A 285,310-nucleotide genomic window follows, 5' to 3' on the forward strand; every position below is an offset into this window, starting at 1 on the left:
CATCAGGCCTCGCTCTCTGCCACTGGGCTTACCGTTGCATCGGTGAGTGTGGTCGGGAGCCGAACTAGTTCGAAATGAAGGACTCTTTGCTTTTGCATCGGACTCGCTGACTCCCTGGTGGGCTTTTTGGGAACCTTGAAATCTGGGCACAACACTTTCACTATGTCCCAGAGATTTGGGGTTGTTGTGTTTTCATTTCCATTTGTTTCCAGGAAGTTTCTTATTTCTTTCTTGATCTCTTTGGGGAACCATTCATTGTTTAATAACATGCTCTTAAGCCTCCATATGTTTGAATATTTTTGTGTTTTTATTGTATGTGATTTCTAATTTTATGCCATTGTGATTCAAGAAGATGCTTGATATGATTTCAATCTTCTTAACTTTTTAAGACTTGTTTTGTGTCCTAGCATGTGGTCTCTCTTTGAGAATGACCCGTGTGCACTTGAGAAGAATGTATATTCTGAAGCTTTGGGATGAAATGTTCTGTAAATGTCAATTAAATCCATCTGATCCAGTGTGTCCTTTAGAATCACTGTTTCCTTGTTAATTTTTTGTCTGGAAGAACTATCCAGTGAAGTCAGTGGGGTGTTAAAGTCCCCTACTATGACTGTATTGCTGTCAATCTCTCCCTTAAAGTTCTCTAGAAGTTTTTTATATATTTAGGTGTTTTTATGTTAGGTGCTTATATGTTTACCAGGGTTATCTCCTCTTGTTGGATAGATCCCTTTAGAATTATGTAGTAACTGTGAACGAAAGGGGCCACATGCTGACCTGACAAGCTCAGGAGGGGCCTGCATGGCAGTTTTGCAGACCTAAAGTAACCACAAAGGATGGTCTGAAATTAAACCTTAACTAAAAGCAGTTATGGTGGGCAGTTACTCCTAAGCCGATATCTTCACTGATAAGGTCAACCTTTACCATAACTGAGCCTATCTGTCTTTTTGCATCTATGATAACATACCCTTGAAATGTCTGGGTAACTTGTGACTTCCCTTTTTATGGAGCCCCTGGGGCACAGCCAGGTGTGCTGGGTCCAGGACAGATACCACAAATTCCTTCATCATCATGTTAATTGTTCCTGCACCCACCTAAGTATGTGTCCATCATTTTACTTTTATCCTATCACAGAGGTTCCACCCCCCACCCCACCCCCCCGCTTCGCTTAATCCCACCTCCTTAAATCTGTCACCAATTAATTTCATGTATAAATACAGATGTAACCCCGCCATTCTCTGGAGCATTATCTCAATTCATTGAGGTTCTGCTTCCCGGCATATGTCGACAGTTTGGCTCAAATAAACTCACAAAAATTCTTTACAGGTTTCAATGGTTTTTTTACGTTAACATAACCTTTATTGTCTCTTGTGATGGCCTTCATTTTGAAGTCCATTTTTTCAATGAGTATGGCTACCCCACCTTTTTTTTTGTTTGTTTCATTTCTATTTGCATGGAAAATTTTTTCCCATCACTTCATTCTCATCCAGTGTGAGTCTCTTGTTCTGAGGTGGGTCTCTTAGAGACAGCATATATTTGGGTCACGTATTCTTATCCATTCAGCTACCCTATGTCTTTTGATTGAATAACTCAATCCATTTACTTGTAAGGTTTTCATTGATAGGTACTTATTTATTGCCATTTTAATTCTTTATGCCTATGTTTCTTTCTATATATTTCTTATTATTATTACAGCAGTCCCTTAAGTATTTCTTGCAATGCTGGTGTTGATAAACTCCTTTAGCCTTTCTTATAAACTCCTTCAGCAATTTCTTATAAAACTAAATTGTAAATTGCCATATGACCCTTAATTTACACTCTCAGGCATTTATCCCAGAGAAATGAAAACATGCACACAACCATTTATCACCGCTTTATTAGCAATGGCCAAAATCTGGAAGTAGCCCAAGTGTCCTTATACTGCGCCATTTGCAGTTTATCATGGTATTTTTTAAATGAACTATTTTTCTAATGAACTATTGATGCAAGCAACAACTTGGATGAATCTTCAGATAATTATGATAAATAAAAAAAGCAACTCCTAGAGAGTATAATTGTATGGTTCCATTTTTATAACATTCTGGAACTGACAAAATTATAGAAATGGCCCTAGCCGGTTTGGCTGAGTGGATAGAGTGCCAGTCTGCAGGTTCGATTCCGGTTGCAAGCTCAATCCCCAGTAGGGGGCGTGCAGGAAGCAACCAATCAATGATTCTCTCTCATCATTGATATTTCTGTCCCTCTCTCCATTTCCTTTCTGCTTTAAAATCATTAAAAATATACATTAAAAAATTATAGAAATGAAGAATAGATTAGTGGTTACTAGTCATTGAGGACAGTGGGCAGATGGAGGAAAGGAGGGGGATATGGGCTGACATGACAGCATGAGGGATCCCAGTGGTGATGAAATTGTTCTGTAATTTGACTGTGGTGGGGGACACAGAAACCTACACATGTGGTAACATTACATAGAACTACCCACATAAAAACGAGTACATGTAAAACAGAAAATTTGAATAAAATCAATGGATTATAATGGTTAATATCCTGGCTGTGGTTTTATACTATAATTTTGCAAGATGTTACCCCTGGGAAAAACTGGGTGAAGGCTATATGTGATCTCTCTATATTATTTCACAACTGCATGTGAATCTATGATTATCTCATAGTAAAAAAATTATTGCCCTAACTGGTTTGGCTCAGTGGATAGAGCATCGGCCTGCGGACTGAAGGGTCCCAGGTTTGATTCTGGTCAAGGGCATATACCTTGGTTGCGGGCACATCCTCAGTAGGGAGTGTGCAGGAGGCAGGTGAATTGATGTTTCTCTCTCATCAATGTTTCTAACTCTCTATCTCTCTCCCTTTCTCTCTGTAAAAAATCAATAAAATATATTTTTCAAAAAATTATTAATACACCCGTGTTGGTAGCGACAGTGGAAGCAACCCAGGGGTCGGTCCATCAACAGATGAATGGATAAACAAAATGTGCTATATATGTACAAAAGTATATTAGTCAGCCTTTAAAAAGAAGAAAATTCTGACACATGTTACAATGTGGATAAACCTTGAGGACATTATACGAAGTAAAAGAAGCCAGTCACAAAGGGATATAAACTGTATTATTTCATTTATCAGAGGCTCCTAGAATAGTCAAACTCATAAAGACAGAAAGTAGAATGGTGGTTGCTAGGGGCTGGGGGAGGGGAGAGTGGGGAGCGGTTTAATGGGCATGGAGTTTCTGTTTGGGATGATAAAGAAAAGTCTGGAGATCAATGGCAGTGATGGTTGCACAACAGTATGAATGTATTGAACATCCCAGGACTGTACACTTAAACATGATTAAGAAGGTAAATTTATGTTATGTGTATATTAACACAATAAAAAATGTTAAAGTTTAACTAAAAGAAAAAATGATGACTGGCTTAGGGAAAGGCAAACTGGAAGTGATTCATTAGCTCACACAGCTGAGAACTCAGGACCTGAGGCTGGCCCAGGAGTGGCTTCTCATGGGAGCAGCGGGCCTATCAGCTCTCTGCCTGGGTCTGCCAGCCTCTCTGTCGTGTCCGTCTCGCGGCAGCTCTGCACAGGAGAGCAAAGGCGGCCTGTGGCAGAGTAGGCTGACAATGTTTACAATAATGACAGCTGGAGAGAAGAGCGGGACCCTGGCTCTCACAGCACCAACGTCACTTGCTGAGCTGATGTGAAGTGTGGCCAGCCCAAGCGTTGTGGCATCACACTCGGGGCAGGTGGAGGTGGGGCACATGATTGACACCCCTGCCCAGTATCACCTGGAACAGACTGGGGCTCCCCTTCTAAAAGGAAGGTCTGCAGACATGTCCACCACAGTGAGAACAAAGTTCTCAACCTTGAAATTGTACTTCAGTATGATGCCTCTTAGTCACAGTGGATTTCCCTGAGAAAATACATCCTGGAACATCTCTACACAAAAACCAGTGAAATTGTACACATGTATAGGAACTATTCTCTGATGATAACTAAATCACTAGAATTGTGTAGTATTAAGATTTTATATTATGAAGAAAATGAGAACTTATAATCAGTGGAAATTTAAAAAATGGTTTAAAATTAGGAACAAAAGTTTTTTGTGCGTTAATAGTATTTGGCAGGAAGCTTCATTTCAATTAAGATTCTTTCTGTTTTTCTTAAAGACCTCCTTGAAACAGTCTGCAGGGATCCCTGGGCAGGGACAATGTGACACCATTTTAAATCTACTTTACAAGTGCAATTTAAGGGACCTCTTTTGCAAAACATGGGCTCCTGCTAAGCGGACACTCAGCACTTCTCTGTTGAGTGTAGAGATTAAAAACAGAGTGGGGTGGGGGGACAACACAGAAAAGCAGCGTCAGAGGGCTTTTCAAGATGGCAGCGAGTAGGCGGATCATTCCTGCACTTCCTCCGGAACCAGCCTGGAAATAAAAATTATTGGGAACATGCACCCTGAATTACCAACTGAAGACTAGCTGCAGAGGAGACTCACAAGGAAGGGCAGAAACCACCTGAGGCTGTAGGGAGGGTGGGGCCGGGACAGGGGCTGGGCCAGCTCCCCGGAGTGGCGGCCCGGAGGAGGAGAGGTGTACTGGCTGCGGGGGAGGTTTTCCCTGAGAGGAACAGGCCTACACCCAACTGGGCTCCCCAGCCCAGAGCACCAGAGGCAAGAACAGCGGCTCACATAATACCCAGCCGCGAAAGGCGGCGGGCTGCCGTCTACCAGTGAGAGAAGGAACGGGCCAGAGATAAAGCCGTTTTGTTTTGTTTTGCACAGGGTTTTCCTTTGCAGCCACTCACCCAGGCTTCGGTGGAGGGAGGGCAGTGCAGACTGCAGCCCCCTGAAGACAGGGTGGAGTGGGAGGCGTGGGTGGGACCCGTGGAACCGCAGCAGCAGGGAAGCCTGCACTGGTCATCACCCCCATATCGCAACAGCCGTTTCCAGAGGAGGCAAGAGTCCATCCCAGCAACAGCCTGGGAAAGGCAAATACCCTGCCCTCAGGGACAGTGTGCCCCCCAGGAATCACGCTTGCCCCACCCTGCAGCTTGACCCCCACTGAGGAGGCAGCAGCAGAGGCCAAGCCCACAGGCCTGGAGAGTCTCACAGGGCAGCAGTGACTGGCTGTGGGTGGAGCAATCCCCACACGGTCCGAGAACCTGACTGGTGCTGCCCCTCAAGAGAGAGCTGGTAGAAACTGCTAGCTTCCAGCAGGCCCCACTGGATTGCATAGGAGGGGCTCCCCCCACCCTAGGTCAGGGAACTATTCCAGACCGGATGGCTCTGGAGTCGGGGAACACACCTACTACCTTCCCTGAAATCTGAACAGCGGCTCCCCTCCCAGGAGACCCAGAGGCCTCACCCTCCTGATTCTGCCAAAAGCCCTCCCAGAAAGTCTCCGCAGTGACTGTGTCTGGCAGCTGGCCAACGCTGGAGGCAGGTGGAGGCAGACCCCAAGGTGCTGGGTCACCCCTGGGCACTGTGCTGCTAACCAGCTGGCCCTAGAGCTCAGCACGGCCCCTCCTGCATGTAGCCCTGCCCTGTGGAGGCAGCCACAAGCTGGGGGTTGCTGGAAGCTTTGAGCAGGTTGCAGAGAGCCAAACGTGCAGTTTCTCACAGTGGCTAGCACCACAGTATGTCCCATGAGGCCCAGAAACTACATACAAAACAATATCTCTGGTAGCAATGTGTTTACCGATACATCTCCTAAGACAGTGGTCGGCAAACTCATTAGTCAACAGAGCCAAATATCAACAGTACAACGATTGAAATTTCTTTTGAGAGCCAAATTTTTTAAACTTAAATTACATAGGTAGGTACATTGTTATTAACTTAATTAGGGTACTCCTAAGCTGGCCTTTGACAAAAACGTCCTCAATCTGATTGAGGTACATTCATTGAGGTCGACCCCTTCCAACTCTCCCATCCACACTCGTCTTGTATACTTGTTTCGTCTGTCTCCTTTCTGAAAACCGACTTCTGCACATGGGCCACGAAGTTTCAAACTGTACGTGCGCGCCCGCACGGGGTATTTTGTGGAAGAGCCACACTCAAGGGGCCAAAGAGCCGCATGTGGCTCACGAGCCGCAGTTTGCCGACCACTGTCCTAAGACAATGGAAACTAAGGAGAAAATAAACAAGTGGACAACATGAAAATAAAACGCTTCTGCACAGCAAAAGAAACCATCAACGAAATAACAAGAGAGCCCACTGCATGGGAAAACATATTTGGCGATGATGCATCTGATAAAGGGTTAATATCCAAAATACACAAGGAACTCATACAACTTAACAAACAGAAGACAAACAATCCAATTGAAAAATGGGCAAAGGACCTAAATAGACATTTCTTCAAAGAGGACATACAGATGGCCAACAGACATATGGAAAAATGCTCAAAGTCACTGATTATCAGAGAGATGCAAATTAAAACGACAATGAAATATCACCTCACACCTGTCAGAATGGCTGCTATCAATATATCAACAAATGACAGGTGCTGGTGAGGATGTGGAGAAAAGGAAACCCTAGTTCACTGCTGGTGGGAATGCAGACTGGTGCAGCCACTGTGGAGAACAGTATGGAGTTGCCTCAAAAAATTAAATATGGAACTGCCATTTGACCCAGTGATCCCACTTCTAGGAATATATCCTAAGAAACCTGAAGCACCAATCAGAAAGCATGCATGCACCCCTATGTTCAGAGCAGTACAATTTACAATAGCTAAGATCTGGAAATGACCCAAGTGCCCATCAGCAGACGAGTGGATAAAAAGCTGTAGTACATTTACAGCATGGAATACTATGCAGCAGTAAAAAAGAAGAATCTCTTACCCTTTGAGACAGCATGGATCAACCTGGAGAGTATTATGCTTAGCATAATAAGCCAGTCAGAGAAAGACAAGTACCATATGATCGCATTCATATGTGGAATCTAATGAAGCAAATAAACTGGTGAACAAAAATATGTCTAGAGGCCTGGATGCCTGTAACAGACTAAGGGATCTCAGAGGGGAGGGGTGTGGTGGTGACGGGAAAAGGTTAACCAAAGAACATACATGCATAATCTATGGATACAGACGATAGTGTGGCGAAGGCCTGGAGTTGGGTGGGGGCTGGAGGAAGGCACAAAGGGCTGGGGAATGGGGATATCTGATACTGTCAACAATAAATAATAATAATAATAAACAGATTTGGGGATAAGGGCTGTGGCCTTGGCTGACTCTAGTACAGTTGGGAGCTCACACAGCATGTCCAGGGGCAGCCTCCCAGCCCTGCACATCGTGCCTGCTGGCGCATCGTGCCTTCCGGTCCACAGCGTGGATGTGAGCAGGGGAAGAGCTTGTCCGGGAAGGTGGGGCTGGGCACCTCAGGGTCTGCTCCCTGGTCCCGGTGGGTGGCTCTCCTTCCAGAACTCTGCCTGACGCCCTGACCCATTGCTAGCGGACCGCTCCCTTGTCTGCAGAGGGTCAGTGTCCGTGCATGGTCGAGGATGGCAGGGGCAGGGCAGCTCCAGGGCAAAACACGCCTTACACTCCCTCATATACAGACTGAGGTCACTACCTGGAGAATGCCATGTTTTCTGGGATCTGCTTTAAAATACTCAGAAAAATATATAAAAGGAGGGGAGTGTAAAATAGTAGATTGTTGATGATTATTGATCAGCTAGTGAGGGATCTATGAGCACTTACTATGCTGTTGTCTCTACGTTTGAAAGCCCCATGGTCACTACACATTTTAAAAGTTGTTATCTCCTTTGACCACCCAAAGCGATGTCCCCTTAGCGAGCTTTGGCAGGCTGAGCGGTCATGCGTGGGACATTCTAAAGGACAGAGCAGGGCTCTTGGCCAGTGGGCTGAGACATGGAAACACTCTAAACCACTCTCCAGTGTCCCCAAGTTCCCTCCCTGCCACCAGAGTCACCCCCAGTCCCTCATGCAGGCCTCAGAGCCCCCATAACCCAGAAAATGAAGGAAGGCTCAGAGGGGCTTTGCTGCGGCTCAAGGCCTGGCTTTTCTGATTGGTTAGTGCCATTGCCATACCAGTTACTGATGTTCCCAAGTCATCCCCTGACGAGAAGGAAGATGGGCATCAGGGGTGTGTCCATGGGTGAGAGAGTTATCTGTTTCATGAGCTTTTTTTTTTTCCAGGCTGAGCAGCAGCGCTGTTGTCAGGGAGTTGGCATAGGTACAGGAAGGTGAGGGTGAGAGTGGTGACCTTGCAGGTTGGCTCATGCAATGCCAGCCTCCTTCCAGCAGGTTTCCTGCACTGATGTTTCTATCTCTCTCTCCCTCTCTCTTCCTCTCTGAAATCAATAAACATATATTTAAAAATAAGAACTGGAGAGAGAGAATAGTCTACTGAAAAAATAATAGATAAAAGCTCACTGGAGTGAGAGACCCCTAACTTGGCTCCTGAAAGCACACCTCACTTTACAGGGGCTGTAACCCGCCCCTAACCTAAGGCATGGGTTCCACATTGACCCCCATTTCCGTCACTCTGGGACCCATGCCTTAGGATGGTTCGCTGTTAGCTCCACCCCCAAACCCCCTGCGGAACCTCCTCCTTCCCCCACAGCTGCCCGACTGGCTGGCGCATCTTATTTCTGCCCACTTCCTTTTCACACTGCACTTCACCGTGGACTTGGGCTTATTCCCAGGTTTGCCCTTTGCTGACAGCGTATCGATGATGCTACCCTCGATCCGTCCTGAAGAACCGGGATCCCATTAAGTCCAAGATCACCTCTTACCCTCACGCTCTCCCAGTCTTCATCCACTTTATCTCCTGTGGGCTGGGCCATGACGGGTGCTCTACGACCTGAGCATCATCTGAGGATCCAGCCCTTATTGTCATGCTTTCTAAAACCTTCTCCTAGCATCAAGCCAACACTGTCACTGTTGAGCACTCGCACACATGTCTGCCATGCATAAATCACATTGATCTGTAATGGCCTTCTCAAAGCCTGTCCTTTCGGCTGAGGGGAATCACAGAGACCAGGGATCATTCCAGAAGGTGAGTTGTCAACAGTTACTTTTGAATGGAATTGAATTTATTTATTGTATTAGGGGCTTCCAGAGGAACAGAACCAATTGAACGTGTGTACGTATATAGAGAATTATTTTAAGGAACTGGAGCACATGCCTGTGGGGCCTTGTGGTGTCTGAAGTTCACAGGGCAGGCTAGCGACCCAGGGAAGAGCTGATGCTGCAGTCTTAAGTCTGATGGTTGGGAGGAATAATTCTGCCTCTAGGGAAGTCAACCTTTGCTCTTAAAGCTTTCAACTGATTGGCTAAGGCTTGCCCACCTTATTTATATAAAGTAATACGCTTTATTCAAAATCTACTGATATGTTCATCTTATCTTCCAAATACTTCATAGTGACATCTGGACTAGTGTTTGACCAAACTCTGGGTACAATAGCCTAGAAAAGTGACACAGAAAATTAACCACAATTGATAAACCTTTCGTCCAATACCTGGTATGTGTTCCATAAGTGAGGGAGGAAGTGAGAGAGGGAAGAAGAGAGGAGAGAGAAATGAAGGAAGGAGGGGGGAAGAAATTAGCTGATTCTAAAAATTTTTGACAAATCACAAAAATTATTAAAATAAAATGTAGTTTTGATAATCAACTGAAGACTAGCTGGAGAGAACCCTGATAACCAAGGACGGAAAGTGGAGACCTCATAGAAACTGGTAGGAAGTATGGAGGTGCGAAAGGGCTGACCAGGCTCTCAAAATCAGCAGCTGATGAAGTGGGCCATGCGATTCAGGCTCTCATTAGGAACATTACCGTATTGTTTTGTAGATACCTTCCTTCTTTCTTCTGAAAACAGAAAGCAAATTTAGAATAGGTCTAATCTAGGAGAAGAATAAGGAACATAATTAAGTGGCATGAATGGTGTAAAGTAGCTTCCAAATGAGGAAAATTTACAACATTTTGAAGAGAGGTAACTAGTCACAGAAAGAGAAAATTAAAGCAAGCTTGTTTTTCTGATGAAATCTGTCACAACTGAATTTTTTTTTGAGCCTTTCGTCATTATATCATAAAGATGTGAGTAGATGTATTTTAAACTACATTCTGAGTGTTTGGGGTGTGCTAAAATGCAGACGTTTTGGTATATTTGGAGCTTACACTGGGGTGCAGTTGCCTGCATGCAGCCCTCCCTCAGGCACTCGGCATGCAGTTATTGAAGCCCTCAGACTAGGGGATTAAGACATGGGGACCCAGTGTAACCAAACCCAGGTTTGGCTGCCTGCTGAAACAAAAGCCAAACTCATGAGTTTGTGAGAAGGTAAGAGGTTTATGCAAGTGCCAGCCACCTGGAAAGATGGGGGACCCTTATACCAAAGCCCATCTTAACATCTCAGATGGTTTGGCCAGATTATATAGGGCAGTGGTCAGCAAACTGCGGCTTGCAAGCCACATGCAGCTCTTTGGCCCCTTGAGCGTGGCTCTTTCACAAAATACTGACTTGTGCACATGGGCCATGAAGTTTCAATCGCGCTGTACGTGCGCGCCCGCACATGGTATTATAGGGGAATCATGGGACAAAGAGAACTCCTTAATTTCTGGTGATGTACAGTTCTTGCTCAGTCTTATTCTTTCCATTCTCTGTTATCTTTCAATGTGCAGCAACTGGACATCTGCAGTTTTATTGCCAACATCAACATTCCTTACCTCTGGAACAGGCTGTTCAACTGTTATGAGAACTTTGCCAGAGGTAAAAACACAAGGCTGATTATGTACTTTTATTATTTGAAGGGTAATGTTAAATCATGGTTACACCGGGAGAAAACTAGTTTCAAAAGTGGGCCAACATTTGAAGCTCTCTGTGGGGGTTGGGTTTGGGGGTGGAAAGGAGGCAGTGCTTTGCAGTCATGCTGTATCAGGGAGGAAAAGCTTTTCTCTACCCCTGGATTCTTCTAGTTGGACTAATAAAGTGACATGAGACAGATTATCAGGAGAAAAGCAAATTAATATTTAATAACATACATGCTTCCTGGATATACTAGTATAGGAGAGACCCGGGAATACTGAGTAATTGATCAAAATGGTAGAAGACACCCACCACCTTTAATACAAAAAGCTAAATACAAAAGAAGATTTTTGGGTTGGGATGTCAGTCATGGGAGGTGACCAGGAAAAGCACAGTAACAGGGTAAGAATATTGTGCAGATTTAAGTCCATGACTTCTCCATTGATAGTGAAGGCAGGCCTGGTGCAGTGAGGGAGACGCCCTTACAGACGGAGATTTCCCTTACAGATGTAAATGTCCTTTACTAAGGGAGCTTCTACTTGTGATAGCCAGAACAGCAAGAGAAACGAGGTTTATTCCCAGGTCATGTCTTGGGAAGCCAAAGAATGAAATCACAGACCAGAAGATTTAAACAAAAGTGTGTAAAATTTATTACAAGCAGGTTCAGACTCCCTGCATGGGGAGGGGATCCAAGAATGGGCTTCCAGGGAAGCTAATCGGTCTAGAGGTATTTATGTGCTACATGCCTGCTCTGTGTCTCCCGGTGTCGCCACCTCACTGATTCCCTCAATTGTTCTTGCCCAACAAGGGGACCTGAACTTTCCCTGTTCCTATGTGTCAGTTCACCTTATTGTGCAGACCCTTCCTAGTTTCATGTGCCTCCCACTCTGAATCCAAAAGCATTCTATTATTTCTGCGTGGTTGGTTTCTGTGACTAGGCTGCTCAAACTGCCATGCCTGCCCCTGCCTATGTTCCACCTGCCCATGTTTCCCACCGGGCCGCTGCCCTGTCTGCCTGCATGTCAAGCTACCTCCGCTCAGATTTCACAGCCTCTCCCAGGTGTCCTGTTTCTTAAAATTAATCAGCCTTAAATAATCAATATTCCAAGGAAGCATATTTTGGGGTGGTAAACTCTGTTCCCCTTCATCTGCTTATCCTAAGAGCCAGTCTGCTAGTGGAGACCAATGCGGTGCAACCAGGGGAGGCCATGCTAATTCCAGAGGAAGGAGGCTGGTGATTTGTCAGTGTACTCGGCACGACGAAAGTCAGGAATTAAAACTGGGAACAGGATACACCCTGATTCTGAAATATTTCACCTGGCTGCACACTGAGGTGGATTCAATCACCCGGCTGTCTTCTCCTGAGCCCTGGCACGCCAAGCCAGTGGGGGCAGAAGAGAGAAGCTGCCCCGGCTTAGCGGAGGCCACTCTGCAAGAACACTGGCCACCTACTTGCTTCCAGTCACCGGCTCGGGGAGAGATGGTGGGTCCCTTCTCTAATGCAAGTGATGCTTCCATTATGAAATGGTTTCCTCAGCTATGAATTACCATAGCTTGATGAAGTATGTGAGTCTGTGAATATGTGTATGTGTTATTAAAGGTAAATGGTGAGCCAAATGGTGTGAATGAAAAAGGGGTTCTGTAATAAATCTAACAAGTTCATGGACAAAAGTAACCTCACAGGGTATCTGATCATAAATTCTTTTTTAAAAAAAAATATATAGGCCAATGCTCTATCCACTGAGCCAAACCAGTTAGGACTGATCATAAATTCTTAAGTGAAAAGGTCATGTGGATGCACACCCCAGGCCATCTTAAGCAAGCCCTGTCCTTTGTTATTGTGCATCTAGGTCAGTGATCGGCAAACTGTGGCTCGGCAAACCATGGCTCGAGAGGCACATGCGGCTCTTTGGCCCCTTGAGTGTGGCTCTTCCACAAAATACCGACTTCTGTGCATGGGCCACGAAGTTTCAATCACACTGTACGTGCACGCCGGAAACCTGGTATTTTGTGGAAGAGCCACACTCAAGGGGCCAAAGAGCCGCATGTGCTCACGATCCGCGGTTTGCCGATCACTGGTGTAGGTTAACACACCATTGAAATGCCAGAAGTAATCCTCGTTTCCAGACCCCTCAGAGGCTAACCACCCTTAAGGGAGTGCATAATCTAATTAACGATCCTGTACATTCTCCCATCTTCATGTACTCTTCTTTTTTTGTTTGTTTGGTTTTGGGTTTTATTTGTGTATTGATTTTAGAGAGAGGAAAGGAGAAGGAGAGAGAGATGGAAACATCAATGATGAGAATCATTGATTGACTGCCTCCTTCATGCCCCCTACTGGGGATCAAGCCCCAAACCCAGGCATGTGCCCTGACCGGGAATCAAACTGTGACCTCCTGGTTCATGGGTGGACACTCAACCACTGACCCACACCATGTAATCTTTCTTATGTTCCCTCCTTGACTCCAAATATGTAAGAAGAAACCACAAAGCTGTCATTTTCTGGAGCATTTGAAATCTTGTTTTGTGGTATGTCATCAGTTTGGCTCAAATTAACTCAAACTCTCATAAAAATTCTCTACAGATTTGGACATTCTTATATTGACAGTAGTATAAAATAAGGGAAGTTAAAATCCTTTACCTTAAAAACCTAAGACTGACCTTTAAAGCTAAGGAAATGTCTTCCTTCTGGTAGAGAGTTGTTTGGGCGGGTGTATCATGCCTAACCACTTGAGGTTCCAGTGACAAGATTATCTGTGCCTTTAAGTCAGTGGTTCTCAACCTGTGGGTCTCGACCTCTTTGGCGGTCGAACAACCCTTTCACAGGGGTCGCCTAAGACCATCCTGCATATCAGATATTTACATTACAATTCATAACAGTAGCAACATTACAGTTATGAAGTAGCAACGAAAATAATGTTATGGTTGGGTCACAACATGAGGAACTGTATTTAAAGGGCCAGAAGGTTGAGAACCACTGCAAGTGGTTAGCATAGAAAAACTACTGATCCGTGCAGATAATTTCAGTATTTAGTTTCTTATTATTTGATACTTAGAATTCCAGTATTCTTAATTTTAATTTCTTTAAAAGTTTTCTGACAAGATAAAAAATATTGCTATAAGAAATGTGGGATTTTACTGCCGATGTTTTCTTTTAGGATTTTTATGGGTTTGCAACTTACAATTAAGTCTTTTATCCATTTTGAGTTTATTCTTGTGTATGGTGTAAGTTGATGGTGTAGTTTAATTTTTTGAATGTACTGGTCTAATTTCCCAAACACCGTTTATTGAAGAGACTGCCTTTACTCCATTGTATGCTCTTGCCTCCTCTGTCAAATATTAATTGGCCATAAAGGCGTGGGTTTATTTTGGAGCTCTATGCAATATTCTATTGATCTACATGTCTGTTCTTACACCAGTGCCAGCCTGTTTTGATTGCAATGGCCTTGCAGTACCAGGTGTTGTGATCCCGCCAACTTTGTTCTTCTTCCTCAAGATTGCTGAGGCTAATTGGAGTCTTTTTTGGTTCTATATAAAGTTTTGGAATGTTTATTCTAGATCTGTGAAATATGCATTAGTATTTTAATGGGAATTGTGTTGAATCTATAGATTGCTTTGGGTGGTATGGACATTTTAATGATATTAATTACTCCAATCCATGAACGTGATATATGCTTCCATTTATTTGTATCCTCCTCTATTTCTTTCTTCAATGTCCTGTAATTTTCTGAGCACAAGTATTTTGCCTCCTTTATTGAATTTACCAATATTCCTAGGCACCTTATTTTTTGTTGCAGTAGTAAATTTCTTTTTGATAGTTCATTATTGATATATAAAAGTGCCACCAGTTTTTGAATATTAATTTTGTACCCTGATACTTGGCCAAATTCATTTATTAGATCTAGTCACTTTTTGTGGATTCTTTAGGGTTTTCTATGTACAGTATCATGTCATCTGCGAAAAATGACAGTTTTACTTCCTCCTTTCTGATTTGGATGCCTTTTATTTCTTCTTGTCTTATTGCTGTGGCTAGGACTTCAAGTCCTATGTTGAATAAGAGTGGTGAAAGCAGACATCCCTGTCTTGTTCCTATTCTTAGGGGAAATGGTATTATTTTGCCCATTGAGTATGATGTTGGCTGTAAGTGTGTCATAGATGGCCTTTATTATGTTGAGGTATGATCTCTCTATTCCCACTTTCCTGAGAATTTTTCTCATAAATGGGTGCTAGATTTTGTTGAATGCTTTCTCTGCATCTATTGATAAGATCTTGGGATTTTTACCCTTCATTTTGTTTATGTGATGTATCACAGTTCTTGACTTGCAAATATTGTACCAGCCTTACATCCCCAGAATAAATCCCAGTTGGTTATGGTGTACGATCTTTTTTAATGTATTGCTGGATCTGTTTTGCTAATGCTTTGTGGAGGATTTTAGCAACTATGTTCATTAGGAATGATGCCCTGTAATTTTTCCTTTGTAGTGTCTTTATCTGGTTTTTGGAATTAGGATAATGCTGCCCCCATAAAAAGAGCTTGGAAATGTTCCTTCCTCTCAAATTTTTTGGAATAGTTTAAGTTACATTCTTCTCAAATTCTTTATTATGTTTATGTATGATTTCTCTAATCCCACTCTGCTGAGAGTTTTTTCTCATAAATGGATGCTAGATTTTGTTGAATACCTTTTCTGCATCTATTGATGAGAATTTGTGAGTTTTACCCTTCATTTTGTTTATATGATGTATCACATTTATTGATTTGTACCAGCCTTGCATCCCCAGAATACATCCCACTTGGTCATGGTGTATGATCTTCTTTGAATGTATGGTAAAACTTGCCTGTGAAGCTATCCAGTCCAGGACTTTTGTTTGCTGGGAGTTTTTTGACTACTGCTTCAGTTTCATCAGTTGTTATTAGCCTATTCAGGTTTTCTTCCTGGTAGAATATTGGAAGATTATATGTTTCTAGGAATTTGTCCATTTCACCCACGTTGTCCAATTTGTTGGCATATAGTAGTAGTTCATAGTACTTTCTTACATTCCTTTATATTTCTGTGATGTCAGTTACTACTTTGCCTCTTTCATTACTGATTTTATTTATTTGAGTCTTCTCTGTTTGGCTAAAGGTTCATGAATCTTGTTTTTCCTTTCAAAGAACCAGCTCTTGGTTTAATTGATCTTTCGTTTTTTGGGTTGTTTTTTTTTTTAGTCTCTATGTCATTTCGTTCTGCTACGATCTTTGTTAGCTCCTTCCTTCTGTTTACTCTGGGCTTTGCTTGTTGTTCTTTTTCTAGTTCTTTTAGATGTAGGGCTAGATTATTTATTTGAGATTTTTCTTGCTTCTTGAGAAAGGCCTGTAGTGCTATAAACTTCCCCTCTCAGGACTGCTTTTGCTGTGTACCACTGATTGTGGGTTGTTCTGTGTTCATTTTCATTTGTTTCCAGGTAATTTTTTATTTCTTCCTTGATCTTATTGTTAATCCATTCATTGTTTAACAATATGCTATCTAGCTTCCATGTGTTTAAATGTTTTCCAGTTTGTTTTTATTGTAGTTGATTTCTAGTTTCATACCATTGTGCTCAGAGAAGATGTCTGATATGATTTCAATCTTTATGAATTTTTAAGATTTTGTGTCCTAACATGTAGTCTATCTTTGAGAATTTTCTATATGCAATACATTAAAAAGATCATACACCATGACCAAGTGGGATGCATTCTGGGGATGCAAGGCTGGTACAAATCAATAAATGTGATACATCATATAAACAAAATGAAGGGTAAAACTCACAAGATCTCATCAATAGATGCAGAAAAGGTATTCAACAAAATCTAGCATCCATTTATGAGAAAAAACTCTCAGCAGAGTGGGATTAGAGAAATCATACATAAACATAATAAAGAATTTGAGAAGAATGTAATTCTGTTTTTGGATGAAAAGTTCTATAAATATCAATTGAATCCATCTGAAATTATATGTCATTTAAGGTCGCTGTTTCCTTATTGATTTTTTGTTTGGAAGATCCATCCATTGATGATTCTGATGTGTTTAAATCCCTGCTATGACTATATTGCTGTCAATCTCTCCCTTAATGTTCACCAAGATTTTCTTTACATTTTTAGGTGCTCCTATGTTTTTCTGTATCTGAGGAAGATGGTGAAATAGTCTTAACTGTGTGGTGATACAGTCATGTGATTACATGTAGCTGCAAGGGACACTGGGAAACATAGTTTTTCTTTTGAGCTGCATAAGTCTACCTAAACTTATACTATCAGGGGAGAACAGATTATGAGTAATAACAAACCCCAGCCTTTATATTCCACCTTGTAATTTCCCAATGTTTAAAATACAAAGATAACAGATTTTAAATACTGGTGATGATTTAGATCATCTCTGTTGATTCATGTCAACGTTTTCAAAATGTTTCTGTAGTTTATATCATCCACAGTGAATTCTAAATAAGTTTCTGTATTTCATTTCTCTCTATCCAACATTCTCCAAGATTAAAAATATTATTGATAAAATAAAGAATATTATAAACTAAATGCTGTTGCTGAATTTGCTAATTTTCAAGATATATACATATCAATTAAGAATGTTTAATACAATACTTAATACAGCATCATACTGTTGGCAGTAATTCATGATAATTCTAAATGGTAGGCTTTTTGAAATGTGTTTATTTTAGCCTTAATTCTGCTCCAAATTTCTACACCAATAAGACGCTTTCCTCTCAGTAGCTCCATCTGCTAATTGAAATTTTGTTTTAAGAAATCATAGTAACACAGGTTTTACTGTAACACAGAATGGAGGAATTAAGTCCAGATTCGTTGGGCAAAGTCAAGCCTTCTGTAAAACACAAAGGCAATATAATTATTGGGAGAGATACTTCTCAGAGCCCCATTCAGACATTTTCTGATTGGTGGACTACCACAGAAAAACAGTAACAAGATAGCGACCTTTATAAAATGCATTTTTTGACTTGAGTAAAGTGAATTAAGTTAATCATACTCTTTTGTTTGATATGTAATTAGTGTCAGTCTGTGCGAGAAACTTTTCATTTTACTCTACTCCCCTCTTCAGATTCCCTTGCCTCTTCCTTTCCTACGCCTTCCCCACATTGGTGCCTCTTGAGGAGCGTGTCCTGGGCCTCAGTGAACTTGTCCTGTCGCGGTGCTATTTTCTATGTGTGGGTATTTTAGGTCACATAAGTTGTTCTGTACTTTTGAAACCGGACACAATGGGTCCTGTCCTTGTCTGCTCTCAAAATGTATTTATTTTCTGAGTCATGGACCCACTGGGGCACCCTGTCTTTCTACAGCCTTGTTCCACCTCCAGTGTCCCGGGGTCTGTAAGGAAACCTCTTGTCCAGAGTTAGTGAGGTGAGTCCCCATTGGACAGCTGTGTCTCTGTCCTCGTTACCTGCCCTTCACCACTCTCACTTTCTCCCTGTTTTTCCCCACCATGTTTTAACCCTATCTGTGTGTTTCTGAGCGTGCACCCACCCGTTTTAATTATCATCTATCCCCAGATCAGCATGTTGGCTGTGCCTGCTCCCTGTCCCAGCCCCTCATAACAAGCGCTGAGGAATTATGCTCCCCGTCAGCCCCACGGGGAGCCCTGGGGCACACATCCTGAAGTGGGTCTCAGCGGCAAAGCCAACCACATCCTTCCTTCAGTGCCATCCATCAGAGTCCCAGCAGGAATCAGATAAAGTTTTCCACTAAGGTCACCGGAAACAGGCTTGTGAAATAGGGCAGGGGGACCACCCACGCGGCTGACAGTGGCGCTGTGACCACCCTGGGGCCCATGGTTCCGGGGGAAGGAGTCCCGTGGAGGGCCACCTTGACAGGAGCCTGGCCACCAGCAGAGACACACAGCGGCCTGATCCACTGCCCCTGCCTCCCACCCCGCAGTGCTCCCCATTGGGGAACCCGCCAGAGGGCAGAGGGCAGGGTCCCCTGGTACAGCTGTGTAGCCCCACACATAGAGGGTGGGTCCCCACTGGGGAGCCAGGGTGAGGTAGGGGCGCAGGGAGCTCCAAGCTGTAGCAGATCCTGTCAGTATAGTTCAGTTCACCAAGGACCACTGGCTGCGGCCAGTGGGCACCAGGGAGGCTGCGGCCACCGAAACAAAGAATTGTATGTTGTAGGGTCACATCAGGCATGGACAGTTCCATAGCCGGGAGATATTCACTGTCAGTTTGATACTGAAAAACATGTGTAAACTGTGTAACATGTTGCTTGACATCTGCATTTGATGGAGTGTCTGCCACAAATCTGTGTCCATGATTTTGAAGGGTTGTGTGTATGTGTTTAATTTTAAAAAAAAAATAATAATAGTGGGGCCCCACTCTATACCAGTGAAATCTGGATCTCTGGGCTGAGGCCTGGCATTGGTGCATGTGTGTGGGCTGTACGTGTATACAGGTGTATATGTTTGTGTGTGTGTTCATGTTTATTTTATTGTGTGTGTGTGTGTGTTCATCTATAAATCTCAAAGAAAAAATTATGCGATTTCTGGAAGTGTTCAGTGGCACCAAATCGTCATCAGAGGTCACCTGAGGAACGACAGAGACAGAGGACAGGAGACCTCAGCCCTCTCCCACACGCAGCGGTCTGGATGGGAGCAGCTGGCTGTTGAGTGAAAGGGGAGGTGGGGCCGCATGGTGAGTAATCGGCCTGAAAGCCTAGGCCCCCTCTGTCGGCAGCTGTCACTTCCTACAGAGGAGCCCTGGGAGCACCCAGCAGGGGACACAGCTGTTTTTCAATTACTGTTCATCAACATGTCCAATTAGGAAGCGGCACAGTGCCAAACCCCAAGGGGGCCCACCTGCAGGAGCACTGCCCCCCTTCACCCCCCGCCATGGAGCTAACAGTCCAAATGCAAAACTGAAATGTATTACACAGTTTTAATGAGTTTTCTATTTGAACTCACTGAATTTCAGCTCAATCAAAATGCATTTAAAACAAATATCCTTTTAAAATTCCTAAGTCAAGATTCTTCCCTACAAGCCGGGCCTGTTCAAGTTCACCGGAACAGGTCAGACCTGAATGGCGCTTCTAGTTCGAGGGCGCTCCTGGTGTGTTATTGCAGGCACTCCGAGGCTGTCTGTGGAGTGTGTGACCTGGGCCCTGCACGGGCCAGAAGCCATCTCAGACTTGGTGTTTTAATTCTCCGTGTCACTGAGATCATCATGATGCTGACCGTCATTTACCCCTACGGAGAGGGAGTGACTTCACTGCCTGGGCCTGTGGTCCCACCTTGTGCCGGGGCTGGATTGTGTGTTTCCCCGACCCCCCTAAGGTGTCCAATTCCTGGTCCCCTGAACCTGTGACTGTGACCTTACGTGGCAAGTGTGACAAGGGCATGAACCTTGAGATGGGGAGGGATCCTGCATTACCTAGTGAGGCCATTCTAGCCGTGTGAGTCCTTAATTGAGAACATTCCCCACTGAGGGAGGGACTCAGGGGTGGAAGAAGGGATGATGTGGCCTGAGAAGAGCTTGCATCGCTGGCTTTGAAGAGGGAGAAAGAAGGTGAGAGTCAAAGAAGGCGGGTGGCCTCTGGAAGCGGAGGAGGCGAGGAAATGGGTTCTCCGGAGAGCTCCAGCAGGGACTGCAGTCCTGCTCACACCCCATTTAGCCCGTGGGACCCACGCAGAATTCTGACATGTGTGATAAGTTTGTATTTGTTAAGCCACGGAGCTTGAGGTGACTTGTCACAGCAGCCACAGGAAACAAACCCAGCACGGGGCCAGCGTCCGCCACAGGGCTCTAACTGTCTGAACCTCAGAAGCCAGTTAAACGTCCTAGTTATTTTTTCTGAGAACAGGCACTGAAAAGAGTTCTCATCCCCTGAACCAAGTGATGGAGGGAAATGCCTGAGAGCATGCTGGTGGCAGGCAGGAGTGTGGCACGCAAGCTGAATCACGAGTCTCTCCACACACCACCTTTCTCATGGACCTGGGACGGCTCTTGGGTGATCCCATCGTTGGGGTACTCTCCCTAAGTTCCAATGACCAGGGCAGATACACCTCCAAGCCTGGAGCCCTAGAAAACTGCTGTAGTAGGCCCTCCCCTCCCCCTCCAGGGGGTAAAGCCCAAGCTGACTTCACACTGGCTGTCTTCTGCAGGACCCTTCTGGCTCTGATGAACCTAGAGAGCGAGGACCCATTCCCCCAGCCTCTCTTATCCTGCTCCCGGGGCCTCTTGAGAGTTCCAGGCTGGGGGTGAGCCCCAGTCCCTGTGCCCCCCAATCTCAGGAAGCTATGAGAAGTCCCTCTCACCCTGGATGGTGGGAGTGGAGGGCTAACTCAACTTAACATGAGCACTCAACAAAGGATTGTCTTCGCAAACTCCCCTGTCCTGCTCCTCTTCCACCTGCATAGCTCTGATTTGGCGGAAGGGTCCAAGAGTTAATTCTCACTTTGTGAATTCTAAACACAGGGGTTGTCATCTATTGTGTCTAGGTGTCTTGCAGAACGTCTGCTTTCACATCCTTGTAGATGAGTGGCCTGGTCAAAAATACATAAATACAATGTCATTTAAAATACTGCCCAATCCCGCAGCAGAAGCTGTACTGCCCAATCCCGCAGCAGAAGCTGTACTGCCCAATCCCGCAGCAGAAGCTGTACTGCCCAATCCCGCAGCAGAGGCTGTACTGCCCAATCCCGCAGCAGGGGCTGTACTGCCCAATCCTGCAGCAGGGGCTGTACTGCCCAATCCCGCAGCAGAGGCTGTACTGCCCAATCCCGCAGCAGAAGCTGTACTGCCTTCACAGAAGGCTCTAGTTTGATGTGCGCTTCTTGCACCCAGTCCTGAAAATCACATCACCATCCTTCACAGAATTCAAAATTCTGCTGATAAAATGGTGTCTTTTACCTCAGAGATGGTAGGTCATTTGGGGTTCAGCCATATTTCTGGAAGCCTTCCCAAGACCCCACACCTAATTTTCCCTTCCCTCTGTGCTACATGGTTTATTGCAAAATAGAAGTAATAAAAATTAAGGAGGAGGAGGGATAAGATCAACAAGATGAGGACATAAGCTCTTGCCATTTCTATTTAACAGTACCGCAGGGCCCAGCCAGAACAGTAGGGCGTCAATAAATAAAGAAGGCAACCCAACTGGGAAGGAAGAAGCAAAACTATGTCTATTTCCAGATGACATGATCTTCTAAATGGAAAATACGAAGGAATCCATCCACACAAAAAAGCATTAAAGTTCAGCAAGATTGCAGGATACAAGGTCAATATAACGAACCCGGCTATATTCTATACACTAGAAATGAAAAGGCCAAAAATAAAATTAAGAAACCTGTTACAGCCCTAGCCAGTTTGGCTCAGTGGATAGAGCGTCGGCTGCAAACTGAAGGGTCCCAGGTTCGATTCCAGCCAAGGGCACGCACCTCAGTTGCAAGCTCCAGGGCAAGTGCAGGAGGCAACCAATCGATGTTTCTCTCACATCAATATTTCTGTCTTTCCCCTTCTCTTCCACTCTCTCTAAAAACCAATGGAAAAAATACCCTCAGGTGAGGATTAAAAGAAAAAAAAAGGAAAAGAAATATGTTATATAATAATAGCATAAAAAGAATAAAAACTTAGAAATAAGTTGAACAAAAGAATATAAGGCTTGTACGGTTAACAAAACACGATTGAAAAAAAAAAAACAACCAGAAAGTGCGAACAAACCAAGTATCAATCAACTGATGAAAGGATACATAAAAGTGGCATATCTCCACAAAGGATCGTCTCAGCCATAAAAAGGGGTGATGTGCTGACATGCTGCTATACGGATGAACCTTGGAAATATTATGTTGAGTGAAAGAAGCAGGCCACATATTTTATGATTTCATTTACGTGAAGGGCTCAGGATAGGCAAATCCACAGACAGAAAGTAGTTTATTCTAAGAATCAGGGATGTGCTTAAAAATTAAATTCAAGGCACGCACGCACGAGGGGCTGCAGCTGGGATGGACCCTGCAGGGCTGGATGGCGGTGGCGGTGGTGGCGGCGGGGTGGCGGTGGTGATGATGGCGGTGGTGGTGGCCATGGTGGGGAGGACAGACCCCACTCCCGGTGGCCATTCAGGACCTTTACCCCAGGGGGCCGTCACTCAGGGCCCAGCTGCCACTTGGCTCAAGACAAGAAGGCGTCCCAGGTCTGCAGGTACTTCCAGCGAGGATTCTGCTTCCACGGAGACGGGTGCAGCTATCAGCACCCGCAGCCCCCGGGCCACTTGCAGTGGGGCCGCCGCCATTCGGAGCCGCTTGTCACCCAGCCAGGACCCCCGCTGGGGCTGACCCGCAGGGGCTCCGAGCCCACCTACCTGCCCTCAGCGGCTGTGGGTTGGGGCGGGGCCGAGGCCGAGGCCGTGGCTGTCTGGGACACGGATCCTGGCCTCGAGGGGCTGGCCAGCCGGAATGAGGCGCTTGGTGGCAGTTCCTGGAAGTTCCTGTTGACATCACCTGATGGAGATCACAGCTACTCCCAGTCAGACCCTGTCCAGGAGCTCTGGGCCCCACTTCAGAGCATGGACCTTGAGAGAGAGCAGGACAGCCGGAATGTCGTGTGTGGCATCTGCATGGACAAGGTGTGGGACAAGCCAGAGGGCAAGTGGATCTTCGGCATCCTGCCCAACTGCACACACGCCCACTGCCTGGGCTGCCTGCGCACCTGGCGGAAAAGCCGCCAGCGCTTCCCGCTGAATGTCATCAAGGCCTGTCCCCAGTGCCATGTCTATTCCAGCTACATCATCCCCCACAAATTCTGGGTGGGCGAGGGGGCCGAGAAGGAGCAACTCATCAGGAACTTCAAGGCTCGGACCAGCCAGATCCGATGCCGGTACTTTGCGCGGGGGAGTGACCGCTGCCCCTTCAAGTCTGACTGCATTTACCTGCACCAGCTCCCGGACACGGCCCCGTCCTCGGCTCCTCCCTGCCCGTCCTCGGCTCCCCCCGGCCCAGACTGCACACAGCCGGCCTCCGGGAGTGAGATGGTGCCGGGCCCGCAGTGCTGCTGAAGAACGGGATGTTCCTGGATTATAACCTGGCCGCCGCGGCCTTCTTGGGGTTAGAACTCCTGCTGGATCGCACCAGTTCTTGACGGCCCTCCTGCAGCCAGGACCAACGTGTGGGGGGTGAGGCTGAGGGGCAGGGTGTGCTAGGGAGAAGGTCTTTCCCCTTTTGGGGTTTCTAACACACGTCTGTGACAAATGTAAAACTTGTATGAGATCTATGATGTTAACGGAGCCCACTAAGTGGGATGGAATTAGCCCCCTCTCCACCTCCATGAACATGAGAAGGGTGGAGGGCTCTGGGCAAAGGGGAGGGTTCTCACTGCCTTACTAGGGACATGGATTTTAACTTTGCCCTTTTGTAGAAGGATTCTGACAGAAAACCAATAAAATGCACCTAAGCCAAAAAAAAAAAAAAATTAAATTCAAGAATATTCAGAGACTTTTCCCCCCAAAATGATGAGAATGAGAATGAGAAAGAGTAATATTGAAAAATGGAGGGTTGGTTAAATAAATTGTGGTTCATACATATTACTGAAATTCTTTGTATCCATGAAAAATGATACTACAGAAGAATATTTAACATTTTGAACGTTTTTAAGTGTAAACACACAAATTACAAAATAGTAGGCTTGATATAAGTGGTATGTGTGTATGTGTGGTTGGACAAATGTAAACCAACATTTAAATACAGGTAATGTTTATTTTCTATTTTTGCTTACTTTTACTTTCTGTCTTATAATAAGACTAGAGGCCTGGTGCACAAAATTCATGCACGGAGGGGTGAGGGTGGTGCCTCAGCCTGGCCTGCACCCTCTCACAATCTGGGACATCCCTCTTACAACCCAGCAACACTGGCTCCTAACTGCTCACCTGCCTGCCTGATCACCCCTAACCGCTTGCCTGCCTGCCTGCCTGCCTGCCTGACCACCCCTAACTGCCTCTGCCTAGGCCCCCGCCACTGTGGCTTCATCTGGAAGGACATCTGGAATGATGTCCAGAAGGTCGTTTGGCTGTCTGGTCTAATTAGCATATTACACTTTTATTTTTATAGATGTTCTAATGTTTAAAGTAAGGATGCAGCCAACTCTGAGAACCATGTCCATGTCTTCATTTCTACAAACTATTTCACAGTCCTCAGATGGGAGAATTTGGAACTTCCCACCTCTCTCACAGTCTGCACCCACAAATTTGATGTCTTGATTGATCTAAAGGGAGACCCAATCCTGCACTTCTCACCTACTGAGCAATGCGGAGAACCATGAGTCTGGATCCTCCAGGATGCCCAGCTCTCCTAGAAAAGCCCCAGCTTCTCATCCCCCACCGTCCAAGGGGCTGTCCCCAAACCCCACTTCCAACCCGGCCAAGTCCTAGATGACTACAGGACCCTGCCCAAACCCTGCCTGCTTTACTGGGGTGGCTCACCTGCATCCCTGCTCTTAGTTCCAAGCAAGACTTCCCACCTCCACGCCTTTGCCCCACCAGGCCCCAGCAGCTTCCTGCTAGGATACTCAGGAACACAACCAGCAGTTGTACTTGGGTCATCTGAGCGCCAGGGAGAGGAAGCAAACTAACATTTACTGCCTTGCTATGTTTCTAATATAAATTATTTCATTTAATCTTCACAATCACACAGTAAAGTCGGTATTGTTATCATCCCCATTTTAAAACGAAGACACTGAGGCTCAGAGAAGACAATGGCCTGCCCACACTTGCTGAGTAAATGCCAGAACTGGGATTCCAGCCCTTTATTTCTCCTGCCACTGAGTTACCTACAACCGCTGAGTGTGGCATTGTTCCTCCTGCTGCTGCTATTGTTAATTTTGTTGCAAATTCTTATACTTATATAAATGATGAGAGATTGAAGCAAAGACACAGCAGAAACAGCATTAACTGAAGGAGAAAACATATTGAATCAAGCCAGAGGTTATACTAGATCAATTCCAAATAATCATGGGTGAGGGGATCAAACTAATACCTGTCATGTGTGAGTTGACACTGGGGACCAAGGATCAACACCAAGAATCTGGATGGGCAGAGTCAAGAAAGAAAACAAGTAAAGCAAAAAGCTAAGAATAAGAAAACACCAGATTAGGCCTTAAAGGGGGAGGAATGTGTTCATAAAAGACAAGTGACTAGCAACTCAAACAATCATATTGATTGTGTGCTCAGCTTTGCGGGAGCGGGAGGACAACAGAAGAAGGATGGCCTGGCGGGGGGGGTCAAGGGGAGAGGCAAACTTCCCCTTGCTTGGCTCCCTAGCTCTTGGAATCCAGCCACCATGCTGTAGGGAAACCCACGCAGCACGTGAAGCCACACGGAGAGGAACCGGAGCACCAGCACGGCGCCAGCCATGCGACTGCACCGTCACTGCCCCGGCTCACATCGCATGGGGCAGAGATGGCCAAGTCCTGCCCAATTCCTTATTGGGGAGCGAAAAATGATTGTTATTTTTGAGGGAAAAAGGAAATGCCCCCTTGGAAACTTAGGAGACTGATTCTAATGTTTATTTCACAAATGAGAAAACTACGTCTCAGAAAAATTACTCACTTAAGGTCATATTTGGTTGATGGAACCTAAATTCTTACCCAGGTCTACATGCAAGCCCACCAGTGAAGCCCTCATGCTGAATGTATGTACCACACAATCTGACATGTTACCATCCCTCCCAAGCACACACTGCTCATAAGAGCACCACTCCTTCAGGGGGAGCAGCGTGCCCTGATATTGCCTATTGAGCCATCCTGGAGGTCCTTCAAGGATGCCTCAGACAAATGTGTGCACACTGCGCTGGGCAGAGACACAGCACCCACCTCAAGTCTCCGCCCTCGCTCTACTCAGGTGTCCTCTCAGGCAGGAAAGACCTCCCTCCCGCTCCTGGCCTTCCGCAGCCGTGAGTCACGCAGAGTCCTACTGAAACACTCATCTCCAGCCAGATTGATTTCTCTTAAAATTAATTGTTCTGTGGCCCCCAATCATTTTTCATGTACTTTTATTAAAACTTATTTTAGCCAGGCCAGTGTTGGCTCAGTGGTTAAGCGTCGACTGATGAACCAGGAGGGCATGGTTTGATTCCCGGTTAGGGCACATGCCCAGGTTGTGGGCTCGATCCCCAGGAGGGAGCATGCATGATTCTCTCTCATCATTGATGTTTCTATCTCTCTCCTTCTCCCTTCCTCTCTGAAACACTGGTAAATTATATATATATTAAACTCTTATTTTATTCTGCCTTGTAAAATTATTCTCATTTAGAAGTAGTGTTTATGTAACTTATGACAATTAAAATATAATCTGGATAAACTTATCTGCCAAAAGCTTTTTGTAAACAAAATTTATAATTAGAATATGACAGTTTCTCCTAAAGGTTCTTGGCATATATGTGAGTGGCAGGTTGTTTAGCATAGATAGCAGTTCACCTGTTGGAGTGAACATGACGGAGTTGTCTTTTCCAACCCTCATTTCGGGAGCTACCCTTCCTTCTCCAGCCTCGTGACTATTGGAATGGAAGCGCCCAAGGCCAGGAACGGCACTCTGATCACTGCTGTATCTCTGCCTAGAACAGTGTCAGGACTGGGGAGTGCTTCATAAATATGTATTGAGTTAATGACTTCAGCAGTGAATCCCTAGTAGTCCATTAAGGTATCAATATTTGGATCTGGAACAAGATAGAATGGTCATTGCTGTCCGGTTGATTAGACCCATAATATGCACTTTAGGGAGCTCTCTTTCATGTGTGTGGACTCAACATGCCAAGGAAGCTTATATTCAAAGAAGACAGAATCACAGGGAAAGGACATTCTTTTCAACAAATGTTGTTGGGAAAACTGACTACTCACATGGGAAAAAATGAAATTGGACCCCCACCTTACACCTCACACAAAAATTAACTCAAAATTGATCAGACTTAAATATAAGTTAAACTATAAAACGCTTAGAAGAAAACATAAAGTAAAAGTTTTATGACATTGGATTTGGCTATGTTTCTTGGATTTGACTCTGAAAGCACAGGCAACAAAAGGAAAAAACAGACAAATTGAACTTCATCAAAATTAAAAACTTTTTTTTATCCAAAGACATAATTATCAGAGTGAAAAGGCAACACATAGAATGGGAGAACATATTTACAAATGATATATCTGATAAGGGATTAATATCTAGCCTATAGAGCTATAGAGAGAATTCCCACAATTCAACAAAAAAAACAACAACTAACAATTCAATTGAAAAGTGGGCAAAAGATTTGACTAGACATCTCCAAAGATGTAGAAATAGCCAATAAGCACAAGAAAAGATGGTCAGTATCACAAGTCATTAGAAGAATGCAAGTCAAAACCATGATACCACTTTACACACCCATTAGGATAGTTATTATAAAACAAAACAAAGAATAACAAAGTTAGCAATAACGTGGAGAAAAACAGAACTCTTGTGCACTACCGGGTGGATGTAAAATGGTGCAGGTGCTGTGGAAAATAGCATGATGTTTTCTCAAAAAATTAAACAGAATCACCCTATGACCCAGCAACTTCACTCTTGGGGATCTTACCCAAAATATTTGAAAGCAGAGACTCAAACAGACAGTTGTATACCCAGGTTCACAGCAGCATTATGCACAATAGCTGAAAGGTGGAAGTACCCAGGTGTCCATTATTGGGAGAAGTGAATAAATGAAACCTGGTATAATCCATCCGGTGGAATATTATTCAGCCTAAAAAAGGAAGGAAATTCTGGCATGCTAACAACATGGATGATCCTTGAGGACATTATGTTAAGACTAGAGGCCTGGTGCATGAATTCGTGCACGGGTGGGGTCCAGCTGCCCCATCCCGATGGGGGCCGATTGGGCCAGGCTGGCCGGGGGAGGAGACGAGGGAGGTTGGCCCGCCAGACCCTACCCCAATTGGGGTGGGGGGGCTTGATTGGGGACGGGCCAGCTGGGAGGAGGCCCCAGCCCCCATCAGGGCCCAATAGGGGCTGGGCCGGCTGGGGGGGCTGCGGAAGGTCAGCCGGCCCCGCCCCCAATGGGGGGGGGCTGATTGGGGGCAGTGCTGCCTGGGGGGAGGGGCCATGGGTGGTTGGGGGGCCGATCGGGTCCCCGATCTGGCTGATTGGCTGCTGCAGTGCGTGTCATAGTGACCGGTCATTCTGGTCACTTGGCTTTCATATATATAGATAAATAAACCAGACACAAAAGTTCAAATATTGTATGATTCCATTTATATGAGGTACTTAGAGCAGTTAAATTTATAGAGACCGAAAGTGGAAAAGTGGTTCCCAGTGGGGAGGGGGAGGAGATTGGGAGCTATTGTTTAATGGACACAAAATTTCAGTTTGGGCTCTGACCGGTTTGGCTCAGTAGATAGAGCGTCGGCCTGCGGACTGAAGGGTCCCAGGTTCGATTCCAGTCAAGGGCATGTACCTTGGTTGTGGGCACATCCCCAGTGGGAGATGTGCAGGAGGCAGCTGATCGATGTTTCTCTCTCATCAATGTTTCTGGCTCTCTATCCCTCTCCCTTCCTCTCTGTGGAGAATCAATAAAATATATTTTTTAAAAATTTCAGTTTGGAAAGCTGAAAAAGTTCTGGAAGAGGAGGGTAGTGATAGTTACACAGCACTGCAAATGTCCTTAAAGCCACAAAACTGTGTACTTAAAAATGGTTAAAATAGTAAATGTGACGTCATGTACATTTACCATGACCCCAGGAACAAAAAGAACCACAGGAAACAAGAGTAGACAAAGCTCCGAAGCATCCACGCCTGGTGCCAGCTGGACTCGCCCCTTCCTCGGTCCGCCTGCGAGACATTGAGCCAGGGAAAACGTATCAGCACATCTGCAAGTTGGCACTACCTGGACCCTTCTCAGTAGCCATGGTAACTCCTGATGTGTGGGCAAAAATGAAACAAAAAGGCATTAACTTTTAATGCCGGTAGAGCTAGTTTAATCAGTCTTTGCTTGAGCACCAGACATTTTTACAAGAGAGAGAGAGAGAGAGAGAGAGAAAGGAAGGAAGGAAGTGTCGTGTAAGACTCCCTCTACGTTCTGCGTGGAGTAGGGTTCGGTATCTGAAAGAGGAGCCGCACACAAATGAGAGAAAAATGACACGAGATAATTTTGAAATATTGGGGACCAGGCGGACAAGTCCAGAAGGACTTCCACCTAAGCTCAGGCCGCCCCAACCTTTTATTGAGCTTGGAGTAGCCTTAGGGTAAGGAGGTTTGTCTGGGATAACCCTAGGGTAAGGTGGTTTGAATGACACATGGATTAGCTCATAGATAGACAATTTCCAGAAATAGGCAAAATATTTGATCAACAATAATCAACAAGGATCTACACAAGTATCTAAGGAATTCAGTGAACTAAGGTGGGGATGATGCTTTAGCTACCATTATCTAGATTAACTGGGTGGTGTCTAAATTAACTGGGTGGTTCACAGCCCTGACCTTTGCTAGGACTTTCAAAGGTTAGCTTTTGGGGGGTCTCTGTCTATACTCAGCTAATGAAGACAGTAAATGGTTTCCAGGAAGGAAGGAAGGAAGAAAGGGAGGGAGGGAGGGAGGGAGGGAGGGAGGGAGGGAGGGAGGGAGGGAGGAAGGAAGGAAGGAAGGAAGGAAGGAAGGAAGGAAGGAAGGAAGGAAGGAAGGAAGGGAGGGAGGAAGGAAGGAAGGGAGGAAGGAAGAAAGAAGGAGGGCCGGAGTTATAGAATTTTGATGAGGATATTATGAATTGCAACAAAATTGGAAGCTGTAGATAATTAAAACAAATATGCTGCAACCTTGAAACTAACCAATAATGTGGACTCTAAAGTTTACAAAAATGAAAATTTTTAAGGAACTGCTCACATAGAACATAAATTAAAATGAGGACTCTACAAATGAGAACACAAATTGAAAGTTATGACTTAAATTAGTCATAACCTTGAAACAGTTTGTGTAACTGATATTACAGACTCTGAAGTAATTTTAAAAAGAGACATTAAAATAATAGCACCTTACTGCCCAGTGCCCTCTGGCTTGAGATGCATTGGGAAGTTGTAAGTACTAGTAATGCTCTAGTTCCTAAATTGATTTTTCATTTTATTCTTACATTAATTTTGCACCTAAGATTTAGTTCATTATAGAATTTTATGTTTAAAAAATAATAATAAGAAGAAGCCCCCCTTTCAAAACATAAGGCCTGGGCTTCAGGCCCATCTAGAGGCGGGGAGAATAAACACATGCCTCAGGGGACCCCAGTCATTCTCAGACCCCAGGAGGACTTGCAAGAACATGAATTTCTGGGTGGGCCCCCCTCACCGTTTCTTTTCCTTTTTTTAAAAAAAAAATATTTTTTTTTATTGATTTCAGAGAGGAAGGGAGAGGGAGAGGGAGAGAGAGAGAAACATCAATGATGAGAGAGAATCATTGATTGGCTGCCTCCTGCCAATCCTACTGGGGATCAAGCCGGCAACCCCAGCATGTGCCCTTGACCAGAATGAACCCAGGACCCTTCAGTCAACAGGCCAATGCTCTGTCCTCTGGGGCTCACCTCACAGTTTCTCATCCAGCAAGTCTGGGGAGGGCCTGAGGGTGCGCATTTCGAGCAAGTGCTGCTGCTCTGGGCCGCCTGGGAGCTGCGCTCGGAGCCACTCCTTGTGATGGCCCCAGTTTATTATGCGAGGTCACACTGCAAGGTGCCATCCCGACTTCCCCTTCAAAAGCAGTGTGCTGTGTTGTGATCAACGAAATTAATTCCTTTCTTCCCTTTTGTTTCAATACTCTCACCTTCATTTTCATTCTTATTTTTGTTTTAAGTTTTGCACGCACCCAGTTAACAGGAAAATACACATGAAAAGATTTTTCTTTTCACCAAGCATACTGAACACGTATTTGCACTAGAATGCCAAATATATGTAATATACCCAAATTGGGCATTCCATTCTCTTAAGTTCTTCAGTGGACGCAGCTACATGTTGAACCACTAACCCAGCGTGAAATAAAGCCAATCATGACAAGTTCAAACAGCGCAGCGTTTCCTCAGACGTCGGCGCGAAGCGCCCAGGGAGGAATGGACTGGTCAAGGCTGCGGTTCCCTAGTCTGACTCTCAGGAAGGGCGCGTCGGAGTTCCTCGCAGGTGGGTTAAGAAAAGGTGTCTGGCCCTAACCGGTTTGGCTCAGTGAATGGAGCATCGGCCTGGCCTGCGGACTGAAGGGTCCCAGGTTCGATACCGGTCAAGGGCACATCCCCAGTAGGGGGTATGCAGGAGGCAGCTGATCGATGTTTCTTTTGTTTTTGTTTTATTGCTTAAAGTGTTACAAAGAGTATTACATATGTCTCCTTCCCTCCCCCCCCCCCCCGCCCTTGACAATCCCCTGGCCTCCCCTACCCCCCAGTGTCTTATGTCCACTGGTTATGCTTATACGCATGCATACAAGTCCTTTGGTTGATCTCTTACCCGCCCCCCTCCTGCCCTCCCACGCTCCCCAGCCTTCCTGCTGATGTTTCTTGCTCATTGATGTTTCTACCTCTCTATCCTTCTCCCTTCCTCTCTGTAAAAAATCAATAAAATATTTTTTTTTTTTTTTAGAAAAGGTGTCTTATTTTCCACTTTCCGGCTGTAAGCTGTTGTTTTTTCTATTTTATTTGCTAGTTTAAAAGGTGGGGAAAGCCTACATTTCTGGGTAGCACTTTTCCAGCTGCAGCTCCTGCTCAGCTCTGCCTCTGAGCGGCCAGTCTCCCCAGCCCCGCCGACCCGGCCCTACACCCCGCCCGCTGGAGCTTAGCCGCTAGAAAGCCCGCGATCCTCTCGCGGAACAGTTGGAGCTTGAAATCTGGCGCCGCGGGCATTTACACCAGGAGGTGGGCAAGTGATGCTGGGGCTTCCTCCGCCCGGAGCCGGTTGGTCGCCACATTTCCTGGGAACACGGCCGCCTACAAACCCCCCGCCCCCCCAACCCCTCCCCCCCCCCACCAGGAAAGGAAGTCGCTCTGAAGCCACCGCTCGCACACAGAAGGGGCGGCACGCCCTCTCGCGGCTGTTTCCAGAATTGCAGAGGAAAAGAGGGAGGCAACAAGATCATCGGCTTCATCCCAAACACATTACAGAAAAGACGTGAATAGGCGCGTGCTGGTGGTTTAGCTCAGGCCCCTGCCCAGGAGCAGACGTTCCTCAGACCACCCAAGGGCGCTACTTCAGTGTCTGCTCGAGAGTGGAAATACCTCCTCAGGAGGAGTAGGCTTTCTTTCCGTGTGTGAGTGTGGCAGGGCTGCATTCCTCTTTTGAAGAACATGCCTCTTCTGTGGATTGCTATGGGCATGTCGCAGGCAAAGCGTGGCCTCTCAACTTGCCGGTGACCCTTGGCCGTCCAGTGAACCCCGGTGAGAAATGAAACTGGTCGAGGCTGCCTAGTAAAACATAAATCCCGCCAGGTCACCCCGCGGTGTCCCATAGTTTGGAAAATAAACCCCTGGGCTTCCAAGGTCCCTGATCTCTGCTCTGCCCTCCCTGCTCCCTGGCTGTCCCATCCCATCCTGTGACGCAGGGGTCAGCCCAAGGCCACTGCTCAGTGGAGCCTTCTCTGGGTCCTGCTCAGAACCCTCCTGTCCACCCATCTGTTTCTGTTCCCCGTCGGAGGGCCCCACAGGCGGAATTTGGGAGCTCCGTGTGACAGGCCCTGGTCTGTCTCACTTAGGGCCCCCACGGCAGGACCCTGACCTGAACCATTGGGAGAGGTGACAGATGTCCACAGACCAAAGAACTGGGAGCCTTCCACCTGGGTGTGGGTAGACACCTTGGCGCAGCGCCCGAGGCTGGCCCTGATTTATCACTGAAAGGCCCTGGCCCCGGAAGCCCTCAGCTCTCGCCACCCTGTAACTGAGTTAGTTATATACTTACCTAGAATTACCTTCTGGAATAATTATGAAAAGTAACTTAAATATGACACTAAAATATTTTCATATAAAAGCTTCCTCGATTCTATCTCTTTTCTTTCAAGAAAAAACACCCATCATGTTCGTGGCCCTGGGCCATTCACAGGGTTCCATTAGGAGGCCCATCCCCACCCTGGCCAGCCCTGACCCTGCTTCTCATGGTGCTCCTACCTCACCTCCCTCAGAGAAGCCTTGGGGTCTAGAGGGGCAGCCACATCCTCCATTGCCCACCACTTGCTCCCTGAGGAGCTCATGGTCTGCTATGTTACCTGACATAAAACCTAATGTGATGCATGGACACATTTTGTTTGTTGTCTTGGGGATGGCCCCATTGAATTACGGAGGCTGCTTTAACTCTGCAATGTTCTAATAGTTTTGATGTGACCAAAGACCCCAGCAACCATGCCCTCAGGTTGTGTTTTTTCCTATTTAACATCAGGTGCTGGAAGCCGGTCCATCCTTGCTGCTTGACACAGTCGCTGCAGGAAAGAAACATCTGCACAGCATATGTTTCAAGGGACCTGGCGCCCGAACAGGGACTCTTAGGTAAGCCGCCCCCGTCCCCCCCCTCCCCCCGACACTCGGGATGGATAGGACTGCACCGTAGGGTGCTGCAGACCCCCCCTATAGAGGATAAGTAGGGTAAGCGGGTAGTTAGTACAGAACTTAGATTGTGAAGATGGGTCATACTGAATCTAAAGAAAAAAGACTCTGTATTAATCTTTTAATGCATATGCTTGCTAGCAGAGGAGTTAAGGTTACTCCCAGTCAGACAGAAAGTTTTATACAAGACGTATGTCAATGGATTCCTGAGGATTGAACTGTTAATTTAGAAACTTGGACTAAAGTAGGAGAGCAATTAAAGAATTATTACAGCTACCATGGATCTGAGAAGGTCCCGGCAGATACCCTTTCCCTCTGGAATTCAATTCGTGACACCTTGGCACTAGAGGCAGAAACAGTTGAACTTTCTCAAACTTTAAATAGTCCCTTGGCTCCACCTAAAGAGGACACATCATTATTGTCTCCAGCTCAATCTAAGAGCAATTTAAATATGCCTACTGATCGGAAGGAGAATAAATATCATAAACATGACCCTTGGTCCTTTCCAGTCAGTAGAGAGGAGAGAGGCCCTCCCATTCAAAACAGGCTCCCCAAATTAGAAAGGAAGCCTAAACCAGGTCTTGCGGCTCCTATGAGCTCCATGTCTAAATTTCAAAGGGCGATAAGAGAAGCTGAAGCTAATGGAGATCTTGAATTCTCACTCTGCTTCCCAGTTACATATGAGAATGAGTCTGGTGGGAATAGAAACCCCACCTTGGAGCCTATACCTTACAAAGTACTTAAAGAATTAAAATTGGCCTGCTCTGAATATGGACCTCTAGCTCCTTACACACAAACCTTGGTAGAAGCCCTAGCCAGTAAATGGATGACTCCTTATGATTGGTCACAGGTTTGTAAATCCTGTCTCTCAGGAGGCGATTACTTATTATGGAAAACTGAATATGATGATCTTGCTAAGAGAGCTGTAGGCACTAGCAAAAATTCCAGAGGAGGAATAACCCTAGACATGATATTAGGAGAAGGTGATTTTAACATGGCTCAAGAGCAAATGTATATGCCCAAAGAGGCACTTACTAAAGTAACCAGTTGTGCAGTAAGTGCCTGGAAATCCCTACCTTATACAGTAGGAAAAACAACCACCCTTACAGAGATTAAACAGAAGGTTGAGGAACCATATCAGGATTTCCTTTCTCGCCTCATACAGGCAGTCAAGAGAGTAATCAATAACGAAGAGGCAGCCGATATCCTAATTAAACAACTGGCTTTTGAAAATGCTAATAATACCTGTCAGGCTTTATTAAGGCCGATTTGCAGAACGGGAACTATAAATGATTTTATAAAACAGTGTGCTGATGTAAGTCCAGCATTTATACAGGGTGTAGCTATAGCTGCAGCTCTCAAAGGGGAGACATACCCTCAATATGTACAGAGCATAGGACAAGCCAGCAATAATACAGGTAATAAAAGAAATATGAACTGCTACTCCTGTGGCTTATCTGGGCACTTTAGCAGAGAATACCCAAATAGAAATAATAATACTCAAGCCAGATGGCAAGCTCCTCAACAGCCTGGAAATACATCAGGGAATAATATTAACCCTCCAAAAACTGTTTGTCCCCAATGTCAGAAAGGATTCCATTGGGCAAAGGAATGTAGATCAAAATACCATAAAAATGGTCGGCCTTTAAATTCTACAAACCGCTCCCAAGGAGGTTATATCCCATCACCTCAATTGGGAAACTTGAGAGGGGGCCAGCCTCAGGCCCCAGCAATAATAGGGGCATCAACCCTCAACCCCTCTGCAAATTTCAGTCAGTCAGTGACCTCTTCAGGGCAGCCCCAGGCAGTGTAGGATTGGACCTCCATTCAACCACCCACGCAATACTAACCCCAGACTCTCCGGTAGCAGCCATTCCTACAGGAGTGTCTGGGCCGCTGCCTGAGGGAACTGTAGGTTTAATATTAGGATGGAGCTCCACCTCGTTACAGGGGATCTTAGTCATCCCAGGAGTTGTTGATGCAGACTACACAGGAGAAATACAGATTTTACTTTCCCCACCCACCACAACTATACAGGTTCAGCCCAACCAGAGAATTGCCCAATTACTCCTGTTACCAATACATAAAATAGGGACAGCTGTTACCCAGGAAGCCAGAGGGGCCAGAGGCTTTGGATCTAGTGATGCAGCATTTTGGATACAAGAAATCCATGCTACTAGACCTACAAAAATTTTACAAATTCAGGGAAAACCAACTGAAGGTCTATTGGATACAGGAGCAGATGTTACCTGCATAGCAGGGAAGGATTGGCCCTCTTCATGGCCCATGCACACCACCTCCACTTCCCTAGTAGGACTAGGCAAGGCATCTAACATAAAAAAGAGTTCTCAGATTTTAACTTGGGCTGATGAAGTTCTGTCCCTATGTAATTACGACTATCCCCTTTACATTGTGGGGAAGAGATATCTTGTCTCAAATGGGAATTCTATTATATAGCCCCAGTGGTGTTTGATTTACTCCTGTTACAAAAAATTACAAGAAAATTAGTTTAAATATTCCTCTCCTCATCATGTTCTATAACATACTCTATTTATAATATACTAAATGTAGATTCTGAGGGAAATGCCCCAATGTACAGACATTGGAACCCTGATCTAACTAAACCTAAAGCCCTCGTCAAATGGAGAGACTTGCTTACAGGAGCCTGGAAGGGACCTGATGTACTTTTAACCTGGGGGAGAGGATATGCTTGTATATTTCCACAGGACGCAGACTCACCTGTGTGGATTCCAGACCGTCTAGTCCGATCTTATGTCTCACCGCCCTCCGTCTCCACCTCACCCTAGCACACCTGACCAGTGCCTGTCTGCAGCAGATGTACAGCCCTGAGCTGGAACAACCTGTCATTGGGAGGATCACATGTGCCTCTTTTTTGTCTGTCCATATGTCCCAGCTTTGCCCCACATCTCCTTTCCTTTTTCTTTTCTTTTTTTTTTTAATCTGACTACTTGTTTGCTTGTTCTTTGGCCTTTCTCCTTCTCTTCTGAACACAGCCTTTTCTAGAATCTCCCTACCCTACTGTTCCCAGAAGGGCACCTCCCTTTTCTGCCGTGACTAGGGGGTGTCTGGTATATGCCCCATATGTGGAATTGTCTTGTGCCAAGAGCCTGACATCCTGGGCTGAGAAAGCCCTGTCCTGGGACTACATGCTGACAGGCCATTCCTCCTTTGTCCTGTATTGGCCCCTCTTGCCCTTGTGTCAAGAGGGACCCTCTTCTCACAGTCCATTTGCCCACAGCTGTTGCCTTGGCTTTCTGTTCACGCTGAAGTTGAGGCCTCATTGTGGCTGGTGCCATGGATCTGCCTCTCACCCAATGCTGTGAGCTGGGCCCTCCCTGGAGAAGAAACCTGGGTTCCCCAAGAGATGTGACCAGAGCCGGGGCCCTGCCAGCAGGTGAGGGGAGCCCAAGGAAGGTGCTGGGCGTGGAGGCCACGGGGGAATAGGCTACCAAAGAGACAGAACTGAACCTCACATCACCCTGCTTGGCCTCGGAGGATGGCTGGTTATCCAGAGACGGGTAAGATTCCTCAGGGAAGGAACAACCTAAGACAGGCACAGTCGCAGAGGGGCCATCAGGAGACAACTTGGGGGTCAACAGAGGTGGGGCACAGACCCTCACCCCCCCAACTTTGCAGAGGCCTGAACCCTCACCCCTTCTGAGGGAGGTCTCCTGCCCCCATGGCTGCTTCCCTTCCCACGCCCAGCTCAGATCGGGACCCAGGTAAAGACAGAGACTGGCTGACAGCAGCTGCCCTCTCACTGCAATAGGACTTGTTTACAATTTCTACCTTGGACCACAGGGAAAGGGGCAGCTGAAGGAAAGGGCTGTGTCAGGATGCTGCCTTCTTCCCTTTCTTCTCCCTCTTTTTTCTAAATACTTCCATGCCTTGTAGTTCTTTTGCTTTCTCTTCTTTTTCTCTCTACTACCCTCCATCTTCCATATCAGCTGACCCAGAGGGCACAGCTTACTCCTCCTCGGACACCAACACCACCATCAAGCACGGCCCTGATGGACCCTTTAATGCAGCCCTTCAACTCGCTGACGCTTCGGGAAGCCTGTCACCAATGATGCCGCCCGCTGGCCAGATCAACAAGGACAACCAAATCCCTGACTTGAGGACAGCTGAAATCCCTTGACTGAAGAGGCCAGCAACTTTCTACAGAAACAAGGCTCCTTGTGCCCTCCATCCATTATGTTTATAGCTATGCTCACTATCATTGCTTGTCAGTCTTCCTTCGAGTCTTAAACAACCCAATCTGAGAGGTGGCCGCTAATTTTCATGCGCTATCATTTAAAAAATAAAAAAGGGGGAATTTGCCAGAGAAGCCGGTCCATCCTTGCTGCTTCACACAGTCGCTGCAGGAAAGAAACATCTGCACAGCATATGTTTCAAGGGACCTGGCATATATAGCATACTGTTCTTAACATGTTTGCTCCCCTTAGCGCTATGTGTTTTAACCAAGGTCACCTCTCCGAGAAAGGTTGTTTCCCCAGGTAGGGATTTTTCCCTGAAGTTAGGGAGGGGATAAAACCCCTTAAGTAAGTGCCAGGTGGGTAGTTAATCACTTTAACTACAAACAATCACACTTAAGCTACATAATCTTTACTCCCTGGAATGGAGATAAGAAACGCCCTAACCTTTGCAATAGAAATTGACAAGATTAAAATCAACTGGTATAAATACAGATGTAACAAGACAACCAGAACTTGACCAGAACTTGGCTAGAGATCCTAGCTAGGCTGCTGATCAACTGAACGCTGTCTCCGTGTCATTCCTTCTTCGCCGACTCCGTCCACACCTTTGGGGACCTCTGGACCTGCTGGGGTTGGACCCCCACAATCAGAAACCCATTACACCCTTCCCTGTCTCACACTGAGGGTGAAAACGATGGGCCATCAGTCAACTTCAGTCAGTGTCTCTGAAAGGAATTCATGAGCCAGGCTTCCATCTTGCCCCTCCCTAACTTTCTCTCAATCCATTCATCTGCAGAGAGGCAATAATCCCTTGAGAATAAAGGGATAGAGACTGAGGGTTCTGATTGGATGTTAGCATTTGAGAAGGTGTATAAAAACCTCAGGCACCAGAGGAGAGATTCAGAGTCCTCCAGCTCTACAGAGAGTTCAGTTGTTCTCCACCAGGTCTGAGATCTGAGCCCCAGCCAACCTGGTCACAGCAGACGTTTCTGCAGGATTCCTTTCTGAGCACCTTGAAGATGAGCATCCGGACCCCACCCACACTCCTGGAGCTGGCAGGAGAGAGCCTGCTGAGGGACCAGGCCTCAGCCATCTCAGCTCTGGAGTACTTGCCCGCTGAGCTCTTCCCGCCGCTGTTCATTCAAGCCTACCATAGGAGAATCTGGCAGCCCCTGACGGCGATGGTGTGCGCCTGGCCCTTCACTCTCCTCCCTCTGGGGGGCCTGATGCAGCTGCCTCCGGTCATGGTCTTAAAAGCCATGTTGGATGAGCTAGACGTTCTGCTTGCCCAGAAGGTTAGGCCCAGGAGGTGGAAACTGCGAGTGCTGGATTTAAGGAACATGGGTGACAACTTCTGGAGAATGTGGTGTGGAGACAGCACCCAGAAGTGCTCACTTACGGGACCAGTGGCTGTGCACAGCTCCAGCCCCAACATGGAGCACCCCTTGGCTCCCTTGGAGGTGTTCCTAGACCTTGACTTCAATGAAAGGGACCGGGATAAGTTTTTCATGTACATCATCCAATGGGCCCAGCAGAGAAAAGAGCTGGTCCACCTGTGCTGCAAGACGCTGAGGTTTTTAGAAGTGCCCTTCGAGAGGGCCAGGAAGGTCCTGGATGCGGTGCAGCTGGACTGCATCCAGGAGGTGGAAGTGGACTACCCCTTGGACTTGCCCACCCTGGGATCGTTTGCTCTCTACATGGGTCAGATGAGTAACCTTCAGAGACTCTCTCTCTCCCACATCAACCTGTTGGCCGAGGAGGAAGAGGATTGGGTCAGCAAACAGCAGGAGGAGCAGCGATCCTTTTCCCAATTCCTCACTCAGATGCTCAGGCTGCAGCACCTCCGAGACCTCAACGTGGAGTCTCCCTCCTTCCTCCGAGGCCGTCTGGACCAGATGCTCAGGTGCCTGCAGACCCCCTTGGACAAACTCTCCATATGGTTTTGCTGTAAGCTAACACATTCAGACCTGAGACACCTGTTCCAGTGCCCGAACCTCAGGCAGCTGAAGTCCCTGCGTCTGTATGGCGCCAACCTCACCAATTTTAGTCCCGAGCCCCTCCGAGCTCTGCTGGAGGCAGTGACACCCACCCTCCAGGACCTGCAACTAGATAACTGTGCGATGGTGGACTCCCAAGTCAAGGCTATCCTGCCTGTCCTGAGCCGCTGTCACCAGCTCAGGAAGTTCACCATCTCTGAGAACCACCTCTCCGTGGCCACCGTGGAGAAGCTGCTGCGCCACACAGCCGGGCTGCACAGTTTAGAGTTCGAGTTGTACCCCATCCCCCTGGAGTGTTACAGGACCCAGGGGACTTTGGACCAGGAGAGAGTTGCTCTGATCCAGGCTGAGCTCATGGAGACACTGAGCGAGTTAGGACAACCCAGGACCATCCGTCTTCACACCAAGTACTTTAGCTCTAGGTATTTTTATCTCGTGGCATTTTCATGACATGGAGCCCGTGATGTGCCCCTGTGGTGACCCTGCTCATCAGGTGTACCTGACAAGGGTTTCCTTCTGGGCCCCTGGAACCAGAAACCTTGGACTGGGGTGCAGTATGCGGGGCCACTCACGTTTCATGTTCATGCTCAGTGTGAATGAGGAAAGGGACGGACCCAGCCCAGGCACAGGATTGCAGGGACAAAGGTTGGGGAGTTCATGGGGCCTCACAGGCAAAGTGTCCTACTATCAGAAACATGCATCTGGTTTGCTTGGGGAGGGGTTGGGCATTTGGGCTCGAGGTGCATCTGTGGGAGTTAATCCTCAGGTGGATGGTTAGAAAGGAATGATCAGAAATAAAGACAATTTCAAAGGCCAAAAAAATAAATAAATAAAAATAAATAAATAAAAAATACATAAAAGCTTCCTCTAAAAATAGAATAAACTTGCAGATTATCCTTTAACATTCTGTGAAATGTTATTTGAATTAGAATGAACCTTATTTTAGCATATCCATTTGTAATTGCCTTAACACTTAACATGTAACTTTTGTAAAAAATAAAAAGGATCATATTGCACTTTGCAGGGAGTGCTTTTAATTTTCAGTGTCATTGTAGGACCATGTGTTACAAACACCGCATGTATGACTCGTTAGCGGGGTTAGAAATGTCCTGCTGGAAGCCACTCTGATTCCTACATTACTAGTACATCTTCCTAATAACACAAAACATTGGGTTTTTCATTTCTTCTTCTTCTTATTTTTATTTTTGTGTATTTGACTTATTGAGTATGAACTTAATTTTTTATTGATTTTATGGGGTGTCATTGGTTAATAAAATTATATAGGTTTCAAGTATAAAATTCTATAAGACATCATCTGTATATTGTATTGTGTGTTCACCACTCCAAGTTCATGTTTTATTTTCAAAAGAAATACTCTTCAACATTTCTATTTCCTGTGATTCTGCCCTGTGTAATGTGTAACCTACATGCCATCAGGGAGTTCAGGCGTTTGAGCATTAGCTTCTTCCCCTTCTCCTGGGTGGTGCCATTCATAATAGAACAATATCTATGATATTTCTCCCTGAAATTCTGAGTGTTTAGTGTTTGGTTCTAGTAGTGCTGGGTGGACCTACTCTTTGTCAATTCCAAGGCCAACCTGAGGCTTGCTAGGCAAGTCTTGAGTGTAAGTCTGTGAAGTCACCGCTTTAGGTCACAGCCAGGGCATTTCTCACAGACCCTGAAATCATAGAAGGTGCTTAAGAATGCTAGTTCCTAGGCTCTGCCGACTCGGAACCCCAAGTGGGCCCAGGAACCTGCATTTAGAACAATCCTCTCTTGGCTCTGGCACACACTAGCCTTGGGGACACTTGGTCTTCAGAGCATAACTGTTTCTCAGCCCCTCCCCGAAAAGACATTTTTCCAGGCAAACTGCCATCCTGGGCATGCCCCTGGGAGGCCTCGCCCGACCTTCTTCTCTGTGGAAGATATGGAATAAAGTGCCTCCCAGGCCTCATCTCCTGAAAAGCACAGAACGGCATCTCCGAGAAACGTCTCGTTTGAAACAGCACACACGTCTGTCCGGCAGAGCCTGGGTTTTTCCTGTCCTCCAGTGGGTTTCTCGGGCACAGACGCTGGGGAGCCACTGGGCAGGTGTGGTGACCCAAGGACCGTGTGCAAATTCCCCTCCAGGCAACAGTCAGGCTCAAAGCCCCCAAGTGTGTCCCTCCCATGCCCTGGCTGATGCTCCTCACCCCAGCAGTCTCCTGGTACATGTTTTTAGAAGTAAAGCTTCACTGGCCACTCAGAGAGAGTAAACCATTAAAACACAACTACGTTAGCAATAACGAATTCATTATGCGTAACTACAGCACAGCATAACACATCATGTAACAATGGACTTTGAAACACAGAAATGGATTTAGATAAAAGCACTGCCTACACACCAATAAATTTTAAAACGCATGTACTTTAAGATACTACATAATGATTACAAATCGGAACTTAGGTATTGTCTTCATAAATAGTTTCTGCTTTCTTTTTTTCCTGGTCATGAGAACTGTGGTTTTTGGCCAGCTCATTTTGGACTACTTCTCGATGCTACCTGAAGAGCACAAACAACTGTAACTATAAACAATCAACATGACCTGGGATGGAAATGGTGTAGGCCAACCTCAATGGCTGCCCACCCGGCCCGCCTCACAGATAGCTGATTTTCACGGGCCCTACTTGGGAGCAGGCTGTGCCTTCGAGGGTGCTGCTTGGTGGTGGGTGCCCTCCCCACAGGCACCTCTCTCACCCGGCTGCTCTGCAGAGCACCTTCAGGCCCAAACCAGCCTTCTCCAGTTCTAGAGGAGCCCCAGCAATAATCCAAAGTGCAGGAAGGTCCTCATCTCGCAATCCCAGCTAGCCAGCACGCTGGTAGGAGCTCAGAGTTAAAGGTATCTGGACAGTGAAAAATAGCACAGAATTGTTACGCGTGACCTCATCAGTCCCTCAGAATCTTCCTCTAAGCACCCTGGCTCTTCCATTTGGTTTTCTGAAGTCCTTGCTGATCAAAAGTGGCATCGAAGGTAAAGCATAGATGAGGACCCTTAACTAACAGGCAAGTGAACCTGCCAGTGGTCAGGCAAAGGAAAAGCAGGAGCTACTCGGGACCTATTACAAACCAGGCTTTGTGTTGGCCCTGGAGAGACAAAATGTGTAAGACTCTGACCTTGCGATCTTTTCTATACGGACAGAGCCGCTCAATGACTTGGCTTCAGCTGCATTCGGGCCCTCCCGGCATTCAGACGTCCAGAGAGGACAACTTGCTCAGAAGGGCCACCTGCTCTCCAGGTGGTTGAGTTAGTGTCCCAGGTTCCACAGCCAATATGAATCATGTTAAGGGCTGTTGGCAAAAACACTTGGCTTAAATAGGTCAGCTGGGACTCAGAGCGAGGGCAGAGCCATGCCCTGAGGGCGATACCAGTCAAAAGATTGGATGTCACTCAGTCTGACTTTCCCCACCCAGTGTTAAGGGGATGAATCTCATGATGTCAAGCTCAAGGCTCACCCAGATGTGATGTAACTTCCTGTAATTCGAGTATATAATAAACAGCTTTCAGTGCAGGTGCTCTCTCTGTGTCTGTCCCTCCATCAGAGGGCAGGCTCTCTCTGTCTGTCCCTTGAGTCAGAGGGCAGACACCACACCCAGCCCAAGCTTTTAATCTATTTTGTGTCTGTTTTTCTTTATTCTTTAATCCCAAAAGCGCCTCCTAACTTGTACGAACCGGTTCACGTCTCCCTCTCCATGCGGGACGCTGAGAAAGGAGACCCCAGCCCCAACCGCCCGGCATAAGTCAAATGGACAGTTCCCCCAAAAAGGGACACTGAGGGGCCAAAATGAAAGGTGTCCATGTATCTCAGTCAGCCCTGAGATAGTGCTCAGACCCAGCTATGGCTGAGTACATTCCCTGTGAGTGCATGTCCGCTGGGGGGTGTAGGTTGCAGACCCAGCAGTGTAGGAGTTGACATGTTTGCAGTCAGCGCTGGTCCCGCCTGGGCCAGGTCACAGCACTTCTCACTTGAGTACCCACCTGGGGCTCTGGCAGTCAGGGTTACTAAGGATCCACATAGGGTTCCCCCGAGCTACAGGAAAGACGGGACCCACACCATCCTGTCCTGTGGCCTCCTCAGTTTTTACTAGATTTAAGCTATTCTGAGGCAGCAGGGAGATTTTTTGAGCTGCACTTTCAAGTGTAAAACCAGAGAGAAAATGCAGCAGAACTTCTCAGCTCCCGCTGACGAGGGAAGGCAGGGCCTGCGGGTGGGAACCTGTTGGGTATGCTTGCCAAGGGCTGCAGTGGTAATCCCCAAAGGTACTCCAGTTTTGCTGAAGGTACCTCCACTAACTTATATTTCTAACACCATGCTTAAATTTATAATTCAGACTTATTTTTAAAATGCTTTATTTTGCAATAATTGAAATTTACAGAAAAGTTGCAAGGATGATACAAAGATTCTAAGGAGAAAAAATGGAACATGATTTTTTTTAAAAAAGATACAAAATAAAAAGGATACTCCTGGGACCCTTTCACCCAGATTCACCCTGTTTTTTTTACATTCTGCATTTATTTTATTTTTTCTCTTTCTCTATACTTACAGACACATGTAAGAGAATGTCCTCATTCTGAGGAAATACACTGTTTGTGTACATACACATATAGTGTTTTATAGAGAAAGTATATACATAGTATGTAAGATTTACAGATTTATAGTGTAACTAGAGGCCCAGTGCATGAAATTTGTGTATGGGTAGGGTCCCTAGTGGCTGCTGGCTGGGACCTCCCTTCCCCCAGCTGCCTGCCACCACCGCCGACTGGTGTGGGGCCAGCCAGGGGGAGGGGTCGTGGGCGGTTGGCCAGACGGCCCCGCCTCCTAGTCAAACTCCCAGTGGAGGGGACAATTTGCATATTAGGCTTTTATTATATAGGATATGTGCACATTTTTTAGCCATTTGAGAGGAGGTTGCAGACATCATGCTCCTTTACCCTTAATACTGAAGTGTGTATCTACACTAATAAAAGACAAACATGCAAATTGACCATACCTTCTCTATGCCTTAAGCCACGCCCACCAGCCAATCAGAGCAACTATATGCAAATTAACTCAACCAAGATTGTGGCCGGCAGCCACGGAGCTGAAGTGAGCAGGAGGCTTGGTTGCTCCAGTGATGGAGGAAGCCAAGCTTCCCGGCCGGCTCTGAGCTCCACTCAAAGCAACAAAGTTTCAATTATAGAAGATAAATAAACCCCAGATACCTGCTTTCAGCCAGCCATGGCCACAGAGCTGGAGTGAGCAGGAGCCAGCTCTGAGCTCCACGGAAGGTAACAAAGTTTCAATTATAGAAGGTCAATAAACCTCAGAATAAAAAAGAAAAAAAGGAGAGGCTGGAAGCTTCTGTTGCCGGGGGAGCTTGGCCAGCCTGAAAACAGCCCTCAGCCCCTCACCCAGACTGACCAGGAACCCCAGTGGGGCCCCCCCACCCTAAAGGGGCTGTGGCCAGCCTGAAAACAGCCATCAGCCCCTCACCCAGGCTGGCCAGGCACCCCAGCGGGACCCCCACCCTGATCCGGGACACCCTTCAGGGCAAACCAGCTGGCCCCCACCCGTGCACCAGGCCTCTATCCTATATAATAAAAGGGTAATATGCAAACTGACGCAAACAGCATAAAGACTGGGAATGACTGGTCACTATGACACACACTGACCACCAGGGGGCAGATGCTCAATGCAGGAGCTGCCTCCTGGTGGTCAGTGAGCTCCCACAGGGGGAGCTCTGCTCAGCCACAAGCCAGTCTGACGGCTTCCAGTACAGCAGTGGTGGTAGGAGCCTCTCCCGCCTCCTCAGCAGCGCTAAGGATGTCTGACTGCAGCTTAGGCCTGCTCCCACTGGCAAGTGGACATCCCTCGAGGGCTCCCGGGCTGCCAGAGTGATGTCTGACTGCCAGCTTAGGCCCAATTCCCCAGGGAGCGGGCCTAAACCAGCAGGTGGTCATCCCCCAAGGGGTCCCATCCTGTGAGAGGGCACAGGCCAGGCTGAGGGCCCCCCTCCCGAGTGCACAAATTTTTGTGTACTGGGCCTCTAGTTTCTTAATAAGGACATTCTTTTCCCTCACCACACAGCACACCTATTGAATTCAGATGATTTACCATTGACACTTTATGTAATCTACCAGGCTTAAACATCTCAAAAGCCTTCTTTACAGCAACTCCTTTTCCTGGTTTGGGATTGATTGCTGCATTGCACTGCTGTGTCCCTCTGGCCTCCTTTAACCTGGAACTCTCTTTCCACCTTTGTCTTTCGTACTGTGGACATTTCTTAGTACCACCATCGTCTGTTTATTTTATAGACTACCCTCTGTTTCTGCCTCTGGCTCTCTCACTGTTGGATTTATGGCAGGCCATTTTGGCTCCAGTGGTGGGGTGACCCAGGGGTCACAGGTCAAAGGCACAGATTTTCATCTGCTCTACATGGGCTCTATGCATTTGATCACTTGGTTAAGCACTGTCCAGTTTCTCTTCTTTATAATTATGATTTTCCCACTTTGTGATGAATAAGTCATTTGTGTGGGAAATTATTACACATTTCACCAAGCTGTCAGAACAAAATAAAGAAAAACTGTCTGCATATGACTTGGCATAGAAAAATTATCTCCCTAAGTAAGTATTTAACAGGATCTGAAAGGGAGAGTCCCTGTGTCCAAGCCATGGATTCCCCGAGGCCCAACAGCAGCACCTTGCAAAGCTCCATAGACCGACAGCCACCTTGCCCCTCCTTAAAGAACTTCCCAGGACCACCACCGGCCTGCTGCTCAGGGCCAGGGTCACTACATCTTTTTGAGTTTCTTGAAGAGAATGTTGGTCTGGAATTCCCATCCCGATGCAAATTCCCTCTTTCCCCTCTGGAAACTCTGAATATGCTCACTTTCTGCATAAAGTTTATTTGGGGAGTCCTCCCTCCACCCCAGGTGACAGTAATTCATGCCCTCCTCCTGCTCTCCACCTGCAAATCAAAACCTCTTCCCCAGCACAGTGTTTCATGGGAGGCCTCCTAGAAAAATTGTCTAATTAAATGGAGTCAGCTGCTCAACCCTAGAGAGCTTGCATTCTTCTAAACGTTACTTTTTCACCAAATAAGTCTCTGATTGCTAGAACCTCAGGTGAAATTTTTCCCTCTTGGGAAAAGATGTGTGAGACAACACAGGAGGCAGCCAGTGCCTGGGCACACGGCCTTGCAGGGGTCCCTGGCCAAGACACCCAGGGGAGCCAACAGCACCAGCACCCAGAGCACCTCACACTCCGGGGATAGTTTCAACGCCACAAGGGCACAGAGCACTTTTCAAGGGAAATGAATCGCTTCGATCCCTGGCGTTAACTTTACATCCATGACCCTGGAAGGAAACCCCACATTTTTGTTATAATTTTACTTATATATAAAAATAGAATAAGGAGATGATCTTCAGGGGGACAGGAACATTGATAAGACGCACAGTTTGACCACATTCAGGCCTTAACAAGCTGATGAAGTTAACCCAGACTGAGTCATTCTCTCACACAGCAGAGGACATGTTTCTCAGACAGACCTTTGATAACTAGGTGGTTTTGGGGGGCGAGGAGGCGGGAGAGGGGAGGCAGTTACCCCACCCTGTTAGGAGACCTCTTGCCCTACCCTGTGGTTAGCAGACTGAGGCTAATCAAGCCTGAATACAATCAGACTACAGGCAGAGGCTTTGACTCTTTGCCAGATCTCCTCTGGGCCCAGGGCTAGGAAAAGCAAACCATGGTGCACATCTTGGTCTTTTCCAAAGACACCAAGCCCCAGCAAAGGGAGCCACAAGCTGTGGATTGCTATCTCCAAACAGGGTATTCAGGTCCAGTCCGAAACAGTGTTCTGCACTAGAGGCTGGGAGTAATAGCAGGTTTACCTAATACATAGACACAAACCCAAACAGGCAGGCAAAATGGGAGACAACAACACCCAAATGAAAGAACAAGAGTATTCTTCAGAAGAAGAGCTAAACATAAGAAGAGATAAGACATTTATCAGATATAGAGTTCAGAATAATGATGGCAAAGATGCTCAACAGCATGAGAAAAGATACAGTAACTATGAAAAAAGACCAGTAAGAAATAAAGAATGACATGGAACTAATAAAGAACACATTGGAAGGAATACACGGAAGTTTAGGGAAAGCCAAGGATTGGATCAGTGAATTTGAAGACAGGTTAGGAAAAAAAGCAACCAGAGAACCAAAACAACAACAACAAAAAACAAGTAAAAAACAGGACAGCTTAAGGGAGCTATAGAACAACATGAAATGTAACAATATTCACATAACTAGAGGCCCAGTGCATGAAAATTTGTGCACTCGGGAGGAGTCCCTCAGCCCAGCCTGCGCCCTCTTGCAGTCCGGGACCCCCTTGGGGGATGTCCACCTGCCGGCTTAGGCCTGCTACCCGGGGGATCGGGCCTACGCTGGCCATCAGACATCCCTCTGGTAGCCTGGGAGCCCTCAGGGAATGTCCACCTGCCAGTTTCAGCCCACTCCCCAGGTAAGCCACAGTCGGACATCCTTAGCTCTGCAAAGGAGGCGGGAGAGGCTCCCGCCACTGCCACTGCACTCGCAGCAGTCAGCCCAGCTTGTGGCTAAGTGGAGCTCCCACTGTGGGAGCACACTGACCACCAGGGGGCAGCTCCTGCATTGAGCGTCTTCCCCCTGGTGATCAGTGCGTGTCATAGTGACCAGTTATACTCGGTCGTTCCGCCATTAGGGTCAATTTGCACATTACTCTTTTATTATATAGGATAGGTGTACCAGAAGGAGAATAAAATGATCAGGGCATAGAGAATGTGTTTGAAGAAATAATGGCAGAAAACTTCCCTAACACAGTAAAGGAGAAAGTCACATAAGTCCAGGAGGCACAGAGAGTCCCAAGCAAGCAGAACCCAAATAGGCCCATGCCTAGACACATCATAAAATGCCAAAGATTAAAGACAAAGCGGGAATCTTAAAGGAAGCAAGAGAAAAGCAATTTGTTACCTATAAAGGAGCTCCCATAAGGCTGTCAGCTGATTTCTCATCAGAAACTCTACAGGCCAGATGGGAATGGCATAAAGTATTCAAGATAATCAAAAGCAAGGATCTAAAACCAAGAGTACTATATCCAACAAGGTTATCATTTAAAATAGATGGTGAAATAAAGCGCTTCCCAGACAAAAAGGCTAAAGGAGTTTATCACCACCAAACTAGTACTGCAAGAAATGCTAAAGGAGCTGCTGTAACGAGAATAAATATATAGAGAGAAACCTAGGCATAGAGAATTAAAACAGCAATAAGTAAGTACCTATCAATAACAACCTTAAATGTAAATGGATTAAAGGCTTCAATCAAAAGACACAGGGTAGCTGAACGGATACAAAAACATGATCCAATTATATGCAATCTATAAGAGATCCACCTCAGGACAAAAGACTCAGCTGCAAAAAGTCAATGGGGGGAGAAGAGGGACATGTGCAATACTTTCAGCAATAAAGAATTATTTTTTAAAAAGAAATAACTGTCAGAGCTTAAGTTTCACATGTAAGTAGTTTTGCCTTACAGTTTTAGGCTGAAACATTTTCAAGTCTGCAGCATAAGCTAATTAAAGGCCATTCAGAGTTAAATAAGACCACAGTTCTTCAACCACTTAAAAATGCAAACACCATTCTTAACTTAAGGACTGTATATACGCAAGTTATATTTAGCCCATAGGCCACAGTTTATCAACCTCTACTGCATAAATTCTTATATTCCCAGTAAATGTAAGTGCCTATCTCCTCACAAACTTTGTAGTCAGTATACATTAACTTTAAAGTTTAATTTGAAATTACACTTTTCCAATTTATACTTATTTGAGTATTAATAAAGTCAAATACTTTTCATGAAAAGAAAAACAAGAAAAGACTCACACAGAATGAGAGTGAAGGGATGAGAAAAAATTCCATGCAAATGGAAATGAAAAATAAAGCTGGGGTAGCAATATTCATATCTGACAAAATAGACTTCAAAATGAAGGCCATCCCAGGAAACAACAAAGGTCACTACATAATACTAAAGAGGATATAACCCTGGTAAACATATATGCCCCTAATATAAAAGCACCTCAACATATAAAAAAAAAACTTCTGGAGGACTTTCAGAGATTAACATCAATACAGTCATAGCAGGGGACTTTAACACACCACTGACTTCACTGTTAACAGGAAACAGTGACTCTAAATGACACAATGGATCAGATGGATTTGACATTTGTAGAACATGTCACCCTAAAGCTTCAGAATATATATTCTTTTCAAGTGCACATGGGTCATTCTCAAAGATAGACCACATGTTAGGACACAAAACAAGTCTCTCAAAGTTGAAGATTAAAATTATAACAAGCAACTTCTCAGATCACAATGGAATGAAATTAGAAATCAGCTACAGTAAAAAAACTCAAAAACATTCAAACACATGGAGGCTAAATAGCATGTTATCAAACAATGAATGGGTTCCCACAGAGATCAAGGAAGAAATAAAAACTTCTTGGAAACAAGTGAAAATGAACCCACAACAAAGCCAAATCTCTGGGACACAGCAAAAGCAGTCTTGAAAGGGAAATTCATTGCACTATAGGCCTACCTCAAAAAAACAAGAAAAATTAATAATAAACTATTCAACCCTACAACTTAAAGAATAAGAAAGAGAACAAAAAAAGCCCAGAGTAAGTGGAAATAAGGAAATAATAAAGATTAGAGCAGAAATAAATGACATAGAGACTCAAACAAACAAACAAAAAAAGCAATGAAACCAAGAGCTGGTTCTTTGAAAAGATAAACAAGATTGATGAACCACTAGCCAGACTCATCAAGAAACAGAGAGAGGACCCAAATAAATAAAATCAGAAACGAAAGTGGAGAAGTAACAACTGACACCACAGAAATACAAAGGATTGTAAAAACATACTATGAACAACTATATGCCAACAAGCTGGACAATGTGGATGAAATGGGCAAATTCCTAGAAAAATACAATCTGCCAAAACTGAATCAGGAAGAATTAGAAAACCTGAATATGCCAATAACAACTGATGAAATAGAAGCAGTAATCAAAAAAACTGCCAGCAAACAAAAGCTCTGGTTCAGAAGGCTTCACAGGTGAGTTTTACCAAACATTCAAGGAAGAAGTAACACTTATACCCCTCAAATTATTTAAAAAAAAAAAAAGTCAAGAGGAAGGATTACTTCCAAGCTCTTTTTATGAGGCCAACATTATCCTAATTCAAAAACCAGATGAAGACACTACAAAGAAAGAGAATTACAGGCCAATATCCCTGATGAACATGGATGTTAAAATCCTCAACAAAATATTAGCAAATCGGATCCAGCAATATATTTAAAAGATTATACACCATGACCAAGTGGGATTTATTTTGAGGATGCAAGGCTAGCACAATATTCATAAATCAATAAACGTGATACATCACAAACAAATTGAAAGGCAAAAATCACATGATCATATTAAATAGGCACAGAAAAAGCATTCAACAAAATCCAAGATCCATTTTTGATAAAAACTCTCACCAAAGTGGGAATAGAGGGATCATATCTCAACATAATAATGGGCATATATGACAAACCTACAGCTAACATCATACTCAATAGGAAAAAAACTAAAATCATTTCCCCTAAGAACAGGAACAAGACAGGCATTCACCACTCTTATTCAACATAGCACTGGAAGTCCTAGTCACAGCGATCAGACAAGAAAACATAAAAGGCATCCAAATTGGAAAGGAGAAAATAAAACTTCCATTATTCTCAGATGACATAATATTGTACATAGAAAAAACTTAAGAATTCCACAAAAAAACTACTAGATTTAATAAATGAATTCGGCAAAGTAGCAGGATACAAAATTAACACACAGAAATTGATGGCTTTTTTATACACTAATAATGAATTCTCAGAAAGGAAAACTAAACCACTGCAACATTTACCACTGCAACAACAAAAAATTAAGATACCTAGGAATAAACTTAACCAAGAAGGTAAAAGACTTGTACTCGGAAAATTATAGGATGTTGAACAAAGACAGAGAGGAATATATAAACTAGTAGAAGAATATACTGTGTTCATGGATTGGTAGACTTAACATCATTAAAATGTCCTTACTAACCAAAGCAACCTACAGATTCAATGCAATCCCTATTAAAATACCAACAGCATATTTCACAGATCTAGAACAAATACTCCAAAAATTTATATGGAACCACAAAAGACCCCGAATAGCCGCAAGAATCTTGAGAAAGAACAAAGTTGGAGGAATCACAATACCAGATATCAAGTTATACTACAAAGCCACTGTACTCAAAATAGCCTGGGTGGCACAAGAATAGGCATATAGATCAATGGAGCAAAACAGAGACTCCAGAAATTGACTTAAGGCATTACACTCAATTAATATTTGACAAAGGAGGCAAGAGCATATGATGGAGTCAAGACAGTCTCTTCACTAAATGGTGTTGGGAAAATTGGACAGATACATGCAAAAAAAATTAAATAAGACCACCAACTTACATCATACACAAGAATAAACTTACCATTATAAACTTTTGAACAATAATAGATACAGAGGCAGAGCTGCCTCAAACAGATTGTCAAACTGCAGCAGGAAGGCCGGGGAGGGTTGGGGGGCAGGAGGTAGGGGGGTAAGAGATCAACTAAAGGACTTGTATGCATGCATATAAACATAACCAGTGGACATAAGACATTGGGGGATAGGGGAGGCTAGGGGACTGTCTAGGGCGGGGGGATAAAATGGACACATATGTAATACCCTTTGTAATACTTTAAGCAATAAATTAAAAAAAAATAAAATAAAATGTTTGGGAATTCAGAAGGAAAAAAAAAAGAATAAACTTAAAATGGATAAAAAACTTAAATGTAAATTGTGAAACAATAAAAATCCTAGAAGAAACCATAGATAGCAAAATCTCAGGCATCTCTCGTAGCAATATGTTTACAGATATGTCTCCCAGGGCAAAGGAAATTAAGGAGAAAATACACAAATGGGACTATATCAAAATAAAAAGCTTCTGCACAGCAAAAGCAACTATCGACAAAATGAAAAGGGAGCCCACTGTATGGGAGAACATATTTGGCAATGATACATCTGATAAAGGGTTAATATCCAAAATATATAAGGAACTCATACAACTTTACAAAAGGAAACAAAGAATCCAATTTAAGAATGGGCAAAGGACCTAAATAGACACTTCTACAAAGTGGACATCCAGATGGCCAAGAGACATGAAAAAAATCTTTAGTCACTGATCATCGGAGAGATGCAAATTAAAACAATGAAACAGAAGCATAGAACAGAATCAAGAATCTCAGAGGGAACACGAGGGAAGGTGGGAAGAGACCAACCAAAGAACTTGTATGCAGCATATATGCATAACCCATGGACACAGGCAATAGGGTGGTGTAGGTCTGGGGCAAGGGAGGGGAGCAGGCTGGAAGTGTCAATGAGGGAAAAAAGGGGACATATATACATTCAACAATAAAGATTTAATTAAAAAATCATTTTTAAAAAGACAATAGACAGGCTCAGTTAAGATAAAGACTGACCTGTCAGGGAAGATAAAATCCTAGGACAAGACTACTGCTATGACTTGCTTTTAGTCAGGAAATTTTAATTTCAGACCATCCTATGGGGTTACTTTAGGTCTCTGAGTTTGTAAGGCCACCATGCAGGCCTCCCCTGAGCTTATCAGGTTTAGTATGTGGCCCCCTTTTTGTTCACAAGTCTTTGTTCATTTTCATGGACCCATAACAATTAAATGAGGACTAATAGGAAGAAAAAACAAGTTTGGGCTCTGCAATTAAGAAGTCACATAGCCTTAGCTGTTATACTTCAGTTCGTTGGAGCATCGTCCTATATACCAAAAGGTGACGGGTTCTATTCCCAGTGAGGGAACATACCCAGGTTTTGGGTTCGATGCCCAGCAGGGAGGCAACTGATTGATGTCACATAGATGTTTCTCTTTCTTCCTCTCTATGAAATCAGTCAATTTTTTAAAAGTCATACAGATGGCCCTGGCCAGTGTGGTTCAGTTGGTTGGCACATTGTCCATATAACAAAAGTTGGCAGGTTCCATCCCTGGTCAGGGCACAAGGGCACATACCTGGGTTGCAGGTTTGATCCTTAGTTGGGACAAGTGCAGAAGGCAACCAATTAATATTTCTCTCACGTGAATGTTTCTATCTCCCTTCATCTCTCTCTAAAATCAATAAGTATGCCCTTGGGTGAGGATTGAAAGAAAAGAAAAAGCAGTCATACAAATGATGCAGAATGAGTTAAAATGCAAAATCTTAAAGTCTGGCAGAGAATTTGAGGGCCCTTCGGGTCTATGGAACCTAACTTGAGAAACAGTGCTCTTACAAGTGATTTTCTTTCACAGCTTCTCTTCTTCCATTCCCATCTCTCAGTAATTTTATAAGAACCATTCCACAGTCATATAAATAATTAAAATTGTTAGTCGAACTCAATTTTTCACTTATGAAAAAAGTAACACAAGACATTTCAATAAGAAGAGTTAAAATTTAATCAAGTAAGTTTGTGGTAGGCAGTTAGGCAGACATGAGCAGAGCAAGGAGGATGGGCCAGGTACAGAAGATCACCAGGGCATAAAGCCCATGGGTGCCTAGCAACGGGCAAACCTGGGAAAACAAGGACCTGCCCCGAGGGTAACCTCTCCTCCCCTAGCTAGTCATTGGGTTCCACCGTCCCCTGACCTTTCCCTCCCTCCCCGGACCTTTCCCTCCCTCCCATGTCCTAGTCATGTGGTAGACCAACTTACAGGACGAACAAGGGGCCCCAATAGTGGCCTCATGGGACTCCCCTACAGGCCCTGCAGGACCACTCCCTTACGCATTAGCCCTTATGGATAATACCGAGGCCTCAGTTGGTTTCAACTTCAGGCCCAGAGAAGCAGTAAAACCAGACGAACGATGTCATGGCTGACATCAGAACCAGTGGTATTGACCAGTGGTCGGCAAACTCATTAGTCAACAGAGCCAAATATCAACAGTACGATGATTGAAATTTCTTTTGAGAGCCACATTTTTTAAACTTAAACTACATAGGTAGGTACATTGTTATTAATTAGGGTCCTCCTAAGCTGGCCTTTGCTAAAAACGTCCTCAATCTGATTGAGGTACGTTCGCTGAGGTCGACCCCTTCCAACTCTCCCATCCACACTCGTCTTGTATACTTGTTTCGTCTATCTCCTTTCCGATAACTGACTTCTGCGCATGGGCCACGAAGTTTCAATCGCACTGTACGTGTGCGCCCGCACGTGGTATTTTGTGGAAGAGCCACACTCAAGGGGCCAAAGAGCCGCATGTGGCTCGTGAGCCTCGGTTTGCTGACCACTGGTATTGACTAAAGACGCTCTGCCCTGGCACCACTGACCTTTGTCACTGCACAAACAGTGTTAGTGGGGTAGAGAAGTTCCAGGTGTATGTTGCAGATTTATAATAACTGGAGCATGTTCTAGCCTTCCAATTGCCTTATTATCATGTAAACACCAACCAAAAAAACCTCCCATTTCAAAGTAAAAACAAGGCCCATTTGAAAAGCCCACATCAAAAAAAAAAAAAAAAAAAGGCAGCAGAAATCCCATTTCTCTTGGTTCTAGCTTCGAAATTTCAGATCTGTCCCTTCCTAATCATACTCATCCTATCATCTGAAATAACTTTCTTAAAAAAAATGTTATTGATTTTAGGAGGGACGGGGTGTGGGAGAGGAAAAGAAAGGAAAGAAACATCCACTGGTTGCCTCCTGTACCCACCCCTACCAGGAATCGAACCCACAACCTTTGACCTTTGGGTGCACAAGATGACACTCAACTGAGCTACACTGGCAGGACCTGTAATAGTTTTGTTTGTTTTTTTGCAATAACTCTCTAATAGGGGCTCCCTGTTAAGGCAATTCCTTCCACTCCCATCCTCCACATTCCTCTCATTACTGTAGCTAGCCCTACAGTAATCAGAATGACCAACTGCCTCAGCAAGGAGTCCAACGATCCTTTCCCAGTCTAGTCCAACCCACTATATTAGTTTCCTACGGCTGTTTTAACAAATTACCACAAATTTAGTGGCTTAAAGCAGCACAAATCATTCAACAGTTCCAGACATCAGAAGTCCAAAATAGGTTTTACTCGGCTAAAATCAAGGTGTCAGCAGTGGTAAACTCTAGAGGATAATCCATTCCCTGCCTTATCCAGCTTCTAGAGAGGCTGCCTATATTCCTTGGTCACTGGTCACGTCACTCTGTGAGCCTGTGATACCAACTGGGTCCATTCCTATAATCCAGGATAATCTCCCTGTCTCAAGATCCTTAATTTAACATCTGCAAAATCCCTCTGGCCATGTAAGGTAATACATGCATATTTGTAGGTTCCAGGGATTAGGACATGGACATTTTAGGGGGCCATTCGTCTGTTTACCACATGTATCCTCCCAGATTCGCTTCCCCCTTTTCTTTCCATGACTACACCAAATCCATTCAGCATTCTCTGCATATAGCATGTTTCCTCATGCCTGCACAGTGCCAATCTCTCTATTGAAGACAAGAGACAGTATACAATAGGTTAAGAGGCCTAACGCTGGAGTAGGGACCGTTTGGGCTCAAATCTGAGTCTGTCACTTACTTGCTAAATGGATTTGGACAAATTCTTGTTGTATTAACCTAGATCTAAATAGCAGATTATAGGTAAAACAAAGTAAATTACTTCTCAAGAAAGCAATTACTCAAATACAGCTTGTGGAATGTCCCACAGGCAAAAATGACTTGGTTTCTCTGATAAATCCATATTTGAAAAGGTGGTATCAGGGGGGATTGTTTAGATTAAAAGAGACAAAGAACAAATTCAATATATTGGCCCAAGTTTAGATGTAGATCTAAACCAATCCTCCATAAAAAGGCATGCGATCAGGGAATCAATCTAAAAGAGGTGTCAGAGAACAATGAGAAAGTATAAGTGTAATGACATGGTGCTAAACATTTTTAAAAACTTGGGATGTACACTCTAAGGACAGAGACAGACACAAAAGTACCATCTCAGAGTAAATGGGCATTATATTTGGGATCTTTTTAAAGATATTCTATCAAAAAAGAGGGAAATAGATGAAACAAGAAGGGCAAAACGTTTATTGCTGACCTGAGTAATTGGTACACAGGATCTGATTATACTATTTCACTTTTCTGTTTGAAATGTTCCCCAATACATCTCTCCAAAAATACATCTCCAAGGAAGCTTTTCTTTCCCAGCTTCTGCCAGAAAGTTAGTGATTTCCTTAATCACCTCCCTTAGCAGTTTATTCACATCTTTACCATTCCAGCACATAATGACGCCGTTATTTAGGCATCCATCACTGTTCCTTAAAATTCAGTGCTCATCACGTGCCAGGGCCTGCTGCTCTGGATACAGGGTGGCGAGCAAGAGGCAGGCCTCTTCACCAGCTATGGCAAGTCGGCCACAGCCCACACTGGGGGCCGGCCACAGCCCAGCGAGCCTGCCAGGGAGCCAGGAGGGGGCTGCACACCGGGAGGCCGCCGAGGAGGGGAGGGACGGGGGAGCAGGGCCCCAGAGCACAGGACGGGAGGAAGCCCGCTGGAAGGCTGGGGGGAAGGCCCCTCTGGGGTTGGGGGGCTGCGGGCCCATCTGTGCTCTCACCTGTGCAACTGAAGCTGAATCAAGCTCCAGTTACTACAAAAGTAACACATGCTCATTTTGGGAAACGTGAAAAATACTAAAATGTTCACTTCCATTACCTAAAAAGATCCACTATACATCTTGGCTTTTTTTTTCTTCCAGCAACTTTATTTAGGTTTCAATACTAAGAGCTAAGAAGTTAAAAAACACACACACAAAAACACAACACTTTCAATCCCAATGTACATAAGTGTTAACTTAAAAAAACCACACAATTCAAACCTGTAAAGACTTTTTGTGCGTTTATTTGAGCCAAACTGTCGACAACTGCCAGGAAGCAGTCTCGAGGATTGGCAGTGTTTCGCCTTGTTGTGTACATTTACAGGCAGAGGGGGAGGTGGGTGGGTTCCATGCAGTCCGGGGGTGAGGGATTAGGGGCGGAAGCAAGGGGGCCCCTCTGGCATTGGGTGGGCGCAGGACGGCTAACAGTCGACATTTAACTTGAAACAACAGCAATGACGGGGTTTAGGTCTCGGTCCCAGGCCCCCAGGCACACTTGGTTTTGCCCTGAGGGGTCCGGAAAAGGGGATTGACAAGTTACCCTGACCTCCCACAGGTACGTTCGCTTAGACGCAGACAATCCCCTCGGTTAAAGATACTGGCCTTTTCGGGGCAGGTACCGGCCTAGGACGTGACTGCCCCTATAAACTGCTTTTCGTTGAAGTGTTAATTTCAGACCATCCTTCCTGGTTAATTTGGTCTTTGCGTTTGCAAGACGGCCATGCAGGCCTTCCTGAGCCTGACCCTTTCCGCCCACAGTAAGCATTATTTTAGGCACCGACACTAGAAAAGCACATACACGCCTGCCCTCGGGGCTGCTATCCGAGGTGCGCACGGCACGGGAACACCTTTTCCCAACGCCCGGCCTCTGGGCTGGGCCCGCCTCCGCGTCAGCGCACCCCCGGGCCGCCTGCGGGAACGTTCCCCGCGGCACAACCTGGGCTTCCCCGCGCCCCTACCACCAAACCCACTTGGTCCCCTCTCCCCCCCAACCCGGGCTTCCCTCGGTCTAGCGTGGCCATTCTGCTCGCCCACCTCCCACAGACCTGGGGCACGCCACCCCGGCCAGGCATCCGGGTATTGCGCCAGCCCACCAGCGACCGCCCGGCGGGCAGCCCCGCCCCGCCCCGGTCTCGCCAAACCTCGCGACATCTCACCAGTTCCGCAGGTTCGCCGGCCTAACGGCACTGCGGACCAGGAACGTTCTAAACCCCTACGCACGCGCCCTGGGGCCCTCAACGTCTCCGTCTCCGCCCTTCCATACACGCACCTTACGTAAGGGAGCGCCCCGCCTCCAGGCCATGCCAATCATCTACTTCTACCCTGGGGTAACCTCGCAACAGGCTTCTGAGTGGCTGATCCTGGGAGTCTACGTCGCGGAGTCGCGGTGCCGATAGGTTGGCAGCCGGCTCCGCCTTACCGCATTTTGCACAAAAGGTGATTGGTCGACGTCGCCTTCCAATCAGCGGCGGGCTGTCGGATTCAAACCGGGATCGTTCCGCTTGTGGTCGGTTGGTAGCAGTCGAGTCGTTTCCTCGGCCGGACACGGACGGTTGGTTCGCTGCGCCCGCTGCTCCCGCCCCGTGGCTGCCCTCCGCGGCGCTCCTCTGCTGGCAGGATGGCCCACAAGCAGATCTACTACTCAGACAAGTACTTCGACGAGCACTACGAGTACCGGTGAGCGCCGGCCCGCGGGCTCCTCAGCTAGGGCGGCCGCCGGCTCGGGTGAGGCCGGAAGTCGGGGCTGCGGTCCGCCGGGAGCTGAGTGGGGGCTGGTCGGGCCGAGCGCCCCTCTCTCTTGCGCAGGCCGCACCGGCCGCCGCTCTTTGTTCGGCGGGTGAAACGGCTGAGGCAGGGGCGCGGACGGGGCGGCTTCTGGTGCGAAGCCGCGCCTTAAAGCCAGACCCGTCCTCGGCCTCAGGCGCCTCGGCCCTCTGGGCTCTGTTTACATAGAGGAAATACGTGGGGGTTTTTTGTGTGTTTTTTTGCTTTTGCTGTTAATGATACTAAAAGTGACCTTGAGGGGGAACCCCCGAAAACTTGGCATATTGATTGGGGTTTGAAAGTGTTTATTGGGTGACCTACGTAGCGTTTAGAGCGTTAGCCATGGTGGCCGAGGGAATTATTCAAGGGGCTTTCTTTTCTGACTAAACTGAGAGCTCGGGTGGACGTTGGGCGCCTTTTCCAGCCGGTGCTCCGGCCGCACTTCGCTGTGGGGAAGCTGGGGTGCAGAGTCTTGGTTGCTAAATTAATCTGTGAAATTAGCACCTGGCCTTGCGGAGGGCGGAACGCGGCCTCTATTGGCTGGTCCGCTCCCTGGGGCGTGGCTTCCGAGACCTCGGCCACCCGCCCTCGGGAGCGCCCGGGAGCCTCGCCCGCGGCCCTCCAGTTAGATCGCTCAGAAGGCTGTTCCGGAAGAAAGGACATTGTGTTCGGCGCGTCGCTCTCTCCTGGGAAAGCTATATTCTTAGAAGAAAAGCGGAGAGTTTTAGAGATTAGTAATCCTGCATTGTTTCATATTCTCCAACCCGAAAACGCTGCCGTTCTGGATGTAAATAGGAAGTTGATTATCTTATTTTTACATAGTAACTACATACTACAGTTTCCTGTAATATGGTGGCACAAAGCCCAGCGGCCATAGACAATAATGGGCAGAATGTAAACCGTATTACCCATCTAAACCTGGAAAATTAATTCTGAAGCAGGGCTCCAAGTAAATTGACATTTTTTGGGTCTTCTGGCAGTAGTTTACTTTTTAGTTTCAATAAACCAACAATCATTGAGCACTAAATAAGCCGAATTTACTTGGTGGTTTGTGTGTATTAATGTGTAGAAGAAAATCCTGTCATAATTGAAGTGATCTATTCTAAACCGTTATTAATTAAAGATGACGATCTTTCTTGACCAAGCCACTTGCCTTTATAGGAGCAGAACCGTGATTAATCTTCAGAGATACTTCTAAAGGCACATCGATAATTAGTAATACAATCAGAGGTGTGAATCTAGGGAAGTTTGTATATGGTGGTGCAGCATGCAATGTGGATTTCAAGTGTTTATTTTTGCCAGTATGCAATTATTTACATCTTTGATTTTTTTCTTTTGTGAATGAAAACTTAATTTCCTTTTTTAAAAAAAGTTAATTTAAATTTTAAATAATTTTGTTAATCCTCACCCAAGGATATTTTTCCCTTGATTTTTGGAGAGAGTGGAAGGTAGGGGTAGAGACAGAAAGATCGATGTGAGAGATCAACTGGTTGCCTCCTGCACATGCCCCAACCAGGGCGGGGGATAGAGCCTGCAGCCCAGGGATGTTCCCTTGACCGGAATTGAACCCCGGACCCTTTGGTTTGTAGGCCAACATTCTGTTGACTGAGCCAAACCGGCTAAGGCAATTTCCTATCTCTTTTACTTAACTTTGTAAATGAACTTCAAGGCTTAGTTCTGTTAAGTAACACTTGGAACAAGTATTATAAGATTGTATGGATTTAAATTTATAAACGCTGTATATTAGTATTTTAAAAATCCCATCCACAACTACTTTCGAATTGCATTTTGTAGCACCTTTGTTGTTTATATTTGTCTTTACTTTCCTCCATGAAAAGCCCATAATACTGAAGTAAACATTGAGTTTTGGAAGTAATTTTTCTTACACATAGTTAGAAAACATCTCCATGAAGTGAACTACAGGTAGAATTTTCTTATAAGTTTGAAGCTACTTATTATAAATTGTTCCTTTATAATCAAACATCTTGATGGTGAGCCTGCTTCTATGGTTTCTGGAGAAGGTAGGGGTTGTCACTTTTTTCTAAATAACATGTTGATACATTTATGTAGGTATACTTAATAAGAGTACAGTGGGGCCGAGTTTAATTCGTTCTGAGACCGAGCTCGTTAAGGAGCTCGTTAACTCAAATTACTCTATCAACTCAATGCCAAAAATCGGCTGAGAGACAGCTGGTATCTCAAAAAAACTCAGTCGGGACACTCATAAGTCAAGGCCCCACTGTACAGATCTGGTTAGTGCACAATTTTCTTTGAGACTAACAATATGATAGAAATAAGATAACTGGTTATTTGCAAAACCTTAAAAGTAGATGTTAAAGCAGCATTTTAGGAATGAATGGAGGTAGCTGGTATTGATCACCATGTAGTTCACAGGAATTGGTGAGATTTTAACCAACAATGATAGTAAGCATAATTTGACTTGACCTCATGACAGTCTAACAACATAATACAACTGTATTAGGCTCACTTTTGTTATTTAAATAATATGAAAGTGGTACTTAACAAACCACCCACAGACTAGGAATTGATGAAAGATTAGTCTTAACGGATGGGTTCACTTTTCCTGTGCGCCAGAAAGTAATCAGATTGCCCCTTTCTCACCTCCAGGCAATGATTCACAGGTATAGAAATACTATAAAGATAATTTTATTACAATTGAGGAGGAGTGAAGGTTTGTTTAAGAATTTAGCAAAGATGTATTGGTATGTTTTGACACAGAAGAATATTGCATGCCTTCCTAAAAAAAACACACACAACCTCCCGCGCCGTCCGCGAGCGGAGGCAGCAGCCACCCGGGGAGCCGCGGGCACTGAGGTAGGCGCGGGGACGCCCGCCGCGCGGCCTGCAGCCCTAGCGCCCCGGCCCTGCCGGAGGGTAGTGGCGAGGCCGGGCGGGCGGGGCCGGAGCCGAGGGGCGGGGACCGGCCTGGCCGGAGGGGTCGGTGCGGTCGCGCTGCCCTGCGCGGCGGGCGGAGCTGTGGAGGTCGGGTGCGAGGCGGGGCGGGCGCCTCTGCACGCCCAGCTCGGTCCCGGGAGGCGCGGGACCCGCTGACCCCCGGGGCGCCCACCGAGGAGGGGAGCCGGCGGGCGGCCGGTTCCCTCCCACTTGCCGGGCTCCTAGGCCAGTCCGCCCGCGCAGCCCTCGGGAACTCGTTCACCGGAAAGCTGGGCAGAGAAACCCAGGCCAACGTTTTGGAAAGACTGAGAGTCATGTCGTTCGGCGCCGAGGCTTTCTTTTCCTTCCCCGCCCCCTGCCCAGCCTCGGCCCGACTTGGCCAAAGAAGGATGTGTCACCAGCTCGTGGGAGCGGGAGCACCTGAGACAAAGGTAACCGGGGTCCGGCCGGACCCCGGCCCAGCCCAGCCCTGCCGCCGCCCGCGGGCCGCGCCGGTGGGTCTCCCTCCCTCGCCGTCCCGGCCGCCGCCTCCGAGGGGCTTGCTCCGCGGGGACCGCTCGATGGAAACCAGCTGGCCGCGCTCGCCGTTGATGTTGCATCTGAACTCGGTTCTGCTCACATTACTGTTCCCAAGCCTCCGACTCTGGAAGAGCTTAAGGAAACGTTATCCCGCTTTAGTGGTCGGCAAATGTAAGGGAGTCTAAATGGCTGTTTGTAAATTATAAGGTATTTTCTTATTAGGAAACGGCCTGACAAGCACGAAATAAAAATTCTTAACACGTAAAATAAATAAATAAACAAACAAATAAATAAATAAATAAACAAACAAACAAACAAACAAACACAAGTTTTGGGTGTAAGTCAGTAACTTAATGGAAAGCTGAAGTGTTTTTTGCTTTTGATTCTAAGCAAAGTATAAAGCACTTTCTGGAGTATACAAGGATTTGTATCTACTACAAATCTACAATGTTGAGTAATAGGAAACCCAAATTAACTGTTAACAAATGAGGCTTTTTTTTCTCCTTATGTAAAAGGCTATATGAGGCTCAGGTGATAGCTCTAATCAGAGACCATCTTCAATTTGCAATTGCTTCTGTGGTCTTAGATGGCTTCTGTAGCTCCTCCCTGATCAGGTCAGTCTGCTTCACAATCAACAGGAAAGAGAAAAAGAATTGGGCATGTTTTTTGCTTTTGAGGACACTTTCCATAAATTGTCTATTTTCTGCTTATATCCTATTGCCCAGGACGTAGTCACATGACCAAAGATAGCTGCAAGGAAATCTCGATTTTTATTTTATTTTTTTCATGAGTGTATGTCCAGTTTAGTTATAGGGGTCCTATTCCTGAAGAACATTGAGACAACTAGCAAACCTCTGCTGGGAAAAAAAAATCCTAAATAAAATGCCTTCTAGGTTTGGACTGCATAGTCTTACCTTCCTAACTTTGAACATAGGACATTAACATCAGAATTAAAGGTAGTGGAGATTATAGTCCTCACAATAGACACCATTTCACATAATATGCTTTCAAGAACATTGAGGACAAAAAAAATCTCAAATTTTAAGTATTCTAAAGATGCATGTGTAAAGTGATCATAATTGTAAAAAAGGTATATTTACAAACAGAACACTAATACTTGGTTACATTGGTTGTCTGTCAACAGGCATGTCATGTTACCCAGAGAACTTTCCAAACAAGTACCCAAAACCCATCTGATGTCAGAAGAGGAGTGGAGGAGACTTGGTGTCCAACAGAGTCTTGGCTGGGTTCATTACATGATTCATGAGCCAGGTAAATTTTGTTATTTGGGAAAGCATTAACTGAATAGTAGCAGTTGTGGTTGTTGACTCTTTAGTAATACTGGTATTCATTGATATCCTAGAGTAACTGATAAGTTAACTATTTTTGAATGAATGATTTCTTTTCCTCCCTACTCCAATTTTATATTAAATACCAAAATTAAAATAATGCATTTTTCTCTCCTGCAAAACGTCACTTGAGTCAAAATATAAGCTGTTCTGTTTTATTTTTAAACTAGAGGCCCAGTGCACAAATTTGTGCATGGGTGGGGTCTGGCTGGCCCGGCCCCAATTGGGGTGGATCGGGGCCAGGCCTGCCCCAATCGGCCCCAATTGCCCCATTAGGTCTGGCCCAGCTGAGGGGAGGGGCTGCTGGTGATTGGCTGGCCGCGTCCCCCCCCCCCCCCCCCTTCTGGCGGTTCACTGGCTGCAGTGGGTGGCATAGCAACCAGTTGCCTGGTCATTACAGTCCCTGGCTTTTTATATATATAGATTTGTGTCATTGTTAAGACCTTAAAGATTATGCCATAAATATTTTTAGAATTATGGTATCCCATCTTTAAAAACTAAGAACTTGTTTTAAGATAACTTGCATGTCCCTTAAGTTTTATTATAGAAATTTATGCAATTTGAAGTGACTTGTCTTTTCCTTTAGCCTTCTATCAAAGGATAATTGGTATCAACCATATTTAAGATTCAATGAGATAACATAGCCAGTGAACTCAAATTTATGAGTGCTTGTTAATTAAGTGGTATTTACCAGAGTTTTCCACATACTAAGTCAGTGGTTCCCAATGTGGGGCGTGTGCCCCACAAGGGGGCAATTGAATTTTTAAGGGAGGCAATTTGAGAATGAGTTATTAACAGTGAATTTTTTGCATTCCTTATGGTTCTAGGGGCCTCATATACAGTATATAAATATATAGTGGCATATTTATGCATTTCAATTCTCTGTTATATGTTTTGAAACTTTATTTGCTATTTTTTCATATCACTTCATATTATTACTGTTTTTTTAAACAATTTCTTAGTGATTTCTTCCTCTACTTCAACTGTTCTTTTTTCTCTTTCATGGATGCCATGTTCTTTGGTTGGAAGCTTGTTTAGACCAAGTTAATGGCCTTTTAGGCTTCCTAATGTGAATAGTTCATTTTTTGAATAATAAGTATATGTCATGTGAGGGGGAGAGATCAGGATTTTAGACATGCTTAGGTGGGGCATGGCAAAAAAAAGATTGGGAACCACTGTACTAAACTAAACCTTTGTGGGGTTATATTCTATTTATGGGTTATCAATAAATCTAACTTCAAGGATTTATAATGCTTTCAACAGAATACGAAGACATGCTGCAGAACTGCAGCTAAAGCTATCTTGTTTTCCACTTTTATTAAAGAAAAGCAGCAGCGTCAAAAACTTACAACCACATAAAACTTTAAGAAAAAAACTTAAGATACACAACTTTCTTGGGATTAGGGCATGTAATCATATTAGAGTTCAAGAGGTGTTTCTCCAGATAATGCAAAAGCAATCGAGTAACTTAACTGGATCCCCGAGACATGCAGATTTATAAGCTGGCTGTTTTTGAATGAGGTGTTAGGTGTCTTTGCCCCACAGATAACTTTTCTCTTTATTTTTCACTGTAATTGAGAGTCCAAAGGTAAAAACCATTCTTCCAAAGTAGTTTCTCTATTTACCATCCCTTTTCTCCAAGGTGAGTAAACACTGGGGAAATAGTCTCATCAGGTTTTCTTCTGTTTACTGTTGGACAGTGACTTTGAAGCAAAATTCATTTTAGCTACCTTAATAAGTAACATTAATTGACCATAGATTTATTTTACTTTATTTTGGTTCAGTTGAGAATTCTTTGAATTCTGAGTGAAAATTAACCATGTTATATTAAAATGATATAAAACATTCTCTTTCCACAGAGCCACATATTCTTCTCTTTAGACGACCTCTTCCAAAAGATCAACAAAAATGAAGATATCTGGGGATCGTCAATTAAATCTTTTTCAAATTTAATGTATATGTGTATATAAGTAGTATTCAGTGAATACTTGAAAAATGTACAAATCATTCATCCATACCTGTGCATGAGCTGTATTCTTCACAGCAACAGAGCTCAGTTAATGCAACTACAAGTAGGTTACTGTAAGGTGTTTAAGATAAAATTTCTTCTAGTTACTTTTTCTCTTAAATTTAAGTGCCTGTTTGACTTTACCTGTTACTTTTGTTTAATAAAGTTTGTATGTTGCATTTATCACTGTGAAGTTATTTGAACTTTAAGATTAATTCATCAGTAGAAGTTGGATGGTTTCAGTTTTACAATTTTAGTCCTGAGCAAATAAATTTAAGTGGGTTTAAAATAGCTTGCTGATGAGGGTACCATTTAATTTACTAATGAAGAAACCAAGAACTAGGGATAAATTTACTAAAGTAGATTTTATAGCTCTATTATTAGTCTAGTTCACAGAGAATTATCTAGAATCTCCACTTGAACAAAAAGAAGTCCAACTCAATACTCTGGGCTGCTTCCACTTACCCAAGAACGGCCACATCTAGTGGCCTTGGGAGAAACCACTTAGCCCTGTTTCTCCCTTTCCATTTGCCAGGTGGGGTTGTTTCCTATAAAATATCACAGCGGTTTTGAAAGTTCAAAAGCACCCTTAAAAAAACACCACAACCTCCATTCCATATGTATTCTGTGACTGTAAATTGCCTTTTAGCTGCTTGGGAAATAATTTAAAGTTAATGCAGTCTCTCTTCATTGGTATGCTGAAGAATCCTTTTAAATAAGCTGTGGTAAATATAAGACCAAAGTTTGGTGGTCCTCTGTCTCTTTAGAAAGGGGTGCCTTTACACATGAGCATAGTAAAGACTGGAGCAGTCTAGAACTTCCTGCCCCCAGGGACCCATCCACTAGAAGTCCAGGGTTAGCAAGTGTCAGATACATCCAGAGCTCTGGGTCTCTGGGTCCATTTATTCTAAAATTCTTCCCAAATATGCCCAAGTAGGTCCCTTCTCGAACCCTATTTGCTACACTAACTGTTAGGAACTCTAGTCCAAGTTCCTCCTTTATCTTCTCATTAGTTACAGGTGTCAGGTCCGAGCCCCTCTGCTGGGTCTCAGACGGAGAAGCCATGAGAAGTCGTGGGTGTATAAGAGTGAGTCTAATGTAGGAGCTAGTGGCTGTATAGCCATCAGATGAAACAGTTCTTCGTAGTGAGTCCTGTACAGCTAGCTGCACAGCGGCTGATAGAGCTTTCCCACAAAGCAGTAGCACCTCTAACAGCCTCTGCACCTACAGCTATTAGTGGAGCAGCCGCATGCTGTCTGCCTCAGCAGCTTCTCTGGCTTCCCTCTGGTAGCTACATCCGCTGTGCCTGACCTCGCACACTGGCTGGTCAATGACATGTATTCTACTCCTTAGAGCAGTGATGGCGAACCTTAGGAGCTCGGCGTGTCAGCATTTTGAAAAACCCTAACAACTCTGGTGCTGTCACATAGAAATTTTTTGATATTTGCAACCATAGTAAAACAGATTTTTGATATTTTATATATTTAAATGCCATTTAACAAAAATTAATAAAAAAAGTGAGTTCGTGTGTCACCTCTGACACGTGTGTCATAGGTTCGCCATCACTGCCTTAGAGGAAGGCCAGTTGCCAACAATGACATCAGTCATTTGGGTTATATTAGTGCAGTGACCCTGAGAGTTGTGCTTGCTGTGCACCGGCACATAGTCCTTGGACCTGTGTATGGTATGTGTATGGTATCTCAGCCTTGAACATTCTGATTACTAGTCTCAGGCTCAGAGTAGCCTTGATCAGCCGGTGCACTCTAAACAGGGTCCCCACAGCAAGCCAACAGAACGATGCCAGAATTGCTAAGCAAGCATTGCATCTAGGGCAGACCGAAGAACACAGGAAGCGGAGAAGTCCCCCGACCCAGCCTCCGCCATTGATTACTACGGCCAAACCCTAGCCCTCTCCAGACCCTGGGGTTTTGGGTGTGTCCAAGCATGTTTAATTAACCTGTGGGACCCGAGCAGAAGAAAACCTTAAGAATGAGCTATCTGCATTTTTCCTGCTTGAAATACTTGATAATCACTCAACCCTTCTCAGTGCAAGGCACAGGTTTCCTAGAATCAAACCCTATGGGTGAAACAGCCTACACTGTCAGCAAGCCTTAAATCTAATGCCTGCAGCTCCCTCCGGGCGCCCCCACCCCGCCATACCCACTCCAGCCTCCCCACCTCGCGGGCCCCAGGCCCAGCGTCCACGTCTCACCCTACCTGCTTCTCTGAGGGCACTGTTCTCCCACGTAAACCAGGTTACTACTCCATCTCTACCTTTCCCAGCGCCTTTCACAGTAGCCAATGCCTCATTGTTGGAAAGAACGGAGTCGTTTTAAATTCTGTGGTTACTTCCAAAGTGCTTTACGTTGCTGGGAGTTGGGACACCAAGTCGGTTTCCAGGCTGCAGGGCTGCGGGTGTGCACTTCCCGGGTCCCCAGCCTCGCACATCCCGCCCCGCCCGCCCCAGGCGCCTCCCACCGTGTGGGCTCCTCGCTGGTCGGGTCCGCGCATCCCGCGCGCTCCCACTGCCGTTGCGGAACAGTGCACGCGGGGTCAGAGCCGGAGCCCCGCCCGCCGCGGGCACCTCCCGCCGGAAGCAGGGCTGGCCTGGGCGCGTTTCTGTGACGCACTTCCTGGCGTCCGCCCGGAAGGTGGAGGGAGGGTGGGCGAGCGCTCGGCGCTAGTCCGCCCAGCCGACGGGGCGGCTGCTGGCCTCCGGGGCCGGGCCGCCTCCGAGCCGCGGGCCATGGCGTCGGAGGGGCCGCGGGAGCCCGCGGGCGAGGTGAGGGCGGCGGCCGGGCAGCCGGAGGTGTGGGGGCCGCGGAACGCAGGGGCGGGCGGCCAGCTCCCCAGCCCGGCGCCCACGCCGCCCCGCTGACCGGGTGCGCAGGGAGCCGTCAAGGGGAGGCCGCGGAGGGACGGCCGCGCGGGCGCCGGCTCCGGCTCGGCTCGGCTCCGGCTCCGGCTCGGCTCGGCTCGGCCGCCGCTCGTGGCCGGGCGGGGCTTGTGGAAGTTCTCGCTCGAGCGCGTTTGAGGCGGAGTCTCCGCTCGCGGGCGCAGCGGGGCCCTCGCTGGCGCCCGGCGCTCAGTGGCTTCCGACGGCGGAGCGCGTGCTCAAGAGCTGCCAGTGGAAGCAAACCTGTCACTACGCGTCCAGGAACCCAGATCTCGTTTTACTCCCATGTTCCTCTGGTGGTCGATTTTCTAGCAAAGTGACTTTTGCGTTTCAACAAAACAAAACAAATGGTTTGTGTAATTTTTTGAGCAATTCAGTGGAAATGAACTCGCGGTGTGTTTAGGGTGCTGCAGGTAAGCATCCCGTGGTGTGATTGCCGACGGTGCTACGATCCGGCGGATCCCTGGCTACAGCCGAAGGGGGTACAGCGCCCCTTTTCCGAGTTTGAAGCTAAGGAAACACCACTTGCGGTCCTACTGTATAATCTGGGCTGAATTTTACTCCCATTTAATTGGTGTCCTTATTTTTCACTTTTAATATTTGGTAGACTGGTTTTTCCAGTTAAAAGCAATGGGGCCCCCGGAGGGGAGTATCGCCCTGTACACCGAAGGGTTGCAGGTTTGGTCCCCAGTGGTGGGGGAGAAGGGGGTGGTGCCGCTGAGCCATGCTCTCTTTCACATCGATGTTTCTTTCCCTCGCTTGCTCCCTGCCTTCTTTCCCCCCCTCTCTAAAATCAATAAGCATATCCTCATGTGAGGATTTAAACAATAAGTATTCTCTTAAAAAAAAAAAAGCATTGGGGGAGAAATTGTTGGCAAATGCTTATCTTCAGTATAAGGCAGAGTTACTTGAACAACAGCACTGAGATTAGCATTTATTTCTAGGAGCTGCTAGAAAGGAGCCACTGGATTTTTTGTTTGTTTACATTTGGTTGATCTCATAATATATGTAGCTATAACCTCCTTTTTCCCCCTCAGGGCATCAAGTTGTCAGCAGATGTCAAACCGTTTGTCCCCAAATTTGCTGGGCTCAGTGTGGCATGGTTAGAGTCTTCAGAAGCACCCGTGTTCCCTAGCTGTGCAGCCGCGTACTATCCTTGCGTTCAGGAGCTACCTGTGCCTGAGTATGTATGCTTACAAACACCTCGCCTTACCTGAGGACTTTGTTTCTTGGCTTTGATGGTGAATAGCTTTAAAATATGCTGTAGCTAACACGTTGGGGTCCTCAGAGAAGAGGCTCCTTCACCAAGAAGGGTTTGAGCCGGTAGCACAACTTCAGTGTGTCCTGCCGCAGAAACTGAAGTTTCGGCCCTCCTTTTCTTTCTCTTTACTCACTCCAGTATTTTGGGTAAAATTTTTAAATGCATTTGTATTGATTTCAGAGAGGAAGGGAGAGGGAGAGAGAGTGAGAAACATCAAAGAGTAGAGAGAATCATTGATCAGCTGTCTCCCAAACACCCCCTACTGGGAATCTAGCCTGAAACTAGGGCATGTGCTCTGACCAGGAATCTTGAACCTTGACCTCTGGTTCATAGGTTGATGCTCAACCATTGAGCCACACCTGCCTGAAGAAAGTTGTATTTTTTGACAAAAGTTGAAGACCTGCCTGTATGTGATGAAGGTCTTTGGTAGGAATGCCCACGTTTTCCACTGTAATTGCACTGTTTGTAAAGGGATGTTGGCATGGGTCTCATTTGAGTTGTTCCCTATTTTGGGTGGTTCACATAATTAATACAAAATGTATCTCAGTGACGAGGCCTCTAAGCCATCTGCTGGGTGGGATTTTAGTAACTCAAAATAAAGGTGGAAAACATCTAAAGCAACGTCCTGTCCTGACAATAACTTGAACATGACCGATCAGAGGCTCAAGGTTGTGCAGTTCTTAATTTAAAAATTATGTTTCTTAACCCCTTATCCTTTTTAGCTTTGATTTTGTTTTTTAATTGTTTATAACTAAGGAAAAGATTGGCTGACAATATTCCTGACTTGCAAGAAAACAATTAGGGACAACGGGGTCATGAAATCAAAGGGGCACGGTTAGAAAGAAGAGACTTTAAAGTGGGGGTGAATTGGGGAGACTTTAAGTACTCGAGAAGGGATTACCTAGTCAATTCTATTGTAGGTTAAGAAGTGCATTGCTCTAGTCAGATTTTGTTTAAATGGAGATATGTTGTTGCTGTAAGAAAAAGGAGTAGCCTTTTCCATAACAGACATTCCTATTAGTTCCACTGTAACAATCTAATTCTGTACATCCCTTTAAAGGAGGGGAGTAACCTTTTACAGACTTTGTCTAACTCCCGTGTCTAACAGTGCACTCAAAGGGACTTCATTTATTCAGTTGGAGTTAATTATTGACAGGCTACTATATGGAAAGTGCTAGATGATAAAGGGGAATGACTACCTCATGAGCTGTACTCTTTGTCAATTTTTTTATAGACTTGAACTGGTAGAGATTAAAGAAAATGTACCAATCTTCTCTAAATTTATGTCACAGACTAGACAAATATCAGTAGAAGTATTCTGGTATGTAGAATTGCCCATTTGGAAAGTACTAATTATTTATTGTGTCATGAACTGATAGAGGCTATGCAGACAAAGTAAGTTCTCTGTTGTATTTTGTTTGAGTATTGTATATGGTTTTTCATGCTTGTCACATCCGTGAGGTTGACAGGGAGGTAGTGTTATTTTTACACATGAGACTGAGGCTGGAATTGCTTGTCCAAAGTTACTCAGGTAGGCAACACCAGAATCAGAGTCAGCGCTCAGTTCTTTTAACCTGAGCTCAGTTGTATGTCCCAAGGCTGCTGTTGCTGTTGGCAGGAGTTTGTTGAGCATTTTCAGCATCTTGTACATGCTGTGAAAAGTCACAATGCCCAAGTGGTGCTTTTAAGGCAAAGCCTGCCAGCTTTGAGAGCTAGCAGTGCCGACACTGTGGCGCAGGTCCGTTTGGTGGCTGGAGGGGTGGCTGGGCCCCTGACAGGTGCTGGCCTGACTGAGGGAACAGGTAGGAGATGTGTTGGGAAGACAGCAGAGGAGTGAGTTCCTTTTGTTAAGGGGGCACCATTAGACAATTAGTGCCTTGGCCAGTGTGGCTCAGTTGGTTGAGCATTGCCCTCTGCACCAAAAGGTTGTCAGTTCTATTCCTGGTCGGGGCGCTTGCCCAGGTTGCAGGCTCAATTCCTAGTTGGGGTGCATGCAGGAGGCATCCAATTGATGTTTCTCTCACACATTGATGTTTCTCTCTCACTCTCCCTTTCTCTAAAAAAAAATAAAACATTTTAAAATAAATAAAAGCCTACATAGTACAGCTGAAAGTTTAGGTTTGGTGAGTACGAAATAGGGAGCTTTGGGGTTCACTTCTGGATTCTGGTTTGACTTTAAGGGAGAGGGGCTTGAAGGCTTTGACGGGGTTCCAGGCACGGGAGACAGAAGAAAATACATGGAGACCTGCTGTAAGAGGAAAGAGCTCTGTGGCTGTCCCTAGGGTGTGGGGGGAGGTGTAAAGCAGTTTCCCGTTGAATACCTGGGAAGACTCGTGGGATCATTCATGAGAACACAAGTTGGAAGTGGGGCTGGTTCGGGGACCAGGTGTTAAGTTTTGGGTTTATATGTGCCAGATTGGGGGGGGGGGGGGGGAGTGAACTGTTAAGTGGAAATGATGCAAATCCTGAGCAGAGTGATGAGAGGTTCGGGCTCATGAGTGTGACAGGTTAGCTAGAGCGCAGAGGAAGCCGTGCCGTAGAGGAGCCTTTGGGCGGTGGGTGAGAGCAAGAAGAGGGCAGGCCTTGCAAGTCCAGGCCAGAGAAGCTTTTCTAGTGATGTGATGGAGGGGCAGACCTAGCCCATGGCATGCAGAAGCGGTGGCAGCATGGCAGGAAGGAAGTCCTGGAGACTCAGGATCGTTGGTGGGGAAGGGGCAAGGAGAGGTGGAGCTGAGGACCGGCATGTACTGCACAAATACCTGGCGGAGTGGAGCGCTGATATCAAGCGGGTGCCGGATGAGAAGGTGGGCATACAGGAGATGGTGTCGTTACGTTTAAGGCTCATCTGGGCAGTTTGTGGCGACTGGGATTTTACAGGAAGCCATTTGAAGTCCCAATGGATGCTGTGAGTTGTCTCTGTGAGATTTTGTGTTTTGTATTGTTCTCTGCAAATAACTGTATTTACCTTGGATGGAAAGAGAAATATCTTTCCAGAGGAAGAAGGACCAGTGATGAGACGTTCAAAGTGGAAAACTAGGTTGTGATAGAGCCGGGACACAAAGCAAGGAAGGTCTACTAACTCGAAAGTGAAAATTTTCTGGATGACAACAGCCTTGGCTCTGGCCAAGTAGATCAATTGGTTAGATTAGACCAGGGGTCCTCAAGCTTTTTAAACAGGGGGCCAGTTCACTGTCCCTCAGACCGTTGGAGGGCCGGACTATAGTTTAAAAAAAAACTATGAACAAATTCCTATGCACACTGCACATATCTTATTTTGAAGTAAAAAAACAAAACAGGAACAAATACAATATTTGTATTTGCATGTGGCCCGTGGGCCGTAGTTTGAGGACCCCTGGATTAGACCATTGTTCTGATAAGCCGAAGTTGCGGGTTTGATCCCTGGTCCAGGCACATACTAGAATCAACCATGAAGAAGTGGAACAGTTAAGTCGATGTTTCCATCTTTCTTAAACAACCCCATTGGATCTGTCCCCCTTTTCTTCTTTACCTAAATTTCATTGATCTGTTCATTTACCCAGATTTTGGGCTTGGGATAGTCTTTGTTACTTTTTCCCTATCAACCCAACTTCTTTGCCCGTCTTGTGAAGAACAGGTATCTCTCACCTTCGTCTGACCCCCGTTAGATTTTCTGAGCATCAAACAAAATAAAATGGGAGTCACATCCAGGGGTAGTGTCTGTCTGAGGAACAGGACACAGCTTTCAGTCTCCCTCTTCAAGGGGCAGCTCTAGCTAGTGGTCTGGGGGACAGACAAAAGCCAGTTTTGTTTGTTTTTTAATTAAGAATGCTTCATTACTAGAATAAATTGGCAATGAGTAAAATATTTTACAAGATCTCACCTTAAAATACCATGAATTAACTAGAGGCCTGATGCACAAAATTCGTGCAAGGGGCTCTGCCCTCGCTACATCCGGAAGGTCGTCCAGACAGTCGTTCTGCTGTTTGGACTAATTAGCATATTAGCTCTTTATTATATAGGATAGGCAGTGATACCAGGCAGCCTGTGATTACGTACTGCATGGAAACAAGAGCAGTGCCCATCCTCACGGGTGTCTTCCAGGTCCCTCTGTAGACTGGCTCCCTTTCTGCTTCTGTGCAGGTTCTTAACCCTCAGCAGAGTAGAACGAGGACGTTTAATAAGGGTGCTGGGACCTGGGCCCGCATCTCCTGACGGCACACAGATGGAAGATCATGTAGAGTGTCTTGTTCTTAGCTTCGGGTTCTCCCGCTTTTCAGTGGACCAGCACACTTCGGGATTTCATTGATTTGCTACAAGAAATTTTTCAGCGGTAGAAATCCACAGAAACACTTAGTGCTTATTTGTGGGAATGAAAAGGTTATGATTTGTGTTTTAACTCAGCTTTTTAGCATTTTGTCAGTGTATGAGCTTTCGTTTCAAAATGGTTGAATCCTCTGGCAGTATTTGCTAAAAAAAAAAAAAAAAAAAAAAAAATCACTGTTACATTGTATTTTGGTTTAGTTTAGCAGCTCAAGCAAATTGGAGCCATGGCAATGTTCACAGATGGTGTCCATCTGGTCAGCACGGTCTGTAATTCCCGGACCAGTGTGCACGCAGCGTCCCTTTGCAGCTCTGGCTCTGCAGGTCGGGAACACAGGTGGTGGGCTGGGAGCCGCAAAGCGCTGCAGCAGGAAGTCTGCGGGCCGCGGGAAGAGGCCCTGCAGGGCGTGGGATGGAGGATAGATGTGGTCAGTGGGAGCCTCTGTAGAGAGGGTGGTCTGGATGGCCCCTTTGGCCAGGGTCACTGAGAGTCGTTCCCGAATATTTGACGTCTTGAGAATGAAAAGCTACTGGGGCACCTTCAGGCTCCTGTTGAGGACGCTCCAGCTCAGTGGTGAAAAAATAAAACTAGGTCAGCGTCTGCTTTTGCAGGATAAGAAAGAAAGGCCCAGTGGTTTCGCTTAGCTTTTAGTAATTAGAGTCGTTTCAGTGTAGAGTGAATGGCCTCAAAAGTAATAAAAGTTAAAACAATTTTATTATAGAATATTAAACTCCCTGATTTGTGGTATGAAATCTGTAACTAAAATTTACCCGTTTTATTTAGGCAGACACTCTATCCTGAAGATATGGCCTTTGGAGCTTCAACATTTCCTCATCAGTATTTATCTTCTGAGATGGCTCTTCACCCACACACCCCTTCTCCTTACACCCTGGAGTCTGCACACAATATTTGCCCAATGCCTGGCTCCCAGTATGATTACAGCCAACCCAGTCGTTACCGAGGTTTCCAGACGAAGCCACAGTGTGAGCACGTGTGCCCTCTCCCACAAGACACGAAAGCTCTGTTTAAGGTCAGTAAGTGTGTGGTTTTGGTCACATTAGCATTTAAAATGAAAAGAATTGGTCAATCCTTGCATTAACTTAAGCATTGCTTTTTTGTGGTATTTAAGAACTTAGTTGATCTAACCTTTTTAAAAATGGTTGAGTTGTCAATACTTAAATATATATTTGCAATGTTAAACCTGTTTCAGTTTTTATTTTTTAAATATATTTTTATTGATTTCAGAGAGGAAGGGAGAGAGAGAGAGAAACATCAGTGATGAGAAAGAATCATTGACTGGCTGTCTCCTGCACGCCCCACACTGGGGATCGAGTCTGCAATCTGGGCATGTGCCCTGACCAGGAATGGAACCATGACCTCCTGGTTCATAGGTTGACGCTCAACCACTGAGCCCACTGGCTGGGCTAAAGGTACAGTTAATCCTTGAATAACACAAGATTGAAATGCACCACTGGATCCACTTATATGTGGATTTTTTTCAATAAATGTATTAGAAAATTTTTAGGAGATTTGTGACCCTTTGAAAAAGCATGCAGGCAAACCCTACTATTTTCTTAACATATTTTTTTCTCTAGTGCAGTTTATTGTAAAAGTACAGGATATAATACATGTAAAATACAACGTATGTGTTAATTGACTGTTTATATTATCAGTAAAGCTTCTGGTCAACAGTAGTCTATTAGGTTTTGGAGGGGTCAGAAGTTACACACAGATTATCTATTGCTGGGAGGCTGGTCATTCAGGGTCAACTATAGTTTTTCTAATTCATGTTACTTTTTTATGTTTCCTGCAGAAAAAAACATATGATGAGCAAAAGTTTGCCGGTAAAAAGGCTGATGGAACTGTATCATCTGATATAAAGTCAGTGAGAAGCTCACATTGTTTGTCCTTTCATGCTGACTCTAATTTGAAATCAGGTAAAGGTAATGAACTCTGTGTTTTGTCTTAGGTCAACCCACCCTACCCACCCAGGGGCATTGCTATTGCTGTTCTTTGGGTTTATTGTGAAAAGCTGAGGCCATCTGGCTTCCTGTGGGATCCTGGAGGCCTTTCCTCCTGGGACGGGGACCTGTGGCATGTGGGCTCTGATGTGCCCTTAACGTGTTATTACCTTGTGTTACACAAGAACTTGTCTAAGGTTACATAACAGGTAGGTAACGACCACACACCTCAAACCGTCCTTAAAAGCGGATCACAACCACATCCCTTGTACTGTGCTTGGCCACGCTCCTTTCTCACACAGCTGCTCTGGAGTCCTGTGGGAAGAGTTCTCAGTAGATGGGACTGCGATTCTGTCTAACTCCCATCCCCGCGCAGTGTGTTTGCTCAGGGCACTGATTTTACTCATGCCGGAAGTGTTGTCTGTTCTGTCTTGAAAACTACCATTCCGGTTTGTGGCTGAAAAAGTTAGTGATTCGACATGGTCTTTTTCCCCCTGAAATTTAATTCCAAATGTAGTTTGGTTACAGCCATCCCCTTTTTCTATGAGGACTTAAACCTTCCTGATGGTGTACTCACTGGGAAAGGCCTGTCGTTTATTTACAGGTGCCATTTATGTGACTTGGTGTATACATTTTTCTCTTTGCATTGATTTCACTTACAAACTGGTGCATGGAAAGGTGAAAGGAAAGTTGAGCAGTTAACTATATGACTCTGGCCTTATAATTAAACACAGAGATGTTATGCATTGCAACCTACATTGTCATTTATTTGCATTTGAAGGAGAAAGGACAGAGGTTATAAGTTCAATTCTACTTCTCTCCAGTTCTAGCAAACTAAATTAGGGACCATTTATTACTTAAAGGAAATTTGTTAGTGTCTCTTTAAATTTGCAAAACTCTAAAATGTGTATTAAGAAAAATCAAAATGCCCAGATGTACAATCAGGCCAAAGTAACTATCTCATCAACCTTAGAATTACTCCTGAAATTTAGTGTTTTGGTTTTTCTGCTTGGTGGCCCAACCAGAGCAGACTTACAGTCATGTATGTTTATACTGTAACACAGAAGGTTAATAGCACTAGCAAAGTTAGGCTGTTTGGACAATAACGTGTTGCATCTATAGCGATAGATTTTCTATTCTGCAACTTAAGCCTGAGTACAGATCATTAAACACCTAAAATTTCCTCTACTTTTAATTTGTAAATACAGATGGTTGTCATAAACGAACAGACAGGAAATCCAGAATCATTGAAAAGTGTGGACCTGCCTCCAAACCTGAGTTTGAATTTACCAGGTTGGATTTTCCTAAACTGCAGGGTGCAGAGAACAGTGAGATAGTAGAGACACCGAAACAGCCCAAGTGGGGGCCTCCACGCTCTGCCTCTACAGACACTTCCCTGGGGAGAGAAGTGGTGAAACCCGCTCCAGCGTTAGAGGTGAGTGCTGGCTCCTCTCCTCTGTTTCCTTCCCCCTTTCTCTTTCACTGTGTGAATGGTTTACAGGACGCATGACACCTCATGCTGTCATTCTTTTCAAAGAATCACCTAGTGCACTTACTTTCATCCGGTAGGTCAAAGGTCCAGGAGAATATTCTAGCATGAATCCTGCTGGTTGCACAGCCCCCTTCTAGCGTCACACTAGTAGCATTGTGTGCTGACAGCACTTTTCAATACCGACAAAAAGATTTTATTTACCCAAATAGTCGTATTTAAAACTACATAATATAATTTCTGGTTTTCCAGGCTTTTTATCTGTACCTCTTTTGTTAATGATACAGCGAATTCAGCGATAGTAACTGCAGTGAAGAGCATTCAGTCTGCCACTTAGTAATTTTAAATTACACATATTCACCCTTTGATCTCAAAGTGTTAGAGACTTTCGGGAAAAATGTTATGGGGTTACTATTCCCGAAAATCACTGTGACCGATCTCAGATCAAGGTAGGGTGGGGCACTTCCCAGTGTGCAGGCCAGGAGAAAGACGATACTACCAAGACAGTAGCTCACCCGATTGCTTGCCTCCTGAAGAGAGGATCTCCACTTTCTGTCCTTGTCCTGGGTGCTTGGACACGAGAGCCCCAGGCCGGGTGGTCCTGCTCACAGTGTGCAGAAGGTATGCCGTTCCCAGGGACTTTGCTGTCACGTGGTGAGGCTGAGTGAAGTGGAAGAATCAGTCTCATGTGGCGGGGTGTGACCCTCTGGGCGCCCGTGGAGTGTGTGGAATGGCTGCGCCGTCGAGGGGCTCCATGATTTGGCCGGGGCTGCAGTGGGCAATTCCCAGCCCGAGAGCGCTGTACCAAGTAGAACAGGCCAGGAGCATGACTGACTGTCAGGTCACCTGTTAGAGGTGAGGCTGCATGTGTGGACATGAAGCGTGTGAGATTTACATGCTTGTTACCTCATCTACTCACACTCATGAATTCTGTGTGCAGTTGTTTTTTTATTTTTATTTTTTTATTTATTATTATTTTTAAAATGTATCTTTATTGATTTCAGAGGGGAAAGAGAGAGAGAAACATCAGTGATGAGAGAGAATCATTGATTGGCTGCCTCCTGCAAGTCCCCCACTGGGGATCAAGCCCGCAACCCAGGCATATGCCCTTGACTGGAATCAAACCTGGAACCCTTCAGTCTGCAGACTGACACTCTATCCACTGAGCCAGACCAGCTAGCGCTGCATTTGTTTTTTAAATTTCCCTTTAAAAGAAACCTTTTTCCTGCTTATACTAGTAGTATCTTTGAACACCAAAAAAATGTGAAGAAAAAAAAAAGTAATTGTCTGAAGTTGTATAGCCAAGAGAAAACCATCTTTAGCACTTACTAGTAATCTTTTGTTAATGGTACATTGTGAAAATTGTACATTCGGGGATCAGACATATGTATGGGCTTGTGTTAGAAATTGGCATTTTTTCCATATCTTAAGTACTCTTTGAAAACATAACTGCTGCACTGGGTCTTTGATACTGATTTATATGATTGACCTAACCATTTTTTTTAAACTTTAATTTTTATTAATACAATCACAATCATGAAGAAGCTAAATTCTGGAATTGTTAGTATGTGCACTATAGGACCCAATAGCTTCTTTTTTCATTGGTTTGTTTTTTAATTGTCTTTATTGTTGAAAGTAATCCTCACCTGAGGATATTTTTCTGTTGATTTTAGATAGAGTGGAAGGAAGGGAGAGAGCGAGAGACAGAGAGACAGAGACATCTATGTGAGAGTGACTCATCGATTGGTTGCCTCCTGCTGACTGGGGCCAGGGATGGCACCTGCAACCCAGGTACATGCCCTTGACCGTGATTCAAACCCTTTGGTGTGTGAGCCAACGCTCTAACCCAGGGATGGGGAACCTTTTTTTTTTGCCAGGGGCCATTTGGATATAACATCATTTAAAGGCCATACAAAATTATTAACTTAAAAATTAGCCTGCTATATTTGGTCAAACATTTAATTAACTCACCCTAAAGTCTTGACAGGGCCAGACCAAACGATTTTCTTGGGTCTTATAGGGCCTGCGGGCCGGACATTCCCCCATCCCTGTTCAAACCATTGAGCCACACAGGCCAGGATGGCCTAACCATTTTTGAATAGGGGAGGCACTACTAGTGTTTCATTGGCCTTGGTGAATATAAATTACATTTATTAAAAGAACAGGCTGTGTTTCAATTATTTTATTTTTTATTACTGGATTCAGGTATGAAATGGCAAAATGGTTAAGTTTATGAAGTGTATCAGCTTTAGAATTTATTTTCAAACTATTCAAATTTGAATTTATCAGTTTCCTCTTACCTTCAATTCTGTCAGTCACTTTGAGATGTCTCTTAATATACTCACCCCCCGCGCCCCCCCCCCCCCCCCAGTGTTTTTTGGGCCTCATGTTCCGTTTGTGGCAGCTTTCTGTCTGTAAAAGTGGGCACCTGTTACAAGCATATATTTGTTATCTTTGTGGATGTTTGGAGGGACTTTGGAACTGTGGTGTGTAGGCTCGGTACATGATGCTTTAGCATTCCTGTGGGGGCACTCGGGTTTAAGAATGGTATTGGCACGTCTGCACTGATGCAGAAGTTGTCTGTGATATGTGGATCTTTTAAAGGTTGCTTAAAATGTGTGATGTGATCCCATTATTAGGATCTATATAAAAATTATCTCCTAGACCAGTGGTTCTCAACCTTCCTAATGCCGCGACCCTTTAATACAGTTCCTCATGTTGTGGGGACCCCCAACCATAAAATTATTTTCATTGCTACTTCATAACTGTAATTTTGCTACTGTTATGAATCATAATGTAAATATCTGATATGCAGGATGTATTTTCATTGTTACAAATTGAACATAATTAAAGCATAGTGATTAATCACAAAAACAATATGTAATTATATATGTGTTTTCTGATGGTCTTAGGTGACCCCTGTGAAAGGGTCATTCGACCCCCAAAGGGGTCGCGACCCACAGGTTGAGAACCGCGGTCCTAGACCAAGAAGTAGAGAGATGCTAGCTAAGCTGTGGGTGGTTTTCTGCTAGAGAGAGAGAATTGGCAGAAGGAAACAATTTAACTTTTCACTTCACATATTTAGGTATATGGAATTTTTAATTAGCACATATTTTGAAGATTTTAAGAATGGCAAGGAAGCTGTATTTAAAAATTAAATGATTACTTTCCCATTTGGAATAGTAAGAAAATAACTGGTTTGCTTTTTAAATAACTGGTTTGCTCTTTAGGGTGAAATAGTGGTGAAAAATAATAAGCCGACTGACTCTGTAACTGATAATGCTGCTACCAATTCCTCTCCATGTACAGGAGGTAAGAGTGGCTACCAAATACCATTTTCAAAAATCAGTTGTCTGTTTTTAAGTTCATTTTTAGTCTAGTGCAACTTAAATGCTTTTGTCTTAAAGCCTTCTTTAAGGCAGGTGAAAGGTTGTTGATAAACTGACAGTATTTTTGGAAGATTGAAGTAGATGAGATCTCCATGTATGTGTAAGGAGTATAGGATAGCAAAGAATTCTAAATGAAATGTTTACTCAGTTCAGTGAAAAAATTTATCAACTCAAAAATGGTAGCTTCGTTAAGTGTTACCTGTACCAGAGGTTCTCATGGTGTTTGGTCTCAGGAACCCTTAATACCCTTTACACAGCCCCACAGAGCTTCTGTGTAGACCAGCGGTTGCCGACCGGTAGTCCACGGACCGCTGGTGGTCCATGAGGTCTGAAAGGTTGGTGACCACTGGTTTAGACAACTGTCAGTATTTGCAATATTTGAAGTTAAACAGAGAAATTTCAAAAATACTTACTAATTCACTTAAAAGTAACCGCATTTTTATGAAAAATAACTGTTTTCCACAAAAGTAAGGCAGTAAGGAGAGCAGAGTTGTTGTTTTTTTGCAACTCTTCAGTGACTGGCTCTGTAGATCTGCCTTGCCATTTGGCCTTTTCACTGTCCTACCTTTGCAATCTTTGTAAAAGAGAGGCGGGGAGGGAGAAGAAAGGCAGAGAGAGAGGCAGGTAACACGTTCCTACTGTCAGGAAAACAGTTTTGACTTCAAGGGTCCTGGGAGCCTGAGGCCACACTTGGAGAGCTGCCAGTATGTCCTGTCCTGGCTAAGAAGTAATATTCAGAGAGAGTTCAATAGAGTCTGCTCTTGAAATCTTTATAAGTAGCTTTTCCTAGTAGAAAACATTTTCACAAAATTATTCCTGATTTACCCACAGGTATGTTGTCTTTTGCATTCGTATGTTTGGTACAAAGATCTTCACTTACAAACTTCTCTGAGGGTGTGTAGCTCTGCGGTGACAGGAACAGTCAGTGTCTTATCATCTGGGGTAGCCACAGGCTGCTGACATGTCTCGCCCATGTCCTGATGGCTGTCCTTTTGTTTTGTCTGAATATAGAGTTTCATGGGCACCTAAGGAGTAGTGTGGCTGTGCTTATGCCTCTGCTCTAAAAAGAAATAAATTTCCAGTTATTGTGATAGCTGAAGTCTAGTGACCTTTGACTTCTGCTGTTAAAGATACACATCAAGGTTAGTAGGGCGAATATTTGATCTTTAGCTCGTTAATTCCGTGTGTTTGCCACGTGGACGTATTGAGGATTGCTGTTTTTTAACTGAACAACCCCAAGTGAAAACTAGTTTCTAGGAAGATCGGTTAACCTAACAAGTAAATTCAGCATGCATGTTCCAAGGAAAACACGTTTAGTGAATATCGTCCTTCCCAAGAGAATGTTTCCAACAGCCTAAATTTAATTATGCCTGAGTAATTCTCTCACCTGGTGCATGTTTGGAATCTCTAAGGAGTTTGTGTTTGCTGTTGAGACTGTTCCCCAATTGTGGTTATCTCTGAGCAGAATTATCCTGGACGCCAATGGGTTATGTTGTCCGTCAGACGTTACCTACAGAGTCATCATCAGCCCCTAGAATTGTTACTTCTGTGATAAACCTAAAGACGGTTGTTTCATCAGCAGATCCTAAAAATGGTAGCAAATCATCTTCTCAAGTTTTATCTTCGGATCCTTCCTACAACAGAGAGAAACCCATTGTCCACTCAACTAAAAAGGTATGCATCCATTCAGATAATGTGGGTCTCCTGTACCGCTGGCTGGACTTCTATTTGTTTCTCAAATCCTGACTGGCAGTGTTTCATTCTGTACTGCGGGTGTCACCTGAGTTGGTTGCTTGAACCTTGAAAAGAAGAATAGGCCCTCAGCAAGGAATACAAGTGGCAGCTTTGCATGAGTGAGGAGGCACACTCCAGGCCAGTGGGCTAACATAGCTGTGGCCCATCTGAGTTCTTTCAAGGAGAGAAGCTGGCAGAAATGTATGCTCTGGTGCTGCATTCTTTCTCCCAGTCTCTGTTTATTGAGTTTAAATCAATTTCCTTTACCTGCCAGGGGACTGAGAGGACAGTAATTCAAGTCCATGTTTTGACATTCACTTGGTATATGTTACTGATTCTTGGTTGATTCCAGCTTACATACTGTAAGGTAGCATTTTAGAATCCATTTTTTCCTTTTAGTTCTAATCAGTTTAAGCTGTCATTTTTATTGATCCCTAGATTTGTATCATGAAGAACCTTTTTCATTAGCCTTGATTTTGTTCCAGATTTTCAGTGTACTGATAGATTCCTGTAGGTGGATGTTGGTTGCATTTCTTTAGTGTGGGGGTTCCCAGTGTTGGGGTGTGAGGCTGCTTTTTGATGTCCAAAGTGTCACAAATATCTTGCCCAAGTGGGCGCTGTGCGCTGGTGCCTGGTTGATTGAGGAAATGTGTGCAGGCGACAGTGAGAGTGGGACAGGCCTGTGTGCTGTCCCACACAGCTTTGTGCGCTCATTTGAGAACAGGTGCAGGTCAGCCCCCTCTGACCCCGCTAGCTCCCAGGCCCCGCCGACCTCTGGGCACTGGCTGCTCAGGCCCCTCTGGCTGCAGCCACCAAGTTGCTGTCTGAAGTGGTTTTCCAGATAGTTAGCAGATTTTTTAATTTCTAAGAAACGTTTTTAAAAGGACGATCCCCTGTAATCTTAGAACCTAGATTGCTTTCCATTATACACAGGAGGGATGATAGGGATCATAATGGCTTTTTCCTTTAAAACTTTCAGGGTTGTAAGTTTTTATTACCAAAATAACAAATATAATGCTAAAAGGATCTAGTTATGGAAAAGGTCATCTTTCCCATACCTCTTTGTGCCCCCCAAGCCCCCAAGGAAGCCTGCATTTCCAACCTGGTATGTACCCCACCTCAGGTTCCTGAAAACATAAACAAATAGGATGTTTTTTGTGTGTTTTTTAACTTTTTCTCCCCCTTAACAAAAATATGGTCATTTCATACACATTGCCCTATCCACTTTACAAAACATAGACAGCCCCCCCACCCCCACCCCAGGTCAGTAGATAAACACTCTTTAATGGCCACTGAGGCTTTTAGCTGTGAAGGATAAGTTCCCATTGAGGATAAAACAAGGTCCCTAAAAACCTTGAGAACCCCATTTGGATGCAGAGGGACAGTGCTGTGCAGACAGGTGCAGAAGCTGTCAGGTAGCAAGGAGGGTGGAGAATGAGAGGCCAGACAGAGGAGGGAGACTGGAGCTGAAATGGGGGTGCAGTCTTAGCCTCAGCCCGTGTGAGTGATAGTGCGAAAGCCCTGAGGCCACAGTGTGGGGGACCGGGACTGGGAAAGGCCAGCCTGAGGCGAGGGTGGGATGCTAACGTCACATTCAGGATGTCTGGGATGGGCCAGACGTTCTGATTTGAAGGCTGTACAGGTGACTGTCATGTGCAGTCAGTTGTAGGAACCCCTGGGCCCTAGTGATGGAGATGGCACACCTGGATCTGTGAAGGGACTTCAAGTCGGAATTAATAGAATTATTAACCTGGCCTCCGTGGGCTGAAAACTGGGTTCTGTCTAAATCTACCAGTTTCAAAATATTGAACACAACTCTTTTCACAGGTTTTTTTTTCCTTCCGAATTATTCTCCAGAATGCTAGCTCTTTAGAAAATAGAGATTGAAGAGGCAAACTATGAATAAAATTGCCATGTGATTATACAAGTTGATAACTTAATTTTGCTCTAATACATGGAATTAAACATTCAATTGAATGTCCTAAAAACCCATGATTTTGTTGTTGTTTCTAGTGCAAAGCATCACAAGGTGGTGATTCTGAGCAAAATGAAGCCTCAAGAAAGAATAAGAAAAAGAAAGAAAAGTTTAAATCAAAATGTGAAATCCACACAGCGCAAGAGCCACCACGGATGGAAGTACATATTCCCCTTGGGTGATGTGGGGGTCCGTCTTAATAGAAATGTGGGTTCACTGGTTTCCTAAGAGAAAATCTTCAGCACTTTCTTCAATAACAGCCCACCTAGTGCTGAGGAAAAGCGCCGTTATCAATTTTCTTCACATCTTCATTTTGGCCAGTGAAGAGCGCCTCATAGCAGGCACTCAATAAACATTGAGGTCTAGAGACAAAACTCTTATATTGAAATGCAATAGTTTATACACCATAGTACTAATATTTGTCTCCCATAAATATCTTCTTTACATGTTTTTTTCGTCACTTTGGCATGCTGGCTTTTGCAGGGCCTCCTTTTCTATCCAGAAATCTTATTATAATGTGCTTCACTAGAGAGAGAAATTTAAAATACCAGGGAGCCATCATGGGCCCTGGTCACAAGAATGTCATGGACTTGCAAAAGCAGTCTTTACATTGTTGTCCTTGTGGTACTCCAAGAATGTCCCTGTCCTCCAGGCTCGAACCCTATTTCTCCCGGGTCTGCGCTAGTAGACTCAGCAGCGTGGCTCCTGGGGCCTGCAGGAGGTCAGCGGTGCTGCCTGGGTGTCCCGCTTAGGGTCAAGCCGAGGCTTCCCCTCAACCTGGGGGTTCCCAAGGCTCTTGGAACATTCCCTTGAGAATGGTGGGTTGTATTTGAAGGACTATGATCATGGCATAGCATTATGGTTTGGCCGATACATATTTCATATTTCTGCCCTTCTCACATAACTTCTCCAAGGCACCTAAAATGTTGACAGAGCACGCAAGACATTTTAAATGATGTAAATGTGGTGGAGAGGCCTGTTGGCCCCCCGCCCCCTCTATTTTCCAGCCTGGGTTCAGCAACATGACAGGACACTGACATGCTCTGAGTCTGGATTGATACAAAGTGCGAAGTGTAATTGAAGGGTGGCTGCTGAACACTCTCACGCCATGGTCACTAGGGGCAGTCTGTGGACTCCGTGGGGTCCCCACTCTTGCTCTGTGGAGCAGGAGATTAGAACTATGGTCTTTAAATTGGTTCTAAGTAAAATTAAGCTGAAGCCCTTAGGATACAGTTTTTGGCCTGTTTTGTATCAACCCTTGAGCCCTTCCGTGGGAACTTAAAGTAGAACATGTGAGCAAGGAGAAGGCTTCACTTGGGCATACCTGGGTCTCACGATTCATGAAGCGCTAAAGGTGTGTGGTTTACTTAGGATACTGAAGAGTTTCCCATTCTGGCAGTTGCATCTGAAAGAAGAGACAGAGTAGAGTCACGGAAATGTCAATCTAAGCAGCAGCCACAGGTAAATTTTAGATGGAAACCCACAATTGCTTTAGGCTTAACTTTTCTTGCTAAACTGGCTCTGAGACAAAGCTGCTTTCCAGACTTCTTTGTGGAGACCGGTTTTGTTTTTATTTCTTCCTTCATTGGAGGCATTCGGTATGTTGAAGCAGAACTGCTTTTCAGCTAAAACACTGTCACTTTCGTAATAAGACTGTTGGTAATTACCACTGCTATATCAGAAAGGAGGCTCTGATTTAAAGAAAAACTGGCGATTCCCTGTATTCAGGAACCAAGAATTCCTTTGTGAGGCAGTAGTGTCCGACAGAAGGAAAACAACCGAGCCGTCCAGTTTCACTCTAAGTAGTCAGACAGGCGGGAGAGCTGCTGCTCCTTGTCCCCCGCCCCATGGGTTCAAGAATGAACTTAAGGCTCATGATCTAATTGGGGAACGTCTGTGCTTTGGGCAGGTTCATTGTCATTTTGCTTTTCAAATCGGGGTAACGTTTCACATTTGTGGAAGGAAGAATTCTACACCCTGTGTGAATTAACTTTGCATTACCATGTTATGATGTGCCCACCTGTACTGCACCGTGTGCTGGCACCGTGACGTGAGCCCTCAGCCAGTGGGTGTGGTGTCAGGGACGAGAACAGTGGGCAGGAGAGCAGGAGTGACGGTGCTAAAGCACGTGCCACAACCTGCCTGCACAGCTTTCATTACTGCCTCACACCCAGAGCCCAACTGTGTCAGAAGTCACATTTCCTGAGAGTACCTCCAACTTTGTGTCTAAATGTAGCACTCACCTGCTGGGTGTGATGCGACTTGGGTAAATCTCTTCCATGGCAGCTGATTGGCTCACTTGGGCAATTGAAGAATGAATGGAGCTAACCAGGCACTAATACTGACCAGTTAGCCTCACATACAGCAAACTGTTACAGCCAAAGACTTTATACAAGGCTTGGTTTCTGGTCTGTAGATGTGCACTGATACAGGGAAGATGTAGACATAATTGTAGGTGGTTTAATGTAACCCAGTGTTCTGAGAAGAGAGGAAGGAAAGAACCCCGGTGGTAATAGCAGAGAATGTGGGGATTGCTTGGGTTTTTCTCTTTATTTAAGATTTTTACAGTCTGTAAATCTATTTCATTTTATCTTTAATTATATGATTTTTTGTCATAAGATGAAAAGCTCAGCTTGTAAAATGTATTATTATAAATAAACTTATGATTTTTGAACTTTTTAGAATAATTTTAAAAGTGGAAAGAAGAGCCAAACTCCAGTACAGTTGGATTTGGGGGGAATGCTGACAGCACTGGAAAAGAAACAGCACTCCCAGAATGCAAAGCAGTCCTCCAAACCAGTGGTGTTTTCAGGTAAAAGGGCCTTTTAATCTCAAACGATTGGAAGTTGTTTTTCAGATAGACTGTTTTGTGACTTTTCTTCTGTAATCAAAAGTCATTTATAAAAAAAACAGTATGTTACTGGAATAAGGATAGACAAACCATTGGAATAGAAATGGTAGTCCAGAAGTAAATTCACATATGCATGGCTGGTGGGTTGTTGACAGGGGTGCTGAGTTCATTTAAAGAACAAAGAACATTCTCTTAAAAATTGGTTCTGGGACAACTGGATTTCCACATGTTAAAGAATAGAGTTGGACTCTCACATAAACAGAAATGAACTCAAAATGGACCAATGACCTAATTATGAGAGCTAAAATTGTAATACTCTGAGAAGAAAACAGGTAAATTTCCATGCTCTTGAATTAGACATTGGATTTTTAGTTCGGACACCAAAAGGACAGGCAGCAAAAGTATTAAAAAATAGGTTAATTGGATTTCATCAAAATTAAAAACATCTGTGTACCAAAGGACATTATCAAGAAAGTGAAAAGACAACTTATAGAATGGGAGAAAATATTTGAAAATCATATCTGGTAAGTGTTTGATCTCCGATATATAAGAACTACAACTCAGTAACAAACTCAAAAAATGGGCTAAAATACTTAAAAAGACATTTCTCCACAAGATATACAAATGGCCAGTAGCACATGAACAGATATTTATTATCATTAGTCATTAGAGAAATGCAAGTCAAAACCTCAGTGAGGTAGTTCTTCATACCTCCTCTGTAGCTATAAGCAAAACCACAAAAATGACCAGGTCTGGTGAGGATGTGGAGGACTTGGAGCCCTGTTAAACTGCTGGTGGGAATGTAAAATGATGCAGCTACTTTTGAAAACAGTCTGGTGGTTCTTCAGAATGGGGAATAGAGTTGCCATTGACCGAGCAATTCCACTCCTCTGTGTTTATCCAAAATAATTAAAAACAGATACAGACATTTGAACACCAGTATTCATAGCAGTATTAGTTGTAATAGCCAAATGGTAGAAACACCCCAAATATATATCAACAGATGAATGGATAAACAAAATGTGGACATTCTGACATATGCTACAATGTGGACAAACTTGAAAACATGTTAAGTGAAATATGCCAGTCACAAAAGGAAAAATATTGTATGATTCCACTACATTAACTTTCTAGAATAGGCAAATTCATAGAAAGTAGAGTATAGGTTACCAGGAGTTGAGGGGAGAGGGAATGTTGAGTTCCTGTGTAAGGGGGACAGATTTTCAGTTTGGGACATGAAAAAGTTGTGGAGATGGGTAATGGTCATGGTGGACAACATTGTGAACGTAATTGATGCCACTGAATTGTGCACTTAAAAACTGTCAAAATAGTACATTTTATGTTACATGTATTTTACCATAACCATTGAAAAAGTTAAGTATGATTTTAAGAAATAGATATGGTGGCATTGTGTACCTGAAAATCTCATGATGCATAAGTGCCCTGTACAGCTTTAAATAAAGCTGAATCTGGCAGAAATGAATTACCTGCCTGTCCCTGGGTCGCACCTCATAACAGTGTCGGCTCAGTTCTGATAACACCATTCTCGCCTCTGAAAAGCCTCAGAGAGCCAAGGTGTTAAAATTGGCAATTTGTCAACAAAAGAAGATGCACAATTGCCACCTATAGTCTTTTAAGTATGTATCCTCCTTCTGAGGTAGTTTGTTAATTTATTTTAAAAAGAAAAACGTAGGCACCCAAGGAAATAATTAAGAAGCGTTTTTATCCTGAAGTATTTTTATAATTAAAAAAATTATTGTTTAAAGTATTACATATGTCTCCTTCCCCAATCGACCCGCCACCCCCACCCCTCAGGACAGTCCCCCACTGCCCCAGTGTCCGTGTCATTGGTTATGCTAATATGCATGCATACAAGACCTTTGGTTGATCTCTTACTTGCCTTCCCTCTGAGGTTGTACAGTCTGTTCAGTGTTTGTCTCTGGTTCTATTTTTGTTCATCAGTTTATGTTGTTCATTATATCCCACATATGAGTGAGATCATGTGATACTTATCTTTCTCTGACTGGCTTATTTTGCTTAGCATAATGCTCTCCAGCTCCATCCATGCTGTTGCAAATGGTAAAAGTTCCATTGATTTTTTTAGAGAATGGAGGGGAGTGAGGAGGGAGGGGAAGGCGAGATAGAGGGAGAGAGACATCGATTGGTTGCCTCCTGCATGCACCCTGACTGAGGCTGGGGATCGAGCCTGCAACTGAAGTACATGCCCTTGATTCTTAGGTCCATGGGCCAACTCTTGGACCTAACCACTAAGCCACCCAGCCGAGGATTGTTATGTATTTTTTGATGATATGTTCAGTCAGGTGTGGCCACAGGAGAAGCTCAAGAAAAAGCAAAGCTTATCCTACTCCCAGGTCCTGGAGACAGGAGACACAGCATGCAGGGCCACATGGAGAAGACCAGGTGGGCAGGAGGGAGGGGGGGGTTAGGCCAGAACCTTTATTGGGGCTTCCACTGGGAAGGGCCCTCCTTGCCCAGGTCCCCCGTTAACACTCTGGCAAGTTGCATGGCACGGGGTGCAGACAGGAGGGGCAGGGCTCAGGGCTGCAGTGAGCGGTGCAGGGGCCCAGTGGGGGTCCTGAACTCACAGGTGGCATTGGGATGGGAGAGCACGCCTATGTGAGCAGGGTTGGTATGACTCATTCTTCAAGAAAAGCCGATGACAAAAACCAAGCCAGTTACACATACATTTCAAACATAATGATGGGAGCAGGTTTCCACAGATAAACGGCAGCTGTGCGGTGGCCAAGGCTGGACATGGCCCAGAGTAAGGGCACGGTGGACTCGTTCCACACTGTAGCAGAGAACCCGACAGGTGAGATAGCATGGATACACCCGATTAACAAAGCACTAGTAACGGAAATGCCATGCTGACAGAATGTGGGTCAATACATTTGGGAGATTCTTGATGGTGGTTGAAGCTGGGCAATGGGTACGTGGGTTTTGTTGTTACTCTGTTCTCTTTGCTGTATGTTGGAAATTTTCCTAATTATAAAGTACAGGGAAGCATACACAGATGAACTGTTTCCTGGGAGGAGGAAAAGGGGTAGGAGGTAGAGCCATCATCGTATGTGCGGACTGCCAGAAGTGCCCTCAGCAAGTGAGGTCACCCATTAATAGACTTCACTGAGAAACAAGAGCCTTCATAGAGGGGTAGGAAGACGGTTCTTCCTAAATTCATTGACACTTCCTTTGGAGCCTCACCGAAAGGTACTGTTTCACTGGCGTCGTTGCCTGAGACCGCCCACGGGGCAGTTGGCTGCAGGGACGGCGCCAGGCCTCCCTGAGGCCCGTATCCTCACTGTGTTGCAGTCGGGGCAGTTCCTGTTCTCTCCAAAGAGGCCACGTTGGGGAAGAAGGGCCACCGCTTCAGCCAGGTGAAGACCCCGCACAACCCCCTGGACTCCAGCGCTCCCCTGATGAAGAAGGGGAAGCAGAGGGAGGTCCCCAGAGCCAAGAAGCCGACATCATTGAAGAAGGTGAGTGATGAAACCGGGCCCTAGAGCAGCGGTCACCAACCCGTGGTCCGTGAGGTCCGAAAGGTTGGCGACCGCTGCCCTAGAGAGCCTGGTGTTCTCCAGCTCTGAGGCTTCAGGTCTTCAGGGTTGAGGTGAAAGTGGCGTCATGGGGCATGCGAAGTGGGGTGCTGGGGCTTTTTTGGTTTTTGTGTTTTTAATTCTCACCGAGGACATGCCTGGGGGATGAGGGGAGGAGAGAGAGAGCGCGCACTCTATGTGAGAAAGGTTGCCTTCCTTACTTGCCTCCACCGGGGGAGTGACCCGGCAGCCTTGCGGTTATCAGGACAACACTCCACCAACTGAGCTCCCGGTGCCTCTGCTTCCGGGGTCTGTGCGGCAGGGCGGAGGGAAGCCATTTTTTAAATACTTTGCAGTGACATGGACAGAAAATGAGAAATGGGGAGAGTTATATTCTCCTTATTTACTTGATGCCTTCATCCCACCTGAGGCGAATCTGCTGTTCAGTCGGTGAATATTGGACACTTCCTGGCAGATTCTCAGTCCGGGCTGTTGCACAGGTTTCTTCATTTAATTCTCCGCAGCCTGCGGTGTGTGGTCAATCTCAGGTGGGAACAGGTGTCTTGCCTGAGGCAAGGTGCCTGTCGAGCTGCACTGTTGCGTCAGAACCCAGGTTGCACACAGCCTGCTCGGTGCACCTGAGCGAGGGGACATGCTGCTCCTGGGCCAACCCCCGGCCGGGGTGGGGCCATGTTGCCGCTGTGAAGGCATGATGGGCACCTGCCAGTAAGCCGACCTCGGGTGGTTTATTTTGCAAAAGAGCTTATTTGTAAGTACAAGTATTTAGGTGCTTTAATCATTTATTCAATTTTAAAGATTATTTTGAAAGAACGGGAGGAGAGAAAGCAGCAGCGTCTCCAGGAAAATGCCGTGAGCCCCACTCTGGCCAGTGACGATGTGCAAGATGTAGAGAGTGGTGACGACCTGGCTCTGCGGCAGGAGGAGCCCACAGGTACCAGTTCTGTTGGTTGCACCTTCAGTTGGGGCAACCATGTGCAGCAGACCCCCCGGAATTCCGCCAGCCTCCGCCACTAGCGTGCAGAAGTTTTCAGACACCCAGCTGGACAGTGAGAGGCTGTCCCCATGGACAGTGGGGGTCTGTGCGGGCAGGGGATGAGGCCCCAAGTTTGATCTGTGTGGCATTGGATGGTCCTGGTGACTTGAAGTAGCTTTGAGGATTAGCCCCATCAACTGCAAAGCCGTTTTCCCATGAGTGTGCGAGACACAGTGCCATGAAAACAATGTGTTTAGTAACTTTTTATTAAATGACACTCGGAAAAGAGCGCAGCCCCTAAGCATATAGCTTGATGACTGCACAGATGAGCACAGCACCAACATCAGGAGCAGAGCAGCCACGCACAGCTCCCCGTGGCCCGGCCCAGGGCCTGCCCAGCCACAGCCCCGGTGAGCGTTCGTGCTTCCTTCCCAGGGAGTCTTGCAGTGGTGTCCCTCTGGCCAGCAGTCTGTGCCCATGGGGCAGTCCCCGATTGTCACTGTTGTGCAGCGTCCAGGTGTAGGAGTGTGCCACGGTGCCATTAGACGCAGTCCCTGTGGCGGTGTGGGGAGAGTGTGCAGAGGGCGTGAGCGCTCCTTCCTGCGCCATTTCCCCAGGCAGGTGGCAGGTGGGTCCATTGCCATCCAGCCTTGGAGGCTCCTGCCAGACAGGCTGCCAGGTGCTACCAGTTCCGCCCACTGGGGAGAGGGCATTGCAGGGCATTGCATTTGTTGTGCCTGTCATCCTGGCTGGTGTGATGTGTGCTCCCAGATTCCTTCTCTGGTGAGCTGGAGCCTCCCATGAGCTCTGGAAATGTCTAGAAGGAACATTTGGGGGGCCTGAGCCATTATGGAATCCTGTCTGATGTGTTTAAACACACCCTTTGAGTTCTCAGAGTTTAGATATTTGAGTTCAGCTCTGATTTAAGGATCATTTGATGAGGGAATAGTCTCAAGCATTTAAGTGCAAAAAATTCAGAACTAAAAACCTGCTTTTTAAATTTCCTGGTAGGAACTTCAGGTTAATTTTCTAAATTAAAATATAAATTTGGCCACTGAACTGCACACTAAAAAATGGTTAAAGTGTAAATTTTATAAATATTTTGCCTCACTAAAAATAACTAAGTTGGGGTCAGAAAGACACCTGCAGGAAGAACAGAAAGTTGCCGAGTTCTTCCTTTTCCCCCAGCCATTCCCATCTCTGCTGCCAGCCGCGGTGCTCAGCAGCCCTGCTTGGTGCGGCGGGTGTGGGGTCCCTCTGGCTGCCCTGGTGACACTGCCCGGCCCCAGCCCCACAGGTGCTGTGCTGTGACTTGCTTTTCTGTGACGCTCCGGCGGGAGCAGAAGCACCCATGTGCTCCTCTCCTGCGGGAGAGAGCCAGTCAGAAGAGCTGCTGGGAGCTGAGATCCATAAGGAGGCGGCGACCTGCTCCCTGGCTCCCGAAGGTGCCAGCTGCCCCAAGATCCACAGCCGGAGGTTCAGGGAGTGAGTAAGCCCGTGGGGCCGGGGTGGGCTGCGCTCGCTCTGGCCTTGGGCACGGGGTTTTCCCCCCCTGGCGTGCTCAAACTGGAAGCTGAGAGGTGGGCCAGTGTTTCTCTCCTTCCAGTAAAGGTGGCCAGGTACCTAGTCATGCCACACGCCAGGGCTGCTGAACCTGCCTCTACAAGGGCTCTCGTCCTCCTGATGTGATGGCAGGTGTGCCCATAAATCCAGGTTTTCTGTTGGGGCAATGGTTAGTGAGCGACCATGCATGACATTTGGGTTTCCTTCTTTTTTTCTTTTTTAAATATATTTTTATTGATTTCAGAGAGGAAGGAAGAGGGAGAGAGAGATAGAAACATCAATGATGAGAGAGAATCGTTGATTGGCTGCCTCCTGCAAGCACCCCGCCTCCCCCCCAGACTGGGGTTGGAGCCCGCAACCCAGGCATGTGCCTCCGACTGGAATCGAACCTGGGACCCTTCAGTCCACAGGCCGACGCTCTATCCATCGAGCCAAACTGGCTAGCGCTTGGGTTTCCTTTTTAAAAAAAGAATGTATTTTTATTTATTTTAGAGAGAGGAAGGGAGAGGGAGAGAAACATCAGTGATGAAAGAGAATCATTGATCAGCTGCTTCTAGCACTCCCCCCACTGGGGATCGAGCCCACAATCCAGACATGTGCTCACAATCCAGGCATGTGCCCTGACCAGGAATCGAACCATGACCTCCTGGCTCCTGGAATGATGTTTAACCATGGAGCAGCACTGCCTGGGATTGGATTCCCTTTTGTGGTTTCATTTCTCTGCATAATTTTTTAGGGAGCTCTGCTCCCCACCCACTCTTTTTCCAGGACAGACTGTCCGGGTGTTTTCAGGAGAGGTGCACAGGGAATGGCCACAGTGAGGGGATGCTTGGCATGCTGTGGTGTGTGTGTGGGGTGGGGAGGGGGGGGCAGAGGTTCTCCCTTGTAGGTGGCAGTGGGGGAGGGTGATTCGATGCTTTATTTAAACCCAGTCAGGAACCTGCTTTCAATTAGTACTGCTCGTCTGAGGGACTTGCCGGGGGGCATGCGATGGGCAGCGCTGCAGTGTCACAGCCTCTGCAAGCTGATGGCATGGACTGTTTCTTCCAGTTACTGCAGCCAGGTGCTCAGTAAAGAGGTTGACGCCTGTGTTTCGGAGCTGCTGAAAGAGCTGGTCCGTTTCCAAGACCGTATGTACCAGAAAGACCCCGTCAAGGCCAAGACCAAACGCCGGCTGGTGCTGGGGCTGCGGGAGGTGCTCAAACATCTGAAGCTCCGGAAGCTGAAGTGCGTCATCATCTCTCCCAACTGTGAGAAGATACAGTCGAAAGGTAGGGTGCCTGTCCTGGGCCTGGGCCTGGCCCCGCGCCAGTCGGCAGTGAGCGTGGGCCGTGTGGTCGGCCTCCTTTCCTTTAGCTTGGGGCATTTGTTTGCAGGGCTTATTTGCCCACCACGGGCCTTACCCTGCGGCAGCCAGGCCTGTGGTCTTCCTGGTTGGTCTGGCCGCCCTGCAGGCCTCTGGCAGCAGGAAAGGTTTGCTCTGGAGCTTGCGGGTGGGGGTTGGGGGGGTGTCACTGGCCACTCACACCAGTTTGGTGACTGGCTGCCAGGCACCGGGCTCTTGTCTATTTTAAATTTCCTGGTTTGGTCCGTGACTGACCCCTGTGCCCACTTGCTCATTAAAAGTCTGGATTTGCCGGGCTAGTGTGCTCAGTGATTGAGCGTTGACCTATGAACTAGGAGTCAGGCTCGATGCCCAGTGTGGGGCGTGCTGCAGGAGGCAGCCAATCAGGGATTCTCTCTCAGCACAAAGCTCAGTTCCTCAAGCAGCAGAGGCCCAGTAGGCACTCTGGTCAGATAGGAGCCCTCTCTAAACCCAGCTCTCTTGCCAGCCAGGGTCCAGCCACACAAGCCGGTCTTCCTGAGGACAGCAGCAGTGGGCCGCTGGTTAGCACACCGCTCACGTAGCGTTTGTGTCAACCCCAGGGCTGGGGTGGACAAGAGGCAGAGACCCCTAGAGGGAGAGACGACTCAGCGATATTTAGGCGTCAGTCTCCGGTGACGAGTTGTAATTATATCTCAGGACCATACCCGTCACCCCACCTCTGCCCGCTTCCCCTCTTCCCAGCCCGCCTGGAACTGGTGTGTTCCTTGGAAGTTTATGTCCTCAGGGGTTGCGTCCTCATCACCTCTCATGCTCTTCTGGGAGATGTGGAGTAGAGGTGGGCGAATAAAGGAGGTGGGGCTTGAAAGTTCCTGCCCAGGCACACCAGGCAGAATGAGTTTCCAATTCCCACCTAGTGGGGCATGTGCACTGGGGAAGTTCCTCTCTCGAAAGGATATTCAGAAATCATGTACTTAGTTCCGGGGTACAAGGTGCCGGGAACCTCTCCCTGTCCGGGAGCGGGTCTGTGCAGAGCAAAGAGCACTGCGACTGTGCCGTGCCCCTTCCAGGTGCTGGCTGAGAACAGCTCCCTAGTGCGGGCGGGCTCGTCATTTCATTACTTTCTTTTGAGGAGCAAACCCCCCAAATCCCTCTAGCTCCTCAGTCAGCCACTGCTGCCATACTGGTATGTGTCATCAATAGTCCACACGTATGTATGAGCGCTGTGTGTGTGTGTGTGTGTGTGTGTGAGCGCTGTGGGTGCTGTATGTGTATGAGCGCTGTGTGTGTGTGTGTGTGTGTGTGTGTGAGCGCTGTGGGTGCTGTATGTGTATGAGCGCTGTGTGTGTGTGAGTGCTGTGGGCGCTGTGTGTGTGTGTGAGTGCTGTAGGTGCTGTGTGTGTGAGCGCTGTGTGTGTGTGTGTGTGTGTGTGTGTGTGTGCTGTGGGCACTGTGTGTGTGTGTGTGTGTGTGTGTGACAGAGAGAGAGAGAGAGGGAGAGATGTGGCCTCCTGCAGAGGGCACACTGGTGTGCAGGCTTCACACCTGTCAGTGCCTCACACACCGCTTTTTTGTGTGCCCATCTCCGTAGGTTCCAGCTGAAGAATAGAAGGGCATGGGCATGTGTCACAGTGGCCCCACCGGCTAGGCCTGCCCCTCCTGGCTCCCCGCCCTCACTTGGTTAAGAGCAGGGCACTTTCTGTGATCTGTGTTGTATAGATAGTACCTTTTTGTGTAACAAGAAGTTGGCCCTTTGGTTGAGAGTGGTATATGTTTTTCTGGTTTGTCAGTAGCCTGTTTTTTCTCCACCTTTTTCTGACCATGCAGGCAGTATGCTTGTGTGTCAGTAGTTTTTATTCCTATGTTTTTATCACATCGAGATTTTATGTCAGTCCTCAACCTTCGCCTCCGAGGTAATGAACATGTTTACACTCTGTTTCTCCCTGTTCTCCATGTTTCATTCGGTCTGTGTAGCATGTATTTCAGTCTCAGACGGCTCTTCCCAGAGGCTGATCAGTGGTCCCTTCTGCACGGCTCACCCTGCTTCTTCGGGCCATTTCTGGGCCCTCTTCTCTTCTACCTCTGCTCCCGTGTTCACGCTCCTGTAGCCTCAGAGCACGCTTTCAGTGCCTGGGATGCTTTTTCAAAACATATTTCCTTTTTCAAAATGCTCTTTTTACTTGTGTATTTTTTTCATATTTTTTATTCTTAAATTATTCTTTTTATTCTTAAATTTTTTATTCATATTTTTTTCATATTTTTATTCTTAAAAAATCCTATTTGTAGTAAGTCATGGTGTTTCAGAGCTTTAGGCCAATGTACCAGGTGCATCTGTTAATAATGTGGGGTTTTTTTTTCACTAGATGGAGTTACACATATGTTGATATATATGCGATTTGATATGTATGCTATTTTGCGATACTGACAACAAGCTTTAAAATTTCATATGTCAAATTTGCTGAAGGTGTTAACATCATAGATATTTTTACACTTAAAAATGTTGATTTTCGTTCCAAAAAAAAGAGCATTTGTGGGAAGTTTTAATTCATTACTTATTTTGAAGAAAAGTGCTGCTGAATACTTTGGGAAGCTTCTGGTGAACAGGCTCCATCTCAAGATACTTGTGAACGCTGGTTTAAACCCTTTAAAAGTGATGATTTCAATATGAAAGACAAAGAACGTCCAGGTCAACCGAAAAAGTTTGAAGACCAACAATTACAAGCATTATTGGATGAAGATGCATGTCAAACTCAAAACCAACTTGCAGAAAGATTAAACGTTGCTCAGCAAACAATTTCCGATCATTTATAAGCAATGGGAAAGATTTTAAAAGGAGGAAAATATGTGCCACATCAACTGAACGAAAGACAAATGGAAAACCAGAAAGTCATCAGTAAAATGTTGCTTCAATGGAAGAAAAGAAAGTCTTTTTTGCATCGAATTGTGACTGGCGATGAAAAGTGGATTTATTTTGAGAACCTCAAACATACAAAATCATGGGTTGATCCAGGTCAACCATCAACATCGACTGCAAGGCCAAATCACTTCGGAAAGAAGACAGTGATCTGCGTTTGGTGGGGTCAGGAAGGTGTGGTGGATTATGAGCTTCTAAAACCAGGTGAAACCATTAATACTGATCGCTACCAACAACAAATAATCAATTTAAACCACCTTTGATCGTGAAATGACCAGAATGTGCCAGAAAACATGGCAAAGTAATTTTGCTTCATGATAACACACCATCACACACTTCAAAACCAGTTAAAGACACGTTAAAAGATCTTGCCTGGGAAGTATTAACCCACCCGCCGTATTCACCAGACCTTGCTCCTTCAGATTCCCACTTGTTCCGATCGATGGCACACGCACTTTCTGAGCAGCACTTCAAAAGGTACGAAGAAGTGGAAAATTGGGTCTCTGAATGGTTTGCCTCAAAACATGAAAAGTTCTATTGGGACGGTATCCACAAATTACCTGAAAGATGGGGAAATGTGTAGCTAGCGATGGACATTACAGTAGGTCCTTGGGTTACGTCGGAGATCCTTCCTACGGCGCGACATAATGCAATTTTCGCCGTAAGTCAGAACCCACCTACATAAGCACCTATGTCACTCAGATGGAGCACATACATAGCAGTAATGAAGTGAAACAGTAAAAGAAAGATAACAATTCCCGACCTTTACTTGTGGTAAGTAAATAGGAAAAAACATAAAGCACATATGTACATACGTCGAAATGACAGAACTTTTTTATAAATAAATGGGAGATGGTGACATAACCACGAAACGACGTATGTTGAGTCCGACGTAACACAACTACTGTACTTTGAATAATGCACTTTAGATGTTTCTCTTGAAATTATCGTGTTTTCTTTGATCACAAAACCCGCATTATTAACCGGTACACCTGGTGGAGTGGACATGTGTAATTTTGGATCCCCCTGCCCGGGAGCAGAGATGTCTCGCTTAAAGTTTTCTGTGGTGTTTTTAGCCGGTGGAGGTTGCTCTGTGGGTCTGCCGATGCGTCGGTTCCTGCCTGTGCTCACCTTTGGCTGCTGTCGGAGTGGAGCCGTTTCTCCACTGTGCGTCCCGGCTGGCTCCGTGTGTAATGCTCTGGTGGTGGTAACCGCTGCCGGTTTCCGGCTTGGCAGGCACACCCCGCACGGAGCTCCTCACCTTCCGCTGAAGCTCGCGCTGCCTCTCCCCGCGCGGCCTGTGCAGCGGCCTGGCTGGCGCCTCGCTGGGAGCCAGGCCCGTGTGTGCTCAGGCTGGGGGGAGGTGATGTGGGATGGGTGCCAGGGGCCTCTCTGCTGCTGGCTCCCCTCGGCGCGGGGCGTAGCCTCCCCTCTTGTGTGTTTGTGAGGATGCGGCAGCTCCCACAGGGGAGGCAGGTAGAGCGGTGGCCCAGCCGTGCTCAGTGCTCAGTGATGTTTGCCAAGACTGTTAGGTGTCACGCAGCTGTTGGCTCAGCATAGACCCATCCATTCCACGAAGGAGTGGTCTTTGGAGAGAGATTTCTTCCCTGTGGCTGGCGAGTCAGAGGGAGCTGGCCGTGTTGCTGTGTGTGTCAAAAGCCCTTGTGACCAGTGTCCCCTCCAGCCCATGTGACGCCTCTCCTGTCATTCCCGGGCCCTCCCTCGGACAGGTGGATTGGACGACACCCTGCACACCATCATCGCTTACGCCTGTGAACAGAACATTCCCTTTGTGTTCGCTCTCAACCGCAAGGCTCTGGGGCGCAGTTTGAACAAAGCTGTTCCTGTCAGTGTGGTGGGCATCTTCAGCTACGATGGGGCCCAGGTGAGCGGGAGCAGGCTGCGCCTGGGGGGAGGCGGACACGGCGTGCTCCCAGACAGAGCCCAGCGGCCCCTCAGCCTCAGTGGCATGTTTCCTTAAGAGCACGGACGGAAGTGTGATTCCAAGTTCTGCTCTGGGCTCACTGCTGCCACGCAGGTGCCTCAGGCGCCCTGTTCTCTCGGGGTGGCACCCTCGGCGGGTGGCACCCTTCTCTGCGGAGGGTTTGCAGGAGACCCATTTTTTCTGTGGTCGGGCATCATCTGTGCCCTCACTCTGTCCAAGGACCAGTTCCACAAGATGGTTGAGCTGACGATGGCGGCGCGGGAGGCGTACAAGACGATGCTCGAGACCACGCGCCAGGAGCCTGCACAGGGTCCCAGCAGCTCCGCAGAAGGCGGCCCCCCAGCTTCTCCCACAACAGAAGAGCCACACTACAGTGAGTGCTGGGGAGGGTCCGAGTCTGGGCCAAGTGTCCTTCAAGTCTTCCTGGACTTTGATTCAAAAGTCCCGGTGCTGGGCCCTGGCTGAGGAAGGCCCGGTTAAGTCTGGCCATTGTCTGAGAGGTGTTCTCAGACCCGAATTTGCAAGGACTTGTCAATGAGTGTCTCAAACAGACCTCTGGTCAGACAGCCCCTGGACAAGGTGGCTGCAAGGATAGCTGTACCCTCGGCAGGAGGTGGTCAAGGTCAGCCAGCACCCAGGCTGACTGATGCTGCTCACTCGGGGCGGGGGGTGCGTGGGAGATGGGGTTGAGCCCATGCTGGCCTGTGCAGGGGACTGAGCCGCTGAGCAGCATGCTCTCTAGTAGAGACTTTCCCGACTGTCCCTGCTGTTCTTCAGCTGTGCCACTCTCTTCTTCCAGTTGAAATCTGGAGAAAACATCTGGAAGCGTACAGTCAGTGTGCCCTGGAGCTAGAAGAATCACTAGAGGCTTCAACCTCTCAGATGATGAACTTGAATTTATAAGAAGGGTTCTTTTGTGTGTTTGTATTTGGGGTAAGGAGGGGAGGTTTGAACAACTTTGTGGCCCTCTTCTTAGCTTTTCACTGGCCTAATGTATTTGTAACGCTGTTTAATTGGGACGTTGGCAGCGTAGAGGGCGTGGGAAGCGGCCTTTGTGGCACCAAGGCTGCAGGTCCTGTGGCGGGCATTGGGCTTGCTGACGGAGCCTTTCTGGAAGCCCTCTGAGTACTGTGAATCCGGAAGACCCTGGGGAAGGTGCCGAGCCCTCTGCTGCTCCAGAGCGGATTGCTAAGCCAGGTCATTCGTCTGTGGAAACGGGAGCAGTGTGGCTGCTGTCCTCCCAGGCACGGTGAGGGCCCAGCCCTGCCCCTGCGGGGAGCCCGCGTCAGAGCAGGAGGCAGGGAGGGTCCTTCTCGGGATGTGGCCTTTCAGTGGGAAGATCTGGGGAGACCTGGAGGGTTTGCTAAAATGAGCCTCAAGAAAAATCGGTTTTTTAACCTGTGACCTTTGACATGAATTATTTCTAATTTTAGTTGTTATTTTTCAGAGAAACAATGTATATTGAAATTCCTAAATTTCAGTTTTGATAATCTACAAATCTTTCTTTTGTAAATGAACATGTTCTGAATGTGGTTTCTGTCTCAGAGGCCAGGAGGCAAAAAGTTTACTTTCCTATTTTCCTGTAAGTAAGAGGGCTTATTTATTTTCAATAAAGAGTGATTATTTAATTTCCCTGGAGACTCTGGTCATTTGGTTTATCCTTGGTCTCTTTCTTATTAGTTCTTCCTTTGTCTTGACCTGTGCCTTTCAGCCTTGGAATGGAAGGTGGGGGCTGAGCAGGGAGAGGCTTGTTATGCCCAGACCTCCTGGCGCTGGAAGTAGCAGCTGCTGAGGTCTCAGACCCTCAGAGACCGGCGCCTCCAGACCCTGCCCTGTCTCTGCTGGCATGCTTGTCACAGAGGAAATGGCAGGATTGCAGTGTCACTGGTTTGAGCTTGTCAGGCAGGTAGTGTGTGATGTTGGCTTTGAAAGTACTGTTAGTTGAATTCAGTCATGCCAGGTACTGTATCTCTGAGAGGTAAGTGGCCTAATGAGCAAACAGAAGTGCAGTAATGAGTCAGATGGCACAGCGTGTGGCCAGGGCTGGCAGTGGGACCGCGGGGTGTGTGGAGGAAGCCCTGCCTCTCTGGTCCTCTGTAACGCGTTATTCCCACTGTGTGCCCTGCCTCTCCAGACACTTTCTGAGCTGTTTATGTGGGGACATAGGCTCTGGTCGGCCAGCTCCTCACTGCAAGGTCCTTTTCCTGAGTCTCTCGGCCGCCACGAGGAGCAGCATCGGGAAGGTCTTTTCTGCTCTCCACATGGCGACGGGTAGCAAGTCAGCTGTACTAGGTTTGAAAACAGGAGATTATTTGAGAATAAAGGTTCCAAAATTATTTTGGGAGAAAATGAAATAGCCTTTCATCTGCACTAAGCAGCCTAGAATTGTGAAACTGCTGATAAATTAAAAAATAAGACTTCTGGTCAAGATGGCAGAGTAGGTAAACTCTGCGATTGCCTCCTCCCCTGATCAAAATTACAATTAAATTATAGAACTGTCATTACTAACAACCCCTTGAAGACTAGCTGAACGGAAGTCCTCTAACTGAGGCTGTAAGGAAGCACCACATTGAGACTGGTAGTGGGCATGGAGGTGGGGACTGGGGAGTTCCCGTCACACTGTGCCGACTAAGGAACAGGAGGGGTGCCTCTACTGCAGAGGTCCCTCTGAGGAGCCAGGGCCCGCTCCCACACCAGCTACCCCCACCCAGAGCACCAGAGCCAGAGGAGAAGTCCCCATAATTTCTGGCTGTGAAAATCAGCGGGGGCTCTGTCCAAGAAAAAGAGTTGCTAGAGAAGGAGGTGCTGCTCTCACAGTGCACACGCATAGACTCACTTGCTCACAAACACTTCCTCAAAGCACCGGTGCAGGGGCAGCAGCTTGAAAAGTGCCGGGGAGGTACGGGGAGGAAGTAAATGGACATACTTCAGGCCAGTGGCCGGAGGGTGGGGATTGGGAGGTTAGAAGTACTGGTAGGTGCTATTCCTTTGTTGAGCTCTCCCACCCAGCTGGCCAGGTACAGGTGGACACCAAATCTGTGCTCTCCACTAACTTGAATCATACTGTTCACCCTTCGCTGGTGATTCCCTGAGACCTTGTTCTCTCCAACTGCTTGCCTGGCCCAAGCCTTTTCCAGTGGCTACTCCACAAAAGCAGCTCACCCCAGCTTGTGCTGTGGACTTTCCCGAAAATCTGCAAACCTCACAGAGTGCTCTAGTCTTGTGTTGCAGATTTTCTCAAATGTCTACAAGCCCCACACATGTGGCAGATGCCCTTCCGAGACTTGTGTGAGACTTTCCCAAAGGCCCACAAACCCTATTCGAGCAGCGGCCGACCTCAGCGTGCACTGTAGCTCCTGGCAAGGGGCCCCAAGCCCAGCACAAGTGGTGACCAGTCTCAGCTTATACAGTAACTCCCAACAATTGACCCAAAACCTGGCATAAGTGGTGGCCAACCTGCCTGTAACATATCTCCAACTAAGCAACCAAAAGCCAAGCAAGCAGCTGGCCTCATCTCACATCACAATGCCCACCAAAGAATCTGAAGGTTGGCACAAGTGGCACCTGGCCTTGGTTCTTAGCATAGCTTCTCTCAAGCACCTCCAAGCCTAAAATAAGTGGAATAACTGTGTTGCTTATACCAAGCAACTCCCCAAGTCTGGCATAAGTGGTAGCTGACTTTGCCCTCCCAAGATCCAGACTGTACCAGAGCCCCATCCAACCAGTTCCACAACTGACATGCTGAAAGACAGTTTTGGCTGGCGTCAGAAGCTCCAACACAATGAATCCTCCATGGGGACAGCCCCTGCACAACAGCTGGTCCACTGTAGTCACAGCCAGCTTTCACAGCCAGTCTGCGTGAGGGTCAACCCCACCCACTGATGTGCCAGCAGCAGCAGTTAAAGCCCAATCACAACAGGAGGCCCAACACAACCTACATGAGACACCCCTCGAGCACCCAGCTCAGGTGACCTGGAAGACTGCCACTGAGCCCTACAGCATACATCCATACTCCTCTCTCAAGACTTGGAGATGTAGCAGATCTACCTAATGTAGAGAGACACAGGAAGTCAACCAAAAGCATTCAAAACACTGGTTAAAAGAATGCTCCTTGCCCTATGGGAGAATAGATGAATTCTGAGAACCTCAACAAAGAGATAGAAAACATAAAATGAGATAGAAAACAAAAAAGAACGACTCAGAACTGAAGAATATAATTACTGAAATGAAGAATATACGGTACACTAGATGAAGCAGAGGAAGACAAGGTAGCAGAACACATGCAATTGGACAGCAAAAAGAAAAATTTTTTATTTTTTAAAATATATTTTACTGATTTTTTACAGAGAGGAAGGGAGAGGGATAGAGAGTTAGAAACATCAATGAGAGAGAAACATTGATCAGCTGCCTCCTGCACACTCCCTACTGGGGATGTGCCCACAACCAAGGTACATGCCCTTGACCCGAATTGAACCTGGGACCCTTGAGTCCGCAGGCTGACGCTCTATCCACTGAGCCAAACCAGTCAGGGTGAAAAACAATTTTTAAAATGAGGGTAATTTAAGGCAGGGGTCCTCAAACTTTTTAAACAGGGAGCCAGTTCACTGTCCCTCAGACGGTTGGAGGGCCAGACTATAGTTTTTAAAAAAACTATGAACAAATTCCTATGCGCACTGCACATATCTTATTTTGAAGTAAAAAAACAAAACGGAACAAATACAATATTTGTATTTGCATGTGGCCTGCGGGCCATAGTTTGAGGACCCCTGATTTAAGGGAACTCGGATAACATCAGGTGTAACAACATTCACATAATAGAGGTCCCAGAAGGAGAAGAGGGAAAAGGATTGAAATCCTATTTGAAGAAATAATGACTGAAAACTTATCTCACTTGACAAAGAAAAGATACAAGTACAGGAAGTACACAGAGTCCCAAAGAAGATGAACCCAAAGAGGTCCATACTAAGACACATGATTAAAATGCCAAAAGTTAGAGAGAATCTTAAAAGCAACAAGAGAAAAGCAACTAGTATGGACAAGGGAGCTCCCATAAGACAATCAGCTGACTTTCCAACATACAAATTGAAGGCCAAAAGGGAATGGCACAAAATATTCAAAGTGATGAAAGGTAAAATTTATAACCAAGATTGCTCTATCCAGTAAGGCTATCATTTAGAATAAAAGGAGAGATCAAGAGTTTCCCAGGCAAGAAAGAAACTATAGGAGTTCATCACCACTAAATCAGTTTTACAAGAATGTTAAAGGGACTTTAAGTAGAAAAGTAAAGATTAAAAAAAAGAAAATGTAGAAAGAAAAAATTTTCACCAACAAAGGCAAACAATAAAAGCAGTGGTAGAAAGGTTAAAGACAAAAGTAGGAAGAGCATGTGTACTTACAACAATAGATTAAGGGATACACACGAAAGAGATAAAAGAAAGTGACAAAAACATAAATGTGTGTTGGTGAGTAAAAACTAGTGATTTTAGAATGTGTTCAATCTTAAGAGAAAATCAACTTAAATAGACTGCTATAATTTATAGCTGCTATAAATACTGCTATAAATATATATACAGTACATGCTAACCAAAAATCTCTAAGAGACATAAAATAAATAAAAAGAAAGGAATCTAAACATAACACTATAGAACAGCGGTTCTCAGCCTGTGGGTTGCGACCCCTTTGGTGGTCGACCGACCCTTTCACAGGGGTTGCCTAAGACCATCCTGCATATCAGATATTTACATTATGATTCATAACAGTAGCAACATTACAGTTATGAAATAGCAACAAGAATAATTTTATGGTTGGGTCACAACATGAGGAACTGTATGTAAAGGGCCAGAAGGTTGAGAACCACTGCAAAAGTCATCAACATAAAAGAGAAAATAGCAAGAGAATATAAAAGGAATAAAAGAAATATAAAAACAACTAGAAAACAAGTATGAAATGGCAATAACTGCATACCTATCAATAATCACTTTAAATATAAATGGATTAAGTGTTCCAATCAAAAGACAGGGTGATTGAATCATCAAAACAAAAACCAAGACTTGAACATATGCTGCCTAGAAGAGACCTACTCCAGATAGACACACAAACTGAAAATAAAGGATGAAAAAAGATATTTAATGCAAATGGAAACAAAAGCTGGAGTGCCAATACTTATATCAGACAAAATAAACTTTAAAACAGAGGCTATAGTAATCAAAACAGCATGGTACTGGCATACAAACAGACACATAGATTATTGGGCTAGAATACGGATCCCAGAAATAAACCCATACCTATATGGTCAATCTATGAAAAAGGAGGCAAGAATATAAAATGGGATAAAGACAGTCTTCAAAAATGGTGCTGGGTAAACTATACAGTAAAATCCAAAAAATGAAATTCCACCCTTTCCATTATATACAAAAATAAACTCAATAGATTAGAGACTTAAATATAAGGACTGAAACCACAAAACTAGAAGAAAGCATAGACAATAAACTCTGACATTTGCCTTAGCAAGACTTTTTCTGGATATTTCTCCTAGGGCAAAGACAACAGAGCAAACATAAACAAATGGGACTACATCAAATTAAAAAGCTTTGCAGAGCAAAGGAAACCATCAACAAAGCTAAAAGGCAACCTACTGAATGAGAGAAGATATTTACAAATGGTATATCTGATAGAGGATTTATATCCAAAATATATGAAGAACTCATACAGCTCAACATTATAAAAAATAATCTGATTTTAAAATGGGCAGAAAGAGGTTAAGGGGGGGAGGGAGGATGGGGGATATTTGCAGTACCCTCAACAATAAAAATAAAATCTATATTAAAAGCCAAAAATAAAAATGCACAGAGGACCTGAGTAGATATTTCCCTAGAGAAAACATACAGATAGCCAATAGACACATGAAATGATGCTCAACATCACTAATCATCAGGGAAATGCAAATCAAAACCTAATGAGATACTACCTCACACCTGTCAGGATGGGTATTATCAATAAACCAACAAACAGCAAGTGTTGTTGAGGAGGTTAAGAAAAGGAGCCCCTTGGGATCTGGGGGATTGTAAATTGGTACAGAAACGTAATGAGCACACTCTACCTATATAAAGCTACCCATATTGATTCAGTAGATGTTAAACCCAACTTGTTACTCTAACCTGATATTTCTCTCAGAACTAGAGTTTGCATGTTAAAAATTTTGTGTTTGGTATACTTTACAGTTCAGTTTCTGTGTGAGCCTAAGGAGCAGCCTGACCTTCAAGGCCGTTGCTATTGCTGACTGCCCAGACACAGATGGCCAACTCAAGGATGCTGACCATGAGAATCCATATTGGGAACAGCCAGGACTCTGCCTTCATGTCCACAGCCCCTCCCCCTGCTTTCCCTCTCCCTCCTTATAAAAACCCCTGCCTGCACTGAAATCTTAAGATGGATTTTTGAGGATGGGGAAAAGTCTCCCATCTTCTTGAGATGTGGGCACTCAAATAAACCCCTTTCCTCTCCATTGTCACCTGCCTCGGGATGTGCTGGCTTTCTTTGCGGCAGGCAGCCGAACCTGGGTTCCTTCGGTTGCAGTGCAGCCAATATGGAGTGTCCTCCAAAAATTAAAAATAGAACTATCCTATGACCCAGCAATTCTACTTCTGGTTATTCAAAGAAAAAACAAACAAACCACTAATTAGAAAAGATATATGCACCCCTATGTTCATTTCAGCATTATTTACAACTAGAAGCCTGGTACATGAAATTTGTGCACGGGTAGGGTCCCTAGGCCTGGCCAGCAGTCAGGGCTGAACTGTGGGGTGACTGGCGGGATATTGGGGGGCCCCTGCTGGCATCTGCCCTGGCCAGCCTGGCACTTCCCACTTACCAGCCCCACCGTTGCTGCTGCCGCTGGCTGCCTCCCTCTGCAGGGCGACCGGCAGGGCAATCGGGGGGCCCCCGCTGGCACCTGCCTTGGCTGGCCTGGGGCTTGTGGGCTGGAGGCAGCTCCTGTGTTGAGCATCTGCCCCCTGGTGGTCAGTGCGTGTCATAGCAATCGGTCATTCTGCCATTCGGTTGATTTGCATATTAGGCTTTTATTATATAGGATAGCCAAGATGTGGAAGCAGCCTAAGTATCCATTGATGGACAAAGGGATAGAAATGATGTGGTACTATATACAATGGGATATTACTCAGTCATAAAAGTGAGATCAGTGATCCTCCTTGCTCTCAGGCTCTCGCTGCTGCATTAGCCTGCTCACTCTCATCCTGCAATGCCTATGCCAGCTCCACCTCCTCCTCCCTTCACCTCCAGCTACATTGCATCATTGTGACTCCACCACCATATTCAAAGTGTGCCCCTGGTCCAAGGCTCCCTCTTGAAAAGGGGCTGGAGGTGCTGAAGGGCCTCATTGAGAGGCCTACAGGACATCAGCCCCGCCAGGGAACGTGCAGAGCCGGGGCGTGTCCCACGTCTCACCCTGCACTCCGAGGGCTTTGGCATGTACCACTATGACCCCCACCAGCATGTCCAAAATACTAAAATGTGCTGGCAATTAAAGCATCATCACCCTAGGGCTGCTGATAATGTGGACACCTTGGCACTGGTATTTGAATCTTCAAATCAAAAAAAGGTTTCAGACTATGAAATTAAGTTAATGGGTTTAGATGTTGAACAACGTGTAAGTTCCTGTGCAAAAGACAGAGTGACATTTTCTGCAAGTGGGGAACTTGAAAATGGAAATATTAAGCTGTCGCAAATAAGTAATGCCATTAAAGAAGAGGAAGCTGTTACCATAGAGATGAATGAGCCAGTTCAGCTAACTTTACACTGAGGTATCTGAACTTGACCAAAGCTACTCCCCTCTTTCCTACAGTAACAATCAGTATGTTGCAGATGTACCACTTGTAGAGGATCACTTGCCGATATGGAACATTTAGAGTATTATCTGGCCTCAAGATCAAGGATAAAGAAGGATCTTGGGCCCTAGCTGGTTTAGAGTCAGCCTGCAGACTAAAGGGTCTCAGGTTCAATTCCAGTGAGGGGCATGCATTTTGGTTGCAGGCTCGAACCCCAGTCCCAGTTGGGGCATGTGCAAGAGACAACCAATTGATGTGTCTCATATCGATGTTTCTCTCTCTCTGTCTCTCCCCATCCCTTCTACTCTCTCCAAAAATCATTGGAAAAATATCTTTAGGTGAGGATTAACAACAACAAAGGTCTCTTCTGTCACCAAATGTTTACCTCTGAATACATCCTATATAATAAAAGGCTAATATGCAAATCAACCGAAAAGCAGAATGACTGGTCGCTATGATGCGCACTGACCACCAGAGGGTAGACACTCAATGCAGGAGATGCCCCCTGGTCGTCAGTGCGCTCCCACATGGGGAGCTCCGTTCAGGCAGAAGCCAGGTTTATGGCTGGTGAGCACAGTGGCGGTGGCAGGAGCCTCTCCTACCTCAGCGGCAGTGCTAAGGATATCCAACTGCCGGCATAGGCAAGCTGGCCTAAGCCTGCAGTCGGAAATCCCCTGAGGGCTCCTGGACTGTGAGAGGCACAGGCTGGGCTGAGGGACCCCTCCCCCCAAGTGCATGAATTTTGTGCACCAGGCCTCTAAGTATGTAAATAATGTTTTCTGTAAACCTATTTTTTTTTTTCCCCATTCTCTACTGGATAAAGTGTCAAGTCAAATCTGGTCTTATTAACCTAGAACTACTGCCTTATCCAGAAATACTCTTTAGGCTTTTTATAACAAAGGGTTTTGGCTACTAATGCAGTTCTAAGAATTGTGTTTACAATTTAAATAAAAGTTATTTGAATTTCAAACATCACAGGACAGTGCTTTCATCTGAACCACAACTGTTGCAAGTATCATAGGGAATTCACACCTAATGCTACCTTTTTGAGTAAATGTGTTTTATTTTTCAGTCTAGAGCAGCCAGACATAAATACACTGGATAATAGCTGTAAAAAGTGCTCCAAGTAGCTGACAAGATATTTGGGGGGATTCATTTGCCAAACTGATTTTTGTGTGATTTTTTTTTATTTAAAAAATTTTAAATTTATTGATTTTATAGAAAGAAGAAGAGAGAAACATGGATTTGTTGCTCCACTTACTTAAGCATTCACTGGTTGATTCTTGCATGTGCCCTGACTGGGTGTGAGGAAACACGGCACTTGGTTGGAAAGCCTGTAGGGAGGGTTCTCTGAAAGGTCAGAGGCCTCTAGGGGACCTTGCTGAAGGCGGCAGCCCTTCCTTGACTTTTCCAAAGAAGTCTGAGCCCCCAGGTGTTTTGCTAGACTCTTTATGTTTAGACTTTGAAACGTCCTTGTTTAAAGGATGCATGTATCTTCTCAAGGATGCTTACCCAGCTGATAGTATCTAATAGTTAATTTTAGTTCAAGCTGTTGTTACAGTAAAAGCCTAAGGAGGCATGCAAATGGGCCTGTTTGGTTCCTATGGCCAAGCAGTCCCTTAGCCCTCTCTTTCACAGAAACGTGTGTCAGAGTAGTCATTCATCCGTCACTCAGGGTCTGCTGGTCAATCCTGGCAACTGGGGATTGAACCTGTAACCTTGGCATATCATGATGATGCTCTAACCAACTGAGCTACCTGGCCAGGGCTGTATTATTTTGACTCAAGAAATGAATAGAGGAGAATAGAACACATTTTATATATTTCATTATTTTGTCATTTTTGTTAGCAAAAACTAACACTTTTTCAGAAGCTTAATGTACTCAAAGTGTGTGGGCTTTATAACACTAGCATTGTTGCAGGGCAGTGTTTCTTTAGCCTAGAGAATCCTATATAATAAAAGAGAAACGTGTAAATTGACCGTTCCTCCACTGCACTCACCAGCCAATCAGGGGTGAGTGTGCAAATTAACCTGACAATAATGGCAGGTTAATTTGCATATGCAGATGTCAAACGCCCCCGGAGGCGACTGTGGCTGCGGGCTCCCGGGACCATTACCGGCCACGGGAGGCGAGGCTGGCCAAGCCACACCCGCAGGCTCCCGGGACCTTCGCTGGCAGAGAGCAGAGCAGGAGAGCAGGCGGAGAGCAGGAGGTTTGGAGGACTTGGCAGAGCAGGAGGCCGCTGGACATAGAATAGAGAGAGAGAGAAGGCAGCTTGGAGAGCATGGCTCCCTCTGTCATCCAGCTTCCTTATCACAGCTGTGGAAACTGACAGCAGGGAGGAGGAAGTCCCCCTCTCCCCCCCCCCCCCCCCGCCCCAGAATCAGCCAGAATCAGCCGTTGGTCAGACAGCTCTCAGTGGTCTGACAGCCAGGACTCTCATTCACCTGCATCTCAGATTGTGACAGTAGAGAGGTGGGACTATGTCTAAAGAACAACTGTTGATACAATGTAGCTCTGCAGCCGAAAGATGCTGGTGTTATCCACAGAAAATGTCTGAAGAGCAACTTGCGTCTGATCTTGAAAGAAGGCAGTGCCTGCGACAGCATGTATCTAAAGACCAGCTACTGAAAAAATGTCGCTCTGATGCCAAAAACACCGGTGTCATCAACAGAAAATGTCTAAAGACCAACCTGCCTTTGAAGTTGAAAGAAGCTGGTGGCAACGACAGAATATGTCCAGAGAACAGTCATCAACAAGTACTACCAATACTGGTAGGAACTGCCTTCTCAGCAAGAATGGAGTACATGAGGATGCAATCCTCGAACATAATTGTGGTGGAATGACTGTTAGATGTGAATTTTGCCTATCACTAAATTTCTCTGATGAAAAACCTTCCGATGGGAAATTTACTTGATGTTGTAGCAAAGGGAAAGTCTGTCCAAATGATATACATTTTCCAGAATACCTGGCATATTTAAAAAGATTAATGACAAACGAAGATTCTGACAGTAAAAATTTCATGGAAAATATTCGTTCCATAAATATTTCTTTTGCTTTTGCTTCCATGGGTGCAAATATTGCATCGCCATCAGGATATGGGCCATACTGCTTTAGAATACATGGACAAGTTTATCACCGCACTGGAACTTTACATCCTTTGGATGGTGTTTCTCAAAAGTTTGCTCAACTCTCTATTTTGGATACAGCCGAAGCTACAAGTAAAAGATTAGCAATGCCAGAAAACCAGGGCTGCTCAGAAAGACTCATGATCAACATCAACAACCTCATGCATGAAATCAATGATTAACAAAATCGTACAAGATGCTACATGAGGTAGAAAAGGAAGCCCAATCTGAAGGAGCAGCAAAAGGTATTGCTCCCACAGAAGTAACAATGGCGATTAAATATGATCGTAACAGTGACCCAGGTAGATATAATTCTCCCCGTGTAACTGAGGTTGCTGTCATATTCAGAAACGAAGATGGAGAACCTCCTTTTGAAAGGGACTTGCTCATTCATTGTAAACCAGGTCCCAATAATCCAAATGCCACTAAAATGAAACAAATCAATATCCTGTTTCCTACATTAGATGCAATGACATATCCCATTCTTTTTCCACATGGTGAAAAAGGCTGGGGAACAGATATTGCATTAAGACTCAGACAACAGTGTAATTGACAATAATACTAGACAAAATGTAAGGACACGAGTCACACAAATGCAGTATTATGGATTTCATCTCTCTGTGCAGGACATGTTCAATCCTATTTTAAATGCAGGAAAATTAATTCAACAGTTTATCGTGGATTCATATTCAAAAACGGAGGCCAATTGGATAAATTTCATCAAAGCAAACCAATCTAAGTTGAGAGTTGAAAAATATAGTGGTTTGATGGGTTATCTCAAATCTAGATCTGAAAATGATAATGTGCTGATTGGTAAAATGATAATACTTCCATCATCTTTTGAGGGTAGTCCCAGAAATATGCAGCAGCGATATCAGGATGCTATGGCAATTTTAACAAAGTATGGCAAGCCCGATTTATTCATAACCATGACATGCAACCCCAAATGAGCAGATACTGCAAACAATTTACAATGCTGGCAAAAAGTTGAAAACAGACTTAACTTGGCAGCCAGAGTTTTTAATATTAAGTTGAATGCTCTTTTAACTGATATCTGTAAATTCCATTTATTTGGCAAAGTAATAGCCTAAATTCATGTCACTGAATTTCAGAAATGTGAACTGCCTCACGCTCACATATTATTGATATTAGATCAGGGGTGGGCAAACTTTTTGACTCGAGGGCCACAATGGGTTCTTAAACTGGACCGGAGGGCCAGAACAAAAGCATGGATGGAGTGTTTGTGTGAACTAATATAAATTCAAAGTAAACATCATTACATAAAAGGGTACAGTCTTTTTTTTTTTTAGTTTTATTCATTTCAAACGGGCCGGATCCGGTCTGCGGGCCGTAGTTTGCCCACGGCTGTATTAGATAGTGAGTCCAAATTACGTTCCTCTAATTCCCTTTCAATGTGCATGAATTTTGTGCACCGGGGCACTAGTCTTTTATAAGAAGCAGACATTTACTAGACCTGTGATAGGGCCCAAGGAGGATGTTTGTGCAAAACATTTTTTTCTCCAGTATAAACAGCCTTATTTGGAACTTACTCCCTTAAAGGATGAAATGGCTTAAATCCCATGGATGTTGGATTCAACCGAGAAAGTGAAAAGGCCCAGCAGCTGGGAAACGGGCTGTTTAAATGTTCCCAGGACCTGTGCCACCAGGCCACTCACTGGCTCCTCTGCACCAGGGGCTTCATCACAGCCCGTTCCCGCTGCATCTCGTGTTTGGTGGGTTAAAGGGCTGAGGCCAGTTCCCGGGCTGAGGGCTGCCGTGCCGGGCTGGGGGCTGTGCTGCGCTGGGGGGCTGTGCCTCTCTGGGGGGCTGTGCCGCTTTGGGGGCTGTGCCGGGCTGGGGGCTGCCGTGCCGCGCTGGGGGGCTGTGCTGGGCTGGGGGCTGTGCCAGGCTGGGGGGCTGTGCCGGGCTGGGGGCTGTGCCGGGCTGGGGGGCTGTGCCGTGCTGGAGGTTGTGCCGGGCTGGGCGCTGTGCCGGGCTGGGGGCTGTGCCGGGCTGGGGGCTGTGCCTGGAGGGAGCCCGCAGTGAGTGGCCTGATGGAACTTTGAGTGGTAAGTATCTTATCCAGCCTGGTGATGGTTCCAACACTGTGCATTTGTTAAAACTCATCCAGTTGCACTTTATGTAAGTTATACCTTAATAAATCTGACATTTAAATAAAGAATGAAATCTTGCCATTTTCAACAACATGGATAGACCTAGAGGGTATTATGCTAAGTGAAATAAAGTCAGACAGAGAAAGACAGATACCACATGATTTCATTTCTGTGTGGAATCTAAAATCAAAATAAATGAACAAACCAAACAAACTCATAGTTACAGAGAGCAAATGGCTGGCTGGGGGATGGGTGGCGGGGGGGTGGGGTTGGGGGGGCGCTTAAGAAATGCAAATCGCCAGCTCTGCACAGGCCGCAGAGGCCGCACAGCAGTGACGCTCACCACAGGGAGGGGCAGTACTATTGTAGGACTGTGGTGCCGGGCGATCACGTCGTAAGGTGTATAAATTTCCAACCCCTGTGCTGTACACTGGAACTAACGTAACAGTGTACGCTAACTGTAATTGAAGGGGACATTGTTAAAACTTAAAAAGACAAAAGTATCGCCGTAACCGGTTTGGCTCAGTGGATAGAGCGTCGGCCTGCGGACTGAAGGGTCCCAGGTTCGATTTCGGTCAAGGGCATGTACCTGGGTTGCGGGCACATCCCCAGTAGGGGGTGTGCAGGAGGCAGCTGATCGATGTTTCTCTCTCATCGATGTTTCTAACTCTCTATCTCTCTCCCTTCCTCTCTGTAAAAAATCAATAAAATATATTTTAAAAAAAAAAAGACAAAAGTATCTGTGCTGGTGAGCAGGCCATGTGTGGCGAGCCCTGCGGGCAGTGGCCTCGGCGCCCGTCCAGCGAACCGAACCAAGGGGAAGGAGGCCGGAGCAGGCCCAGGGCCGCGGGGCAGCCATTTCCCGGCCGAGGCTGCGCTGCAGATGGAGGCGCAGTGGCTGCGAGGCGCCCACCTGCTGGGGAGCAGACCCGCGGGGCTCCCCGCACCCCCTGCGCCGAGCAGATGTGGACGCTTTTCCTGTGTTTAGCGGGACAGTGCAGAGTCTGAACCCACATTTCCAACAGAACACGGTGCCGCGGCACCCAGGGGCCTGCTGGCTGAGCGCCAACGTGCGCGCCCTATGTCCAGAGGCAGGGAGCACCGAGCAGAGGGCAGGCCTTCCAGCCCAGCCCAGGGGAACCACCTCAAAACCTCCACCGCAGGCCGTGAGCGCTGCAGAGCGCTGGGCACCGGGCCGGCTGGCGGGAGGGAGACCAGGCGACTCCAGCCCAGCTGAGCCGTCCGGTCCCCGCAGCCTCGCCCGCAGGGACCCTGGCAGCACCGGTGGACGAGGAAGCGGGTCTGGGCACAGGCGGTGGTCACGAGGCTGAGGGGACAGCCACTTGCCAAGGTGGGAAGAGCAGTTGGGCTTGTTTTCAGGTCTTGGTTTTCTGACCGGCGGGCATGGGTGAGAACTGTCACTGCACCCCGGAGTCTGTGGTTACAGGCTGAGCGCGGCCGGGGCCCACCTTCCCACTGCGGGGAGGACCCGAGCTCCCGCTGCGGCCGGCAGCAGGACTCACAGCAGTGGGACAGCACCCGGGCCACCGCCTGCAGGAAGGCACGCGCCCGGGGATGCCCCACACAAGCCGGGTGCCCGCGGCCGGCAGCGGGGCTCACAGCAGTGGGACAGCACCCGGGCCACCGCCTGCAGGAAGGCACGCGCCCGGGGACGCCCCACACAAGCCGGGTGCCCGTGGCCGGGCTGCGAGTGGCGCATGCACGCAGAGCCTCATGGAATCGGGGGGGGGGGCACCCCGAGCTCAGGGAGGACCGCACAGCCCTCAGTCCCAGGCGGCCCATGGGGCCTCGGCATTGCTGAGGTCAAGGCCTGTTTGGCCGCTGCCTTCCCCTGCAGCGCTCCCTGGAGGGGGCGAAGCCGGCAGGAGGGGCCTGCGCTGCCACCAGCCAGCGTCCTTGCGGGCCACTGCGTGAGGTGCAGTGACTCAGGTCACGAGGGAGGGAGTGCTGGGAGCACCTTACACGCTGCTGGCCGCTGTCTTTGTTTTAAAATATGTATTTTTTATGGATTTCAGAGAGGAAGGGAGAGGGAGAGAGAGAAACACCAATGATGAGAGGGAAGCATGGATTGGCTGCCTCCTGCAGGCCCCACACTGGGGATCAAGCCTGTAACCTGGGCATGTGCCCTGACCGGGAATCGAACCGTGACCTCCTGGTTCATAGGTCAACCACAGCCACACCGGCCAGGCCACATGCTGCTGCCTTCACCAGTTTCTCTTGGCAGCCCTTTCCTGGCCTGGGTTCCTGCTTCTGCCAATAGAACTGTCACAGGTGAGCACCTAATCCAAAAGGAATCCCAGCTGCTGCCACACGCGTCCAATCGGGGCTCTTCGCTCGGTGCCGCGCGGCAGGGACAGGCAAGGTGACAGCCGCGGCCCAGGGCCTCTCCACGGGCGTGGCAGGTGGCAGGTGGCATTGGCAGCACTGCCCCCTGGTGGCTAAAAGGTGTCCTTGTTACAGCTCTCCTGAAAGAAGAACATCTTTGAATTCCTGGCAGAACAGCCAGCCTCCCGTCCCTCCTTTCCCCACAGACGGTCTCAGGTGTGGCCAGAGGCCTCGAGTCTCCTGTCCTGTGTGCTCCCCCTGGGCCAGGAGGGGTTCTGAGGGGAGCTGGCCTGCGGGCAGCAAGGAGGGGCCTGGGCAGCTTTAACCCAGGACACCGTGAGAGCTCGGGTTTGAGCTCACGCTGACGCTGACCGCTCCGCCATGGGATCCATCTGGTCTGGCCCTGAGGTGGGGCCAGGAAGGGATGGCCGATGCCTGGCCTCGCGGGGCCAGCCTCGGAATGCCGGCCCGCGGCCTGGTGTTGGGAGGGGGCACGCCGCCTCCTGGGCCCGCCCAGCAGATTCCAGCAAGTGCTGAGGCCACACGCAACTGCTCTTGCCAGCACCCGACATCCCACCTGCCCGGGAGGTGGGGATGGCACGGGGACACTTCTAACCAGAGGCACTGGCCCTGCCTCTGCACCCACATCCCTCCGGTCCGTCTGACTTCAGTCGCCTGTGAGGGCCCCACTCCTGGCAGAATGGGCCCGAACCATCCCACAGAGGGTGCTGCCCGCGGGCCACGTACCCACACCTTCCTCCAGCTCTGCATCATGCGACCGTGCTCCCCGGCCACAGCCCTCCAGGTGGCCAGCTCTCTGGTCCACTTCTCCTGGGGGGTCACCTCTGCAAGAGAGAAGGGGCCCCAGGGCCCGGCTCTGCAGGCGCCGCTGCTGGACGGAGCCGCCTGCGCCGAGTGGCCCTGGGTAGGCCTTTACCCCAGGGCCTCACCTTCTCGCCCTGGGGGCTTCCCAGGCCACCAGCCCCAAGGCACTGGCCCTGCCCTCCCCTGCACTGGCACTGTGCACAGGCAGCAGCGGGCTAACCCCCCACACCCTTTGGGACGATGAGACGCTGGGCCCTGGGCGGGGGAGGGGGGTAGGCTCAGAAGCCAGCTCAGCTGAGCCGCCGTGGCCTCCCAGGAGGGGAAGGACCTGCAGCCTGGACTGTGAAGGCAGTGACAGGCTGTCGGGAGGCACCACCCTGAACCAGCTTCCTGGCAAACACAAACACGAACTGTGTCGCTGCTTTGGACAGCAGCACAGGCCACCAGTTCCTTCGGCAGGAAGCGGAGCTCACACCTGAGCAGACTGGAGGGCCGGGTGGCGCCCCGACGGCCGGCCCGCCTGCCCCGCACAGAAGGCGGGACGCAGTGCACACAGGAGTCGTATCTCTATCTCTAACCCATCCTCGCGCATCTGCCCGCCGCCCACACCTGCAGGAAGGCGGGTGAGAGCGCGCTCGCTCCTCCTGTGGCTGTGCCTGCGAGTTCTCTCCCAACTCGTCAGCTGTCCGTGAGCCGCCACCCAAGTCAGGCCCTGCTGCCCCAGAGCGTGTGTGTCCCCCACCTGCCAGCGGGGAGATGGGCTCCTGCCTCTGACCCAGAGGAGGGGGCACAGGGCCCTCGGCCAGGCGCCTCCGGCTCTCACCACAGCGACTCTCTGGTGGCTCTGCTCACCTAACTGAGATGCGTGTGCCCGTCACGCTCAGCGGGTGTTCTAGCTCATCCTGAGCACCAGCAGGGATTTCACAGAAATGAACAGAACAGAGGGTCCGGGGGAGTAAATATTTACAATTATTTTTCTGTTTCCCAAACCCTGAATAAAATGACAAAATTATCTATCCATCTATCTATCTATCCATCTATCTATCCATGCATCTATCTATCTATCTATCTATCTATCATCTATCTATCCATGCATCTATCTATCTATCTATCTATCTATCTATCAATCATCTATTTATCTATCTATCTAAACACACGCCTATACTCTTGAAAACAGCGACTAGGGGAGGAAACAGCACGAACATGGGAGGGGAAGCTGTGGGGGAGGGGGCAGGGGCCGGGACAGCTCCCCGGCAAACGCAGAGCGGGTCCTGGGCCGGCCCTGGGGACCCCGAGGGGCAGCCTCACAGAATAGCCGGGAGCCATGGCAGCAGGAGCTCTAAGCCACTGACTCCCAAAGCTGCGTGCCCAGCCCTCCCAGAGCCGCCCGAGGAGCCTCCCTCCCGCCCCAGAGGAAACTGGCCTCAGAGGGCACAGCAGGGTCTCGGCAGCACCGCTCAGGGCGGGTGCACAGAAAGCAGACAGGCTCGCTGGCGTGTCCACCAACTGACAGCCGACTGACATCCCGCAGGGCCTGTGCTCCAAGGGAGTCGCAGCGGGGACCCCGCCCCAACTCCCCCGACAGCACACAGGCAGGGGAGGGGTGCGGGCAGGCGTTTCTCTGACGCTGGCGCACAGGAACCCCCTGGGGAACTTCCTAACCCAGTGCCCCTCCCGGGACCCCTGGTTCAGCAGCCCCGGGCGGGCCTGGAGCTCTGCATTCCTAACGCACTTCTAGGAGCCCCCAGGGGGCGGGCGTGCAGGGAGCTGACCTCCTTGGGTGAAAGGGCCCCGCCAGGAGGCATCCTTGGGCCCCTCTCTCAAACTAAGCAGACAATCGAGGGCCATGAGGCCCTGAGGGAGAGAAGACAGGAAAACCAGCAGAGCAGGCAACGTGGAGGGAGAAGGAAAGCGAGAACAAGCCTCCGCACATCTCAGGGTGGAGAGAGGACTGTGCCATGAAGCAGGAACGGGTTTAACGAGCAGAGCGGATGTAAAGCTCTTCCTGTGACCGGTGACGGTGAGACGGTGAGGCCGGAACAGGAGCAGGTGTGCCCGCTACGAAAGGCGCCAGGAGAGGGAAGCGAGAGGCGGCCAGGAGAGGGAAGCGAGAGGCGGCCAGGAGAGGGAAGCGAGAGGCGGCAGCGAGGAGGTGAGGGGGCGGCCCATGGGAGCGGTTTCAGAAAGAACAGACTATGAAGCGGAGAAGACGGAGCGGAGGTTCCGGAAGACCGAGGGGCGGGCTACTGCAGGGGGCGGGCGCCAGGCGTGGGACCCGGAGGGCGGAGGTGAGGCCGCAGGCACGGCGCCTGGAGCGAGGCCGGCGGGGCGCGTCCTCACACCCACGGGTGACGTTAGACAGAACTGCTTGTCCGGCCAAACTCACATCTAAGTGTGGCGACGGGACAGACACGGGCTCCGCAAACACTGCTCCCGGTGGCTGGAGGACAAGCCCCAGAAAACCGCAGTGTGCCGGGCCCGGGACACTGTCCCCGGTCAGAGAGGGGAGCCCAGCTGCAGGTGCTGGCCCAGGGCGGCCCTTGGCGCCGGGTGCAGAGGTTTGGGGAGGCCGAGGACGCGACCCCGTATGACTGCGGGTCAGGGACTTAAGACAGAGTCTGGTGTGGAGGTGGTAACTCGGACCCAAGCAGATGGAGCTCAGCACCGACCCGCACAGGAAACAGACCAGCCTCCGGGAACGCCCACACCCGGAGGTGGGAGGCCGGCAGCTGTGCGGGACGGGGTGGGGGAAGCAGCTGTAAAAATGGACTGTCATCTTTCCTGTGAAAGCCAGACGCAGTCAGTGCCCAAACGCCCAGGCTGGAGACACGGCCAGTGAGGGCCCACGCCCAGGGGAGAGCAGGGCCGCTTACCGGGCTCCAGCACGGCGACCCGCACCCGGGAGGTCTGGCTCCCCGCCGAGGAGAGGACGGAGCAGCGGTACTCGGTGCTCTCGCGGACGGCGTCCCGCAGCCAGCTGAGCACGTGGGCCCTGCCGTCCGGCAGCGCGTGGGTCTGCACGGGGACACACGTCTCCAGTTCGCGCCCATTCTTCTCCCAGACGAAGTGAACATCCGCAGGACCTGGGGGCACACAGGCCAGCTCAGCCCGTGTCCCCGGACGCAGGGGCCCACAGGAACGGCCCCGGGGCAGGGGAGGGGCTGGGCTGCCCAGATCGGGGCTCCGTTGTCCCAGCTGGACCTGAGGTGGAGGGGCAGGCTGAGGGCAGGCCCCCTGTGGCCCCGTGACCCCGAAGGAACAGGCTTGTGCCCTCCGTGCCCATGGGACCTGCTCCTTAGCCCCCTCAGACGCCCTTCGCAGAATGCACCTGCACAGGGTGTCCCCCAGAGCACGCACCTAGGCCACCAGGGCCGCACCCCTTCTCCTCTCCCGGCTGAGCCCAGTGCAGCGCTTGGTGGTGGCGCGGGGCGGGTGTCTGTTCCAAACAGGGGGTTCTGGGCCTGGGAACTTCCATTCCCCCCTCTCCCCCCACGCCAGACCTGCTGCCAAAGGCGGGGCCTCCTCACTGTCCCTACCACAAGGGCCAGAGCTCTCCCCTGACAGGCCCTGGCTGGGCCTGATGAGGGCGTGAGAGCAGCTGCCCGGGAGCTGCTGGGGGCTGGGGTGGGCACAGGGCGCTGGGAAGGGCTGAGGCTGCCCAAGGGCCAGGGGGACTTGAGGGCCGTGTGGACCGGGCCTTCCTCCCCCCCTGGCCCTTGGTCAGGGTCTTAGCTCTGCTGGGCCAGACTTGAGCCGGAGCACAGCTCCCGGGCTCCCTGCCTCAGGCGGGACCAGGGACAGGCGTCCAGCTGGTGCTGAGGGGAGGATGGTGGGCAGGAAGGCAGGGGGCAGAGAGCCAGAAGCAAGACCGGCTCTGGCCCGGCGCTGGAGCAGCCCGTGGGGCCGCCTTCTCATCCCCAAAGAGCAGGAGGAACCCGGGGCTGGGGGCTGTGCTGAGGCCGGCCCACCTCCCTGCGGAAGCCAACAGGCCAGGACCCCCACGGACTGTGTGCCCGGCTCCCTGGGTCTGCTGAGGAAAGCACCCAGCACATAGGCTCCCGCCCGCGGGTGCGGACCTGCTGGGCGGGGACAGCGGCAAAGGCGGCCGGCGCAGGAGGCACAGCCGAGGGCAGCAGCGATGGGCCGGACTCCTGCGGCCTCTGTCCCTGCTGCTCCTGGTCACAGCACCAGGGCAGGGCCAGGCTGCACCCGTGCACCCTGCTGCTCCCCCTCACTTCTGCCTGGGCCCAGCAGGCACCCCAACAGCATGGACGAAGGGACACCCTCCAGCCTCCTGGCTCAGGGACCTGACAAATGCCCGATAGTCTGTGTGGACGCCACCCCCTGCAGGCGGGCAGACTGCAGGACCACCCAGCCCAGTGCTGCCCCCACTGGCCACCCCACTACCTGAGACTCGGTTTTCAAAGCCAGGTTCTTCCCACCGACCGGACAGGAGGAAATAAATGGCTCCGTGCAGGACGGCCAGCAGAGGAAGGCCTATGCCTGCCTGCGGGTGGCCCGAGTGCACTGAGCAGACACACATCAGAGCGGAGGACTAACCAGCCAGCAGACAGCAGCAGGCATGTGGGTGTGTGAGCATGTGAGCGTGTGGGTGTGCGAGCGTGTGGGTGTGTGAGCATGTGAGCGTGTGGGTGTGCGAGCGTGTGGGTGTGTGAGCATGTGAGCGTGTGGGTGTGCGAGCGTGTGGGAGTGTCCCTGCCAGACACAGGGGGTGGGGGGCGCACACTGTCTCGGGAGGGCCAGGTGGAGGGCAGAGACTGTCATGTGCTGGGTCTTTAGAAAGAGGGCGAGTTCTACTTTAACAGATCCCTTTCGATGGCTCCCAGCTCTGCCACGCCCCCGTGGCACTCTGTGTTGTCCCTTCATCAGCAATCCTCCAGGGACAGGCCTCAAAGAAACTTCCTCCCCAGGGCAGTCGGACCCGGACCTGTCAGTCCTGGGAATGATTCCGAGACGATGACGGACCCTGTGGAGGAGTAAGGCGCCGTGCCTGTGAGCGAGACGCTGGGAAGCGTCCGACAGGGGTCCGTCCGTGAGTGACGGGACAGCCACTGTGCCGTCATCCATCAGGAATCACATTTAAGAAAAAGATTCAGCAACAGAGAAAAACTGACATGTTCAATGAAAGAATACACGTGCCCATGTGTATGTGTGTGCAAGTATGTACATGAATGTGTAAACGTGTGCATGTACATGTGCGTAGACACATTCACATACACGCACAGAGAAAAGGCCTAAAATGCCCTAATGCTGCTGGTGGCTACCTTTGGGTGGTTTACTTTTAGGTCATTTAGATTTTGCTCTTTATACTTTCCTAGAGTTTCCACATTCACTGTAAAAAACAAACAATGCTTTTATAATAAAAATAAAATGCTAGAGAAAAAATAAATGTGCATAGACATGGGGGGAAATTCTGAATGCAACCAAGTACTATGCGTGGCCCTGGCCGTCGCCGAGGACGAGCCGCCGGTGGGCGTGCGCTCTGTGCCGGATCCCCATTGTTTGACCCCGTCTCTATAGCTGTGTGTGGTTTTGTTCTCTGCCCACAGGTGGCTCTCTCCACACATGCACGCCGTGCACACGCACAGGTGGAACGCGTGTACTTGCTGCCTCGGCACACGCACATGCTCACACCTGACTGCACGCCCACGTGCAGCCACCGGCGTCCCGTCCTGCACGCGGGCTTCCCACACCACGCTCCGGCCACTCCCCGGCTGCTGGGCGTCGCGGGATTGTAGCTTCAGAAACTTTCTCGTGAGGTGTTATGACCAAGAATGCGAGACTTTTCTTTGCGTGGACACTGGAGTCGGTTCTGAAAAGGCCAGTCTCCTTCCTCACCCCAGCACTGCCTGCTGATGGGATGGGTGCGGGAGCTTCCGGGAGGCTCCGAGGGCCAGCGCTGGGCCAGGCAGTGGTGGCTGAGCTGACTCACCCCCAAGCACCTGGGCGGGGCTCTTTCAGGAGCAACTCCCCACAGCCCACGGCTCCTGGGTGCGAGCAGCTCGGCAGCCCGACCGCGGGCGCCTCCGTTCCCAGCTGCTCCCGAGCATCACTAAACGGCCTTTAAATGTGTGGGAAACGTAGCAAAACATTAACGTGGTAAAGAAGTACTTACGTTCCACTTACTCTTTTAAAAACACTATCCACCTCATTCCGAATGCAGAGGAAATTAAAGAGAGAGGAAAGCGAAGTTAAAGTGGTCGGCAGGTCCCGCACTGAGACCCGGGGGGGCCCGGCAGCCCAAACCCATGTCGCCCGCAGGGGCCGCTCCTTGGGGGTTCAGCACGCGGGGCTGCCCGGCTGCGGAGCTGGCCGCCGGGGGCGGGGCTGGCCGAGTCTCCAGTCCTAGTCCCGCCCAGGGTCAGGGCCTTCCTGCCCCCCCGCCTCCCCCCGCCCCATTGTCCGAGGAGAGCAGTGGGGCAGAGCTGATTCTTTTTGACAAAACCAGAGCCTGGGAGCCACGGCCCCGCCCCAAGGAGGGGACACCATCCTGGAGGTGGGGGCCCGAGAGCCCAAACGGGAGGGATGCGATGAGACCCACCTCAGGACTGGGCCATCCATCCCCCAGGTGCCTCCCAGGCAGCAAGTCCTCCCCAGGCCCATGCACGTGGTCCACTCTGACCCCGAGGCCGGTGGCCAGTGAGCTAGCCCCTCCCATTCCCGTGCCCAGGGTCCTGCCAGCACCCCCTGGGGAGCCACTCAGAGCACCAGGGCTGCGTGCACCCAGGACCCCCATGCCGGATCCCCCATGCACTCCCTGCAGGCCCCGGAGCTGCAGGGCACAGACGTTGGGCAGCCCCAGCCGGAAGGGAAGGTGCTCTCCGGATCTCCAGCACCCCGAATGCATTGCTTTCCTCCTCAGAGTCCCGAGCCTGCCACAAAGCTGCCTGGGACCAGCTGAGAGCTGCTGGGGCCCGAGCTGGCATGTGAGGGGTGCGGGAGGTGCCTGCCCGGCCCCCAGCTCCGTGGGGGAGCCTTCTATGGGTGACGCTGCTGCGGCAGGAGGTCTCCAAGGACCCAGGGTCAGCCCGCTCTGTGGTAAAGAATGTGGTTCATCACACCACAGAGAGGAGAGCACTTCCCATGGGAGGAAAACCACCCATCAGGCATGTTCAGCACCGAGGCCAGCAAGGTGACAGGTCGTTCCCCACCCTCCAGGCCGGCAAGGTGATGGGACACCCCCCTGCCCCAGGCCAGCAAGGTGATGGGACACCCCCCTGCCCCAGGCCAGCAAGGTGATGGGACACTCCCCTGCCCCAGGCCAGCAAGGTGATGGGACCCCTCCCCCCACCAGGCCAGCAAGGTGATGGGACACTCCCCTGCCCCAGGTTAGCAAGGTGATGGGACACCCCCCCAGGCCAGCAAGGTGATGGGACACTCCCCTGCCCCAGGTCAGCAAGGTGATGGGACACCCCCCCAGGCCAGCAAGGTGATGGGACCCCCCAGGCCAGCAAGGTGATGGGACACCCCCACCTCATGGAGGGCTGACCCTCCAACTCATGTGTCAACTACCCCCACAGCTCAGCCTTGGCCTTCCAGGAGCCCCAACACACACACACCACCTGCCACTTAAGAGCTTGGGGATCAGGACCCTCATGAGACCCAGGCCTCCTGCTGCCCCTGACCACGTGGCTTAAAGACTCTGATGCTAACACTGCAGTTAATACATAAAGGACCTGCACACCGGCATGTAAAATGCCACCTAAAGTGTGTGGGCTGTATGTGTGATGTGTGCAGTATGTGTTGTGTGCTGTGTGCAGTGTGTAGCGTGTTGTGCATCTGTGGGGTGTTGTGCGTGTGTGGGGGTGTATGTGAGATGTGTGCAGTGTTATGGCGTGTGTGTGTAGTGTGTGTGTGATGTGTGCAGTGTTATGGTGTGTGTGTGTAGTGTGTATGTGTGTGTGATGTGTGCAGTGTTATGGTGTGTGTGTGTAGTGTGTGTGTGATGTGTGCAGTGTTATGGCGTGTGTGTGTAGTGTGTGTGATGTGTGCAGTGTTATGGCGTGTGTGTGTACTGTGTATGTGTGTGTGATGTGTGCAGTGTTTATGGTGTGTGTGTGTAGTGTGTATGTGTGTGTGATGTGTGCAGTGTTATGGCGTGTGTGTGTAGTGTGTGTGTGTGTGATGTGTGCAGTGTTTATGGCGTGTGTGTGTAGTGTGTGTGTGATGTGTGCAGAGTTATGGCGTGTGTGTGTAGTGTGTATGTGTGTGTGATGTGTGCAGTGTTATGGCGTGTGTGTGTAGTGTGTGTGTGATGTGTGCAGTGCTATGGCGTGTGTGTGTAGTGTGTGTGTGATGTGTGCAGTGTTATGGCGCGTGTGTGTAGTGTGTGTGTGATGTGTGCTGTGTTTATGGCGTGTGTGTAGTGTGTGTGTGATGTGTGCAGTGTTATGGCGCGTGCATGTAGGGTGTGTGTGTGATGTGTGCAGTGTTATGGCGTGTGCGTGTAGTGTGTGTGATGTGTGCAGTGTTATGGCGTGTGTGTGTAGTGTGTGTGTGATGTGTGCAGTGTTATGGCGCGTGTGTGTAGTGTGTGTGTGATGTGTGCTGTGTTTATGGCGTGTGTGTAGTGTGTGTGTGATGTGTGCAGTGTTATGGCGCGTGCATGTAGGGTGTGTGTGTGATGTGTGCAGTATTATGGCGTGTGCGTGTAGTGTGTGTGATGTGTGCAGTGTTATGGCGTGTGTGTGTAGCCTGTATGTGTGTGTGATGTGTGCAGTGATGGCGTGTGTGTAGTGTGTGTGTGATGTGTGCAGTGTTTATGGCGTGTGTGTGTAGTGTGTGTGTGTGATGTGTGCAGTGTTATGGCATGTGTGTGTGATGTGTGCAGTGTTATGCCGTGTGTGTGCAGTGTTATGGCGTGTGTAGTGTGTGTGTGATGTTTGCAGTGTTATGGCGTGTGTGTGATGTGTGCAGTGTTATGCCGTGTGTGTGTAGTGTGTATGTGTGTGTGATATGTGCAGTGTTATGGCGTGTGTGTGTAGTGTGTGTGTGTGATGTGTGCAGTGTTATGGCGTGTGTGTGTAGTGTGTATGTGAGTGATGTTTGCAGTGTTATGGCGTGTGTGTGTAGTGTGTGTGTGTGATGTTTGCAGTGCTATGGCGTGTGTGTGTAGTGTGTGTGTGTGATGTGTGCAGTGTTATCGTGTGTGTGTGATGTGTGCTGTGTTTATGGCGTGTGTGTGTAGTTTGTGTGTGTGATGCGTGCAGTGTTATGGCGTGTGCATGTAGTGTGTGTGTGATGTGTGCAGTGTTATGCTGTGTGTGTGTAGTGTGTGTGTATGATGTTTGCAGTGTCATGGCATGTGTGTGAGATGTGTGCAGTGTTATGGCGTGTGCATGTAGTGTGTGTGTGATGTGTGCAGTGTTATGCTGTGTGTGTGTGTGTAGTGTGTGTGATGTGTGCAGTGTTATGGCGTGTGTGTGTAGTGTGTGTGATGTTTGCAGTGTTATGGCGTGTGTGTGTAGTGTGTGTGTGTGTGATGTGTGCAGTGTTATGGCGTGTGTGTGTGTGATGTGTGCTGTGTTTATGGCATGTGTGTGTAGTTTGTGTGTGATGTGTGCAGTGTTATGGCGTGTGCATGTAGTGTGTGTGTGATGTGTGCAGTGTTATGCTGTGTGTGTGTAGTGTGTGTGATGTGTGCAGTGTTATGGTGTGTGTGTGTAGTGTGTGTGTGATGTGTGCAGTGTTATGGCGTGTGTGTGTAGTGTGTGTGTGTGATGTTTGCAGTGTTATGGCGTGTGTGTGTGTGATGTGTGCTGTGTTTATGGCGTGTGTGTGTAGTTTGTGTGTGTGATGTGTGCAGTGTTATGGCGTGTGTGTGTGTGTGATGTGTGCTGTGTTTATGGCGTGTGTGTGTAGTTTGTGTGTGTGATGTGTGCAGTGTTATGGCGTGTGCATGTAGTGTGTGTGTGATGTGTGCAGTGTTATGCTGTGTGTGTGTAGTGTGTGTGATGTGTGCAGTGTTATGGTGTGTGTGTGTAGTGTGTGTGTGATGTGTGCAGTGTTATGGCGTGTGTGTGTAGTGTGTGTGTGTGATGTTTGCAGTATTATGGCGTGTGTGTGTAGTGTGTGTGTGTGTGATGTGTGCAGTGTTATGGCGTGTGTGTGTGTGATGTGTGCTGTGTTTATGGCGTGTGTGTGTAGTTTGTGTGTGTGATGTGTGCAGTGTTATGGCGTGTGTGTAGTTTGTGTGTGTGATGTGTGCAGTGTTATGGTGTGTGCATGTAGTGTGTGTGTGATGTGTGCAGTGTTATGGCGTGTGTGCGTAGTGTGTGTGTGATGTGTGCAGTGTTATGGCGTGTGTGTGTAGTGTGTGTGTGATGTTTGCAGTGTCATGGAGTGTGTGTGTGTGATGTGTGCAGTGTTATGGTGTGTGTGTGTAGTGTGTGTGTGTGATGTGTGCTGTGTTTATGGCGTGTGTGTGTAGTTTGTGTGTGTGATGTGTGCAGTGTTATGGCGTGTGTGTGTGTGATGTGTGCTGTGTTTATGGCGTGTGTGTGTAGTTTGTGTGTGTGATGTGTGCAGTGTTATGGCGTGTGCATGTAGTGTGTGTGTGATGTGTGCAGTGTTATGGCGTGTGTGTGTAGTGTGTGTGTGATGTTTGCAGTGTCATGGAGTGTGTGTGTGTGATGTGTGCAGTGTTATGGTGTGTGTGTGTAGTGTGTGTGTGTGTGTGATGTGTGCAGTTTGATCCTGAATAGAACCTACACAGCAGCCCCTCTGGATGGACACGACACTGCAAGCTCCCTCGGAAGGCAGCCCACCCCAGGATGCCCCTGCCTCAGGTGTGGCCGGTGAGACAAGGGGAGGTCCAGGTGGGCACACGCCTCTGAGAGCAGCAGACGCACGGCTGGAGCGCAGGGAGGCGGGTCTCGGCTCCTGGTCCACGCACCTGAGCACCAGGGGCACTGCTCCTGCCTCCCTGGTCAGGGTGCCCGGGTGCCGACCCTCTCAGCTCCTCCCCCTCTGTGCACCTCAGTGTCCCCCCAGGTCCTGCCCTGGAGGCGCGGGCAGGGGTGGGAGCGGCTCCCGGAGCCCCTCAGCAGCAGCGAGCACAGAGAGGGACGGCCAGGCGGGAGGCGAGGCTGCGCTGAGCGACTCCTCGCTCCCCCGCATTTGCTGTTTGGGTCTTTGCCTCCCTCAGCCCCAGCCCTTCCATAAGCTTTGCAACTAAAGTCCCTGCGCTGAACACCCGAGTCTGAAATGCCAGAGTGCTCTGTGCTGAGCCAGCCTCGCAACCTGCTCTCCCAGCCCCGCTCCTCTCCCGTCCGAGGCCGTGTGCATGCCCACGCGTGCGCACACCAGCGCACAGTAACACGCCAAGTGCTCGCCCGTGAAAGTGTGATGCTCCCAAGCTCACGGTCCACCTGTGTCTATCCTCCCCAGGTCACGGGAACCCAGCACCGTCTTCCCCTTTCCCACTGCGCCGTGGGGATGGGCCTGAGGGCTGGAGCGGTTCCTGGTGCTGCCCCGAGGGAACCACTGCGGGAGCGGCCGGGCGGCTCGCAGGCCTGGCCCAGCACGGGGCAGCGACCCGGCCACGTGGACAGCCCCTGTGGTCTGGCTCCACCACCTCCTGTTCGCAGGCAACTTCCCCTGCCACCACCTGGGCCCGCGCAGGCACCACTGGCCACATGGCTGGTCCGGAGCAGAGGGAGGGCGCCCCAAGGCTTGGTCGCCGACCCAGCGGGAGACAGGCAGCAGCATGACATTCTTAGCAGCTCAGTGTTTATTTAAAATCTCAAAAACTAAACAGCCCGGCCCGTGTGGCTGAGAGGATTGGGAGTCAGCCCATGCACCAAGAGGGTACGGTTCGATTCCCGATTAGGGCACATGCACGGGTTGTGGGCTCGATCCCAACGAGGCAGGAGGCAGCCGACTGATGTTCCTCTCTCCCTTTCTCTCTATAAAATCAATAAAAACATATTTTTTAAAAATCTAAAAAACTAAACAAAACAGGATTTGTTTCATTCCTCCTCTCAGCAGAGGAAGGACCCCCAGGCCTGTAACATCTTTTCTCTTTGTGGCTATTCAGACGCCCACACATGGGAGACCTGGGCGCCCAGGCACTGCCTGAAGCCTGGGGCACGCTCCAAGGTGGGCTACCTGCTGCACCCCCTCCTCCGCCCCCCCCGCCCCCCAGTGCTGCCGGGGAGCCCTCCCGGTCCGAGGGCGCCCACAGGGCTGTCTTTCCCGCATGTAAACATCATCACGCAAGTCGCTGACACAGTTCCCACTCCAGAGGCCCTGGGTTAATTCCTGAAATACCCACACCGTTCTCAGACACAGAAGTAACCCTATAGACCACGATTTAAAGCGTGCAGTGCCTGACGAGCCAGGGGCACCGGCTTCTTTTCTCTTAGATTGTCAAATAGGAAATGACAACCATCCGGTGTGAATGAATCAAAATTACACCTTTTTTTTTTTTTTTTTTTTGTCAAAGTGGAAAAAAATATTTTTGCAGTGCCACAGAATTTTAGTCATTAGTTTACATGTGCACGAGATGAAAAAGTTCGACAGTCGCTCCACAGACCAGCGGCTGCCAAGCCGGGGCCTTTGGGCCACGTGTGGCCGAGGCTGGTGTTTGTAAACGAAGTTTGGTCGATGCGCAGCCACACCCACTGCGGGCAGCTCACGGGCCATCGGGCAGAGCTGAGCAGGTGTGGCAGAAACCCTGACTGCGGAGCCTAGAACCGCTAACAGTAGTCTTTGCGGGAAAAGCTGGCTGGCCCGCTGTCCGGAGGCATAGCTATGGGCTGACCACGAAGCTCCCGGGGCTGCTGGGAGATGCAGCCGGAGGCCCCTGCCCCCCGCCCCCTCGCCAGGTGCCCCGCTCACCTGTGGCCTGGCAGAAGAGGTGGAAGGTCCCCAGGGCAGGCACGTGCTGGGCCTGGTCGCTGAGGAAGGGCGGCAGCAAGGTGGCCCGCAGGCGGCCGTCAGGCCCAGAGCCCGGGGCCAGCCAGGGGCTTCGGGGAGAGGAGGACGAGTCGGGGCCCAGACAGGACAGGGAGGAGGACCCCGGAGGAGGGGAGGGCATAGGAGATGAGGCTGCGAGACAGAGGACAGAAAAGAGAGAGCACTGAGGCAGGAGTCGTCACGAGCACAGCACATGCAGAGACGGGAAACGCGTTGAGGAAGAGAAGGGCCTACGCGGTCCTGCCTGCCAGGCCGGTCCAAGAGGGGCCGGGAGACCCACACCTGCACCCTGTCAGGAGGGGGCCGCACGGCCTCAGCAAATCACATGCCTACATCAGGATATAAGCTTCTCATTTATTCGGTTATGTATACAATTCAAAGTAGAAAAATAACAACAAATTAAATCTTATAAAACACAAATGTTTACACCAACACAGTGGAACCCTATCACGCTGTCCGCACAGGACACACATCCAGGTTACTGCTTTGCCTCGGAAAGGTCTCCTCTTGTGGGCGTTTGGACAGCGGAGGTGGACGGCGAGGTCCGTGGACGGTGAGGTCCGTGGACGGTGAGGTCCGTGCTGTTAAACTGCACCGCCCGCCCGCCCCACCTTAAAGACGCGCAGGCCACCCCGGTCCGCAGGGCGGGTCCGCAGCACCGTGGACACGCCCGCCCTCCCTGCTCACTCTCCCAGCTGTGGACGCTCAGGTCGGCCAAGTGGAAAGGCTGCTGGGTAAGCGGTGTGGAACGGAAGCCAAGAGGAACAGATGTTCGGATGATCAGACTCCAGTGGCCATGGGCAATGGATTGTGAATCGCTTGTCCCTGCGCTCTGGGCCAGCCAGGCTCCCCAGGGGCCACCGTCCTCGCTCAAAACCCTGCCGGTGGTCACGGGGCAGTCCCCCACGCCTGCTCCTCTTCAAGACTTAAAACGAGAAAAATGGTACAGAAAGAAATCTTCTCTGAAAGGACGCCTCCCTTAGGAATGAAATGTTGAAAAAGTCAGTGTGCTCAACAGGTGGCTTTGCCTGCATTTCCAAAAGCAGAGAGAACGCATTTAGCGAAAGTAAGTTTATCCCTGAGAACCTCCAGCAACGGAAGCCATAGCGTGTCCTAACGTACAGCAAAACCAGAAGATGTGCATCTTCTAAATATTAAAGCATCTGCTTTAGTGGCCGAAACAATAGATGACCGAACACTTCAACTCAAAGCAAAAGCCTAGAAACAATTATGTGGAGGAAGAGCTTCGTGCCAACCTGGACGGCAGGCGACCCAGGACCCACCGATCAACTACGCGTCCTTTCCGACCTGGGAGGAGAGGGCCTCTCGGGCTGCTTTCTGAGGCGACGGTCTCGTGCCGCTCCAGGCCAGCGGCTGCCCGGCCACCGCCCCGCCCACGGGCACATCTGCGGCTCCCACCGACTGACCGACGGACGAGGAGGCTCGCCGTTTTCCAAAAGGACAAAGAGAAACCAAGTCACGAGTTCACCCCAAGAGAAAAGACACAAGACTGAGGTTTGCAGAGGACGGGCTACTCAGGGGGCACGGGACGAGGCTACTGCACAGGAACACAAAGACCCTCCCCGCAGCGCCTCAGTCCCCGTCCGCATCCGAGTCGGCGAACTTCAGCTCGCACTTGACGTCGAACGGCCTGTCCCTGACCGGGAGCTCGTCGATCCTCTGCGAGTCCTCCCTGTCGGTGGGCGCCCTGCTGGCCGTGGTGTCCTGCTCTGTCTCGTAGCCGGTGTCGGGGGCCGGCCGGGGCTGCCCCCCGTTCTGCTGGGAGAAGCTGCCCGGCTCCACCAGCGTCTCCTTCACGCTCTGCTCACAGTCGGAGAAGTCTGAGGCGGGCTGCTTCTTCCCCAGCAGCAGGGCGGAGCGGAACCGCAGGCACGGCCCGGGCAGGAGGCCCTTGTAGCAGTTGTAGGAAAAGAGGCAGAGGCAGAGGACGAAGAAGAAGAGGAAGAGGGACAAGAGGAGGCGGTCGTTGCTGGACTTGAGGTACAGGGTCTTCTCCGACTGGACCTGGGGAACGGTGTGGATGATGACCTTTGGTTCGCAGGGCGCGCTGGTGGGCGCCGGGCCGGAAGGCGTGGTGAGCCGCCCCGCCGGGGTCTGGGGAGAGGAGCTTCGGACGGGCCCCGCTGACACGTCGGGGGGGAGCCCGGCACCTTCTGTCCGGGTGGCTGGCGAGGAGAAGGCCCCTGGGGCCCGGAGGGCCGTCCTGACCTCCAGCACGTGCTTGGCCATCACCCGCGAGACCGTCTTGTTCCTGACCCTCTCCTCGGACAGGCACTGGTACACCCCGCTGTCTCCTTCCGACAGGTTGAAGATGAGCAGGGTCCCGCCCACCAGGCTGTACTTGGGGCCCTCGGCCCTGAGCACGCCGCTCTGGAACCTCCACACCACCCGCGCCAGGTTGGACTTTGGGGAGCATTTGAGCGCTGCGGTGCCGCCATGCTTGAGAAAATGCTGCCGGGAGCTTCCCTTACTTTCATCTGGAACATCAAAATAGACGTGCAGTGTCAACAACCCTGCTCGCTACGTGACTTCCGTTAAACACAGTCAACACGCACAAGAGGACATGAGAGTTCCACCCACAGGACCAACAGAGACTCTTCCAGAACAACTAAGGAGATAAAGACATGCATGAGCAGAAAGCAAGATGAGCCCTCGATGGCAGGCCCTGGGGACAGACTCGGAGGCACCTCTGAGCAGCAGAAATCCGTCTCACACCCTGGCTTCCTGGGAGAAAAACCGCAGGTGGGGAGGCTGAGCGCCGGCCAGGTGCGCGTTCTGACAGCCACGCTCTGAGTCAGACACGACGCGCTTCTGCTAGCGGCTACCGCACACCGCAGCCTGGCATGCCCTCCTCCTAAACCTGCCTTCGCTGTCCACAGCACCCTGACCCCCGCAGCACTGGGGTCGCCCACGGGAACGCCACCCACCTGGACGTGACGGCTAGAGGACTAACCCTTCCTCCGCGCAGAGGGGTAGGACGTGCTCCCTGAGCCCGAGCTAAGAGGAGAGAGATGCATCTCAAGGGAGGGCATCACGCTGGACAGTGCCTCTGGGACACACACACACACACACGCACACACACACACACACACACTCTGTGGCCGCACCCATCCTTTCTGCAACTAGAGGCCCAGGGAAGCCACAAGGCCTGCCAGACACTGGCCCTCCGCTCCGGCGAGAAAGAAAATGCGCAAGATGCCACAGCACCAAAGCATCGTGAAATGGTTACGAGAGGCCATTCCTGAAGGGAGCGAGAGAGAACGAGCAACTTACCGGGGCAAGCGGACACTTCCCCGCTCATGTCCTGGATCAGACCCCTGCAAAACAAGGGCAGAGTGGGCACGGGCTCGCTCGGGAAGGGCGGGCGGAGCCCCTGCATGCGCGCCTCCCCCCGCCGGTACCTGCGGGGGCTCTCGGTCTGGTGCAGGGCCACGCAGGCCGCCGTGGCCGGGCTCCAGGCGCAGTAGGGGTCCCGGGCCAACACGCAGTCCTCACAGGTGCTGTGCTTCCCACAGAAGGCCACTGGGGCCTGGACCACGCCCGAGTTGGAACCGGCATAGATGAACCTTCTTCCCTGTGGATATAAACTGGTGAGCACAGCAGGCCCGGGAGCCAGCGTGCTGGCGGGGCCAAGGGCATCTTCTCCAGCCTCAGGGAGCCGTGATGCGGTGCTTCCTGGAGGAGGAGGAGCCCCCTCGCTCAGAACTGAGGCGGGTCCCACTCCGGACGAACCCGCGTGCAGGTGTGACAGCGCGAGCAGCGCATGGCGCGAGCAGAACCTGCCAACACAGAGAGCACGGGCCTCGGCCCGACCCTCCCTCATGTCCAGGCACCCCCGTCACCCCGACCACCAGCAGAGCGCATCTCTCGCCCGACCAGCCCCTCTGGAGGGAGAGCCCCAGCCGGCCAGCCAGGCCTCACTACAGGCCCGAGGCCACAGGGCACAACCTCAGAACCCGATGTGGGCACCGGAGCGCGGAGCCGTGTCTGAATCCTGCACGGCCCAGAGTTGGAGGTGCAGACAGGTCGCTGGAGAGTGAACACACGCCAGGAAAGGAACAGGAGCCCGAGGCATCCGCCTCACACGCTGCACTGACGCGGGGGCACCACGCAGAGGGAACCTGACCGCCGCGCTCTGAAGCCGGCTCAGCGGGCCCCGTGTCAGTGTGGGGGTGCCACCCTCTGACCCTCCTGCAGGGCCCGGGCTGGCAGACAGCTGGCACACAGGCTGCGGCCAGCGGATGCTTCACTGAGCTTGGCTGGAACGAGGCCCCACGCAAGTCCCCCAGCAGACTCAGGGCGCGCACCCCGGTGCTGCGCTCTCCACCTCTGCCTGGGAGCCTCCGTGTCGCCCGACACCTGGTCCACGTGAGAAGACTCCGTGTCTGCACAGATGAGACCCGCAGCCGCTGCCTTCAGAGGCCAGGACTGAATGAACTTCCCGGCCGCTGGAGCTCAGGTGCCGGCGTGGCCCCGACCTCCGGCCTGCGAGGCATCAGAGGCCACAGACCCGGCGTGGCAGGCGCCGCCGAGAGAAAGGGCAGGGCCCCTCCGCACGCAGCCGCACAGGGAGCCGGGACGCAGGCCCTGCGGCCACTGTGCACGTCTGTGGACACTGGGCCCCCGGTTAGGGTGCTGGGCCACGGCACTGCCGCCAGGTCCCAGGGAACCACATGCCTGCAGTGAGAACCCTTCCTGGGGCGCAAGGCCAAGGGGCCACTTCAAAAGCCTCAGAGCCCAGGAGGACCCGCACGAAATGTGCACCCACAGCACCGAACTGGGGCCTGGGCTGCCGGGAGCCCCCCAACCCCGGGGACCCCGGAGCCCAAAATGACATGACGGGCAGGGGAGCACCCACCGTCTGGCGCTCAGTGAGTGCCGGCCAGCAGCGCCCTCCAGGTGAGGCAGTGCGCCTGGGGAGGGGCCTGCGGGGCTCCCCGCACTCACCTCTCTTCCTTGAGTTTAAAATTATTTCAAAATAAAACACTTTAAAGTAAAGGGAAAACATCCTGACGAGGACTGCCCAGCGCCTGCAAGGTCCGCTGAGAGCCCAGCCCCCTCCTCCACCCTCACCGGCCGCGGCCCCTCCGGGGACTGTGCCTCACCCACAGCCCGGGGCTCGCCGCCCACCGGCCACGCAGCCTGGGGTGCTGTAGGGCGGACGTGGGCCCAGCGGAAGGGGCCGTTTAAGGTGCTCTCTCTCCTTGGCCAGGCGGCTGTCTCCCCACTGAGTGTCCTCGTGGACAGGAGACGCCGCCTGCTCTGGGAGCTCCCAGGCGACGGTGCAGAGCACACCTGCCAAGTCTGCCCCACAGAACTGAGAGCAGGAGCCCAACCGGCGTCTGTCCGTCTGTTCAGAGCACCGTGGTCACAAGGGCCCAGGGTGGGGGCAACCGAGTGCCGTCAATGGGGAACGGATGACGAAATGTGGTCCCTCCGCACAGTGGAGTGTGACTCAGTCTTGAAAAGGGAGTTCTGGCACAGTGCAGCCCGAATGAGCCCGAGGGCATTCTGCTGAGCACAGTCCGTCAGTCCCCAAAGGACAAGTATGTGACCCCCCGATGCCGGTCCCCAGGAGAGCCAAGCTCACAGGTGGGCAGCAGATGGTGGGTGCCAGGGCCGGGGGGGGGGGGCGGGGAGCGGGGTACTGGGAGTTGGGATTTAGTGGAGATGGAGGCTCAGATTTGCAAGATGAATGAGTTCTGGAGACAGATGGTGATGGCGGCATGACAGTGTGAGTGCACTCGATGCTGCTGAAGTGCACACTTAGACGCGGAAGTGGTAAGCTTTACGTGGTGTGTGTTTATCACAATAAACAGGGGCGCAGAGGCAGGGACGGGGAGCCGAGGGCCGTGCGGTCCTGCGCGCTCCCGCAGCCTATGAGCTGCTCACCAGCTTTCGGCAGCAAGTCAGGCGCCACCGATGCTGAAGACCTGGTGGGCAGGGAGCATGGGGCTCTTTTCAGCCCTGAACACCAGCTTCCTGCTGCCCCACGGCACTGCTGGCACCCCCACCCTGAGCCCACCAGCCCGCGGAGAGGCAAGGAGGCCATGGCGTGCGGGTACAGTCACACCTGTTCTAGGCAACAGGCCACGCCCCGGTGCAGAGGGCTCTTGCGGGGACAGGCAAACCGCCCCCCGGGGTGCGAGGCTTCCTGCATGGCCAAACCCCCTCCGGGTGTGGCCGCGTGACCAAGTCCTGGCCGAAGGCATGTGAGCACGGGACTGACCCGTAACCACCCATACCTGCCCCTGTCCCTTCTCCTGGCTACTGGATCAGCATCCCAGTGCCCCGGAAGCCTTGGTTTTAGGACGCAGACACACCTAGGCCCCTGAATGACACTGCGGAGCAGAGCAGAGCCAGCCCTCACCGCATATGTGCACTGGGTGACTGACAGACGTTCACCCATGTGGAGGCCCCCAGGGTGCTGGCCCTGCCCGAGCAACATGTGGGCTTCTTGGTCTCTTCAGCAATGCCAGGCGGCCCACTGTTTGGAGCCAAGGGAGGAGTGGGCCGCAGTGGGCCTGGCCCATGAGCTGGCTGGAGACTCCCGCCAGGTGCCAGGAAGGGCAAGTTACAGAGGGCTGTGAAAGCCCCCCCCCCACCCCCCCGGACAGGGAGGGCCGCTGGGGGTGCAGTCACACCAAAGTGCTGGCCACAGAGCAGGGTAGGAGACAGCGAGGCTCTGAGACAGGCTGCAAGCGAAGGGTGTGCCTGCAGCCAAGGGGAACAGGACACACAGCCCACCTCCAATCTCCAGCATTAACCCTGGCACTGCCAAGGCCCCGGGGCCCATCAGCCCGGGATCACAGCGTGGGGCTAGGCTAGGCTACTCCTACATATGGTCCGCTGTCCTCACTGTGCACATGAGGGGACGGGGCAGGACTGGCCTGCTCAGGCTCACAGCCAGGCGCTTGGGGCTGGGGACTGACCGGGCGACCTGGTGCTCGGCCTGCACTGTGCTGCCCCCAGCTCCACTCCAGCCATGAAATGGGCACACATCCGGCCACTGCGGGGGACACCAGGGCACCACCTGTGGCCCGCGGCAAGTCCAGCTCCTGGCTGCTTCATGCAGCCCAATTGCTAATAATTGGTTTTGCATTTATAATTGGTTGAAGAAAACTCAAAGGAATACTTGTGACATGAAATGGAAATTTCATGACCTGCAAGCTCAGTGCCCATCACCGAGGCTTTGCAGGCGCACAAACGGGCTCGTGGATGGGCCACACACTCCTGTGCACGGCAGGATGGAGCCGCGTGGCCCTCAGAGCCTCACAATCTTGACCTTTCCAGGAGAGGCTGCTGACCTGATGCAGGAGCCCGTGCCGTCGGAGGGCAGGGAGCGGTGCCCGGAGGGAGGCCCTCTGAGCTGATGAGCTCCTGCAGAGGCAGGTACTGCGGGGTCTCCCGCGTAAGCTCAGGGCATGGAAGTGTTTTTGTTGCAGGCCAGCACGTACCACACACACATCGTGTGGTGCCCAACAACCCAGCGAGGTTCTGCCAACTTTCAGGAGAAAGTTAATCTCCCCAGATTGCCTTCTCTCCATCCCCGACCCCAAGGAGCAAAGGACTCTCTGTGAGAGCCCAAAGGTAGCTCCTCTGGGCGAGATGGACAAAGGGCCTCTGGCCCAGCCCAGGGACCACTGAGGCGCGAGGCCACCCCCCAGCCCAGGGATCACTGAGACGCGAGGCCACCCCCCAGCCCAGGGACCACTGAGACGCGAGGCCACCCCCCAGCCCAGGGACCACTGAGACGCGAGGCCGCCCCCCAGCCCAGGGACCACTGAGACGCGAGGCCGCCCCCCAGCCCAGGGACCACTGAGACGCGAGGCCGCCCCCCAGCCCAGGGACCACTGAGACGCGAGGCCGCCCCCCAGCCCAGGGACCACTGAGACGCGAGGCCGCCCCCCAGCCCAGGGACTGCGAGGCTACACCCCCCCGCCCAGGGACCACTGAGACGCGAGGCCACCCCCTAGCCCAGTGACTGCGAGGCGACCCCCCAGCCCAGTGACTACTGAGACGCGAGGCCGCCCCCCAGCCCAGGGATCACTGAGACGCGAGGCCACCCCCCAGCCCAGGGACTGCGAGGCTACACCCCCCAGCCCAGGGACCACTGAGACGCGAGGCCACCCCCTAGCCCAGTGACTGCGAGGCGACCCCCCAGCCCAGTGACTACTGAGACGCGAGGCCGCCCCCCAGCCCAGGGATCACTGAGACGCGAGGCCACCCCCCAGCCCAGGGATCACTGAGACGCGAGGCCACCCCCCAGCCCAGGGACCATTGAGACGCGAGGCCATCCCCCAGCCCAGGGACCACTGAGACGCGAGGCCACTCCCCTGCCCAGGGACCACTGAGACGCGAGGCCATCCCCCAGCCCAGGGACCACTGAGACGTGAGGCCACCCCCCCCACCCAGTGACTGCGAGGCCACCTCCCCCACCCAGTGGCCGCTGAGATACGAGGCCGCCCCCCAGCCCAGTGACCGCTGAGATGTGAGGCTGCCCCCCAGCCTAGTGACCGCCGAGACGCGAGGCCGCCCCCCAGCCCAGTGGCCGCTGAGATACGAGGCCGCCCCCCAGCCCAGTGACCGCTGAGATACGAGGCCGCCCCCCAGCCCAGTGGCCGCTGAGAGGTGAGGCCGCCCCCACCACGTAGTCCCTTCACCTTCTGGGAGGACAGCAGCAGGGTCTGAACTGGCTCCAGGTCCTGGAAGAGCTGCGTCTCCTCGATGATGTGGACATCGCTCTCCAGGCTGATGGCCTTGTGCAGGGCGCCCCGGTCTGCAAGGTCAGAGCCCGGTCAGTGACCCCGGGAAGGGGGACGCGCTGCCAGAGCTGTCAGCGCCCCCCTCTGCCTCTCCACTCCTGCCCTTAGCAAGACACTTAGCCGAGGACCGCGCTTTTGCATTAGAAATGGAAAAGGAAAAGCCACGGCAAAATAAACCACAGGAATCAGGTGGCACCGCTTAGTCCCAGTTTTTGTGAAGAATGAACTAAGGTCTCACTGTTGACCCGACACCCTTACCAGCACAGCCAGCACTGCCATCCGTCCAACCTGCAGGGTTTCCGGGCCCCACCATCCTCTGGGCGCCATGCTGCCCGGTGGCCCCCAGGGGAGGGTGGGCCCTCCCTGCTGCTCAGAGGCGCGACTGGGAAGCACCCAGGCCGGCCCAGCACCTGCATTTCCTAATCCCGGGGCCTCTGGGGAGCAGTGCCCCCTGCAGGTCAGGACGGGCGGGAGGAGGTGCTGCCGCCTGCTCTCCTCCACTCTCCTCCGGCTCCCTGGGCACCAGCCCAGACTTACCCGACCTGAGTTTCCAGGTCTGGGCCAGGGCCTGCGTTTCTCACCAGTGCCCCAGGTGGTCTGAGGTCTGGATCTTAAGCCACGGGGGGGAGACTTCTAAGAGGTGCACACTGCCCAGGGCCCCTGGGAGAGGCTGCTCCACTGGGCACAGTGCAGGGGGACGTAGCCAGGGTGTGACCACGGCCCGGGACCCACCTGTGCTGACAAACATGACATCGTACACAGTCCCGTCCAGGGCCTGGGTCCTGTCCACCACAATCTGGGTGTAGTTCACACCACTTTTGACCAGCCGGGGCCGGTTGCCTGTCGGGGTCACAGAGTCGTCCATCAGAGGGTGGTCTTTGACGAACTGCAGCGTCTTGTCGGGCAGACTGAGAGAGCTGGAGAAGTTGGCGGCCCGCGCCTCGCGGTCGATGCACTGCAGGGACAGACCGGCGGTTACCCGTGACCCACGGACGTTGCGCACTCTGCACAAGGCCAGGCCCGGGAGGCGCAGAGCCAGGGACTCCACAGTGGGTTTCTTGAAAGAGGGGAACCAAGAGGCCCTCCCTGAACCTGAAGACAGCTGTGGCACGTGGAAGTGTGACTGTCTTTTATCCCCAAGATACTAGCATAATTATGTTTCATGACACATAGCCAGTGAGGCCATTTTTATCTACTTATCAATGAAAAAAAGTACTAAGATTTTAAAGTTAAAAAATAAACATGATTTGATAGCTCTCCCATCAGAAGAGAAGACTGGTGAGAAAATTGCTAAAAATGGTCCACTTCTAACCAGCACGAAGGCGCAGGAGTGTCCTTTTCTGTCCTGGCTCCTGACTGCACAGGCCAAGACCTGGGGCCCCAAGTGGACGTGTTTTACTTAATAATGTGCCTGAGGAAACAGTAGCTGGTGTCGGGGGAAAGGCAGTCCGCGGGGCCACACGCCGGGCACCCGCACGCCCGGGCACCCACACACCTGAGCACCCACACACCGGGCACCGACACGCCCGGGCACCCGCACACCCGGGCACCCACACGCCCGGGACCCACACGCCCGGGACCCACACGCCCGGGCACCCACACGCCCGGGACCCACACGCCCGGGCACCCACACACCCGCACACCCAGGCACCCACACACCCGGGCACCCACACGCCCGGGACCCACACGCCCGGGACCCACACGCCCGGGCACCCGCACACCCGCACTCCCGGGCACCCGCACACCCACACACCCGGGCACCCACACCCCGGGCACCCGCACACCCACACACCCGGGCACCCGCACTCCCGGGCACCCGCACACCCACACACCCGGGCACCCGCACTCCCGGGCACCCACACACCGGGCACCCGGGCACCCACACACCTGGGCACCCACACACCTGGGACCCACACACCCGGGCACCCGCACACCCGGGCACCCGCACACCCGGGCACCCGCACGCCCAGGCACCCACACACCCGGGCACCCACACGCCCAGGCACCCACACACCTGGGCACCCACACACCCGGGCACCCGCACACCCGGGCACAGGGCGAGCAGACACAGCCGAATCTACCTAGAAATTGGTTTCTATATAAAATGCACCACTTTTAAGAGACAAAGAATGATTCATATTAATGAATGGAGAGTGTAGCTCATGTCTTTGCCGAGAAATCGTTTCTCTACAGGAAACAGGAAGTGAAACAGATCTGACGATATCATGCAGTTACTTCCACAGAACACCCCCTGCAGCCGGAGGAGCTCCTGCTTGGGCAGCAACAGCCGTCACACATGCCGAGGACGGGACGCAGGAGGAGGACAGAGTGCCTGTCGCCCTGCCCAGTCCAGGGGGACGCCCGCTCCCCGCGGAGACCACTCAAACCCCGCGAGGCCCGGGGTGTGCAGCGAGGTGCAGGCCCAGCATGGCTGGCCCCCCACCAGGTGCCCGCAGCCAGGCCCCTCACTCACCGCCCCGGGCCTGGGCGAGGGCACTGGCCCGCTGTAGCGCACCCACTTGGTGTGGGACTGCTCCACGGTGGCGCTCTGCATGTACTTCCCGCGGGAGAAGACCGCCTCGGCCGTGGACAGGTTGTAGGCGCACACGGCCGACAGCCCCATGTTGTTCCTGGGGAGGAAGGGCCACGTCACTGCCTGCAGGGGGCGGCGGCGAAGAGCCCGACCCCCCCCCCCCTCCCCAACGCACCCTCCAACAGCACTCACAGCTGCGGGGTGAAGACCCCGTAGAACACGGGCTCCTTCAGGTCCGGGGCCCTGAGGACGAAGACGGCGCGCAGCACGTTGAAGAAGAGGCTGCCGTCCGGCCTGGAGCAGAGCAGCCTGGCCTTCAGGAAGGTGGTCCACTTCTTCTGTAAGGTCCTCAGGCCGCCCTGGTCCCCCTGAAACGCAGAGACGTGCATAGCAGGATGGGCAGAGTCCCCGTGGGGGGGCCCCGCCAGCCGGGGCCATGGCTGTGCCTGAATGAAAAGCAGCCCTGGCTGAGAGGGAAGCCTCTGCAGACACCCCGTGAGCCCAGCACCCCTTCCCCGCAGCTTGGGTCGCAGGTTCCCCCAACCACAGAACCCAACCCGCTGGGGAAAAGCCGCTGTGGCAGCCGGACGGCGCTGGAACCTGCCCACGCTCGGTGACACCGCGGCCCCCTCGCACGGCCCATCCCGGTGGCTGCACATTTCCAGCTCGTGACCTGCCCACGAGGGGCCGGAGCCAGAGCAGCCCACGCACTGGCGCCCCAGTCGTCCTAGGCCAATGGGTGTAGGTCTGGTCTCCCCCAATGTTCCTCACGGCAGAGCAGGTCTGCACTCCCCTCCTCCCCCCAAGTTTTTGCTCAAGTGCTCTGGACCTGCCGGGCTCTCCATGAACCGCCAGGGCCGATCGTAAATCGCACCGGCAGCGACCTGGCCCGCAGAGAAGGCCTGAGACTCGGGAACGTGGGTGCAGAGGGGATCAAAGCCGAGCGCCCTCACCTACTGTGGACACAATCACAGCGAGCCCGCCCCGCCTTTACCCTGGAACGGAGAAGTCCCAGTCCCACAGCCTCGGTCACTGCGGTGACAGCAGGCGCTCTCTGCTACCGGGCGAGGTCTGAGGAAGGTGCGTGCAGAGCAGACCCTCTGAGGCCAGGAGGCCAGGCACCGGCCACTCAGAGGTGCCAAGCTCCCTGGGCTCCAGCTCCCTCCGGATGCCCGAGCGGAGGGGCCGCCCACCTGACCTCTGTGGCACTGAGCAGGGGGGTGGGGCCTGGGCGAGGTGCTGTGTGCACAGGTGGAATCAGAGAGAACCGGGGAGCGGCCTCACCTTGCACACCCGCGCGACCCTGGGGATCATCAACTTGGAGACAAACTCGTACTCCACAGACACCTCCGTGAAGAAGAAGTAGACCCTGTCATCCCCGCCCTCGGCGCCTTCCGGGCTCGCTCGAATCACATCGGCATGGACAAAGCTGGGCTCTGCGGGGAGAGACCCGGTTATTCCCAAACATCTCCGTACACAGAAGGTCCTGGGCACGTCCCTGCACACATGGAGGGACCCGGCCATGCTTCTGCACATGTGCCCCTACAAGACACGGAGGGTGCATGTGCCATGTCCAAGCACACTGCAGGGTCTCGAGGGATGAGGGTGCCCATCTCGCCCTCCTCAGCCTCTGGTGCCCTGGATGTGGTTCTGAAGCATACTCGCCTGACCAACCCCACGCACTCGAGGCTGGGCCTTCCCACCGGCAGGCAGCCGGGGCCCAGGAACCAGATCCCCCGTCCCCACTTGCGGGGACCCGTAAGCAGATGTGCATTTGCTGGTCTAAACAGCTCACGCCTCTGACACACCCCTGCCCACAGCTCGGGGCCCCAGCCCGCCGGCTGCCCCGCACCGAGGAGGAGTCGCTGTCCCTCAGACCTCCCGCCTCTGCGAGTCCAGCTGAGAGCCCGGTAGGCTTCAGGGCCCAGGCCTGCTGGCCGGCGCCCACGAGAAAGGCCTTGTGAGTGGCCTCGAGCCACCCGCTCCATGAATGTGACGTGGACACGTGCCGCCGAGGGTGACCCAATCCCACCCCAGGCCGACCTGGCCAGCCTGAGCTCCCACCGCCTTCAGAGCCCCGCTCTATGAAAGCCGGTGCATGTCCGGGGGCGGAGGGGGAGAGGTGGCCTTACACAGCCTTACAGCTGCTCCGTGGAGACGCCATGGAAGCCCCGGAGGCTGGCTGTGCAGCCCGAGCAGGCCCAGAGCGCCCCCCGCACCAGTGGTGAGAGCGCGGGGCCCACGTGAGGTCGAGCCGAAAGAAGGTTCTAGAAATATAGCATGTGGGGCAGTCCTGGCGAGGCGGCTGCCTGAGTGGACACACACCTTCAGGGACCCCGCTGCTTCTTACCGTTGAGCCAAGGTATCGCGTACTCCGTTCTCAGAGGACTGAGGGAGGAATTCCGGGAGATGATGGGCTCGCTTCCCAAAAAGTTGTATGACGTCCCAGAGTAAAGCTCTCCGTCTTCGGGACCAGGAGGAGAGGAGAAGGGCGTCAGCATGGTGCGGGGAGCGGGGGGGCCTTAGCACCTCACTTTCCTCCGCCCGGGACACATGGCGCCTGCGTCAGCTCCTTTCCTGACACGGACAGTCTCAGGCTCCTTGTTGAACTGCTTTATGAGTCAGGGACAGAGGTGCACGCGGGCGCAGGGCCTCCCTGCCTCCGTGCGGGACCCTCCAGGGCTCAGCCACAACCCTCCCCTCAACGGGAGTGCGACTCCACGCGGCCACGGGGCCAGGGGACCCGCACAAACAGCGCAGGACAGCCTGGGCAGCCGTGTGGACCGCGCGGGGCTGCTCTCCTCTGGGCAATGAATTCAGGAGCCGAGCTGCGTCTCTGCAGAGGCGCCGGCGCCCTCTGAGGACGGGACTCTGGAAGGGACGCAGGGGACCCGAGAAGGGGAGGCGCTGCGTCCTGGTCCTGTGAGCGCCTCAGCTGCCAGCACAGCCCTGCCGGGGACAGCCACCGCACGACTCACCGACCATCACAGACGTGTAGCTCTGTGCCGGGTCAAAGGGACATCTTCCTTTGCCGTCTTCGTTTCTCCCCAGAAACTGAAAAGACGCCAGGTCCTGCAATTGAATGGAAAGAAAGGGTCCTCGAATGTCTGCATCTGTCAGACGAGGCATCTCTGCTGCAGTATTACTTTCAGACGCGCTGTCAGGGCACCGAGGGAGGCGCACGTGCGGCCTGACGCCTGCCCGCTCCTGGCTCTGATACCCTCAGGAGCCAGTCAGGAGCCCTCCCCACACCCTCCTCATGACCGCCTGCAGACAGGGCTCCGGGCCGGGGGAGGCAGAGCCTGGAGCTGGAGCAGCCTCTGTCCTGCACAAGGCAGCCCCCGGGCCTGAGGAGCCCGCTCTGCTTTAACGCTGGCGGGGCCGGGCCTCACCAGGTGGTCACAGGCCGGCTGGAAGGCATTGGTCCCGCACACGTACAGGGCAGCGGTGCCAAGCGGCTGGAGCACTCGGATGTAGTTGAGACACTCGGTCTACAAGAAAGAAAAACGCAGTTAACCAGCTTCCACCGGACGCCTCCACATCCACCCTAGTGGCACCGCCCACGCCCGAGCTTGGAACCCGCCGAGCAGGTGCCCACCCGGGCTCCCGACATGCAGCTCCGCCCGTGCACTGACTGTGCCCTCCCACCGGGCTGCAGTGCCCATCTTCCCGCACCAGCCCCGCCCTGCCAGCTGCAGGGAGAGCAGGCGCAGAGACCCCGCCCCGCCCCGGGCGAACCTCCTCTGCTGCTGGACTGAGTGCTTTTCTGTGCAGGGCCCACAGGCTGGCTGTCAGGTGCCAGGAGGCATCACTGCAGTTGCTAATTTGTACCCAGAAGAGAGGGGCTGGCCACAGAAGCAGTGAAAGCTGACCTCCCCACAGGAAGCGTTTCTGCTCACTGAACACAGACCATGCCCTGGTGCCAGGCCTGCGGGGGCACGCTGTGCAGCTCCCTCACCCACCCTCCCACCCAAACCCATGAAACTGGAAACGGCGCTTGGGGATGGGCTGGTCCGGCTGCCCAGCCCAGGGGAGAGGCTGGATTGCGGAGGGCTCGGAGCCTGGCGCCACATCAGAAAGGCTGCGGGAAAGCCAGGTGCCACTTAAGGGCCCACCCGCTATTTTAGGTGAAATGTGCTGGGGTTGTATGTGCTGTCGTCTGAAATTATGCATAGGAGGGAAGCTGTTTTGCTGTGGCGGCTTTAGATCTGGTTGGAAGTAATTCGTGGCCTCTGGCAGGAGCCGGGAGGGACCATTGTGCCTCACCCAGCGGGCAGGGCTCGCTGTAATTCAGCTTGAAGACAGCTCCCTGTGACGGCTGTTACCACAGCGCAACCTGCACGAAGTAACTTTAGATACAGCGACTTTAGTGGAAGCATGCAGCATTTTGCTAAAAATGTTTAGCAAAAAAACAACACTGGCCTTTTTATAAAAAAAGTTTTGTTTTGAAAATAGCCTACAACTGCTGAAATTTACCATAACCTGCTCAGCTGTCCTCACCAACTACCAAAGAAGGTGGGGCTCTGAGACCCGGAGACTGACACCTGCCCAGCTCCGGGGGGGTGGGGGTAACCCAGAGCGCCCGACCCTGAGCTCGGCCCGCGCTCCCTGCCCGGCCAGCACACTGAGGTGCCAGTCCTCCTGGAGAGGGGCAGGTTCCCGAGGGATGAGAGCTGCCCCAAATCCAGGAGTCCTATGGCAACCCCCCAGGCACCAGAAATCCCTTTCCACAGCCCAAGTTTTAGGCCCCATGAATAATTTCAATTCAGTTCAACTTTAAAAAGTATTTCTCAAATCCCACTCTGTTTGATTCTTTCTTTGAGGGACCCAGTTTGGGAACAGGGGTCGGTGAGTCGTGGGAGACCTGACACAACCCCCAGGCTGCATTCCAGAAGCCGCAGTGTCCAGACTGAGGCGGCCAGGCATTCACCTGGGCTTTTGTAGCAAAAAAAATTTACCTGTTTTGACTTTCCCTTTTCTGCGCACTTGGCTTGTTTATCTTCTGAGACCTTCCAGTAGGCCTGTTGGGGGAAGGGGAGTCACTGCAGGGCGCAGCCCGTCTGGAAGCGGACGCTGGCAGAGAACGCAGTTTACGAAGCAGCAGGGCAGGGCCGACGCCTCGGACAGGGGAATCCGAGACAGCACGTGGGCCGAGAGCGGACAGAGGCCAGGAGGGTTCTGACCGGGACCCTCGGCTCCCAGGCCCCGTTATTCACTGCAAGCAGGAACAGACACTAACTGCGCCTCTGCAAGGGGGCAGGTGACACTCATCAACAAGCTAAACTGTAGGTGCTTTCAAACGTCAAGGAGGGTTTCTCTCACTCCATTTACAGCGACTCCAGAGTCCCAGGGAGGAAGCCCTGACGCTGCTTCCCTGTCCGCACTGTCCGCACTGTCCGCACTGTCCGCACGGGTGGGATCGGGTCTGCAGGGCTCACAGGCAGGGCAGCCGCGCCTGCGGGCCCGGCTCCTGCTCTCACACCAGGCGGCGCTGAGCAGCGTCCCTGGCCCTCAGATGGAGAGCCAGGCCCGGGGCTTCCACCCCGCCTCTCCTTCCCACGCTGTCCCATCCCCCCCGAGTGCTAGTCCAGGATCGATGCCAAATACATATATTTCCACCCAGAGAATCAAAGCGGGCCGTCCAGGTCAGGAAGCGGGCGGCGTCCCGTCCTGGTGGCTGAGTGAACCGGGTGCCCTCCGTACGAACGGCTCCCAGCGGCCGTGTTCTCAGAGAAATGGAGCCGCTCGGACATGGAAGCAGGATCGAGTCCCATTTCCAAAAACAGCGTCCTTCAGAAATTAAGATGCAGGTAACCTCCCCCTCATCTCCGTGGGGTGCACGGAGGCGGACGCGACCTCGCTCGCAGGTGTGGCGCCCACTTTTTCCTCTTCTGGGGAGAGGAGGCCAGCGGCCTCTCCCTCGCCCTGGGGCCGCGGCGATGCCACACAGAGCAAGGCCAGCCCGGCCCGGGCTCCCGCGGGCCACACCTGCACCTCACTTGCGAAGGGCAGTGCCCAGAAGCTCAGTTACGTGTCAGAGACTGGCACCACGCTAGACTGTGGAGATTAAGACAACACAAAACAGAGGATAAAGGGAGTGCCGTGTAGCAGGAAGTACACACATGGACCTGGCCACCTTGGTGTCCGAGACTGAGAAAGGTACCCCAACACTAAGGCCTCTCGGGCCACGGAGAGGCTGCCCTGGTCAGGGAGGGGGCCGGCTGGGTCTCAAGTGAGGTCCCGAATGAATGCCGACGACCAAGGTGCTTCAAACATGTTTAAATCCACGAGTCCATGGTAATCTTAAAAAATCAATCAAAAACTCACTGTCTCCCTAGCTGGCGACAGGCATGTCCCCTTTATTTATTGATTTTTTTTTTTTAAGGGAGAGGGATAGAAAGATAGAAACATCGATGAGAGAGGAACATCACCGATCAGCGGCCTCCTGCACGCACCCCTACTGGGGGTGGAGTTCCTGGGTTGACGCTCAACCTGGGAGCCACACTGGCTGGGCCATTTCCCCTTTTAGGGGAATTTCCGGCTCACAGATGGAGAAGGAGAACTTTGGAAAGTCCCGTTTCACAATCCTTGATATACAGGTGCTCTGGCTGCAGCGGTCGAGCCGGAGGAGCACCTGCCTCGGCGGCCGGGGACCCACAGGGCTGCAGTGGCTCTCCCAGCGGGGGACCCAGGGGGGTCAGGGAAGGGGCCCAAGGACAGAGTGCGGGGCACTCTGATCGCCCCTGGACTCAAACTCAACAGTCACTCTGAGCTGAACTGATTTTTGGATGTGATCATGGGATTTTGGTGGTTTTCAAAAAAAGGAGTCCTTTCCAGGGAGACACTTAGAAGATGAAGACCCTTGTCTGGGTTTTGCTTCAAAGCCACGTGGAGCGAGTGGGGGGTGGGGGTGTGGGGGAGGACAGGGGCAGCCCTGCCCGCGGCTGGGTGGGTGGAGGGTCCGTCACAGCACTCCCTCTGCTCCTGTGCACCCTCAAGATCGTCCTCAATAACGTCAAAAACCCCAGCTGAAAAGAGGCGGTTCCCGGTGAGGATGTGGGGGACGCCTGAGCTGGGGCTGTGTGGACACAGAGCAGGAAGGCAGCTTCCGGATGGCAGGGCCCGCGGCCCACGGACAGGAGCCTGTGAGGCCCCGCCACGGGGCGAGCATGGCCAGGAAGGGGCCTGACGCCCGGGGAGGAGCCGTGTGCTGATTCGAGAAAACACCGGAAGGGTCTACAGCCCAGACCGCAGGGGCAGGGAGCCCGGGCCATACCTCGTGCCGCTTCTGGGAGACGTTGCGTGCGCTCACAGCAAACACGGCCTCCCGGGCGCCCACGTACAGGGTGTCCTCGTCCTCGCTCAGCAGCAGGGCCGAGTAGTTGAAGATGCCGGGCTGGTGAAACTGCGCCAGCTGCACCTCTGGGGAGAGGGGGCGCATTAGGCGTTTCTGTGCCCAGACACACCCTGAGCCCCTGTCTCACTCAGTGTGGTGCCACGCTGCCAGGGCCGGTGGGACCCCCTACCACGGTGGCCAGCCCCGCCAGCCAGAGCTCAGGCACCTCTGGGTGGAGCAAACCCGCTGAGGCAGCCACCAAGTGCGTGGGACCCCTGAGAGGCCCCGAGCCACTGCGCTGACCAGTGCGGGGCCCGGCTCCCTAAGCCCGCTGTTTGAGATCCAAACCGTGCACCCCATGTGCCTCAGGCAGCGTGCCTCCCAGGAGCACGACCTCTACGTGTGTGAATTCTCGGGAAAGTGACCCCACAGCAGCAAGGCCCTGGCACCATGACCTTGTGACCCCCCAGGAGATTACTGGCCAGACACCCCAAGCTGCTGACCGTGGTGGCTCCCTCCCCCTCCTGCCAAACTCTTCTCTCTGTGTTTGAATCACCCACAGATTAGGTGCACACGGCATTTAACTATTTAGGATGTTCTTATTCAAGAAGACAAAAAGATGTGCCTTTAATAAAATCAACTTCAATGAATATATCCCTTAACCAGGCATTTTTCAGGGACAACCAACACAAACTGGCCACACGGAGAGGACTGGCCTTCTCCCTGCGAGGCCACTGACTGAGCGCGGCTGTTCGGGCAGGAGGAATGCTGGGTAGCCACCAGGGTAACACGACTATGCTGGCGTTGTTTCCCGAGGAGCCGCTAAACCACCCGCATCCATGTGAGAGCTCTGCACTGGCTTTCTGCGTGTCACCGCGCTCTGGCCTCACTCTAGAGCAGCGGTTCTCAACCTGTGGGTCGCGACCCCTCGGGCGGTCGAACGACCCTTTCACAGGGGCCGCCTAAGACCATCCTGCATATCAGATATTTACATAACGATTCCTAACAGTAGCAACATGACAGTTATGAAGCAGCAACGAAAATAATGTTATGGCTGGGTCACAACATGAGGAACTGTATGTAAAGGGCCAGAAGGTGGAGAACCACTGCGCTAGAGCCAGGCGTTCATGCCTCCTTCTCTCTGAGTCCCCGTGTGGAGACCGAGGCACAGGGACGACGGCCCCCCACACCTGCTGCCCGGAGCCCTGTGCGGGCTCCCCTCGCTCAGCCAGTGCGCCTGGCAAGCTGGGGCCCCGCTCCCCAGACACAGCTCCCAAGAGAGGAAATACATACAAAACAAACTAATAAACAGCAAATGGGAACCACTGGCCAGAAGCTCAGCTGCACGCAGTTAACGTCCTCCGAACAGGACACAGCGTGGCTGGTGTCAGCAGGCACGAGGCGGGCTGCCTTCAGGGGCCTGACTCAGAGACCAGATCAGCGGCCCCTGCAAGCCCATGAGCGTTTCCGGTTGCTGAAGCATCTCCCCCCAGTGTACAGGCCGCCTGCTCACACGCAAGTGCCAAGAGCGCAGAGCCAGCGGCCAGTGGCACACACACGTGGGCACCATGAGCAGATGCCGTCAGCGCCTGAGGCGCTTCTGCCCTCACCTGCGTGCTCCCAGGTGATCCTAGGCATGGGTGCAAATGCCACGGCTGCCCCGAACACCATGGCGAGGGCGGTGAGCGGCCCCCCCGTGCGGGCGCACATCCTCCTGGGCAGGGGCCGCGCAGGGCTTCAGCAGCGAGTGCCTGTGGGCAGCGAGGCCGCTGCGCGTGTCCGGTGGGTCACTCAGAGCCCCAGGGCCCTGACCCGCCGCACGGCCTGGAGCCGACGGGCACCGTGACCCCCGAGGACCCACATTTCTCAGTACGCTTGGGGGGTCCGGTGGCTCTCGCCTCTGCCAACGTCAGGGGCCTCCTGTTCTTGAACAGTGGGCTTCGTCCTGACCTTCCGGAGAAATCTGGAAGAGAACAAGAAGGAAGGGCTGCCAGTCAGGACGCCTGGCAATGCTGCCTGATTCTATGCTCCGTATCTCCCACAGCGCTGCCCCACTCAGCCCAGCCAGGGGTCCATCTGCGGGGGCGCAGGGAGCTCGGGGGGTACAGACACTGCACCCCAGATGCCCTGGAGCAGGGCTTCCCACCTGAGCCGCCAGGAACGCGGGACAGACAGGGTTGCAGACTGGGACAGACGCCGCCTGGCTGCCCAGCTCACGCGATGGAAGGAACAGAGCAGAGTTTCCGTTTCCTCGGAGACTCCGGCTTCCCAAGGCCTGTGTGCTTGTCCAGAACGACGGCCCGTGCGAAGGGCCAGGGGCAGCAGAGGCTGAAACGTGTGAGTGCACACACGGCCGCGTGTGACCGTGCCCTGCGGGAGGGCCGGCCGCACCCCTCCAGGCTCGGTCAGCAGTGGTCCTGGGGCGACTCACTGAGAAGCCCCTCGTTGAAAGCACAGGCCTGTGGGGCTGGGGTCCCCGGCCGCCTGCACCCACACGCCACCTGCCCCTGAGCGTGGGTGAGGCCCCCTGCAGGGAGCCAGGCCAGCGAGAAGGCCGTCCGTCCGGCGGGGGTTTGCCCCAGGGCCCTGCCAGGACCCCAGTGACCCTCAGAGATGGAGCCCCGACGTCTCAGGAAGGAGCTCAAACCACACAGCGCCGAGCAGAGCCGGCCCCTTGCCCAGCACAGCGGAAGCACAATTAAGTTACCGCAGAACCCACCCTACACTTACAGACACGCTGCCCCAGGAGGCTCCCGGCCCACCGCGCTCACCTCCTCACGGAGCTCCCTCTTCTCCAGATGGTAGGGCAGCCCCTCCCCTCCCCTCCCCCAGCCGAGGCCCCAGAGTTAACCGTCACCACCCCCTCTCTTCCTCCCACCCCAAGCCAACCCACTCCAGGTCTGTCAGTCCAACTGACGTCCAGGCTCCTCTGCAGAACCCTCCCCTCACCCACTCATCACCGCTAAGCTCCTGACTTGGCCACGCCTCAGCAACAACCACGGGGGAGCCAGCTTCCTCACTCCCTCCCCCATGAGGCCCCCACCTCCCACACACCAGCACTTGTCCAGCTGCCTGACCGCCCCCACTGGCGCCCCCCCCCCCCCCCCCCCCCCCCCCGTCAACACACACACCAGGCCAACCCAAACCTCCCAGAGGGTTTGGGAGAAGTTTTGGCTTCTGTTCACCCATTCAAGTCACTGCCTCCAGGAAGTCCTCCAGGGCCCTTTCCTCGTCCCGCCTGGAAGTCACCTTTGGCGTCTCCCCTTGCGCCCTCAGTGTCCTTGTGTCCTTGTCTGACCCCAGCAGGCAGGGCTTACTAGGGTCTTCTTTATTTTCTTTATTTTTACACGTGCACATGGGGCTCAGCTCTGCTTCATGAAGGAAGAGCTCACGGGGACGTTCGCTGCAGGCACTTGCCACTGGGGAGCCTGGGGCGCCACTAGGCCCCCTCTGCACTTCCTCTCTGGGCCCGGAGGCCCACCGGCCAGGAGGCCCGTCCACCGGCATCTTTCCCCTTCCTGACCAACTGCTAGGACCTATGTCAGGGAGCACCCACTTTCTCACTTTCTCCAGGGACTGGCACATGCTGGAGGGGAGGGGGCAGCCCTTTCCCACAAAGGGCCAGAGAGGCATTACCGTCAGCTTTCCAAGTCCTGCAGTGTCGCCCAGCTCCTGGGGTCCGCCCCAGGAACGCACGGCTGTGCACCAACACCGCTACTCACAGGCAGTGCCCGTCTGCACGCCACACCCGCAGCCAGGGCGTGACCGGACTCTAAGTGCAGCACCGGATGGGCAGGAGGAAGAGGCTGCTGGGGAGGGGCCGCGAGTGCGTGCTCTCTGCAGAGAGCTCTCCCCAGGGGAGGGACTTGCGCTTGGCCCTGGCCTTGTGGGGGGCCTGCTGTCCTGCCCTGCGCAGGGCGTGAGGCACCAGGTGCTCCAGGAGCCGGCCAGGTGAGGCCTCTGCACTGTGCTGTGCCACCAACGCGAGCCGCTCGCTAGCAACGCCAGTGTCCGTGATGGCGAAACGCTCTGAGGACCTCCACACGGCGCAGGACACAGGCCCGCGAAGGGGCCTGTGCAGACAACGCTGGGAGCTTGGGTAGCGGCGGGTGCCACCTCGGTCATCCCGGCCCATGTCCAGCACCTCCACCCCATCTAAGCGACGCTCGCCTCCGTCCCGACCTCTCCTCGCCTCCGACCGCCCACCCTGCTTCCGTTCTTGCTGCCAGTGGCACCGAGCGCCGGTTCTGTCCCAGCGTCCAGGCCCCGTTTGCACTATCAGAACCTGGATTTTACCTGGGAGGCCGTGTGGCCACCGGACGAAACCTCAGCTTCCAGGCGGCAGTCCGGACCAAAGCCCTGCGGCGAGGAGTTCTTGGGGGAGAACTCCAGGAAGCTCTCTGAAGGAGCTGGCCCCGCTAGTGACCGCATTTCTGCTTTCAGTCTCCCCTGCCTTTCCTGGGGAGCTCGAGTTCGATGGCTGCCACCTTATTAACGTGAGGACAAGGGCCTCTGCTAAGAATAACCAAATGGACATCCCCAAACCAGGGCCCTCACAACATACGAGACTGGGCACCTGCTTTCTTCCGCTTCCCCAGAGTTGCTAACAAACTATTGGTCCCTTTACATTACTGTTTTTCAGATTTTTGTTATTAGTCGTCAGACACAGTTCCTAACAGATAGAACCTCCCTGTAATACATGTACCCAAGACTACCCGCAGCCAGATTAGGATTGTAACATGAATCAGAGCATGCCATTCCCCCTGTGAAATGGGTCTCACTGGATTAAACCACGTGGACAACCTTGGTCCACCTTCCACCCAGCCTCTCCGTGTCACCCTCCCGTGTCGGGCTCCCGAGTCACGCTCCCCCGCCTCTGTCCTGGCTCCACGTGGATACGCAAAGCTGCGCTCCCTCTGAACATCTCCCGATGTGTCCACTCCGGAGGTCACGGGTAAGATTCCACGGAGCAGTCTTGGCAGTTTACCCAAGAACACTGCTTTCTGTGTGACGGATCGGTAAGTGGCCGGCTCCCCAGAGCCTCTCCGCTCTGAGCGCCCACACGGTAAGAGTTTCTAGGACGGCTCCCAAACAGGCTGTATGTTAGGGCACCAGGCAGAGATGGGGCAGGCTGTGCCTGTGGGGCACGGGGGGAGATGGGGCAGGCTGTGCCTGTGGGGCACGGGGGGGGGGGGAGATGGGGCAGGCTGTGCCTGTGGGGCACAGGGGGGAGGAGATGGAGCAGGCTGTGCATGAGGGGTATGGGATGGAGATGGGGCAGGCTGTGCCTGTGGGGTACGGGGTGGAGATGGGGCAGGCTGTGCCTGTGGGGCACGGGGGGTGGGGGGGGAGATGGGGCAGGCTGTGCGTGAGGGGTACGGGATGGAGATGGGGCAGGCTGTGCCTGTGGGGTACCGGATGGAGATGGGGCAGGCTGTGCCTGTAGGGTACGGGATGGAGATGGGGCAGGCTGTGCCTGTGGGGCACGGGATGGAGATGGGGCAGGCTGTGCGTGAGGGGTATGGGATGGAGATGGGGCAGGCTGTGCGTGTGGGGTATGGGATGGAGACGGGGCGGGCTGTGCGTGTGGGGTATGGGATGGAGACGGGGCGGGCTGTGCGTGTGGGGTATGGGATGGAGACGGGGCAGGCTGTGCGTGTGGGGCATGGGAATTCCATGTACTTTCTGTTCAATTTCTCTGTGAATCTGAAACTGCTCTTTAAAATAAAGCTTATTTGGCCCTGGCTGGTGGCTCAGTTGGTTGGAGCATCGTCCTGTGCACCAAGAGTTTTTGGGTTCCACTCCTGGTCAGGGCACATCCTAACGTTGCAGGACACTCCCCAGCTGGGGTGCATGCAGGAGGCAACCAGTTGATATTTCCCTCTCTCACTGATGTTTCTCTATTCTCCTGTCTCGCTTCCTCTAAGTCAGTGGTCGGCAAACTCATTAGTCAACAGAGCCAAATATCAACAGTACAACGATTGAAATTTCTTTTGAGAGCCAAATTTTTTAAACTTAAACTATATAGGTAGGTACATTCAATTTTAAATTCACGGTTTTCGTCTTCCATTTTTCTTTGCTTCGTCTTTGTAGCCATCTCAAACAGGGCACCTAAAAAAACTGCAGCAGGAAGGCCGGGGAGGGTTGCGGGGCAGGAGGTAGGGGGGTAAGAGATCAACTAAACGACTTGTATGCATGCATATAAGCATAACCAGTGGACATAAGACATTGGGGGATAGGGGAGGCTAGGGGACTGTCTAGGGCGGGGGGATAAAATGGACACATATGTAATACCCTTTGTAATACTTTAAGCAATAAAAAAAAAAAGTTTCATTTTATAATAATAAAGCCACCAACACGAAAGAATTACAATTCTTAAATTGATGACAAAAATACCTGCAGGATTTGCAGCTTGTTGGAAAAATACGGGTAACTTTATGCTTCGAGTAGGTACTTTTGTCACCCGCGCTCGATTTGCGGACACGACTAGCACTAACCACTGCACATGAGACCGCTGACTGGCTCACTCACCTCGTGCATGAATCGCGCGCCTCCTCCGAGCTGCGTATCCGGTGGCCCACCTGCGCCGCGTCTCCCGTCGCCCGCCCGACCCACACCCCCCACTTCCTCTAACGCCACTTTTTCAAATAGACTCGCCCAGGTCGAAAACCGACTTCTGCGCATGGGCCACGAAGTTTCAATCGCACTGTATGCACGCCCGCACGTGGTATTTTGTGGAAGAGCCACACTCAAGGGGCCAAAGAGCCGCATGTGGCTCGCGAGCCGCGGTTTGCCAACCACTGCTCTAAGTCAATAACGTATCCTCGGGTGAGGAAAATAATAAATACATAGACCGTCTGGGAGAGTCCTTCCCGGCACGGGTGCCGCCGCCCATGCGGGGGGGTGGTGGTGGTGGGGAGGCCCCGCTGCTTCCCTCCCCTCCGGCATCCACAGGAGCTGCCTCGTGGAGGAACCGGTCAGCCAGGGCCCATGATGAGAACGAGTTCCCACTTGGGTCCCTGACAGCAGTCGCTCCTCTGGGGCAGGCCACGAACGGCACTGCAGCCAGGCTTAAACCCAGACGTGGACGATGGGGCCATCCCTCTCTGGAACCTGGCGCGCTCGACAGGGATTTATCTCCACTCTCTCCTGAAAGCCCGTCAAACAACACTTTAAAGGACATAAGCCGTAAGGGTGCCGGTGGGCGAGGATCTGGACAGAGCTGAGAAACTGGAGAGTAAACAGATGGGCATAACCGGCGCTGTGCTGGCAAACCTCAACCACCGGGTCCAAGGGTGGGTGTGGGAGGTGGGGTGTGTCCTGCTCTGCAGTGATGCCCATTTCTGGGTGTAAATGCTGCTTCCCAGCTCCCGACATGACGCCACTGAGCAGCGGCAGGGCGAGACGCACGACCGTGGACCGCGCAGTGTTCCCCCCACACTACGACAGCATGTGAGACACAGGGAAGTGGTGAGTGTGAGGACGTTGACTTTCACCTTTATTTTTAATAGTTTATTGAAGTTTACATAGTTTAGTTTTGGTAACAGCTATGATCACCACTGTTGGTAATCAACTGAGTTTGTGGACCAGAGTGGAAACCAGGGGAGAAGTCACAAAGAAACACAGCCCAGGGAAAGAAACGAGGGTTTAGGAGTTAACATTCTGCTTAAAGAAAGAAAATGCCTGTTGAAGGATTGGAGGGGAGTTTTCCAGAAGTTGGGCAACGCGACAGAGACGAAATCAGGGAGAGAAAATACAAGAAAGCTGGACCGGATCAGGAGGCCCGCATCTAACTGACAGGAGCTCCGGGAGAGAGAGAAGACAGGAGGGTTTATCAGGAAAATAATAAAAACGTATAAAAACTTACACGTAATAAAAGGAAAACGTCCAGAACACAGGGACACCAAAGCGCCAAGCAGCACAGCGAGCGAGCGAAGCCTTCCTCCAGGCACGCCGTGAGGGGTGAGGACCCAGGAGGCAGGGCAGCGCGGAGAGCCCAGTCCCTGCAGCACCCTGCGAGCCGCGCTGCCAGCTGGGAGGCAGCCAGTGCCTTTAAAGCCCGAGGGAGGAGGATTTCTCACCTAAAATTCTACATCGAGACAATTATCAATCCTGTGAGTGCAGCACGAAACACGTATCAAACGTGGAAGTTCTCAAAACTCCACTCTCCCTCACATTCGTTCCCAGAAAGCTACTCAAGGATACGCTCCACCAACACCAGGGAGCTCTCCCAGGTCTTCCTGCGGGGGGAGAAGAGCGGTGACAGGAGGCAGGGTGTGCGCATGGAGGATGGGCACAGGGAGGGAGGCCAGGCCCAGGTGCAGGGGGGTCACCCAGAGCCACGGGCTTGTGTGAGGGACACGGGCGTACGGGTCTGGCAGAGTCTGGGGCGTGTTAGTAACCCAGAGAGACAATGAAGTCCACACACTCGACATGAAGCAGCCGCCGCCCCAGGGGAAGCAAGAAGTGGGACGCGGCAGGAAATGCAATCAGCGTGCACTGCCCACGGCCCAGCGGTGACCAGCCCGACACGGCCCCGTAACACAGTCTGCGGCAACGCCATAGTGAGAGGACCCAACCCGCACCTTCCGGCACTATGTCATCCAAAAGAGAACAGTCAGGAAGCAGCAGTATAAGCAGTTTGAAGGAAGATCCCCACATGGCTAAACAGCTGCAGCTGGCCGCCTCAGGGACGAAGGGACAAGACCGGAGGACGCTCCCTTTTCTCATAAACGGCGTGAGAATGACTTCCCTTCAAAATCACGAGTACTGCCCGGCCGGCGTGGCCCAGTGGTTGAATGTTGACCTTGAACCAGGAGGTCACGGTTCAACTCCTGGTCAGGGCACATGCCCGGGCTGTGGGCTCGATCTCGTGTGGGGCCTGCAGGAGGCAGTCATCAATGATTCTCTCTCTTTACTGATGATCTATCTCTTTCTCCCTCTCCCTTCCTCTCTGAAATCTATAAAAATAAAAAACAAATTTAAAAAATTTCCATTAAAAAGTCATGTGTACTGACGGGTCTGATAAAAATGAACGGAATGGTTAAAAGAAACCCGTGCTCCGCGTCCATGCAGCCTGGGAGGCAGTGGCTCCGTGGGGCTGAAGCTGCAGAGGCGCCGCCCAGGACGGAAGCGTGGGTCTGCACAGCGTGCGGGCCCCACACTTGCAGGAACCGGACAACTTGCTCAACCACAGCTTCCCGACAGGCAGAGCTGCCCCGACAGATGCCCAGGGCGCTGGGTGGAGGCAGGGCTCTCCTGTCCCATGCGCTGCCCAAACTGGTTTAGGAGAGAAGAGAACACGTTTTCCTTAGTCACCTTTAGCCTGGACCAACCCTGACACCGCCACTGGGACCGGTGCTCCCTCCCGAGGGCAGAGCAGCTCTCTCTGGGAAGCACGCAGGCTCCCAGCCCGCTCTGGGCCACACTCGCCTCATCAGCAGATGCCAGATTCCTGACGGCCTCCATCAGACCCCGCCTCTCGTTCCCAAACGAGAACAGCAGAAGCAGGAGGGCCCCTACCACACAGACCCCTCCCGGCAAGAGGGCAGGTGGAGGCGGGGGGGAGGCCTGCCTGGCTGCTGTATGACTTCGGAAGGGTTGGATTCTTTTATTTTCTGCCAAGAATGCATGGCTTTGTATAATTTTAAAACTGCTAAGCAAAGCACAGCCCACACCTCCATGCACACACCACCGTGCACGGCTCCAGCAGCGCCGCTCCACGTCGGAGGGGAAGCGCCTTAGGCACTGAGCCTAGTACCCAGGTGGGAACAGCAGCAGGAAGTATGGGAGCTGCGTCAGGACTGGCATTCCGCCTTCCCGTGCGACGTCCTGCCTTTCATTCTGAGACGGGCCCATCAGGAGGATAGGGTACACATGTCACTCCCATCACCGACACGGAACTGTACTGGCTCATGGGGAGGGCACGATCCCACTTTCCATGCCAGGAGAGCAGGACCCGGAGGGGGCTCTGAGCCATCACTGCCGGTCACATGGCAGCTTTCCACCAAAATGGCCTTGAATCCAGCCAGGGGCGGTGGCAGGGAAAACAGATGCACCCGGCAAACAGCAAGCAGCACGGGGAAGGGCTCGTTCACGAGATGGCATACATGCATGTCTGCGCGTACACATGTGTGTATGCATGTATATGTGTATCTATGCGCACCCGAGTGTCTGTGTTTGTGTGCATTTGTGTATAGGCATGACATGTGTATACGAGCACCTGCACTTGCATGCACAGACGTGTACATTCATGTATGTGTAAATCTCTGTGTGCATGAGCATGTTTTGCATGTGTGCATATCTGTGTGGTCATGTGTGCCTGCGTGGGCATGCACATGTGCACATGTGTCCACATGCATGTGTGGTATGCATGCACTCTCTTCTGATCAGCATAAAAATTGTGATGTGGTGTTGCATTCTTAGATGTGACCCGCGGACGGCAGGTGCTGTCTGGGTCTGTCCCACCCGCCTCATGCGGTGGCTTCCCTTCCTGGACCAGCTGTCTGGGACCGTGGGGGTGGGTCACAGAGGGGACACCACCCACGACCACACATGAAGCATCAGTGCTCCTGTCAGCAGCAGGATGCCAGCCAATGCTAACAGCGACCTCACCAGAATTCCCAGGGACCCGTGAAAGGGGATCTGGGTGACAGTGGTGGACAGCTGCCTGGGCAGCCGAAAGGGCTTCTTGCCTATGGGCTTGAGACAAAAACAGGACGCTGAAGCCCTCCTCCCCCCCAGGCCACGTGGCAGGGACAGCAGAGGACACCACCTGCCCACCTCTTCCCCTCCCAGCCAGGAGCAGAGTGAGACAGCCGCCGAAGACCAGGCCCTCCCGATGCCATCCCCAGCCTGGCCCCACACCATGCTCCCCCTCCCGCCCCAGCCCTGGCTATGGTGCTGACGCCACCACCTCCAAGAAAAGGCCTTGCCCCAGGAGCCAGGATGGGTTTCAGGAGCTCTGCGTCCGAGGCCCACACCACGAGTTGTTTCAACTGCAGTCTCCCCTGAACAGAGCAGATCCCGGGAGCAGCACGCCAGCTGCGCGGGGGCGTGCCCAGCCCTGGAGGTGGGCTGGACCCACTCTGCAGAAAATCACCAGGACACGGTCCCGGGACACCTGCTCGCCTCCAGCCACCTCGAGGGGCAAACAGGGCAGTCAGGACGCCCGGCACACCTCAACCTGGTCCCTCACCCCAACCTGGTATGTGTGAGCCGTGAGTGCTGAGGGGAGCTGGGAGGGGGACAGAGGGCAGCAGGTGAGGGACGGACACACACACTGACCACTCAACCCTGAATCGACCAGCAGTGATGATGGGCAGGCACTGAGAAGGGCATAAGCAGGGGGTTCCCCGGGGCAGCGGGACCCTCCTGGCCCGGTAAGCTAACAGGCGTGGCACGCAAGATTCAAAGACAATGATCTGGGGAGAAAAGAGGAAAAAACCCCGGGATCACACATGCCGGGGCTGGGAATTCCTAGTTAATGCAGCGACCCACCAGTGGTCAGAAACCCTGGAGAGGCCCAGCACACCAGCCGGTAACAGAGGCGTGTCTGTGACCAGCCACTGACCAGACAGCGCCAAGTGCCCAGACGGAAGGTGCATCTCGACCGCCCACCAAACTGGCATGGGCGTGCCCCGCCTGCACGGCCAATACCCGGCCCCGTGGGGCTTTCCTTTAGTTTTTAAAGATTAAACTGGCATTTCTCTTTCCGTCACAACTGAAAACACATGGTTGACCACGTATTAACTGACCAAAATGAAAACCAATCACAAACGACCCCAATCCAGGGGTGACACTGAGAAACCTCTTCCGGCCCTGGGCCTCACAGACGACCCCTACGCTCCCCGTGAGAAGGTGGCCCATGTCAGGGCTTAGACCAGGGGCACAGCACAGGCCGGGAGCGCGTCGGAGGGAGAAAAAGCAGGCGACGCACGGAAGTCCAGGTGCCCAGCATCCACTGCCCTCTGGGCTCCACCTCAAGCCACCCCAGGCACGGCGGCCAGGTCAGCTTTTCGCCCCCGGAGCGCGCAGGGACCGACAACCAACTTGCTGCTGACTCTCGGTGAGGCTTCCGTAGGTGTCAGCTCTGACAGACTGGATATAGATTGAGAAACAAATGATGTACCTGTATCCTGGGGGTCTCGGAACTTGCCAGTCGTCTAGGAGGAAGTCTTCAGAAAGCGTAGCCCTGGAAATAATGGGAAATGAGAACATTTGATCACTCAGATGTCTGTCCACATAAACTCAGCATCCGTTCTAAAACACCACTAGAAAGAAACCTGTGATATTTTTTTAACTTCTGGACCCTCTGGCAGCTGACTCGGACCCAGGATCAGGGTGGCATTCGTGCACTTGTGCAAACAGGAGGGACTGGGTGTGCAATCGCTCACCCACAAACAAAGGACACGCGAGTCGGCTGGTCACCCAGGCAGAGGAGCTGGTCCCCCACGGCTGACAGCCACCACTCCACGATGAGCCACGGTCACGGTCATTCATCAGAAAAGGAGTCAATCCCTGACCTGTCTACTGGCTGCAGAGCCGCCGCAGCTCTCCCCTTCCTTGAAGCCGAAAGGCGGGAGGCAATGCAGGAGAAAGCAAAGACACGGACACAGCATTTACAGTCATCAAGGAGATGACTTCCTGAAGAGCCTGCTGCTCCCACCCTCCTGCTGTGCTGCTGTCTGTGAACGGGCGGGTCTCGCGCTGTGCAGCGAGTTTCGGTGGTGGTTGTGCCCGAGCCCGTGCAGGGTCCGACGCCCGGCGGCCGGTGAAACTGGTCTGACCCCTCGATGGCAGCAAACGATCCCACAGGTTTTTAAGCTTCAGATCAAACTCCAGCGCTTTTTGTAGTTGGAGCATAGTTTTCCTTTGCCTGAAGAGCTTATCCAGCGGTCCTCAACCTTCCCGATGCCGCGGCCCTTTAATACCGTTCCTCATGTTGTGGGGACCCCCAATTTCATTGTTACAAATTGAACATAATGAAAGCACAGTGATTAATCACAAAAACAATATGTGATTATATATGTGTTTTCCGATGGTCTTAGGCGACCCCTGTGAAAGGGTCGTTCCACCCCCAAAGGGGTCGCGACCCACAAGTTGAGAACCGCTGGCTTATACGATTCTTGCCATTTCTCCAGAGACAAGTGAGAAGTTGGGGTGGGGGCTCCCCAGGAGCACGCTGGTGCCCCATCTTTCCCTCCCAGCCCCGAGGAGTGGGACCAAACATGCTCACCAGCTTACACCCCACTCTTACACGCCCACCCACAGCACACAATTTCCAGGGTCACCCGGGGCCCAACATGCTCCCCGAATCCTGAGCAAACACCTCGAGTTAGCAAATGAGACCTGCCGGAAGCCGGTCCGTCCTTGCTGCTTGACACAGTCGCTGCAGGAAAGAAACATCTGCACAGCATATGTTTCAAGGGACCTGGCGTATATAGCATACTGTTCTTAATATGTTTGCTCCCCTTAGCGCTATGTGTTTTAACCAAGGTCACCTCTCCGAGAAAGATTGTTTCCCCAGGTAGGGATTTTTCCCTGAAGTCAGGGAGGGAATAAAACTCCTTAACTAAGTGCCAGGCGGGTAGTTAATCACTTTAACTACAAACAATCATGCTTAAGCTACATAATCTTTACTCCCTGGAATGGAGATAAGAAACGCCCTAACCTTTGCAATAGAAATTGACAGGATTAAAATCAACTGGTATAAATATGGATATAACAAGACAATAAATGCCAGAACTTCACTGGAGATCCTGACCAGAACTTGGCTGGAGATCCTGGCTAGAGATCCTGGCTAGGCTGCTGATCAACTGAACGCTGTCTCTGTGTCATTCCTTCTTCGCCGACTCCGTCCACACCTTTGGGGACCCCTGGACCCGCTGGGGTTGGACCCCAGCAGAGACCCCACAGTGCCAGGTGGAAATGGGTCGGACCCATCAGGACCCGTCTGGCCTCCCTGCAGGGCGGCTGCCCCTGACGGATCCGTCAGCAGCAGCAGCCTGGACCCGGGCAGGCAGGGAGCCGCCGGGACAAGGCCACGCCACACAGCTCACGGGAGCCGTCTTCTATTTCAATGCCAGGGAGGCGCTGGCTTAGCGGATGGACACGTGGGAACCTGAGAAACCGTGGAGTTTTCCTGTCCCACAGGCCGGTGTGGCCACGGCCGGAAACGCTTATGGGAAAAGGGTGACTCATGCACAGAGAAGAGGTGTAGCTAAGCAACACGGATACCCAGAATTATAAAGAGGAAAAGTCTCTTCTGAAAGTTCAGCAAGCCTTTGCCGTTTTAATAAGTAAAAGCCCACGCTGCTTGCTCTGTGGTTGGACAAGCACGCATCCTAGTCACCATAACTTCACGGAGATGAACACACGGCGACAGGTTAGGGGTCTGTACTCTCAACCTCACTCTGAGCACCGGCCCGGCACCCTCGTGTCCTCCTTCGAGCAAGTCCCCGTCCCTCCCCTGGCCAGGCAGCTCTGGCCCCGTGGTTCCCGGGTAAAAATACACCTCCGGCCTCAGCCGACCACGGAGGCCTCGGGCCCCACTGTCTGCAGCCTTCACCACAATTTTTCTTCTTCGTCAAGGTAACAATTAGTTATCACCGCCCTAGAGACTGCGAAGTACATATTCCTCATGCACCCACTACCACGGAGTCTCCGCTAGACTTTTCCTAACTGCTTATCGTGGCATCTAAAAAGGAATGCAGGGGCCATTTGTAAAATAAAGGAATGAAATTAAATCAGAAAAGAAGTATTTCCCTCTTGGGCCTGAGAAACATGCCTTTGTCCCTGCACCAGGCCCCAGCAGAGCAGGGGAGTGGGGGAGCCCCTACGCCCACGCCTGGTGGCCACCCCTGACGACAGCACAGGCCTGGGTGAAGTGGGCCTTTGCCTATGGGCATCTTGCCGAGTTCTGCAGCGGTGACCTCCCCTTCTGAGGGTCCCTTACCCCAGCAGTAGCCAGGTCTTCGCTTTAGCAGGAGAGAAGGCACAGGTGGGATGGGGCCAGAGCACGGGGCTCTGCGGTGGGAATGACCTGGGTTATGGGCCTGGCTTCCATTGACCAGCTGTGTGTCCTTGGGGAAGTTCCTGGGCCTCTCTGTGCTAATTTCCTTATCAAGAAAGTGGGCATAATAACAGTGCCCATGACACCTGGAGCCCAGGAAGGAAGCCAGCACCTGCTGCCGACCGAGGCAGGAGGCTGGGCGGGACCTTTTTAACTGCGTGAGTTCCTGCAAGTCTGCGTGTGAGGTCATCCGTGTGTCCAAGGCTCCCACGCATGATTTCATGGCTGCATGATGTTCCTATTAAACTTGACAATGCTGGAATTCAGATCACTGCCAATTTACAATGTAAAATTCATGTTAAAGACGGATTTTAACCACCGCAAGACAACCAAGCAGCTTTCAATCTAGAATGCAGAGCCTAATGTAGAAGTCTGGGGTCACCCAAGGACGCCGCGGATGGTGGGAGGCTCTGTCCTTGGGGACAGGCTCAGCACCCTGACTCGTCACAGTGACAGCTCTGCTCCCTTCTGCTGGGGTTTGTCCTACAACTTCCAGGACTATGTTCACGTAACCTTCTTCTAAGTTTTTCTAGTTAGTTGGGCTGTTTTTGAAAAGGCACACACATATGTTGTCTGCTATAAAGCACAATCCAGTCACGTAGCACGAGCACATTCTATACTTATTTCAAGTCAATTCAATGCTCTAGTTCAGTTTGTTTATTCTCCCCCTAACAGGGGAGGCAGCAAAGTGTCCTGGCCAGATGTGGGCTCTGAGGCCAGCCTGCCCTGGCTCAGGTCTGGGGCTGCCCCTTCCTAGCGGTGTGACCTAGAACAGGTCACTGCTCCTTCACCGCCCCCAACTACTCCCCCAGCCCCCCCACCTCTCTCAGCTACTCCACCTCCCCCAGCTACTCCCTGAGCCCTTCATCCTCCTCCAACTATTCCCTCTGCCCCTCTACCTCTCAGACCCCCTATTCCCTCAGCTACTCCACCTCTCTAGCTACTCCCTCAGCCCCCAGGTATTCTACCTCCTGAACCACTCCCTTAACCCCCACCACCTTTCTAAGCTATTCCACCTCCCCAGCCCCTCCCTCGGCCCCTCCACCCCTGGGGAGAGCGCTGTGTGACTAAGTCCACGTGCTACAGAAGGGACTTATGTCATGGTGTTGGGTAACACAGCCACACGCCACGGCACCGTGCCCTCGTGACAGATGTGACACTCCCCGGTGCAGAAAGAGGTCTGACCAGAATCTCAAGGCCCCACGGGCCACATCCCAACAGAAACTAGCGGAGGAGGGGAAGGAGCAGGCTTTCTTAGGCACCTGTCCTTCAGGGCCCAGATGAGAGAGGGTTCAGGGGCTGCTGTCAAGTAGAAAGAGACTCACAGGACAGTCAGAACCACGTCCCGGCTGAGGCTCACCTCCAGGGTCTTGCAGTGGCCTGCAGGCCACCTGGGCTCTGGGGCTAGGGCGTTGGTGAGCCGGGTAGGAACCACTCCCTGTGGCTTGTCTCCACGGCGCTTCCCGCTGATGGGCCTGGTGCCCCAGCAGCCCCACTTCCTTCCCCAGAAACTCAAGGCAGACAGGAGGGATGCCTGGGCCCCACTGCAGGCGCTTCAGAAACGGTGGCTCCTTCCTCCTTCTATTTGCCAGGTGGTGACGGCGGCATCTGGTCTGCCCAGAACCATCTGGAAGCCGGGGCTGGTTCAGGACTGCACTCTGGGCCGCCTGTGGCAGCATCCTGCACCCCAGTTGCTCACGGCTCCTCCCAGTGGCCACAGCTGGGGGCAGGGGGACAGTGTGTGCAGTGCCACCAGGAACCAGCCTCCTCCTGCCTTTCTTGGCCCGCAGACCCAGCCCGGCTGCGGAGGGACGAGGGAGGCCCCCCACTGCAGCTGGAGGGACCGTGGAGCCTCGACAAGCCCAGGCCAGAGTCAGGATTTTTTTTTAGTCCCCAAACCACAAAATACCACTCTCTTTGCCTTCGTCTCCAGTAATTCCTTACAACTACACAGAAGGGGTGCAGAGTCGGGCCAGCTCAGCCGCAGGGCGACATCCACCCCGGGTCAGCAGGGCCTGAGCCAGCACCAGCCTCCCGGGGACGTGGCCAGGAGAACCCGCACGCCAGGCCCCAGGTCACCTCCCTCCTGGCAAGACCAAGAACGTCCCCAGCTCAGATGATGGTAGACTTCTGACTGCCACTGTCTTGTGCGCATGCTACCCACACAAAACTTTTCTCAGTTCCCCGGCGTCCACACCCTCCAAAATGACCTCCAGGAACCGGCTCAGCCCCCGGTGCTGATTGGGCACCTTGCAGCCCAGACTGCTGCCTCTGAACCAAGGCCAAACCGCAGCAGCCCACACCCACCCACGGAGGGCCTTTCCCTCGGACCATATGGCAGGACGAGGTCGAGACGGAACTGGGGGTGCCATTTCCTGCCAGGGCACTTCCCTATGCTCCTCGCGGTCACCAGCTCAGGATGGGGCCACCCCGCTGTCTCGGCTTCCCTCAGGGCCCCACACTCAGTGCCAACCAAGGCTGCCCAGTCACGTCCCTGCTGAGGACCCCTGAGCCCCACATGCTGGTACAGGAAGGGACATGGCGGGTCTACAGTGTGGGCATGGCCGTACCTGAGGCCGTCCAGGTGGGCGCTGGGCCGCAGGGGACAGACGGAGTCCTCGGCCAGGCACAGGTGCACATGTCGCTCAGCAGCCCTCGGAACCCCTGCGGCCCTAGTGCCTTCATTTCAGACAGGAAGAAACTGAGGCAAAGACAGCTCCCAGCCCTGTCTGCCCTCCATCTCCACCTCCTCCAGGACACGCTCCCCCCGGCACTGGGACCCCAGCCTGCACTGGGGCCCTGACAGCACCCAGAAGAGCAGAAAACGAGATCGGACCAGGCCCACCGGGGGTGACCAGGAAAAGCAGGATGCTGTCCTTGTCTGACCTTGCCAGTGCTCACTCTCTCGCCCACCCATGCATCCCTCCATGTCCCTGCCTGACCACCAGAAGCTCCAGGTCTGGAAGCCGATCTGCAGCCAGGGGGTCGGGGGAGGACATGCAGGGACCCCGGGTGCAAGTCTCCCTGTCTCAGGCCCAGGAAGCACCCACAGCCAGGGCACACCCAGCCCCTTCGAGACAACGACCAGGCACCTGGCCACCTGACCGGGACTGGAGGAAGTCCTCCACCCACTAGGAGCCCCCCACCCCCCAACCCCTGCCTCTCTGGTTCCTGTAGTCTTAGCCTCACTCAGCCCTGTGAGCTCCAGGGAGATAATCTAGGGAGCACAGCCTTCCCATCACTGGACACATGTAGGGAGCACGGACTTCCCATCACTGGACACATGTAGGGAGCACGCACTTCCCATCACTGGACACATGTAGGGAGCACGGACTTCCCATCACTGGACACATGTAGGGAGCACGGACTTCCCATCACTGGACACATGTAGGGAGCACAGCCTTCCCATCACTGGACACATGTAGGGAGCACGGACTTCCCATCACTGGACACATGTAGGGAGCACGGACTTCCCATCACTGGACACATGTAGGGAGCACGACTTCCCATCACTGGACACATGTAGGGAGCACAGCCTTCCCATCACTGGACACATGTAGGGAGCACAGCCTTCCCATCACTGGACACATGTAGGGAGCACGGACTTCCCATCACTGGGCACATGTAGGGAGCACAGCCTTCCCATCACTGGACACATGTAGGGAGCACGAACTTCCCATCACTGGACACATGTAGGGAGCACAGCCTTCCCATCACTGGGCACATGTAGGGAGCACGACTTCCCATCACTGGACACATGTAGGGAGCACGGACTTCCCATCACTGGACACATGTAGGGAGCACGACTTCCCATCACTGGACACATGTAGGGAGCACAGCCTACCCATCACTGGGCCATCTAGGGAGCACAGCCTTCCCATCACTGGACCATCTAGGGAGCACAGCCTTCCCATCACTGGGCACATGTAGGGAGCACAGACTTCCCATCACTGGACACATGTAGGGAGCACGACTTCCCATCACTGGACACATGTAGGGAGCACAGCCTTCCCATCACTGGGCCATCTAGGGAGCACAGCCTTCCCATCACTGGACCATCTAGGGAGCACAGCCTTCCCATTACTGGGCACATGTAGGGAGTACGGACTTCCCATCACTGGACACATGTAGGGAGCACAGCCTTCCCATCACTGGACCATCTAGGGAGCACAGCCTTCCCATCACTGGGCACATGTAGGGAGTACGGACTTCCCATCACTGGACACATGTAGGGAGCACAGCCTTCCCATCACTGGACACATGTAGGGAGCACAGCCTTCCCATCACTGGGCCATCTAGGGAGCACAGCCTTCCCATCACTGTAGCAAGAGCCTCCGGGGTGGGAAGAAGAGTGAGTCAGGTCACCCAAGGGCACCAGGGATGTGCTGACTCCTCACAGAGACTCTTGTAGCAACTCGATGATGCAGGAACCATTCATCATCATCTCCACTTCCCAGACAAGAACACCAAGGCTTAGAAACTTCCAGAAGTCACACCAGCAGAGGAGTTAGTGTCCAAAACCCAATGTCTGACCAGGGCCTGCTCCCAGCTCCTTGGGGCTGGGGAGCTGTCCTAGTATTTGCCTTCCTATGTGGGGACCCGGACCGAGGGGACCACCAAATTGGTGAACACATTGGGGTCGCACTAAGCTCACTGCATCCAGTTTCTTATCACATTCTCCAACCTGCTCCAGGTGAGCCCTGCAGGGACCTTATGTAGGATGGACACGTCCCAAGGGGAAGTCTGGGGGCTGCTGCCAGATGAATGCAGCATCGCCAAGCAGGCCAGTCAGGACTGCACTCTACTCATTTTCTTGCCAGCGTAAAACAAAGCATAGAAATGAAAGAATTCACAGGAAGCGAAGTGCACAGGTGAGAGGGGCACAGCCTCAGGGCCGAGCGCAGGCCTCCCCGGCTTCCACTCCAAGTGCAGCTCCTCGACGGGTAAACTGACACCGTAAATGACGGCGAGGCCTCACCAAACACTCCCGCGGCAGCACCTGCCTGGACGTTTCCCAAGGCGCTGCTTCACGCTGACCTGCGGCGGGGGAGGGGCCTGCTCACGCCAGCTGCCCAGGACAGGCTCCACAAATGGCAGAAGGTTCTAGAAACATCTAGCCACAGGGAGGGGGACTACTCAGAGTCAAGGACAGACACCACAAAACCTCAGAACCGGCATGTTTCTGCAATGCTCTCAGCTTGCAAACCAGGACTCGAAGCCCCTGGGCCAGCTGCCAGCTCACCAGGGATCTCTCTCATGCTCATTCTCCCGTGTGGACGCTCAGTCTTCAGCCGGACACAACGACTACCACCAGCAGCGAAGCCCCACCTGGCCAGCGGCAGGGCCAGTGAACCCCATCTTTCCAGACGGAGGAAAAGGCCCGCGGAAGCGGCTGCTCCCGGTGAGGGGGTGAGGGCGGAGATGCCGGGGAGGGTGGAGAACAGCGGGCCTTCTGGAGGAGCCTGACCAGCCGGCCTGCTGTTTGCTCGGCTCAGCAACCCCGCAGGTTCAAAGAGAAGTCGGCCCAGGAATGTTTATCTCCACGGTGCCTAACAGCCTAACAATAGAGATGTGCCATGGAGGTGTGCGCCCTGGGAGCTGCCTGGAGAAACACTGTGAGAGCACAGCCACCCAGGGACTGCCTCCTGACACACAGCATGTTATTAAATGCAAGGAGACGACAAAGGGGCCCTTAAATGGAAGCTTATTCAGGTAAAACATGTCAGGACCACTCACGCCCAGAAGGGCCGCGGTGGCACACGCTCCGAGCACCCGGCACTCACCTGGACTCCTGCTCCTGCTTTCCCAGGTGAGCTCTCAGTGCACCTGAGTGGGGCCCGCCTGTCAGAGGCGGAAGAGGGGCACCAGGTGAGCAGTGCTCAGTGCTGGGTGGGCTTTGGGGCATCTTAAACATCCTCTTTGGGCACTCCTGTGTCCTCTGATGCCTTCACATTAGAAAATGCATTTTTCAGTTTTTTCCCTTTTCTTTCCCTCCCAGTATTTTCCTTACAAAACAATCACGTTGTCCCCAAATATCAGCGGTTTCCCCAGATTCTCTTTTGGGACTTCTCGATCCCCCCAGGCCACCCCACAACGAAGGGAAGGTAGCCCGAGTCCCCCCAGGACACGTTCCGGTCCTCCCATCCCTCAGCCCGACCAGGCCCCGCACTTTCAGATCCCCAGCAAGGTTCTGGTTTCATGTCCTCTCCCTGCGGGGTCCCCTCCTTCACCCCACGCCTGTGCCGCCTGCCCTGTCGAGGTCTAACCCAAGAGAGACACCAATCAGATAGGACAGCAGGCCCCTGGCCCAGGGCCAGCTCCTCAACCCTCTGCCCTCGGCTTCCGAGCTGTATGACTGAGCCGACCTCAGAGTGTGGGCTGTTTCTAACGCTTAGCGATGGCCCAGTGAGGAATATTACTAAAATCTGCCACAGAACGGCCTGAGCCACGAAGAACCCTCCACTAGTTCGTTACAAACAACCCGTCAAGTTCCACATTTTGCTTTTTCTACAATGACTTTCCCTGAAGAAACTGATCAGGGAGGGACTGAGACTGGGGGACCAGAGAGGGTCCTGGGCACCTGATGAAATCACCTCGTTTCCGCACCCCTGGGGGCGCTGGTCTGGCCCCCGACTCTCACTTCTGGCCCTAAACAACGTCCCCCGCAGCACGGCACCTGCTCCCCGCGGGCATCAGCACAGGCGCTGCTGCTGCGAACCCCGGCTCAGGCAGCAGCCTAACGCCCTTATTTGAAGCAGGAGGACGAGGAGGTTTGTCGACTACACCACCTAGGAAAGCCAAGGCCAGGACAGGCCTCCCCGCGGAGCACCAGGACACTGCCCCGGGCCCCCGCCACTCTGCACCCACCACCCCCAACGCCTGGGGAGTGAGGCCCACGACAGGGACAGTGGGAGCAGTGTCCACGCTGCCAGCCACCCCACACCTGCATGCGATCAGGAATCACTTTACTGATTTAATCTGGAACATTTAGTCAACAAGGTGCTGACCCTTGGAGAACAGACCTCACTGCCCTCCCCAGTCTTGCACGTGGTGCCACTGACTGCCAAGCGTTTAGTGCCCAGACTACGAGCCTCTGAAGAGATGAAGTCATTACCGAGGACCCGGTGCAGAGCGGACCCCGACAGCCCGGCGCAGGCACCGCTCCGGCCCCTCCCCGGCTTCTCCCCCCTCCAGCCGCAACTGCGGCCGCGTCGAGCCGGCCCCACTGAGACACTGCAGTTGCTGGGAGGAAGCCCAGGGATGGTCACCCAGGACCCAGGTGCAAAATGCCCTCGGGCTCTGTGCAGACCACACAGAATCAGGGTGGCACCAGCAGGGAGCAGTCAACGCCGGCGCCTGGAGAGCCAGGACGGGCCCCCAGCGGCCTGGACAGCCGCAGTCCGAGGGGACAACCAGACCTGAGGGAGGCCCTGAAGCACGAAGACCCGCGCGCAAGGCTGCCCAGCGCTCTTTCCTGATGACAACAGTAAGAGGAACAGACAAGAGAAAGAGGTGAACCTGGAAGCACAAAGCCTGCAAATTTCACCCCCAAACCATACCAACTGCACCCTGAAGACCGGGGCCCCCAGGGCATCCTATGCACGGGTGTGTCCTGCTCCCACCAGGCTCGGCTCTGCCCATCCCCCCAGGGCTGAGCAGAAAGAGGGCCGGCTGGGCTCTGCCCCTCGCTTCACACGGAGCCTGAGCACAGCGAGGCCGCCCTCTGCTCCCTGCTCCTGCCTGTGGGCGCCCCAGGGCTCCGTCCCCATGCTCGCACCTCCGCCTCCCTCGGCAGGTCTTGGTCTCCCAGGGACGGTTCCTTCCCACAAGGAGCCATGGTGCCGGGGTGAAGACGGGGGTTCACGTGCTGCTCAGAGAAGTGAAGGACCCCAGGGAACAGTGGGGCTGGCCCACCTCTACCGGCCTCCCTGCCGCTTCCAGGGCCCGAGCCCCTCCTGGGAGCCCCGAGCTGCCTCCCAGGCAGGAGCTGGAAAACAGCCGCCGCAGAGCTCATGACAAGCACTGCCGGCCCACCCCCGAGAGGACATGACACGAGGCTGACAGATGCAGATACAGAGGACTTCACACACGTGCACACATGAACACATCACACACATGCACATACAGCCATGCACAAATCCAACACGTACATCACACGTGCATATGATCACAATGCACACGTATATGACAGCATGCACACACAAACACAGCACATGCAAGCACACATCACATGTGCACAAACACATCACACACATGCATATGTATATCAGACATACACAAACACCCCCCATACGCACACATACACCACAGTGCATACATCACACACACCCCCACACACATGCACAGGTACATGCCACTGTACTCACACACCCACACATGCATGCATACACCACACATGCACAGAGGCCAAAGAACTGGTAAGAGTGGAGGCAGGAGTGGCCGAGCCCCGGGGCGCCTGCCCGCTGCCTCACATAGGGACCGTGAAGGCCGCATGGGCAACAAGGGCCAAGGTTGCCAAGGAGAGCCAGAGGGAAGCCACACATCGGGCCTCCTGACGCTTTCTCAACCTGAATGGTCCCGGGGGATCAGCAGCCTGACCCTCCCTTCAACTAAGTCCCGAAGCAGCGTCCACAGCCAAGCAGCGGCCAGGACTGACCCAGTGTGGGGTGAGAGGTCACAGGCCAAGGCCCCTCTGGCTTCACACCCCTGGCTGTGGCTGGGCATCTGGCTGTGTCCTCCATGAGCTTCCCTTCGAGCTGATGGCCACCAACCAGTGTGAGGCGCCCCCCGGGACTCACGGCCCAAACAACAGGCACGCAGTGCTCAGAATAACGGTGAACAACCACATGAAATTATGTGAGTTTCTAAACTGAGACTTTAAACACAATCACCTCATACTCAGGAGGCTGCTATCTCAGCACGGGAACACAGGGGCGAGGAGTGGAGACACGAGCCCTGGTGTACCGCGGGGGGCGGGGGTGGGGGGGTGGAGGGACGTAAATAGCGCAGCAGCCACCGTGGGCACAGCACAGCAGCTCCTCCACACGGCAGGGGCAGAACTGCCACAGGATCCATGAACTCCACCAGGCAGCTGCCCCAAAGCACCGAAGCAGGACTCAGACCTGCACACCCATGTTCTCTGCAGCATTATTCATTATTCTCATCAAAAGGTGGGAGCCACTGAGCATCACCTGGCGGGTGAGTGAAGGGATACATAAAATGGGGTCCAGACACACAGCGGAATGTCATTCCCTCCCGCAGGGAAGGGTGCATTTCGTCACCATGCCTCAGGCGCCCCGCGGCCACCCTCCACGGTGGCCCAGCCAGTTTCACCACTGCACCTGGCACTGCACCTGGCACCACCCACGGGCACCACTCAGGGGTGCACAGAGCTGTCACTAACAAGAAAGCACCAGCGTCTGGGGACCTTTCCATGGCTCGTGTCTACGTGACACTGGGGTGACAGGAGAGGCCGCACGGCCCCCGTGCACACTGAGCAAGGTGGGCGGTCGGGCAGCGTCTGGGGTGTCTGAGACAGCACTGTGAAGCTCCCCTTTTAGAACCTTCACGGTCCCACGGCGTGCTGGAAGGAGATCTGTACTCAGCACAGGGTCCAGGACAGTCTTTACCGGAAAAGTACACTCAAGGCCAATCTCAGCTGCTCCTCTGGAGAGTGAGCCACCTCCCCACGCGTGGCTGAGAGCACAAGGCCACACCCGCCACAGGACTTCAGGCCTCGCCCCGAGGGTGCGATGCAGCGCTCCCTCCCAGACCTGACCAGGGCAGCAGGCACAGCGCCCCCGAGCGTCTGCACACGCCCTGCCCCGCCCCGCCCCACCCCACCGGTGACTTGCACACAGCTAAGCCTGAGGGGCCTGCAGCTGCAGCTTCCCTCCATCTACAACGCCCTCCCCGCACCCCTCCCCCCCCATGGTCTCACTGATGTTGTCTCTCTAAGTTGTCCTGAAGCTCCTCTGAGCACAAGACAACATCGGGGGCCCTTATTGGGTTCCTTCGGCTGCTGTCCAAAAGCAGCACAAACTTAGTGGCTTAAAACAACACACATTTATTACCTGAACAGCTCTGGAGGCCAGACGTACAACATGGGGCTCACTGGGCTCAAACCGAGAGTGGCTGTGCTCCCTCAGGAGGCCCCAGGGAGGCCCTGGCTCCTCGCTTCTCCGCGGCCTGCATTCCTCGGCTCCCGGCCCCTCCTCCCTTCTCCACCTGCACAGTCAGCGAAGAGGATCAGGGCACACCACCCACACCGGCCACGCCGGCAGAGGGTTCTGAGCTGCAGGCTGCCCGCTCTCTTTGTAAAGGCGCCCAGACCCACATGAGGAGTCCGCACGGCAAACCTACAAACCACCCTTCCCACCCGTGTCTCCTGGTCACCTTCCCACAGTGCACTGCCCGAGGCCCAACCTCCTTCCTTGTGTTACAATGATACATTCGCAGCAAGACTTTCCACTTGTTTTCTGTGCAGCCTGTGTACAATGGCGTGCCTTTTCTCTTGCTAGTCTGCCATTTGTCAGTTTAATGCACAGGCCCACTGACAGAACCTACGAGAGTGGAGGGAAAGCGTCCTGCCCACACCAGCCGCCCTGCCTCTCCCTCCTCTCACCCTCCCGACTCACCCCTAGTGAGGAGACAGAAGCAAGCTAGGTAGACAGGGATGGGGCCAGGGGTGGAGAAGAATTAACCCAGGAACCCAATTGGGCAGTTAGTAAGACGCCCCAACTGGGCGGGGAAGGGAGGGCGTGTGTGAGAGGCATGAGATTTAAAAATGTATGAATGTTGCTAAGACGGACAGCTTGCAGATAACCAATCACAAGGTTGTAAGGCATATAAACCAATCCCGAGGATGTTGCTAAGGCAAAATTCTTTGAAAGGACCAATCAGGAACTAACAAACATATCTATCCTATATAATAAATAGATAATATGCAAATTGACCATCACACCCTCACAAGATGGCTGCCTAGAACCAGGCCAGCACGGGGGTTAGTGAGGGACGAGCAAACAACTGAACAAGCAGGCTGCATGGGGTGACCAGGCCGGCAGGGGGGTTAGTAAGGGACGACCAAACGACTGAATAGCAGGCTGCATGGGGCGACCAGGCTGGCGGGGGGGCCATGAGGGGCAACCAGGCCAGTGGGGGTGGGGGAGCAGTGAGGGGCAACTAGGCTGGCAGGGGGGGAGCAGTTGGTGGTGACCAGACCAGCAAGGGGGCAGCTGGGGGCGACCAGGCTGGCAGGGGACAGTAAGAGGTGACCAGGCTGGTGGGTGGAAGGGCAGTTAGGGGTGACCAGGCTGGTGGGGGGGGGTGCAGTTGGGAGTGAGCAGGCCAGCAGGGGGGACAGTTGGGGGCGATTAGGCTGGCAGGAGGGGCAGTGAGAGGTGACTAGGCCGGCAGTGGGGGCAGTTGGGGGCAACCTGGCCGGCAGGGGATGCAGTTAGGGGCGATCAGGCTGGCACACAGAGGCAGTGAGGGGTGACCTGGCAGGCAAGTAGGTGAGCGATTAGGAGCCAGAGGTCCAGGATTGTGAGAGGGAGGTCTGACTGCTGGTTTAGGCCTGATCCCCAGATTGGGCCTAAACCAGCAGTTGGACATCCCCCGAGGGGTCCCGGATTGGAGAGGGTGCAGGCTGGGCTGAGAGGACCCCTCTCCCCATGCATGAATTTCGTGCACCGGGTCTTTAGTATATATATATATATAAAAGGCTAATATGCGAAGTGTCCCTTCGACTGGGAGACCAGGAGTTAGTTTTCTCGCCATGACGTGCGCTGACCACCAGGGGGCAGCGCGGAACAAAGGAAGGCCCTGGCTGGCAGCCAGAAGGCCCCTATCGGCCCTGATTGCCGGCCAAGCCTAGGGACCCTACCTGTGCATGAATTTCGTGCACTAGGCCTCTAGTATACTAGTATATATAAAGCGCACCCAGGACAACCAAGATGGTGGCATAGGTAAACACCTGAACTTGCTGCCATGCACATCACAATAAAAATGCAACTAAAAGACAAAACGAATATCATCCAGAACCATGGGAAGGCTGGCTGAGTGGAAATTCTACAATTAGAGGGAAAGAGAAAAGCACATGGAGTCCGGTAGGGGGTGCAGAGGTGTGGAAGTGTGGAGGTACGGAGGCACGCACAAAAGGGGCTGGAAGCTAGGTATGCTGTTCTCTTTTTCAAACAGGAGGGAGATACAAGCTCCTGACTGCTCTGAACTCCAGTTCTGGGTGAGAATCTGGGGACCAAGACTCATACAGAGAGAAACTGGACTGTCCGGCATCGGCCAGAACGTAAGGGCGACTTTCTCGCAGAGGTGCTTGCAGTGGTCATTGTTCCTGCACAGGGCTGCAGGACACAGAGACCCGGGGACTTCTCCGGGGCAGGGCTGAATGGCAGCCATTGCTGTTTGCTCCACCCTGGTGATTCCCTGAGACCCCGCCCCACCCAATTTACAACCCCACCCAAGGTGTGCACAGACGCTTTTGCATACGAATGGCCTGGCCTTTCTCTGCCTAAAAACCTGTCAAACTGCAGCTGGGTCAGAGAACCCCAGAGCTTCCAAAAGAAGGCCTAAGGCTTGTCAGCAGCCTGCACTGCTTCATAGCTGCACCTTATCTGGACACCTCCAAACCCCAAACAAAGAGGAGGAATCTGCAGATGTCTCTGTAGCTCCTGCTGGGTGGCCTCAGGCAGTGGCCGACTTTGCACCTCCTTGGAGATCCAAGAGCCAGTCTACCCAGTGGTCAGAGTGAGACCATCCAGATTACAACTCTTCACATCCATAAAAGACACACTCGGGGCAGACTCAGTGAGCACCAAAGCCCCACTGAAGCAAGTCCTGCCCCATAAGGGTGTCTCCAGTGCAGAAGTTCTCCCACTGTAGACACAACTGGTCCTCACAGCCAATTGGCCTGGAGGTCAATTCCTCCCAGTGATACCAACAGCAATCAAGGCTTAACTACAACAAGACTGTGCACACAGCCCACAAAGGGGTGCACCAAGAGTGTCCACCTCAGGTAATTAGGGGAGGCTGAGCCACTGGGCCCTACAGGACACCTAGCACAGAAAGCCACTCTATCAACACAGGGAAGCAACCAAAATGCGGAGATGAAGAAACAGGTCACAGACGAAATAAATGGAGGAAAGCAAACTACTGGATATAGAGTTCAAAACCACGGTTATAAGATTACTCAAGAATCTTCTAGAAACCTCTGAGAAATGTAGTTAGACCCTCAAGGATATGAAAAAGGACCAATTAGAAATTAAGCATACGCTGACTGAAATTAAGAATAATATACAGAGATCTAACAGCAGACTAGAGGATCCCAAGAATCAAGTCAAAGATTTGAAATATGAAGAAGCAAAAAACACCCAACCGGAAAAGCAAAATGAAAAAAGAATCCAAAAATACGAAGATGGTGCAAGGAGCCTCTGGGACAACTTCAAGCGTACCAACATCAGAATTATAGGGGTGCCAGAAGAAGAGAGAGGGCAAGATATTGAAAACCTATTTGAAGAAATAATGACAGAAAACTTCCCCTACCTGGTGAAAGAAATAGACTTACAAGTCCAGGAAGCGCAGAGAACCCCAAACAAAAGGAATCCAAAGAGGACCACAGCAAGACACATCATAATTAAAATGCCAAGAGCAAAAGACAAAGAGAGAATCTTAAAAGTAGCAAGAGAAAGAAAGTCAGTTACCTACAAGGGAATACCCATATGACTGTCAGCTGATTTCTCAACAGAAACTATGCAGGCCAGAAGGGAGCGGCAAGAAATATTCAAAGTGATGAATACCAAGAACCTGCAACCAAGATTACTTTATCCAGCAAAGCTATCATTCAGAATTGAAGGTCAGATAAAGAGCTTCACATATAAGGAAAAGCTAAAGGAGTTCAGCACCACCAAACCAAGATTACATGAAGTGCTGAAGGGTATCCTTTAAGAAGAGGAAGAAGAAGAAAAAGGCAAAGATAAAAATTATGAACAACCAAGTGACAACAAATACACATCTATCAACAAGCGAATCTAAAAACCAAGTGAATAAAAAATCTGACGAACAGAATAAACTGGTGAATATAATAGAATCAGGGGCATACAAAGGGAGTGGACTGACAATTCTCGGGGGGGAAAAGGGTGTGGGGGGTGCGGGAAGAGACTGGACAAAAATCGTGCACCTATGGATGAGGGCAGTGTGGGGAGGGTATGGGTAGGGGGTGGGGTGGGAACCGGGTGAAGGGGAGCTTTGGGGGAAAAAGAGGAACAACTGTAATAATCTGAACAATAAAGATTTATTTAAAAAAGAAAAGAAAGAAAAAAAAAGTGCACCCACTTCTTCTTCACTCTTCCTGGCGCTAGGTTCCTGGGTTGGTGGCAGGAGATGCGCCTCCCAGCACCCACGTGGCGTATGGCCACTGGGCCTCCACACACAGGCTCATAGACTTCCATTAGCTGGGATGCGAACTACTCCCGACTAATGTGGAAAGGAAGCCTGGACGCTGGCTGCTCCTGGAACCCCAGCGGCAACTGTTCCAGAACTGGCTTCTCCCGATAAACTTCGGTTCCACTAACTGTCTTTGTCTGTGACCTCATTCTTCGATTTCTCGAGACAATGAACTCGGACTCAAACACCGACATTTTGGTTTCAACAGGACCTGTGATTACCGTTAAGACCCACAGACAACGCTCATCTCCTCACCTCGAGATCCTGGATCACATCTGCCAAGTCCCTTTACCATGGAAAGCAACACTTTTGAAGGTTCCAGAGATGAGGATGTGGACGTCGTTAGGGGCCGTTGTTTTGCCTCCTGCAAACCCCTAGCTGACCCTGCTGCCATTCAGGGATGTGGCTCAGAGTGGGCACAACTGCTGATTTCATTTTCTTAAAAAAGTTAGATTTTTAGGTGGTCTCCCAATTTCCTTGATGCTGAGAAGTAATTAATGTATAATTTGTAGTCCTGGGAAGTCCAAACAAAACCTGCCTGCTACGGAGGGCTGTTGGCTGGAGGGAGCTCCCAGCCCACCTGCGGGGAGGGCCTGGCAAGCGCCACTGCCACCTCCAGGCCACAGTGGGAGGTGCCAACGCAGAAACCCACGCTGGGGAGAGGGGGCTGAGGCAACCTGAGGTGGCATTGATTTTAGAATGCTGGCTGAATAAAATGCAAATGACTGTTAACAGAAACTGGAGACAACAAGGAAACCAGAACATTCCATGGCACTCGATGAGATTACTCATTCAGATGCAAATTTTAGCCCAATTTTGGAAGGATCACAGGCACCCCTGTCCAGAGCCCAGGCCACAGCTCAGCACTTTCCTGCCACTCTCTTCATCAGCCCCTCACACGGGGGGCGGGCTTCTGAAGCAGGGGTTGTACAGTTTCTGGTGCATGTTTTGTCCTCCTCACCCCCGGCCCTCTTCCCTAGGGACAGCGCTCAGCACTCACCCCGTTCTCCAACGTTCACACACGTGGGCTATGCTGGACGCCGTCCCCGGCAAGCATCTCGCCGCCAGAACTACGTTTCAGAGGAGACTGTGGTGTCGGCGCTCCTGCTTCTTCAAACGAAGCCATCCGGGCCTGAGCCAGTCCCACCAGCCCCACCCACCCGCCTCGCCTGAGGGTGCACCCCCACAGCCACCACACTGATGGCCGGTCAGGCGATGCCCACTGCCTCCACCTGCTTCCTCCCAGAGTGCAGGGGACACGGGGCAGCCCCGAGAGGGAGGCAGTCCACACGAGAAAGGAAGGCGGCCACAACTCCAGCCGTCCACATCGCCGGGGCCGGAGTCAGCAGCCCAGGCCAGGGCAGCGCTGCCCGGAGCCACGGCCTCAGCCCTGCTGCTCACCGGCTGCCCCGCTGCCCGACAGACGCACCTCTCAGACACTCCTCTGTCCTTGGAGGGGCCGGTCCCTGGGCCCAGCCACCTGGGCTGGGGACAGAGGCGCCTGCTTGCTTGCTCACTCAGCCTACTCCACTGGGCCCTGAGAACCGGGAAGAGAAAAGCTGTCCCATGGATCATAAGGAAACTCTTACTATCCCCGAATAATGCGCTGGATGCGCAGAGTCCTGGTCAGTAACCTGGGCTGATTCCAGTCCCGGGGGGTGAAACGAGGTCCCGCACCTCAAGCACTCGGAACAGAAGCCACACTCTGACTTCTCCACCCTTGTGCCCACTCCTTTGTGGTCCCCTTGGATTTTTCTAGTAAAAAACAACACATTATACGATTATACCATCTGCAAATAAAAGAAAACAAGAATCGCTGGGCCGCTGGCAACACCCCTGCCGCCGGGTCCGTGACCTCACCTCTCTGCTGGCCACGCTGGCCTCCTGGCCACGGGGACGACGGTGCTCAGAACAGACCAGCCCGGCCCGGCCATCCCATCCTCACGGGGACCTCTGCTGCCTCGGCGACTGTCCTACACCCTGGGGTCTCCAGCACAGCCTGGTGGGGCCGGGCAGACAGGCCGCGGGCAGCTGGGCCCGCTCCGCCGCGACAAGGCTCCGTTCAGCAGTGGTACAAGGCCCGCAGTGAGCCTCCCTTGGGCCGCTGGACAGGCTGGCCCCATTCTCGTCCCTTTGAATGGCAGGCTGTGCAAGATGTGGGCCTGGCTGTTCTCCTGTGTGGGCTCATTCAGGGCCGCGGGGCAGGGCCAGCCTGGGCAGGACGGGAGAGGGGGGCGGGGGTGGGGGAGACAAGGAGGAGGGGGGATGGGTGGGAGGTGCTGCTGTCCCTGGAGAAAGGGGCTCGGAGCCACAGGAAGGAGAAGGGTCCCGCAAGGCCATGGCCCCTTTGGTCCCCAGGGCCTCAGGGCTCCAGGCAGAAAGCGGCGAGCTGCCCCTCCCCCCGGCTCTGCTTCAGGGCCGGGAGCAGCCACCAGGCCCTGGGAGCGGCGGGTCCAGCCCTGAAGCCCGGGAGCAGTGCAGTGCCCGGTCGCCCTGGCAGAGGGTGAGGAGGTGCTTCCCCACCGAGCTCCCAGCACAGCTGGTGCAGTGAAACCAAAATGGGAAACAGGTGCTGGCAAAGGCACCCCTTCTCTCCCGGCTGCCCGCTGCCCACTGCCCACTGGCACGTCTGTCCTCCCATAAGTGGGCCGGACCCAGGGACCAACACACAGGGGTTTAGCCCACGGTCACCTGCAGGGCCCGGGGGGAGACACAGCAAGGAGACGGTGGCACCCACGCACAGTGGTGAACAACCTGGGGAGACGGGCGGGGGGCAGGGAGGCTTGTCCAGTCTCGACACGCAGGCTCAGCTCCCAGGCGCCGCCTGCGACCCACACACCCCTTCCCCGCAGACCACGGTAGCGGTGGCGGCAGCTCACTGCTGCTGAGTGAGGGAGGACATGGGCCTGGGACACAGAGAGCCCCTGACAACGGGCAGCGACCCCAGTGTGCCGTCCACAACAGGCTCTGTGCCACTTCGCATCCCATAGTCACCAGGATGGAATTCTGGTGATGTGCCCAGCGCCGCAGGAAGCAGGACGGTGACCTGGGTGGGCACAGGTAGCTGGTACAACACACTGAGTGTGTGAGCCTCAGTCCTCAGCAAGACAGCGGCGAGGCACACCTGCTTGATGGTGGGCACTGCCCTCGAGGGGCTGACCCACCCTGGCAGGTCCCAGACCCCAAGTCTAAAATCCCCTAAACCAGCAACAAAGGGTCCGGCCCATCCACCACCGAAGCAAGCAGTGCCAGGCGGCTGCTGGCACCGGGCCTGCCTCTGCGAGCAGGACAGTGTCTCATCACCGGAGACCGTGGACGCAGGCCGGTCTTCCCGAGACACAGCGGTGTGACCAGGAGCAAAGGCTACAGCCTGCGAGGTGGCCGCCGCCCCTCTCGCCCCGCGCCTCCGGCACAGCCTTTGGTGGCAGCGCCCTGAGCAGCAGGCTCACCCACGCGATGCAGGAGAGGCGTGGCGGCCACGGCGGGTGCTGGCGTGGCTTGGTGAGCTTGCCACGTCCGGCCTGGCTTGGGGCCTCCCAGGACCTCATCACAATTCAAGAAAGTGTTGGACATGTTTGACCAGGGGGTCAGGGGACGGTGACCCTCCCCAGTTCGGGGCTGAAATGAGAGAAAGCATGAATCCATCCTCCCCCGAGCGTAAGGCAAGCGCCTCACCTTCGTTCACAAGCTGCAAAGAATGCTCGGCCTTGGAGACGTGCGGAGGGAGGGGCTCAGCTATTCCTCATATTCACTGACCAGAATCACAGCTATGTACTGCGGCCATGGCTGGGAATCGGGACCGACATGAGTCAGACCAGGGTTTTCTACTGCGAGGGTGGGGGTGCCCTTAGCCCCCTCCTTGCTCATCTGCAACTTATGTGCAGGGCGGGGCACAGGTAGGTTTACAGTTGTGAGTATGTGAAACACAGAGTTTATTCTTGTATTACTGTTTACTAATTATTGTATTATTTTCCATACAAACAACTGTAAACCTACTTTTGCCCCACCCTGATTCACAGATTTTTACTAGGTCTGCAATATGCCTTACACTGTAGGACTCTCATGGATCGGTGACGTATGAACTCTGCTTAAGGAACAGGGTGTTTAACCCTCTTCACCTCTGAGACCCAGCTCCTGGGAGGGAACCACTCAGGCCTCACTTCCAAAGTGGCAGGATATGCAAAGGAACACTTACACTTGGGAAACACATTTCTTCTGTGATTAAAGATCTCACACAAAAATTAAGGTGCCCCCGAGGGGCTAGGGGTTTCAAACAGCGCCTTCACCACCCAGGACACGCCCCCACTCCCGCCTGATGGCCCCCCTCGTGCAGACGAGCTCGGCCGGCAGGTCGCTGGGTCCCGGGTGCCACGGGGGCAAGTGGATTTACAGAAAGAGGCAAGAGACGAGTCTATTTTTAAAAACTTACTTGCAGGTACTGTACTTTCCCTTTAAAACAAAGTTAGCAAAGAAACCACTGTACAAATTTTAGTCAAATGAAAAACCCACCACCCATGTTCAGGTTCACCACATCTTAGTGCCCATTTTAAGCATTAATTCAGCCCTATCCTGCCCAAGAACGCACAGCGTGGTCACAGCCATAAAATGCACACGACAGGACAGCTGGGGTGAGACCGCTGTGCACACGGCCTGCCTGCCTGCGGTCTCCCCGAGAACAGCCCAGGCGCAGCGGGGGCCCAGCGGTCCCACGCGCCTGCACCAGGACACAGGCTGCTCTCCGCTCTCTCCCCGTGCCCCTCCCTGCACACACCCTCGGCATCACCATTCCTGGCCCCACGACCCCCGTGGCACTGCCCTCTGCGTGGGCACCTTCCACACATTAGCCACGCAGGGCATTCTCCCCACTCTTCACATGTAGCCCAGGCCCCTCTGCACCTGTGGTCATGGCCACTTTCCACCCGCAGAGACCCCTGGCTTCCTCTCGCCATTTCTGCTCCCGCGGCAGCCCCATGCTTCCGCTATCAGCCCTCCTCACTGGGCCTGCACCAGAACCCCGTTACACTCGGCTCCCTCCGATCGGCACAGAACACCAGCCTCCACCGTGAGGTCAAAGGCTGGGGCTGGCCGGAGGGGGTGGCCGGGACCACCTTGCACAGGAGGCCATCGCCGGGAAGGGCGGACCAGTGGCTGTGGGACACCCTCAGCGAGCCTGGCAGCGCCTCCTACAGCCTCATAGTTGTGTTTCCACGCCTCTCCTCCTGCCAGACACGGGGCTCTGTGTGCAGGTCAGGGACAAGCAGACTGTCCCAGGCAACGCTGGCAGGCTGCCACTGCCCGCCAGCCCTGCCAGGGCCCGAGCGACGTGCCCTTCCCTCCTTGCTGGTACAGCCTTTGGCCCTCAACTCTCACGTGTGGCCTGGGTCACAGTGAGTGGGACAGAGGCGGGAGCTGCTGCTGCCCACCCACAGCCCTGCGATGCAAGCCAGCAGCTTCAATTTCAGTGTGTGAAGTGCAAACAGCTCTCTGCAGGGGCACTGAGCCCCCACCGGGTGCAGCAGCAAGGAGTGCCTGGGAGCTGGGGGCCGGCAAAGGTTCAAGGAGTCAGGTGCGCTCGGCAAGAAGGCAAAGGGGCAGGAGCCTTAAAGTGATGTGCCCAGCGCCGCAGGAAGCACATCTTTGTGTGACTGACAGGCCGGTCACCTCCTCCTCTGGCTGGGGACACAGCGTCCAGGGTAAATTCGGAAAGAAGCGAGTTTCCTTTAGCAGGCACCGCAGTAAGCAAACAGGACAACCCCTACCCTACCCTGGTGAGCTCTCCTGTCAGTACAGTGTGGGGCCCTGCAGCCCTGGAAGGGACCAGAACTGACCCTGCCCACCTTCCTCACCCTCTCCCAGGACCACTGGGCAGATCCTGGGTCAGTGGTGGGGCCTGGTCCATGTGCACCAGGCAAAGCCCTACCCTGCAGTGTGCCAGGCATGTCTGCACCCTCGAGGACAGCCCTACATGCAGCCACTCCCCATGTCTACACGGCCAGACGCCCATGAAACATGCTTAAGAGCGGACAGCGCTGGTCCTGCCCCAGCACCAGCTGCTTCCCTCCTCTGGCCTCCCCCACGGGGCAGCTCCCGTCCTCTCCCAGGGAGGCTCCTGGGTCACCTTCCCTGACCTCGGAGCAGATGTGCCGTCTGGTTGCTCCTGCAGAGCCTCCAGTCACACAGGTGTCGGTAAGACGAGTGAGCCTACTCCGCAACGTGCACCCTGGACCCCAGCTGTCCATCACTGCCACCTGTGAAGCAGGCTGGGCCACCTGCTTGGGACAGAATGACTGGACAGCCCCAGGCTGGCAGGGCCCACGCCCACCCCACCCAGCTCACGCCCATGCCCACCCTGCCCACGCCCACCCCACCCCACCCAGCCCATGCCCACGCTCACGCCCAGCCCACCCTGCTGAGGCTGTTAGCTGTCAGGCCGGGTGTGGCTGAGTGTGTGAGCCTCCAGGGACACCTCCACCTGCAGCATGGGCAGGGCCAAGGCCACCACCCTGACCTCACCGGCTCCCAGCGTGGGTGGGCCAGTCCAGTGTGGGCAGCACAGTGGGAGCTCAGGCAAAGAGGGCATTTGGGGATACAGAGGGCAACTGGGGGACACAGAGGGCAACTGGGGGACACAGAGGGCTGCCACCCAGGGAGCCTGAGTCAGTGCTCAGGTGTGAGCTCCTGAGGGCAGCCAAGGTCAGACACGGGCACCTGGAACAGCAACATCTGGACATGCCAAAGGTACACGCACCCCGCCAAATCTGTGCACGCCCCCCTCGCGCAGAGTAAGAGCACCCCTGCCCAGAGGGACTCACGCCGTGCCCGCCCCGACAGCAGAGGAGCTGTGTGTGCAGTGTGTCATCCTTTCTCTCCCCATCATACACTTGCCATCGTGTGTCCCCCAAATCTTCCTCTGCCCAGGGGCTGTGAGAGACATGTAAATACACGGAGTCATGAGTGCACATACAGGAGGGCTTGTAACTTCCGTGCAGCACACAGAGCACAGCTGCTGCCAGTGTGAAGCGGGCACAGGGGAGACCAGCCAGCGGGGGGCCACGGAGAAGCCCCAAAGACCAGCTTACACGAGACCACAGTCCTCCCCAGAGCGGAAGTCCAATTCACTGTCAGAGAACGGGTTACTGTCAGAGAACGGGTTACTGAATAGTAGTGCTGGCACCCAGGACGAAGATCAAACTGGACTTCCTCCCTCAAAGGTCTTAGCCCATATTACGCAAAGCTTTCTAGATGTTTTCAAGGCTGAAGGGAGCCGTCAGTTTCCATAACAGACAGCCACTGCAAACGGGTGAGAGGAGACACATTCTGAGAGAAACAGTCCAAGAACACAAGAGGTGAGTCACAGACGGAGAAATGCAAACCTCCAGGGACCTTGCAGCAAAGATCTGCTGCCCCGGGACCCCGGGAGGACCCTGCTCAGGGAGCGCCGGGATCAGGTCCACGCAGGGGAAGACCAGCTTAGATCTTTTCAAAACTGTCTGGCAGCACCTATAACACAGAGGCGCCCCCGGCCCGTAGCGACGAGCCCGGAAGAGTGGCCTCATGCCGTGGCGGGCGTTTACGGAGCTGCTTACGCTGGCTGAGCTCCCTTCCCGTGGCAGCGCTTAACAGTGACCACCAACTGGGAGGCTGAGAACAGCAGCAACCCCTCCCAGTTCTGGGGCCAGCGGTCTCACTGCCCTGAACTCCCGCTGCAGCCGGCCCGCTCCCTCCAGAGGGGCTGGAGGAGACCCCGCCTGCCTCGTCCAGCTGCGGGGGCTGCGGGCACCCCTTGGTTTCTGGCCACTGTTATTAGTCAGGATCCCCAGAGAAAGAGAATCAATAGGATGTGGGTATAGATGTCGGTGGCAGGAGCAGGATACTGGGACCAGCTATAACTATGAGAAATATTCATCCTGCTCTGTTAACCGTGATGTCTTGTTCTAATTACACAGGCACATGCTGTCCTGGCTGGGAGTTGCATGTGGGACCTGGGAGCTCACCTGGAAATGCGGCCCATCCTCCCCACCGGGAAGCTGCCTGTCATCATGGAAGGACTGACAACCTTGTTGTAAAACCAGAGCCAGCCGCCAGCCCTTTGAAGACCCCCAGTCCTTTGCATTGCCTGTAAACTGCCCATTTTGCATACCCATTCTTGTCCCTTTCGCCTACTTCCCCATGGCTGTCCTTCTACCCCCTATAGTAGCTGGCTTTTGGTAGGGTGTGGAACAGATTTTTGTGGCTGACCTGCTGCTCTCCTTGCTGCTGGGGTTACTGGAATAAACGCTCATATATGACTCAACCCTGTCTCAGCTGAGCTGGCTCAAGTAGTGACAGGCAGCCTGGATCCACTGACTGACCGGTTACATAGAAAGAAAGATTTGTTATAATGAATCAGATCATGTGATCATGGAGCCTGGCAAGCCTTGAGATTAGCAGTGAGCAAGTTGCAGACTCAGGGCAGCTAATGGTGCAAATCCCAGCTGGAGTCCAAATCTGAAGGCAGGAGAGGGCCAATGTACCAGCTCAAAGGCAGCAGGACAGACGGAATAATTCTCCCCTCCTCGGCCTTTCTGCTCTTTTCAGGCTGTCAACTGATAGGATGCGGCCCACCCACATGAGGGTGGACATCTGCTTACTCAGTCTATAGACTCAAATGCTAATCTCATCCGGAAACGCCCTCACAGACACACCCAGATCATGTCTGACCGGGTATCGGGCACCTGTGCCCCAGTCAAGCTGACACACAAAATCAGCCTTCACGCCCACATCACTCTAATCTCTACTTCCATCTTCCCATCAGCTTCTCCTCATCTTTCCAATCTCCACCTGCCTCCCGCTCCAGGGGCACTTGTGGTGGCAGTTAGGGCCCATCACGTGACTCACGATCACCTCCCCATCTCGAGATTCCTGACTGAGCCATTTCTGCTAAGAGCCGCTTTCTAGACAAGGTGGCACTCAGGCGCCAGGGGTTAGAACCTGCCTTCGCTGGGGCTATTCTTCAGCTTCCTATCAGAGACCACACACAATCCTGGAGCCGTGAGGGGCTCCAAGGGGAGCAGGTCCAAGTTCATAATGAAGCCCTGCCTGGCTGGTGACTGACTGCCCTGCCCAATATGGCCAAGAAGGCAAGACGCACGGTTTTGTCTCTATAATGAACACAACAGGGTCTCTCGGGTTGGAATGAAGACAGTGGGTAAGCTTTGCTGCCCACAGCATTTTTCTGCAAAAATGAGTGTCCCCCTTTGACTCAAAGGTGTGGGGCAGCCCGACCCTGGGTCACCATGCCTTTCCAACGAGGCAGCGAAAGGGCGTGATGAAGGCACAAAGTGTCCTTCTGAGGCGGGTATGGGAGGAGGGCAGTGCCACCTTCCTAGAACCACTCCTGCTCCCCCACCATGTAGTGCTGAGTCCTAAAGCCCAGCTATGCCCTGGTATGGGTGGGCCCTGCTGTGCCCACACTCCGACTCCTGACTCCAGCCGCCTTAGCGCCAGCTACTCAGGGGTACCCCACAGGGCTTAGTGGGGCGCATCCCAAGACTCGTGTCCCTGAATGCCGCTACATCCTCCCCTTCCCCTGCCGCCACCGTCAGAGTCTCCCATCCGTCAAAGGCCATCTCACCCCTGAGCAGCCTGGCAGCCACTGGGAACCTCACCCCTCCGCACCCTTGTGTGCCTTCATCCTCGTCCCTCCAAACTCGATGGAGGCTCCCCACGGGCCTCCCCACTCTGTCCCGCACAGCCAGCCTCACCATCTAATGGCATGTCCATGAGGCTTGTTCCCAGGGGAGGTGGCCCGTCCTCTGCCCTCTGGTGGCTCAGTGCCCCAGCAGGGACCCACCTGGGGCTGCTCCTCAGATGTCTACCCAATGCTAAGACCTCCTCCCTGCCACACTCCCTGCGTCCCCAGCCTTGCTGCCCCAGGTGGAGGCCTCAGGCAACCTGGGGGAACTGGTCTGTACGTGGATCCTCACCCTTCCAGGTGCTCAGCCAAACCTAGGCTCATCCTTGATCCCCACCCAACTCAGACCCCACGTGGCAGCAAGTCCCCTCCCTGGGCTCCGCCTCCCAATGAACGCCCAACGGGCTCTCCTCCCACCTGCTGTGGCACCCTGGCCCGCAACCCCCTCCAGGGCCACCTCGCAGCCTCTGCACAGGGCTCCCCGCACCCTCCAGGGTCGTTCTCCCCAGAAGCCGGGAGTCCTGTCCAAACCTGGGCTCCCAGCACGTGCACCGCAGAGCGCCAAGAGGTCATACGCTGCTCCCCGTCCCAGGGCGCTCCTACCAGGGACCACACCAGCCGTGCCTTCTACCTGGAATGCTCCTCTCCAAACCCAGGCCCAGCTCCTGTTTGTCCTCAATCAACCGCCCCTCCCAGCAGGGCCTCCTGCTGCCCCTTCTCCACTTGGGTTCTCTCATCTGCACCCATCACCTCTCACTCCTCGCATCTGACTTACTCATCCGTTGACAGTCTGTCTCCCCGGCCACTAGAAGCTTCTTCCACATGGAGGCCCCAGTGCCCAGAGCCTGCCAGGCAGAGGGAGGGCGCTCAGTGTCCTGGGGAACTGGGCCTGAGGAAACCTGTCCCATGGTGTCGGGGGGATGGGCCACATGGGGCCACACTCTCCCCAGGCGCCACACATGCAGCCAGACGGCAGCGGGGCAGACCCGAGACCCAGGCCTCTGCACGGGATGAAAACGCGCTGCGAGCACCAGAGTCATTCGCTGAAGGCTTATTTCACGGGCCCCCCGGGTGCATGACAGCATCGCCACATGCCCGCTCTCTTCAGAGACAAAGGGGCCTTTGTGGGCTATAAATAGCCTGGCCAGATGTGGGAAGGCTGGGGTGCCTTCCCAGGACTCCCTGTGCCCACAGCTGCACCCCCAGCAGGGCCCCAGGAAGCAGCTGCACTTCGAGCAGCAGAGGGTTAACGGGTGGAGCCTCCTCTCTCAGGGACAAGGCAGGGTTCAGCAAAGCCTGGCCATGCAGGCTGCTCATCACCAGCACGCGGGCACGCGCAGGACACGCCGAGGGGACGGCCAGGCTGCAGACTGCAAGTCTCTCACAGGAACCAGGGAGACGGATGCCGGAGAACGGGAGCCATCCGGGGAGGCACCCCCACCCCCAGCAGAGTGCTGGGCTCCCTGTGCAGGAGAACCCAGTCTGCGCAGGGCACCCCGTCTGACAAGGCCCAGCTGTCTGTTAGCAATTGTCTGTGGACGTGGAAAGACAGCAGAGTGCTGCGGGCTCGCAGGTCCTCTCAAAGCCGGTAGCTCCCTTGGCCTCCCCGCCCAGGGCTGGGCCCGGAGGGAAGGGGCGCCCAGGCGCAGAGCACCGAGAGCCGCCTGCTTCCGCTTCCAACAGAAGCACCGCTGAGCCGCACATGCGAGCCCCATGCGAGAGTTCAGATCTTCCTAGAAGCCAGGTTCGGAGAGTAAAAACAAAGGTGAAGCCTAAACATGCTGTATTTAACCCAACACGAAGCCAAAGCACTCTTTCCCTCACGTGAGGAACAGAGTCACGAATGGGCTGCCCCGTCCTGAGGCTGCCTCCTGCCTGCTGTGTCCCCACTCGCAGTGCCACACGGGGACGGCTCCACCCAGGGCGGTAACAGCCACGGTAGCGGACAGCGCAGACCGCGGGGGCATCGCCAGCTGCAGCAATGCCACAGAGGCTCGGATGCAGGAGCCGGTGCAGGTCCAGGTGTGGCTGAAGGTGTGGAAGCTCCGGTCACGACAAACGGACCCAACAAGGCCCGAGGTGCACACTGTAGGGACAGAGGTCCTGGACGGCAGCCCCTCCCACCTGCGTCCAGGCTCCTCCGCGCCTCGTCGTCAGCCGATGGACAAGCACCGGCGCCGGTGGATCTGTCACGAGGGACTGCCGGGCTCTCGGTCCTGCTACAGCCACTTTGGGACTCGCTGCTGTGCACAGGCCTCCACGTCCGGGGCCTGCGGCTCCTGTCATACAATCCAGACCGAAGGCCTTGGGATGGTGTTGGCTCATCCATCACACAGACCGGGCGAGAGGGGTAACACAGGCTTTACGCCCCTGAGAACAGACCAGCCCTGGGGCACATCCTCGATGACTACCCTTTACCGCACCCTTGGTCCCACTGCCCCGCCGGGTCTGTCCACACCTCCCTGCGAAGGGAAAACTGGTGTCGGACCTCCACGTGCCGGCCGATCTCATGGTAACACGTCCCTGCAAGGTCCCGTCCCCACAAGGGCCTCTCTAATAAAGCCTCTTCTTACGACGTCCGTGTGTTTTCATCTGACAAGTGATCACACACGACTTCAAGCCCCAACACCCACAGATGAAGGCCCAATGGACAGGTAACCTGTGACTTCCACCTCCGGAAGGTGTCACCAGATCGGGGTCCTGGTACCAACAGGGACTGGTTCGAGGCGTAGTGCAGGGCATCCCTGCCACAGCTGCTCCTGGGCCCACGGGCGAGAGCGGGGATTCGGCTCAGGGGAGCCATGCATTGACTCATGTCCTGAGCCCACGGCCCTGGAGGCACTCCCTCCAGGAGGCGGGCAGGGCTCTGCGGGACCATCGAAAGCAGCTCCCACAGCTACTGGTGGGTGCCCAGGACCCTGCCCCAGCCCTGCAGGCACCATGCCTACCCCCCTGCTCCACGCCTGCATGCTGGCGCCCATCTGCACTCCTAAAGGCCCACGCCGCCTCTGGAAGTGCTGCAGCGCCCGGGGGGGAGATGTTCTCACTGGGACCAGAAAAGCAGACAAAGCAAAAGGCGCTGCCCCTACAGGATGACAGAGAGAAAAGGATAAGGCTCACGGGCAAGGTGGGAGCCCGCTGTTGGCAGGGGCACCGGGGTCAGCTGAGGGCACTGACGGGGAACGAGCCCCGTGAGCACACAGGCGTCCTCACCCCTGTGGCACTCCACAGACCAGCGTCCCAGGGGGCTAGTCATGAGGGCAGGGAGGGCCCGAGTGGCACCAAAGTGGGGCACGTGACCTGGAGCAGAGCGCTGCGGCTGGGTCACCCACACCAGCCAGGAGGCAGTGGGGACGCCACCCCACTGCGGGAGGTATGCCGGCTCACGGGGAACCGTCAAAATCAACCTCTGAACACTGCATCCACCCCAGGTTTCTCCAGGTGGGTAGAAACCAGGTGTCCTGAGCCTCTATAAGCCCCGAGTCCCGGGTGGTGGGGTCCATGCACTTTAGTCACAGCAGAGCTGACGGATTGGATCTAAGGTGGAGGGGGGGGGGAGAGATTTTGGCAAAGGGCTCTCCTGGCAGCCGACTCCATGAGCTCTGGGCTGGAAGGGTGCTCTCGGCTTCGCCGCGCCAGCAGGACCCCCTGTAGAGCCGGGGTCCATGCTCTGAAAGTTGGTGTTGGGGCGTCTCACCAACTTCACTCCAAGCTTAGATGTGGTGCCTGAAAATTCTCAGAAACCAGGACCACTGGCCCATGTTGCTTATGGCAGGAAACCCCACAAAGCTGGCTTCTGCAGAGAGGGGCCCCGGGGGGTGCTCCCCACGCTCTTCCCTACAACCCTGAGGTCGGCGGCAGTGGCCTTCTTATAAGATGCGAGACGTTTTCTTTGTGGATACCTATACAATGTCAAGGCCCTGAAATGTCCTAAATGTGAGGGCGTGAACATGCCCCAAAATACCAGCCGACAGGAAACAACCGAGGCCCATCATTCGGAACTGCGAGCCGCTGCCCTCGGGGGAGCTGCCCGCGGTGACCGCAGCAGTCGCCTGTTCGGGGGTGAAGTTCACCGAGGCTCCCGCGGCCTCCTGCGAGCCACCCTCCTCTCTGCAGACAGGGCTCCCCTCGGTTCAGCAGGGCTTCTTGGGGGCTCTCCACCATCAAACCTTGACCTTTCTCTTTCGGTTCAAGGTCACAACCAGCTCTCCGTTGCTGCTGGTTTGGGGCACAGGGATGCGTGGGAAAAGCCAGGGTCGCTGAGGGCAGGCTCGCACCTGCGGGTCCCACTGGAGCAATGGCCCACGTGGAAGACCGGCCAGGACTCAGGCTGTTATGGGTTCAACCTTCACAAAGTGGAGGCCTTAAGGAAAATCACAGCTCCCCCTTCGGGCGCTGGGGGTCCACAGCCCTCTGGGCAGGGCAGGGCCGGCCACGTCCAGGCCACACCACGGGGTGAGGCTGTTCTGTGGGCGAGGGTCTGCTCCCTGCTGAGCAGATGGGACCCCTGTAAGAGCCCGCTCGGCCAAACTGATGGGATGTCTTTACTCAATGGCTGTCTGTCCTTGGCAGGATGTCCTCTCCACAGCTGTCAGCACCTCACCTGCTCCACACAGCCCCGGCACGCGAGCAGTAACCAGGGCTTGGGTTCCGGCCGGCCGGAGACAGCCCATTTCAGCATCACCCGGGAGCCCGTCCTGGCACAGACACGCCGGGACCTGCGCAGGTGAAGGGCTCAGCCCGCTGCCTTCCACCACCAGCTTCCCCTCGAAAGATAACTCAGCCGCCGCACCATGGAGGGCAGACAGGGGCGCCCCTGGCCCCAGCAGCCCAGTAGTGCCCAGCGTGAAGGGCTGGCTTCTCAGACAAGGGAGGCAGTGGTTAGAAGGCCATTTGCAAAAGTGTCTTAAAATGTTCTTTAACTTGTTATTCCTGAGAAACCAATGAGACGTCACAATCCCTTCAAAAGAGAAGTCAAAGAATCAGACAATGACATGGAGTTGGCTGGGGGAGGAGAGGTGGTGACTGCCTGATGGTGGGGTTTCCTTTGGGTGATGAAATGTCCTGGACTAGACAGAGGTGGAGGTTGTACAACACTGTGAATGCACTAAACGCTACTAAATTGTCACTGTAGCTAACTGTCATGTGAACTTCAGCTCAATTTCATGAATATCCTATCTAATAAAGAGGGAAAATGCTAATTGACCCTCATGCTGTCACAAAGATGGTGGTGCCCACAGCCAATGAGGAGGGAATATGCTAATTGCTGCCCCACCCTCAAAGATGGCAGCACCCACAACCAATAAGGAGGGAATGCGCTAATTGACTGCCACACTCTCAAAGATGGCAGCGCCCACAGCCACAAGATGGCTGGCAGGGGAGGGCAGTTGTAGGCAATCAGGCCAGCAGGGGAGGGCAGTTAGGGGCGACCAGGCCAGCAGGGGAGGGCAGTTGTGGGCAACCAGGCCTTCAGGGGAGGGCAATTGTGGGCGACCAGGCCTGCAGGGGAGGGCAGATAGGGGCGACCGGACTGGCAGGGGAGGGCAGATAGGGGCGACCGGGCCGGCAGGGGAGGGCAGATAGGGGCGACCGGGCCGGCAGGGGAGAGCAGATGTGGGTGACCAGGGCAATTGGGGGCGATCAGGTTGGCAGGGGAGCAGTTAGGTGTCAATCAGGCTGGCAGGGGAGTAGTTAGGGGGTGATCAGGTAGGCAGGGGAGCAGTTAGGGGGTGATCAGGCTGGCAGGCAGAAGAAGTTAGGGGCAATCAGGCAGGCAGGCAGGTGAGTGGTTGGGAGCCAGCAGCCCCGGATTGTGAGAGGGATGTCCAACTGCCGGTCATCTGGCAGTTGGACATCCCCCGAAGGGTCCCAGATTGGAGAGGGTGCAGGCTGGGCTGAGGGACACCCCCCCTCCCCCAGTGCATGAATTTCATGCACCGGGCCTCTAGTATGGAATAAAAGAATACTGAAATGAGTTTGTGAGGAGCACACAGCTGGCTTTTCCATGGCGGCAGTCAATGTACAGAATTCGTCTGCATGTCTGCAGACACAACTGTGCAAGGCTGTCCACGGTGATGACCTGCAGAGCTCCAGGAAGCCACATTCTGGAGGCTCTAACCCTTCGCTGGAAGGCCACTCACTCCAAAGTCCCAGTGGGAAGAGGAGAGGGGGGAGCTCTGAGGTTTAAGAGGAAGGGGCGAGGGCCAGGGGACAGAGCAGAGTGTGAGGAAGAGGGAAGTGGTGTCGGAGGAGCCCTGGGACCCTAGAGGGCCGTGGGGCCGTGGGGGAGTCGAGGAGCAGGCGCGAGGACATTAGCCTGGCAGAGGTCCCTGCATGACCGTCTGGCAAGAAGCCTAGCCTGTCCCAGCATCTCTGGGGCTGTGGGTCAGGCACCAAGGGAACCCACACTCAAAATGCTGACTGATATGGTGAGAAAGATGCCGCTTCCTCAAACCACACGTGGTACTGGCTCAGACCTGTGAGCACTAAGGAACGGTGACACCTACTTGCTTTCAGAAATGCCTCTTCTTTCTGCCAATCCAGGGCCTTCCCAGGCTCCTCGACCATTTCTCAGAAACCCTAACACCAGGGAGGGGGCTGCCTTGGGCTTTCTCCTTCCCAAGTAAAACCACCGCCCAGGAGCCGCAGTCTCCACAAGCACAGAGCCTCCTGGGGTGTGCAGCCACTCACATGGGCCGGTCCTGGTCCTGTGCAGACCGCTCCTCAGGGGCGTGCACCCGCTCACACGGGCCGGTCCTGGTCCTGTGCAGACCGTCCCTCAGGGGCGTGCACCCGCTCACACAGGCCGGTCCTGTGCAGACCGTCCCTCAGGGGCGTGCACCCGCTCACACAGGCCGGTCCTGTGCAGACCGTCCCTCAGGGGCGTGCACCCGCTCACACGGGCTGGTCCTGTGCAGACCGTCCCTCAGGGGCGTGCACCCACTCACACGGGCCAGTCCTGGTCCTGTGCAGACCGCTCCTCAGGGGCGTGCACCCGCTCACACGGGCCTGTCCTGTGCAGACCGTCCCTCAGGGGCGTGCACCCATTCACACAGCCCGGTCCTGGTCCTGTGCAGAGCATCCCTCAGGGGCGTGCACCTGCTTACACAGGCTTGTCCTGTGCAGACCATCCCTCAGGGGCATGCACCTGCTCACACGGGCCGGTCCTGTGCAGACCGTCCCTCAGGGGCGTGCACCCGCTCACACAGGCCGGTCCTGGTCCTGTGCAGACTGTCCCTCAGGGGTGTGCACCCGCTCACACGGGCTTGTCCTGTGCAGACCGTCCCTCAGGGGTGCGCACCTGCTCACACGGGCCTGTCCTGTGCAGACCGTCCCTCAGGGGCGTGCACCCATTCACACAGCCCGGTCCTGGTCCTGTGCAGAGCATCCCTCAGGGGCGTGCACCCGCTCACACAGGCCGGGCCTGGTCCTGTGCAGACCGTCCCTCAGGGGCGTGCACCTGCTCACACAGGCTTGTCCTGTGCAGACCATCCCTCAGGGGCATGCACCTGCTCACACGGGCCGGTCCTGTGCAGACCATCCCTCAGGGGCGTGCACCCGCTCACATGGGCCGGTCCTGTGCAGACCATCCCTCAGGGGCGTGCACCCATTCACACAGGCCGGTCCTGGTCCTGTGCAGACCATCCCTCAGGGGCGTGCACCTGCTCACACGGGACTGTCCTGGTCCTGTGCAGACCATCCCTCAGGGGCGTGCACCCATTCACACGTGCCGGTCCTGGTCCTGTGCAGACCGCTCCTCAGGGGCGTGCACCCGCTCACACGGGCCGGTCCTGTGCAGACCGTCCCTCAGGGGCGTGCACCCATTCACACAGGCCGGTCCTGGTCCTGTGCAGACCGTCCCTCAGGGGCGTGCACCTGCTCACACGGGCCTGTCCTGTGCAGACCGTCCCTCAGGGGTGTGCACCCGCTCACATGGGCCGGTCCTGTGCAGACCGTCCCTCAGGGGCATGCACCTGCTCACACGGGCCAGTCCTGGTCCGGTGCAGACCGCTCCTCAGGGGCGTGCACCCGCTCACACGGGCCGGTCCTGGTCCTGTGCAGACCGTCCCTCAGGGGCGTGCACCTGCTCACACGGGCCTGTCCTGTGCAGACCGTCCCTCAGGGGTGTGCACCCGCTCACATGGGCTGGTCCTGTGCAGACCGTCCCTCAGGGGCATGCACCTGCTCACACGGGCCTGTCCTGGTCCGGTGCAGACCGCTCCTCAGGGGCGTGCACCCGCTCACACGGGCCTGTCCTGTGCAGACCGTCCCTCAGGGGTGTGCACCTGCTCACACGGGCCTGTCCTGTGCTGACCGTCCCTCAGGGGCGTGCACCTGCTCACACGGGCCTGTCCTGTGCAGACCGTCCCTCAGGGGTGTGCACCCGCTCACATGGGCCGGTCCTGTGCAGACCGTCCCTCAGGGGCATGCACCTGCTCACACGGGCCAGTCCTGGTCCGGTGCAGACCGTTCCTCAGGGGCGTGCACCCGCTCACACGGGCCGGTCCTAGTCCTGTGCAGACCGTCCCTCAGGGGCGTGCACCCATTCACACGGGCCGGTCCTGGTCCTGTGCAGACCGTCCCTCAGGGGCGTGCACCCATTCACACGGGCCGGTCCTGGTCCTGTGCAGACTGTCCCTCAGGGGCGTGCACCCGCTCACACGGACCGGGCCTGGTCCTGTGCAGACTGCTCCTCAGGGCTCAGAGGTGGGAATCCTTCAGAGGACTTCTTGTCTGAGAGGCTGCCCAGGGACCAGTGAGGTCCCTGCTGTCCAGAGTGCATGGTGTCACACTGAGAGCACGTGCTCCCATCTGCAGGGGCCAGGCTCAAGAAACACCTCTCAAGGCCCAGGTTAGTCACGTGGGTGCAGAGCTCCCCAGAGACAGCCAAGCTGCACCCTTGCACTGCAGTCAGTGTGACTCACCAAGGCCCTCTGCTCGGCCCCCCAGTCAGTGTGGTCAGCTAAGCTGTTCCCATGTGAGGCAGGGGATTGTGACCGCCAGGCCACAGAGTCCTCACTGGGTTCACATGACAATGACAAATGTGAGCTTCAGTCGGTAACCTTCTGCAAGGACACTCGCCATCTCATTCCGGTGGTCCCTCATTACATGTGACTATTAGGTTGTAAGCGGAGAGCTCTAGAGAGCACGGCTGGAAGTTTCGTTACTCTTTTACAAGCAATCAGAACAGAAGCTATAAAGTCACCGAGCTCCTAGAAGGGAACTGAATGGTTAAACTGCAGGTTGTCATGGCTGACAACCCTCCGAGAAGAGAAGTGGGCACTGGGTTCCAAAGGCCTCACCCACAGCCCACCTCCTGGCTCTTCCTGGGAGCGCAACTCCATGCACTTGACCACCATCTCCCTGCCCCCACCCAACCTGGCTGCCGGCTTCTGACACCTCAGAACTGGGGATCTTGTGGTCCCACACCAGCACTCAGTCCTAGAATCGAGCCTGAAGGAGACGAGGATGGCGAAGTCTGAAAGGATGTACCCCAAACTCGCTCAGTGGAGGGGCCGACTTGAATTTCCCTCCTTCCTGGACTCGCTATGCTAAATATGCGTGACTTTTACAACTGGGAGACATCACACCTAGAAAGGTCACAAGTCTTACCCGTGGCTGCAAGGATATGACCGTAGGGAGCACACCCCCCAGCCCACGTACAGAAGCAGCCTCCGGCACCTGCGCTGTCCCGCTTCTGAGCTGTCCTGCACCTGGCGATGCAGCCACCGCACCTCCCCTGAGGTGTCCTGACCAGATACGCCACACAGCCTGCAGCGGACGAGCAGCGCCGACACTGAGCTGCCGCGGGGCAGTGAGATGGGCAGCAGTCAAACCCAGCGATCACGACTCCAAAGGCTGCATTCAGACCCCAAGTCTGATCGTTCCCACTCCCAGGCCTGTGCCAGGCCTGGCCCTCCGAATGCCTCACAACCACCTGGGAAACACACCACGCGACACCGCGCTAGGGCTCACACAGGACACGCTTCACGCTCCCTGAAGAGGGATTCCCACACCCTCCTGCATTTGCAAAAACCTATCTTCCTTCTAAAGCTCATAACCCCTCTCCTGTTCTCCAGCCCGGAGTGACACAGATGCTTTAATTAAAGGAAGCCAAGCTAATCTCACTGAGAAATGACTAGACAACTGTGACCTTCCGCTCAGACAGGAAGATGCCACAGTACCAGCGAGGAACGGCTGCGGTCTGCATGTCACGTGTTGAAATCCTAGCCCCAGCGTGAGGGTGGCCAGGACCTGCGAGGGGGGCCTCGGAAAGGCATTGGTGCCTTACGACAGCTTCCAGAGAGCCCGTCGGCCCTGCCACCTCATCAGGACACGGAGAAGGCTGTGACCTGAAACAGGGCCTCGGCCAACTTCCTGCACCTGACCTCGGAGTTCCAGCGCCAGGACGGTGGGAATGTGTGCTGTTTGTAAGCCACTCAGTCTGGTATTTTGTTACCACACCAGGGCTCAGTCAGGAACCGAAACCCACGGCTGGGCCATTCCGAAAACGCCTTCTTTAGGGTTCACGCCGAAGGAAGACAACGTATCACAGAGAAGAACATACCTTACTCTCGTCCATTCTCAGCCCTGCCAGGCAAACACCCTCTGCTTAACCAGGGCTGGCGAGGTGGGCAATGCGTGGCATGATGGGAAACAGAAGTAGAGCGTTGGTGCTACCCACAGGCCACTGGGAACACTGCCCTCACACAGCACGAACAGGTGGGACCTCTCCCACCTCAGGGAGAGTCTCCTTGTGCGAGACGGTCCCTGGCGCAACCTGATGCTTCCGGGAACACGTGGAGACGGGCAGGGCACTGGCTGCCTCGTATCAGCTTCCCACGCCTGGCACCGAATGCTGCCCTAGCGGGTTAAACGCCCTGACGCTGCTCTAACACATCTCATTTGCGGCTCCCTGGGGACCCTTCGTGAGCCCTGGGAATCCAGCCTCGGGGCGTGCCCTTGGCTGTGCCAATCACTGCTCCAAAGGCTGCATTCAAACCAGGTCTAATCATTCCCACTCCCAGAGCCGGGAGTGTTCCCACTGCAGACTGGAGACGCCAGTGACTAAAGGAGTGCAGTCGACACCTTAGAGGGGAACGGCCTGGTTTCTCAAAACCCCCAGCCCCCAACCACTGGGACGAAACCGATAGCCTGAACAATGCTGTGATTATTAGACACTGAATTCACAGCTAGAAACCTTCTGAAAAGGAGATCCCCAGGCCCAGATGGTTCTGCCAGCAAATTCTACTGGACACAAGCAATGACAATTCTACACAGAAAACAGGAGAGGAAAATGTCTCCCAACTTCACCATGACCAGCATCACCCTGACAGCAAAGCCAGACAGAGCCTGCACAAGACCAACATGCCTCGTGAATAGATGCAAAATCCTCAATAATACACCAACGAAGTGAACCCGGGGGTTGTTATATACTAGTATATATGCATACTAGAGGCCCGGTGTACGGATTCATGCATCAGTGGGGTCCCTCAGCCTGGCCTGCGGGGATCAGTGGACCTCTGCGCCACCACAGCCTGGCCTTACCCACCAGCTCGTAGAGCTCCAGCCCACTGTCCATGTCAATCTGCACAGCACAAAGTAGTGCGTGAAGCAGCATGCAGCCAGGGAGGAGTCTGAGCGCAGACTGGATGCCGTACCACTCCTGCTCATCCCAGCCCCGCTGCGCCTGCCTCCGATGCCGCTAGGGTGCTCAGGGGAAGTGTCTGTGGGAGAGGCTCACACCGCCGCAGCTGCACTTGCCAACCATGAGTCTGGCGTCTGGCACCCATCTGTCAGCTGAGCAGTGCTCCTGCTGTGGGAGCGCACTACCAGGGGGCAGCTTCTGCGTTGAGCGTCTGCCCCCTGGTGGTCAGTGCACATCATAGCTACTGGCTGGTCATCCGGTCATCTGGTCGCTTAGAGGCCCAGTGCACAAAAATTTGTGCACTCGCGGGGGGGGGGGGGTTTGCCCCTCAGCCTGGCCTGTGCCCTCTCGCAGTCTGGGACCCCTCGGGGGATGACCACCTGCTGGCTTAGGCCCGCTCCCCGGGGGATTGGGCCTAAGCTGGCAGTCAGACATCCCTCTGGCAGCCCGGAGCCCTTGGGGGATGTCCACTTGCCAGTGGGGAGAAGGCCTAAGCTGCAGTCAGACACCCTTAGCGCTGCTGAGGAGGCAGGAGAGGCTCCCACCACCACCGCTGTACTGGCAGCCATCAGCCTGGCTTGCGGCTGAGCAGAGCTCCCCCTGTGGGAGTGCACTGACCACCAGAGGCAGCTCCTGCATTGAGTGTCTGTCCCCTGGTGGTCAGTGTGTGTCATAGTGACCAGTCATTCCCAGTCGTTCTGCTGTTAGGGTCAATTTGCATATTACCCTTTTATTATATAGGATAGAGGCCTGGTGCATGGGTGGGGGCTGGCTGGTGTGCCCTGAAGGGTGTCCCGGATCAGGGTGGGGGTCCCGCTGGGGTGCCTGGTCAGCCTGGGTGAGGGGCTGATAGCTGATTTCAGGCTGGTCACACCCCTTCAGGGTGGGGGTCCCCACTGGGGTGCCTGGCCAGCCTGGGTGAGGGGCTGATGGCTGTTTGGAGGCTGGTCAAGCCCCCCCACCCCCAGTGGGGACCCTCACCCCATGGAGGTTTGGCCAGCCTGGGTGAGGAGCTGAAGGCCATTTTCAGGCTGGTGACAGAAGCTCCCCGGTGACAGAAGCTCCCAGCTGCTCCTTTGTTTTCTTTTTTTATTCTGGGATTTATTTATCTTCTATAATTGAAACTTTGTTGCTTTGAGTGGAGCTCAGAGCCACCGTGGCAGCTGGGGAGCTTGGCTTCCTCCATCATTGGGGCAACCAAACCTCCTGCTCGCTCCAGTTCCGTGGCTACTGGCCACCATCTTGGTTGGGTTAATTTGCATATAATTGCTCTGATTGGCTGGTGGGCGTGGCTTAAGCCATAGTGAAGATAAGGTCAATTTGCATGTTTGTATTTTATTAGTGTAGATATACTAGAGGCCCGGTGCATGAAATTCATGCATGGGTAGGGTCCCTAGGCCTGGCCAGCAATCAGGGCCAATCTGTGGAGCAACTGGCAGGGTGATTGGGAGGGCCCCGCTGGCACCTGCCTTGGCTGGCCTGGGGCCTGCAGGCTAGGGGAAGCTCCTGCATTGAGTGTCTGCCCCCTGGTGGTTAGTGTGTGTCATAGCGACCGGTCACACTGCCGTTCAGTCAATTTGCATATTAGGCTTTTATTATATAGCATGGTATCCTACAACCAAGGGGTTTATCCCAGAATGCAAGGCAAATGTGCAACTTGCAACAATCAGTACATGCAATCCACATATTAACAATTTAAAGAATAAAAACACACAAGAGCATATCAATTTATGTAGAAAAAGCATTGGGAAAAATTTGGCATCCACTCATGATAAAAACTCTCAGTGAACTAGGAACAGAAGGAGCCCCACATCTGATAAAGGACGTCTATGGAGAATCCTACAGCTGACGGGGTCTCCGTGGTAGGTGACTGAGGGCCTTCCCCTGTGACCAGAACCCCAGGCAAAGACGTCCACCATCCCTGCTCCTGCACTGAAGGCCTGGCTAGTGAGTGAAGAAAGAAGAACATATAAAAGGCATACAGATTAGCATGAAGCAATGCAGCAGCCTTTTCACAGACAACATGACTGCCTATGTAAAAAAAACCCTATAAGGAATTTTCAAGGAATACACCAAAAGAGAAAAGCTCTTCGAACTAAGACGTGCACTGAGCGAGGCCGTGGTGCCAGGGGCAGGGGCGCACTCTGCCAGCACTGGGTACGCGGGTAAACGGAGCAGCGTCACCACTCAGATCCACTATGAGAGTGAAAAGCAGCCACAGGCTGAGAGGAAATATTTGCAAATCATGAGCCTCACGAAGAACTTGTATTCACAACATATGAAAACCTCTCCGGACTCAGCAGGAAGGAAATAACCCCCCAATTAAAATACGAGAAAAAGGCTTGGGCAGACATCTTGCCAAAGTGGATAAACAGATGGCAAATAAGCACAGGACAAGATATTTAACGTGATTAGCCACCAGGAAATGCAAATTAAACTCTCAATGAGACACTGTACACACATTAAATAGCTAAAAATAAAACCCTGATTAATATGATGTGTAGCTGATGCCATTGGTGATGATGTGAAACAGGACAGCCAATCCAGGAGCATTTTGGCATTTTGGCGTTTTCTTATAAGGTTAAACACGCAACCACATACCGTATGGCCTAGCAAGCCCACCCTGGAGAGTTTATGGCAGCTTTACTGTGTAGAGTGACACGCTACTCAGGTCAAAAGAACCAATAGCTTGAGCCTTGAAAGCATTATGCCGAGTGAGAGGCCACCTGGAAAGACTATCTGTGGCGTGATGCCATCTACAGGACAGTCTTGAAAAGGTAGCCCGCAGGGACAGAGGGGGCAGCAGTGTGCAGGGCGGGCAGAAGCAGGTGTGCAGCTATGAGTGTGCGTAACACAGAGTGCATTCTTGTCTTATTACATGTTACTACTAGAGGCCTGATGCACAAAATTTGTGCAAGAATAGGCCTTCCTTCCCCCAACTGCTGGCACCGGCTTCCCTCTGGCATCCAGGACACAGGCTTCCCACCTGTGCCACCACTCCAGACAAGTGATGGGGGGAGGGAGTAGGGCTGAGTTTTATGGTTTGGCTAAAAACCAGTGAAGACTTAAGGAGAACAGTTCTGTAAGCCTCCTCACGGCAGACTCCTCGTCCATGGAAGCCTTTGGTAATGCAGACCTGGAGCTGTGCATGCACATACATGCAGTGCACACATGTGTACACACACACATGTCCACACACACACACAGTTGGCTACCAATCCCACCAGTCCCTTCTTCCAGCCCTCCATTCACAGGGGCCACTGCAGGCCTGCCGGCAGGGCCAGCTGGTCATCCGAGTGCCGGTCATAAAAGGGCTGCCCCTCGGGACATCCCATCGAACCCTCCCCCTGCCCCCCACCGAGCCCCAGGAAGCAGGTGATGGCCCCCTGGTCTTCAGTCAGAGTTCATTCATGTCTGTTTAAAAACTCACAGATAATTTAAAACCCTAGAATGAATTTCTTCCATTTTAGAGTGTTCTAAGAAGAAACGCCTATTTTTAGAATACTCTAAATTAAATGAAAGAAATTCTTCAAATCAATAAAATTAGAAAAAGAGCAATCACCCAGTTTATGTTAATTATAGAGGGCGAAGCCCAAGGACGGTGCTTCAGGAGGAAAATATGAACAACAATACATCGCAAACAAGGGATGGGACACCATGACCTTCCCTGTGACCTTCCCTTTCCCGATCATACTGGTGAGGACTAAACTCACTGAGGACGCCATGGGGTGGGCACCATGCTGTCCTGCCCACAGCCCAGCCACGCGGGGCAAAACTGAACATGCATACACCCTTAACTCCAAATTTTGATCCCCAAACTCTTTTTTATAAATATATTCCCTGAAGTACACCAAGGAAAACGGTCAAGGATGTGACAGACTGGGGAGACACCCACACTTCCACCACGGCTGAGGGACACAGGGCGGGCACGCGCCCCTCTGGGGCAGGCAGCCCTCCCAGAGCTGTGCCCAGCACACAGAGCATGCATGTCTGTGCCGCAGTGCCAAGTGGGAAGAGCAAGATGCAAACCCTCCAGGGTGGGACCACACCTTGGGGAAAGCATCATCCATGTGAACATGTCCTGTCATGTACACACGTGTCTGAACTGCATGGAGAACATCTGAGAAACACAGCCATCAGAGGCACATGCAGACCTTGGACCTGAGGCTTCTACTCTGTTCTGTTGATTTTCTAAACAATGAAAAATGCCATTAAAATAGAGGAAGGGTTAGTCAGCATATCTGACTTCCTGTTCACACTAAAGATTCAACGAGTATTTTTGTAGAAATTTGATTGAAAGAAAAGGCCCCACCAGCAGAGATAAAAACTCATAAAAAGACAGAAGGCCCTTTCCTGTTTCCCCTCTGAGTCAATGCAAAATTATCTAAAAAGCAGCGCGTTTCCACTGTCCTTTCTATAACTCCCCACGACACAGAAAGCAGCTCTGGTTTCCATTTTCCTGCTGATAAAGCCTCGCTGGAATATATCCCAGCCAAGGCGAACGCCTGCCAGCCCTGCCCGCCACCAGCCTCACCCCCAGGCTACTCCGCTGCCGCTCAGGTGCCACGGCAGGCTGCCAAGCGCGCCGCCTGCGTGCTGGGGGTGCAGTGCCCCGGGAACAGTGCGCCCGCCGCGGCCTCGGTGTGCTGGGCGCCACACGGTTGGGCTCCGTTTGTGCGCAGAGCCAGACGCTGTGCGTGTCACTGTAGCGTGTGCAAACATCTCGCCGAGGGGAAGAAGGACACGGGAGATGAACATGGAGGAGCAGGGCAGGGCAGGCCATTTGGTGGTGGTGACCTCCCCTCGCATTTCCAGATGGAACAGGAGCAAACACAGGTGTCACTGCCCAGTTGGGCGAAGTGACCGGGGGCGGGCGGCCGTGGGAAGAGGGCAGCTGGAAGCCAGGTGGCCTGCGCTGGGAGGACCCGACTCCAACAGGTTCTTCCTGGCCACGCGTGCAGAGGCTGGAGTCACTGCCCATCAGGCACATGCTTCCCGCTGCTGCCTTAGCTTCCCTGCCCTAGGAGATGGATCTGTAAACACAGTGCTACGAGAGATGTCTGAGATTTTGCTGCCTATGGTTTCTTCTAGGATTTTTATGGTTTTACGGCTTACGTTTAAGTCTCAACTATTTTGAGTTTATCCTTGTGTATGGTGTAAGAAGGTAGTCTAGTTTCTTTTTTTGCATGCATCTAATTTTCCACCATTTATTCAAAAAACACAGTTTATTGAAGAGACTCTATTGCCTCCACTGTATACTCTTGCCTCCTCTGTCAAATATAAATAGAGCATAATAGCTGGGGTCAATTTCTGGGGTCTCTGTTCTTGTGCCAGTACTAGGCTGTTTTGATTACGGTGGCTTTGTAGTGTAACTTGATATCTGGTATTAGGATTCCTTCAACTTTCTTCTTCTTTCTCAAGATTGTTGAGGCTATTTGGGGGTCTTTTTTGGTTCCATATAAATTTTTGGAGTATTTGTTCTAGATCTGTGAAATATGCTGTTGGTATTTTGAAAGGGATTGCATTGAATCTGTAGATTGCTTTTGGGTAGTATGGACATTTTAATGATGTTGATTCTACCAATCCATGAACATAGTATATTCTCTCACTTGTTTATATCTTCCTCTATCTCTTTTTCAATGTCCTATAGTTTGTCCAGTACAAGGCTTTTACCTCCTGGGTTAAGTTTATTCAGAGGTATCTTAATTTTTTTGTTGCAATGGTAAATGGAATTGTTTTCTTAGTTTCTCGTTCTGAGAATTCATTACTGGTGTATAAAAAAGGCACTGAATTTTTGGGTTTTGATTTTGTATCCTGCTACATTGTGAAATGCATTTATTAAATCTAGTAGTTTTTTGGTGGAGTCTTTGGAGTGTTCTAGGTACAATATCATGTCATCTGCGAATAATTAGAGTTTTACGGTGGGGTGTGGCCACAGTATTTTGGACAGGTTCAAGCCTTGGACTACTGAGAGGGCACAGTCCTCTCGTTGCCACGTGCGAGTCCCAGCTTGGATGACAGAGGCCTCCCAGCACAATTATAGTCACAGCTATAGTTGTGAGCTTGAGCCTGTGATCCGAACACGTGGCCCCTTGTGCCTGAGTGATAGAGTTCAGGGGCATGTAGTGAAGTGGGACAGAAACCCAAGAGAATGTTGTAAACAACCTGATCACGCCCTTACTTTGCCTCATGGCATCTGCTATAAAATAAAGACACGGCTTGTGGGCGTGGTCGCTGTCTCTCAGAAGCAGCATCCCACCGAGACCCAGCTTTCATTCTCATGTCTGTCTTTTCTTAATCCTTTCATCACCCCGACTCAGGTTCACCCTTGGCTGTGCCGGTGTGGCACATTTTACTTTCTCCTTTCCAATTTGAATGCTTTTTATTTCTTCTTGTCTGACAGTTGTGGCTAGCACTTCCAGTACTATGTTGAATAAGAGTGGTGAAAGTGGACATCATTGTTTTGTTCCTGTTCTTAGGGGAAATGGTTTTAGTTTTTGCCCACTGAGTATGATGTTAGCTGTAGGTTCGTCATATATATGGCCTTTATCATATTGAGATACGCCCCTCTATTCCCACTTTGCTGAGTTTTTATCAAAAATAGGTGTTGGATTTTGTCAAATGCTTTTTCCGCATCTATTGATACGATCGTGTGATTTTTGTGTCTCAATTTGTTTATGTGATGTATCACATTTATTAATTTGCAAATATTGTACCAGCCTTGCATCCCTGGTATAAATCCCACTTGGTCATAGTGTATGATCTTTTTAGGACCCAATTTGCTAAAAATTTGTTGTTGATTTTAGCATTTATTTTCATCAGGGATATTGGCTGTAATTCTCTTTCTTTGTAGTGTCTTTATCTGCTTTTGGAATTAGGATAATGCTGGCCCCGTAAAGAGAGCTTGGAAGTGTTCCTTCCTCTTGAATTTTCTGAAATAGTTTGAGGAGTATGGGTGTTAGTTATTCTTTGAATGTTTGGCAAAACTCCCCTATGAAGCCATCCAGACCAGGGCTTTTATTTGCTGGGAGTTTTTTCTTTTTCTTTTTTCTTATTTTTTATTACTGCTTCTATTTCATCAGCTGTTATTGGCCTATTCAGATTTTCTGATTCCTCCTGATTCAGTTTTGGCAGATTGTATTTTTCTAGGAATTTGTCCATTTCATTCACATTGTCCACCTTATTGGCAAATAGTATTTTCTTAGACTACTTTGTATTTCCGTGGTGTCACTGGATACTTCTCCACTTTTGTTTCTGATTTAATTTATTTGAGTCCTCTGTCTTTGTTTCTTGATGAGTCTGGCTAACGGTTTATCAATCTTGATTATCTTTTCAAAGAACCAGCTCCTGGTTTCATTGATTTTTTTGTATTTTCTTTTTCGGTCTCTATGTCATTTATTTCTGCTCTAATCTATATTATTTCCTCCCTTCTACTTACTCTGGGCTTTTCTTGTTGTTCTCTTTCTAATTCTTTAAATTGTAGGGTTAAATAGTTTATTACTAATTTTTCTTGTTTTTTTGTTTGTTTTTGAGGTAGGACTGTAGTGCTATCAACTTCCCTCTCAGGGCTGTTTTTGCTGTGTCCCAGAGATTTTGGGTTGTTGTGTGTTCATTTTCATTTGTTTCCAGGAAGTTTTTGATTTCTTTCTTAATCTCATTGTAACTCATTCATTGTTTAATAACATGTTATTTAGCTGCTAAGTGTGTGAATGTTTGGGGGTGTTTTTACTATAGTTGATTTCTAATTTCATTCCACTGTGACCTGAGAAGATGCCTTATATGATTTCAATCTTCCTGAACTTGTAGAGACTTGTTTTGTGTCCTAATGTGTGGTCTACCTTTGTGAATGATCAAATGCACTTGAGAGGAATGTATATTCTGCAGCTTTGGGGTGAAATGTTCTATAAATGTCAATTAAATCCATCGGATCCAGTGTGTCCTCTAGAGTCACTGTTTCCTTAATTCTTTGTCTGGACGATCTATCCGCTGAAGTCAGCGGGGTGTTAAAGTCCCCTACAATGACTGTATTATTGTCAATCTCTCCCTTAAAGTCCTCTAGTTTTTTGTTTGTTTTGTTTTTTTTTGTTTGTTTTGTTTTTTATATTTAGGTGCTCCTATATTGGGTGCATATATGTTTACCAGGGTTATATCCTCTTGTTGGACTGATCCCTTTGGTATTATGTAGTAACCTTTGCTGCTTCTTGTGATGGCCACCCTTTTGAATTCTATTTTGTCAGATGTGAGTATTGATACCCCAGCTTTTTTGTTTGTTTGTTTCCATTTGCATGGAAAATTTTTTCCCATCCTTTTACTCTCATCCTACATGAGTCTTTTGTCCTGAGGTGGGTCTCTTGTAGACAGCACATAGTTAGGTCATGTTTTTTTTAATCAATTCAGCTACCCTATGTCTTTTGATTGGAGGATTTAATCTATTTACATTTAAGATTATTATTGATAGGTACTTATTTATTGCCATTTTAATTCTGTATTTCTATGTTTCTCTATTTCTTCTTCTTGTTATAGCAGTCCTTTCAGTATTTTTGCAGTGCTGGTTTGGTGGTGATAAACTTCTTTATCCTTTTTTTTTTTTTTTTTTTTTTAAATCTGGGAATCTCTTTATTTCACTATATATTTTTGAATGACAGTCTTTCTGGATACAGTAATCTTGGTCTCAGGTCCTTGTTTTCCATTACCTTGAGTACTTCATGCCATTCCCTTCTGGCCTATAGAGTTTCTGATGAGAAATCAGCTGACAGCCTTATGGGAGCTCCTTTGTAGGTAACAAATTTGCTTTTCCCATGCTGCCTTTAAGATTCTTTCCTTTGTCTTAATTTTTTTTCGCATTTTAACTATGATGTGTCTGGTTGTGGGCCTGTTTGGGTTCTTCTTACTTGGGACTCTCTGTGCCTCCTGAACTTGTGTGATTTTTCCCTTCATCAGGTTAGGGAAGTTTTCTACATTACTTTTTCAAACACATTCTTTATCCCTTGCTCAGTTTCTTCCCCTTCTGGCACACGTATTATGCAAATATTGTTACATTTCATGTTGTCCCACAGCTCCCTTAAGCTGTCCCACTGCTTTTATATTGTTTTTTCTTTTTGGTTCTCTGACTGAGTGAATTTTTCTACCCTGTCTTCTAATTCACTGATCTGATCCTCAGCTTCCCCTAATCTGCTTTGTATTCCTTCCAATGTGTTCCTTATTAGTGCTATTCATTCTTTATTTCCGACTCTTCTTTTTTCATAGTTGCTATATCTTTTCTCATGCTATTGAACATCTTTACAATCATCATTCTGAACTCTATCAGATAAATTTCATTTCTCCATTTATCTCTTCTTCTGGAGAACTGTCTTTGTCTTTCATTTGGGGTTTGTTTTTCTGTCTCCCCATTTTGGCTGCCTATTTGGGTTTGTGACTACGTATTACATAGTTCTACTGTGCCTCTCAATCTCTAGTGAACGACATTGTCTAACGCTGTTTCTGACTAATTAGATCAGCAAAAACTCAAAGCCTCCAGAGACCACCTCTGCCTGCAGACTGACTGGATTCAGTCTTGAGTAGCCCTCAGGCAGCTGTCCACAGGTGGGTGAGAGTTTTTCCAACAGGATGGGGCAATTGCTCCTGCCTGGAGGCTAGTTGTTATTCTCAGTTTCTTAATGGGCCTCAGAAACTGGACACCATGGGGCAAGGTGTTTTCCAAGAGGGTGGGTCAACTATCTCCCCCTCCAGGTAAAAACTGCCTGGATAGCAAAGGCCTGCCTGAGAAAGATGACCTCTGCGGCATGAGGGAATGACTCAGCCCAGGAAACCGGGGTGTCTGCCTTCTGAGCTCTAACCCCAGAGCCCCCAACCCTGGCTTCTGCTCACACAGCTCCAGTCCACTCTGCGCTCCCTTTGCCAGAGCCCAAGGTGAGTGGCTGAACATGCAATTTTGTGCATTGGCCCTTTAAGAGGGTGCCTGCATTTCCAGCCATCTCTCCCTGGCAGACAGCAACCCTGCTGCTTTTCACAGCCAGATGTTAAGTGGGCACCTTTCTCAGTTCTGGTGCTCTCTGCTGGGGGCCCCAGCTTGGGGATTAGACCGGAGATCTCAGTGGCAACCCCCTCCCCCACAGCTTAGATATCTCTCCAGACCTTCAGCTGCTGTCTGTGGCCAGCCCTTTCATACTTGCACCCTTCCTACCAGTCTCTATTCGATGCTCCTTTACGTCCATGATTCCTCAGGGCAAAATTCTAGATGTTGAACCCCAAATGGTCAATGGTCCACATATTTAAAATATTGAAAATGCCCTGGCCCATGGCCACCCTCAGTGTGCTTGTGAGATGCTGTGAGCTGAAAAGCGTGCCTTCCTGCACGCTTCAAGCCACAGCCTCACCAGGAACAATGACAGGGTTATGGTCAGGATTCCAGAAAAGGCATCTGACATACCACTTACACAAGAGCACCACGTCCTTCACCCACTGTCCTTTCCTACAATAGCCTCCTTCATCCAACTCCAGAGGCACCAGTCACCTCTAAGTAGGGTCTGACTGTGTTGGTTACCATTCAAACACTTGGACAGTAAGGCTGACTGTAGAAGCTGGACTCGGATCCGTGGTCCTAGGGGTGGGGAAAAGGATTGGACTCTGGAGGGGCACACAGGAAGCTGAAGACTTTCCATATCTTGATTTGGTGGTGGTTACGTGACTATGTATCAAAACTTACAGAACAGGACATTTAAAGGGGTGAATTGTGCTGTATACAAATTACACCTCAATAAATCTGACTTAAAAACAAACAATCCCGCAAGAAGGACCTCTGCGTGATATGATGTGGCGCCTGGGACTGGTCACCAGCCCACCTGCTGCCCTTCCATCTCGAGCTCACTCCACATCCACGTTAAGCATTAACTCAACACTCTCTATACTCGCAAGTTCAACCACAGCCTGTGTGCGTGCACCGCTCCAGCCAGGGCCACCACCCCAGCCAGGGCCACCACCCCAGCCAGGGCCACCACCAACCGGCCCTCTCCAGATAGAACAGTGTTCAGACTGAGGCCCCGCATCGTCCTCTACTTCTTTGATCTGCCTTCTCCCCGTTGGGAGACCTGCCTGGACCACCAGGAACTAGGTATTTTCCCTCCTGCCTCCACCTCAAAGGCTCCCAACTCTGGCCCATGCTGCTTGTCAAAACCACTGATGCACTTCCCAGGAGGTTCTGTGTCACTGGGCAAGTGTGGGAAGAAACTGGGGTTGTGATTTGCTTTTTTTAAAGGACCCCAGTCTCAAAAATGAGAGAGGGAAGTGTGATCACAGACCCTACAGACATTAAAGGATAATAAAGAAATATTAGGAACAACTTTATGCCAACAAGTTTGATAACTTAGATGAAATGGACAGATTCCTCGAAGCACACAAATCACGAGGACTGACTCAAGGAGACAGTACATCTTAGCAGCCCTACGTCAAGAAAAGGAATTCGTAAGTAAAAGCCTCCCCATAAAAAACCCCACATGCTTCACTGGTGAATTCTAGCAAACATTTAAGGAAGAAACAACACCAGACCTACACAAGCTCTTCTTTTAAAATATAAATGGAGAGGGAACCCTTCCTAAATCATTGTGGGGGGCCACATTACCCTGATACCAAAAGCAGACAGAAATATCACAAGGAAAGAATTCAAGCCTGGCCAGGGAGCTCAGCTGGTTAGAGCTTTGCACCGATACACCAAGGCTGTGGGTTCAATGGACAGTCAGAACACACCAGAATCGACCAATGAATGCACGAATAAGTGGAACAATACATCAATGTGTGTGTCTCTGTCTCACTGTCACTCTCTCTCTCTCTCCTAAGTGTGGTTGTGCCAGGAACACAAGGTTGTTTAGCATTCAAAAGTCAATTAATGTAATTCATTGTATTTATGAAAAAGAAAAACCGTACGAACATCTCAATAGATAAACAAAAAACATATGACAAGATTCAATATCCACTAATAAAAAAAACTTTCAGCAAACCAGAAAACGCCCTTCACCCCATCAAAGGCATCTGTATAAAACATTCATCTAACATCATATTTAATAAAAAAAAAAAAAAAATTAGGTTTTTTCTTCCTAAGGCCAGAAACAGGTAAGAATGTAGACTTCTGCCCTAACCGGTTTGGCTCAGTGGATAGAGCGTCGGCCTGTGGACTGAGGGGTCCTGGGTTCGATTCCGGTCAAGGGCATGTACCTTGGTTGTGGGCACATCCCCAGCGGGAGATGTGCAGGAGGCAGCTGATCGATGTTTCTCTATCATCGATGTTTCTAACTCTCTATCCCTCTCCCTTCCTCTCTGTAAAAAATCAATAAAACATATTTTTAAAAAATTTTAAAACAAAGAATGTCGACTTCTACCACTTCTGTTAAACAGTGTATGGAAAATCCTGGACAATGAGATAAAAGAATAAAAAGAAATAAAAAGCAATGAAATTGGAAAGAAATTAGTAAAATCGTCCCTATTCATAACTGTCTCACACGAATAAGTGCATTTAGAAAGATCACATAAGCAAACAATATTTAAAGTCAATTATATTTCTATACAGTAGCAATACAACTTGGAAAATAAACATGTTTTATATCCATTTATAATAACTCAAGACATAAGATACTTATGAATAAATGTGATAGAATGTGTGAGACTGTACGCTGCCCACTACAAACCACCAGGAGGAGTGAAGGGAGAACACAGGCAGCGAGCCAGCCCCTGCTCATCGCTGAGATGTTGTTAGAAGCCAATGTTCTCCAGACGGAGCCGAGGCACTGATGCCACGCCAGGCAGAACCCAGCAGGCTTTCCTGTGGAACCTGACCAGCTGACTTTACATTTATATGGAAATGCAAAGGACCCAGAACAGACAGAATAACCGAAAACAAAGCAGAGCTGCCAGGCTCACACTTCCTGACTCCAAGTTATTATAAAGCAACGTCCTGGAGAAGGCGTGGTTTGGGGGCTGCCGGGGGAATGAGCCATGTGGACCAGAATCGAGTCCAGAAACAAAGCCACCAGACACACTCCATTACTTTCCAAACATGCCAAGAGGGGTCAATGGGAAAGGATGGTTTCCTTCATAACAGTGCTGGGACAGCTGGGTCACCTTATGCAAACACGAACCTAATCCTTAGCTCGGTCCAGGCACACAGTAACTCAAAATGCCTATTAGATCTAAATATAAAAGCAAACATTTTCAGAAGGAAACATAGGAAACAATCTTTATGACTACGGGTTAGGCAAGGATTTCTTAAAGAGGGCACAAAAAGCACAATCTACTAAAAACAATTGATAAAACTGGATTCAGTCAGAATGAATTTGTCCTTAAAAGATAGCATTAATAAAATAAAAAGCCATGCCAGAGGCTCAGAGAAAATATCTGCCATAAAAACACCTGGCAAAAGATTGAATTCAGAACATGTGAACACTTACAGATCAAATGTAAGAAGACAGCCCAATTCAAAAGACAGTGGAAGATTTGATCAGATACTTAAAAGAATATATACAAATAGCTAATAAACACAAGAAAACATACTCAACTGGACCCAATGATACAGCACTACAACACATCCACTAGAATAGCTAAAATTAAAGACTGACGACAGCAAGTGCTGGCAAGGAGGCGAACAACTGTACTCACACATGAGCAGTGAGGGTGAAAATGATACATCCTCTTTGGAAAGCAGTCTGCAGCTTCTTATGCTTAAATACTCAGTTCCCACGCCACCCGCTCCTGGGAAGGTGCTCGGGGAAAGGAAACGCATGTGCACACTAAGCTTTGCACACAAGTGCACAGATCATTTTTTATTGTGATGAGAAGCACATAAGAGTTACCATTTCAACCATTTAAAAGTGCAATCAGTGACACAGTACATTCACAATGTTACGCAACATCACCACTATCTATTTCTAGAACATTTTATCATCTCGAAAGGAAACCCTGTGCATATTAAGCAGCCTCCCAATTTTCCCTCCTTCAAACCCTGACAGCCTGCTTTCTGACTCTATAATTTGCCTATTCTGGACATTTCATATACATTAAATCATAACTATGTGTTCTTGTATGTGTTTTCACTTGGCACGTTTCAGGGGCCATGGGCTGTGGCCTGTGCCAGTGCCCCTTCCTATGTGGCCAAGTAGTGTCCCTCTGTCTGACGGACCACACTGGGTTACCAGTCGCCCAGGGATGGACATGAGGGCAGTTGCTCACGTCCTTGCCAGCTTCTGGCTGTTGTTAATGGTGCTGCTATGACTGGTTGTGCAAAGTGTTTATCTCAATATCTGTTTTCAGTTCTTTTGCATAGATGCCCACGAGTGGGATTGCTGGGGCACATGGGGACTCCATGCTGACCTGCTTGAGGAATCTCTCAACTGTTTTCCAAAGTAGCTGTGCCATTTTATGTTCACACCAGCAATGCAGGAGGGTTCCACTTCTCCATGCGTTCACCAATATTTATTTCCATTTTTTAAAAATAAGTCATTCTGGGAAGTGGGAAGTGGTTTCTCACTGTGGTTTTGAGTGCCATGTCCCTAGTGACTAACGATGTTAAGCATCTTCTCATGTGCTTACTCATTTAACTGGCTGTTTGTCCTGTGTTGGCTTGTAGCTCACAGCACTTACATTCAAAACAACAATGAACAGGGAGCAATCCAAACATCCACCAACAGGTGAATGAATCAAAAAGCCATCGCACACCCAGAAACGAAACAGGAGTCAGCAATAAAAAGACACGGGAGCCCTGGCCAGTTTGGCTCAGTGGCTAGTGTCAGCCTGTGGACTGAAGGTCCCGGGTTTGATTCCGATCAAGGGCACATGCCCGGGTTGCGGGCTCAATCCCCAGTAGGGGACGTGCAGGAGGCAGCCGATCCATGATTCTCTCTCACCATTGATGTTCCTCTCTCTCTCTCCCTCTCCCTTCCTCTCTGAAATCAATAAAAAAAAGAAAAAAAAGAAAAAAGAAATACAGTTTATTGACAAGGTATACTCAGCAACAGGGAAGTCTCAGGAACATCGTGGGAGTGAAAGAAGCTGGACACAGGAAACTCTTGAACAAATCTCATCTACAATAACCTAATCTCAGCAGATGAGTGATTGCCTGGGGCAGGTGAGTACACAGAGGGAAGAGGGAATTTGGGGAGGGCTCCCAGAACAAGCAATCTGTCTCCAGGGCTCAACACTGGTGCAACAGAACTGACATGGCCTGGTTGGAGTTTATCCACCCGCCTCTAGTGGCAGGTGCATAACTGTATGCCTTAGTCAACACTCACTGAACAGTGTGCTAAAATAAGTACCTTTATTGTATGCAAATCATACCTCAATAGAAGTGGTTAATGAGACATTGTTTCTACAGATCAGCATCACAGTCTAATGGGAACCCAGAGTGAGGCCCATGCCCTGCCTCGCCCTTCCTGTTGCCCAAGAGATGCACCCAGAGGGCGGGGTGCTTAGCCCCAGGCTCTTAACCCCCTGGTGCACTTGAACCCCCGGCTGGGCTGGGAGCTCCGGATTCAGACGGGGCAGGGCGCTGGGTGGAGCCGAGAACCTGTTCCTCCTGCGGTTCTGAGGCCTAGGTGCCCCCGGCAGGGACCACGCCCTGAAGCGCTCACTCTCTCCTCGTGTTCAGTGGGTATGGAAGGCAGTCTGAGTTGTAGATAAAGCCCTGGCCCTTGCTGGGGGCTGGAGCCTCACTGCAGGAAATGACAGGCTAATTCAGAAGGGGATGTTCACAGCCCCACAGGCAGCAGGACAAGCACAGGTAAGGCCTCACTTCAGCCCGCTTCCCAACCCCTCCCCCAGCGGGCCTGGCCCCCTCCTGCCCCACGGGGCTGTGCTCTCCTTTGGGAGGGTACCCGCCCCTGCCCAGAGGCCTGGCACATGGGGTCCAGGACTCCTGGGCCCACCGCCCCTGAGCGCCCACCACGTGCTCAGGGCGCCGCCATTCTGAGCTCCCATAACCATTCTCAGCCACCCTGGCCCCGCCCCTGCCTCCAGACCCCAGGGCCAAGCACAAGCACCCTGACACCACAGGCCAATCAGTTTGCAGGGGACAGCAGGCCTGACCCAGAAACCCCTCCCATCTGCCTATTCATTTCCTAGGACGGGAGGACCCTGGCCGGGGCCCTCCTTCCCACCACCTTCTTCCCTTGCCCATCAGGTCCTCCCCCATCATATACTCTTGGTCCACCTCCCCCACCCCCCAAACCACTCCTCAGGTCCCCAGTGACCTCCATGCACAGGTCCGCCAATTCTCAGTCCTCACCTCACTGGGCCCCCGGCCCGGCAGTCCTTCCTCCCCAAGCACCTTCCACGGTGCTCCGCCCTCACACATGCCCCTGGCTTTCTCCTGCTCCCTGGCCATGCCTTCCTGGTCCATCAGCCTGGGACCTCTTTTCCTCCTCGACTCACCCACCTCCCTGGCGTAAAAACATCCGCTCTGTGCGGGCATCACCGGGCCCAGACCGCTTTTAGCCCACACTGCCTCCTCCTGGGGGGCGATGGAGCTTACCAGGCACTGCCTGGAGAGCTGGCCATCCTTTCGAATTCTGTGTCTCGGGGGATGTCTGAGCCAGGAGTCTCAGGGTCACCTGTTCCTCTACTGCTCCAGCCACCGGGGGCTCCGTTTCCATGACACCCAGAATCTGGCCAGACCCCCCACCGAGTGGCCACGGCGCCCTCTGGCCCTGCCCACGTGTGCTCGGACGGTCGCCTGCCCCTCGCTCCCCGTCACTCTGCCCCTCTCCTACACCACCGGCTCAGGGAGGCCCAGGCCACCTGATTTCAAATCCCAAACACCCCAACTCGTGGCTCCCCTGAGGGTCGGGACCCCACACTTTCTCCCTCCAGACACTAAGGCTCCACGGATGACGCGATCTAATACATTTCTCTCTGTAGTCGTCCGTCTCCTCAACTTGACCGTGAGCTCCCACAGGGCAGCCCTTCTGTCTCTTGGTTTCTCGCTGTAATTGGTGCGCAGTGAACATGTACAGGGAAGCAGGGAGGCTCCATGCAGGGCACTAATCTGTGAGGAGAGAGGCCTTACACCCCACTCCTTCACCTCTAGAAAAATGGGTGATGGGGCATCACCTACAGGGTCAGAGACCCGCCGGTTCCCTGGCTGCCTGGGTGGCACAGCTCTGCTGCGACCGGACCTCAAAGCCCCTCAAAGAGCTGGGAAGCAGGGCCGAGTCGGAGGTGGACGGGAGCAGGGTGTGCGCCCGCACGTTCTCCAGCCGGCGGCTCAAGGCCACACACACCACCCCAGGCTCGGGGTCGAGCCCGCGGTGCCCTCCCCAGGCCACAGAAAACAGTGGTCAACACAACAATGAAAACTCCCACACGGAGGAGAGGACAGAGGGCCCAGAAGTCCTGCCAAAAATCTAAAGGCACGTCCAGCACCACCCAGAGGCCAGATCAAAGCACACTGTGTGCTGCTGGGAAAAGCAACTCACACTTCTTGCACCAGGACAGGAAAACAGAAAATCAAAAACTAGACTCCAGGCAACTTTTACTTTGCGGACTTACCATTTTCATGCCTTTTCTGCTAGTGTAGGTTAAGGTTCCGCACACACTCTCTGCTCAATGACAGGGGCAGCAGGCTGCCCCGGGCCGTGGAAGCGTGGAGGCTCCTGCCCGCCTTGGCTTTCACTGCTGCAGGGGAAAGGGTTTCTCCCCTAGAACTAGGGCTGCGGGGTCTGAGCGGAGGCCTCTCACCCACGGCCCGGGGCCCGGGGCCCGGACAGCAGACTGCCCCTGCTCACCCTCCGTTGCTGGGTGACACGTTGCTGCTGAACGTTCAGGGTTAGGGTCTTGGCGACCTGCCGAGGGCAGGGTGTCTGTGAAGCTGTGTTTCAGGGCTTACGGAGTATCAGTCACAGGGCTGGTGGCTCCTGCCTCACCGAGTGCTCAGGGAGGCCGCATCACCGCACTAAGCTGTGTAGCAAGAGGGGTTTCTACAGTCCAATGCCATTTAAAACAATTTAAATTCAGATACGGAAACCTAGAATGTTTAAAATAGGTATTATATTACCCTTCTTAAAATTTAATTTTAAAATTACAAAAATAATTCCATTTATAAGAAACAAACAAACAGAAGTGTATATAAGGGAAAAGGTATGGGTTTCTCCCCTTTCCCCCTCCACTCCCTGCCCCTCCCCCAATACACATGCACACCCCCCACACCCTTCCCTCCCACCCGTGTCTAACTGCGGACACCTTTGCTCTGAGCTGTGTCCCTAGAGCAGGGGTGGGCAAACTTTTTGACTCGAGGGCCACAATGGGTTCTTAAACTGGAACAAAAGCACGGATGGAGTGTTTGTGTGAACTAATATAAATTCATAAATTCAAAGTAAACATCATTACATAAAAGGGTACGTCTTTTGTTTTGTTTTGTTTCATTCATTTCAAACGGGGGGATCTGGCCCACGGGCAGTAGTTTGCCCCCGGCTGCCCTAGAGGCTGGAGCAGCGCCCACCCCCTCGGCAGCGGGCACTCCTTAATTATCTATTCCATTAAGCATGTGACCTTCCAGACCAGTTTCTATACTAAGGACCACCACACACAAACACAGGATCACTTTATGCGTGTGACACTAAGGGGGGCGCCTGCACTTCTTTTAAAGTAAACCTCTGAACTCTTTCCTGAAGTGAAGGGCCCTATGGCATGTTTCTGGGAGGAAAATGGGATTATTTTTAACGTTTTATTATGGAGAATTTTACAAATACACAGAAGTGGACAGAACAGCATAACAAATCCTCAGGCACCCTCACCTAGACCCAACAGCCGTCCATACGTGGATGGATCCCAAACAAAATGTCATTTCCTCTGCAAACACTGCAGTACCTACGGCGAAAAGGTGAAGATCTTTTTAACATAACCACCGTGCTGTTATTAAGGAAGATGAGTGCCCTTTGAAATCATCATTTGCCCATCAGATGTCCAACTCCCTCATAATGACCATAATTTTTGAAAGGAGTGATTCCGGGTCAGTCACTGGTCTGACCGCATTTCAGTCAAAGCTGCGACCCTGGCGTGCGGCTAGGAGTGATCCAGGAGAGGGCTGGGCTCCTGGTCCCACGGAGGCCTTGACTGGCTGCCGAGTCCCGCCCGGCTCTGCGCAAGGCCCACAGCAGCAGGCTGGACGCGCTCTGAGTCCTGCCATCTCCAGTGCAGGGCAATAGCCCGACCTGCCTGCTCTTGCCCTGGACTCGCCTCAAGGCAGCCAGAATGAGCCAGGGAGAGAGGACCTCCCATGCCTCTGTCACTCTTGGGCCACTTTCCTTCGTACCTTCTATCCTCCCGTCTGGAACGGAGAAAGGTCGAGGGAGAAACAGCGTCCCCAGCAGAGAATTTCAAGGACCAAAGCTCTCTCTCAGGGACAACCTTGACAGTCACCCGATGGTGAACTCACACAACCAGCCACCACCCTGCTCGCCTGGGCAGGGAACAGGCCACCATGTTGCTCCAAGAAACACCGGGGGCAGAGCAGGGGGGCCACTGCCTGCCACCTCACCTTCCTAGGAATTCTTTTAACCAAGAAATTCTTAGCATGAAGGGGAAAGCCGCTGTGAATTATGAACACCCAGGAAGCTAATTCACTTGTACAGCTGCAGGGCCCAATCCAGGGACACAGGGGACGCCCCAGACATAGGTCCCGGGAGCTCTGGCCCCAGGCTCCCCACACAAGACATCAAGGTTCCGGTCAGGAGGCACCTCTGCAGCCCTCTCCAGCCACGCTCCCAGTCCCGCCCACCCCTCCCGTCACCAGAAATGGGACACAGCGGGAGGGGCGGGGGCCTGGGCCTGTCCCCGGGGTGTAGGGGAGGTGGACTCCCTCCAGAAGCAGAGAGAGCCGTTGATCTCCGAGATGCATTATTGATATTGCTGTGTGCTGGCACCGGGAGCGCCCTCCCCTCGGAGCCGGCCGTCAGGGTGCACTCCCAGCGCTGGCCTGGGTCCCTGCCTGGGGTGGCGACAGCACTGGAGAGAAAATGGGCCTCAGGCTACCCTCACAGTGGGGGTCGGCTCTCTTCCCCCAGGCACACTGTGGGCTGGCCTTGCAGCCACACCTTAGCCAGGGCTCCTGGCCAGGACACCAGAGCCCCGTCCCCAGAGGAGAGGTCTCTGCAAGGTTCATCTTCCAACAGACAGAGTGCTGGGCAGGAGGCTGGGCAGAGGCACCCAGGGCACCATTCCAGAGGGCACAGAGGACGGTGCAAAGCCCATTACAGGGGCCAATCTCCCTCCCACAACAGCTCCAGGTGCTGCAACACCCGCCAGGGAGGGAGCCCCCGGGGAGGGGCCCAGCGGAGCGGCCTCAGTTTGGCCATTAGCTTTTATTTCTTGATTGGATTCACCTGCTGGGTGTGCTACAGCCACATCAGCCTAGCCCTAGGGACGTGACGCCCAGGGGGACAGTTCTCGCCCACAGAAATGCCCAGTGCGTCCCTCACGCCTGCCCTTTTCCTCCTGGCAGCACATGGAGCCGGGTCCCCAGAGCAGGCCGCTTTCTCCTTCTTCGCTCTGGCAGGCCATGCGCACAGCCACCAACAGTTCAAGTGACAATCGGGGCATTCTCTCTTCCCGAAGCTGGCCCCGCCGCTGCCTGGGTCGCCTATTTCTGGGGCACAGCAATCATCCCCAAATACCGGCTGGGCCCCGGGCCTGGGGCAGAACGAGGTGAGAGGTGACGCCAGCATGTCACTTCGCCCCCTGGGAATTTCCACTCAGTGGCACCCGGTGGCTTTGAGCAGACTCAGAGCAGGAGGGCGGCTGCTTGGCCAGAAGTGCGGTCGGGCCGCAGGGCCTGGGAGGTGCTCCGTGCCCAGGGAGGGTGACACCACCCGAGCAGAGCCCCTCCCTGTGGCACACACTCCAGACCGCAGGCCCCGCGTGCAACCACAGGCCTCCTTTCAGCGAACCCCCCACCGTGCTGCCAGGCACCCACCCCAACACCAAACCACTAAAGGCACAGGATGCCCGGACCCCCTCTCCTCCCACGTCTGCACTGCCCCCTGCCCCCCCCGACCCCCCCCCCGACTCAGCCCGCGGCGCTCGCCGGGCGGTGGCAACAGGTGCAGCGGCGGCGGCTGGGGTTCCGCCGGGCTGCTCTGGAATCGCTCAGCCCAAACCCACTAGGGCCGGGGAGCCCGGCTGCAGCGCTCCCCGCAGGGCCGACCGGCCGCGTGGCCGAGCGCGGAGGGGCAGCGGCCTCCGAGGCAGAAACAGCCGCGGCCCGGCCTCGCCCGGTGCCAGGAGCGCGCAGCCCCCAGCGTGTCCGCGCCCGCCCGCCGCCTGCGTCCCGGCAGGAGGGGACCGGGAGGGGAGGGGAGGGGCGTAGGGGGCCGGGCGGGGGGGGCGAGGGGGCCCGCCGCCCCGCGCACCTGCCCGGCCCAGCGCTCTGCCCGCCCCCTTACCTGGCGCGGTGGGTCCCGGCGGGGCGGCGGCGCGGGCGCAGGAATGGCGGCGGCGGCGGCGGAGGCGGGGCCGGGCGCCCAGGCCGGTGTGCAGGGCGGCGGGGATGTGCGGGAGCGCGGGCGGCGCGGGAGAGCGAGCCGGAGGGCGCGCAGGCTCCGCCCCTGCTCCCGCCTCCCCTTCCCCTCCTCCTCTCCTTCCTTCCTCCCCTCCCGCCTGGCTCACCCCTCCTCTCACCTCCCTTTCCCTCCCTCCCTGCACCTTCCTCCTCTCACCTCCCTTTCCCTCCCTCCCTGCACCTTCCTCCACTCCTCACCCCTCCTCTCACCCCTCTTTCCCTCCCTCCCTGCACCTTAACTCCCCCCCTCCCCCCCCCCGCCCCCCCCAGGCCCCTGCTGGGTCCAGCACTAATTCTGATGAAGTACCTACTTACCTCCTTACCCCTGCTAATGGACCAGCTTGTCCCTCTGGGAACCCAACCATACCCCACCCTTTCCAGCCCGCCCCCCACAATCCCTAAGGTTTGGACACCCCAGGCCTGGGAGGGCCCTGCTGGAACCTCCTGCACAGCATGAGCAAAGCATGTGGGCAGCCAGGACACTTTTGCGTTTGCTTCTAATCAGATCTGATGTGGGTAAGAGCATTTCAAACCAGCCCCCCCCCCCCGCCCCCCCAGCACTTTCTGAGGTGAGGACAGCAGGCGCCTTCTCCCATCTAGGTTTTTCCCAAGCCCTTCTGTACCCCTCTGCCAACTGTTTACAGGGCTCACCATCTTTACACCTGATGCGGAGGTTCCCGGTGACACGTGTGTACGAACCTGAACCCGTGGGTGTGAGGCCCTGCGTGCCTGCTTCCACCTGAGGGAGACGTGATGGACCTGGGGCCATGGCTGGCCCATGAGCAGGCCTCTGAGGGACACTGGCCTGAGGTCAGGGGTCATGCTTATCAGGCCCCGCCACTTTCCTGAAGACCACTGGCTGCTGGGAGGCGAGCGAGAGTTTTAAAATGAAGCCGTTCCCAGAGCCTCGGTTCTCTTCAGGAGCCCCTTGTCTGTCGGTGCGGGGCCACCACACCCCCTCTCAGCCCCAGAGCCGGGGCTAGGGCCTGAGGACCAGGGAGCCAACAGGCCAGCAAAAACCCCGGTGGTTAAGCTAGAGCACAGGGCGCAGACAGGGGCGGATGGAAACTCACCCCTCCCTCTGGGGCGGGGGTCCTGACCTGGAATCTGCTGCTCCCAAGGTGAACCCGGGAGACCCCCCCACGTAGGGTACTAGGCCTGGAGCCAAGCTTCCGAGGTAAGGAGAGCGTGGTCGTCTCCAGGCCGGCCACATGCCGGAGAGGAGAGGCCTGATGGCCTGAGAGTCCGCAGCGCCCGTGCAGGAAGTGGGAGTGCTGTTCTTCCCAAGCTCCCGTCCAGCTAGAGGAGCCTATGATCCCTGTCCCCACCCCATTTGGGTTAAACGTAATGGGAAGGAATTAGGGCAGAGCAGTTCTAAATGCATCCCATTCCCCAGAGAGGGACCCACTCTTACGATCGATAAAGGCAAGCATTGCAGGAGTGGGGCGGGGCGCTCCCCTGTGTCCTTCCCTGGTGGGACACGTCTAGAACACGGTGCCCTTGCTTGGTGTGTAAGGACAGCCACCAGCAGGCCGTGGGAGTGTCATTGGCACACCCGGAGCCTTCACCGGAGACGGATGTGCGAGCACGGGGTGGTGGAATCCAAGCATCTGCAAGTCTGTCCTGGGAGAAGGGCTACCCTGAGAGTTGGGAAGGGCAGAAGGAGGATGGCTGCTGGAAGTTAGATGAGAGAGTTCGCCCACTGGGCGCGCTTCTGGCAGGTCTGTCTGCCAGAGGATCCTGCCGTCCCTAGAGAAGTCCTTCAGGGTCAGTGTCTAGACAGGTCTGGGGCTGCCCCGGGAGTGCTGCAGCAGGGGCTGGCGGCTGGGGCCGCTCCAGCTCTGGGACCAGGCCCTGCTTTTTCAAAACCCCGCCTGCGGCAGGCCCTGCACTCCCCACTCCCTCTGCAGAGAAGGCGACCTGGCGAGGAAGAGGCCTAGCTCCTTAGGGTTCCAGGCCTGGAGCCAAGCTTCCGGCTTCAGGGCCTCAGTCCCCACTCCCCAACCTCTCCTGGCCTGTGTCCTCGTTTGCGTAAGGGTACAGGAGAGACTTCTGAGAGGCCCTGCTTTCCTGTGGCCTCACCGGTCACACAAAGGGATCCAGTGTGTCTTTTCAGTCGTCACTGTTCTACACTCTACTATGGGACGTTTTAAACATGTGCATAGACTCCTCTCACCCCACGCAGGGGGCGGCGGCCTTGTGTCACCCACCCTCCACTCCCCCAGTAACGGTTTGAAACACATCAAAGCCCAGCAGGAACCAATTAACCTTCCAGCTTCCCCGGAAACGCTGCCTGCTGGGCACTTAAAGCGTCTCCGCACGTTTCCCCCCCCCCACCCCCCGCCCCCGGCAGGCGGGCACCCTGCACGTGCAGATGAGCACGGGGACTGCCTAGGTCCGTGGTCGGCAAGTTGCGGCTCGCGAGCCACATGCGGCTCTCTGGCCCCTTGAGTGTGGCTCTTCCACAAATACCACGTGCGGGCGCACATACAGTGCGATTGAAACTCTGTGGCCCATGCGCAGAAGTCGGTTTTCGGCCTGGGCGAGTCTATTTGAAGAAGTGGCCTTAGAAGAAGTGGGGGGTGTGGGTCGGTCGGGCGACCAGAGACGAGGCGCAGGCGGTCGCGGGATACGCAGCTTGGAGGAGGCGCGCGATTCATGCACGAGTTGAGTGAGCCAGTCGGTCTGCAGTCTCATGTGCAGTGGTTAGTGCTAGTCACGTCTGCAAATCGCGCACGGGTGACAAAAGTACCTACTCGAAGCATAAAGTTACCGTATTTTTCCAACCAGCTGCAAATCCTGCAGGTATTTTTGTCATCAATTCAAGAATTGTAATTCTTTCATGTTGGTGGCTTTATTATTATAAAGTGAAACATTTTTTTAGGTGCCCTGTTTGAGATGGCTACAAAGACGAAGCAAACTACCTATATAGTTTAAGTTTAAAAAATCTGGCTCTCAAAAGAAGTTTCAGTCGTTGTACTGTTGATATTTGGCTCTGTTGACTAATGAGTTTGCCGACCACTGGCCTAGGTGATGCTTAAATTCCTTGTGACAAGAAACACGGCGTGGCGGCTCAGACTGCACAGGCGACGCAGCTTCCGCTGTCGCCCCAGTGGACTGGGGGGGGGGGGGGGGGGGATGAGGGGAGCACACTGGTTTGGGCCTCTGCTCCTCCGTGGGCGGTGGAGCCTGTGGTGAGCGTGGAGCAGTTCTGGGGTGTCCACAGCAGGCATTTGAGCAAAGGGAGGGCGCTGGCATGTCTGCTTCACCTGCAGCACCTGGTGCAGCCCCAGCCCCAGCCCAGGACGGGGCTTAGCACACGGGCTGCAAGGCCACGGAAAGCAGCCCCTGGGGAACTGGGCTCTGGGGCTGAGGCAAGGTCTGGGGGCCTGTGTGCCTTCAGAGCTGAGGAATGTCTTTCATCTGTGACCACAAAGTGCTCTTCGGACGTGTGTGGGACCAGGCCCCCGCTGTAAGTGCTGCTGTGGCTGCAACTCCCTCACCATCCCCCACTGCAGAAAAGGCCCACCTCCTGCAGCCCTCAGGGGCTCCCCCAGGCGCCTCCCTGTCAGAGCAGTCTCTCCAGCTACAGAGAGAAGCGTCTGGGTGCCCCAAGGCCCTCCCTCCCGGACCCCGATAGAGGCAAGGGCTCTTTTCTTGCAAGCCCTGTTCTGGCATGAAGTGGTGAGCTGTCCTCACTGTTCCGAGCTCCTGCGCGGTGTCGTAGCTGTGGGACCGCTAAGTGCTGGCTCTCTGTGGGAAGTCTCCGCACACTCCCCCAGCGTCCCCGTGGCAGAGTGCACAGCACGCTTACTGAGCCCCCTTGTCTTACTCGGAAGCCGTGGGGCGGGTGCTGCAGGCAGGGGGCTGGAGAGGGCTGAGCAGCGCCCCAGCTGGAGCTGAGCTGGAGCCGGCCCTGGCCATGGGGAAGGCAGAGCGGATGCTGGCGTGCTGCCCGGCTGCCTTAGCTTAGAGCGGGCATCCTCATCGCCTGCACCAGCAGTGCCTGCCTGACCCCCAGAGGCCACCCATGCCGCCTGCTCCAGAGCTGCCGCTCTTCCCGTGCCCCTGCCTTTGCAAATGCCCCTCAGGCCTTACAGACCCTGCTCAGCCCTGGCACCACTTCTCCAGCCCCAGCCACACAGCCCAGCGCGGCCACGCGGACATCGCTCAAGCGCAGCCTCACCAGGGCCCGCTGCCCTCCTTTCTCCGGGTCTTTCTGGTTGGCATGGCCTTCATTTTGAGCTTCTAGAGCAGCGGTTCTCAACCTGTGGGTCACGACCCCTTTGGGGGTCAAATGACCCTTTCACAGGGGTCGCCTAAGACCATCGGAAAACACATATATAATTACATATTGTTTTTGTGATTAATCACTATGCTTTCATTATGTTCAATTTGTAACAATAAATTGGGGGTCACCACAACATGAGGAACTGTATTAAAGGGTCGCGGCATTAGGAAGGTTGAGAACCACTGTTCTAGAGTCTGGTGAAGTCCATCGACCTCTTTTCAGAGTCATGCTTTCAAATGCATAATATAAAATTCAGGGTTAGAAAGGAAACCTATTATGCTGAAATCCCGTTATCAAAATGACTTAAACGGTCACAGGTTTGCTTATTACACATTGAATAACATGAGCTAGCAGGCCTGATAACTAGTAAATGTGAAATCATGACAAGCTGCCTGGTATTTGAAGACATGATGTGAAAACGTGTGATTTCTACCGGGGCAGGTGGCGTGTTTGGCTCACATGACTGGCTGCATTCTGTCACCTGCATCAGTGCTCGAGGGAAAAGCTTAATTCTAGTTAGAGGTCACCCGGGGGGACATGTAATTTCCCATCTGCTCTACCTGGTGGAGTGTCCACATTCATCCTGATTGAGAATTAGTGTTTGAAGGGAAGGGACTTTGGGTCGCCAGCACCCAGCACACGGCTGTAACAGGGCCTCCAACATGCTTATTGCTCTAAGGAAGGAGACAGGACTCAGCCGCAGGTGACAGGAGTTCAGCTCGTACCTGGGCTCCCTCCCGCCTGAAGGTGCTGCAGGTACAGCTGGATCAGGGGACTGAACCGCTGTTGCTAAGTCTTCTGCTTGCTGGCTCCTCTGCTTCTTCCTCTCTGATGGGCTTCGTTCTGCTTGGCTAGTGCTTTCTCTCTCTTTTGCCACAAGGCTGTTGGCAGCCTCAGTCCTGTGGGAGGACCCCCCTCCCGCACTGCGGGTCCTGTGGAAGAACCCCCCCTTCCCCACTGTGGGTCCTGTGGAAGGACTCCCCTTCCCCCACTGCGGGTCCTGTGGAAGAACCCCCCCTTCCCCACTGTGGGTCCTGTGGAAGGACTCCCCTTCCCCCACTGCGGGTCCTGTGGGAGGGCCCCCCTCCCCCACTGCGGGTCCTGTGGGAGGACCCCCCCTCCCGCACTGCGGGTCCTGTGGAAGGACCCCCCCTTCCCCACTGTGGGTCCTGTGGAAGGACTCCCCTTCCCTCACTGCGGGTCCTGTGGGAGGACCCCCCCTCCCGCACTGCGGGTCCTGTGGAAGGACTTTGATGGGCTCAGTTGGATCTCCTGGACAGGGATGGGAAGTCATGACCAGCAGACCTGGGAGGCGGGGCCATGCCCGCGGCCGGTGTGGTTGCTCACCTGGCAGGACTGGGCTGGGTGAGGAGCCCTCCCGTGTGCACAGCTGGTGCTGAGCAGACAGAACAGCCCCGCTGAGCGGAATTGGAGCCAGAGGGTGAGTGAGTCACCACGGAGCCTTCTTTATCAAGAGGCGCAGCACAGTGGTTAGCCCGGTGCCAGCTCCTTGATGTCTTATAAGATCCCAGAGACTCACAGGCAGGCCGGCACTGAGTCAGCTGCAGGGAGGGAGGCATGCTCGCAGGTCCCAGGGCAAGACCCGCATGCGTCACCTCCACCCGGTCACGTCCCGCTGACTAGGACCCACTCCCGCTGCAGGGAGTTTCCGGGGAGCCTGGGCGTGTGGCTGCTCGCTGAGGGACTGCTTGGTAAGCGACTGCTCACCAAGGAAGGGGAAGTAGGTCGGAGGCAGGTAGGAACGGCGGGCGCCCTGCAGCGGCACTAGAGCCTGGTCACTGTGAGCGGGACGCTGCTCACCCTGGACTATCTCAGGTGGGAAGTCCCGGTGCGGGTGAGGAGGTGGAGCCACTGGGACGCTCAGACATGCTGGCGGGAGGGGACATGGTGCGCCCGCTTTGAAGGGCACTGTTTGCTGTAAGACCGTGTACCAGGCTGCCCCAGGAGCCTTCTCGGTCTGACCCAAACCAGGGAGAAGCCAGTGGCGTCAGGCAGAGAGGCAGGGGCTCCGGTGTCTTTGGAGAGGACGACTTCTCGGCGACGAGGAAGGGCGCGCTCCACGCAGCAGATGGCTTTGTGCTCAGCAGGTCTGCCTGCAGGACGCCGGACCAGCCCCGCGGCACGTCCCGCCCGACGCGGCCCCAGAGCAGGCCGTGCTGCAGGGCGACCAGCGCGCTCCTCACTCGGCGGGCTCTGCTGAGAGCAGGCACCGAGGCCGTCCGCACTGGCTGTGGCCTGCGTGTGGCCAGCTGAGCCGGTGCGCACGCCAGCGTTCGTGGGGGTGAGATCTGGAAATCCTCCCGCACCCAGGACGGCGGTACTTTCATGTTTGTGAATTATAGTTCCATCAGAAAAGACAAATATGCCCCAAAGGAAAGTGTCACAATGATAAAAACCGTGTGTGCTCAGCTCCCCAGGGTGGGGTAACCTCCCCCCACCGAGCTCTCCCGGGGGCAGAGGCTGCCAGCAGGGGGAGCTGGGGCCCTGACACCCCAGGACTGAAGTGTCCCAACACCTGCGTGCAGGCAGGACGTGCGGCCTCGCTTTCCAGGAAGGAAGCAGGGTCAGGGTGGCCACGTTTGCGCCTCCCTGCTCGTGTCCTTTTGCAGCGGGGTCTGCCTGCGTGGGGACCCCATGGTGCTCTCCACACACAGCCAGGCCGAAGGTTTGTGCATGCACAGGCAATGATCAGACAGCATGGCAGGTAAGCCACCTGCCAGGGACCCACAGGCCCCTCACCCTCACGCCCGCCTCAGCTCCCAGCTCACCTGTTGGCTGGACCTGGGACGGGGAACTCAGTGGTCCAGACTCCCTTCCGGTTAGCCAGGGGCGTGGGGACCACCGAGAGCGGGGTTCTGCACAGAGGCAAGTGGAAGGCCTCATTGCGCTGACCGGTCCCATGGCCTGGCCTCTGGCGACACGCGGCTTCCTCCCCGCAGCATCGCGAGTGTCCCTGCACCTGCCTTCCCTTCGTTGAAGACCCTTTGTCATATTTGGTGGAGGCACTAACCAGCCCCTGAGGACACTGTGTTGTTAGCTTCCGGCAGGATAGAGCCAGCGGTCAGCTTTGAGTGCAAACTTCGCATGCCCACAAGTAACTGTAGCCCACTCTTATGGTCCAATTTTGAAAGATTTTATGAAGAAGCCGAATGAGAGGTTTTTCCCTAAGCGCTCTGCTGTGGCCGGCAGAAATGAGATGTATTTTCCAGTCAGGCATTGTCTCCGCATCATAAAACCCGGAGTTGCCGCTCTCCGGCCCCAGCATGGCCGTCTCCATCCCTAGGAAGCAGACAGCCCTCCCCAGCGCCAACGCATCGCGCTCGCTTGCCAAGCACTGAGCTAGTATTTTATCAACAGAACCAAAACCATTTAGAAAGAGTATGTTTCAAAGATTGAGTTTTAACGAAAAACTAAGGTGAAATCTATCATTGAGGCAAAATACAAGAGTAAATAAGGCATTTAGAAGGAGATACTACTTGAATCCTCGGTTTGAGCAGAAAGCACTCAGTGATGTAGACTACATCTGTTGTGCTTTAAAAGGATTCTGCAAGAAAATCAAAAGTAGTCAAACTGAGCAGAAGTACAGACGTAAACAGAACAGGAAGCGCCCCCCCTTCCCTCCCCCGCGTTCTCAGGCAAGCTTCGTGCTTTGCCTCCAGCCTCGCTCCCGCAGACAACCCCGAGGGCCTGGAGACCCCGGTTCATTCTGCACCTCGCTCAGGGACACGCTTCGCTGGGCGCACACACCCCCTTCATCCTTTTAAAAACCATTGTAAACCACTATCAAAGTAACCTGTGCACAGAGTGAGAACAATTAACCCAACGACACAGAAGCACGCCAAGAAAGCTCGCGTGCCTCTTACCCGAAGCCCTGGAGGAGCTGCGTTGGATTCTGGCCCGACCTGGGGACGCTGACAGAGCTGCTGTGCCCCTGCCCCCTGGTTTATCCACGTCCGACGGCAGCAAACGGCTTCTGGGGAGACAGGGCTTAGCGTCCGCCTGCCCCCCATTGCTGGTTCCCTGCTAAGTTTAAAACATAAGAAAAGTAGAGAATCAAAGGACCAACATCTGGATAGCGGGTTACAGAAAAAAACAGAGGAAAGGTGATGATTAAAGAAGTTACCCGGAAGTTTCTCCGAGGGAAGCAACAACAACAAGAATAAAAACCACTCAGGCATCAGCGACCCAGGGAGAGCGAAGATTCCAGCCGGTTCCAGAGAGAACAGGCCACGGGCCCAGGGCTGACAACCGGATGGCACCCTCAGAGCTGCTGGAGGAGCAAGCAAGGCTTCCCAAGGCCCAAACTAGCGTTCTGCTCTGCCCACTGTGTGTGGGGGGAGGTGGGGGGAAGGGGGGGAGGGGAGAGCAGGAGGGGAGGGGCGGGGGGCTCCGTCAAAACCAGACAGCCAGCTAAGTAAAGGGGATCCAGGCCAGGAGAGCAAGGCTGTTCAGGCTGGGACAGAGGACAGCAGGCCAGGACCTGCCTGGCACCAGGCGCAGGGAGAAGGCAGCAGCTCTGAGAAGCAGACAGAAACGGGGTCACAAGTGAGGAGCAGTTCCAAATAAGTGGAGGCACGTGCTCGGAAGGAAGGAATTCGGAATTCCAGGAAACAAAAGAAAAGTAGCAAAGCTGCAGTGCAACCCCAGAGCAGACAGGGGTGCGCCACTCTGAGGGCGGAGGGAAGGCACAGAGCGCGCCTCGCCGCGGCCAGTGCCAGGGCGACACCGCCTGCCCTCGGGGGTCGGGGTCACTCACTCTTTGGGCAATGACAACTGCAGATCCATGAGCACGAACATGTTCTCCCCACTATTCTGCCTTTTAAGTGGATGGATTACAATACAGAAAAGCCAAAATGCAAAAAATAGCCCAGGACAAGTGGGTGGGGGAAGGGACGGTGGGGCAGTGGGCGGAGGCCAAGGGCAGGGTGTCCAAGGGCGTTTGCTTCTCATCTCATTCTAATGAACGGCCTGAAGGGAGTGGGAAGGAGAAGCACCCACCTCGCGGCGACTCTGCAGCAGCCATTGGGGTAACTCGTGAGGGAGCCACCTCTTCTCCCCTTTCCCCTTCTCCTCACTTCTTCCCCCAACATGTTCATACGAAAACGTCCAAACAGAGGAGTTGTAAGAATTGAACCAGGAACACATGAGTCCCTACCACGGGTTGCCTGTTAGCATGTTACTACACTTGCTTTAACACATGTCCATTCATCCGTGAACCCAGCCATTAATTCATCTCATTTAAAAAATACATTTCTAATTGCAATACCATTACACTTCCCTACATACATTTTTCCAATGTCAGTTTGTTCTTTCATGGTTTCAATGCCTTCTCCAGTGTCTGAGGAAGCTGGTGATTTACATGGCATTTTCTTCTGTTCCTTGATTGGCAGGGCTTCTCCGTGGTCGGCAGTTCCTCTCTTTCTGTGGCTTTTCCCAGGTGTCCAGAAGGCCGTGGCTGCTGTTCATGTGTAAGAACGAAGCCAGGGAATGGGTCTTCCTCTCCTTGGTGCATGAGGTCTGTCTTCCCCACCGGGAGCTCACTGGTGTGGGGGGTCCTGCAGGCCTGGGCCGTGGGTGTGGTGTGAGTGTGGGGTGGGGGGGCCCTTAGGCTGAGCTCCTGAGACCTGGAGTGGGGTGACGTGGATGGCTATGGAGTCCCCCTGGCTAAGCTTCTCCACATTGTGTGGGGTTGCGTGGGCCACACACTATTTGGGAGCCAGACATGAAGCACAGAGAGGTGTCCACTGCTGCACTCAGTGGTCCTCACTGGTCTCACCGCCGAGGGACAGTGGCCAGGCCTGTGGCTGCTCAGCCTGTGGGACCTCCTCAGCTTCCCATTCCGTTGGCCAGTAGCACGACCCCTTCTGGGATGACCCACTCCTTGGAGGCTGGCTGCTGGGAAGTGAGTGGGCAGGTGGGCCAGTCCCTCTCTGGGTTTCAACCTGCCCCCACTTCCCCCTTCACATCTACCTGCCTTCCCAGGGCTTGTTCCTGGGCTCCAGAGACAACAGCCTTCCGTGGGCTCTGAGTTCACACCATGAGAGGGGAATTATGGCCGTCACTATGCTGACGGGGCCATGCTGGTCCCCATGCTGGGCCCCACATGCACCCTAGAGCAATTTAGTCATCTAGAAAGTTTAAACTCCTGTTTACAGGGATAATTCTATTTATGTTCTTGATTTCTATATGTTCTTTAGACATGAGATGGGTAGTTCCAGGCCTGTGGTGTTTATAATTGCACTGTAGACCCAGTGCATGAAATTTGTGCACGGGTAGGGTCCCTAGTGGCTGCTGGCTGGGGCTTTCTTTCATTCTGCACTGCCCCCTGGTGTTCAACGCATGTTGTAGCGAGTGATCGAACTCCGGGTCGGTCGAACTCCCAAGGGGACACTTTGCATATTAGGCTTTTATATGTATAGATGAACAAATGTAGCTAAGAGTACCTGATGACTCACGGTATTGCCTGCCAGGTGAAACTGGCCTTTGGTTTAGCTGCAACCCTCCCTCATACCTTAAAAATAGGAGTCTCAAGCTCCGCACTCAGACAAGCCAGGGGAGCGGTGCTCTCCCTGGCCTCGGTCACATAACGCACCAGGCACATCTCAGCACCTTTCGTCCTCCTCAGACTTTCCCTCCCCCTCCCACCTCCCCACCCCGGATTCTGGAGCTGCAAGCACCTGATGGGCTTTCTGGAAATTCTGCAAGAGTCTATTTGTTCATTTATGTCGCCAGGACCATCATTTAAATGTAGACACCTGCTGACACCATTTTTTTTTCTAATTACAGTTTACATTCAATATTATTTTGTATTAGTTTCAAGTATACAACATAGTGGTTATGGTACCATTGTAATTAACCTGTTCATTAGTAACAGGAAAGGAGCAAAGGGAAGGCCAGCTACTCTAGGCATGCCATGTGGACAGCTTCCCAGGAAGTTGGGACTTTGCGCTCCCCAGTGGACTGAACAGTGAGAAGATAGCCGCATGCCCAGTGAAGTTCAGGTGACATAGGAAAGACACGTGTCTGTCAGTCACACCTGGGAACAAAAGTCATTGGCCAGAAGGGGCGTGGCCACTGCAAGCCCCAGGAAGTTTGGGATATTTAATCGCCTGAGCAAAGGAATTCTCTCTTGGCTCCTCTTGCTGCTCTTGGGACCTGTGTACTCGGGGCTGTGGGGCTCTCCTGCATTCGTCCCCACGTGGGCCCCCCTCACAGTGGACTGATGGACTGTATGTAACTAGCCTGCTGCTGACCTGGACCCTGGGCCTGGCCCCGCCATGGAGCGGAAACTCTGGACACTGGCTTTGCTGAAAGCCCACCTGCACTTCTTCTAGGACTGGACTAGGAAAATGGGACTTTGGGAACTGGGATGTAATTCCACACAAATAAGAGTCACTCATTCTCCTATGCAAGTCTCAAACAATTATTTTTCTCAAGAAATGGTAAGGACTCCACCCCTAGCACCCAGTGGGGAAAGGACCCCACTTTGTCCGATAACAGCTCGGCAGTCATATGCTTTATAAAGTGTCCCTGGTATTTCCAGCACCCGCCTGGACAATACGTAGTTCTTACAATGTGACTGACCGTACTCCCTGTGCTGAACTTCACTTCCTGGAGAGTGTTTTGTAACTACCAATCTGTACTTCTTCTCCCCGTCACCTTTTCCACCAGTCCCCCAACCCCTCTCCCCTCTAGCAACCATCAGTCTGTTCTCTGTGGGACACGATTGTTTTAACTGAGCACTTATGTGGGCCACACACTGGGATCAAATTTGTTCAGAAAACATTTAAATATTACCGTCAAGTATTTAAAGCATAGAGAGTAAAATGTGAAAATTGAACTGGAACGCCCTGAATTCCTGAGTTCTTGTCCTGATGGATTTGAAGAATGAAGCCACGGACGAAAGGTGGTAGGCAAAATGTACAGAAACTTCATTGTAGGCAGTCACTGCCTCTAACACCTAATTCTAAATTCTAAGACTAAGACTCTGTCCCTCCTGGATGGACAGAGGGGCCCCTGAGAAGGGTGATTGACTGCTGCTTCTTTGTCTTGAGGCATTAAATAGGCTGCAGTTCTTTGTCTGTACCTGAGCCCTTCTTATTGGTCATTGTGCTACATAGAGTTAGTTTTCAAAGCTCAAAGCCCACATGGTGTCCCCCGCCTTCTCTCCCAGCTGGAGTCACTGTTGATTTATCTTATAGCTCTCCCAGTTGTGCTGACAGAGAAGGCCTTATCTTATGGCCCTTCCAGCTACTCAGGTCAGGGCTACTTTTGACCTAACTTGTGATCACTTTAATTGCTCAGGCCCAAGATACCTTTTGGTTTATGGCTGTCTTTGATTGCACAGGCCAGGTATATTTCTGCTAGTGACCCGGTGCATGGATTCATGCACACTGAAAGGAAATTAATTAGAAGGTGTCTGGCGGTGTGGGACTGGGTGAGATGGGCCGGACACACCCTGGAGCCAACCTCCTGTCGCCCCTCCCCGGCCAGCGCACCAGAGGCGGCCCCGTGGCTTGAAGGGCGTCTGCGGAATGAGTGGGGTCCCTCTGGCAGGTGGGGCCCTCAGCCTGGCCTGCGGGGATAGGGCTGAAACCAGCTCTCCGACATCCCCCGAGGGGTCCCAGATTGCGAGAGGGAGGTTCTCAGGTGACGCACCCCGGGATCATGCTCCCTCCTCTCTGGTTCCAGGGCACGTCACCTGAGAACTGCCACTGCCAAGTCACGGCAGCTCAGCAGCTGCTGCGTCGAGCGTCTGCCCCCTGGTGGCCAGTGCATGTCATAAATACTGGTCGGACAGTCAGATAGTTGGATAGTCACTTAGCCTTTTATATATAGAGATTTGCCTATTCCATTTCTCTACTCTCTGTACAAGTAGATAAACACCCTGGTGTCTTCAAGTCTCCATTGTGTATTCCTTCCCCCATGCACCCCTTTTTATTCCTAGCCTAAACCTGCCTAATTAAGCTAGCTAGCTAACACTTTTAGTGCCCCCTCCAACTAGGAAACCCCAACTGCTGTTGGGGACAAGGGACGCTGGACGTTCTGACTACTCCCTGCTGACAAATGGATGTTGTTTGGGCAGAAGTCAGGGTCCCATCGGAGGTGGGCGATCTGGGGATCCACGGAAGAAGGAATCAGCAGCTTCCATCTGCGGTTCCATTTGGAGGACCATTGTAGCTTCAGGGTTTTTAAACTGGAGGATATGAAACCTACCAAGGGATTAGACGGACAATGGTCAAAGATGGGTAATGAGAAATGGTATGCACAGAGGACCAAGAAAGGGGGCTAGCCAGCCTCTTAGGGATGGTATTATTCCCCTCCTCTGTTCCCAGCTTTCCGGGGAGAGGGATTGTGAGGCCTTTTCTTTCAGTCAAGCTGCTTGTTGGAGGAGCTGAGTTGTTTCTTCCTCTCCCTCCTTGGAGGGTTTTATGTAGATGCAGCAAGCAGTCAATCACGGCACAGACTCTGCCCTGTTCAGCGAGTAGATGATCGAGGGCTTCTCTGTGAGTAAGGACCATGTGTGTGAAGAATCTACAGACCTTTGAATGTCCCTAAAGTTTTTGGCCAGTATTCTCAGAGGCTTGAGAGACAGCTTTGGCTCGGCTGGTGGTAGTGATAGTGCAGTAGAGAATTTTACTAAAAGATTTCCATCCTATTCCTTTGCTGTACAGAAGGTAAAGGAAAGGGCTATAAGTAGGAGTATTTCATGGTGTTTCTGTGTCCCTGCAAGGCCAGAAAAGGTCTCCTCCAGTACCAGCCTAGGGTTCCGGTGACACTCATAAAAAGACTGTCAGAACTATTTCTTATTTCTAATAGGAACTATTAGAAAAATGGGTGTAATGATTACCCAGAAATACCAGAGTGTGTTACTTACCTGGTACTCGTTGACTTTCTAGGATCCTTTCCAAAGAGAGGCTCCAGGTCCTGTGGAGGCTCCCACAGCAGGAGTCCGGGGGGTCAGCTGATGGCAACACAGCTCCGTCCTCCTGTGTTCCATTCAAGGCTCTCCTCGGACAGGTGGATCCAGGAGTTGATGTTGCTGAGCTGTTGGGAGACGTAAAGTGGGGGTCTGTAAAAAGGCCCTTTTTAGTTGTTTAAAAGCTTGCTCAGTTGCAGCTTCCCAGACTAAAACAGAGAGGCTGTCCTTTGGGCCTCCGTGATTAGCTGGTGAAGGAGCACTATTTCTCCGTAGCGGACAATGGGGTGAATGGGAATCACCGCTTCACTTACCAGTTGTAAGTCCTGAACTAGTGCTCATTCCCTGTGAGGTTTCTGTACCCCTGAGATGGGAGCATTGTAAGGACTATAACACGGTTTCAATAAATCTTGGGCTTCTAAAATAGATGGTCTATTATAATCCTGAGTCCTTCTCGAGCCTCAGCCTGAGAGGACCCTGCCTCTGATGTGGATATGAGGCTTTCTGTATGATCAGGAAGGCATGGGAAAGGAGCAACTCGCCCACCTGTACCCTAAAGGCTGAGAAAAAGTATCTCTTTATCAGCTTCCCAGACACGCCTGTAACGGCTACAGCCTCTGAGGACGCTCTACCAGGGTCTGAGAGGAGTACAGTACAGAGAAAGTGGCTTTGGTATTGAGGAGGAAATTAATTTTCTTTCCCTCAACTGTCAGGCTTACCCGGGGCTCCTGGGTGGAAATGACAGCCCTATGAGGAGCCGGGTTGGGAGACCCTGGGCCCCATCGGTCCTGTTGGGCCAGCTGGGCGGTCAGCCCCGCTCCAGGGGACCTCCGTCTCCGGGGGCAGTCCGACTTCCAGTGGTTTCCTTGACAGACAGGACAGGGCTTCGGGGGCCCACTATGCCCCTTGGAGCAATTCTGGTGCATATTTCCAACGTGTCTGCAGGTGTAACAGGTGACTGAGGCTGACTGCCTGCTTCCGGGTCTTACTGGAGGCTCTTAGTAGCTCCCAGAGCGTGGCTGCTGTGATTTTTATTTCTGTAGCCTTGGCCTGGTCTCTTCTTTCTCCTCTTTTCCTCCTCCTGGTCTCTATTACAGGACACAGGTGGCAACTTTCAGGAGATTCTCTAAAGTACTCTCAAGACCAATAGCCAATCCGTGCAACCTTCTCCTGATGCCTGGGACAGTCTGAGCGAGAACCCTGTCCTTTAAAATTAGTTGTCCCAATGCTGCATCTGGGGTTATGTTGGGGTGCTTAGCCAGTGCCTCCCTGAGCCCCTCTAAAAAGCCGAGGGGTTTCCGGCCGTCCCTTGATTACTGGTTGTTAGTTTAAAGCAATTAACAGGCTTTGTTTTACTATATCTGAGGCCTCCTATAGTATAGAACTGGCAGTGCTGTATCTTACGCCTCCGGGTTTCAGGGTTCCATTGAGGGTCTACTGGAGGGACTGCCTCCTGTCCTATTGAGAAATTCCCTTTTCTTTCCTCAGAGTCTTCTATTCCTCCAGCATAAGAAATAAAATGTTCATTTCCAAATTCTCTTGCTTTTTCTAATACAACTTGCTTTTCAGTGGCTGAGAGGGTCAGGTTTAATATGAGCATGCCGTCTCTATACAAGAGATTAAACATTTGAATGAGGTTTTAGAAGGCCTCAATATATTTGTCAGGGTCTTCCAAGAACTTTCCTAAATCAGTTTTAATTTGTGTCATGTTCCAGGGTGAGAAGGGGATCTGGGCTAAAGTATGACCAGACCCTCCATCTGTCTTGGGGCAAGTTAAGGTCAGCCCTGCCCTGGGCGGGGGCGTGGCCTCCACCTTCTCCTCTGGTGGATTTGGGGTTGTTATTGCCAGGAGTGAGGGATCAGATTTACAGTTCCTGCATAGCTCTGGCTTGTCCCTTAGGGCAAGGAACGCCTGGACATATGGGACTTTAACTACTTCCCATCCTTCCTCTAGGAAAGATCTAACTGCAGGATGGTGTTATAATTAAGATTCCCCTCTCGGGGCCAGCTTTCCCCATTAGCGAGGTGGTGCTGGGGCCAAGCCTGGGTACAAAAGTAGACCAGGTGTTTTTTTTCTTCATTGCTGGTGGGTAGACGATGCGCTTCCCATTTGTAAGAAAAAAAATTAAAAAACAAACAAACAAACAAAAAACACGTGCCATGGTGTCTAATGTCTAGCATTCTTGTAACTCACAAAAGGCCGGCCAGTACCCTTTGTGATTCTCCCTCGCTGGTGGGGGCGTCCCCCTTCTAGCCAGGGGTGCAGGGAGCGCTCACTCATCAGCAAGGAGCGAGGGTTGCCTTACTGCAGGGAAGGGTGCCGGGTGGCCTTATCATACTTACCACTGCGCCTTTGATCCTGGTCAAGGGCACATACCTCAGCTGCAAGCTTGATCCCCGGCCCTGGTCAGGGCACCTTTTACCAACGGAGCCACCCGGCTCTTTTAAAACTGCCCCTGAGCCATGGTCGCTCTGCTCAGTGGGGTCTTCAAGTCTCCATTACGTATTCCTTCCCCCATAGACCCCTATTATTCCTAACCTAAAGCTGCCTAAGTAAGCTAGCTAGCAGGCCCTTTTAATAGCATTGAAAAAAATACAGCAAATTACCCACCCAAAGCGCAAAACGGCTGCCACCCCAGTGAGGCCCATACTGTGGCCCCTCCCAGCCTCGATAGCCCTGCTTCCCCTGAAATAACTGTAGCTCAGATCTTGGTGTTTACGTGTCTCCTGTTGAAATGTCCTGTGGTGGCCATGTGCACCCTCGGCACGCGATGCATTCTTTGGAGGTTTTTCTGTTAGTTTGTTTTTTTGGTGAATCCTCACCCAAGGATTTTCCATTAACTTTTCAGAGAGTGGAAAGGAGGGAGGGAGGGAGAGAGAGAGAGAAAAACATCGATGTGAGAGAGATCTATCGATTGGTTGCCTCTGAACGGGGCTGGGGATCGAATCTGCAACCCAGGTACCTACGCTTGTTACAGAATTTACCAGGCGACTGAAAAATACACACACAGGAGCACTTGGAGACACAGGAAAAACCCATTTATTTTCAGATGTTTCACATGTACCAGTACAGTGACTCCGGGGAGACTGTTTCTCTCCAAATCCTGAGCAAACCAATATGGAGGAAGCTTTCCCTTTATACCCTTTGGTTTCTTTGTCCCCCAAATATGGGATGGGACTTCCAGACCTTTTCGCGGGCTTTGCAAAAAGCCCTGTGTGTTGAAGTGGGGGCTGTGAGACCACACCTAAAGGCGCTGATAACCCCTCCAGGGGTTGTTCATGGTTTACGGCCTCTGTAAAATGGGAGCACTTAGGTAAACAAGTCTTGCAAGACCAGATTGTGGAGAAAGGGGCAGTGACTTGATTGTAGGCTAACAGGAATGTGCATTAGGTCACTGCACAGATTCAGATTGCTAGCCCCCCAGAAATGTCTCATTTCCCCCATCACCCTCATCTGGGAATCGAACCTGAGACCCTTTGGTGCATGGGCCAATGCTCTAACCACTCTGCCATGCAGGCCACGGCCAGAGGGTTTAAACTTTATGGAAATGGTTAACAGGCCCAGCCCAGACTCTTTGGGAAACTTATGTGACACCAGGATGTGCAAGGCTGCCAATTAGCACAATCTCCTAGAAAGGCAGCAAGCCCTGACATAGTCCTTTTTCTATTTGGAATTTATTCCCAGGCCCTTCATTGGCTCTACAACCCCCCCGCCCCCTTTTCTGTGTTCAAGCCTCTATCGACCTCCATGAACCTATTTCTGCAATTACTATTCATCAAATGCTATTTCTCATGTCAGGTCAGAATCAGATGGTGTTTTTTTCCCATCTGTTGCCACAATCTGTTCAAACTGTCGCTTTCTGAGAGCTCGCAGGCAATCATATAGCCCAAAAAGGAAAATGACTGTGCTTCTGCCAGGCTTAATATGGTCAGTTCCGCGTACAATCCTGTAGCGGGTTCTTTATTAATAATGCCACGGTAGAAAAATTGCTATTTTGTCTGATGCCTGTAGCAGCACAAAAGCGATTGGTGAGACACGAGCAGGATTTAATTCTAAACCCTCCTAGCAGTCTTTCCCTCTAATATGATAATATTTCATGAAGAACCTTCCTTTTTAAACACAAATATTCTTAGCTCAGAGAACATTGAAGTCATGTGACCTTTCAAAGGCGATAAATGCTTGGCGCCTGAGTGGGGGGAACCCTGGTCTGGAAAGCATTCAGGAGAGAGGGCAGAGCCTGCTGCTCCAGGCGCAGAGGCCGCTTCCTTCTCCTTCAGCGGCTTGCCAGGCAGCCTGTGGGGTGCTAGTGGATCAGGCCGAGGGCTGCTGGAGGGGCTGCTGGTCCGTGCGGGAGGCCCTGGGAGAGAGGCTGAGCAGCCAGGGCTGAGGCGAGATGCCCGTGGTCTTTCCCGAGGGAGCAGGAGCACCCAGGTTCCCAACGGACGCAGCCTGCGGGGAGCTTCTCTGGAGCAAGCCCAGCTCCGAGAGGACAGAAACGGCGCGGCCATGTGCTTCCGAGAGATGGCGTGGCTCCCTCCTGGGCCCGTCTGGGGGCCCCCATTCTGCGGAGGAGAGTGCTCCCTGCCGACCCCCAGCCCGACTCGTCCTGGACGCAAAGCAAGTCCCGTGTGCAGCACACGCAGCGTGGGCCCTGACTCCTGTCCACGTGCGGTCACGCACTGTGTGTGGGGGAGATGGGTCCGCCGTGGGTGGAAGCACACTGTCGTTAGTGTGAGCAGTGTGAGCAGAGGCTCACCTGTCCACACTCAGATAACGGACCTGGAGACGGACGAGTGGTGAACGCGAGACTTTTCCTACGCGCTGGGGAGCAGTGTCCGCCCGTGGCACAGGCGCAGCGGGGGCCGCCCGGCCTGTGCGCTCAGCCCCTCCTCCGCCCCTCAGGCCTCACCTCCCTGTCCAGCTGAGGCGGGCCTGGGGGCTTCCGCTCGGTGCGGCCCACGGCACAGTGCTTTGTTCCTGTTCTCCCCCCTCCGCCCTCCATTCTGTTTGCCGGGGACATTCAGGGCATGCCGTCAGAAGCCGGCCAGGCTGGAGATGGGGCACAGCCGTGTCCTGCAGGAGCTGATGCTAAAGGAAGGGAGCAAGGGGATCAGACATTGGGCCTGCTTCCCTGGGAAGTTACAGCTTCACACACTCCCCGGGGACCCACCGGTCCATTCCATGGAGGGGGGGGGGGTTGGGGCGGGCAGCTAGAACAACACAGGGGAAACCTCTGCTGGGCACATGCGCAGTAGGAGCCAACGTGGCAACCTTAGAGGCCTGTCGGCCGAGCCTGGGGAAGGACCGGATTGGATAGGGGCAGGAGACCCCAGAGACCTAGAAAAAGGATTGGTCGGGGGAAGAACCCAATGCGAGCCAGGAAAGACTGGGAAACTGGTCAGTCTGAGGAAACACCTAGTCCTTCCCAAACCTGAGATAATAAACCAGCCCAGCAAAGAGCCCTGCCCCCCCCCCCTTTCCTCTCCCTCCCTTCTCTCTCTCCCTCCCTCCTTCCCTCTCCTCTCTCCCTCCTCTCTCTCTCTCTCCCCCCTCTCTCCCCCCCCCTCTCTCTCCTCCTCCTCCCTCCCTCCCTCCCTCCCTGACATTCGCTTGTCCATGGATTTGCAACCATGTGGCCCTAGCAGCTCCTGGGACCCGAGGCAGACCCCCTGGGCCCTGGCACAGTGCCATTGGGAGTGTAGCTGGGAGCAGACTAGCTAGCCAGGCAAGTCCGTGGACTACACGGGACTGAGCTCCAACATGGCATAGAGCTCTGGGCCCTTTGCTGGGCCTGACGAAGACAAGGTTGGATTTTTTCACGGAGGTGGATGGAGATGAGACCTCAGGAACCGGGGAGCAGCTCTATTTCCACCCCAACAAATCTTACCTGGAACCCTCAGCCTCCCGTGTGGGTCTCCGGAAATGTTTTCCTTTTTATTTTTTCAGAGATGCTTTTCTCACAACCCCATGAAAGGCTACGTTTCCATGGGCAACAATTTGAACGTTTTACCTGTTTGTTTTCATTGTGCAATCACCAGCTCGCGCTTTCATTCAGTCTGCGACTCGGAAGCCAGTCTGAGTTAGAGCTGTGCCCGCTCTTTCCTCTCTGCCCCGCATCCTTGCAGCCCAGGCACCTGCTGCTTGTGACCTAAGGGACTGCACGGGCGGTGCGGAGACCAAGGCGGGCTGCCCTGGGACTCGCTCTTCCCGGTTTCACGAGGCCAGCTTCCCTGGTCTGGAATATTCCTCGTTGTCCTCCCTCACTCAGCGCGGATGTGGCCTGAGAGGGGTGGGGAGGGGAGAGCCCTGTGCCCTCCCGTGGGTCTCAGTGTGGCAGCCCCTGTCCCTGTCACTGGACTGGAATTCCCTTGGTCCTCGGGCTGCCTTTCTCAGGCCGCCGGTCCCGGGTCAGTGCCCTCCGAGGCGTTCGCTCTTTGGGGTGAGAGGGAGCGGGAGCGTGGGGGACGGCAGTGAGGGTGCTGCAGCAGAGGGAGGGGGCCTTGGAAGTCCCCTGAGCGGCCATTCAGGGGAGCACTGTCCGCAGGAGCCGGGCGAGGAAGCGCAGCCACGAGGCCAGGAGGCCGCGAGGTCAGGACTTGCGCTCCAGGGCGGTCCCTCATCTGTCCCCACAGCTTCTCCTTCAGCAGGTTCTGCTGTGCAGGGAACACAGCTTTGCCACCCCACAATGTGCCTTTTGGGGTATTGCTTTTAAGAGGGTTATTGGGAAACAAAAGGCTTAGAGAGACTCTTTGACCCGCCCGCTTCCTGCCAGAGAGATCCCATCCCCATGTCCAGGCCGGCCAGGAGGGACGCGCACATTCGCCTCAAGGGCTCAGCAGAGCCTAACGCAGCTTTTGGGCAGGGCCTCCACGCAGGGGCCGCAGTACCAGCCACCCCTTGTCCCATGCTCCTGGGTTGCCTAGGAATTTGTTCTCCATTAAAAAGGAGAGAGAGCCCTAGCTGGTTTGGCTCAATGGATAGAGCATTGGCCTGTGGACTGAAGGGTCCCAGGTTTAATTTCGGTCAAGGACACATCCCGGGTTGCAGGCTCGATCCCCAACGTGGGGCATGCAGGAGGCAGCTGATCAATGCTTCTCTTTTATCATGGTTGTTTCTATCTCTCTCTCCCCCTCCCTTTTTCTCTGAAATTAATAAAAATATATGTTATAAAAAAGAGAAAGACACACACATAGAAAGAGAGAGAGTCAGACAAAGAATGAGAGAGCAAAAGAGAGAGAGAGAGAGACAAAGAGAGAAGAGCCAGACAGCGATAGAGGGACAAAGACAGGGAGACAGAGACACAGAGAGCACACCAGGGGACGCCCACCCCGCTGTCCGGCTCAGCCAGGGCTGGCAGGGGATGAGAGGTCATGGATTGTCACGCTCAGGCGCCCTGTGTGGTGTCTCAGCGCTCTCCCCACCCCCCACCCTCGCCCTCGCTCCACGGCAGCTCCCAGCTTTCCTGTGCAGGCGTGGTGCCAGGTTGGCCACCTCTATCAGTGGAGGGGTCAGAGACCAGCTCATGTTGGGGAGGACACAGGGGTCCCCCAGCTTGAGATAGAGTGTGTGGCCACATTTGCTCCCCCAGAGGCCGGATTTCCTGGATGGTATGAGTTGTCCTGGTCCTTCCGGATGCCCTCACCCAAGGCGCAGCTGTGTGGCATCACGTCTAAGAGATAAAGAGCCTCGCTCTTCTGTGTACCTACATCTGCCTAGTGCCCTGGGGTCATGGAGGGGCAGATAATAACACTATCTGCACAGATTTAATCTCTGGCACATCTTGGGCATGAAAGTGTAACACTAGGGAGAGTTCCTTTCATTTGGACTTTCCACTAGGCCCCTGAAACCTCCACACGAGTCTTTGAATAAAGCCAGAGGTAGTCCATTTTCAAGGCAGGACATTCACCTGGGATGGAAAAGTACTGCATGGCGGCTTGGGGAATGACAAAGCTCAGGCACCTGAACAGCCGCCCTGGGAAACAGGATGTTAGAAAGAGCTAATCCACGGGAGCGGGGGGGGGGGGGGGGGGGGGGGGGGGGGGCGGCGGGGGGGGGAGATGGGGCACAATAAGATGAGGAAGTGGGTGAAGACTGTATACGCCTCAGAGAGCACATATCCCAGGACGGCCTTCCCGCCACAAAGAGACAGGGAGGTGGAGACGACTGAAAAGCCCACAGCCCACGTTTTAATTAGCCCAATAGGAAACGGGCTACGGCTGGGCAGAGTGTACACCCCATAGTACTCAGCCAATGAGGGACCAGGGGCGGGACTCACACACTAGGGATAAATTGCTTGTTGTAACCGCCCCTGGTGTGCCTGCCCACCAGACACCCGTTCTTGCAAGACGGCCATTAAAAGTTTCACTTTCATGTACTTCCTGTCTCCGAGTCCATTATTTGAGTTTGGACAGGTGAGCGTGCTTCTCACAATAAGCTACTCTCGTTTTATTATAATTTTAAAATGAAAAACTTTTAAAATAAAAGTTTATTTAATGATACAACATAATGATGTTATGTTGATGTACATATACATGTGAAATTGCCAGAAGCCAGTCCATCCTTGCTGTTTCAAGGGACCTGGCGTATATAGCATACTGTTCTTAATATGTTTGCTCCCCTTAGTGTTATGTGTTTTAACGAAGGTCACCTCTCAGAGAAAGGTTGTTTCCCCAGGTAAGGATTTTTCCCTGAAGTTAGGGAGGGAATAAAACCCCTTAACTAAGTGCCAGGCGGGTAATTAATCACTTTAACTACGAACAATCATGCTTAAGCTACATAATCTTTACTCCCTGGAATGGAGATAAGAAACGCCCTAACCTTTGGAATAGAGATTGATAGGATTGGAATCAACTGGTATAAATACAGATGTAACAAGACAACAGCACACAGAACCTAGACACAGAACCTACACAGAACCTAGAGACAGAAGAACTTCGCTGGAGAGAACATGGCAAAAGATCCTGAACAGAAACTGGAGACAGAACCTAGAGACAGAACCTAGCGAGAGAACATGACAAAAGATCTTGGACAGAACCCGGCTACAGAATCTGGAGACTGAATCTGGCTGGAGAACCTGGAGAACCTGGCTGGAGAACCTAGTGAGAGAACCAAACCAGAACTTGGCTAGAGATCCTGGCTAGGCTGCTGATCAATTGAACGCTGTCTCCGTGTCATTCCTTCTTCGCCGAATCCATCCACACCTTTGGGGACCCCTGGACCTGCTGGGGCTGGACCCCAGCATGAAATGATTACTACAATCAAGCTAATTAACATATTTTCTCACATGGTTCCTCTTTGCTGTGTGTGTGAGGAGAGCACCTGAAACTCTTAGCAAATTCCAGTGTTCAGTGCAGAATTCCTAGCAATGGCCTTCATGCTGTGCATCCGAGCTCTAGACTTCGCCCCACGTAACTGCAACTTTGCCCCTGCGGCCATGGTCTTCCGTTACCCACCTCCCAGCCCTGGCAAGCACTGCTCTACTCTCACTCCGATGTACTCTGCTTTTTCACATTCCACGTTGAGTTGAGATCCTTCTTTTTCTTTCTGTGTCTGAGCATGATGTCTTCCAGGTCTATCCATGTTGTCGCAAATGGCACGCTCTCCTTTTTCATGGCAAAATAATGTTCCATTGTATACATATCCCATCTTTGATGGACACTTAGTCTGTTTCCACGTCTGGACATGGTGGAGAGTGCTGCAGTGAACATGGGGTGCAGATATCTCTTCCAGATAATGTTTGTGCTTCCTTCGGAGAAGCACCCGGAAGTGGAATTGCTGGATCATAGGGCAGCTTTATTTTTAACTTTTGAGGACCCTCCACAATAGTGGTGGTTGTCCCAACACTATTCCCACCAACAAGTGCACAGGGCTCCAGTTTCTCCACATCCCCAGCGTTTGTCATTTTAAAATAGTGAGAATTTCAACAGTCCCCTCAATGTCAGCAAAAGGTCGGATGGATCCAGGGAGCAAGATAATCAATTGCCTGTGGAGGAAAGGCCTTAATTTCCTGAAGTTCAGTGAATGTGATGGCCTCTCTCCTCTTCAGCCATGCAGTTTATCTGGCTAGAGTTTTACTGCCCTAGGAATATGAAAAAAAAGTTAAGGACACAGGAAAGTGAAGGGAGAGAGAAAGGAATGAGAGACATGAGAAACGCTGATTGCGGGATTGTCAGGTTGTGATGAGAGGAGACACGCTGCCGGAGCACTTGCCCAGTCGCTGTGGTTTGCAACCTGGGTTTGAAACACCCTGCCCAGCTGTGCGCGCAGCCTGGCTGCCTGCGGCTGCCGTCTGAGCTGGATGGAGTGGGGCCTCCCAAGCTGTGGGAACATGTGTGGACAGTGGGGCCATGGAACATGCTGGCTGGTTTCGGGAGACCCGGCTCCAGGCTCTGAAACTCCAGACACTGTGATTATTATTGATGATTCATGCCAACAGCCTGTTTAGTCTTATGTGGGAGTGTCCTTCGACCAACACATTCACATTAATGATTTATTAGATGTGATTTCTGAGACTGAAGACATAAGTGGAAGAAAAGGTTTAACCGTTTCTCAGCTTCCAGTGTTTCACAAATAACAGGAGAAGCGAGAGGGAGTGGAGCAGAGCAGTGACATCCTTCAGGCCGCAGGGTGGCGCAGGGCGAGACATGCCCAGCCCCTGGACAGGCAGAGCGGCCCTGCTTCTGGGTCCATCTGTCCTGCATTCCCAGTCCCCGGCCGCCTCCACTCGGGTAACCTCTGAAAGAGCCAACCAAGGAGAGAGGGCTGGGACTGTGTTGCGCCACAGCCTGGAGTGAAATTTCTGGAAATACCTGTGTGGATATGCATTCACCCGTGAACAACACAGGAGGTAGGGGTGCCAACCCCTTGCGCAGCTGAAAATCTGTGTATGGCTTCTGACTCCAAACCTTACCTATTGTTGACCGGAAGTCTTACTAATAACGTAAACCGTCTATTAACACATATTTTGTATGTTATATGTATTTTACACTATATTCTTTTTAAAAACATATTTTTATTAATTTCAGAAAGGAAGGGAGAGAGAGTTAGAAACATCAATAATGAGAGAGAACCATGGATTGGCTGCCTCCTGCACATCCCCCACTGGAGATCGAACGTGCAACCGGGCATGTGTCCTGACCAGGAATCCAACCGTCGTGGCCTCCTGGTTCATACGTCGATGCTCAACCACTGAGCCATGCCCGGCCGGGCTATATGCTATATTCTTGCAATATAGTAAGCTAGAGAAAAATAAAATGTATTAAGGAAATTGTGAGGAAGAGAAAATACATTTATAGCATTTATTGAAACAAACACTGTGGATAAGTGGACCCATATAGCTTAAATCTCTGCTGTTCAGATGTCAACTGTACTGAAATTTTATGTAAGTTTTCATCCAATACTTGTCTTTACCTCCATCCACACCATCGCTCCAGACAGCACGGCAGGGAGAGCAGCCACGTCCCTTCACCTGGTGGACAGCCAGGCCGACGCCTGTCCAGTTTCTCCCCAGAGCACAGACCATGGCCTTCCATCACCGCCGGATGCAGGTGGTGGGTGGCCGGGAGCCAAGGGGACCAGGCTCGCCAAAGGGGTGACCTTCTGGCACTGGGACCCCCGAAAAAGCTGAGGCTGCTTTCTGTGGTGGACAGTTGTCCCCGAGGGTCTCCTGCCTGCTCCTCTCCTCTTCGAGGATGGGGTGGCGGCTGGTCCTGGACCGTGCTCCCTGCCTGGGGGGACTTCTCCTGCTCGGAGCGAAAGGAGTAGGGATTCCTGCGCCAGCCGCTCCCCAGCCCGGCCTCTCTGTGGGTTTGGGTTCCTGGCAGGAGCCATTCTCGGCTCAAGTGTCCCAGCTTCCACGTCAAATTGTGAAAGGTGAGAACGGACCCACACATGCCGGCCTCAGTCCAGCTGGTCTCAGGGCTGTGCGTTCTGCCGGATGCAGCAGGCTTAGGTGTCTGCGCAGCTTGTGGGAGCTGGCCTGAGGCAACCCGGGCCTGCGGTGCCCACAGCCCCCAGAACCTGGAACGCTGGTGCCCGGGGCCCAGGCAGGGGGCTGTTCCTGGGCGGACTCAGGCCTCTGCCCTGGAGTTTCGGCCGGTTCTCCAGGTGGTGCCAGTACCTGGAGGGGCCAGTGCGGGACTTCTGGTCTCCGTGTCCTGCCCAACCAGCACGGACACCCTCGCCCACCTCCTTTACATGTGGTGGGAGCAACATCAGTGACAATGGGGTGCCAGACATAGCAGGTAAAATACTGTCTTTGCAATATTTGGGCTCTACTTACACTGTAGTTTGTTGTTTGTCTTAAATTTGAATCTAACTGGGTCTATATATTTTTTAAATATATTTTTATTGGTTTCAGAGAAGAAGGGAGAAGGAGAGAGGTAGAAACATCAACGATGAGAGAGAATCATTGATCAGCTGCCTCCTACACGACCCACACTGGGGATCGAGCCCCCAACCTGGGAATCGAACCACGACCTCCTGGTTCATAGGTTGGCGCTCACCCATTGCGCCACACCGGCTGGGCTAACTGGGTCTGCATTTTACCCACCAGCCCTCACTGCAAGCCTTTGAATCCGGGCTCGGCCCCCAATGCCCGAGAGCTGCCTGACCCCCCCAGACTCAGTGTGTTGCCTAGGAAGTGGGCGTGGCACCAGCTTCTCTGAGCTGTGGAGCGATGCCTCCTGCCCGTTGAGCACCGAGGCTGCCCCTGCCCTGCTCTTCCGGCAGGAGGACTGGGGTGGCACAGGGGGCTTGTGACACCGGGACAGGGGGCTGTTCACAGCTGCGATCCCTGCGCGGGATGCTGTGCTGGGCACACGACAGGTGCCCCAGTGCAGGCGTCCACTTCCTCCTCCCTCCGTGGCCCGGGCGTGAGAGGGCCCGGGAGCGCCAGCTGCCCAAGCTTGCTGCCACCCAGGTCCGGCTTTGCTCAGGGGACACAGTGTCTGCCTGTGGACGGCAGGGTCTCAGATTTGATCCCGGTTAAGGGCACGTACTTCGCTTGCAGGCTGGATTCCCGGCCCTGATTGGGGTGCTTCTCTCTGTCTCCCCCCCCCCCCCCCCCCCGCCCCGTCCCTTCCACTTTCTCTAAAACTCAATGGGAAAAATACCCTCGGGTGAGGATTAACAACAACACAAAATAGTTGTCCTCACGTCAGAGCTGCCCCTTGCCCGGAGGTGGCCCAGCCTCTGCATGCTGCAGGGGGCGGAGTGGGCCACTGCGCTGGGCACCCGGTGCCCCGTGCCCAGCAGTCCAGGGTGGTGACACTGCTGCGTATTGGAGCCAGCCACAGCCAGACACCCTCCTTGCTCACGACATGACGTATCTAATCGCCCGCTGGCCAGGGAGCTTGCCTGGGGCTCCAGGGCCCGCCTGGTTGGCGTGAGACCCCTGCTGCCTGGAAGACGGAGTGTTTATATCGGGAATACCTAAGGCTGCTTTCCTACAGCTTTCCAGTTGCCATGGTGACAGAATAGTGGTGATACCTCAGATGGTTGACAAGACGTGGTGTCTGATGCCATCACAGGCCCAACACCCTCAAGGCTCATGTCCTCACCTAGTGAGTGCCTAGGGCTTGCTACCTGGAAGGTGGGGGTGGGAAGGGGTCCATGGTCTGGGCAGCAGCTCCGTGTGGGACGGTGGCACTGCCAGGTGGCAGGTTGAGGTTATTACTGCACATCAGAGGTCACCCATGAACAGCAACTATTGTTTTAATGAACAATCTGCTCGGCCGACAACGGATGTGACAGAGGAACAGGCTTGGAGGGCAGAGCAGCCTTTGAGATGGCTCAGCCCAGGGACTCTTCACGGCTGCCTCCAGCTCACCTGCGCTTCACACCTGGGAGCTCCTCACGGACATGCTTCCTTCCAGGCAGCCGGCTCCCTCCCCCTTACATTTGGGGCCATAGCTATATTGGTTTTTGTTTTAGCTCTGTTCTCTCTCTCTCTCTCTCTGCCTTATTATATGGGGATGGTTTGATGATGAATAAAGAATGTGTAGCCACGTGGCCTTCTGACATAAAAGTACTATTTACCAAGTAGGAAATAAGCAAGTTGTAACGACATCATGCCAGCCAGGCCTGGCCTCCATGCAGACGCCGATCACAGGGCCTGGCGTGAGGAGCGGAGGCCCGCAGGGGGCAGGGGCCTCTCTGAGGGGGCAGCGGGGTCGGACCCCACTGAGGAGCAGATGTCGATTCAAGGTCGTCTCAGTCAGGAGTGGTGACAGGCAGGGTCCACGTGACACCAAGGGGATGACTTCCCACAGCCTCACAGTTTCCACCCACGCGTTGCTGGGCCTTCGGGAAGTCCCCGACATGAATAATGAAGCCACCTGCCTGGGCCAGTGAAGGGTGCTAACCAAGACGGTGGAGGGCAAGGCCTGCTCATGTTGACGGTAAGCACTGTGTGTGTGCGTGTGCGTGTGCCTGTTGGTGCCTGTGCACGTGTGTGCACGTCTGTGGTTCTATCTCATAGGACACAGTGAACAGATGCTGACATCATAGTTTTGCATATGTTTTCTTGGATTGTGATATATGACAATTAAAATGATACCAAAAACAATATGGAAGACCCAAACTTTGCTCTCTCCCTGGCTTGCTCCTGCGAAAACACCTGTAGGGCTCTACTCCGCTCAGGTCCCGGCTGCAGCGGGCTCCTGGCTCCTGGGGCCCTGGCAGCGCCCCCCCCCCGCCCCCCGCCCCCCGCCATGAGTCACCGTTGTGGGGAGCACCGTGATGCCGAGCCCCGGAGCCATTTCTGGAAATCCATGGTTGTGCCGAGGCTGTGCTGCTGCACACCATTGCTCACGCCGTGTGGGTGAGGACATCCCCGCGGGGCCCGGGGCAGCCCACGCTGGGGAGGAGAGTGTCCGAGAGCGCGTGTTGGGCCCCCCGTGTGTCTGAGCTTTATGGGGTTGGGGTGGAAATAAGTGCAGATTACTTAACTTAGATGGTGAACTTCACATTTCCCTTTAGATAAAAGTGCAGCCTTCACACCGCCTGGTAAGTAGAACTGCGTGGACCCCCCATGTGTGTGGGGCACACCGTTAACAGTGGCTGTTTTGTTCCTGGGGAATTGCACTGGCACCAGCCAGGCCCACCTTGTGTTTGGGTGAGGAGGTGAGGGTATGCCGTGCGCTCTTGGTGCCTGTGAGCTCCCCGGGACCCCACGTTCTCCATGTGCAGAATGAAAGGGGAATGCAGCCCTGAGCACACCCACGCCACAGGCCCAGGGAGCCCCACATGGCCACCAGGTCAGAATAACACCAGTTGTCCCTCAGCACAGCAGGGCACATCCTGGCAGCCCGCCCCCCCCGCCCCCCCCCCCCCAGAGGTCCTACACTTTGACTTAAGAGCTGTGGCCAGTGCAGGCTTCCTGGGAGGTCTGCGGTCTGAGGGGAGGCGGCCCGAGGGTCTGGGCTGGGGAGAGAGAGCCCAGCCAGGGAAGGGAGGCACGGAGGCACGGGAGGCCTTGGGCGTTTATGGAGGAACTCGGATATTCCCGTATCTAATCTGGTGTTATTACTCTAGTTTGGTTTTATAATTTCAAGACAATGCACAGAAATCATAAGCAGAAGAGGCAAATGACGCTGCAAAGGCCTGAGGGGACAGTGTGATTTCGTCAGCGAGAGACGGGCTGCAAGGACAGCGCAGCGTAAGCGAGTGGGAAGGAGCGGGGTTCCAGATCTGGTTCCCTACACCAGTTAGGGAAGCAAATTAGGAGGCGCTGCACAGGCGCTCAACTAGCTTCCGAGCGTGTAACGTAATGGCATCCAAGACACCCATGGCATAATGCTTTGTGAAAAGATAGAAGGACACACACACACACACACACACACACACACACACACACACACGGATGTTTCCGTGTAGAGAGAGATGGCGAGGAAGTACACGAAATTGCAAACCATGCTGCAGTGTGAGAGGGAAAAACAAGCAGTTTTCTTTTTGTTTCTTCTTTCCCTTTTTTTCTTTTTCTCTTTCTTTCTATTTTTTCCTCCGTGGGCGCCAGGATCAACGATCACCAGTTGCCCAGATACGGCGCGAATGATGCTCCCTAAGTCTCCGACGCCAACTCTGCATGGAGGCCACAGCTGCCTGTTCCTGCCTCTCGGACGGAAACTCCTTTTTCTTCTTTCTATTTCTTCATTTTCATTTTTGCTCATCTGTGTTTAGCTTTTCCTTTTCTTTAAACAAACAGCGCGCACGCACACAGGGATGCCAGGTGCAGTCCTAGGCGGCCTCTGGGCTCCTGTGGAACCCATTCCGCGCGCCCTGAGCACTTGGGACTTCTCACCGGCCCGGCGCGGAGACCTGCTGCCCGCAGCCAGCTGCTTAGTGCGAGCCCGGCAGGGGTGGGGCTCTCTGGCCTCCTCTCGCCCCCAGGCCGCCGTCCTCCAGCTTCGGGAGGCTCAGGAACCTCTGCACAGACGCACAAGCCAGGCCTCTGTGCCAGGACCGAGGTGGCGGGGTGCAGAGCGTGGCCTTGGCCTCTGACCCTCTGCCTGGGCCTGGTGCTCAGTGACTGTAGGGGGTGGGGTTCCGAACCAAGACAACGCTGGCAGCGGCCCCGCGTTACGGACGCAGATAAACCTCGCTGGGCGCTGAGCTGTCACCCAGGCATCCCTCCTGGTCCAGTCCCGGAGCAGCGGGCCCGGGCCCTTGGTTGTGATCAGGTACCATTGGTGGTCAGGGTGTGGGGTTACTGAGGGCCAGTCCCCTGGGGCTGGCCCTGGGCCATCTCCCCTTTTTATTGCATTCATCATCTGCGGGGAAAATGCTCCTCTTGCTTTTCTAAAAGCACGCCACTGTGCGCCTGTGCCCTCATACCACTTATAATCCGGGAGGAAAGGCAGTTCGGACTTTTACCTGGTGCCCAGAGCAGCTGTGGGCTGTGTCTCAGACCAAAACTGACTCACACGCACGTGCCGAGAGCACTCCCCACGGACACCTGTTTTTCCCCTGGAACTGTAATTCCACCGTTCACAGTCCCTCTCGGCGTCCTCTGAGGACTGGTCGTTAAAGGGAGGGAGGGGCCTGCCACCGCCGGCTCGGCTCAGTGGAGAGACCGCCAGCCCGAGGACTGAAGGATCTTGGGTTCAATCGTGGTCAAGGGCACGTACCTCGGTTGCAAGCTTGATCCCGGCCCTGATTAGGGCACGGGTGGGAGGCAACCAACTGATGTAGCTCTCTCTCATTGATGTTTCTCTCTCTCTGTCTCTCCTCCCCGCTTCCACTCTCTCTAAAAAAGCCAATGGAAAAAGATCCTCAGGTGAGGATTAGCAACAACAACAACAATTTAAAAAAAGAAAAAGGAGGGGGCCCTTTGGAGCAAGATAAGCCCTTCTTGTCTAATTCAGTTAATGGTGAGCATTAAGATGCGTGGAGCCCTGACCGGTTTGGCTCAGTGGATAGAGCGTCGGCCTGCGGACTCAAGAATCTCGGGTTCGATTCCAGTCAAGGGCATGTGCCTTCGTTGTGAGCACATCTGCAGTAGGGAGTGTGCAGGAGGCAGCTGATTGGTGTTTCTCTCTCATCGATGTTTCTAGCTCTCTATCCCTCTCCCTTCCTCTCTGTAGAAATATCAATAAAATATATTTTTTTAAAAAAGGATCTAAATAGACACCTTTCAAAAGAGGACATTCAGAAAGCCAAGAGACATATGAAAACATGCTCAAAGTCACTAATCATCCGAGAGATGCAAATCAAAACAACAATGAGGTACCATCTCACACCTGTCAGAATGGCTATCATCAACAAATCAACAAACGACAAGTGCTGGAGAGGATGTGGAGAAAAAGGAACACTCGGGCACTGCTGGTGGGAATGCAGACTGGTGCAGCCACTATGGAAGACAGTATGGAGTTTCCTCAAAAAACTAAAAATGGAACTCCCATTTGACCCTGTGATCCCACTTCTAGGAATATATCCCAAGAAACCAGAAACACCAATCAGAAAGGATATATGCACCCCTATGTTCATAGCAGCACAATTCACCATAGCTAAGATCTGGAAACAGCCTAAGTGCCCATCAGCAGATGAGTGGATTGGAAAACTGTGGTACATCTACACGATGGAATACTACGCTGCTCTAAAAAGGAAGGAACTCTTACCATTTGCAACAGCATGGATGGAACTGGAGAGCATTATGCTAAGTGAAATAAGTCAGTCAATGAAGGAAAAATACCACATGACCTCACTCATTCATGGATAATAAAGACCATTATAAACTTATTAACAAAAGTAGATACAGAGGCAGAGCTGCCTCAAACAGAATGTCAAACTGCAGCGGGAAGGCCGGGGAGGTTGGGGGGGGAGGGAGGGGGGGCTGTAAGAGATCAACTGAAGGACTTGTATGCATGTATATAAGCATAACCAATGGACATAAGACACTGGGGAGTAGGGGAGGCCAGGGGATTGTCAAGGATGGGGGAAAAAGGAGACACATGTAATACCCTTTGTAATACTTTAAGCAATAATAATAATAAAAAAAGATGTGTGGGGTCTTGTGCAAATAGTTGCAGGGCTCCTGGCAGGCGCGACTTCCTCCCCGGCGAGGCTGCGATCCCCCAGGAGGCAAGGCCTACGGATGTCTGTGCCGCACGAGGTGCCACTGAGACGTGCGGCTTCCAGGCCTCCCTGCGCGCCCGGACGCTGGCCTCTCTCTTCCTCGAGACGCCAAGCTCCAAGGACACAGGAGTCTCATGTTTTCCTGCCTCTCCTGCCGAACCCTAAACTCTCCTGAACGCAGTAGGTGCACAGAATAGTCTTTCCCTGTTGACAGCTGCTCCCTCTCTGCACCTGCTCTTTTAAAAAATCCTCACCCTGATGAATTCTTACTGATTGTTTAGAGAGAGAGGGAGGGAGAGAGAGGGAGAAACATCCATCTGTTGTCTCCTGTAAGTGCCCTGACCAGTGATTAAACCCAAAAGCTAGGTATGTGCCCTGACCAGCAATCAAACCCCCAACCTGTTGGTGTGCGGACGACGCTCCAATCAACTGAGCCACCCGGCCTGGGCGGAACCTGCTCTTTTAAAACTGCCCCTGAGCCATGGTTGTCCTGCTCAGTGGCTACACCCTCGGCCCATGGATTTGATTCCCGGTCATGGGTTTGATTCCCGGTCAAGGGCACATACCTCAGCTGCAGGTTCATTCCCGGTCCCCGTAGGGGCACATGCGGGAGGCAACCAATCAATATTTCTCCCTCTCTCTTTCCCTCCCTTTCTCTTTCCCTCCCTCCCTCTTTCCTCCCTTCCACTCTGTTTAAAAATTAATGGGAAAATATGCTTGGGTGAGGCTTAAAAACAAAACCAACAGTCCCTGAGCCCCGGCCACAGGCGAGGGTGCCCGTCTCTCCGGGCTGCATGCTGTTAAGAAGCATGTGTCACACTGGCATGGGCAGTGGAGAGTCACTTGTAAAAAGAGGCAAAACTGTGTCCCTCACAATAAGCCAGGACCTCTGTCGCAGCCTGTCATGCCCCCTCACTGTCCTGGGAGCTACTGTGGCTGAGCAGGCAGAGCTGTCACCTCTCCTTGCCGTCTCTTGGCAAGTTATGGATGACTGGTTCCTGTATTGGTAGATGGTGCTGGTGCTGTATTTGCTGCAAGGGGGTCAGCTAGATGGGCTCCTTCCAAGAGGCCTGGCTGGCGGCCCAGTGGGCTGTGCTGCATCCCACGGGGGCAGAGCTGAGCCCAGGAGGGCGTGGTCCTCGGGTCCGAGAGGCTGGGTGGAGAGCAGCTGTTGGGATGGCTGAGTGGCCTGGAGGTTGGAGGTGCTCATGGACCTGCCTGGGGGACTGAGCCTGGAGGTTGGAGGTGCTCATGGATGTGCCTGTGGGGACTGAGCCTGGAGGTTGAGGTGCTCAGAGCCTGTGGCGAGGTTGGAGGTGCTCATGGATGTGCCTGTGTGGACCGAGCCTGGATGTTGGAGGTGCTCATGGACCTGCCTGGGGGACTGAGCCTGGAGGTTGCAGATGGGCTCCAGGGTGCTGAAGGGTGGGGCAGGGTTCTGAGAGTGAGCTGGGAAGGGGTAGGGACGGCTGATGTCTGCAGGTCATAGGAGAGGGAGGGACTTGGTAGTGGCACAATCTCTGCAGGCCCAGCCTTTATGTTTCCAGGGGAAATGGGGGCTGCAGAGGGCGGAGGACTCACTGGGGCGTGACAGTTGGGTGGATGAGCTCGGTGCTTGGGACGGGGCTGCTTACCCTCATTACCCTTCCCTGTGAGGTGCCCGACTCCCTAGTCTCCACGCGGCCTCTCCTTGCCCCGTGGGCTGCAGGGTGGCCTGAGGCCAGGTATGGGGAGAAGTGGTACTGGTCCCTCACTCCTTGTGGCTGTTGGCCCTGAGCAGGTTACTTCCAGGGGCCGTGGCTGCCCCTTCAGTGAGCCAGGAAGAATGACGTCTTTGAAGGAGGTCAGTGCCAGGGTGCTCACCAGTGTGTCACCTGCTCCTAGCTCTGCCACTGGTCACTGCCACCACTCACCACCATGTGGCCCCCATGTGTGGACATGTGTGCAGGTATATGTTATCTGTGTGCATGCCTATGTTCTTGTGTGTTGCACATATGCATGCATGTGTCTACCAATGTGTACATGTACATGCATTTGTGCATGTGCAAGAGTGTGCACCTGCGTTGAGGTGTGTGTGGTGTGTAAGATGTGTGTTTTAGGTGTGTGTGTGTGAGGGGTGTGTGTGTGTGTGTGTGAGGGGTTTTTGAGGGGTGTGTGTGAGTGTGTGTGAGGGGTGTGTGAGGAGTATGAAGGGTGTGTATGAGGGATGTGTGAGGGGTGTGTGTGGGTGTGTGTGAGGGGTGTGTGAGGGGTGTGTGAGGTGTGTGAGGGGTGTTTGTGAGGGTTGTGTGCAAGGGGTGTGGCGGTGTGTGTGAGGGGTGTGTGTGTGTCAGGTTTGTGTGAGGGATGTGAGGGGTGTGTGGGTATGCGTTAGGGGTGTGTGTGTGTTAGGTGTGTATGGGGTGTGTGAGGTGTGTGTGAAGGGTGTATGTGAGGGTGTGTGTGTGAGGGGTGTATGTGAGGGTGTCTGTGTGAGGGGTGTGTGGATGTGTGTTAGGGGTGTGTGAGGGGTGTGAGGGGTGTGAGGGTGTTTGTTAGGGGTGTGTGAGAGGTGTGAGGGGTGTGAGAGTGTGCGTGAGGGGTATGAGGTGTGTGATGTGTGTATTAGGTGTGTGTCTGAGTGTGTGTGAGGTGTGTGAGGGGTGTGAGGGGTGTGAGAGTGTGCGTGAGGGGTATGAGGTGTGTGATGTGTGTATTAGGTGTGTGTCTGAGTGTGTGTGAGGTGTGTGAGGGGTGTGAGGGGTGTGAGAGTGTGCGTGAGGGGTATGAGGTGTGTGATGTGTGTATTAGGTGTGTGTCTGAGTGTGTGTGAGGTGTGTGAGGGGTGTGAGGGGTGTGAGAGTGTGCGTGAGGGGTATGAGGTGTGTGATGTGTGTATTAGGTGTGTGTCTGGGTGTGTGTGCGTGTGTGAGGGGTGTGAGGGGTGTGAGTGTGTGTGAGGGTGTATGTGTGTGTGCGTGTGTGAGGGGTGTGAGGGGTGTGAGAGTGTGTGTGAGGGTGTATGTGTGTGTGCGTGTGTGAGGGGTGTGAGGGGTGTGAGAGTGTGTGTGTTTTAAATCATGCCTTGGTGGAAGAGGTGGTGCTGGGGCACTGATGGGTGATGAGACTCCAAGAGAGGAGAGAGGGCACAGGAGGGCTGGGACCATAACTTGGTGCAGACATGTGCCCAGGTCCTGGCAGCACTGCAGAGTGACAAGGTCTCCGAGGGGATGGCACGGTGCCCAGGCAGGGTGCCCGTCTTCCCCGCAGAGTGCTGGCCTGGCCGGGTGCTGGGAAGGGGCTTTGGTGCATTCCCGGGAGTCCCGGGGACGGACACGCCCCTTCTGCTTCAGGGAGGGCTGAGTTTTCACAGCTGGAGGGCATGAGTTCGGAGCCGGGTGTGAGGTTCTGGAGAAATGGGAGCACAATGAGACTGCGGTCTCCGTGCCCGGATGCCTGGTTCTCTGCTGCCGCCTTCCTTATTAGCCACACGTTCGAATCCTCGCTTCTCTCCCCGAATGCAGTGCCCGGCCCAACACCAGCACGGACCCTCTCCCCTCCTTCCCTGTCCCTATCTGCAGACAGAAGGAACATCGTGAAATGCAAGCCAAGCCGCGGTCTCACGGTCCTCACTGCTCACTGCCGGAGCCTCCCCGGTTCCAGGGAGCCTCTCCCGGGAGGCGGTCCTGCTGCTGGGACAGAGGCCTCACCGCGGTGGGCGGGCTGGCGTGGCCGGCGAGGCCAGGGGCTGCAGGGACAGCAGGAGCATGGGGCCACGCAGGGCTCAGTGACACTCCAGCCTGTGGTGGGTTGGAGCCCGCAGGGACCAGGTGTGCATGTGAGGCTGCTTTTGAACAGTGTTGGGTCAGGAAGTGTGGGCTGATGGCCAAAGCGAGGGGACAGTGGGCGCTGGGCGGGGACATGTGCCCAGGACGCCGGGCACCTTCCCGCAGAGGCCAGTGCTGGCTTTTGGTTATTGATTTCTGTGTGTAAATATTAGAGAAATGGCCCCTGTCGTGTTTGTAGCAAAAATATGGTTTTGGCTTGTTCTTTGTCTCCTGACTCCATGTGGTATGTTTTTGTATGCCCGGAAGTATAGGCCTTCCCACAGTCAGAGCAGCAGGGTCTCCTTCCAGGGACTGTTCCATTGCTTAGCACTGCGAGGGCCTTTCCCCACGTGGAAGTGAGGTGCGTAGTGACTGCTTTTCCATGTAGTAGTTGCTATGGTTTGGCTCATATGAAACTAGGTGCATTTTGGTGCATGCACTAGAGTCAGAATTTAGGTTGATTTCCTTCCCTTGACATTTAGCCAGCATCTGCACACTATTTGTTGACTAATCCATTCACATATATATATATATATATCCTATCCTAATAAAAGGCAAACATGCAAATTGACCATACTTTCGCTATGCCTTAAGCCACACCCACCAGCCAATCAGAGCAACTATATGCAAATTAACCCAACCAAGATGGCATCCGGCAGCCACGGAGCTGGAGCGGGCAGGAGGCTTGCTTGCTCCAGTGATGGAGGAAGCCAAGGCTCCCCACTTGCCGCAGCCCGGCTCTGACTCTACTGAAAGCAACAAAGTTTCAGTTATAGAAGGTAAACAAACCCCAGATACCTGCTTTCAGCCAGCCGTGGCCACAGAGCTGGAGCGAGCAGGAGTGGGTTGCCCCTGGCGATGGAGGAAGCCAAACTTCCTGCAGGCCTCCACTAAAGGCAACAAAGTTGGAACTGTCAACCTTTTGGTTATTATAGAAGGTAAATAAATCCCAGAATTAAAAAAAAAATAAAGAAAAAGAAAAAAAGGAAACGCTGGGAGCTTACATCACCAGGGTGCTTGGCCAGCCTGAAAATGGCCCTCAGCCCCTCACCCAGACTGGCCAGGCACCCCAGTGGGGACCCCCCACCCTAAAGGGGGTGTGGCCAGCCTGAAAACAGCCATCAGCCCCTCACCCAGGCTGGCCAAACCTCCATGGGGTGAGGGTCTCCACTGGGGTGGACATCCTCCAAGGGTTCCCACACTGCAAGAGGGCATAGGCCGGGCTGAGGGACCCCCCGAGTGCACAAATTTTTGTGCACCGGGCCTCTAGTATATATATATATATATATATATATATATATATATATATATATATATATATATACACACACACATCCTGTGTGTGTATCTGTGTGTGTGTGTGTGTGTGTGTAATTGATTTCAGAGAGGAAGGGAGAGGGAGAGAGAGAAACATCAATGATGACAGAGAATCATTGATCCGCTGCCTCCTACATGCCTCCCACTGGGGATCAAGCCCACAACCTGGGCATGTGCCCTGACTGGGAATTGAACTGTGACCTGGTTCATAGGTCGAAACTCAACCACTGAGCCATGCCAGCCGGGCGACTAATCCATTCCTTATTCATCGGTTTCCTCTGCTTCTTCTCTCATCCAAACATCCCTTCTGCCATCTGGTCAAGCCCTGCTGTCGCCTGTGGGTTTCACATCTGGGGGTCACGCACTCTGGGATCTTTCACACCTGGCCGCTCTCACCTGGCGTGACGTTTTAGGGCCATCTGTGCTGTAGCAAGTCAGTAGTTTGTTCCCTTTAATTGTGGAATCATTTTCCATTGGGGGATTTACCAGGTTTTACTTATTTATTCATCAGCAGATGCGTATTTGGGTCATTTCTACCCTTTGGTTGTTTTGCATTAAGCTGCTGTGAACATTCACACACAAATCTTAGTGTGAACAAATGTTTTTATATCCCTGGCGTATGTTCCTAGGACTGAAATTCCCGAGTCATATGATAAGCTTATGTTTAACCTTTTAAAGAAACTGCCAAAGTATTTTCCAAGTGCCTGCACTGTTTCCATCCCCATCAGCAGCGTGTGAGGGTCCAGGTGCCCACATCCTCACCTGCACTTGTACTGTATGCCTTTTACAACACTTACATCTGTTCTCTTCTTATATTTTTAAAAATCTTATCTAATAAAAAGGGAATATGAAAATTGATCATCACATGGTAAAGGGCAAGATGGCTGCTCCCACAGGGGAGGCCGAGTTCCTGTAAAGAGCCTTAACGAACAATCAGCAGGGACCTGAGGCTGCGTGGTGCTGGGCCGGGGCAGGGGACCTGAGGCTGTGCCCCAGGTGGGGCTTGATGGGGGACCTCAGGCCACGCCCCCTGGCCCGGGACAGGGGACCTCAAAGCTCACCCTCTAGCCTGGGTCGGGGGACCTCAGGCCTCACCCCCTGCCCCGGTGCTAGGCCAGGTGACCTGAAGCTGCGCCGCCCACCTAGTGGGGCTTGATGAGGGTGGGGCCGGCTGGGTCTGGATCTCTTGCATTTTTGAGGCGCATGTGGGTGGGTGGGGACTTGACTCTGGTTCCTGTGGTGTGCCCCAGACTCTGATAGGAGGAAGATTTTCATATACATTTTACTAATTTTCCTTCATCTTTGACACTTCTATTATAGAGAAAGGGCAAATAGCAAAATATTTTCTCTCATTAATTCCCTTTTATTTATTTTTTATTTTTATTTTTTTAAAATATATTTTATAGAGAGGAAAGGAGAGGGACAGAGAGCTAGAAACATTGATGAGAGAGAAACATTAATCAGCTGCCTCCTGCACACCTCCTACTGGGGATGTGCCCGCAACCAAGGTACATGCCCCTGACCAGAATCGAACCTGGGACCCTTTAGTACGTAGGCCGATGCTCTATCCACTGAGCCAAACCGGTTAGGGCTAATTAATTCCCTTTTAATGTGCATGAATTTCATGCACAGGGTCACTACTATTTTATATTGATTTTCAGAGAGAGAGGGAGAGGGAGAGAGAGAGACAGAGGGAGAGAGAGAGACAGAGGGAGAGAGAGAAAGAAACACCAATGCGAGAATAAAACACTGATGGGCTGCCTCCTGCACAACCCCTACTGGGGATTGAGTCCGCAACCTGGGCATATGCCCTGACTGGGAATGGAACTGGCAACCTTTTGGTCCATGGGATAACGCCCAGCCAACTGAGCCACATCGGCCAGGGCCCTTTCTATATTTTAAAATGGTGTAGGTGCCAGTCTTTTTCAGGTTGTGCTTTAAAGGGAACTGTGCTTTCAATTCCTCCCATAGCACGGGAACGCAAACAGCCGCTTCCCTGCTTACTAGATTCTTACCACAGGTCATGGTAACGCCCATGAAAGTTTATTTCCCCTAAAATATAGGAAAAAAATAAATATTTCCTTTATATCCTCTGCCCAACACACCTAAAATAATAATTTGAATTCAGAGCCAAGTGGGTTTTCACTTTGATCTGGAGAGGATGAAAACATGAGTGAATCCGGGTCCCGAGACCCTTCGTAGGAAACGTGGTCCCCTTGCCATCGGGGCCCGCGGCTCTTCTCCTGTCAGTCCCTCAGGGGCCTCCCAGCACCTGCTCTGGGGCCCCAGCTTTGGAGCCGTGTGCAGGACATGCGGCTGTCCCAGACAGGACCCGGGTGGCTGGTGCCATGCAGAGATGGGCACGCTGCCTGCTGACCGCCGCACGCTCCCGCCCGCACTCTGCGTCGGGCATGCCTTTCCCATGCCCCGTGACGGTGCCCTAGAAAACAGTGGGCTTTCCCAGTGTGAACTGGAACTTTCCGTTCCACATGGTTCCTCCTCCACAGACGGTGTGCCACCTGACTGGTGGGATTGGACCCGAGCCAGGACCTCCTGCTCAGGGACTGTCCCTCGGTCACGGTTTCTTGCTGAGGCTGTCGGTGGGCACGGAGGCCTCTCACCATAGTGTGGCAGAGTGCAGAGTGGAGCATGTGTCTAGCCAGCCTCCCAAGCTGATCTTTATTTCTGCAAGGTCTGTGGAGACCAGGCCAATGGGCACAAATGGGCAGAGCCGTGTGACTAGGGGTGCTCAGTGCGCACTGGCCTGTGCAGGGTGCCTGGTGGCCGGGACTGCAGGGCGCTGCGCTCCTCTTCCCAGAGCTTTGCAGGGACTCGGTGCATTTAGGGAGCTCTTTATGGACTATGAAGAACCTCCGTTTCTTTTAAAGATACAGCATGCATATGAGGCCATCCATTCAAACAGTAAAGCACTTCATCCATCTGAGAGGAATCCTATATGATACTAGAAAAACCTAATATGCTAAGTGTCCAGTCCTCTGGTCATCCAGTCGTCCGGTCAGCTGTCCAACCAATCAAAGTGTAATATACTAATGATATGCTAAGGCCACTCATCCGCTCACTGTGACGTGCACTGACCACCAGGGGCCATTCAGTTGACTGGTTGACCAGTCGCTATGATGTGCACTGACCACTAGGAGGCAGAGAGTCAACTGGTCGACCAGTCGCTATGATGTGCACTGACCACCAGGGGGCAGATGCTCCGACCTGTAGATTAGCTTGCTGCTGGGGTCTAGCTGATCGGGACTGAGTAAGATGGGCCGGTCATGCCTGGGAGCCCTCCCACGTTCCCTCCCCAGATGGCCAACCTCCTGTGTCCCTCCCCAGTCCCGATCCTGCACTGGTGGGGTTCCTTGGCCTGGCCTGCACCTCACAATCCAGGACCCTGTGGGGATGTCAGAGAGCTGGTTTTGGCCCAACAGCGGAATGACCAGTCGCTATGATGCGCACTGACCACCAGGGGGAAGACGCTCAATGCAGGAGCTGCTCCCAGGTGGTCAGTGTGCTCCCACAGGCAACGCTAAGGATGTCTGACTGACGGCTTAGGCCTGCTCCCCGTCAGTCAGACATCCCCCAAGGGCTCCCAGACTGCGAGAGGGTGCAGGCTGGGCTGAGGGAACCCCCTCCAGTACATGAATTTCGTGCACCGGGCCTCTAGTTTAAAAATAATGATGTACTATGTCAGTACTTTCACATCTTTCTGTTGTGAAACATGACACATTCAGAAAAGTTCAGAAAACTTATGAGCCAGGCCTTTCTTAACTATTATAATCCCAACCCCATGAACCTCCACCCAGGTCAATGGACTGCAGGCTGCGTACCCTGAGCCCCGCCACTCCAGCCCCCTCCTCCCTGAGCCCCACCCACTCCAGCCCCCTCCTCCCCGAGCCCCACCCACTCCGGCCCCCTCCTCCCCGAGCCCCGCCCACTCCAGTTCCACCCTCCTAGTCCGCCTGTGGCTCCTCATAATCCCGCCCTACTTTCCTTGAGGCTGCTCCCCTCTCAGCACCGCATCCCCACTGCCGTTTAGTTTCTTCTTTCTTTGCTGTCTTACGATCTCTTTGGATGAACAGAATCTTTAAATGTCAGTGCAGTCAGGGGTTTTCAGTACTTTCTTTGACAGTTAGTGCTTTTTATGTACAGTTTCAGAATCCTCTCTGACCAGAGGGCTGGAAGGTCACCTGTATTAGTTCTGACCTCCAGCGCTTGGCTCTACACATGGACTTTCAGCGCCTCCTCCCCTCTCCCTCCCCGCAGCCCTGCCCCAGGCAGAGAACAAGGCTCACAGCTAATCCCAACTCCTTGGTGTGACCTCAGAAAGACTCCATGCTCTGTCTGCAGACGCCAGCGCCCCCTTCTCGACCTCAGGGATCCTGTTATGTGACATCATTCTGAGCGCCCTGTCTGCTCCAGCTCTGGGTGCTGGCCCTTGTGCTAATGTTCACGTAGAAACCATTGAAACCTGTAAAGATTTTTTTGTGAGTTTATTTGAGCCGAACTGTTGACATGTGCTTGGAAGCAGAATCTCAACGAATTGAGATAATGCTCCGGAGAATGGCAGGTTACATCTGTATTTATACATTGCAATCAAAGGAAAGGGACGTAGGTGGGTTACATGAAATCCATTGGTGCTAGACTAGAGAGGTGGGAGAAAGCAGAGCAGGGGAGGTGGGGGAACCCCTGGGATTGGATACAAAGTAAAATGATGGACACATACTTAGGTGGGTGCAGAACAATTAACATGATAATGAAGGAATTTGTGGTATCTGTCCTGGCACCCAGCACATTAAGTTGTGCCCCAAGGGCTCCAGAAAAAGGGAAGTTACAAGTTACCCAGACATTTCAAGGGTATGTTATCATAGATGCAAAAAGACAGATAGGCTCAGTTAAGGTAAAGGTTGACCTTGTGAGTGAAGATACCGGCCTAGGACGTAACTACCCACCATCACTGCTTTTAGTTAAAGTTTAATTTCAGACCATCCTTTGTGGTGACTTTAGGTCTCTGAGTTTGCAAGACCGCCATGCAGGCCTTCCCTGAGCTTGTCAGGTCAGCATGTGGCCCCTTTCATCGCACTAATATCTCTGGTTAATTCTGAGCCTTTATCATAGAACTGGTGTCACCCCAGGCATCTCAGTTTTTCCATTTCCATGGAATTTAGAACCAACTTGTTAAGTTCCACATACAAGCAAATGTTGGAAATTTGATTGGAATCACACTGAATTTATAGATCAATTTTTAGAGAATTTACATCTTTATAATATTGAAAATTTCAATCCATAAACATGGTATATCCCTCCATTAATCAGGTCTCTTTTACATTTTTTAGTTAAAAAAAATTGCTCTATAGAGAGCTGCTTCCTCCCCGGGGCTGAGCACCAGCCAGACACCGTCCCAGTGGGGACCCCGCTGCTCAAAGGGAAGGAGCGCTGGCCTTGACCACACAGCCTGAGGCCGGCCAGCCCCTCCCTGAGCCGGCCCTCAGCTCCAGGCTGTAAGAGGAGGACCCTGACGCCCCTGGGGCAGACACAGGAGTGTTAAAGGAGAAAATACACTTGAAGCATTTGGTTCAGAGTCTGGGGCCTAGGAGCCTCAGCGTTAGATGAAGGGAGACAAAACAGAGCCAGGAAACAAACCACTGCAGGCTGGGCACTGCTCTTGCAGTGGACGAGCCCCTAGGGGCAGCCTGGGCGCACTTCCTGGAGGAGGTGGTCCTGGAGGTGGTCCTGGAGGAGGTCCTGGAGGAGGTGGTCCTGGAGGGATGCATGTGGGACCTTGGGCCACGGATTCACATCTGCACCCCCCCCCCCATCCCCCCGAGGAAGCCTGCTGCTGAGGGAGGCAGCGGAGGCTGGTGGGGCCATCCGGGCTGGGCTGGGTAGGGCAGCAGGCGCTGCTGGGCTGTGACCCTCACAAGGTCGAGGGCTCACCCAGCTCCTACCCTCTGGCGAGGGCAGGTCGAAGCACAGTCAGGGCTGGCAGAGCAGCAGGAAATGGCGTTGCGGCTGCTCTGGCCAGACTGAGGTGACCCTGGCTGTAAAGGGGGGTCTGGAGACTCTGGCCTGGCCCCGTGGCTCCTTCCATCACGCCAGGGGTTGCACAAGCAGCGCCTACCACCGCAGTCACAGGGATGCTTCTGAACCAGCGTCAGGCAGCGAAGGCAGGGACGGGAGCGGGCAGTGGGGAGCAGACCTGGAGGCCCAGCAGCTGGGTTTCTGAGTCCCTGACCGAAACCCCGCCTGGCAGGTCCCCTGCCTCCCACGGACACCAGGCAGCAGCGCCCGCAGTCTCACTGCCCTGCCCAGGAGGGAGGGTCCTTCGCAGGCTCTGTCCTAACTGGCCTCCTGCCTGTGCCCAGCCCGACAGCCCCTTCCTTTGGTGTCCTCAGAACATTCTAGAACTTCTCAGGACTCAGGGGCCGGGTGGTCCGCGGCATTCGCTCCGGGGACTGTTTCTGAGTCAAAGCCCTCTGCGCGGGGCGGGTGTCCAGGGCGCTCTGGCGCAGCTGCTTTGGCCCCTGATGAGGAAGCCAGACTCAGCTGTGACCCACCGAGAGCGAGCGGCCCCTGTGCCCAAGGGGTGGCGGGACCCTCCGCTCTGGAGGAAGGCGCGTGTGTGCTGGGAAGGGCCATTCCCTGGGGCGGAGGGAGGAGGGGCGGCGGAGTCCACTGCTCCGTGGCCGCTGGGGCTGACCGGATGGGAGGAGCACAGGCTGCCTGGTGCCGAGAGCACCCTGTGAGGGCTGCTGGCGGAGCCTCCGTGTGGCACGGATGGAGTGAGCGCCCCCTGTGCCAGGCAACCTGGGCGGGGACACAGCCTGAGCAGCCGGCAGGTGGCTGCCCTGCAGGGCTGCGTTCTCTCAGCGGCTGGCGGGGACAGGACCCAAAATAGAGACAGTGACAGAAGGGCACCGGCCCGAGGCAAACAGCAAAAGGAGGGGTGCAGGCACTTCCAATGCCCTGCGGCGAACGGGTCAGCTTGGTCAGGACGCACACGCACACCCAGCGCAGGCCTGGGCAGTCAGGACCCACACTCACACCCGTGCAGACCTGGGCGGTCAGGACCCACACTCACACCCGCCCAGCCCTGGGCAGTCAGGATGCACACTCACACCCACACAGCCCTAGGCAGTCAGGATGCACACTCACACCCACACAGCCCTAGGCAGTCAGGACCCACACTCACAACCGCACAGCCCTGGGCAGTCAGGATGCACACTCACACCCGCACAGCCCTGGGCAGTCAGGATGCACACTCACACCCACACAGCCCTAGGCAGTCAGGACCCACACTCACACCCGCACAGCCCTGGGCAGTCAGGATGCACACTCACACCCACACAGCCCTGGGCAGTCAGGACCCACACTCACACCCGTACAGCCCTAGGCAGTCAGGATGCACACTCACACCCGCACAGCCCTGGGCAGTCAGGATGCACACTCACACCCACACAGCCCTGGGTTGTCAGGATGCACACTCACACCCGCCCAGCCCTGGGCGGTCAGGATGCACACTCACACCCGCACAGCCCTGGGCAGTCAGGATGCACACTCACACCCACACAGCCCTGGGTGGTCAGGATGCACACTCACACCCGCCCAGCCCTGGGCGGTCAGGATGCACACTCACACCCGCACAGCCCTGGGCAGTCAGGACCCACACTCACACCCACACAGCCCTGGGTGGTCAGGACGCACACTCACACCCACACAGCCCTGGGCGTGGGACTTTCTCCCTGGCAAGCGCTGGCCCCCAAGGTGCTGTGAGGGGGGGAGATGGGGGGAGGGAGGCGGGGGGGTTGGGGGGAATAGGGGGTGGGGGGGCGTGAGCAGCAGGGCCTGCCACAGCCTGCATTCTGTGTGGCTGGTCCATGCGCCTTGGAAACCATCCTCTCCTTTGACACATTTACGGAAGGAAACTGAGTCCTGTGCTGCCTTTGGGGAGGTCGGAGAAGCAATTTCATTCTGAAACATGCAGGTCTGGGTCTGACGGTCAGAGCCCAGGCAGAGGATCAGGCAGCTTCCCAGGTCAGTGGACGCCGAGGCACCACGGGACCCAGAGAAGGCGGCAGAGGTCTCCACTGAGTGGTCTCCCATCCCCCCGCCCCCCCCCCCCACCCCCCCCGCTCCTTGGCTGTAATCCCAGACCCCCTGCCCTGCATCACTGTTGGCCCATCTCTCACCCCTATTGCAATCGTCTTGCATTAAGTCTTCCTCATGTCTTACTCCCCTGGGTGGGTTACCCTTAGGCCCAGTGAGGCCCAGCCCCGCACAGGGCAGCGGGGCAATCAGCCCACTTCCACTCAGTGAACTGCTGAAGGGTGAAGGTGAGAGCCCTCTCCAGGGGTAATGGCACTTCCTAGAGGCTCTGGAAGATTCCCAAACCTGTAAGAATCAAAGTTGGTAGATGATTTTATTGGAAAATTGTAAACGTACACAAAAACAGGCCACATAGTAACAGTGACCCCACCGACACACCCACAATCCACTCACTGCCATCTTGTTTCATCGATACCCTTACCACGTCTATCATCTGTCCACTATCGATCCATCCATCAGATTCACACCCAGTGAGATTTATAAATCTCAGTGTACCCTTTGGTGAATTTGACAAATGCGTACGCCTGTGTGACCTAAACTGCACCCAGAAGATTCCTTCATGTCCCCCCCAGGCACCCCCTTTCCCCCAGGAGGAAACATTGCTACGGTTTTTACCATTGCAAACGGCTTTGCCTCTTCTAGAGTGCTATGTAACCAGAGCCGTGCTCTGGGGAGCCGATATAGGATTAAGCCTCGGACTGACCTGTTGGCAAAGTCACAAACAAGTCCCAGCTTAGAGGGCACAGTCCTCTTAGCATAATTAGGTTTGACCTTATGACGCTCCCTAGATCTTACCTGGGAAGCTAATGGGCTGAGGGAAGTGCAACAAGAACAGTGTAAACAAGTGAAAGTCACAAGAACAGTGTAACTATGGAAACCACTACCCTGTTTACCTCTGACTATAAAATAAAGGCTCAGCTTGCCTCGGGATCTTTCTCTGTGGCCTCAGCCAGGCACAGGAAGATCCACGGAGACTAGAGAGAGCTAGAGAGTTCTGAACGCTGTCTCCGTGTAAAACCTTCTTCGCCGACTCCGTCCACACCTTTGGGAACCCCTGGACCCCCGGGGCGGGACCCCGGCACTGTGCACTCTGTGTTCTTTCGTGGAGGATTCTTTCACTCAGCATGCTTTTGTGATTCACTCGTGTTACTGAGTGGTATTCCATTTTGGCGGCATTTTGTTTACCTGCTGGTGGACACATAGGCTGTTTCCAGCTTCGAGCTGCTGACAGTAAAGCCACTCTGAGCTGTGTGTGCGCGTGTGTGTGTGCACACGCATGCTTCATTTCTCTTGGGTAAATACTAGGAGTGGAATTGCTCCATCAGGGGAAGGTGAAGTTTAGTGTATAAGAAACCATCAGAACTGCTTCTGTAGGAACAGTTCAGTAGGAATACTTTCACTAACAGAGATCGAGAGTTCTCGTCACCCGTCGGGAGCTGGGGTGTGTGCCCGGGGTGGCGTGTCTGGGGTGGAGTGCTCGGGGTGGCCTGTCCGGGGTGGCGTGCCTGAGGTGGTGTGCCCCAGTTGGCATGCCTGGGGTGGCATGCCTGGGGTGGCGTGTCCGGGGTGGTGTGTCCAGGGTGGTGTGCCCAGGGTGGCGTGTCTGGGGTGGTGTGCCCGGGGTGGCATGTCCGGGGTGGTGTGCCTGGGGTGGCGTGCCTGGGGTGGCATTCCTGGGGTGGCGTGCCTGAGGTGGTGTGCCCCAGTTGGCATGCCTGGGGTGGCATGCCTGGGGTGGCGTGTCCAGGGTGGTGTGCCCAGGGTGGCGTGTCTGGGGTGGCGTGCCCGGGGTGGCGGGTCTGGGGTGGTGTGCCCAGGGTGGCATGCCCGGGGTGGCATGTCCGGGGTGGTGTGCCCGGGTGGTGTGCCCGGGGTGGCATGCCCGGGGTGGTGTGCCCAGGGTGGCATGCCCGGGGTGGCGTGTCTGGGGTGGTATGCCCAGGGTGGCGTGCCTGGGGTGGGTGACGTTGCCTTTCCCGGTGACCGATGGTGCTGAGCATTGGGCTCGTGGGCATGCGTGGGCCTTCCCTTGGAGGAATTGGTTCAAGTCGTTTTCCTATCAAAATGTTGGAGGCTGCCTGTCTTTTCGTTATTGAGTTGTAAATGTTCGTTACATGTTCCCGATGGCAGCCCTTAGGCAGCGAGGCGCTCTTCATTGTTTGTGAGTTCCGTGTTTGAAATTCACCTCCTCACAGCCGTGTATTTGCGACCCCAGGTCGGCCGGCATTCTCGTGGTCACCGGGACGTGGAGGGGTGGGGAGGGACTTGGGTCACGGACAGCGAGTCCCGGCTGGGCTGAGAGTGACGCCCCGCCAAGTTGTGTCAGCTGTGAAAAGGCCCTTTGTCCATTATTTAGAGCCTTGGTGTTTTTTTTTGTACTTTTTTTTTAATTTCAAAATTCATAACGGCCCCAGCGTAGTGCTGAGAGCTGTGCGTTCCCCGAGAGGCCGTGACGCCCATGGAGTGAGCCGTGGGCGAGCCCAGCTCCCTTCGGGCAGAGTCTGCGCTGAGTGGATCCACGTATCAATTAAAGAGAAGTCTTCAATCAGAGACACAAAACCAGGCTGTGGCTCACGGACTGACGAGACGGCGGTGACCAGAGGCCCTCAGGAACGGTCCTGCCTCTCCCCTCGGACTGGCGGTCCAGGCTCCCTGACTCAGTGCTCAGGCTGAGGCTGCAGGACCCACCACCAGCAGCGAGGTGGGTGCACACGTTTGTGAGCATTTCTCCCGGCATGCCGCTTGCCTATTCATTTTCTAACTTATGTCTCCCTCTTTCTTGAAAAAAAAAAAAAATATGTTTTTATTGATTTGAGAGAGAGAGAAGCATCAATTAGGGATCAAGCCTGCAACCAAGGCATGTGCCCTGACCAGAATCGAACCAGCAACCTTTGGTGCCTATAGCAGCACTCCAACCAGCAGAGCCACACCAGCCAGGCCCCTGCTGAACAGTAGTTTTGCACTTTGCTGGAGGGTAATTCACCAGTTTTTTCTTTCATGGTTTTGCTTTGTGTGTCCTGTCTAAGGAAACTGTCTACAACTCTACACCTAAGACATGAAGACATTCTATATTAACTTCTAGAAGCTTAGAGGTTTAGTTTTTAGTTTGGGTCTACAATCTATCCCATACTTATTATTGTGTAACTAGAAGCCCCGATCAGCTCAGCTGGACCCCAGCAGCAAGCTAACCTACTGGTTTGAGCATCTGCCCCCTAGTGGTCAGTGCACGTCATAGCGAGCGGTTGAGTGGCCTTAGCATATCATTAGCATATTACACTTTGATTGGTTGAATGGACGACCGGACACTTAGCATACTAGGCTTTTATTATATAGGATGTGAGGCAGGGGTCGAAGTCCACTTTTTCCCATGAATATCCATTCACATGGAAGCAGATCCCAGCCATTGCACCATTCTATCTGATCACACTTCACTGTGCATCTCTCACACAGAGGACATAGGGCTCAGCTGTATGCAATGCCTGTTAACGGACTTCCTTGGCCACGGTCTGTCCTCGGCTCTGGCCTCTGGCACTAACAGTGTCATGTCAGGCACCACACAGGCTTGGGAGAGTCGGGCTGTCGCCTCTCAGTCACCCAGTGCTGATGAGGTGCTCCCTCTAGGTTATGCCCGGCCCCTCCCGTCCTTGCAGTAAGTGCCACATGAAGTGGGCAGCCCTGGTCCAAGCGTTTCACGCCCAGCTTCAGATCGATGAGTACCCCCTTTGCCAGATGTTACTACTCTTCTAATATTTACCCATGTTTGAATCAGGCTTTAAACTTATTTATTCATTCAACAAATATTTGTTTATCTCTTCCCAAGTGCCAGGTACTGTGCTGGCTCTGGGTGTCACCCAAGAGAGGCATTGACCTGTGACCCTCCGGAAGCTTCCATTCACCAGGGGAAAGAGACACGAGGCAATGAGCGATCCGACTCATTGTTTACGTTAGAAAGGTGAGGAGTGTCTGGGCAGAAGTACAGGGACTCATGAGCTTGTCCTGCAAGGGGATTCGGCCTCCTCTGGGAGGACCGAGAATCTCTGAGCCAGTGACACCCAACAGAACTCTACAGGGAGGAGAGGAAAGCCGGAGGCGGGGCAGAGATGTGCAAAGGCCCTGAGTGGGCAGGGACCGGCACCGAGGCTTGGAGGATGGAAGGTGGTGCGCGCAGGGAGATGCCAAGGCAGCTGGGACTGGAGAGGTGGGGGCCCGCGGTCGGGTAGGGACTTGCTCTGTCATTAGAAGCAGCACTGTCCAGCGGGACCTTCTATGACCAGGAAGTCCCAAGTCCAGCTGCCTGGTGGTCGCTGTCAGCCACACGCAGTATTGTGTCCTTGAAATTGGCCAGTGTGACTGAGGAGCTGGGTTTTCCATTTAAATCAAACAAAACTGAAGCAGCACAAGGAATGGGAGCGGCTGCAATGCCTGCGAACATGTTCTCCCAGCAGGCGGCCTCCTGTGCGCTCCTCACTGCTGCCTCGCGTGTGACTCCGCTGCCAGCTGGACGGCGGAGCTTCTGAGTCACGCCAGCCCTCAGGACTTCAGAGCGGACAGGGGACGGTCTGCTGTGCGTCTGTGGTTGGTGTTTGTCACTGGCTGCAAGGCGAGCAGCGTGGAGACCAGTGGGAAGGTCCCCACCGTTGCCTGGGGATACAGCATGGTTTCCTGACGTGGGGTGCAGGGCGGTGGGAGAGAGTGGGCAGGTCCAGGAATGTTTGGGGTCAGAGTCGACGTGCCTGCTGGCCGAGTGCAGGAGGAGAGGCTGTCCAGGCTCCTTGCCAGCTGCTGACAGGAAGACGAGGGGGGCATCCCACCCTCTCGCCGAGCACTCGGGGCGCCGGGGAGCGGGCTGTCCAGGCGTGCAGCATGGGCTGCCAGCATTCGCAAGGTTGAGAGGAGGCTCAGTTACGATGCGTCCGTGTGGCAATGCCAAGTGAACATCAAGATGTGCTCAGGAAAGCCCAGACTTTCCCTCTGTGCCCAGATTCCCGCCGCAGGCTGGCGATGTGCCCACGCGCCGCCCTCACGCACAGCCAGCCAGTGTGGGAGTCCCAGCTGATGCCTTTAAAACAGAACAAAGTAAGACCTTGGCCGGCTGATGGGCGCATTTCTCCTATTGAAGAGTCCGCACCAGGGCTCTTCCCTGGTTCCCTGCCAGGTTCTGTGGGGCAATGCCACGTGCTCAGCGGGGCCCGGCCACGGTGGGCGGGCAGCCGTAAGCCTGCTACCCAGAGCCATGAAGTCGTCCGCAGTTTTGGACCCAGTAACATGGAGCCTGGGAAGTTTTCCCAAGGAATAACCGAAGGGAAAGAAGTAAGTGATTGTGGCCCTATCTGCAGCCGGAGCGCCTGCCAGGGGCTGGCGAGGCCAGCATGGGCACAGCCGAGTGCCCTGCAGGGCGGGCACAGGGGCCATTGTGAAGGCCGTGCAATCTCAGGGCCAGACGCCCGCAGCGTCCAAGTGCAAGATAAGCACATGGTGACCACAGCACGGAAAAGGGATACTAAAGCGCAAGGAAAACAGGGCTGGTGCCAGCGTGGGGGTGGCAGAGTTCACTTTTGTGTGAAGAATGGTTTTAACGATATGTAGCTGGCTTCCCAGCATGCAGCTCAGGGAAACGGCGACAGACAACATTTGGTGATTGTCTAATTTGGGGGACAGCATTTCACTTGGATACATTCACAACCTTTACAGCAAAGTGAGATTGAAACGGCCGTCACCTTGCCATTAGTGCTGCTGCCCGCGGTGCCCTGCAGCGCTGGGACTCTCATGGTTTCTGAAGCTCTCTTCAGGAACATTCCAGTGTGCCATAGCAAGTAACCAAACTTTCCATTGAGCTCCGACATTCAGGGAAGGCTCATGGCATCCTTCCTCCCCATCAGGGGCGGCTACTCAGGCGCCCAAGTGGCGAAGGGATTCAGGACCCAGACCTGGGCTAGCCACCCAGACCTGTGCCTTCCCACCGGCTCCTGAGCTGCCCCCTGGGGTCGGGCGGAAGTCGGCCCCGGCAGCTCTTCTCCGCAGGCTTCCTCCCAACCCGGCGGGTCGCGGCCTCCTGCCTTCCTGGTGAAACTCCTGGGAGCTCCGCATCCGAGGCCTGGAGCCCGCCGGCCCCACGCTGTGCACCCGGTGATGCAGGGAGCGCTGAGCGGCTGTAAAGGGCTCGAGGGCCGCCGGAGCAGGGCGGGTGCTGAAGTCACGGAATGCCCAAGGTCAGACCTTTACTTAGCAAACTGTCTCCACCTCCCTAAGTTCTGTTTTGTTCCCTGGAAGGAGGCGGGGCTGGTGACTAACCACACCAGCTGGGCCACATGGTCTCAATCCCAAGCGAATTCCTCCTGCTTCTCCGGCCTCCAGGACCACTGCTCACCGACGCTGCTTGTTAGGCAATGTTTACGCAGAATTAGAATATTAATTACCAATGTGGACAGAACAATCAGAGATCTGCCACCTCGCCCATCAAACCCGATCATTTATTGCCTCTTAAGTACATTATTTATGACCTGTTTGCCTTTTAAAAATTTTTTTAGATATCATTAAATTTATTGGGGTGATATTAATAAAATCATATAGGGTTCAAGTGTACAATTCTATATGCATCATCTGTATATTGCATTATGCGCCTTCCTTTTACGGTGTGTAATTAGGATATTTCCACCAAAAATGGATCATTTCATTATTAGCCAGATCATTTGTGGCCTGGCTGGTTTCCTCTGCTCTCGCTCAGTCCTGATTGGCTGGCCATGAAGTCCCATCTCCAGGCAGAAGGTGGTGCTAGGGGCACAGCGAGGAGGACGGTGGTCCAGGTAGTCCACGCCGACACCCCACCCCTCACACACCCGCGCTCGGTCATTCTCGCTCATACACACATGTGCGTGCACACACGCACGCACATGAGCCCCGAGTGGGCCGTTCTCCTGGCATTGTCCCAGGCCTGAGAGCTGAGGAGGACACAGATTTCCCACCATGAACGCTGGGCTCAAAATCAGGCCACCGCACACACCACTTGTGCTCAGTGATGAATACCATGGCCCAGCCCCTGGTGTTCATCACTGAACATGGAGAGGGCGCGGGAGGGCTCAGCACATAGTATTAGACAGGACATTTCCAACATCCGCAAAACGTGTCTTCTGTCCACAGAGTCATTCTCCTGACCCCCCTCACATTTCTTGACCGTGGAAGAGAGGAATGAGCACATTGGTTTTGACGTTGGGCCCATGAGCCCAGCCTGCAAGTGCAGCTTTTCTGCTGTTTTTCATTTCTGATGCTATGGACCAGCCCGGGCTGGAGAGAGTGCCCAGGAAGGTGGCCAGCTGGGCACAGGCCCTGGCAGAGCAGCCCAGCCCCCCCCCAGGCCCCGCCCTGTGTGCCAGGACTCTGTCCCAGGCATCTCTGGGGGTTGACCACACCGGGCAGTGGTGGCCTTGAGGAGGTGGCCCTGGGCAGCTGCTCACAACTGAACCAGGGAGACTCTCACCGTCCCTTAGTGCCAGTGGCCAGAGGGAGCTCATGGTGGCAGGGCAGCCGCGAGCCGGCCTCTGGTGGGTGACAGCGACTGGGTTGGCCTGAGGCCCCCACCATGAGCTCCCAATAGTCTCTCCCATGGTGTCAGCACCAGACACTGGGACCAGCTCGTGGCCTAAAGGCGGGGCCACAGCCGTGCGCAGGAGGAGAAGGCTGGGAAAACAGCTAACAGAAGCACAGCCCCTCCCCGGGAGCACCCACAGCCCCCAGAGGTTGGCCGGCCTGGGCTGGAGAAGGGTGTGCCTCCTGCTGGGGGCCTGCTTCACCCTCCCACTTCCCTCGAGGCCACGCGCATTGGTCTGCTCGTGGGGCGGTTCCCACCCACCTTCCGAGGCTCCGTGTGTCTTGTTGCAAGTGCTCCGACTCGTCTTTAATACTCCCTGTCAGACTTCGGAAAGGTCAAGTGTGTTTTTGCATATTAAAAAGTTAATAACAAAAAATTTTCATCAGAAATGTAAATAGTTGTAAAGAATGTAATCTCCAGAACATAGTAAATACGCACATCTTATAATCTGATCTTCAACATTGTCTACTTAGAAACCCACAAACTCACTAGTCAGAATTTTCCATCACCAGCAGTTTGAGGAACAGAGAACTGAGTGAGGCAGGAGGCGGGTGATGCGCCACAGCCCAGGGCCGCCCGCAGCGGCAGGAGCCCGAGCGGCGGGAGGTCCTCCCGGAGCCGGGGGGAGCACGGCCTGCTGCCACCCGGTTCAGGCATTGACTCCACAACTTCAGTACATGAATGTCTGTAGAGAAATTTCCAAGTTAAAATACATACTTTGCCCAGCTGGCCTGGCTCAGTGGTTGAGCACCGGCCTATGAAATGAACAGGGGGTCACGGTTCAATTCCAAGTTGGGGCACATGCCCGGGTGGCGGGCTCAGTCCCCAGTGGGGGGCGTGCAGGAGACAGCCGATCCATGATTCTCTCTCATCCTTGATGTTTCCATCTCCTCCTTCCTCTCCAAAATCAATAAAAAATACATTAAAAAAAAGAACGTTTGGTTCCATGTATGTCTTTTTTTGCTTTTGTTACCGCACGACACGTGCATTTTTAAGTTCTGTCTTCAGGAAACCCAATCGTTTCCGTTTGCTTTGCTTGGGTGGGACTGTCATGGCCGGGCAGTGCTCTGGTGGATTCGGCTTTGTTTTCATGAATATATTTTCTTTTATATGATTCCTTCTCGTCCGCCACCCTCAGCTTAATCCATCAGCTTTAACAAGCGGAACGTTCTTCGGCGAAGGCTGCCTGGTCCGACGACCACGCCACAGTGTCCACCTGAGTGAACCCACAGCATCCCCCACTTTCCCTCACCGCCTGTGCATCACCCCACTTTCCCTCACCGCCTGTGCATCACCCCACTTTCCCTCACCGCCTGTGCATCACCCCACTTTCCCTCACCGCCTGTGCATCGTCACCCCACTTTCCCTCACCGCCTGTGCATCATCCCACTTTCCCTCACCGCCTGTGCATCACCCCACTTTCCCTCACCGCCTGTGCATCGTCACCCCACTTTCCCTCACCACCTGTGCATCACCCCACTTTCCCTCACCGCCTGTGCATCGTCACCCCACTTTCCCTCACCGCCTGTGCATCACGACACTTTCCCTCACCGCCTGTGCAGCGTCACCCCACTTTCCCTCACCGCCTGTGCAGCGTCACCCTACTTTCCCTCACCGCCTGTGCATCACCCCACTTTCCCTCACCGCCTGTGCATCACCCCACTTTCCCTCACCGCCTGTGCATCAACCCACTTTCCGTCACCGCCTGTGCATTACCCCACTTTCCCTCACCGCCTGTGCAGCGTCACCCCACTTTTCCTCACCGCCTGTGCAGCGTCACCCCACTTTCCCTCACCGCCTGTGCATCAACCCACTTTCCCTCACCACCTGTGCAGTGTCACCCCACTTTCCCTCACCGCCTGTGCAGTGTCACCCCACTTTCCCTCACCGCCTGTGCATCACCCCACTTTCCCTCACCGCCTGTGCAGTGTCACCCCACTTTCCCTCACCGCCTGTGCAGTGTCACCCCACTTTCCCTCACCGCCGGTGCATCACCCCACTTTCCATCACCGCCTGTGCAGTGTCACCCCACTTTCCCTCACCACCTGTGCATCACCCCACTTTCCCTCACGGCCTGTGCAGCGTCACCCCACTTTTCCTCACCGCCTGTGCAGCGTCACCCCACTTTCCCTCACCGCCTGTGCATCACCCCACTTTCCCTCACCACCTGTGCAGAGTCACCCCACTTTCCCTCACCGCCTGTGCAGTGTCACCCCACTTTCCCTCACCGCCTGTGCATCACCCCACTTTTCCTCACCGCCTGTGCAGTGTCACCCCACTTTCCCTCACCGCCTGTGCAGCGTCACCCCACTTTCCCTCACCGCCTGTGCAGCATCACCCCACTTTCTCTCTCTGCCTGTGCGTCACCCCACTTTCCCTCACCGCCTGTGCAGCGTCACCCTACGGCCCCTCACTGCCTGTGCAGCGTCACCCCACAGCCCCAGTACTGTTTTCCATTGTTCACTGTTTGGATTCCCTTTTCTACACTCACCATTCCACCCTCACTGAGGTTACTGCTATGTTGTATACAGTTTGTTGAGAAAAGACATGAAGGAAGTTCAGGGCGTCACGTTTTCAGAGGTAAAGGCGTGCAGCCGTGTGGCTGGTCAGATGGAGCCACCTCCTCCCGCACAGGCTGAGCCTCCGTGTCTCCTGGGACCAAACGGGCCGGGACGAGCGCCCATGAGCCTTGTATGAACACCAACAAGAATGTTTGATATATTATTTCAGAAAACTTATGGCCCCCAAACCATCAATTCACCATAACAATCTTGAATTTTATGTCTTAAGTAACTTCTTACAATAAGGTTTGTCCTAGCTGTTTGGCTCAGTGGATAGAGCATCAGACTGAAGGGTCCTGGGCTTGATTCCTGGTCAGGGCGCTTGCCGGAGTGCAGGCTCAGTCCCCAGGTGGGGGCGTGCAGGAGGCAGCCAATCAATGATTCTCTCTCATCCCTGATGTTTCTGTCTCTCTCTCCCTCTTCCTTCCTCTCTGAAATCAATGAAAATATATTAAAAATAATTTGTATGGTAAAAGTTAACATTCTATTAATTATGATCAAGATTTTACTGCCTCAATTTATTTATTTCCCCCAAATTGTTTTCTTATTTCACTGAGATTGTATTTTGCAGAACACTGATTGCACACATTCAGATTGCAGTGACACAGCCACACCAATATTACTTCTAAATTCTGTTAAACGTATTGCGTCTGAAGGTGCCAAATTATTTTTTAATTACACAGCAAAACTTTTAAATGGTGATGGTGTTTTCTTCCAAGGCCACTTAGTGCATGATAAGAACTGTAAGATGACTTTCTTAGGTTTTGTCACATACTGTGGGTCTGAGCTCCTCCTCTAGGGACGGGACCACGGACGCCGGGAGCCGGAAAAGACAGGAGCGGCCGCAGGTGGATGGGACATGCTGTACGGCAGACCAAGCAGCCAGCCGCTGCTGCTCAGTGGCACATTCAGACTGACTCAGACGGAAGAGGCTTCTTGCCAAAGAGTGGCGTCAGAGGTGATAAACTAGTTCCATAAATGGCCACAGAAGGCGCGCCTGCACAGGGCGCACAGGGAAGCCGTGTGTCGTCGCTGCTGCGCCTGCGTGTGGCCATGGGCCTTGGACATCCGTGTGCTCCGGGCAGAGCCCCACAAGGACATTACTCCATTGTCTTCCGATCGCGATAACTTTCTTTTCTCCCTCTAAATAATGATGTTTTATTTATTCTTAATCTTTTGCATTGGCTAAGACTTGCAGGAAAATGGTAAATAATGGTGCTAGCAGGCAATTTTGTTTTGCTTCTAATTAACATGAGAATACCTCTGAAGTATGATTTTAATTGTCACTCAAAATTAAATATTACTCTCTTCTTTTCAGCTTTCTCAACTTTTTATTACTAGAAGGTATTAACTGTTAAAAATTTACTGTGTGAATTGAGCAAAACACATTTTTACTGGACTTTTAATGTTAAAGCATAACATTAATATCTTTATTTCTTCCTTTTTATTGAATTTATTGGGGTGACACTGATTAACAAAATTATACAGGTTCCAGGAGCACAGGTCTACAACACATCCCCAGTTCACTGTATTTTGTGCCCGCCACCCTAAGTCAGGTCTCCTCCCAGCAATCATCACAGGGTTGTCCATGTCCTTGGCTTTTCTCCAACCACCTGCCCGTTGGCATTTCTGGGGTAAATCTAGTATAGTTCAAATACACAAGTGTACCACTAGATGGTGCTGTGCCCCCACTTTGATGCCTTAGCATTAAACAGATTCATTGCTAAAGTTTAAACCTTACACATTTAATATGATCCTCAAACTATTGCTTTCCTTTCAACTTTCTGAAAAATGGCCTTAAATCAGAAATATGCTTTTAAAAATACTTATTTTCTCCCCTTTATTTGGTCAGTTTTATAGGAGTAAAATTAATGCACAATAAAATTCATCATTTTAAGCAAACAACCCAGAGAATTCTAACCAAGAGCCTTGTAACCCCGCTAATTGTAATGTAAAACATTTCATGCCCTGATGAGCCCCACCAGGGTCTGTCCCCATGTGGTGTCTGCCTGCCCTGTCACCCGGGCAGATGACCCTTGGCCAAAGAAGGCCCCGGAGGGCAGCACCGAGGCCGGCCTCTGCGGTGGCCAGCAGGGCTGGTGCCGTCCCCTTAGGGGCTAATGCTACATCGGTGCCGCTGCCTCTTTCGGGGGGCAGAGGGCACGTCCTTCCCCCTGGCAGAGTGCAGGCCACAGGCCCGGCCCTGGCACACTGGGAGACCACCGCCCGCCTGGGGTGGCGGGAGACCCGCCTCTGCCCAGCCCTGGAGCCCTCGCCTCCCCCTTCTCATGCCCCCTCTATGCTGCCAACCAGCCCAAGCAGGCGCTCCTGCCACCAAGGAGGCACTTGCGGTCTTCAGACCCCTGGGCCCACGTGCCCTGAGCCGCTGCCTTTCCTCTTTCCAGCCGCTCTTCTGGAATGAACAGTCCGCACTTGCGCCCTCCATTTCCACATGCCCCAGAGCAGCAGCAGATGGCCCCAGCGGGGGGTGCAGTGGAGGCGCCTGGTCTCCTGGTCCCGCTCCCCCCGCTTTCTGACAGAGGCAGGGATGGCCTGGAGGCCCCTTCTTCCTCCTGGCTCCAGGCACTGGGGCCCCTGGGACAGCCATCCTTCCTTGGGAAGGTGGTGGGGTCTCTGGAATTAAGGGCTGTCTTTGGATTGCATTCTGCACACCACACGGGGCCTGGCAGCCTCCGGGGTCACCCCGAGCCTGGGCTCCCTCTGCACCCTGGTTCTCTCTGCACCATCGTGACTGTAATTCTCAGGTGTTGCTGTCTCTCTCCTCCCGTGGGCTGGCCTGCCTCCCCCGCTGTGCACAGCAACACCCCCAGCGGAGAGCGGGAGCTGCAGCTGCGTCCTGACCTCTGCACACTGACCTCTGGGCGTGCCCTCTCGGGGCCTCGTGTGGCGGCTGCCACGGTGGCCGTGTCTGCCTAGGTTTCTCCACTCCATGTCTGGAGGCTGCGGCCAGCTTTGAGCTGGGACTTCACTGGCACTGCTGGTCAGAACGCGTGGCTTCCCCGGGTGGTGTGGGCTCCCTCAGAGCATGGCACCTCTTAGGACCTGGCCTCAGAAGTCATGGCACATCTTCCCCCTGAGGTCTGTTCTGAGCACAAACCCCGCGCTTGAGCCGAGGGGCCTGGGCTCCCTCCTTCGCTGGCATTTTTGAGCATATTTTAAAAACACCACGAAGTCCTCTAGGGATTGAAGAGTTTGCTGGGGCTGCGTCAGGAAGCAGCACAGACCAAGCGGCCTGAATATCAGGAATTCATTCCTGCCGGGTTGCGGCCACAGTCCGGGGGGAGCTGTGGAGGTTGCTCCTCACTGGGGCTCCGTGCGGAGCGCCTGGTGTCCCGGCCTCCTCGTTCCGGGCTCCCACCTGCACCATCAGTGCTCCCTCGCCTTCCCGTGGCCTCTTCTCCCTCTATGTGCCCATTTCCCTCTTCTTACCAGGAGACCAGGCACTGCATTAGGGCCCATCGCACTCAGTGTGACTCACCTTAAGGTGACCCTCTGCAAAGACCCTCTTTCCAAAGACGGGCACCCTCACTGGTTCCAGTTTGGGGCCCTATTCACCCAGCACAAGGAGGCTTTCCTGAGGCGAAGAGGGGCCCTTGTCTGGGGAGAGCTGCACAGGTTCCTCTGGCAACTGTAACTGGAACGCAAGTGGCAGCGGGCAGTGGGTGCACGCCCACACGTGGCCTCCTCCCCGCAGCCCTCCAGGCTGTGCTGCAGCCCTGCTCTCTGATGCCCACGCCCCGCGAGGGAGACGTTCACTCAGACCGCAGGGCCTGATCACCTGTGGGAATGAGCTGCTGGCACCTGTGGTGCCGGGAGAGGGCAGCTGGCTGGTGGTCCAGGGAGGGCTCCCACGAGGGCTGTGAGCACCGCGATGCCTGCGCTCCGCATTCAATCCCGAGAGGACAGTGCGTCCAAGAGCACGGGAAGCACGGGATAGAGACCTCACGGGACAGGGACCCCACGGGACAGGGGCCACACGGGACAGGCACCGTATGGGACAGGGATCACACAGGACAGGCACCACATGGGACAGGCACCACATGGGACAGGCACCACACGGGACAGGGACCACACAGGTCAGGGAGCACACGGGACAGGCACCACATGGGACAGGGACCACATGGGTCAGGGAGTGCATGGGACAGGCACCGCACGGGACAGGGACCACACAGGACAGGGTCCACATGGGACAGGCACCACACGGGACAGGGACCAGACAGGTCAGGGAGCGCACGGGACAGGCACCACACAGGACAGGGGCCACATGGGACAGGCACCACACGGGATAGGGACCACACAGGTCAGGGAGCGCACGGGACAGGCACCACATTGCCGGAGTCCAACCCCAGCAGGTCCAGGGGTCCCCAAAGGTGTGGATGGAGTCGGCGAAGAAGGAAGGACACGGAGACAGTGTTCAGTTGATCAGCAGCCTAGCCAGGATCTCCAGCCAAGTTCTGGTCTGGATCTCTGGCGAAGTTCTGCTTAGGATCTCCTGCCAGGGTCTGTGTCCATGTTCTCTTGCTAGGTTCTCCAGGTTCTCCAGCCAGGTTCTGTAGCCATGTTCCCTCGCTAGGTTCTCCAGCCAGGTTCTGTCCAGGTTCTCCAGCCAGGTTCTGTCCAGGTTCTCCAGCCAGGTTCAGTCACCAGGTTCTAGTCAGGTTCTCTTGCCCATTTCTGTAGTCAGGTTCAGTCCAGGATCTTTTGCCATGTTCTCTCCAGCGAAGTTCTTCTGTCTGTAGGTTCTGTGTAGGTTCTGTCTTCTTAGTTCTGTATAAAGCTCTGTATTCTAAGTTCTGCCTCTTGCTGTCTTGTTACATCTGTATTTATACCAGTTGATTCAATCCTATCAATCTCTATTACAAAGGTTAGGGCGTTTCTTATCTCCATTCCAGGGAGTAAAGATTATGTAGCTTAAGCATGATTGTTCATAGTTAAAGTGATTAATTACCCGCCTGGCACTTAGTTAAGAGGTTTTATTCCCTCCCTAACTTCAGGGGGAAATCCCTACCTGGGGAAACAACCTTTCTCAGAGACCTTGGTTAAAACACATAGTGCCAAGAAGGTGAGCAAACATATTAAGAACAGTATGCCATATATGCCAGGTCCCTTGAAACAGCAAGCATGGGCCGGCTCCTGGCACCACATGGGACAGGCACCACACGGGACAGGGACCACACGGGTCAGGGAGCGCATGGACAGGCACCACACGGGACAGGGACCACATGGGTCAGGGAGCGCACGGGACAGGCACTGCAGGGGACTGGCACCACACAGGATGGGCACCACATGGGACCGGGAGCGCATGGGACAGGGAGCGCACAGGACAGGCACCACACTGGCCAGACACTGCACGGGACAGGGACCGCATGGGACAGGGAGAGTACGTGACAGGGACTGCATGGCTCCTTCTGGGTCCGCCCACCGTCAGAGGGGAAGCAAGCTCCCTGCTCCTCCGCAGGACGCCTATGTCTTCTATGCAGGGAACAGAGGTGAGGCCCCCTTCTGGGGCCTGCTGGTCCTCCTGACGAGGCCACCAGAGGGCCGCTGCTTTACTCCGAGTTTACTGGTTTTAAATGCTAACCACACTGAGAACACACTTCACAGCGGCATCTATAGTTGTGTTTTGCCAAATAAGAATCTGGAATCAGCCAAGAAAGCATGGACAGGTGCCAACGTGGGCACCTGGGTGCAGTCTTTCTTGGGCCCCTAGTGGGTGGCAAGGCCCTCCTCAGGGTCACCTCTCCTGCGGGGAGAGGGGAAGCATCTACCAAATCCTATTTGTCTTTGGTGGAACTGCTCTAAGCTCTCCCCCGCTCGTCCCCCACCCCCCTCCCCCTGCCACACACATACACACCCCTCCTGCCCTGAGAGTGGGCCAGGCATGCCTGCACAGGCAGAGGACCCCCAGACAGGCAGGTGCTACTGTGCCCACAAACGGTGAGTGGGGAGGGACAGGCAGAGGCCCAATAGCATCCCACACCCTTCTCCCGGTGACCCCTGCCCTGACCCAGGGGCTACAGTGGGGGGAGGTGGCATGCAGCTGCCCCTGTTCTCTGACTCAGCACAGCCTCGTCCCACTCGCCTGCCGTCCTCTTGTCAATGGCAGCGTTTCCAGCATCTTGTCGTCACCAAGTCAGTGGGGTGACCAGCAGCCAGCCCCTGCCCTGGGGGAAAAGGCAGCGGGTGGGGAGCGGCAGCTGGCCGCATCAGAGCAGCCTGCGGGAGCTCACCAGGCAATTTCTGCTCAGTGTGGCCCAATTTCCATCAATACAAGTTCCATCAGAGTGTGCACTGCACACGCACGATGGTGACATCTGCGTCCTGGGGGTCTGGGTGGGCTGCTGTCCCCCTCTGGCCTGGCGATTCTCTGCGGGAGCCTGTCACCGCAGCCACCTGGGAGTGCCAGCTGCTGCCGGCTGGCTGGGCCCGGCTGCCACGGATGCCTGCAATCCTGACCCAAAGGAGGGAGCCTCCATCCCGCGTGGTGTCTGTGCGAGAGCCCCTGCCTGCCTCTCCTGGGCGACAGGCTGCATGGGGTGGGCCGCAGCCACAGGGACTCGACACCAGGCCCCCACCTCCATACACAGCAGCCTGGTGGGCCAAGCGGCCCTCTTCCTACCCCATGGGATCAAGAGTAATTCACCTAAAATTTGCTTACTATCGTGGTGGTTGCTTTTGGAGAACTGCCCCTGCCACTTCCCCGACCCCAGTTTTGATGTCCGGGCTGTCGTCAGTCCCATCCCAGCGGCTCTCACACGGGGCCGCATCAGGCTCCTCGAAGGGTCTGTTATGAGGCAGAGCGGATCGCTGGCCATCCCAGAGCTCCCGGCCCGGAGCTGGCATGGGGCTGAGAGCTTGTGTTCCAGCATGTCCCCTGGAGGAGCACTTGGG

At 52.5% G+C, this 285,310-nt stretch overlaps 4 protein-coding genes and 1 pseudogene across 36 annotated transcripts; 4 read left to right on the forward strand and 1 right to left on the reverse strand.

The window, feature by feature from the left end:
• Positions 1-23,776: 23,776 nt before the first annotated feature.
• Positions 23,777-40,936, forward strand: LOC118652506 (PRAME family member 9/15-like). Its single transcript, XM_036302337.1, has 3 exons — positions 23,777-23,817; positions 37,532-37,555; positions 39,499-40,936. Exons 1-3 carry the CDS (start codon positions 23,777-23,779, stop codon positions 40,934-40,936), a joined length of 1,503 nt encoding a protein of 500 aa, XP_036158230.1.
• Positions 40,937-59,768: 18,832 nt separating this feature from the next.
• Positions 59,769-67,010, forward strand: CKS2 (CDC28 protein kinase regulatory subunit 2). The gene is made up of 3 exons (XM_036302398.1): positions 59,769-59,947; positions 64,614-64,741; positions 66,678-67,010. Exons 1-3 carry the CDS (start codon positions 59,889-59,891, stop codon positions 66,728-66,730), a joined length of 240 nt encoding a protein of 79 aa, XP_036158291.1. The 5' UTR covers positions 59,769-59,888; the 3' UTR covers positions 66,731-67,010.
• A 2,454-nt stretch (positions 67,011-69,464) lies between these two features.
• SECISBP2 (SECIS binding protein 2) lies at positions 69,465-108,541 on the forward strand. Of its 20 annotated transcripts, none has more exons than XM_036302360.1 (17): positions 69,465-69,608; positions 70,760-70,905; positions 76,067-76,313; positions 77,097-77,226; positions 78,453-78,679; positions 81,964-82,045; positions 83,588-83,796; positions 85,870-85,992; positions 87,203-87,292; positions 88,514-88,643; positions 92,013-92,179; positions 93,053-93,188; positions 94,520-94,715; positions 95,844-96,064; positions 100,762-100,916; positions 101,196-101,349; positions 108,197-108,541. In XM_036302360.1, the coding sequence occupies exons 1-17, from the start codon at positions 69,573-69,575 to the stop codon at positions 108,253-108,255; spliced, it is 2,508 nt and encodes an 835-aa protein (XP_036158253.1). In that variant the 5' UTR covers positions 69,465-69,572; the 3' UTR covers positions 108,256-108,541. The 20 variants fall into 20 exon arrangements, with proteins under 20 accessions (XP_036158253.1, XP_036158249.1, XP_036158255.1 ...); XM_036302356.1 differs by lacking the exon at positions 108,197-108,541 and adding an exon at positions 101,776-102,608; XM_036302362.1 differs by lacking the exon at positions 108,197-108,541 and adding an exon at positions 101,776-102,608 and having other exon boundaries at positions 83,702-83,796.
• On the reverse strand, positions 99,844-222,203 carry SEMA4D (semaphorin 4D). Of its 14 annotated transcripts, none has more exons than XM_036302348.1 (19): positions 222,094-222,203; positions 161,958-162,020; positions 151,438-151,790; positions 149,768-149,913; positions 147,450-147,512; positions 145,884-145,982; positions 145,470-145,563; positions 144,842-144,955; positions 143,776-143,927; positions 142,684-142,859; positions 142,432-142,588; positions 140,691-140,913; positions 139,857-139,972; positions 134,595-134,767; positions 134,467-134,510; positions 131,095-131,304; positions 121,107-121,316; positions 118,162-118,253; positions 115,701-117,548 (listed from the first exon to the last, which is right to left on the reverse strand). In XM_036302348.1, exons 3-19 carry the CDS (start codon positions 151,535-151,537, stop codon positions 117,522-117,524), a joined length of 2,196 nt encoding a protein of 731 aa, XP_036158241.1. In that variant the 5' UTR covers positions 151,538-151,790; positions 161,958-162,020; positions 222,094-222,203; the 3' UTR covers positions 115,701-117,521. The 14 variants fall into 14 exon arrangements, with proteins under 14 accessions (XP_036158239.1, XP_036158247.1, XP_036158241.1 ...); XM_036302347.1 differs by having other exon boundaries at positions 115,702-117,548; positions 118,156-118,253; XM_036302353.1 differs by lacking the exon at positions 121,107-121,316 and having other exon boundaries at positions 115,702-117,548; positions 222,094-222,202.
• On the forward strand, positions 108,741-110,030 carry LOC118652518 (annotated as a pseudogene).
• Positions 222,204-285,310: the final 63,107 nt, after the last annotated feature.

This window comes from Myotis myotis, unplaced genomic scaffold (assembly GCF_014108235.1).
Source record: "Myotis myotis isolate mMyoMyo1 unplaced genomic scaffold, mMyoMyo1.p scaffold_m19_p_31, whole genome shotgun sequence".
Lineage (NCBI taxonomy): Eukaryota > Metazoa > Chordata > Mammalia > Chiroptera > Vespertilionidae > Myotis > Myotis myotis.

What these genes read in the sequence shown, in the direction of transcription:
- LOC118652506 (XM_036302337.1), top strand. Translation starts at nt 23,777, where the DNA reads ATGTTCCTGGATTATAACCTGGCCGCCGCGGCCTTCTTGGG. An exon ending in GCCGCCGCGGCCTTCTTGGG is followed by an intron (nt 23,818 to 37,531) that starts GTTAGAACTCCT and finishes ATTTGCCCACAG; the next exon opens with CTGTTGCCTTGGCTTTCTGT. An exon ending in TGCCTTGGCTTTCTGTTCAC is followed by an intron (nt 37,556 to 39,498) that starts GCTGAAGTTGAG and finishes TTCCTTTCTGAG; the next exon opens with CACCTTGAAGATGAGCATCC.
- SEMA4D (XM_036302341.1), bottom strand. Translation starts at nt 151,537, where the DNA reads ATGTGCGCCCGCACGGGGGGGCCGCTCACCGCCCTCGCCATGGTGTTC. An exon ending in CTACACGTCTGTGATGGTCG is followed by an intron (nt 144,956 to 145,469) that starts GTGAGTCGTGCG and finishes CTGGTCCCGAAG; the next exon opens with ACGGAGAGCTTTACTCTGGG. An exon ending in CGCGATACCTTGGCTCAACG is followed by an intron (nt 143,928 to 144,841) that starts GTAAGAAGCAGC and finishes CTCTCCCCGCAG; the next exon opens with AGCCCAGCTTTGTCCATGCC.
- SECISBP2 (XM_036302356.1), top strand. Translation starts at nt 69,573, where the DNA reads ATGGCGTCGGAGGGGCCGCGGGAGCCCGCGGGCGAG. An exon ending in TTCCTCTCCATGTACAGGAG is followed by an intron (nt 82,046 to 83,587) that starts GTAAGAGTGGCT and finishes ATCTCTGAGCAG; the next exon opens with AATTATCCTGGACGCCAATG. An exon ending in AAGAGCCACCACGGATGGAA is followed by an intron (nt 85,993 to 87,202) that starts GTACATATTCCC and finishes TGGTTTACTTAG; the next exon opens with GATACTGAAGAGTTTCCCAT.
- CKS2 (XM_036302398.1), top strand. Translation starts at nt 59,889, where the DNA reads ATGGCCCACAAGCAGATCTACTACTCAGACAAGTACTTCGACGAGCAC. An exon ending in GACGAGCACTACGAGTACCG is followed by an intron (nt 59,948 to 64,613) that starts GTGAGCGCCGGC and finishes GTCTGTCAACAG; the next exon opens with GCATGTCATGTTACCCAGAG. An exon ending in TTACATGATTCATGAGCCAG is followed by an intron (nt 64,742 to 66,677) that starts GTAAATTTTGTT and finishes CTCTTTCCACAG; the next exon opens with AGCCACATATTCTTCTCTTT.